At 39.9% G+C, this 288,358-nt stretch overlaps 1 long non-coding RNA gene and 1 pseudogene across 1 annotated transcript, besides 13 other annotated features; both read right to left on the minus strand.

Moving 5' to 3' along the window:
- Window positions 15,751–16,252: an enhancer, noted in NCBI's record as "NANOG hESC enhancer chr21:36743463-36743964 (GRCh37/hg19 assembly coordinates)". NCBI's record gives its function as "activates a minimal SCP1, AML or CMV promoter by ChIP-STARR-seq in primed H9 embryonic stem cells {active_cell/tissue: H9 hESC(primed)}" and the evidence as "EXISTENCE:reporter gene assay evidence [ECO:0000049][PMID:30033119]".
- On the minus strand, window positions 17,093–225,350 carry LOC100506403 (uncharacterized). Its single transcript, NR_073512.1, has 3 exons — window positions 225,246–225,350; window positions 106,547–106,611; window positions 17,093–17,379 (listed from the first exon to the last, which is right to left on the minus strand). It is a non-coding gene; the product is annotated as an uncharacterized LOC100506403 (long non-coding RNA).
- Window positions 22,117–22,411: a silencer, noted in NCBI's record as "tiled region #14404; K562 Repressive non-DNase unmatched - State 23:Low". NCBI's record gives its function as "represses a minimal TATA promoter and a strong SV40 promoter by Sharpr-MPRA in K562 cells {active_cell/tissue: K562}" and the evidence as "EXISTENCE:reporter gene assay evidence [ECO:0000049][PMID:27701403]".
- Window positions 45,077–45,371: a silencer, noted in NCBI's record as "tiled region #5568; HepG2 Repressive DNase unmatched - State 12:CtcfO, and K562 Repressive DNase matched - State 12:CtcfO". NCBI's record gives its function as "represses a minimal TATA promoter and a strong SV40 promoter by Sharpr-MPRA in HepG2 and K562 cells {active_cell/tissue: HepG2 | K562}" and the evidence as "EXISTENCE:reporter gene assay evidence [ECO:0000049][PMID:27701403]".
- Window positions 59,071–59,686: an enhancer, noted in NCBI's record as "NANOG hESC enhancer chr21:36786783-36787398 (GRCh37/hg19 assembly coordinates)". NCBI's record gives its function as "activates a minimal SCP1, AML or CMV promoter by ChIP-STARR-seq in primed H9 embryonic stem cells {active_cell/tissue: H9 hESC(primed)}" and the evidence as "EXISTENCE:reporter gene assay evidence [ECO:0000049][PMID:30033119]".
- Window positions 59,317–59,611: a silencer, noted in NCBI's record as "tiled region #1205; HepG2 Repressive non-DNase unmatched - State 24:Quies". NCBI's record gives its function as "represses a minimal TATA promoter and a strong SV40 promoter by Sharpr-MPRA in HepG2 cells {active_cell/tissue: HepG2}" and the evidence as "EXISTENCE:reporter gene assay evidence [ECO:0000049][PMID:27701403]".
- On the minus strand, window positions 116,662–117,041 carry RPL34P3 (ribosomal protein L34 pseudogene 3; annotated as a pseudogene).
- Window positions 150,941–151,530: an enhancer, noted in NCBI's record as "OCT4-NANOG hESC enhancer chr21:36878653-36879242 (GRCh37/hg19 assembly coordinates)". NCBI's record gives its function as "activates a minimal SCP1, AML or CMV promoter by ChIP-STARR-seq in primed H9 embryonic stem cells {active_cell/tissue: H9 hESC(primed)}" and the evidence as "EXISTENCE:reporter gene assay evidence [ECO:0000049][PMID:30033119]".
- Window positions 152,774–153,294: an enhancer, noted in NCBI's record as "NANOG hESC enhancer chr21:36880486-36881006 (GRCh37/hg19 assembly coordinates)". NCBI's record gives its function as "activates a minimal SCP1, AML or CMV promoter by ChIP-STARR-seq in naive and primed H9 embryonic stem cells {active_cell/tissue: H9 hESC(naive and primed)}" and the evidence as "EXISTENCE:reporter gene assay evidence [ECO:0000049][PMID:30033119]".
- Window positions 169,465–170,664: an enhancer, noted in NCBI's record as "MED14-independent group 3 enhancer chr21:36897177-36898376 (GRCh37/hg19 assembly coordinates)". NCBI's record gives its function as "activates an origin of replication core promoter dependent on BRD2, BRD4, P300/CBP and CDK7 cofactors, and independent of MED14, by STARR-seq in HCT116 cells {active_cell/tissue: HCT116}" and the evidence as "EXISTENCE:reporter gene assay evidence [ECO:0000049][PMID:35650434]".
- Window positions 172,918–173,037: an enhancer, noted in NCBI's record as "active region_18418". NCBI's record gives its function as "activates an Ori minimal core promoter by ATAC-STARR-seq in GM12878 lymphoblastoid cells {active_cell/tissue: GM12878}" and the evidence as "EXISTENCE:reporter gene assay evidence [ECO:0000049][PMID:35858748]".
- Window positions 173,098–173,147: an enhancer, noted in NCBI's record as "active region_18419". NCBI's record gives its function as "activates an Ori minimal core promoter by ATAC-STARR-seq in GM12878 lymphoblastoid cells {active_cell/tissue: GM12878}" and the evidence as "EXISTENCE:reporter gene assay evidence [ECO:0000049][PMID:35858748]".
- Window positions 173,168–173,347: an enhancer, noted in NCBI's record as "active region_18420". NCBI's record gives its function as "activates an Ori minimal core promoter by ATAC-STARR-seq in GM12878 lymphoblastoid cells {active_cell/tissue: GM12878}" and the evidence as "EXISTENCE:reporter gene assay evidence [ECO:0000049][PMID:35858748]".
- Window positions 237,440–237,995: an enhancer, noted in NCBI's record as "NANOG hESC enhancer chr21:36965152-36965707 (GRCh37/hg19 assembly coordinates)". NCBI's record gives its function as "activates a minimal SCP1, AML or CMV promoter by ChIP-STARR-seq in naive H9 embryonic stem cells {active_cell/tissue: H9 hESC(naive)}" and the evidence as "EXISTENCE:reporter gene assay evidence [ECO:0000049][PMID:30033119]".
- Window positions 278,564–279,763: an enhancer, noted in NCBI's record as "CDK7 strongly-dependent group 2 enhancer chr21:37006276-37007475 (GRCh37/hg19 assembly coordinates)". NCBI's record gives its function as "activates an origin of replication core promoter dependent on BRD2, BRD4, P300/CBP, MED14 and CDK7 cofactors, with strong dependence on CDK7, by STARR-seq in HCT116 cells {active_cell/tissue: HCT116}" and the evidence as "EXISTENCE:reporter gene assay evidence [ECO:0000049][PMID:35650434]".

The following is a 288,358-nucleotide window of genomic DNA, read 5'->3' on the forward strand; positions in this document are numbered from 1 at the left end:
AAGACAACTAGCCCAAACTGGGGATTGTCTGGGCAAAGAGATGTGTGCTCACCTGCCAAGGCTCACTTCTACACCTCACCCCGAGACCCTTGTCCCTGCCTGAAGGACTCATGCAGCATTTAGGTTTCCTCAACCTGGGAATTCACAAATAGGATACCATATCTCCAAACATGTATTTAGTGACATAAAATCCCAAGCTATTAAGTAACATGAGATAAACATTGTGCCCAAGCTAAGGATGTATAATGTGAAATGTACTCTAATTATGCATTCTTCCTGGCTTTTTCCTATGAAAATGACAGAAATAGCTAATGTGAGTCAACATACCTATAAAAAATAATATTGTTCATTATATTACTTGTCAAGAATCAAAAATTGTTTTATTAGCCTATTGTATGTTCTTCTCCTTGTGGCATTTTTATTTTGGGAGAAACTAGTTTTTGCTGGCCTGAGGAACAATCTCACACAAATAGTACGAGTATTCTCTGCTAGGAATAGCAAACACTTACCTCTGAAGGGGAAAAATTCTAGCTTCTATTTATTTATATTTGTTTTTTCCCCTCAACAATTGCTGTTCTCTATAATTTAAATGTCTGCAAAAATAGTAGTTATATAAACATTAATGCATTAAAAGCTATCATTTCAATGTAGCGTGCAAATCCTGGAAGCTGAACATTAAGGAATCATGAGATTTTCCCTCTAAGCAAGGGGAGGGACTTCGCAATCTTTTTATCCCTAAAATGTATCCTTTGAAGCTTCTCAAGTTCACATTGTTAAGCGGGCCTGAATTATCATCAGCATTGCATTTTAGTAAATGCTCATTTTCCATCTGCCTCTGATCAGATGCACCTTTCCTTACCTGTGACAGACTTGATTCTTTTATTTCTATATTTTATTTCAGTGTTAAGTATAGGATTTTTCTTTCCCTTTAAACACCAATATTTCTTTTTCTAACCATAATATAATACATACATGTAACCCAGCAAGCCTGGATTTGAAAAAAATCACTCAATTATCTCATTGGCTTTCATAAAATCATAGCTATGTGTCCACAGTGGGGAAAAAAACCTCCCAGGAAAGCTCATTAAATTATGATAAGACTGATATAATTCCAAAGGATGTTGGCCCAACAGAAGAAAAAGACAACTGGAGATGTAGGGGTTGGGGTGGTAAGGAAATTGCAAAAGCCAACGAACAGCTAAGATTGGTACCTGTGAGCATCAGGACCCCCACCTGGAGCAGAGATCTCTCATATGTCTGCCTGAATCTAGAATTAGCAACAGCTCACAGGCTGGCCTTGCACTGAAGAATGAAATTTCAGGGATTTCCTCCCTGAAATCCTTGGACTTACATGAAACTTCAAATCTTTAGGATGGGGTCTTCTGAGACTTCCAAATGCTCTCATCTCCTATTCCCCAAGAGCTGCAATGCATTTAAGGAACTTTTTACCTCCTGCATAGTAAGCCCTTGAACCCATGTGACTGAACCCACGGCCCTTGTAACTATAACAATTATAGTAACCATTCATGCTACCTGCATTCATTGAGCTCCTACCATGTGTAAGACACTGTGCTGGACACAATCCTTTACATGTTGAAGACATGGCAACAATAACCAGAGAACCTAAGGATAGAGGGGAGAGTGAGGCAGCATGTGGAATGAGTGGCAGGGAGGGCTAGTTTTGCTCAGAGAGGTGGAAAGAGCTTCGTAGAAAAGCTACCCTTTGAGTTGGACCTTAAAGGATGAGCAACAAAGCAGCTGGCATAGAAGGCAAGTAGGCAAAGGAATGTGGAAGAACATGCCACCCATCCTGATGGAAAGCCTGAAGGTCTAATCCTTGAACTACTCAAAGACAAGGAAATACTCTTTAGAGCCTGGAGCTAAGGGTGCAGTGAACAGGCAGAAACGTAACTGATCCCAGGAAAGATAGGTTGGAGTAAGCAAATGGTAATTTAGATATTTTGCAAATAAATTAAATACTTTTTTAAAAAGATTCTTCCCTCTTGGAAGTATTTAGAAAGGAATGTTTAGTGGTATAAAAGAGATGGCTAATTATTCTTGTGAGTGTTGAGGGTGTTATGTCTCCCCAAAATTCTGATGTTGAAATCCTAACCCCCAGTGTGATGGTATTTGGAGACAGGGCCTTGGGAGATAATTTGTGTTAGATGAGATCATAAGGATGGGGCTCCCATAAAGGGATGAATGCCCTTGTAAGAAGAGACGCTGTAGGATGTGCTCTCCCTCTTTTTCTTTCTAACATGAGGACACAGCAAGAAGGTGGCTGTCTACAAGACAGGAAAAGAGCCCTCACCAGGAACTGATTCTGCCAGTGCCTTGATCTTCAACATCCCAGCCTCTGGAACTGTGAGAAAATTTTTGTTGTTTCAGCTACCCAATATACAATATTTTGTCCATGGCAGCTCGAGCAGACTAAGACAGTAGCACTATTTTGTTAACCATATTTTGAAATTGATAATAGTGATTTTGTACTGACAATGTGGGGAGGAAAGTTGCTAAACAGCTATAATATTTCAACAATGAAACAACAGCTTTTCTGAAAATCATAGGATAGGAGATCATATTGCTTGATAGCTTGGAAAACCATTTACAGGAAGAATAAACTTACTAAAAGAGGACACCAATTTTTGTTTAACTATAAAGTAGATGCTTGAGACATGTGGCTAAATAAATGGACCAAAATATATAAAGAAACAATGACCCATATTTCTTAGAACATAGCTGTAATTTTCCAATAGACAGTAAAAGGGAAGTGATGACACTTCACTCAGTATTGGGTTGAATCATATTAAAAGTAACATTTTGGTAGGCAAAGCTGATCTCATAAAAGCAGTTTCATATGGTTTAAGATAATACTAAATAGTGACGTTGCAGTAATTAATTCTTAACATATGAGTTTTATGTAATTTATCACGTTATAGTGTTAGAAAAATAAGTTCTTAACTGAACACAAATTAGTACTTAAAGTAGCTTCTTAGAATTTGTTTGCTTAAGACTGTGATAAACCAGATCACTAGTAATAAAACTGATAATTATGAAATTAACAATTTGATCTTTGGCTATATTTTAGGGAATACTTTCTCATAAAAGATAATTAAGTATTAGTTGAAATAAAGTATTTAATTTCAAGGTTATTGCTTTGTAATTGATTTCCTTTTAAGAGGAAAGTAAACTCAATTTATATTAAAAGTAGACAATTGTATTTTTATGCCCCTTGAAAAAAAAATTGTTGTTTTAAATAACCACAGGATCATTAAGTTACATCCTTTGTGGAAGAAGGGTCCCAGGCCAGGATTTTAAAACTCTATGTACTGGCTGTCTTTTAATACAAGATATTTTGGGAATGTATTTTCATTTTTCCCACAAAATATTATTTATTTCTCTAACTGAAAATTTATAAAAGCTACACTTTCCTTGGTATATTGGGAGACTAAGGCCCTGAGCCAATCAAATCTAATTCTGTGCGTAAGAGAATATTTTAAATACACATACCCTGGCATGAACACACACATGCACACATACACACACACAGACACACTCAGTAGCAACAACAAATAGCATGCCCTGATAGCCCTTTTTCTGAACAGGAAAAAAAAAAGAAAACCTTTCCTATTAACAAATAACACTAATTTAACTGCAGTGTTTTCTGTAAGAATTTCTTTTTTTTTAATTATTTTAAATATTTTATTTTTAAATAGGTAATATGTGCATGTGGGGAAAAAAAAGTTAAAGGCACAAGAGAATAAATGGTAAAAGTTGAATCTCTCACCCTCAAGTCTCCCAGTTCCTTTCTCCAGAGTTAACTCCTGTGAACTTTTTTTGAAAATCATCCCAGACATATTTGATGACAGCTGAACAGCTATTACAGCACAGCCCAGCAGAAAGAAAATGCAATCCACGAAAATGCAATCCACGTAAGCAAGTGAAAATTTTCTAGTAGCTATATTTTAAAAGTAAAAAGAAACAAGTAAAATTAAATGTAATATTTTATTTTATTTAAACTAATAGAGGCAAGATGTTATCTTGAAATGTAAGCAAGACCAAAATATTAATGAGATATTTTACATTCTTTTTCTCTACTAAGATTTTGAAATCCTACATGTAGTTTATACTCAGAGTACATCTCAATTCAGACCAGCCACATTTCAATGTAAAAAGTGGTCACTGTAGTAGACAGCATGGTTCTATAAAGTTCTATAAAGTATAAGAATCTTTAAAAAGAAAAAAAGTACAAAGAATCTCTTTAAAAATCCTTTCATACAAAATACATTGTTCTTCATGTTCTTACTGTTCCAAACATTGTTAGAGTCATATACCTATAAGTTCACATATTATAAAAAGATAGAAAATACAGAGAAAAAGTTTTAATCACCTATAGTCCTGTTTTAGTACAAAGCTAGTTCTGAACCTCAAGGAATAAGTATATAATATAAATACATTTCAGTCAAAAACGCATAGGTCTTTAGTAAGTTGTGTACACTAAACATGCACAGCATTTGTATGTTAATTAGACCTCAATAAAGTGGTTGGTTTTTTTTCTTTAAAAAAATGAAATAATTAAAACCACCATTTCCCAAGCAAAAGCAAACAACCCCAAAACTCCTAAGTCTAAGAATGCTGCCCAAGATATCATTCAGTTAAAATTATTATTGTGAAGTAAGGGACTTCACTAACCAATAATACATGTGTATATTTTTGTTTGAAATGTGAAATCAATCTCTCTCTCTCTCTCTCTCTCTCTCTCTCTCTCTCTCTCTCTCTCTTTCTCTCTTTCTCTCTCTCTTCTCTTGCAAAGAGAGGGCCAATGGCGGGTATCGTCAACAGCTGTTTTGGGGTTTGGATTTATTGTTTTATTCTGCTTGGGGTGGGGGCCCTGTAGTACATTTGACTGAACAAACAGCACGCCTTGCTTTGAAACAAGGGTGAGCAGGCTTATTCTTTGCCTGGAGCCAGTTTGTGCCTTCATACAGCTGTGTTTGGATATGTAGATATGGTACAGAAATTTGGAAAATTACCACGTGAAATTATTGTTTATCTTTTCTTCTCAGGGGAACAAAGTTTTGAATAAGCTTTTCATTGACGAATAAAAATCTCAGTGTCTAGTTAACTACAAAGTATGCAATATAAAATCATGTGATTCTGTGCCATGGAAAGAACACCAGGCCTGGATTCAGGAATGTTCCGTGTCAGTCCTCACTCTCACCTGGGGCAAACTTCTAGTGGGACCTCTAGGAGCCCACTCAGCCGGCTGGGCCCCATCTCCCTGTTCCCTGGATTAGGAGGCGGGACCAGGGATTTGTATAACAATCCTACAATTCTTCTTGCCATAGATCCGTGCAATGTTTTCAAAACTTTCCTTTCAAAATAATGATTCTAAATCCTAGTTACAAGAAAATGTGTTATTCACAAAAGTACTATTGGATAAAATTTTTCTAACATCTCCTTATGGTTTACAGCAGGTATTGGCAAACTGCAGCCTCCAGAGCTAACTGTTTCTGTATGGCCGTTGAGCTAATAATAGTTTTTATATTTTTAAATGGTTGGAAAAAATCGGAAGAAGAAGATGTCATGACACATGAAAATTATATGAAATTCTAATGTTAGTGTCAATAAAGTTTTACTGAAAGCCAGCTACACTTATTCATCGATGTATTAACAGTACTGAGTGGTTGCAACAGAGACTAAAATATTTACCGTGTGACCCTGTACAGAAAAAGTTTGTTGCCTCTTGATTTACAGTGTTTGAAAACAAATGGTAATCTGCAGAAAGAATAGGTAACTTATAGTAAGGCACTTAGAATATGACAGGTACTGTACTAAGTGATGTGGGTGATTTTTAAAAATATGACCATCTTATGAAGTAGGTAGGAGTATCAGCCCCAATTTCGTGCATGAGGAAATTCAGGCTTGCCCATGTCAGGTACCCTCAGGCTTGCCACATTGCAAAAAAGTGGCAGAACCTGAATTTCACTCCAGGTCAAGCTGCAGAGCCCTTGTCTTCTACCTCTGCTCCAGACCATGGACCTTCCTCCACCTTTCACTCAAAAGACAGAGCTGTTTTGGCAATGCAGAAAGGACCAATCTGCTTCGGAACTCCCTGCCAACAAAAGTATTGGTGTCTTTAGGACTATTAAAAAGAACTTAAAATGATATATTTCACATAAATCCATCCATCTACAGAATGTGTAACAACGCAAAAGAAGAAAGTTAAAGTTGTATCTTCAAAATGCATTGCAATATTTCAGAAGCTGAGTGTCCTACTCAGTGTTACCAAAGTGCCAACTAATGGGCTGCTACCATTCCTGATCAAATTGTCACTGATACAAAGTAAAATAATAAAAAGAATAAAGACAGTGTACTTAGTTTTTCATGGAACTAACTATTCAGCTTAAAGATAGTCCTGTATTGTGAGATTATATCCTTTCAAATTTTTGGTGTAAAATATAGTCTCCATTATGAATAATCATGCCATACCTCAGGCTTTTTTCTTTAGTGTACTTGCTTGACAAAAGTAAAGCATAAACAACACTATTTTGGGCCTTTATTTGTTTTATTTTATTTGGAAATGTCTTGGTCTGTGGAATCCTAAAGTCTGGGAACCTCTGGTTTGAATGTCTTTTGACCCAGTAATTCAATTTCTAGGAAATTATCCTCTGGAAATAATATGTGGCATAAAAAACAATCTATAAGCAAAAACATACACTGCACCATTATTTGCAAACAGCAAAATTTCAAAATAAGATTGTGCAATCCTCAAATTATGATATAGTCATGTAATAAAATAACATGTGGCCATTACAAGTCTTTTGTGTAATGTATCTAGTGCCATGGAAAATGCTCACAATATAATGCTAAGGGGTTAAAAAAAGCAACACAATTCTATGATAAAATATGATTGCAACTATGAAAATTAAATGTATAATCATAATATCTTATTAAATGTCTAAATGTAGGCACAGTTACGGTTTTTTTTTTCAGATCAAGAATGTTTTTTTCAACTTCTTTTCCAATCAGTCTGGGCTTTTTTTATAAGCAGCCATAATTGCAGGTGAAATCTGTTTTGTTTTTGTTTTTTTTTTTTGGTGCTTTTGCCTTCTGTTTTTTCTCCCATTATTCTCATCTTTTTGTCTTTTACTTCTGTGTCCTGGGAGAGCTCTAAATGTTGATGCTATTGTCTGTGGTGTCCATTCCGCAGCCAAGGTGAGGAATGAAGCCTTTGATTCTATTTGACATTTGGTTTCTTTTTGATCCTTCTTCTTCCAATCATCATTGTCATCTCTTCACAGTTTCTGCAGCTGTTCCAGAGAGATCATATATATTTGCATGCTTATTGTCAAATTATTTTCTTCTTGTTACCTTGGTAAATAATGTTTAGAAGGCTTCCACTGAATGGCATTCCTCAGAAGGACATTTCTTTCCTCTTGACCTAGAGCAATTTTTAGTAGGCTGTGTTTGATCTTGTTTATTCTTAATTCAAGAGACATCTCAGCAGATCCAGTATTTGCCGACAGGGGAGGTGGCCTCCTGTTCCTCTCCTTTCTCCCTGCCTGCATGGGGATGGTCCAACCCCTCTCAGACCCATAGCTGGAGAGTTGGTGGACTTCAAGATCCCTCCCAGTGTTCCGCAGTGTGCATCCACTGGACTGAGGCAGGGTTTTCCCCAATACCTTCGGGGTTTCTGCCACTGTGAACAAATAGGGACAACAAGCTCCCCAGGCTGTAGGATTGTGAGGCCTCTTAGCATCCCTTCTGAACCTCCACCACCCATCCCCACTGTTATGGTCAAATTATATCCGCAGAAATTCTTACTGAAGTCCTAACTTCCAGGACCTCAGAATGTGACCTTGTTTGGGAATAGAGTGTTACAGTTGTAATTTTGTTAAGATGAGGTCATCATGGAGTAGGGTGGGCCCCTGATCAGGTATAACTGGTATCCTTATGAAAAGGGGAAATTTGGGCACAGAAACCCACACGAGGAGAATGTCATGCGAAGACACAGGCAGGGATGGGGGTGATGCCTTTCCACACCAAGGAAGTCCAAGGACGGCCTACAACCACTAAAACCCAGGGGAGAAGCATGGCACGGTTTCTCACAACCTGAAGAAGAAACCAACGCTGCCAGCACCTTGATCTTGGACTTCGGGCCTCAAGAACTGTGAGATAATAAACGTCTGTTCTTTAAGCTGCCCAGTTTGTGGTGCTTTGTTACAGCATCTCTCACAATCTGATACACCTTGCCCTGCTAAAGGATAAGAACTCATCTCTTCTGGCTCCATTCAAGTCAACTAGTGCTCAAGTGACATTAGAGTTGTCTCATGGTTCTTCACACACACTGTGTTGTTTCTCTATCGAGGAAGTTTCCCCTGCCTGGAATCTCCCCCTCATTCCCACCCTAATGCCCCATACATACAACCTACCAACCCACCCTTGCCACCTACCCTTACCCACTCACTTTTACCAACCTATCTTACCCACCCACCCTTGCCAACCTATCTCTTACCTCCAAGCCCCTTCAAGCCCACCTCCTTTTTTTTTTTTTTTTTTTTTTTTTTTTGAGACGAAGTCTAGCTCTGTCGCCAGGCTGGAGTGCAATGGCACGATCTCAGCTCACTGCAACCTCCGCCTCCTGTGTTCAAGTGATTCTCCTGCCTCAGCCTCCCAAGTAGCTGGGATTACAGACACACACCGCCATGCCCAGCTAATTTTTGTATTTTTAATAGAGACTTTGGCCAAGATGGTCTCGATCTCCTGACCTCGTGATCTGCCCACCTCAGCCTCCCAAAGTGCTGGGATTACAGGCGTGAGCCACCATGCCCAGCCCCAAGCCCTTCTTGACTTGAAGACTGAGTTCAGAAGTCCAGACTGATCTCCTCCAGAAAGCCTTTTCTGGGTTAGATGGCCTTTCTAGGGTGACAAACTATCGTGGTTTGTCTGGAACTGAGGGGGTTTCTGGGATGCAGGATTTTCCATTCTAAATAAAACCAAGAAAGTCTTAGGCAAATGGGGACAAATTAGCTGCCCCATCTTTCTCAATCTTCCTGTAACTCCTTGCACATATCTTTCTAAAACTGTTCTTCCTAAATGTATAATAGGATGATCTGATTTGTATTAGGATAATCTGGTTTGATCAGACTCACACTAGACCAGGAGCTCCTTCAGAACAATATATTTTCCTACCTGTATCTCAACCCTTCCTACATAGTAGGTGCTTACTTAATATCTTTACTTTTTCTTTTTTGAGATGGAGTTTCGCTCTTGTTGCCCAGGCTGGGGTGCAACGGTTCAATCTCGGCTCATTGCAACTTCTGCCCCCTGGGTTCAAGCGATTCTCCTGCCTCAGCCTCCCAAGTAGCTGGGATTACAGGTGCTCACCACCATGCCCAGCCGATTTTTTGTATTTTTAGTAGAGATGGAATTTCACCATGTTGGCCAGGCTGGTCTCGAACTCCTGACCTCAGGTGATCCAAATGAATGAATGATAAGAGCACTGCCAAATCTCTTCAGGGTTACCTTTGCATAAATGCCTCCATCTACTCCACATTCATTCCTGGACAGCTACATTCTGGGTACTTTGCTCCAATTAATAGCTTTCACGTCCTCTCAACTTAGGAACCAGAGGCCTCAAAGTGACATTACTCTAGAACTGTTGTATGTAATACCCACTGTATTTCACAAACACACCAAAAGTAAACCATAACTGCTCAGCATGCTAACAAAGTAGTTTTCCAAGAATCAAAATTTGACATTCATCAAGTCTCTTGGAAAAATAAATTTCACCTGAAAGTGGTTTGGTTGTTGCTTTTTTAAAAATACAGCCTTCATATCAGAAGCTGCTATAAGTCCCCCTTCTTAATTGATAGCATATAAATAGAAAAGTGATCCATTTAAAGAATACTAAAAAAATTCTTTCGAATCCTTCCTAAAAAAATGATTCAAGAGCATCTTGGAGTAACTCTGTATTAAGTGAATAGTGTCAATCTACTTCTCACAGCTTTTTGAAAACAATGAGATATCTGCTCAGAAAAATATTATTCTGATAAATTTTTAAAAATATATTCTGGATTATATAAATTATATATGTTTAATGTTTTTGTTTGTTTGAGACAGAGTCTCACTCTGTTGCCCAGGCTGGAATGCTTGGCACAATCTTAGCTCACTGCAACCTCCGCCTCCCAGGTTCAAGCAATCCTCCTGCCTCAGCCTCCCAAGTAGCTCGGATTACAGGTGCCCACCACCACACCCAACTAATTTTTGTATTTCTAGTAGAAACGGAGCTTCACTATGTTGGACAGGCTGGTCTCAAACTCCTGACCTCAAGTGATCCACTGGCCTTGGCCTACCAAAGTGCTGGGATTACAGGCATGAGCCACCATGCTTGGCCTGTTTAATTTTTAAAATAAGAAAATATTAATGATTAGAAAGAAAGGAAAGAAAAACTAACCCACAATTATACCACTCTTAACACAGTTAAATGGACATCTTTACAATATATAACTATAATTATCCAAAAGGATATTAATATCTATAGTATTTACTGTATAAAAAAACAGTTTTCATTATTATTAACAATTCTGTAAGGAATATCATGTTAACCAAATATTTGTGTATATCCTTATCCGTTCCCTTAGAATAAATCCTTAAAAGTGGGATTTTCAGGTCAAGTTATATTTTGAAATTCTTTTGTTTTAAATGTTTCATATGTTTTTCCTAGTCATATATTTTTGATGTCAATGAAAATATTTATTAGCTATGATCATTGTGTATGGACTTGTATGGCTATTTTTCATTCTTTTCTAATTTTTACAATTCAATGAGAAAGATAATTTTATTGTAGATCAAGAATCTTTTTGATGACAAAATGTTTACTTTTACCTAAAAGAGAATTATGATGAAGTTATTGCATCTTAAGTTAGGTATAAAAATTATCTCTATATTTACACTGCTTAGGAGAAAAGTAATTTGAAAATGTAGGGTGGAGATGAGTGAGTTAAATGTACCAACAGTATTTTAGCTGTCTCACTGCAGAGACATTCCAAAATCTTGCAGCACAAGAAATACTTTGAAAGTCGGCCTTAAACTTAATCCCATAGGAGTGGGGCTTGGCAAACAAGTCAGCATCTTTCTTGTAACCCTAAGAAGTTCACAGATTCCAGTAAGCTTCCATGCATTTTGCAATCCAGATTCTACTCCATGAATCTTTCGAGTTTATGAAATTTCCTAATACATCCTACAAACGCTCTCACTGCCGTCTGTCTCTCAATCATAGAAGTACCATATCAATTTATAGTCTCCAAAAGTCAATAAAGCCTCCCCTCCCCCAAGTAATGGGGAGAAGGATCTGGAATCACTTTATGAAGTGTACTTAATAATAATATGACAACAACATGCCACGTTATCACAGCTCAAACTAAGCTGAGACAGCCTGGTCAGTACTTGGCTATCTTTGAAACAAAATCACATTCTTCAGGAAGTGGTGTTGGTAACTCAATAAGCAGCAGCTGTTCCTGGGTCTTTGAAAAAAATGTTTCATCATTTGACCAGTATTCAGTATCCAGCATTATGTCCCATTATAACTGATGGCCAACATGGAAAACCTCTGGGCAAATAAATACATGAAAATAAAAATTGCTCTTAATCTGAGGATCCCATCTCAATTTAAATGTACTCTGTTCACATCAATTTCTCTGTAATGTTAATTTGCACTTATTACCCAGAAATTCCATACACATAAAATGATTGCTTCATTCCTTCCAATCTTTATAATGAGCACTCCATCCCTGTGCCATTTAAAAGCTTTCTAAAGACCCTTTTAAAAGGAAAGGTGATATCACTGAATGTAATGTTTATTTACAAGACAGTATGATCCCAGGCTTCCAGATGCTCGGTATAAATAAGAACCCAGAAACATGCGCTGCATTTAATAGAAATTTGAGCCCATCAATTTTACATGATCCTACCAAGAAGAGTGTAGAATGCTAATGATGCTAATGAGAACTTGATGTTGACAGAAGATTCATTTATAAATAAAAATGTCCAGAAAGATTATTACATCAAAGGATGGTTTGTCAATATCCACCCCACAGTAGGCCTATCAAGATGATCAACCGCAGTTTCAATAACAATAATAAAAACAATTATGATTCTCTGTACTAATGTAGCACTTTTCATCAGTGGACCGAAAAAGATCTGTATTAAATGATCTTCAGAGCCCTTGACCACCTGGGCTTGAAGTATCCCCTTGGAGGAAGAATCTAAATCAACATCGTGTTCATTATTATGCTGAAATGGCTTTAGCAATCCTTGCTCAGCCAGTGGCATCTCACACTGTGTGCACCACACCCACATGACAAACAGAAGAGTCCTCTGGAAAGGAGAGAGGGTGGCAAAATCCAGCTTGTGCTTCCAGTCCGATTCTTTCCTATGCCTTACTTCCCCCAAAATACCTATGGAGCTGAGACGTTCAGGGTTTATACAGTCCATATATAATTATTAAAATGTATACATTATGCTTTAAAGTTAGTAGGGGTCTCTACTCATTTTTAAGGAAAAACAAAAAGCTATGTTTTTTAATCGAGCTTGAGTAGTAGAAATACACATGGAAGGACAATTCATAAACTACTGTGTATTCTCTTCTATTTTGACAGGTTACGGCTGTCACAAACTTTGGTATGATATTAGAAAAAATTTAATTTATTGCCGCTTGTCATAAAGATGCCAACTCTGCCAGCCTCTGATACAATTTGGATGTAAATATTTAGTGACAGATGAGGAAACTCACTCAGAGAGCTTCCTAGGTCAGATTTTCACCATTCTCCTTTAACAAAGGCAGAGATGATCTTGGGCAGGCTGATAGGACAGCAAGTAATCCTCTGGCAGGAATGGAAATGAAGACAAGTATGAGGCATGGTTGAAGAAAATGAATAAATAGGGAAAAGGGGACTCAAAGACATAATAACTGCTTCAGGTGTGCAGAGGGCCATGATATGAAAGAAGTAGATGCTTGATCATTACCATCCTGAAGAGGCAGAGCCAAGGCCAGTATGAGGACACCCACTGGTGGACGTTTCACTTCCCAGTGACGAAGCAAAAGTCATGACTATTCAACAGAGTTGAATCATCAGGAACAAGAAAGGAGAGAAGGTATAGGTGTGCTCACTATGTACTCACTAATTCCACAAACATTTGCTAAGCATGTATTCAGTGTTGGGCACCATGCAAGACGCTGTAGATACAATGGTGAGGAAAGACAAATATGGCATGTCTTATCTTGGATCTGGTGGTCTGGTGAGGATTCTGGGCATCACACACATCAATGCAGAGCCCCAGCTTCAGCGCATCCTGTTAAGGGGCAGTGGGTGGACTGTGGGGCTGTGAGGCTGACCTAGTGTTGAGTTCAGAGAAGCTTCCCTAAGACAGAAACACTTGAGATGAGATCAAACTAAGAGGAGAAATAAGGCAAGTTAAAAAGCACAGGGAACAAAAAGGATTCCAGAGAGAGTTAGAAATTCCAGTTTGAGAAAACGGAAGAAACAGGAAGGGGTAAAAGAGCCCTTTCAGGTCACATTTGGGAATTTTGCCTTCTTTTAGGAAAAAACATAAAGTCATTAAAGATGGTGCTGTGGTTTGACCGTGTACCCCACAAAGAATTTATTGGAAACGGTAATCCCCGATGCAACCATGTTGGGAGATGGGGCCTAATGGGAGGTGTTTAGGTCGTGAGAACTCCACCCTCATGAATGTATCAAAGCTGAATATACCAGGGCTCAGGGCTGGGAGTTCAATCTCTTGCTATCTCTGGTCACTGTCTTGCCCATCCACCTCCCTCCATGGGATGACAGCACCAAAGCTGGGGAGGCATCTTTTTGAGAAGTAAAGGGGTGGTGACCTGGTCACATTGCTACTTTGAAAAAGTCAAATTAGGTATAGGATGGAAAGTGGATGGAACAGGCCAAGGTCTATCCAAGGAAGCAGAAGGGGTCTGCCCTAATGTCAGATGCTCCTGGATCTAGAATAACTTTTGCTTCATGCACTTACTAATTTAGTCAGTGTTCAACATGTTAAATGATATTTTGAAAGTAGAAATTAGATTTTATGGCATCAAAATAACTTGTTAGTGTCTCTGATATTACTGCTGTGGTTGCCAACAATATTTCCTTTAGACTTCAGGAATATTATTCTGTGTTCTTAGCAATGTCAAGATAATGTAATTGAAATATGTCATAAGTTATTCTATTAATTATCAAAATAATCAAAAGGAAAGACAGCATTTATTGATACCATTTATTGTCTTATCCAGTTGTATGCCAGATTTCAGAAAACAGCAGAATGAAGTTAACCTGAAGAATTAGTTGTTTGAAAAACCTGCAAAACTTAGCATGAACTTAAATTTTCTCACCTCTGTAAGTTACATTATTTCTTGTGATGACACGTACTTAATACACAAATGAAGCGAGCCCATGATAGCTTTTACACAGATATTACAAATAAATGTGTTTATAAAGATTTTATGGAACAGTATGGAGAAGTAAAGGAGTTGCTATAACTCAAAGGTATTTTCTATAAGTGTCCAGAAAGCAATGTCAATAATTTCCTAGGGCTGGTGGTTAAATCAATGTGAGTGAATGTTATTATTCCCTCGTAGAAATATGTTATGCTTTCTACAAAGAACATGTATGCAAAGCTATTCCTAATTATTTATTTATTTATTTTTTAACAGTGGTTTATTTTGTGGCTTAACCCAGTCACTTACAACAAACTAAATGAGCTAAGGATGAGTTTTTGTTATATATATGCATGTATGTTTACTTATAGGTTAAGCCTTTGTTGTGGGTGGAGGGTGGGGATATGTGGGAGGAAACTAAAGTAAAGGAACATGATGAATCCCACTTAGAATCAGAAGAAAGGGATGTAAACTTTTAGAGAGGGCTATGGTTGAACAGAATAATACAATGCAGTATTCTCGTTTTGCACGCGCTTTGCCATGGTATGAGTCTAGTTTGACATCTGACATTTTGACAAAATGAAAAACAAAAACAAAAATATTAGCCAACAACAAAAACACATACATACACTACTGGGATTATCCCGTTAGGGGATAAAGCTTTCAGTTGTGCAATAGGGATTGAGTGCTTAAGAATAACAGACACACAAGAGCGTGGGCACGTTTCCCACCTTCCATCCACACTGTGAGAACAGACACAGAAACACACCTGGAGGCCCCTGGGCTGCAGGGGGAACCCATGAAAGGAGGATACTGTCTTCCTTAGAGATCTCCAAATTGTGTGCTCAAATTCTTCAATCCATTCCCTCATACATTCATTCATCATTTATTTAACAAATATCTATCAATCATCTCCAGCATGCCAGGCCCTGTTTCAATGATTCTGACACATGCCACGGGGTGAATGAATGAAGCAGATGGCACTGCGCCCATTTTACAGGTATGGAAAGGGACAATAAAGGACCAAGGGGTGACAAAGTGGAAACTGAGGCCAGGGTCCCAGGTATCTTGCTCAATATTTGTTTGCTTTGGTTTAGTTTAGAACAGTGATATTTTAACCACGGGTGATTTTGGCTTCCGAAGGGCCAGGGTTTCTGCTACAGTGCACAGAACAGCCCCAACAACAAAGAATGATCAGGAGCAAAATGTTGATAGTGCTGCTATTTAGAAACCCTGGTTCAGGGAAACCACTTGGAAACTTCAGTGGATGATCCAGAATTTATTTTTGCCTATCTGGGTAATAGGAAAAGTTAAAAAAAAAAAATGAATTTCTTCTAAGCTGTTGACACAGCCATGTGATTCTTTCATAAATGAGTTTCAATCTAAGTTCTAATTTTTGAAAAGAGGTGTTTACTTGGCAAACTTCACTTGCATTTAAAAAAAAATTCTACAGTGTGACTATCCATTGCCACCACAAGCAGCAGCACTTTTACCTGTCAGAGATGGCGTCTCAGTGTGTAGTTACAGAATGCACAGAACAGAGGACGTCTCACTGCTGTATCAGGACACTCAATCCATGTGTGGTTTCCCAGGTGAAACTGTAGCCCTCCTGCTGTAAAAGTCACCCGCTTAATGAGGTGTATTTACCCTGTATTAGTAAGAATCTGTAGTTCAAAAATGCTGTATTTGGGGCAAAAATCAACATCTCTGAATTCAAGTACCCTCGCCCCCTCTCTCAGCAAGAAGTTTGTGTGAAGAGACAGCTGGAAATTCTAGCCCTTAAGATGTTAAACAAAAATAGGGATAAATTTACTGTGTTTACACGGCATCTTTAGTTTCCAAATGTGTTTATTCTAATATCCCTGGGAGATAAACTGGGGCAAGACTCGACATCACTACTTACTGAACCGGGTGCAGGGCAGGGTGCTTAGATGTAAAGACAAAGTGGCTTACCTCTACGGCTTCCTGGCCAGGACAACACTGGCTTTGTTATTTACCTCCCTATCAAAGTCATAGTCACGCCCTTAGATCATGACTGTAAGCGTTTCAGAAGGCTGAATGGTTCTAAATCCTATAGTTATATAATTTTGAAAATCAGTTATAGCTATGTTTTTGCTCTTCAAATCTCCTTCATTTAAGTAAAGGCCCCACTGGGAAATTTTTAGATTGCCTGTTAAGAAAAACCTTGTCCAAGAACAATTGTTCTATCAAAATTCATGATATCAAAGAAAAGTGTAAACTAGAATATCTTAATTTCTTTCAAGGCATCCAATCTAGTTTTCTCTGAACAACAAAATGGAAAACCTCAGTCTTCAAAAACCTCATGGACTTTTCTCAGCTTTTCCACCAACACACTGGACTCCATTCTCTCTGCTGTCTAATTGCATCTGATAAACATATTTATGTAGGCAAAGAATGAGCCCATTTGAGTTTCTATCTTTGTTTTCCCACAGGGAGACGCACAAAGATGTTCGGTCCTTTCCTTCTGAAGGCTGGACAGTTCTGTGTGACGCACACACATATTTCTAAGCGTTTTGCAGCACTGTGACATTGCTTAATGCAACTCACAGGGGTGTGAAGGGCTGAAAAGACCTTTGAGGTGAGTACATGTGATGAAACAACACAGAGAAAAAGTGTAGCAGGGACTAATTTATTTACGGTAAAACAGTTCCTATTTCTTTACCTTCAGTCACTCTAATCATGTTGAAGTGAGGTTCAAAGAGAAAGAAATGGAGCCTGGACCACACCATGAGAGCCTGGAAGGAAAGGTGTAGCCCTGAGCTCATCCTCTGCAGAGGGGAACAGGCTTCTCAGGCCAAGGTAGATGACAAGGAGAGCTGGCCTCCACCAGAAACTGCCAAAAGCTGTAAGAAGCTCCTATCTGGCTCTAGGCCCTTCATAACCAGACGTTGATTTAGACCCTAGGAAGAAGACAATGTGATAGGATTCATATAATTTATATAATTAATAATTATGTAATAATTATTATTTATCTTATATATTTATATAAGCATATATTATAATTAACTATATAATTTATATGATTAATTGTATTAAATATTCATATAAAAATGGGCTTTTAATATATTGAATACATATCAATATACCATTTTGATATCATATATAAATTATAAATTGCATTGTATAATTATATATTATACTTAATTATATAATTTATATAATTATATTAACTATTAATATAAAAATTGTGCTTTTAATATATGGATTACATATCAATATAGCATACTGATATAAAAATTAATCCCTCAATTTAATTCCATTCATTTATCACCCACAATCATTTATTGAGCACCTGAAAGCCTGAGTTGAGTACCTCCATGCACTTATGGAGCACTCAGTCCCTTCCTGGCACCATTCTGTATACTGAGGACATGGAGATGAAAATGCACAGCCCCCCACCCCCTGTGCTCTCACAGTGGCTCGCAGCCCGTTGCACAAACTGAAGCATAAATAAGTCATTACAAGGTGAGGGGAGCCACAACAGAGGTGTAGGCAGAACAAGACACAGCATAAACAAGGGCCTACAAACTCCACCAAGAAGTGATGGATGACATTCTCAAGCATGACAATGAGTGCGATATTTGGCGAGGGTGGGTACTCTGGGTGAGCAGAGATAACTTGGAAAAAAGTATCTGAGTCAACGGCACAACAATTTACAAAGGGGTCCTCCAGGAAGTATGCTATGCAAAGTATGGAACAAATGAAGAAAGATGTTGCCTCCAGGGGACTTTCTAGCTCCTATTTTTAAAAGGATGTGTGTTTTTAACTCCTTGAGATTAGCAGCATATGAAATGCACACCAATTACCCATACTTTTGATTGATTGCCTTTAATCCTCCACTCCTCTTATATGTGGTTACAAATCCTGCAAAATTTTGATGAAATCTCCTAAAATGATAAAGCAGTGATGCCAACAGATACATAGCCTAATGATATGCAGAAGCAGAAGATAACATAGAATTAGTGAACACAGAAATGGAAAAGTCTCAATCTCACTATTAATTAAAAGTATGCATTTAAAAAAACAGTAACTTTCTGTTTATTGTATTATCACATATTTTGCACAGTGATCATGTCTAATCCTGGGAAGCATCGAGTGAATCTATATATTTACATGTGGCAATTGTACTATATGTCTTTAGACCATTGACCTCAAAAGAAAGGAAAAAAGAAAACCTCTATGCACAAAGATGTTCACGTCAGTATTATTTATGAAATTAATAACAAAAATAGAGAAGCAAATGAAACTTCCAAAATTAATAAGAGTGTTAAATCACTGTACATTTTTAGATGAGTCATGGTATTATTCTTAATATTAACATTTATAATTATTAAAGCTCCTGTCACATGGAAACACTTTCAACATAATGATTATCAAAAAGTGTTAGAAAATGACATGTATACTATGGTTTCAACTGTATAAGATATTTATTTACATAGACGAGAATCAGAAGGAAATATCAAAATAACAGTTAATATTACATAAACACTTTTTTGTTATCTTGAATACTCAGACTTTCTGCTAATACTTTTTAAGCAGTCCTAATAAGACTAGAATTTGGATCATTTAATAAACCCCATAGTAAGGAAACAATATGCGTAGCACTTCTACAAAAGTCTTAGACACACACGCACACCTTCATGTTAAGGTGAAAAATGTACAAGCATATGAAATTAAGAAAAAATTGCCTCATATGGATGGGAGTGAAGATTCATTCCAAATTTTGCCTTGAGTAGATTTGCAAGTTGTCATTACAGTGCCTTCTCTTATTTATCAGTCTGAGCACAATGGCAGAACTCGGTCATCTAAATTATCCATTTACCTTGTATATGGAATTAAGAGCTCTGTGTTAGGGAGCTCCAAATGTCAAGAGGCAGAGTCATGCCGGGGATTGATTCTGTAGATTAGAACATCTCCACCAAGGCATTTGGCCTGTGAGATGTCTAAGTAGATTAATTGAAGTAGAAATGCATTATTTATTATTTAACACTTAGTGAAAGCAGTCAGCAAGCTAGGTTTAATAATGATTTCTTTTAGACACTCACCGATGCATAAGAATTAGGTAAACATGACCCAATCATTACTTGAGAGGTTTATCAGGTTTCAAATCAGAACTTCTTTTTTTTTAAAGAGGCAATTAGCATTGTGATATTCCTCTTGCCTATTAGAAAAGATAAGTTTTATGATATCTATGGGATCTCTAAGAATTAGGCCTATTTAGACAAGGAATGAGAGAGGACTTTTACACTGTTGACAGAGGTCCATTCAGTCAGGGCTATGTTTCTGATCCCTGTAGATAAGTCTAGAAGACAGGAACACACTAACTGGCCTCAACATTCCTAATGGTGACTACTAATTATTTCAGAATTGGAGGAAGACTTGCCTTCCTGTTACAGCTGCCTGGATTGCTGGAGTCTGATTCATACCTAGCCATGTAAGGGAAAGCTCATCTTCTGCCTGGACAGTGTCTTGGCACTCCTGGATGCCTGGCCCCTTGGTGTGTGCTCCCCATAATGCATAAGTTGCGTCATATTTCTGGAGTCACTTCACCCAGCACAGACTGATCTGAATCTTCTTCTTTTTCAGTGAAGTCAGCCTTTGACCAGAGAATCCCTAAGCCATGGATTCTTTCTGGCTTTGGAAGATGGGACAGAAGATGTAGATGGTTAACCATCCCCCAAGGATGGAGGATCTCACTACCCTTCACACCCAGGGATGACCTCATCATTAGCTCTAATATGAAGTCTAATGCTTCCAGTTGCATAAGTTGGGGCAAAGTACTTACTCTCTCTAGGGTTCACATTTTTCATGGTAAATGATGTCTATGATAGAGGGGTTACTGCTGGGACTAAAGACAGAAAACAGGCCAACGGCATTCTCCAGTGGCTTACAGACAAGCAGTGCCTGATGTATTTTGGGTCCTCCATATCACTTTTTAAAAAAATTATGGTAAGAACACTTAACATGAGATCTGCCCACTTAAGAAATGTCTAAGTGTACAACACAGTATTGTTATCTATAGGTACAACGTTGTACCGCAGATCTATAGAACTTGCTCGTCTTGCCTAACTGCAACTTTATGCCCTTTGAATAGCAACACATCAATTTCCTCCCACTCTCAACCCCCGGCAACCACCTTTCTACTCTCGCTCCTGTGAGTTTGACTATTTTAGATGCCTCATGCTACATTTGTCTTTCTGTAACTGGCTTATTTCACTAAACACAGTGTCATCCAGGTTCATCCATTCTGCTGCATATTTCATGGTTTCCTTTTTTGTTCAGGCTGAATAATATTCTATTGTATGAATATACCATATTTTCTTTATCCATTTTTTTTTTTTTTTTTGTGAGATAGAGCCTCACTCTGTCAACCCAGGCTGGAGAGTAGTGGTATGATCTCGGCTCACTGAAACCTCTGCCTACTGGGTTCAAGCAATTCTCCTGCCTCAGCCTCCTAAGTAGCTGAAACTACAAGTGCACACCACCACATCCAGCTAATCTTTGTATTTTTAGTAGAGATGAGGTTTCACCATGTTGGCCAGGCTAGTCTCAAACTCCTGACCTCAGGTGATCCACCCATCTCGACCTCCCAAAGTTCTGGAATTACAGGCATGAGCCACCACGCCCGGCTTCCTTCCACTCTTTCAGCAATGGACATTTAGGTTATCTCTATACCTTGGCTATTGTGAGTAGTGATGCAATGAACACGGGAGAGCAAATATCTCTCTGAGGTCTTGATTTTGATGATTTTGGATAAATACCCAGAAGTGGGATTGCTTCCACTGGTAGTTCTATTTTTAATTTTTTTCGTTGTCCTCCACAGATTTCTCTAACACATGCTTCTAACTTCAAATTTCTTTACTCATAGCACGGATTCCAGTACCGATCCACTCTCAATGCTGCCCATTTCTGTATTTTTCTGACAATTTCCAAGTATTTTATGAATAAGTATCTCTTTTCTTGGCTAATGGATAGAACTGAAATTGCTTTATAACTACCAGTGGTGACTGTGATGGGAAGGATGACAGCTGATGCTAAAAAATTAACACTGAACTTCAGAGTGGTAGCAAAAAAATGAGGGTTATTTCAGAAACCACAATTTATAAACAACAGACTTCCTAACAGGCTAGAACAATAAGAAAGTAAAATTGTGGATCCCCATCCTTTCAGTGTTGGTTTGTTTTTGTTTTATTATAATTATATAATAAATATTACACTTTCATTTTATATACAGAAATGTGAATATTTAAATTTTATTATAATAGAATCTTTAATAAAATCAACAAATATAGTACACTGGAACAAATACACCTATCTCAGAAAACACATTGAGGGCAGAAAGAATATTCACTTATAAGTGCAATCAGTGCCTTCAATTATAGTTGAGTTCCAAAGATATAAAATGTAAAATGTAACTATATCATATATGATGGTTTGCTTCCTGTGAAATCCACTCATTAATACCTTAAAGGCCTTCCCGTGATCCTGTTTAATAATATATTCTTAAAAGGGTGTTATTCTCTGCAACACACATTTTTAATTCTGGATATTTAAAAAAACAAACTCAACATTTTTCTTGGCATTTTTTGCAAATGAATTGGAGTTCATTCAGACATTCAATTCAGTAAAAACAAAAAACACATACATTTCTGCAGAGCCACAGTTGAAGAGCATGGGCTTAGGAGAGCAGACCCCCGGGTCTGGTCCCAGTTCTCCTGCCCCTCCCCAGCTTACTGTGTCACCTTGGCTGTCCCAAGATGTGAGTTCCTCCTTGGAGATGCAGTTCACAGCCAGAGTGATCGCTAAGCTTCCTCCCTGCATTAAAATTCTATTATTCTAAGTCTTTCTCACTTCTCTGGAATTTCCTGTGATATGGATGCTTGCAATTATTACACCTCTGACAATTGATGCCAATAAAAAAGCATCTACAACATCGGACAATGAATTTCTTATGTTTTTATTCCATACAAAATCATGTAGTTAGGTTCAGAAATAAAATATTCATCACACATTTTGTGGTAGGCTGGTCTTGCTCCACGGGATGAAAACATATGTCGCAAGAGGGAACAGGTTTGCCTAAGGACCCATATGAACGAATTCAAAAAGAACCTAAACTCCCAACCATGCCTATCTCTCATACATGAGCTTTCTCTCATTACCAACCAACGTAAATATCAAAAGTTGATCAATGTAGAAGACTTTTATTACACATTGTTCCCACAAACTACTGTGACCCACATGCTTAGGACCCCAAAAGCGGTGTTCTCACTTGCATCCACTGGGTACACACTGGGGAAGTCTCTGGGACCAGGTGGCAAATAAGACTTTTGGAAGTCTTTTCCCTGCAAGAAAGTGATGGCAGGATAGTGCAATGACTGGAGGCAGACAAAACAACCACAAAAGGCCAGAGAGGACTTGTAGCTTTACAGGCTGATCATTTTTATTATGTGTTATTATATTTAAGAAAGCTCTAAATATTTTTCCAAAAGACTGAATGTGCTTAAAAGGAGATACTTTTGTTATCCAATTGCTGGTTCTCTGCTCAAAGGACAAACAAATGAAAACATCAGAAATTCTCCAGTAGTGAGAAACAATGCATAAGCAGTCAAACCTCCAGGAAAACTTCTGAAAGCTGAAGTAGGTGTATGAAAAATCAGCTTCATTAAAGCAATCTATGAGAGCTGCTTGTCTAGTAATAGCTACTGTATTTTGTGGCACGGACTTGATTCTTAGGGACTCCTGGAAGTTACACTCAAAGGTGCATTTCATACCAGTCACTCCTCCATATCCAATATCTTGTTTTACAGTTTTACAGTCTTGCGGCCGGGTGGCGGCAGGGGACAAATGAGAAGGAGAGCAAGAGGGAGCACATCAATGAGAAACAATGATGATGAGATAATTAGAGTGAGCAATAAAGAATTCATCACAGGGACAGAGGACCAGACCAATGATCAGCAGCCGTATCTATTGCCTTGTCCTTGTTGTTCTCTTTTAGTAAGACCTGAGCATAGAATAGAGTGATGCAGTAGACCAGGATCTTACATGTCCATTCCTCTTCCTTAGGAGAGTCCTCAGATGATCCTCACACAGTGTGACTTATCCTTCAGGACAAGGTTAGCTGTTTGGCTGGGGCTTCAGTCCCTGGTCATTTGTCATGAGATTCCGGGTCTTCACAAAGAGGCATAGAGAACCTGCTGAGTGTTTTCCCTTAGGCCTCAGTCTACAGATGAAAGGCTTCCTCAATTAAAAGCCAATTCTTCACCATTTGGGCACCCAAAGTAGACCTAAGCTATGCCTAACTCCACCCATTCACTGTGTGATTCCATTCCTGGATACAAAGTACCTGGTATCAGGATCAGTTCTTACAGTGGGCCTGATGGTATGAAAGGCTGGATTATGTCATTGTAGAAGGAATTGAGAGGGTAGAAGTTACTGATTGGGAAAGAGAGAGTCTTCAAAACTTAATAAGCCATGTTTTCAGTAACAAAAAGAGGAAAAAGGATTGGGCTGGATGTTTGTTTTTTCAAAGCTTAACACAGACTATTTTTTAAACATTTACTAAGCATCTACAATATAATGTGGAAATGGAGATAACGAAATTATAAGTATTCTTTTTTAAAAATATATTTTTTATTTTATTTAAATATTTTTAAAGACAGGATCTCGCTTTGTCACCCAGGCTGGAGTGCAGTGGTATAATCATAGCTCACTATAACCTCAAACTTCTGGGCTCAAGAGATCCTCCTGCCTTGGCCTCCCAAGTAGCTGGGACTGCAGTGCTCACTACCATGCCCTGTTAATTTTTTTTTATTTTTTGTAGAAATAAGATCTCACTATGTTTCCCAGGCTGGTATTGAACTCCTGGCCTCAAGCTCTCCTCCCAGCGCAGTCTCCCAAAGCACTGGAATACAGGTGTAAACCACCACACCTAGCCTATAAGCATTCTTAAATAACTTGAAAGACAGGAGCTAACTAAAAAGCAGACAGAAACGGGGAAATATTCAGCTGAATGCTGGATTATTTTGAATATGCAAAATTTAGCATGGTCTAGCATGGTCAACTCCCAGCAATCATTACGGAACCGGGAAATTGTTTTCCATTTACTTAAGAGATACCTCCATTGATTAAACACATATTACATGTGAAGACTCTTCTGGGCATGCTACTTGTATAACTTTATTTAATCACCAAATCCTCTGAGGTAAATCCTATTATCAAAGGTTGCCAGTTTTAGCAAATAAAAATACAAAATTCCCAGTTAAATTCGAATTTCAGATGAACAGTAAATATTTGTAATATAACTAGGTCCCATGAAATGTTTGAGACACCGCTATGCAAAACATTATTTGCCATTTATCTGAAATACACATTTAACTGGGCATCCTATGTTTTACCTGGCAAAAATATTATTATTATTCCAGTTAAATGATACTTCATCTTCAGGCTACCATGCTGGTCAAACTCTTGTCAGGCATTACTTGGTGTTAGACAAAGGGTACGATAACTGGATGAAGCCAAGTTTCACAGAATCTTCAAGACATTTTTAAGGTGGCTTGCGGGCTTAAAAAATGTGGCACCTATACACCATGGAATACTATGCAGCCATAGAAAAGGATGAGTTCATGTCCTTTGCAGGATATGGATAAAGCTGGAAACCATCATCTTCAGTAAACTAACATAGGAAAACCAAATACCACATATTCTCACTCATAAGTGGGAGTTGAACAATGAAAACACATGGACACAGGGAGGGGAACATCACACACCGGGACCTGTTGCTGGATGAGGGGCTAGGGGAGGGATAACATTAGGAGAAATACCTAATGTAGATGATGGGTTGATGAGTGCAGCAAACCACCATGGCATGTGTATACCTATGTAATAAACCTGCACATTCTGCACATGTATCCCAGAACTTAAAGTATTAAATATATATTAATTATATATATAAATTATATATGTATAATATATATATTATATTTATATATTATATAATATATATATATTTATATCTCTATAAATATATAGAGATATATATATCTCTATATTAATATATATTATATATTATATAATATATAAAAATATATATTTATATATATTAATTTTTATATATATATATATATAAAATCCTTTCCATTGTCTGTCTTCCCAACTCCCAAAGGTAGGCCGAACTGGGGGCTTGGAGAGAGCTTATATCACTTGCCCAAGACCTGTGCTAAGCTGCCTCATGTACCCTTAAAATGAAATATGACATATTATTCTGAGTTTAATACATCTAAAGTCAGGCTACCCTAGCAAAACTTCTTGCTTAAAAATTAACCTGTGAGCACAAAAACATGGCAGAGCTGCGACCTGGTTTAAAAGAGTGATGCCTGAGGAAAGCTAGCAGCAGCTAACATTAAACCCAAGGCCCCCAGCCCAACTCTCTCAGGCCTCTCAAGAAAGATAATTTTTATTTAACTGATATTTGTATTGCATTTATTGTGCTGGGTGTGGCTCTGTATCTTTTATTCTTCTGATCTTCATAAAACCCTACGACGTAGATCCTATTATTATTCCAATGCTACAGAGGAGGAAACTGAGGAATAGAGGGGTTACATAATGTCCCAAGGTCACATAGCTAGTAAATGACAAAGCCAGGATTCAAACCTGGGCAGGCGGGCTCCAGAATTCATGCTCTGAACCACTAAGCAATGTCAACTTGAATTCCATATATTATAAAATTTTGGAAACAGATCAAGAATTCTCTGCATGTATGAAAAAGCACATGATCTATTCATCATTTCCAAAACTATTTTACGAACATCATCTCCTTTGGATCTTAGAGCAACTGGATAAAGGACAGGTAATATAGGTATCATTATTGCTATTTTGCAGACCAGATTAAGAGAGATAAGATTGTGAGCAGTGATGCATGACAAGTTCAACATTAGTAAATTAGTAAACACAGAGTCTTATCTAAACCAGATTCTCTATCCACTTTACCTAGGCTCAATACGGTAAGCAAAAATGGAACTCAGAAAATGCTAAGAATGATTGTCTTGCTCTGATTTAAAAATCTGGATTTTGCAATGCAGGAATATCTTTAAGTTTGGGATTACAAGAAATGTGAGGCAGGGCTGGGCTTGCTGAAGCAGGATACAAGGAAATGAAAACCATCACTCTGAATTGTTTGCTCAGTTGTCTTGGGGTAGCTTGGTAACTATACCAGAATGGGAGGCTTAGGTGTCATTATAAAGGAAATCCCTACTTTGGAAAGTGACACCAAGTGCGGTCATCAACAGAGAGCTAACAGCTTTTTTCTGCCAACTGGAGGACGTCTACTACCAAAACTCTGATCCATGCTTAAAGTGCTTATCAGTGTGCCCGGCGCAGTGGCTCACACCTGTAATCCCAGCACTTTGGGAGACTGAGGCGGGCGGATCACTTGAGGTCAGTGGTTCAAGACCAGCCCGGCCAACATGGAGAAACCCCGTCTCTACTAAAAATACAAACAAATTAGCCAGGCGTGGTGGCAGGTGGCTGTAATCCCAGCTACTCAGAGGCTGAGGCAGGAGAATCGCTGGAACCCGGGAGGCGGAGGTTGCAGTGAGCCAAGATCATGCCAGTGTACTCCAGCCTGGGTGATGAGAGCAAAACTCTGCCTTAAAAAAAAAAAAAAAGTGCTTATCAGTGAAAAAGGTGATTATAGTTGAATGAACACAAAAGTTGAAATCTGGGTACCTCACTTCCCAAAAGTCAGTTTCCTAGGTACAAAGTTGTATTTCTGGGAAATCACTGTGGCCTGATATTAAGTAACAAGATGATGATGGATTTAGATCTAAAGCAAAAATGAGAGAGCTATTAAATAGAAAAAGACATTGGTGTTTATAATGTATATTTTAGAGAAAAAGCAGTAATGTATGACTTTTCCAATGGAAAGCAGAAATCAGCTGTGAAAATAGCTACCATTGTTGAACTCGAAGTGAGTCACTGTCTGCAGAACTCTTCCGAAAGAGAAGAATGTGGGCCGCCAGCACCCAGTCGCGGCTGTGATCTTGGAGATGTCAGAGCAGGCAACATGCCTGCTAATGAGACCTCAGAAGTGTCTGATCATCTCTTCTAATTGCTCTAAATAATTGGAGAGCTGCTTGGCCTGGCCTCTCCTTCCTGAAGACGGTCAGTTCAAATATGCAAATATAAAATTATTTGAATACTGCTCTAATTGGAGTACGAGCTACCCATTATTTGCTGGAGAACAAAACAATATGACTAAAAACATTGACTATCAAATCCTTCATTTTAAGCTTCACTGAGCTCCCCAAATTACCACGGGCAGTCCTGACAAGGACCACTTTACAAGGGAGTTGATGACCCCTAATTAAGACACAAGGCGCTTCTAGTTATGTTAATATTTGAAATTGAAATTGGTTTGACCTACGCAGTTCCATACAATACCACCAAGTGAAACTCAAATCCAGGCACCTTAAGTTGACAAAATGTCCAATAGCCCATTAAATGCATTGCAAATTCAAGTTCCATCCATCCCCCACATCCCCCAAGTTGACTGCATTACAGAATGACAAATCCAAAATATCATACCTGATCACATGGTTTTCTGTAGAAACTTTATCCAACAAAGGACATTGGACAGGCATTACAAATTCTTTTTCCTACCAGGAGTTGGGATCCACCATGCACACATGTTTGGCCACTCTGAGCTGGAGTGGTCTCTCTCAGTTTCTCTCCACTTGTCTTCCCAGCAATCTCTTCTTTTTTAACAGAAGTCTCATCTTCTCTCCTCTCCCTATTCCAGTCTTCATCTTTCATTGTGTTCCAGGGTACCTTCCCCTTCACTGATAGCCCTGCTCACAACTTGAAAATTTGGGTTGTTTTTTTTTTTTTTTTAAACTTTCTAAACCTATTTCTGCATCTACCTCAGCAATATCCAATCCCATTCTACCATAATTTTCTAGATGAAGTTACAAAACACTGCCTTCTCTTTTAATTTTTGTTAATTCCATCTCTTCTTCCTATATCCCATATTTCCTCATCCTCAGAAACAAAAGTAAAACTCTCAACTTTTCCCAACTGCACTCAAATTTACTCTCTCTACCCTTCCCATCCCGGCTGTATTTCTTGAAAGAGTAGTTGACACCTCCTGCCTTGACTTCCTCATCACCCAAGAGTTCCTTGTTGTTTTATAATCTGTTATCCAGCCCTACACTAGAGATAAGTTTTTCGTGGAAATTAAATGTTAAGGAACTCTTGCTTTGGAGTCAGACTCCAAGAGCTGGATCCCCTATTCTCTCAAGGGCTAATGCCTAGCTACACAATTTGCTTTTCTTCCTTTTGAAATAGGATTCTAATAAATTTCAGTGTCTCACAGAGTTATTGTAAAAAGTAAGTGACACAGGTGCTTGACACCACACTGGTCCAATTTTAAGTGGTCAGAAGTGCTGAATTTTGTGTGTTTTCCATTGTTATTATGCTGTGAGGCCAAATCCCATGACATTCCTCAATTTTCATCTTCTTTGTCTTCTCAGCACCATTTATTTCAAGATTGTTTAAAGTATTTAAATATTCTCCTTACCCATGACAATTACTCATCTAATTCCGCCCTTATCTCTGATGATTTTTCTCCTGTCTTCAGTGGATCCGATTCCTCCCCCACCAAACTCTACACTGTCTTTAGGAGTGTAATCAGCTGATCCTCACCTCCTCCTATTTTCCCTTGTGATCTCCCCATGACCAAAACTCCTATTATCCCTGTCTTACTTATGGGTAACTCCCAAATGTGGAAGGACAGGCTCAGCCTCTCCCACAAACTATCTGCTAAACAAATCCTGATATGCCATCATCTCACATCAGCAAGTTAAAACTAACAAATAAAAACCAAATATCTTTGCCTTCCCTCCTCCATAAGGCCTTTTCCACTCTCCCTTATTTCTGCAAAAGTCGTTGTTAATTCCCAGGCCCCAGGCTATGAAACTGACAGCCATCTCTAACTCTTCTTCTCATTTGCTCCCAGACTCCGAGAATTATCTTTATCTCTTAGAGAGATACAGAGAATTGTTATGCTGAATCCAAGCAGACGGTTGGAGTAAGAAGAAAGGAAATCTTGGAAGAAAGTGTTGTTTTAGAAGTTGTAATGGCTGCAAAAGAATTAAGGAAAACAAAAGTTTCCTTTAACACCTACCATGTTTCAAAGACCATGTTAGGTCTGTCTTTCCTGATATAATAATGAAAAAGTCATCATTTCAAAAAGAAAGGGAAGTGTGCAAAAATTAATTTCTGATGATAAACTGGGAATGTCTTTGATGAGGGAAATCAAGGAGCAATGTCTACAAGGATGAGATGACCAAGGTTCATCCAGTGGGCTGGGGCTTCTCAAAGACAAGGAGAGCAGAAGGAGAGAGGAACTCATAACCAGTAATATTATCTTGTAATTAGATTATTGGCAAAGTCTAGAAACATAAGTCTTTAAAAAATCCCCAAAGCCAAGAAGGAAGGGGTGGATTTTAGTGTTTTACTGCACTGAGAAATAGGTCAATGTATGTCACAGACAATGGAAAGGAGCTGAAACTACCTGAGTTCCTATTTGGAATCATCTTTTCTGTTGACAGTCCTCTTCGACCTAAGAACACTTAGTGCTATAATAAAGCTGAGGCCTCAGTTAGGTGAGAGTTGACATTGATTGACTAATTACTGTGTGTCATGGACACCTCATTTAATCTTCACAGCCACTCTCTGAATTAGAAAGTTAAGTTTCCAGATAAAGAAAATGAGACCCCACAGGCTGGGCGTGGTGGCTCACACTTGTAATCCCAGCACTTTGGGAGGTTGAGGCAGGTAGATCACGAGGTCAAGATTCAAGACCAGACTGGCCAACACAGTGAAACTCCATCTCTACTAAAAATACAAAAATTAGCTGGGTGTGGCGGGGGTACCTGTAATCCCAGCTACTGGAGAGGCTGAGGCAAGAGAATCGCTTGAACCCAGGAGGTGGAGGTTGCAGTGAGCAGAGATCACGCCATTGCACCCCAGCCTAGGCAACAGAGCTAGACTCCGTCCCCCCAAAAAAAAAAATTAAAAAAATAGAAATTGAGACTGCATAGATGCTCACAGCACTCAGTTACTTAATTGCTGAGCCAAGATTTTTACACTGTGGACTCAGAAAGCCAATGAGTTAATAACTACATGATGCGACTCTTCACATCTGTTATCTCTATAAAACTAACTTGGGGTCAGGAGATCGAGACCACCCTGGCTAACACGGTGAAACCTCCATCTCTACTAAAAATACAAAAAATTAGCCAGGCGCCGTGGTGGGCGCCTATAGTCCCAGCTACTCGGGAGGCTGAGGCAGGAGAATGGCGTGAACGCGGGAGGCGCAGCTTGCAGTGAGCCAAGATCACGCCACTGCACTCCAGCCTGGGCGACAGAGCGAGACTCCGTCTCAAAAAAAAAAACAAAAAAAACCAAAAACTAACTTGAGGACTGGGACACTTTATAGGGGCAATCACTGAATCATTGGCAACCTCTGAGGAGATATGGAGGATAGGAAATTTTCAAAAAGAAGAACAAGGTCACCTCAGTTTTCAAAAAGAAGACGGCCAATTCTGCAAAATAATAATTTCTAACATGACTCAATAATCACTTGTTATGTAGATGGTTTGTGAGGACTTAAACAAGACATGGTTAATACTATGGAGCAACACACATTCTTAAAAACAGACTAAGTCAGACTTATTGCATTTCCATTTTTTTTCTGCTGTACACTTACAAACGAGGGAGGGAGTCAGCAGACTGATGCATAAACACAGAGTTTCACATTGGTGACGAACTTCAGGGCTGGCTGGCTGATGTTTAAGTTCACATTTAACATCCTCACCAAGATGTCACTTGGCCTTGTCAAATCTCTAGTGTATGGAACCCACTGCCTCACTGCCTTGCATATTAACACATTTCATTTGTGAAAAGTTGAGACTATTTTGGATAGCCGCGATGAGTCAGCAAGTACTTTCCTATATTAAGTTGAAATCTAGTGCCATGAAGGTTTCCACCTCTTGGTTTTGCTTTAAACACTTGGAGGAAATTCAGCATAGATCTGACTTTCTTTCCCCATGGAGAGTGGTTCATAATGAACACAAATATTAGGCCCCTTTCTCTCACCTCCTCACTCTGTTTCTTTAATCAACCTTCATTGGAGAGGAGTTTTCTAATTACTTCAGTTTCCAATTTGCTACACAGCATGAGAACCACCTAGGGAGATTTTTGATATTTTTAAAGATCTTCTTCAACTGTGAAATCATTCCATCAATCAGACAAAACTACAGAAAGTAATACTTGTCTTTAAGTCTATTTTGTTGATATTCATATAGCCACTTCTGTTTTCCTGTGATTACTATTTGCATGTTTTAGCTTGTCTATCCTTTTTGTTTAACCTAGCCTTGCCCGTATATTTAAAGTGAATCTCTTGAAAACAACATATAGTTGGAGTTTCGCTTTTTTTAAAAAAAGGCCTTATAATTTTTGTATTTTAAGTAAATGCCTTCATATTTAATAAAATGATTGTATAAAATGATTGTATGGCTGAGTCTCCTAACATTCTATTTGTCTTCTTTTGTCTCAGAAGTTCATTGTTTCTTTTTTTCTCTCTTTCACATCTCCTTTTGGATTCAATTTGTATTTTATAATATGCTCTTATCTTCCCTTTTGGATATTTAGAACACCACATATTATTTTTCAGTAGTTGCTCTAAGGATTATGATATTTGTCTTTAGCACAATATAATGTATCTTGAATTAATAACACATCATATAAAAAACTAACAAAAGTATAATTTCATTTACCTTCTCCCATCCATTGTGTTACTATTGCCATATATTTTTCTACATATGTTATAAACCACACATTTTTATCATTTTTATTATTCTTGCCTACAGAGAAATTAATAATTGAGAAAAGAGCAACTTTTATATTTTCCCACATATTTATAAGGTATGTTACTCTTCATTTCTTCCTGAATATCCAGATTTCCATCTGGTAACATTTGTCTTCCACTTGCATAATTTCCTTTAACATTCTTTAAAGTATAGGTCTACTATTGACACGTTCTCTCAGTTTTGGTTACCTGAAAAATGTTCTCATCTTGCTTTTATTTTCACAGGCTATATCTGCTATATGTAGAATTCTATGTTAATCTTGTTGTTGCTTCTTCAGCATTGTAGAGATATTATTCCATTGTCTCCTGGTTTATACTGTTTTTGCAAGAAGCCTAAAATAATTCTTATCATTCTTCCTGTGTATCTAATTTGGTTTTTTTCCTCTGGATGCTTTAAATTTTCTCTTTAGTTTTTATCAATTTTATTATAATGCTCCTAAAAATTACTTTGTTTTGTATTTTTTTGTCTGGGATTATTTGAGCTTCTTGAATCTGCAGATTGACATTTTTAGTCAAATTTGGAAATGACTTGATCTTTTATCCTTCCTTTTTTTCTTATCTTCTCCAACCTCTCTCCTTATTTTTTAGGATTTCAATTATAAATATATTAGATCACCTGATATTGTGCCACAGGTCACTGAAGCTCTCATCATATTTTTTCAATCTCCTCCTCTCCTTCTCCTTCTCCTCCATCTCAGTGTTTCAGTTTGGGTGGTTTCCATGGACCTCTATGTTAATTCACCCTTTTTTTTCGTACTGCATTTTCCAATCCCCATTAAGGCCATCCTGGGAAATTTCTATTTCTGCTATTTTATTTTTAAGTTATAGAAATTTTATCTTGTTCTTTTTGATAGTTTTCATTTATCAGCTGGTAGTTCCCACCTGTTCATTCATTATGTTGATATTTTCCTTTAAAATTGGAACTTCAACTTTGGTTCATTAGCACCCCAACATCTCTTAATACTATGTGTCCTCAGGATTCTCCATTCTCACAGTCCCTAGCAACTATATTCTGCCTGGCCTCATGGAGTCTTATCTGCCCATACAGAGCTTAGTATGTCACTCAAAACTCCAGGGAATCCCTATGCTGATATATAGAACTCCTTCTCTGTGAGGTTCCCCTCTATCTAGTGCCTCAACCAACAAACTCAGTTACTAATGCTGATCCAGCCTCTGGTCTGTTTCCCCCGCCCAGTGTTGGTTCTGCTTCCTTGTGTCACAGGTTGGAAAGCATACCCAGGCAAAAGACTGAGTTGAATGTGGGGTTCACTTTATGTGTCTCCCTTCTTTTGAGGAGCACAGCCTTGCATTAACTGTAGAGTTTAATATCTGAAAATAGTTGCCTCAGGTATTTTCCTTACTTTCATGAATTGGCAACTATGTCTAAAACTCATTAATTCATCACGGCTGCAACTGGACATCTCATTTAGCATTTTATTAATAGTAGTGTAGCTAAAAGGTTATCTATAAATATTCTACTTCATTCAGCTTTTTATTGTAGTAGGTTTCTTTAATTTGGTATTCCAAAGACAATATGATCCTTAAGCTTTCAAATACCATTGTATAGAACAAATGTTTATCAAATGGTCATAAAATAAATTAATGAACAAAAGTAAATGTAATTTTGTTTTGTTATTTCTAAAAGCTTTTCACTTTTCATTATTTCCCAACTGAATTTGCATTTTTAGGTTTGCTTTCTCCTTAGCTTAATCTGTTTCTGTTCTGTTTCTCCTGGTGGAGGCTGGGATAAGGATGTAAGGTCAACACTCATAGAGTTTCCAGTCTAGAGACATAAAGGGGCCAATTAAAACAATAAGAATATAGTCTGTATCAGTGGGACCACTGAATGAGACCTTATCTCTAAATAATAATAATATTTTTTAAAGTATTTGTAAGAGAATCTTATCACTTAATACAGTGAACACTAAACATACAATGAACACTTAACAAATGTATAAAAGATTGGTCTTTTGCTCCTATTTTAGTTTTAAAACTCAGTTATTGGAAAAGGCATAAGTTAACTAAGGAAAATCAAAGCTTTGTTTTACTTGTATTTTGCATGCTACATGGAAATTGTCACAATAAGAAAATATTTATGAGATTAAATTGACTTAAGAGCAAAGATACATTGTTTTTTAAGTACCCTATCAAGTTATTTTCAGAATATAGACTGGGAATATGCCCTGGAAAAACATCCAACTATTTAAACCTACAGTAATTTACATTGATTTCTGTTGCCAGCTATTGCTGCTCAATGCTCAACATTACATCCTGTGTTGAGGTGAGTAAGGTAATGAAGCATTAAGTCAGGCCTGGACTGAAGAACAGGCCCCATTTTGGCTGCATGCCCATGAATGAACATATGTTAGGGCACAGCCAAACTGGCAGTGTCTGGCATTTCTTCCTGGCGGTCGCCACAGCTGACCTTTTTTTTTTTTTTTTTTTGTAATACTGTGAATGTGTGCGTGTTCCAATAACTCAGCTTAAGTTACGCCTTGGAGATGCAAGACAGATCTTTGGCTTGTCTCTAGCTGAGCTTTCCCTTCAAAATTTCTGGCATGCTTTAGAATGAAGACTTAGACATAATTTGAGACACATCTTTTATTAGGACCCAACCATGAGTTGGTCAAATATAATAAACTTCCTTCTCCCACAGATAGTAAATGGATCTTCAACTCTACTAGCACATTTACCAGTCTGATGAGACATGTTTTAAATTTTCCAGGAGAAGGGACCTCTATCTATCAGGCAGCTGTCCTGGGAGCTCTGCCCTGACTCATAAGTACCACGAAACTTACTAAACTCACAGCCTCTCAGAGAGGTTTCCATAAACTGACCTACTTTTTTCAGCAGTCATTTCACAGAAATACTAATGTTTAGGTGGTGATTTTGTATTGTCATCTAGGTGGACATTTATAAATATATTTTCAATTGTAGGATAAGACCAGGCTCAAGAATAAAGTTGATCAGCTTCCAGCATGTTCCTAAATGTCTAGACATTCACACTTCTTTGTAAAGAAATCCTTTATATTAAAAAAAGTAAGACATAGAAGCCCAATAGGCAGGAGAAGAGAATGATTCTTTTGGGAACCAAAGGATCCAGAAACTTTAATGTCTTCTTTTCTCGTCCACAGATGGTTACAAACACAATTGTAAAGAAAATTGATTTCCAGTGGCATCTGTCTCCTACTTCCAGGCCCCTTTCCTCATGCATTGGTTCTGTTTCCCAACTACCTCTTCCATCTTCCCTTCAGGCAACCTCTGTATTGCCATGCTCCCTTATCTTTTATCAAAACCTTTTCTTAGACAAGGTCATTATATCAGTCATTCACACCTTAGTATGAACTAAAGTAGATGTCTTACCTTGATAATTATATTGTACACCACCTTCCTCCACTAGAAGGAATTTCTACTATCGGAGTATAAAGAGTTATTTAAGATAAAGGAGGAATTTCTTAGCACCACTGAACCTGAAAACTTACTCTCCTAATACATAAGACCATCTCTGGACTACCCTAACCATTTACTCTTGTATTCAATCTCTTGGCCAATACTTAGGATAAAATTAATTCTGGGACAACAGTCTTGAGCATGATGAATATGGTATTTGCCACAGGGGTTCAGAGGAGGAAGACAGCCCTTCTGGTTGAAAAAATCCTGGAATTCTTTATGGAGGAAGTAAGATTAGTACTGAACCTTGAAATGTACATCCTAGAATCTCCCTCTGTTTCTGCAGCTGTAAAATGTTTGTGGTGAGATTTGACTAGAACAAGGTGCCTAGAAGAACCTGACCAAGACGCTCTACTGGTTGACTGCTGGAGTTTGGAATTTGTAGAGAAGATAGAATTACAGGTAAATTTTGGCCTCACTGTGTCATTTTTAGAGGCCACCTTCAAAATATCCAGCTAAGTGCACGTTTTTCTCCTGTTGTTCCATGTGCACCAATCAACATTTCCTTTGGGGTAAATCCCCTTAAGGCTACCTCTGGGAACTGGGAGAGGCTGTGTAGCCCTCTCTCATTGATTCATCCCTAGACCTGATCCCATAGTTGATGGGCAGACAGTAGCCTGAGAGATGCTAAGAGTTGGGAAAGGTAAATAAAGTAACAAAGAGACAGATGATGACAATGTAAAAGCCAGTGCAGACAACGTACGCACATCTATTTATCACATTTTTATTGAGTGTCTCTATGCTGCATGCTGGTGTGATAGTATCTGTTGTGGGTTGAATTGTCATGGGTTCAACAAAATTCATATGTTGAAAGTCTAACCCCCAGTACCTCAGAATGTGACTAATTTAGAAATGGGGCGATTATAGATGTAATTAGTCCAGATGAGGTCTTGCGACTGGCCCCTAATTCAGTATGACTTATAAAACGGGGAAATTTGAACACAGAAACACACACACTCAGGGAGAATGCCACATGAAGATGAAGACAGAGATGGGGTGATATGTCTAGAATCCAAGAAACACAAAAGATTGCCAGCAGCCTTCAGAAGCTAGGAAAGAGCCTGGAACACATTCTCCCTCACAGCCTTAGAAGGAACCAACCCTCTAATGCTTTAATATCAGACTTCTGACCTCAAGACAATACATTTCCTTTTTTAAGCCACCCAGTTTGTGGTGTGGCAGCCCCAGGAAACTAATCCAGCATCAAATAAAATATAGTTCCTCTCTTGGGGCACTCATAGCCTGAAGAGAGCCAGGAGAACTTTGATAGGGGCTGGAGGAGAGCAGGGAGGTAACCCTACCGTGTGGTGTGAGTGTGCAGGAGTTGGGAGGGGGTATCCAGAGGGCCATTTCTGGAAGGTAAGGGGGAAGAGCACTGGATGAAGAGTGAAGAGGGCCAAGCTTAGTTCAAGCTTTGCCACTCTCTGGGTGACCTCGGGACATCACTACTTCTTGGAACTACAGTCTCCTAAAGCAGTAGATAAAAGGTTCCTAAACTAATGCATTAAAGGTTAGGATAAATGAGGTCATTTCTAAGTTCCTCCAGCTCCACTATTCACCTCGCTCTATGTCTGTCCCAGGGACATTGCTAAAGCTGAGGAGGTTCAAATGGAAGGCAAGAGTTTCCAAAATAATCTCTGAAGCCTTTTTAAAATTCACTGAGGGCTAGCTCTGGGCATATCTTGGGTATGAACATTTCATTGTCCGTTGGCTTCATTTTATTACTCTGCTTTCTTGTCTCTGGCTGTGCACGGGACTGAAATTGCTCACTCTGTGAGGCTGGGTCTATGGACGTAAAATTCTCTTTAAACAGCATGCAGCACAGCATGCCATGGAGCTAGATGTCTTGGAAAGGCCTCTCTGTTGATTATTTTCAAGAATGGCTTCAGACTATCATCTGGTTGGTATTTCTTTTTTTCTTCTTCTTCTTCTTCTTCTTTTTTTTTTTTTTTTGAGACAGAGTCTCACTCTGTCGCCCAGGCTGGAGTGCAGTGGCACGATCTCGGCTCACTGCAACCTCCAACTCCCTGGTTCAAGCGATTCTCCTGCCTCAGCCTCCCAAGTAGCTGGGATTACAGGCATGCGCCACCACTCCCAGCTAACTTTTGTATTTTTAGTAGAGATGGGGTTTCACCATGTTGGCCAGGATGGTCTCAATCTCCTGATCTCGTGATCCGCCCACCTCAGCCTCCTAAAGTGCTGGGATTACAGATGTAAGCCACCGTGCCGGGCCAACCTGGTTGGTATTTCTAAGACTTTTGTATTGCTCAAGATCACCCTTGAAAATTACAACTCTCCTTCTAGTCCACCATCCAGCACTCCTTCCCCAGAACATTATCACCCTCTGGCCCATTATATACTGTATCATATGTGATATTTACTTTCTGTCTCCCTTGCTGATAATGTCAGCTCCAGAAAGGTAGGACTTTTTAGCTGCTTTGATCACTGGTGTATCCTCAGTGAGAAATGACTGCTACGGTTTCAATGTCCCCTCCAAAACTCCTGTTGAAACTTAATTCCCAATGTGGTAGTATTGAGAAATGGGGCCTTTAAGAGGTGATTGGGTCATGAAGGCTCTGCACTCATGAGTGGATTAATCCACCCATGGATTAATGGATTGATGGGTTAATGGATTAATAGCTTATTGTGGGAGTCTGACTGGAGGCCTTCTAAGAAGAGGAAGAGGGACCAAAGCAAGTAGGTGAGCACCCTCAGCTCCCTGGCCACATGAGGCTCTGTGCCACATCAGGACTCTACATAGAGTCCCCACCAGCAAGAAGGCCCTCACCAGATGTGGCCCCTTGACCTTGGACTTCTCAACCTCTATAACTGCAAAAAATAAATTCCTTTTCTTTATAAACTGTTTCAGGTATTCTGTTATAAGCAACAGAAAATGGACTAAGACAATGAAAAAGAGGATCTCTTAAACATACATCTGCAACTGGAAGAAGTCCCAGCCCCCTGGCACCCAGCCTAGGACTTGGCATTTGATAAATGCTCAGTGACTGTTGAGTGAACACATGATTGCCCATCGCTCCACACAGATTTAGTCTTCACTGAGAATTCCATATGTACAGACATGGATTAAATAATTGAGAAAGTGAAAGGACTTAATCAAGTTCATGTTAATTAAAGGTGAGAACTTACATTCTCTGTCTTGGTAACCAACCTGCACAGTCTTAAAAAGCAGAACACTAGAAACACCTTGGTAGAAATTAAGCACAGAAAGAACTATTAAAGAGCATTTGCGCTGAGGGATCTTGGCCCTAGTAGAATGTGGGGCCAGAATTCTAAGATGGTCCCCAAGATACCCTCTCTTGGTGTATGTAAGCCCTATAAAATCCCTTCCTCCAAGTATCAGCAGAACCTTCGAATACGATAAGGTATCAGTCCTGGAATTATATTACATTATATGCAAATGGCAGATTATTTGGGATGAGGCTAATTCATCAAACGAGGTCTTTAAGAGTGTTTACTCCACCTGGTTGCAGAGGAGAAAGTCAGAGACATGTGCTCTTGTTGGCCTGAAAGAAGCAACTATCATGTGGTGAACCACCTACAGGGGCCACACAGCAAGGAACGGCAGGCAGCCTCTAGAAGCCAAGAGCCTTCCTGGACCAACATCTAGCAAGAAAATAAGGACCTCTGCCATACAACCACAGAGAAATGAATCCCACTAACAGTGAACTTGGAAAAGCATCCTAAGCCTCAGATGAGAACCACAGCACCTTTAGATGGGAACAGTATGGTAGTCCGTTCAACATCTTAATTGTGGTCTGTGAAACCACCAGCAGACAGCCCTGCCATAGCCAGCCTAGACTTCATACCTACAGGAACTGTGAGACCATTGATATGGGTTGTTTGCAGTCACTAAGTTTGTGGTAATTTGGTATGAAGCAATAGAAAACCAATACGCATAGTGAGCTAGCTGAGTTCACTTCTCAGTGGTTAAAAAGATGAACAAATAAAGGTTACCAAGGGCTGTCGGGGGTAAAAGGAGCTTTTGTTTAATGTGTACAGAGTTTCTGCTGGCAGCAATGAAAAAGTTTTGGGTATAGATAGTGGTGATGGGTACACAGCACTGTCAATATACTTTAATGCCACTGGGTTGTAAACTTACCAATAGTTAAAATGATAAATATTATTTTATATATACATATATATATGTATATATATATATATATATATGTATATATATATATATTTTTTTTTTTTTTTTTTGAGAAGGTGTCTTGGTCTGTCACCCGGGCTGGAGTGCAGTGACGCGATCTTGGCTCACTGCAAGCTCCGCCTCCCGGGTTCACGCCATTCTCCTGCCTCAGCCTCCTGAGTAGCTGGGACTACAGGCGCCTGTATGCTATATATATATATTATCACATTTTTAAAGAGAGAAAGATGAATAAATAAAAAGAATATTGGATCACTCTACTTCTTTGATTACGGCCAATGATATTCTTCTCAGGCCCCTAATCTCAGTCCTATTCAAAATTAATTCTAATTGACTCAAAATATCCTTCAACTTAAAAATAAATTTTATTTTTTTAATATTTTAAAAATATTTTAAAAATAAGTTCTCTATCAAATGTTGAGTCTTGCTGACTCATGCAGTAGAGGGATTAGAGAAACCAGTACAAATCAGGAAGAGTGAAAAATAGCTTGAATCCTATGAATCATCTTGAGCTTTGACAGACAGGAAAGGAAAAGACAGAGTTATATGCCCTGGCAATGTGAGAATGGGTTGGGTCGGAAGAGTAGCACCCATAAGGCAAGATGGAAAACCTTCTGGCATTTTACTTAAGCCCCATGGCTGCTCAGGGCTGACCTAAGCAGGACAAAGAGACCACCAAGGCAGGTGAAGGGCAGGACCCAGACAGGAGGTAGAGAACACCAGCTAAACTGTGGGAGAGGATTGGGGAGAGCCCAGCAATGACCAGGAAGCTTTTTGTCTGGGGCCATGAACCTGGGACCCTACCCAGCAGTGACAGCCCAGATGACCTGTCAGGGAGGAAAGTCCTGGGAATGGTGACAACAGATGCCATGGAGGGCTGGGATGCTCAGGACTGAGATATAAGGATTGTCTCAATGGCACCTTTCTAGAAGGGGAGGATTTTTAAGAGTTTGACTTCAGAATTTGGTTCCCTAGTCATGGATTGTTGGGCATGGTGAAACATGACCATCTCAGCACAGGCCTATAGTCTGATGAAAATAAGAACTGAGCTCTCCTGGAAGGTAGACTTCTTGGCTGTGGATTGTGGTCTGGTCAATGCATCCTCAACAACTCCAGATGGAGCTTCTTGTTTGGTTTCCTAATCTCCCATCCGCACAATACCCAAACCCATAAATAACCCTCTGCCCCTCAAACCATTCTGCCTTTTGTTTTCTTCTCACATCTTGTACATCACCCTGCTTCTATGGAGGATCCTGCAATTTATTAATAATAATAAAAACAGTGGCAACAATACAAAACCAATATTGCTTATGGGCCATCCACAGTGCACTGAAGCCATGCTAAGCACTCAAGAGACCTTGTCTCCTTCAGTTCTCACAGTAGCTTTAGGAGATGGTGGAGGAAAGAGCTCAGCTCAGAGAGGGTAATAACCTGTCCAGTGTCACACAGCCAGTGAGTGGGTTATGAGTTTTAACTTAGGCTCATCTGACTCCAAGACCTGCACTTTCAATTTAGGACGACTCAACTCTCCATTCATTATGATCCTATGAGAAGGAACTTCATAAGAGGTGGGCCATGGTTTCTTTTTTTTGAGACAGAGTCTCGCTCCGTCGCCCAGGCTGGAGTGCAGTGGCGCAATCTCGGCTCACTGCAAGCTCCGCCTCCCGGGTTCACGCCATTCTCCTGCCCCAGCCTCTCGAGTAGCTGGGACTACAGGCGCCTGCCACCACGCCCGACTAATTTTTTGTATTTTTAGTAGAGACGGGATTTCACCGTGTTAGCCAGGATGGTCTCGATCTCCTGACCTCATGATCTGCCCGCCTCGGCCTCCCAAAGTGCTGGGGTAACAGGCGTGAGTCACGGCGCCCGGCCGGCAATGGTTTCTTTATGTGGCCTTTCTTGCCAATAGTCTGGAAGCGGCACTCTATGTCAGAGGTAGAAAGGAAGCAGGCATCTGTCCATCAAAAGGAGAAACTGGGGGCAGACACTTGATGACCTACAGGAATTTAAGGAAAAGCATAACACTCATGCGTATATTCTAATCAAGCAAAAGATGAAAGGCCTTATGGCAAAAAGGATAGAAAATTTCAAAATAATAGAAAATTTGGTTGGTGTGAGGTCTTGTTTAGTGAGCGTCATTTATAACGTTCATTAAACATTAGGAAACAAAACCAACACACTACACAGTCGTCCACAGAAAACAGTCTGGGCAGAACACGGCATTGCTTCTCAAAACATTTGAGAGTATGCATTTTCGCCAGGTGCTCCCTTAACATTTTAAATCTCACTGCGGTATCTCTTACTTAAAAAATAAAATAAAATAACGAAAGCTGTCTCTCACTTACACAACAGTCCAAATATTCTGAGTACTCACAGTACCAAAATATATATATATAATATATAAACACATTTGTAACCCTAGTTCTGCAAAGGTCCTTTATCTCTCGGATATTTTGCAATGGTTTCCATAACCTGGGATACTGCTTGTAAAATTCATCTCGACAAGCTAACAGATTTTCCCGAAGGCTGGCCAAGAATAATTTTAAAGAAATAAAGTGGCTTAACCCAGTTTTCTTGTGTATTCAGGAAAAGACAGGATATACATTTATATCCTTAAGAAGCAAGTAATCCAACTTTCTTTCCAACATGAGCTTAAACATGTTTGGAAGAAGAAAAATAACTAACTTATTAAGTATGCCATTTTATTTTGCTTTGATTGTTCCAGAATTAGTTAAAGATAGGGAAGATAGCCCCCAAAATGTAAATTATCAAATAATCATAAAAGTAAAAATATTGTGCTAATTATTTCAAAAATGACAAATCAAACTGGGAATTGACATATTAAGAACGACATTTTCTATGTCTGGAATTTTTGGAGAAAAAGTTACTATAGATTAGATAATGTTTGAATAACTAAAGCCTGATTCTTAGCAGAAAAATCTCTTTTGCTTTGAAGTATTTTAACTTAAATGTTTCTAAAATCTGCCTTACAAAAAGTATGTCCTATATATCAATTATTGTTCTGAGGTCCAATGAACAAACAAACCCAAGAATGCTGGAGTTTTCACTTAGGTTGGGCCCACCTCCAAGTCTCAAGTCTCAGCTCCTCTGAGGTGGAGACTGCCAGGCATTTGATGGCTGGCTAGAGAGGAAGAAGGAATAGGGCAGAATGAACACTTTCACTTTGGTCTTTAACAGAGGTTTATCTCCATTCATAGAAAAATGCTGCCTGTGACAAGCAGTCCCAAGAAAATTCCATCAAAAAGTGGAATTACACTTTTTGTGTAAAGTGGATGGCACACAGTCATGGTAGAATAAACTTCATAGCTGTGTGGAAAGGTGCTGTAGACAGAGGGGAATCCAATCAATTAACTTTCTGTGGAATGGAACCACTTTCTACAGGGATCAGGAGTAGAAAACAGGGAGGGAGAATGAAAGCCCAAGAAGAAAGGCTGTTTCCCTGTAGCCAAAGGTGGGAAAGAAACCAGATTGTCCCCTACAACATTAGGCAGTGACTCAGTGCAAATCCTCTGAAGGCTTGAATTCATTTTGACTATTATGTGGATACTCAAATGGCTAAAATGAAAACGTCTCCGTCCTTAGCAATATTTTCAATTCAAGATCTGATTAAAAAGCAATGATACAGTCAGCAAGGGCTGTGAAGACCTCTGAACAAGGTAATGCCATCAGAAATAATCGGCTTTTTACAGAAATGGAGCGAGGTTCCCCTACACACAGACTAAGTGTGTGTATGAGTCACAAGCCAATCAGAAAGAAAAAGAGCAGAAACAGAAGAAGTTGTTTAAGAACATAATACATACTTTCAAAAAATTAAAGTTGGCATGGAAAACAGTAGCAATTTGCTGGACATCCTTACACTTAGTTTGCAGGTCACTGGTGTTTTACTTTTGGATTACAAACAGGCATTACAGGGGCCACGATCATTTTTGTGTGAATGGCCTCTAGACATTTAAAGAAGAACTTGTTCAGAAAGCAGGGAGATAAAACTACAGGAGTGAGTAGACCACAACCAGCAGCAGAATTAGGGTGAAGAGAGCCAGGCACTCTCCTCGGACGCAAAATTTAAAGAGGCAACAAAACAATGCAGGAATCAAAATCAATCATGTTTTAATGTACTATTTTTTAAAAACCAAGATCAATGCTAAAAGTCATGATGAACAAAATATCAAAATTTTAAATAAAGATGGAATCAGCGTTCCTGAGCCTTAGGCATGAACAAGCTCAGCTCAGCACTGTTATAAATCCTGTCATTATTTAGACTTTGACAGTTTGTTCATCATAGATTTTTATGCATTAATTTTGATTTTAAAAATATATAGCATTAAAATATTATTTATCCTGATTACAGGCGTTTTTGTGTGTGTGTCCCCTTAAATGATATGCCTGACCTCACCCCAGAGAGATTTAGAGAAAGCTCCATGGATAACTGCTCAGGGCAGACAGAATGCCCGAGACACGGTAATTCACCGTCTGTAAAAGCCACCAAGACACCTGCGATGGTTTCTAAAGTCTTCCCACTTCAGTGTTCCTAAATTAGCTCTAAATACTTACTTTTTAATTCAGGAAAGAAAAACAAAAATCACTGGCAAAAGTCATAGAGTTAAAATAATATTGAGAAGGATTTCTAGGTTAATACCCTGACTTCCATTTCAGAGCAAAATTTTAAGTTTTCAAACAGATCTTTTCCATCTCTGAGATTCCTAAACTCTAGCATGTCTGTGAACTCCTTATTAGATATTCAACTTTCTAAATTCACAGAGACTAAGTTTCTCTATATATTCGGCTTGTAAATCAATGAAGAGTGATTATTTTAAAACAGCATAAACTAGCATTGTTTTTACTTTTGTTTCTACGCGCCAAAAAAGAGGAAATATCCCTTAAAATGAAAACAAGTTTTCTAGCCACAGGAAGAAGACAAAATTCAAGTAACTAAATTATACCTATAAATATTTTGGCTGATCGTTCTAGGGCTTGAAGTTTTAATTAATTGGAAATATTTTACACAACGTTCAGCAATAACATCTATAAACATATAAAATGTGCAAAACTTCTAAAATGGCCTGGTCGTTAAAGTGTTAAAGTATGTGCTAATGGAAGCATAGCGAGGGAGCTCTGCTGAAGATTTCTCTATATGTCCTCACTTTGCAGCATAGGAAAGATTGCTCTGCCACCTATTGGCCTTCCTTATGAAATAGATTTAATCTTACCTGGTAGCAAGCATTTACCTGTTCCTGGACTTGGAGAAAGCCTCAACTTAGCAAACTGCAAGCAACTCCATCTGGTCCTCTCTCAGGCTTTTGGTCAAGACTGGGTCCACCAAGGAAAATAGCAGGACTCCCACTGTCACCTCTGTGGACCCACTCTGAGAGGCAGCGGATTACTCCCCTCAACTGCACTTAAGAAGGCCACATATTCACAGCACAGTGGGCCAGAGGCTGTTCAACAAATGCTTGCTGGCCCCACCTGGACACAACCAGGAATTTAGGCTGAATTAACCTCTCATTCTCCGTACATGGCCTGAACACATTAAAAAAGGATGTCCTCCCCCGAGGTGTTTGGTGGACCAGGATGGCAAAGAAATATACTAATTTAGCTCATCACTGGGTCCCACCCAGGAAATTCTACGAATGTGCGTGAGTTTACTTTGACCAGGTATCTTGACCTGGAATTTCTTGAATTAACTAGAATGAGATGAACCTAGTTGGGATGGGAACATCTAGGACAAAATGATAATTCTTTTTCATTTTCTTTTTTTTTTTTTTGAGACAGGATCTTGCTCTGTCACACAGTCTGGAGTATAGTGGTGCAATCACAGCTCACTGCAGCCCCAAACTACTGGGCTCAAGAGATCCTCTTGCCTTGGCCTCTCAAAATGCTGGGATTACAGGCATGAGCCACTGTGCCCAGCCAATGATAACTCTTGATTTTCTTTTCTTGTTGATTAAATAGCACCAACCACTAAACTTTAACCAGCTGGGTCAAGTAATCAATAATATTTGTGTTTTTAGCAGGGAAATGACTAACATGTAGCTCTAGGCAGTTGACACAGTCTTCTTGGGTATCTCTACCTCCTGCCTACCCTCCCTATCCACAATGCCACCATATTTGACAGCTTCAATGACTTCTCCATCGAGCCTCTCTGGTTCTAGTCTCATTCCCCCACCCCAACATCACCGACTCCTCCTCTAAGCTGCTTCCAGAGCGGTTTTCCAAGATGCAAATCTGGTGACATCATTCCTTCGTTTGAAATTCTTCAGCAGCTCCTCATCCCCCATCAAAGGAACCTCAGATCTTTATCATGGAATATGTGACCTTCTGAGATTTTACCTTCCTTTCCAGAGTCCTTTCCCACCAATCCTTCATCAGCCTAATCAATACTAGCAGTGGGGTGGAAGGAAGATGAGAACTGGTATAGCAGGAATGCTAAGAGAAAGCATCTTTCACTTGAATATTAAAATATTCAAGGGAGAATGAAGTTTTAAAGAGTCTTTTTGAGTCCATTAACAAAGTTAATAGAACAGAAGAACATTAGATATATGAAAAGTCCATCCATGGTGTTGTGAATCCATCCTATGTACTAGAACCACAGGAGGCAGCTGCCTGGCACGTCTTTCAGAATTTTTCAGGACATAGTAAAATTATCTTCATCCTTTTGGTAGCTTCTATTTAAAACACAACTTCAAAGGTCTAATATGACTAACTTCATTTAACAAATCTCTAAACAAGGAAAATAAGGTTTGCAGTACCCTTTTGCAATGGAGAAGTATACAGAAAGATCAAAGTATTTCCAAAAGTATTATGGAGAATTATTTATGTCTTCTAAAAGATTATATCCCTGTGCAGTTTCCTATGATAAGGACCTGGATTAACTTTGTTCTACAAAGAAAGAAAGCCTGATGTATTATATGCTTTTCCACTGCCTCCTTAAGTGGAGCCAAAGAACAAAGCATTTTCCAGGAGGAATGAAGTTGTATCTGTCCTCAGAGCTGCCTAGAGATCAAAAGAATCTTTCTAGCAGTTTTATTGGAAATTTCAGAGGCCCTTAACTAATATTTAGCTTCATAAATGATGGGTGTTACAGGGTGGGAAAAAATTCCCACTTGTAAACTAATGGGTGGTTGTCAATCATAATTTTTGAAAAATGTTACTTAACTCAAATAAATATATTTCTGATTTCTCCTTGTTAGTATGATGGTTTTCAGTTTGTTTACAGGTAATCTCTCAAACCATTGCTTATTTCTTATCTGCCCAAAGGTAAATAAATTGTGGTAAAGCAGCATTCTATTTTTCAGATGGGAAAAACGTACAAATGAAACTCTGTGAGCCTATTCAACTCCTGGGGCTGCTATAACAAAGGTCCACAAACAGAGTGCCTTAAACAACAGACATTTGTTGTCGTCGAGTTCTGAAGGCTCCAAGTCCACCATCAAGGTGTCAGCAGGGTTGGTTCCCTCTAAGGCTGCGAGGGAGAATCAGTTGCAGCCTCTCCCTGGCTTCTGGGGATGCTGGTGATCCTTGTTCCTTGGCATCACCCCATCTCCACCTTCGTCTTCTCATGGCACTCCGTGTGTGTGTGTGTGTGTGTGTGTGTGTGTGTGTGTGTGTGTGTGAAAATTTCTCCTTTTTATAAAGACGCCAGATTAGGGCCCACCATAGTGACCTCATCTTAACAAATTACTCCTGCAACCACCGTATTTTCAAATGAGGTCACATTCTGGGACTCTAGGGGTTAGGACTTCAGCATGTGAATGTCGGGGAGACATAATTCAATCATAACATTCAGGTAACCATGTTTAAGGCCATGCCTAATTTTAAAAAATCAAGAATAATCGGTTGCAGCTGATGATTCCTCGTGTGACTCTTGCCTCCTTTAGTTCTTAGAGGCCCATTTAGTCTGGGGTCATCCTGAAAACTGGTGCCAGGCAAGGGAGTCTGCAGCCACAGGAGTCTAACCGCACAGGGCTGCTTTATCTGGACAGTTCATGACACTGGGGCCTGATGCTTCCTGGACCTGCTCCTTCAATGGCGTTGGCTCACATGCTGGGGCCACCATCGTCCCCTGGTGAGGTCGGCCGGCAATTTCTTCCCACAGAGTAGCTGGCAGCATCCTGTCCCAGCCCTGCCTCATTATCAGTCCTGGTCTCCTGGCCTGCAGGTCTTTGTTCAAACTCAAAAAGATGCTTGAACCAGGTGACTATACACTCACATCAAATACACAGAGAAAAATATTTTGAAGAGTAATGTTACAAAATGTGTAATTCCTAAAGTATACACGTGTCCTTATTAATTGGCATGGTTTTGATCATCTCCACATTATTTTTCCAGGTATCCTCCCAACTTGATCGTATAAACCTCAACGTATTGGAGTTCTGAGCATGCCAGTGTCCTTTCTTCCCTGGAGAGACATTTCTGGCTCTTCCCTAAATGCAACAAGACCCTGTAACTCTACAGAGTTTTTCTTATTAAACTAGGATACGTGCCAGCTGCACTTGCTACTCCACTAATAGCCACTTGAGTCCCTTTTAGCAACTATGTGATGATCAAGGAGTCAGGAGTCACTATCTCACCTCCTCCTATTTCTTCTCGGCCTGTTGGGGTGGCCTGATCTGCCCCGGACTTTCCCATTTCAGCACTGGTGTCCACGTTCTGAGACCCCTCGGTCAGGCACACCTGGACAGTCCCCCTCCTGTTAATTTACTTTCTTATATTTGAATCAACACAGCCCAAATATTATTGGCTTGTAGTTAAGCAGAATTTAAACAGATCCTATCCCTAAAACAAGCAAAAAAAGTGAAGTACACGGAAAATTAGTTACCCCTTCCTCATAATTTTTCTGGAATAATAGGGCATCAGTAATACTCCTAACAGGTAGTTTCACCCTACCTGGGCCTTGCTGGAGCTCCAGTCCTGATTCTGCAGCCGTCTTCTACACATCTCTGTTTGTGTATGCCATAGCCCTGCTCAAACCCAGGCTGTTTCAACAGCCCCAAACCTCCTGAGCTCTCTTTGTTTCCACCCGGAGCTCACCTCTTTTCTTCCTGCTCTCAGTAAAAAGGCAGTTTCCTTTCTTTTCTCCTTCTCAGTCAGCAAATCATGCTGATTCTTCCTCTCTTAATAACAATAACTTAGTTTATGTGATGCTTCCTGGGTTTACAAAGGGCTCTTGTAACCATTCAGTATTAGATCTTCATCGTGACTTAGTGCAGTGAGGTGGTGAATGAGAATTACCTTTATTTTCAGATACAAAGACCAACTCAGCAACACCAAGGCTGGTCAAACTCACATCATTAAGTACTAAGTAGTAAATACTGGCTCTTGAATGTGGGTCCCCTTTCCTACGCTGTTTCTTCTTTTTGAAAGACTCTGATGTTCTCTGTGTGTGTGTGTTTTCTCACTGCTGACACCCTAGACGAAGCTGTCACCACCCGCCACCCAGATCATTTGGCCCTCACTGGATTTCCTGGCTGGAGAGTATCTTCCTCCAGCAATCCTATATACTAGAACCACAAACCATGGGTCCCCATCATATCCCCTCTGTTATAAACCTCAGTCTCTCATCACCACACACAGGAGGAAGTCTTCAATCCCTTTCTGGTGACCAAATGCTTTCAAACCCTGCCCCACTTCTGTTTGGCTTTACCACTCGGACCTTCAAGTATGGACTCCCAATCCAGCCCACCACTGCAGTCTCCAGGAGTGCCACGCATCCTCAACCGCACGTCTTTGCTCTCCTTTTGCTGGGACAGTCCATGTTCCTTCTCTGAACAATCCAAGACCTTTTATTTCAACTCATGCATGGCTCCACCTTAAGGTCTCCCTCAACCACTCCAGCCCCCATTTATTTCCACCTTCAACCAAGTCCTGCGGCCGGTTTGCAGATACAAGTGGACTCACTCCTTACCCACTATCATCCCTTCTAGTGACCTTTATCTGCAAATTTGGTGAAAACTATGTTTTCCATTCTCATTAGCAGCTCAGGTTCTCTCTGGTCAGTAGCTATGTTCTAGGCAGTCACCCAGGGGAGACTTGGAAGGGAGCTCCCTAGGAGCACCCAAGAAACACACACAGCTGTGGCAGGCATGAGGTTTCTCCTGTAATAGTTCCATGCTGTGGGTGGGTGTTCCTCCTGCTGTGTTGCACACAAGCATAGCTCTCTGAACCTCTTTGAATTTCCACACACTACCTGACACCCTACAGCTTACAGACTTTCAATGAACTAGACTGAATTCTGTTGTCCAGAACTAAGAACTCCGAGGCATACGCTATAATGCTCCTGCTAATTTTGGTACTCCGTCGAATACCACCTTACATTATACCTTTTTCATTTAAATCTCTAATTGGTCAGATACTCCAGCCCCCAGCAGATATATGTAGCTCCTTCGGCCTTCAGGTCCACAACAAGAAACCGGCAATTGTGCCATGCCAATAATGCTATTGGGCCACAGTGGCTGAGCAGAGATCTTGGAGGGGAAGGAGGAAGAGTAAACACTAGGACATGAACCTGGAGCACCCACCCCCCGGCCTGGGACTCTGCTTTTCAGTTTCTCTGTTAGATTCCCTCCTGACTTGCCTTTCTTGGCAATCCATGTGTCTGGGTAGGAAGAAGAGCCTGGAGGTGCCTTCCACTTGGAAGGGGTCTCCAGAATAAATCAAGAGTCAAGTGGGAAATGGAGCAGGGAAGCCAGATAACCTGCCTCTGGCTTCAAGCCATGTGCTGGCAAGACACAGATAGGTTTTACACCAGCATGTTAAAAAGCTGGCACAGATGGAAACAAAAACACTTTATTCTTCCATCACAGCAGGTGTTCATATAGAAATGCATTCACTTCTTTTAATCAGGGTAGAGGTATTGAGGGAGGAGGGGGGACACAGTACAGATCAGTGTATATTGTCCAGACTCATTTCTTAATTTACATGTATTTTTTTCTAAAATATAATAAACATTGCTTTGTCATTCTTCCCCTGTTCCTCAACTGTCTTTTGTACCCATCATAAAACTTGAATCCATTGACTTGTTGCCAGGTGACAAGTACTTGCAGGCTGGGTCCTTCCCTTTGTTGTGTCTGTAGTGTTCATGGCTGGATCAGGGCTTAGGACATATCGGGGCTTAGGACATAGCAACCACCTGTGCTAAAAAAGAAGTTCTCCTGTCCAGTTTAGTTTACCAAGGATTGAACTTCCTTAGAGAGGTTTAACACCAATGCCCTGGACATAATACACCCCGTGATCTCGTCTGCTCCTGTTCAGTGAGCCTCTCTCTTTCTCTCTATCTTTCTCTCTCTCTCTGTCCCTGGAAGGGTTGCAGGAAGCAGAGCAGGGAGTCAAGGATTTGATCCATTCCTGGCCACACATGGTCATAACTAAGATAACTAGCCCTTGCCTACAACTGCAGTATAAACCACAGAAGGGCAGGCAACAGGCTCTGGGCTTCAGCCGTCACTTTGTCTGCTATCTGCTAATTGTATAAATACTGGCTGAACAAATGCACTTAACACTTTACACCTCGAAAAATTCGCATGGAATCCATTTTCATTTCTTACTTGATGAGAAGACCCCTTCCGGAGTTATGACTTTAGAAGTCTGGAAATTCAATGTGGCACACATATGCTGAGATCCCAGCATAGGAGAACTAAAAACAAACTGGGGTGATTTTTTAAGTAATAAAAACAACAATAAGAACTCTAAGCCATATACAAATAACTGATGGGGAAAAAAAACTCTTTTTAGCAAATTATATCACAGCCAAAAGTAAAATAAAATTCAGTGTTATTTTATTATTTTTACTGAATTGTAATTGTTTAATTATTATAAATGGGAGTCATTGCAAAAAAAAAAGTCATTTTGGTCATAGTAGCCCATTGATTAATAAGTTCCACTGAATGTTTAACAATATACAGAACATTTTAAACAAAAAAGAGTTAACAGCAAAGAATACATACTCCTTGATGTTGGTTTCGCTTGTAGCTCTAAATACTGATGGAAAACCTGTTCCCTGTCATAGAAAACTACTTCTCTAAGCACTTGCACTGCACTAATTGATCTTTTAATTGGCTCAGTCAACACTCTAGTCTTTCTACACAACAAGTTCTAATTGCTACATGCAACTGGAGCAACACTCAGATTATCAAGAAGACAGAGGCATCCTATCAACCTCTGCTTCAAGCAGTGTGCTGGCAAGACACAGATAGGTGTTACACCAGCATGTTAAGAAGCTGGCACAGATGAAAACAAAAACACTTTATTCTCCCATCACAGCAAGTGTTCATATAGAAGTGCATTCACTTCTTTTAATCAAACTAGGAGTATTGAGGGAGGGAGCAAACGGTATAGAGATCAATGTATGTTGTCCAGACTGGTTTCTTAATTTACATGTATTTTTTTCTGAAATAAAATAAAGGTGCCTTTGCCATTCTTCTCCTGTTCCTCAGCTGTCTTTTGCACCCATAAAACCTGAATTTATTTACTTGTTACCAGGTGACAAGTACTTGGAGGATAAGTCCTTTCCTTTTTTTGTATCTGTAATGCCCATGGCTGGATCAGGCCTTAGGACATAGCAGTCACGTGTGCTATGAATGAGTTTACGTCTAAAATTCACTCCTATTTGATGAATGTCTTTTCTAATTAAGTAATAGCAAGCAATCAGTAAAATGTTATAATAAAGCAGGATTTCTTAACGCTGGCACTATTGACATTTGGGGCCAGATCATTCTTCTTTGCTGGGCTGTTCTGTGCGCTGCAGGATATGTGGCAGCATCCCCAGCCTCCACCCACTAGACACCAGTAGTACACAGTAGCCCCCCTAAAAATCACTGCTCCTGTTGAGAAGTCCTGGACTAAAGATGCCATACATACACAGATCAGATACTTTCCTACAAAACTACGCAATTCAGGCTTATTCATTTCTTTTCGAGAAGTTGTTTTCACTAAAATAACACTCCCTGGATAGGCTCAGAAATGAAACAGAGAGGAAGGAAAAAAAGCTGATCTAAAGTGATCTAAATCAAACAACTTCAGTGGATTATTAAAAGCAGTCACAACAAAAAATGAAAATGAAACAAAAAGCCCTCGTAATCCACGTCTCTCTGAAGGAATTGTCTGGGAATTATTTAACCCTCCACCCAGCCTTTCTGTGTGTCATTCTCCATCCATCCTTGATGACTTGTCTCCTAAGGAGCTTGTTAGGAGTTCTGAATGCAGCCAAGGAGGAGTCAGGTCTCTCACTGACAATGGATTATGCTGGTGTAAAGCATGCTTTCCAATTTACAGACAGAAGAAAATGAATGGAGAATGGTTCTTTAACTCATTGATTCATTTGTGTCCTTATTTCTTCCCTCACACCCTTCATTCCTTTTTTCCTCCTTGTGTTTCTCGTCTTTCTACTTCTCTTTCTCCTTTTCCTTCTTGACTTCTAGACTCTTTCATTTCTCTAGATAAACATCAATGTTTTCTATCTAAATGCTGAAATTAAGAAATATTTTAAAAATAGTTTTGGAATTCATGGCTTTAAAAAAACACATTCAAGGCAGCAATCTTTTTTTAATTATTATTATACTTTAAGTTCTGGGATACATGTGCAGAATGTGCAGATTTGTTACATAGGTATACACGTGCCATGGTGGTTTGCTGTACCCATCAACCCATCATCTACATTAGGGATTTCTCCTAATGCCATCCCTCTCCTAGCCCCTCACCCACCAACAGGCCCTGGTGTGTGATGTTCCTCTCTCTGAGTCCACCTGTTCTCCTTGTTCAACTCTCACTTATGAGTGAGAACATGCGGTGTTTGGTTTTCTGTTCCTGTGTTAGTTTGCCGAAAACGATGGTTTCCAGCTTCATCCATGTCCCTGCAAAGGACATGAACTCATCCTTTTTTATGGCTGCAAAGTATTCCATGGTGTATATGTGCCACATTTTCTTTATCCAGTCTGTCATTGATGGGTATTTGGGTTGGTTCCAAGTCTTTGCTATTATGAATAATGTTGTAATAAACATACGTGTGCATGTGTCTTTATAGTAGAATGATTTATAATCCCTCTGGGTATATACCCAGTATGGGGTTTGTGGGTCAAATGATATTTCTAGTTCTAGATCCTTGAGGAATCAAGGCAGCAATCTTAATAGTGTAGAGTTAAACCTCTTCAATCACGTTTATAAAAATGCAATGCTTCTTCCAAAAAATGGACTTCCATTGTTGGCTCTTTAAATAACGAGATAAATTCATACACTTACATGCACATACACACATGTGCACGCGCGCACACACACACACACACACAAGAAAAATGAACTCTGGCCCATCACAGTACTTTATATGTATTTTAAAATATTTTGAACCCAAGCACTAAACACCCTGAACCCTAACTTAGCATTCTGAACTTCACAGATACTGTGGAGTGCTTTCTGTGTAAGATTGAAAGCCATTTTAACAGAGTTCCTCCTGAATCAACCCCACTGTTCCTTGCCCTTGTGCTAGCTTCCTGACTGGTGTCCAGCTGCATCTACTGTTAGGCTTCTGAGAAGCAGCACCTCTTTCCTGATACAGGTGATCCACTTTGCAGACTTTGCTTGATGAGAGTCCAACTCTGCTTGTGCAGCCTGATAAATTCTCCTGGGCTTCACTTCCCACATAGAGGGGGGAACTCTCTGTGAACTGAATCCACTGTGCCTCCCCCACAGGATTCCTGGTGAAATTAAAACCAATAATGCATCAGAAGCACATAGCACAGGGCTGGGCACATGGCCTGTGCTCAGAAAATGTTACCTGCTACTGTGCCTTTACTTTCTTATGTTGCCTCCTATTGTTGATCATTTGGATTGTTAGCACCAATACCAGCATTGTCATCCTGAACACTCAGCACTTACCATTTTTGCCACTTAGTCATGCTCAGCCTCTGCCACCTTGCCTTGCTCTTTATACTTAGAGAGCATGCCTTGTGTCCCCAACTTTATCATAAGTTGTTGCAGGATAGAAAGGAAATCACGCCTGGTAGATGTAAAATAACCCTTATAACCAGCACAGGACAGGGAGAGAGGGCTGCAGATACCTATGTTGTTTGGGTCTCTGTAAAGAGAAGCTTTGCTCACCCTGACATTTACAATGGACAGGAGCTCACTCTGTTTAAACACTGTGTGTGCAGAAGCTTTCCTGCCTGATCTTGTGTCATCCTCGCAGACCCATTTTATCTGTATTTTGCAGGGATCTGGGGCTGGCTGAGGAGAGGTGCCTGTAAATGAGAAAGCCAGGGGTGGAAGTGCACCTTGAACCTACTTTATCTCACTCACTCTTACCTAGTGCCAAGTGCTGCCCTAAATAATTCATATTTAAGTTATTTAATGTCACAACTTAATAATTCATATTAATTAATTCAATTATTTTAATTAATATAATTTAATTAATTGATTCAATTTAATTCATTTATAATTAATATTAATTAAATATGAATTATTTAAATCTATATTTAAGTTATGTAATGTCACAACTTAATAATTCGTATTATGTCATTTAATGTCACAACTGCCACTGGTGGTGGGGCAGGGGGGTTACTGTTTTTATCCCATTTTATGGATAAGGAAACACTTACCTCCCTATCTTTGTTTCTTTTTTTTTTTTTAATTATACTTTAAGTTTTAGGGTACATGTGCACAACGTGCAGGTTTGTTACATATGTATACATGTGCCATGTTGGTGTGTTGCACCCATTAACTCCTCATTTAACATTAGGTATATCTCCTAATGCTATCACTCCCCACTCCCCCCACCCCACAACAGGCCCCGGTGTATGATGTTCCCCTTCCTGTGTCCATGTGTTCTCATTGTTCAATTCCCACCCATGAGTGAAAACATACGGTGTTTGGTTTTTTGTCCTTGTGATAGTTTGCTGAGCATGATGGTTTCCAGCTTCATCCATGTCCCTACAAAGGACATGAACTCATCATTTTTTATGGCTGCACAGTATTCCATGGTATCTTTGTTTCTAATGTCCATGAATTCTAAGTCTCTCCTGCTGGGAAGAACAAGGAAAAGAAGGATCCTGAGAAGAGAAGGAGACGTGGTGCAAATGTCAGGGACAGAGGGAAGGTTTTGGCATGAAGCCACCTTGGGAAAAAGAGAGGAAGCCTAAAGAGGAGGCTCCGAAGCTGAGTCCTCCACCCGCCGTGGGAAGAATGGCGCCGCCGCACGTGCGTGGGACAGGGCGATGCCACCTGCGCTGGGTGTGTGCTGGGAACTCAAGAAACAACTTTCAGTTCTAATATAACATAATGATGAACTCAACATGGACTCAAGTCTGTTTTTCCTCCTGCTTTATTTTTAGTTAGGGTACATGCAAGCTACTCTTGCTCTTTGGATCCATGGCTGAATCTGGACACCAGCAGTGACCAGCTCTAGAGTAAAAAAATCAGGAAGGGGGCTGGCCACACTGGGTTGGAGAATCAGACTTGGGGATACCATGCCATGAGGTGTGTGGCCTCTGGGCAACAAAACAACACCAGTTTAGACTCATCTCCTTGAAACAGAAGGAAAAGCCAGGCTTGAAAACATGGGTTAGAACAAGGAATCTTGGGCCAGGCGCAGTGGCTCAGGCCTGTAATCTCAGCACTTTGGGAGGCCGAGGCGGGCAGATCACTTGAGGTCAGAAGTTTGAGACCAGCCTGGCCAACATGGTGAAACCCCGTCTCTACTAAAAATACAAAAATTAGCTGGGTGCGTGGTGGCGCGTGCCTGTAAAACCAGCTACTGGGTAGGCTGAGGCAGAAGAATCGCTTGAATTTGGGAGGCAGAGGGCTGCAGTGAGCCAAGATCACACCACTGCACTCCAGCCTGGGTGACAGTCTGAAGATAAACAAAACAAAACAACAACAACAAAAAAACAAGGAATCATGGATGAATAACTAACTTAGCATGCAGAAGATGTCAACAATACCGTGTTTAACATACCAGCTGTCTTGATTTAGGGCCTTCCAAGAGTTAATTCTCTTTCATTCTACATTCCCTGTGAGGTTTGCATTTCTCAGGTGTTGAGTTAGCTTTAAGGAGAATTCTTAGACACCTAAACCTCACAGAGAGACACCATCCTACAGCCACACGCCATTTAAGCGAACTCATTTGAGAATGTTTCAGGCTTGCATGATTGGAGTGGGTGGGGTGTGGACCCTAGATTCTAAGACAGAACCTTGCGCTTAAGGAATTCAGAGCCAAATTACAAACTGGCTGGAGAAACACCTCAGGTGGATCTAATAGGCCCACTCAGAAAGCAGAAGAAAGCTGTGTCCTAGAGTGAGCAGATCCTCTGTGGAGGAGGAGCCCCTTTGAAATGAAATGACAAAGGGTGACCAGGGTTGAGTGGAGCGTCTAGACATGGAAAGTGGTAGAAATGATTACGGTACTACAAAAGGATTTACCTCAGCCCTGGTTCAATCCTATCTCCTCCAAAGTGTCTTATTTGAGGCTTTTTTTCCCCTCTGAATACACATTTCTAGCTTCATAATAGGAAAGAAGAAGAAAAATGAATTTATTTCATGGCCAACTTTTTGTGGTGAGAGATAAGAAAAACAGACTTTTTAAAAGGTTCACATTTAGCATTTGAAGAAACTGAATTCTGAAAAACGTGAATTCCTTACCTGGGTTCACACAGCTCGTTTGGGAGGAAATGTGGGTGAAAGTACAAGTCTCTGGCAAAGTTGGAATAATCCAGCACTCTTTGTGTAGGAAGAAGGCACAATAGGAAAATGTGCATATGGGCTTCTTTTTTTTTTTTTTTTTTTGAGACAGTCTCGCTCTGTCACCCAGGCTTGAGTACAGTGGTGAGATCTTGGCTCACTGCAACCTCCACCTCCCAGGCTCAGATTATCCTTCTGCCTCAGCCTCCCAAGTAGCTGGGATTACACACATACGCCACAACAGCCGGCTAATTTTTATATTTTTAGCAGAGACAGAGTTTCACCATGTTGGCCAGGCTGGTCTTGAACTCCTGACCTCAGATGATCCGCCCGCCTCAGCCTCCCAAAGTGCTGGGAGTACAGGCTTGAGCCACCACACCTGGCCGGCTTACTTTTAAAAAAACAGTAAAAATATAGAAAGAGGGAACACCAAAACAGTAAAATCAGGTTACCTACAATGGGACGTAAGATACCAGTGATGAGAACATGAAAACGTGAAGCTTTTATAAGTAAAACTGTAATATTTTGATTTTTGAAGACATGTTTAGAGTCCACACATTTTTAGAAAAAAATTAGTAAGAATGAGGAGGAGAAAAAAAAAAAACTAAAACCAAAAGCAGACTGAAAAAAAAGAAGATGATTGTATTTCAAATGAGTACCAGACAATGATAAAGGGGAATAAAGAAAGTGAGAAAGCAGGAAAGAGGTACTGGAAAGAAGGGAAGGAGGGAAGAGGGAAGCAGGGGCGGGGAGAAGAAAATCCAAGTAACCTGAAGGAGGGAAAATCCAACAAATTTATGAACACAGTATCTGACTTTAGAACCTCTGTTTTGGGTAGAGTGGAATGGGAACAGGAGAATTGCAAACAAATCCTGACTACTTGTAATAAATAAATTAGTAATTAGGTAATAAATTGCATTAATAATCAGATGAATTAAAATTCATCTAATCAAAAGAATTTCTTGTAGTGTATGGGCAAAAAAAAAAAAAAAAAAACAAATCCTGTGACCGTTTTGGATGTATTGAAAGAGGAGCAAATATAAAAATGTGCTGATGTTTGAGAACCCTCAGGTTCTCAAACAGGCACTGCAGGGTTCTCACTGCAGAAAAAGGAATATGCAAATATGTAATGGAAGAAAGAAACAAGGGACTCTGTGGGGATAGATTTGAATTCGAGGTACTGGCATGAAGTCATGATTTCTAAAATATGCGTGCTTATGTAGATATATTTTGTGTATATTTGCTTGCATGAATATATTGGAAATATACATATACATGTATATATTTCTTCTCTGCCCATTGAAAGGGCCAAGAAATTGTGAGAGGAAAATAAAATCTCAGAACCCCAAACTCCCTATGCCAAACGGAAAGTTAAGCTTAAGAACTAAGCCTCTCAAAAACCGCCTAGCTGTAATTTCACACGCTTACTTTGTCTTATGTAAAATGCAGATTTACTGAGCCCGAGATGAATGCACAATTGACTTTTCCTCCCACTCCTTTCTCTCCACATGTAAAATGTAGATCCACTGAGTGCCAATCAGAGCCTCACAAGCATGAAACCACTTGCCTCATTGCCTACCCTCCCCCTGGCCCTCCTGCTGGTTCTTTCCACTTTAAATATTGAAGCCCTCTAAACCCTCTGGAAAAAGCACAGATCCTACTGTGACTTGTGTTTCTTTTTCCTAGGTGCATCCTCAACGTTGGCAAAATAAACCTTTGAATCGACTGAGATCTGCCTCGGTCATGTTTAACAAAAACAAAGACATTCAGTAGCTATGAGTACTCCTAGAGCTCAGCTCTTCACTGCAAATGCCATCCCCCACTAAAAGGAACAAGAGCTCTTCAGAGGAATAGCTAATTCCAGGGCTTGGGGCAGGGTAGGTCAGCATGAGCTGGAAAGGAAGAAAGTAGCTTATAGAATGAGAGAACTATGTTGTAAGGACACAGGAGCCACCAACGGAGATCCCAGTGGCCAAATTGTGGACAACTGGAATCCCAAAATAATGCAAGTAGAATAATGAACTATTGACAAATAGGAATTCATGAATACACAGGCATAAAAAGTAAGGAGAGAGGGATGGATCCTATAGTAGAATGCCAAAATCTGACTGACAGATGTGGAAAGCATGTCGGAGTTGGAAAATCAGCATTCTGCAATAATCATGGCAAAGACTGGATCAGGCAAGTATTGTCAATGCGTGTATTTAAATCTAAAGGGATTTTTTTTTATGAGAATCAGGATATTTTCAGGGTCTTAAAATGTCATCCCATTGACTGCTTATTAGTTGCAAAGGAGAGAAAAATAGTAACTCAACAGTGAAGATATCAAACTCCACTTTAACCAAGTGATCAATGTTAACATCACCAAAGAGGGCTGGATGGCCGTTGAGTGTCCCCAGATATGGTACTCTGAGAAGGACACACCATTCCCTATGTAGTATTTCAGCATGGAGCACATGACCTGAATGTAATCACACACAGAAAAAAATCAGAGAAGCCCACGATGAGAAATGTTCTATTAAAATAAGCAGGGGCATGGGCTGACTATATTCTTCAAAATGTTAACATCTCAAACACAAAGAAAGCCTGTGGAAATATTCCTGATTCAACAGGGGAACTAAAAAGACAAGACGATGAAATGCACTACCTGATACCAGAGGGATCCTGTACTGCAGGAAAAATGCTCTAAAGGACATTACTGGGTCAACGGACACATTTGGAACATAAATGGTAGATTAGATAAAACATGTTATCAATGTTAAAATACCAAAGTAGATAAGTGTACCATGATTATGTAAGAACATATCCTTATTCTTAGGAAATAGCCCAGGAAGAATTTAGGCATAAAAGGGCATGATATACGTAACTTACCCTCAAATAGTTCAGAAAAACAGGTACGTGTGTGTGAACACACGTGTATGCATATGTGTGTGTGCACATGTACATTTGAATGGAGAGAGAAAAAACACAAAGGCAAAGCAAATGGTAAAAATGTGTGTGCTAAATGATTCGTGTCTGCTCTTCATGTTATTTTCATTTTTGTAACATGCCTTTTAGTTAGAAATTATTTTCAAATAAAAAGTTTGAAAATGATGCTTGTACACACTGAATGCATCTACAAATGGCTGTCGTGAAACAGCCCATTGTCGTGATGTTGCTGAGAGGCCATCATTAATCAATACATATATATTAATATGTCATTCCTGATGTTTTACATCACATTTTAATTGTCCACTAGAGCTTTGATTTCCAAACCTTGCCCTTTAATGGGTTGTATCTGAATCCCCTAGGATGCTTTTAAATAATAGAAATTCCAGGAACCCGGAACCTGATATAGAAGGTCTTGTGGGGGGCTCGGAATCTGTTTTTCAAACAACCACTGGAAAGAGAATACATCCATGCATATACTTATGAGCAACATGTTCTTTAAAATTCCACCCAATTTTTGTGTTTGTAAAGTGACATTCCAATCGTGTCAGTCCTTCACACTTGCACTGTATACTTAATCTCTTTTGATTCTTTCCTATAGACCATCACTTCACCCTGGACTGCCCAGGCATCATCCACTGAATATCCCCCGAGGCCAGGTTAAACATTGGTTCAGGACATTCTATTCCCTACATCCCTCACTCAGTCGTCCTGCTTTCACTGTTCTATAGGCTACCACATGTATCAGCTCTATTCCCCTTCTGATCCTAATCACCCCTGGGATCAAATCTGAGCTATCATCACAACCTCCACGTTTCACCTATTAGAGAAATGATCCTCAGGTAGAAGGGCTTGTTATCCTTCCAGACGTCTCTGTGATTCTCAACCTGCCTGGTCACCTTTCCTGTTTGTTCCTTCTTTTTTATCAAAACATCTTTATATGTTACAGAGAGATATTACACACAGCATTTTGTTTCAGCACAGCAATTTGTTCATTTGATCGCATCTAACTGAAGTATCTGTCAAGGATGAGATAAACGTGGTTTCACAATGGGGACTATCACCCAACCTGGCAGTCTCACCTCTCAACTGCCTTCTGGGCCTGCCTAGATAAAAGCTGTTGTTCTGTGCTGTAAAATAACAAAATAACGTTGGTGTGTTTTTCCTCCCCACCAAATAGCCCACAGCCATTCTCCTAAAATTGATGACGTTTTCTTTTTTTGACACCTTCTTTAACTGGTTCAGTTACAAGCTTATCTGATTTTGATATCAATGTCTCAATTCCAGCTTAATCCTTAAATAAGTAATGAATGAAGCAATGACTCAAATGGCATCACCCCGTTTTATGGACCTGAGCATGTTTCACACAGTGCGCCCGCTGCTCAACCTCATGGGCACTGAGTTTTCTGTGTTGTAGTGAACAAGTTTTCAGCTAAAACTAATCAAGGAAAGATCAACAGGCTGCCCTACAAGAATATAAACTACAAGGAAATTTTATGATGTGTGCATACACTTGTTATCTAAATACTTGTTTAAAAAATAATAGAAGGTTCATCAAGTCTCAACATCTTACTGAATCAATAAAAATTCAAAATGCCTGTGTTTTATGAGTGACCAGGAGTGACCTTTCCCCACCTCTCTACCCAAGGCTCCAGGGTAATTTGAAAATGACAGCTCTGGATACAGTAGTGGTTCTCCAGGTGTAGTCCCTGGACAAACAGCATCACCCAGGAACTTGTTAGAAAAGCAAGTTCTTCCTTCCACACGTCCACGTGTTCTCGTCATTTAGCTCCCACTTACAAGTGAGAACATTCGGTATTTGATTTTTCTGTTCCTGCATTAGTTTGCTAAGGATAATGACTTCCAGCTCTATCTATGTCCCTATGAAGAACATAATCTCATTCTTCATGGCTGCATAGTATTCCATGGTGTGTATGTATCACATTTTCTTTATCCAGTCTATCACCGATGGACACTTAGGTCAATTCCATGTCTTTTCTATTGTTACTAGTGCTGCAATGAACATACATGTGCTTGTGTCTTTATAATAGAATTATTTATATTCCTTTGAGTATATACCCAATAATGGGATTGCTGGGGCCTATTGGACAGTAGAGGGTGGGAACAGGGAGAGGACCAGGGAGAATAACTAATAGATATTAAGCTTAATACATGGGTGATGAAATAATCTATACAACAGATCGCATGACACACGTTTACCTATGTAACGAACTTGCACATGTACCTCTGAACTTAAAAGTTAAAAAAAAAAAAAGAAAAACAAGTACTCAGGCCCCACCCCTGACCTACTGAATTAAAAAAGTCTATTATGAGGCCCAACAATGTTTTAACAAGCCCTCCTCCAAGAGCTACATCATTGTCCAGGTGCTGGAGATCTCAAGGCTGATACTAGCTTCACGAATTCTTTGACCAAGTGAAATCAAATAGGAAAAGAGAATATACATAAGTTTTCTAAAGTTTTTCTTAAGCCTAAACTATGTGTTTAACTATCCAATTAAAGTTGAATATTCATTATTTTTCCTGTTTTTTGAAGTTATTATGGAGAACATTTGCTGCATTCTTTATTTGGCTGGAGATGCTTATAGTAACCAAGGCTGAGTTATGGTGCTTGCCTGAGGTGCAAATTCAAAGGCACAAAACTCATAAATCAAGATGAATATTAATGCAATATTTAAAAAGTCAACACTAATCCAAACAATTATGATGAACAAAATAACAAAATTATAAATGGAGATTAGGCCAGCCCGGAACTTTTATGACTAACCCTCTTACATCACTCTAATCCTGGCCTTGTTAGTGATAACCTCATACTATCATCAATACATTGTGATAACCTTGGAAGAGGAGTGTATCAGTTGTGTCTCATATATGCTCATTTTTTCCTGAGTGTTTTGCCAATGGCATGGTCATAGATGGCAGCGTATAATGGGAGCAGAGAGGACTGGGGACCAGCTAAGTGGAGCACAGGCAAAGTAATGTTCCAGAAGCCTGGGGAAGGTGCCATCCGGGGGGACCTAAGCCAGGATTTGAGGTAGACGTGGGAGAGTAGAAACAAGTGGGAGACTGGAAACAGCTGGGAGTGATGGACATAACTATTTGCCAAATGCCATGATGGGACAGCGATTAAAACAAGTAAAAAGTCATGGTTAAGTTCACACAAATAACAGGAGACAGAAAAAGCCTGTGAGCCATAAAATTAGGCAAAGCTGAAAGGAGGGAGTTGGCCTTGAGACCAGGAAAGAAAGTGGGCCTGCACTAGAAGAGACAGTCCCAGAAGGTAGCATGACATATATAAAAAGTCAAGATGCCAGGCATAGTGGCTCATGCCTGTAATTCCAGCACTTTGGGAGTCCGAGGTGGGAGGATCGCTTGAGGACCGGAGTTCAAGATCAGCCTGGGCAACATAGCAAGATCTTGTTTCTACTTAAAAAAAAAATTTAAAATTAGCTAGCTGTGGTGTCTCAGCTCTCACCTGTAGTCCCAGCTACTGGAGAGGTTGAGGCAGGAGGACTGCTTGAGCCCAGGAGTTCAAGGTTGTAGTGAGTTATAATCATGCCACTGTAGCCCAGCCTGGGCAACACAGCAAGAAAACACAAAAATACAAGTCAACAGCTAGGACATCGTTTGGAACTACGCATACGTATATAGATCTGCAACCAGCTTTTTTCAATTAGCAATATATTCAGAGAAAAAATTTGTATCAGAAAATATGGTAGTGCTTCATTTTAAGGCAACGCCATGGTATCTGTATTAGTCAGGACTTTCCAGAGACAGAACCAGTAAGAATGGATGGATAGAGATTTGATACACAGAGGATTGACTGATAGGTAGACAGATGACAGATAGATGGTAGATAGACAGACAGACAGATAGATAGATAGATAGATAGATAGATAGATAGATAGATAGATAGACAGACAGATAGACAGACAGATAGATAATGTGATTTATTTTAAGGTATTTGCTCAGGGGATTGTAGAGCCTGGCAAGTCCTGATTCTACAAGCAGGTTGGCAAGCTGGGTCCCAAGGAAGAGCTGATGCTGTAGCTCTGGTCTGAGGGCAGTCTGGAAGTAGATTTTCTTCTTCCTCTGGGGATCTCAATCTTCTTCTCTTAAGGCCTTCAGCTGATTGGATGAGGCCCACCCATGTTATGGCAGGTAATACACTTTACTAAAAGTCTACAATTTAAAGTTTAATCATAGCTAAAAAATAGCTTCACAGTAACATGTAGACTGGTGTTTAAGCAAACACTGTGCACCATGGCCTACCCGGGCAACACATGAAATTAACCAACAATAACCATGAAATTAAATGTAACCATTACAGTTTAGCCACAGTAATTTCTATAACCAGCTTCTGATTGATACAGATTTTTCCTTATTTTTCCATTATCATGAATAATGATACATACAAATAAAAACATTATTTTATATGATAAATGATGATATAGATTTTATATCCATATATGACATGATACTGTTACATGATAATATTGTATTATTTTAACATGATAATATAGATATTTCTGTTGCATACATTCAACAAAGTGGACCTGCTGCTCAGAAGGTATGTGCACTTAACAAATCATAATGGATACTGTCAAACTGCCTCCCACAAAGCTTCATTCCACAACAGCATGTGAGAAAGCTTGTTTCCCTACATGCTCTTGGACACTGGGTATTTCCAAGAATCACAATATTTGCCAATACACTTTTCATGAGCATAGCCAAGGGAAGTGGGTAGAAATGGGAGCAAGAGCAGTAGTGGCTGGAGCAGGCGGGCCCTGGGACTTTCTCCACACAGCAAGCATGCTGCCCACCATGAGACATTAGAATGATTCACCAAGGCAGTCAATGTCTTAAAAACGAGAAGCACAAAAGAAAGGCATTATGTCACTCAGGGAACATTGGCACAATTTTCTTTCTTGAGATCCCAGCTGATCCTGCCTCATCCTTCTGCAGAAATTACAAAAGGAGTCACCCCAGGGGGATTCTCCTTCAAAATGTTCTTTCAAGGACACTTTTCGAAGAGGAAGGGAACTGGATTAGACCACTCTTGCATTTCTACACAGACATACAAGATGGGAAATTTATAAAGAAAAAGAGGTTTAATTGGCTCAGGGTTCTGCAGGCTGTACAGGAAGCATGGTGCTGGCAGCTGCTCGGCTTCTGGGGAGACCCCAGGGAGCTTTTACTAATGGCGGAGAGCAAAGCGGGACACTTTGGTATCCCATGGCCAGAGAGGAAGCAAGAGAGAAAGGAGGGGGATCTAAGTTCCTTGAAACAACCAGCTCTCATGTGAACTAAGCAAGAACTCACTCATCATCAAGAGGATGACGCTAAGCCATTCATGAGGGATCTACCCCCATGACCCAATCGCCTCCCACCAAACCCCACCTCCAACATTGGGAATCATATTGCAACATGAGATCTGGAGAGGACAAACATTCAAGCCACATCAGGAACCTGCCTGAGCTGCTGGGAACTCACCCTCATCTACCCTCTAGCCAGAAGCTCCATGTGGCAGGCACTGTTCACACACTCTATGTGCATTGACCTAAATGAGTTAAGTAGAATGTTTCTAACATTTTAGAGATGAGGAAACTGAGGCACAAGGTATTCAGGTATTGACTACGATCATACAATTGAAAAATTGAGAAGCCAAAATTCAAACCTATATGGATTGACCTGGGGCCTGTGTGAGAGGTTCCACTTACATCTATGTAAGGTTTCAATTGAAGAAAGGGCTCAAAGGCAAGAAACATGAGCAAACTGCTGCTCTCAGTGGCGCCAGAAGTGACACCCTCGGACTAGGAATTTGAAGAAAAGCTCCAGAGTAACATGCCAGGTACACACACATGCACACAGGTGCATGCTGGTTCATGAAAGCACCCATACTTTTCCCACTCAAACTGCCATAGCATCCAAAGTCTACCATTAGAAATTCATGCCTATTCTTCACTACCCTTTCTTCTTTTAAAATTCAAATTCCACATCATGTCAGATTACAGCAATCATCAGTTTATTTGATCCCTGTGAGAAGATGATCAGATTCAAACTTAGGGATAAAAAGCAGGAGGGTGCTGGGTGAACTTAGAAGGGATGGTGCTAAGAGAAACATGGAGTGCTAAAAGAAGACCCACAGATGCATTCCACCACTTTCTGGAGTGTTCAGACCTGTCTGAGGATGTCTGGCAGAATGGTGGGGTGCAGCTGCCTGGAGTCAATTTGCATGCAGGACCCAGGAACATTCTGGAAAAAAGCATGTGCAGATGTAATACAAAGGTAAGCAGATAAGGCTGGCTTGACCAAGTGCCTGCTTCCTGAACTTTCTGAATGTAGCAGGGTCTGTTTTCACTACAGATTTCCTAAGACATCTGTGCGTAGGTCCTGCCTTGATGATCCTCTCATGGCACACAGTGACCAAGTGGGAGAGAAGCTTCTCCACACTTAAGAAGGCACCTTGGGTGGAGAGAACTCCAGAAAACAGACTAGCCTCATCACCCCAAGACCCAGAGATGCTGTAGAGTGCTGGTGTGCCAGTGGTCATGGGCAGAAGGAACCAGGGCACGAGTGCTGGTGCCCAGGAGAGCCAGGGTACCTAGGAGAAGAGGCAGAGGTCCTCTGTGAACAGGCTGGTGGTAACAGAAAGCAGTGTTTGATGGGTGTATTTGAGAGCACCATCATTCACTAGTAAATACTTGCTCAGAAATATGTGAGGGAGACTTAAACTGAGAACTAGAGATGAGGAGGTGAGGTAATGTCATCTAGGGGAGGTGACAGCAAAATGTGGAAAATAATTTTCCTATTATTATGAGTGAATTGTGTCCCCCATGTCCCAAGGTTTGTATGTTGAAGCTTAGTACCCCAGAAAGTGGCCTTACTTTGAAATAAGATCATTGCAGATATAATTAGTTAAGATGAGATCATACTGGCTTAGATCTACGCCAAAATGACTGATGTCCTTATAAAAAGAGGAAATTTGGTGGATGCAGTGGCTCTTTCCTGTAATCCTAGCTCTTTGGGAGGCCAAGGTAGGCAGACTGCTTGAGCCCAAGAGTTCAAGACCAGCCTGGGTAACATTGCAAGACCCTGATTCTACGAAAAATGCAAAAAATTATCTGGGCATGATGGCACATGCCTGTAGTCCTACCTACTTAGGAGGCTGAGGTGGGAGAATTGCTTGAGCCCAGAAGGTCAAGGCTGCATTGAGCCATGATTGTGCTACTGGCATTTCAACCTGGGTGACAAAGCAAGACCGTGTCTTTTTAAAAAGAAAAAAAATGGAAACATAGACATGCACACAGGGAGAACACCATGTGAAGATGAAGGCAGATATCTGGGTGATGCTTCATAAGCCAAAGTAATGCCAGGTTGCCAGAAATCCACCAGAGTCTAGGAGAGAGGCACACAAGATTCAGCCTACAGCTTCAGAAGAAACCTTCCCTGCTGACACCTTGATCTCAGTCTTCCAGCCTTCAGAGCTAAGAGATAATCAATTTATGTTGTTTAATGCAACCCAATTTGTGGGACTTTGTTACAGCAGCCCTGGGAAATGAACACAATGAGGAATGTAGCTGCATTTGTACCCACAGGCCAATGTGACCTGGGTCAGCCAACATCTGCAACTAGAAGCTCACCTTGAAAATCGATGCTCCTTAAACTCATCACCAGGACCTGATTATGATACAGTCAGCCAACTAATTACTGCCAAGAATAAGAAATAAAAGTTTTCTGTTTCCACCAGAGTAAGAAGGTCCAGCTGTTCCATTAGGAGCAGTGATTAATCCAGTTTTGAAGAGCTGGGTATTTCCTGTTGAGCTAGGTCTTTCCTCTGGGGAAATTCTTATTTTTCACAACCAAGGAAGAAAGTCTTATTCACTATATGGCAGGAACTCAAGAAACATGGTATTGAGGATGTTGATGACAGAGATGATGGGAGTAGTAGTGGTAAAAATAGAAATTAGCCATTTCTTCAATAATCTTCACTATAAGAGTTGGATGGAGCACAACCATCTTCCATGGAAGTTGTTCCTGTTTTCTCATTTCACCTTCTGACATCACTTGTAAAATGTATATTAAGACAGCAGCATACTATTTTTTGAAATGAGACACTTAAAATACCCTGAATCAAGTAAAAATATGAAAATCTTTAAATTAATAATAAGGACTTGCTGGCCTTCAGAACATTCATTTGAGCTATTTTTGATATGTGAGAAAGTTGTGCAATCTCGTCTCTTGTAATGTGACTTTCACTAGTGTATTAGAGAATATGTTATTCCAATTTGCAAAAATTATGTAACCAAGAATTTATTTGCTGTCTTTCATATGCCAAGCAGTGTGTAATGGAGAATAAAGAAACTCAATACGTGGTTTCCGCTCTGAAGGACCTTACTTGTTAAGCAGGGCAAGACCTTAAGACAAGAAGCAATAATGGGTGAATAAGGTGAGGTGATGAATTTTTCAAGACTAAGAAAGCTCGAAGAAGGAAATATGCAGTCCTTGGAGAGACAGGACCCAAAGCAACCTCACAAAACCAGTCCTGTTTTGACTGAAGAGTCTGTCTGGCTTAGACAATCCTTTTCATCTTTTGGTTTCTAGTTTGGTACAGGGAAAAATGTCCTTGATACGCCAAAGCATTCTCATGAGAAATGCACCAAAATTTTTTAAATGTGCATTTATTTGATGATCAGCAAATGTTAGGTCAATTGTGGTAAAATGTTTTCTGGGTCGGGCGCTGTGGCTCACACCTGTAATCCCAGCACTTTGGGAGGCCGAGGTGGGCAGATCACAAGGTCAGGAGATCGAGACCATCCTGGCTAATATGGTGAAATCCCGTCTCTACTAAAAATACAAAAAATCAGCCGGGCGTGGTGGCGGGCGCCTGTAGTCCCAGCTACTCGGGAGGCTGAGGCAGGAGAATGGCGTGAACCCGGGAGGTGGAGCTTGCAGTGAGCCAACATCGCGCCACTGCACTCCAGCCTGGGTAAAAGAGCGAGACTCCGTCTCAAAAACTAAATAAATAAAATAAATAAAAAACTTTTTCTGACCAAATGGACACCTGTTGGTTTTGCCTACTCAGCACCCATTTCCTTGTTGTTGTTGTTGTTGTTTTAATGCAAATATTTTCCTTTAGAAACCACCTCTCACCCACCCTCAGACTAACCACATTGGCTGGGACTGATCCCACTTATCCCTATTTTCCTATGGGCCCTGACAGCAGCCTGGCCATTCAGAGCAGTCCATGCCTCAGGCCAGACTTGGGCTCAAGAATTGGCATAGCTTTGTGTATATGGAGCCAAGACGTACTTTGAAAAGTACAACGTTGTTTAATAAGTATTTAAGTGCCCTTTTCATCTGCCAATCAATTTAAAATAAGGTATTGAACTACTAGTAAAGTCTAAATTAACGTCATAATATTAAAAATAAAACGAATATGATATTCAAAAATATATCAATGTCTTGGGAGGGTTTTAAACAAGCGTTTTAGAAATACTTTAGAAACAATTATCTGGGCCAGACAGATATAGTGCTTTATGGACTGAGTTGTAGGTTTATGATCCTTACATTATCCAAAGCACCTGATAAATCACAGGGCTGTTTCGGCTCTTTCCAATGGTCACTGAAAACTTTGAGTAGATATAATTATCAATGTTATGCACATTTTCTACATATTGAAAGCACTGGAAGCTCTTCCTACATAAAGTATCAAAATATGAAATAGTTTGAAAAATGTGTCAGGCTTCATTTTATTTGATAAAATGCTGTATTTAAATATAATTAAAATAAAAAGTCAAAACCACATTAAAACTGTGTCAATATTTCAGCAAAAGGTGATTTTTTTTCCTCAAAACTCAGAAATCTATCCCATCTCAACTGATGTTCCACGGGCTATACAGTATATTTCCTGTATGTAAACAAGTAAAAATAACACCAGCACTTCTCCAGGGCTTCTGTGTCAATATGTTATCAGAAAATATCACCTATCTCTCTCCCCTCTTGGGCTTATTAAAATGAAATTTGGTAAGTTAAATCAATTAGATGAAAAAATACTTTTTTAAAAAGTTCAATTTTATATTTTAAAATTAGAAGTAAAAAAACTCATATTGTACTTTTGCTATGTTGAAAGCATTGCTCATTTCTTGATAATGAAAAGGGAAACGTTACATCCAGTTGAGAGGAAAAAAAAAAAAAGATGCTGATGGTGATGCTGACTTAAAATAAATAATCACAAATAGCCACGCATTTGTAGCCCTGCACTTCCAGACTTCCCTTCATGAAAGCCCTTGGGATTGGGGCCATTTTTAAAGGCTCTGGAGTGACCAGAACATTAGCTAATTTCAGAGAGTACAAAATGAAATACTATCTATGAATTCCAATAAGCATCGTCTCTAAAGATGACTTCTCAGAACTGCGGAACTCTTTATGGAGATTTTAGCTGGGATGATGGTGCTTGTAAGTAATCTCACCCCAAAGCAGTTCATTTTCAAGAAGACACTTACATCACTAATTGTTCTCACTCAGAGAGCTATTTAATGCTCCCAGATCCTCCAGCCCCTCCCCACTGCTCTCCTTCGTTCCAATGCTGTCTTGTCTCCTAATGAGAAGCCTGCAGCATCTATCAGCCCTCCCAGAAGCCCTGTACTCCCACCTCCTGCATGGGAATGTATAACTGCAGAGGGGGCTCTGAGCAACAAATGACTCTTCCTTAGTGAGGAACGAGATAGACTAAGAGTTCATGGTAAGAAAGCTCAGAAAGTATAAACAGAGCACCTTAAAAAACAATGACCAGCAATTTAGTACAGATAGAAGTAACAGCGAGTTAGTAAGCTCTAAAGCAGAATTGTAAACCCCTATTCTTCAAAAAGCATAGTACATTCTAAGGAAAAAACTGAATTATCTAAACACTCTAGAAATCTAAAAAAGACAACTCTAAACCAAACTAAATGTTTCTACCCCAAAGAAAAGACAAATGCTGATCTTAGAGAGTTTACATGCTCCTAGAGATCTTTGAGGTTAAAAATTCCCCAAATGATTCATTTTGACCACCTCAATTTTGGTGAGAAAGGAAGAAGACAGCTTACGATATTGAAATTAATGTGCATGGGGAGTATTCATCCTGCATGGAAATCACGTCAAAGAACACCTTAAGTTGTTAATTTCATAGACTTAAAATACTTTAAGCTTCTTAGCATTTATAGGAAAAATTACTACATTTCATGATAAGCTGAAACTAAACATTTTCAAGAATTTTCTTGTATGAAAAGAGGAGGAGATTAAAGGTATCTTTCTTGGGATCATGGAAAGTCATCAAATTGATACAAATTGAGTGTTAACTCTTTTTCTGTTCCTTTTATTGTATATCCCCCAGTCATTTATCCTCTTTGTGGTTCAGCGCCCTTCTTTGTGGAATCAAGCTGTTTTGAAAGTGCTAGATTCTCTACCCAGGAAGATAGTGTACATTCTAGGAGTAAGTGAGCCCCCACTGAGAGATGTGTGAATTAGCCCTACTGTGGGATGGCGGACAATGTGTAAACTCTCCTCCAGTACACACACACCTAGTAATTTAGATAATTCTATTAGCCATATGTTGCTAGAGATTTCCCTTTCCCATAAGCAAATCACAACGAAGGGAAAGGTTGTTTGAGCATCAGCCAAAAAAATAAAAATAAAAAATAAAAAAAGAATGTTTATTGATGGCTTTCATTGTGCTAGATTCTGAGACTCCGTGAGATAGCCCATTCCCCCTGGGTTTTACCCGCCAGCCCGGGAGCTATGACACAAATTCCGGGAGATGAACTGAGCAGCCTCAGCTCAGTGTTGGCTGTGAAGGCAAGAGGCACATGCTCTAGGAATTCCAGAAAGGAGGTGATACGAGGGACCGGGCTGGACAGCAAACAGCATTCTGCAGAAATTATATGACTTTTTTTTAAAGACCTTTTTATCTGGAAATAATTTCAAACTTACAAAAAATTACAAAATACCACAAAGGTCTCCTTTATGTCTTCACCAGATTTCTCAATTATTAACATTTTGTTATTTTTGCTCTGTCATTTTCTACCTTATGAATCATTTGAGAGTAAATTACAGACAAGATGCCTCTCTACTAAACACTTTAGTGTGTATGTCCTAAGAAGGACATGCTCTTACATAAGCTCAGTGCAGTTATCACAGTCAGGAAATGATCATTGACACAATACTCTCATCTAACCTTGGAGATGACTTTTTAACTGCCCCTTTTGCACAGTTTCTCCTATTCCATGGGTTTCTGTGTATTCAAAACAATAAAAAACAACCCTCATTTTTATTTGGGTCTTAAGAGATTCCCAACAGGGAGAGAGGTGGACCTCAAACCATCCAAACCTCAGTCCAAAGAGTCTCCAATAAGATGGCATTCAACTCTCAAAGGAAACACATTTTCAACTCATCATTTAGCCAGCTTCATTTCTCAAAATTCCCTCTGACAGCAAAAGTTTTAACAGTTAAGTTTCTGCCAGAAGAGTTGTCTAGCAGTTGTTCCCGTCCCCTGTTCCTCTGTGCCAGCTTCCTCCCCCTCCCTGTCTGCCCCATGTCTGACACCGAAGCCACATCAGACGCTGGGAGAAGAAGCAGACACACACCCTGTCAACACATCTTTGGCTGCCCGACTCTCAGCACAGTAGTGGCGGGGGGTCACCAGCAGACAGGATGCTTCCCACATGGGGATGATTTAATCCCCAGCGTTTTCATCCAGTGCAAGAGAGAAGCCCGCTGCTTGTGGGCCAGGTGATGGGAATTAGGCAGGAGCCGTGGTAAGAATAAAGGCGCTCCTGAGTGACAGGCATCACCCCTCCTTCACTGGGGTTTTGCCACTGTAAGGCTCAAAATACCCGACAACAAAAAACTTCAGAAATTAATCTGGGATTTTCATTTTAAAAAGACTTTTTGAGCCCTTTTAGGCAGATGCTGAAATCATTTCAACATGCTCTTCCATAACAAGGTTCAGTGTTATTTTAAAAAATTACTTGGAGCAGGGTGTTCATGCTTGGTAACAGATACATTTTAGGACTTGGCTCCTGGGATGGCCTGTTAACCAAATACAATCATGTGATTATTCTAATGACACATCTGGGTCCTTCCAGAAATGTGAAAGAATGAACAATCTAATAACCAATTCCTGGAATAAATCACATGTGCTTTTCCAGAACTTTCTCACAACCTAATACAGTTTTCTTCCATTAACAAAAGGCATAACATTTAGCATTTTCTCTGGCAAACTGAAAGCACAAAGAACCCACAAAAATTAAAAAAGTAAGCGCAGAGAAATATTTTATGATTGTTTTATAGTTTTATTTATGATTAGTTGAAATGAGAACTTGGGTCTTTTTTTTTTTTTTTTTTTTTTGAAACAGGATCTCACTCTCTTGCCCAAACTGGAGTACAGTGGCACAATCTCGGCTCACTGCAATCTCTGCCTCCTAGGTTCAAGCAATTCTCCTGTCTCAGCTTCCTGAGTAGCTGGGACTACAGGCATGCACTACCATGCCCAGCAAATTTTTGTATTTTTAGTAGAAACAGGGTTTTACCATGTTGGCTGGGCTGGTCTTGAACTCCTGACCTCAAGTGAGCTGCCTGCCTCGGCCTTCCAAAGTGCTGGGATTACAGGCGTGAGCCACCATAGCCAGCCAAAGACTTAGGTCTAGACACTTTGCTCAAAATGCAACCCAAAGATTAGCAACATCAGCATCACCTGGGATTTGTTAAAATTCAGACTCAGGTCCCACCCCAGGACCCCTGCATCAAAATTTGGATTTTAACAGGATGTCTGAGTGATCTGCACACACACTAAACTGTAAGAAGCCATTTTTTAAACAAGTGTGCCATCCAGGCAAGGCTAAAAGAAGCCACCAGAGAGTGAAGAAAATCCCAACAGAGTTCGCAGAAGAGGTGGGGGCCACAGTAAACTTAAGGAGTATCAGTATTTTCCAAAGAACCAAAAAACTAATATCCCACTTAATTTATCCAAAATAGAGTTACCAGATATAGCAAATAAAAATACAGGGCACCCAGTCAAATTTAAATTTCAGAGCAGCAATGGACAATTTTTTGGTATGTCCCAAGAAGCATTTGGACACATTTTTACCAAAAAATTATTTGTAGCTTATCAGAAATTCTAATTTAACTGCACATTCTATATTTTATCTAGTAATCCTATTTCAGAGACTCTAGATTAAAAAGCAAATTGCAAATATGTCCTTCTGAATGAAGGTTTCCCTAATAGACTTTGACGAACTTTGCTAAAAGAACGATAGCCTTTTCTTTCCTTAGCTATTTGTATTTGTTTTTGTCTTTTTTCCTTCCTTTCTCCTTCCTTCCTTCCTTCCCTTTCCTTTCTTTTCTTTCTTTCCTTTCTTTTCTCCTTTCCCTTCCCCTCCTTCCTTCCTTTTTCTTTTCTCTTTCACTCCTTCCTTCCTTCTTTTATACCCGAAGTTCATCTTATTTCTCATGTGTTCCTGAGACTGTAGCTAACCTATTTTATTCTCTTACCAGAACCCAGGCAAATAAGTGTTAATCTGGAATAGTTCTACTTGTTGTGGCATGAGAACTGCTCACAACTGGAAAAAAATGGTTTTTACTTACTGGGAGCATCCTGGCTAAATTTGTAAACGCGTCCCTCCGTTACCAATAATAAACGACGTAGGACTATACCATCCAAATAGCTACCTTCCAATATTTTAAAGTGCTTAATTATGAAATGACAATTCTAAGAAAACTTAATAAAATGTAGAAAATACTATACAGTTCAAAAGCAAGATTTTACCTTCTAAGAACAGAATGAAAACAATCAAACAAAAATTCTGAGGCCCAGTGATTTCACTCAAATGAGAAACACAGAAAACAATGAGTAGGGCCAATGTGCAGTAAAAGGCACCTTACATTCATGGAAAAGGAAAGAATTCAAGCATGTGTTAAAAGGGCAATAAAATAAAAAGGAGAAAAAAATATAAAAGCCTATTAAGCCACAAGAATGTTTCTTTTGATGCTTATTTTTGTATTAAATAGCAAAAGGATAATGCCATCAATTAACCATGATCTTCATAATAAAACAGAATATTTTACAGTCAAAAAAAAAACTTGGAAAACCCAGCTTTTAGTTCCCATGCAACATCCTCAAATCACTAGAACAAGTGAGTTGCTAATTTTCTTCTCTGTTACAACAACAGAAATAAAATCTAGCAGAGAACAAAACAGTTACCATACCCACAACCAACATCTCTACGCATCTTTTTTTTTTCCAGCTGCTATTCATATCAAGTTTAAGAAGCCACCCCATAAGTCTCCCAGAAGTCTCTGAAAAATAAAAATAGGCAGAAAAGATGATTACTGAGGACTGTGAGTGGGAAAACCATGTACTCAATTTGTTCCCAAAGTTTTTCAAGAAAGCAAGATGATTTTAGTAACATATTTGCGCTGATTCCTCTAAAAGGACCATGCACCATAATGAATGCCGAGTAGTGGAGTTGGTGGTGACAGTTGGGTTGGCATTCTTAGACCCAGATGTTCTCAGCCAGCATCAGCTTTGATCTCCCTGACGACCTGCATACTCTTAAGATGCTGGTTTAGAAGATTTTTTGCAGAGTGGAAAATACCAGGGAAAGATGCACAGAGGAGTGCTGAAACCTAAATGCTGCCTTAGGTTGGTCAATTGTACCATCAAAGGAATTGAATTTCTCAGAGATAAGAGTTTTGTGTACACTGTAAGATGAACTTTTCCATTCCTGATCACTAGATGGTGTGAAGGAGTCCAGAATATGCCACCCCAAAATATGCCACTTTAGCATGAGTATTATTTTGAGCTGAAGGCAACTGCGAATCAACAGAAGCAGGGAAAGTTCTCTGCCCTCCCCTTATCTGCCTAAAAACAGGGTATAAATTTCCTCTTGTGAAAGAGTCATATATTCCCCAGTCCCCCTGGACCAGGATGAAAAGAATGACCTTTATCACTGAAGAAATATAATTGACACTGAGATGAGTCTGCATAAACAAATTTTAAAATTATCCTTAACTTTTGTATTAGTCAGAGGGACAGAACGCTAGAGGGACAGAACTAATGGAATAGATTAGATTAATAGAAAACTCCATTAACTACCTGACCTCCATAAGCCCCTCCTTTAACTGGAGGACCACAGTGACATTTAAGGTCCCCTTGGATGAACGTCAGTTCACAGCCAGTGTCCAGTAGTCCTCAAAAAGTCTGATCATTTCCCTTTTCCCAGTGAACAGTTAACCCTGGTAAAAGACTGGAGGTCTCCTTGGGGAAGGATGGGAGAAAGAGTCACTGCATAAATAGTTGGTAATGTAGTGCTGGTCCTTCCTCAAAAGAACCCAGACTCCCCTTCATTCAAGGGGTTCTGGGTCTGTAAACCGTCTCAAGTCTGGAAATTGATTGAGGGGCTGTGATTCTCCATTTTTATAATTCAAATTAGACTTTCATCCATTTGACCTAGAAGTTATCCGCTTGTATAAATTAAGTAGGAATGCAGTAGGCTTCCTATCAATTTCACTTCTAGGAACACCATGATTAATTACCCAATGCCAGAGCTCTACATGAGTCAGACTATTCTGATTGCTGCTTTGCCTCGGCTGTCCGTTACGGTAGCTACACCCACCTTGTCTTTGGTGGTTGAGTGCTGCCACTTGGCCCCTGCCACCTGAAGATCCAATTATTGCCACTGTATTTAAATTTTGTAGTTGAGTGACTGTGGTTCCCCGTTAGATCTGACATACAGAAAAGAGCAATTACAGGGCTCTTCAAAGATGCAGGTGCTGCCCTCACAAATCCATTTTGCAAGGCATCGGTCAAGGGTATATTTTTCTGGACCCTCCCAGCTGGGATGAGCAGGTCTAAAGTGACTAATTCACTCCACCATCCCAATCTCCCTAAGCCTTTGGATCCCTTCCTCTACATTAAACCAAGAGAGATCAGGCATTTCCACCTTGCTCACAGGGGTCGTTTTTTAATCCAAATTTTAGCTAACCAGGCAAATAAACTATTAGAACCTTTTTTAACTTCCCGAGCTGCAGCATTAAATGCAGAGTCCTTACTTAGTGGGCCCAAATCAATAAATTCAGCCTGATCCAACTCTGTGTTCCTTCCACCATTATCCCACATCCTTAATATCCATTCCCATGCCTGTTCTCCAGATTTGTTTATATAAATTAGAAAACTCAAACAGTTATTTTTGAGCATAGTACACCCCCTCATGGGTCACACTCTCAACCTCACCTCTAGGGGCCTGCTTGGACTTTAGTCTAGTTACAAATGTAGAAGCAAACAGGGGTGTTAGGGGTGGCTCCTGAGGAGAATCAACATTATTTTGCCTGGCAACTGCCTCAGAGGAGGCCATCACTGTTGCCTCAGGCAGTGCAGGGTTTATCTCCTCAGACAAAGGGGGAAAGGCTGATGGCCATGATGGCATGGGTTGGGGAGTGGATGTTGCCACTAATGGGGATGAGGAAGTTGTTGGTTCTGGCAAAAAAGGCTCATCAGAGTTTACAAACTCAGTGTCCCCAGCTTCATCAGGGTCCCCCCACATGTCTCCATTCCGAGTTGCAGGTTTCCTTTCTTTCCCAATCAGTGCCCTCACTTTAACAGTAGACACCTGGAGAGACTGTGTATGCACCTTTCATTGCAGGTCAGACACTCGCATGATAAAAGCTTGTATCTGTTTCTCCACAATTTCAGCTCTTTCTCTACAGGAGATAAGACTCTTACTCAGGGCAATCTTAGCAGATTTGAGGCTCAGTACCTGCTTCTGAAGTTGGGAACTAGAATCCCTGAGTTCATCATTTTATTTCATCACTTTGTCCAGCGAACTTCAGAGCAACCAACCAGCTTCATTCTGTTCTTTGGTTCTCCACATATGATCAAATGCATTATGTATAGAGTCACTAAACTCCTTGCCTCTCATGAGTGATAAATCAGGAGTGTCAAATGCATTTATTTTGCATAATTCTCTAAACAGTTCACACCAAGGACTATCAGTGTTCTCCATACTATTAGAAGTAGAGTCCTTAGCATGTTTTGATCTAATCATATTAAGCAGTCAGCTCCAGAAATCCCAAAACCAACGAAAGAACTCCATCCTTAATATTATTTTCCTCTAGAACTACTCCTAGTGCCAAAATCTGTATTAGTCAGGGTTTTAGTCAGGGTTCTCCAGAGGGACAAAACTAAGGGAATATATATATATTTATGGAGCTTATTAAATATTAGCTCACATGATCACGAGGTCCCACAATAAGCCATCTGCAGGCTGAGGAGCAAGGAGAGCCAGTCTGAGTTCCAAAACTGAAGAACCTGGAGTATGATGTTCGAGGGCAGGAAGCATCCAGCACAGGAGAAAGATGTAGGCTGGAAGGCTAGGCCAGCCTCTCTTTTCACATTTTTCTGCCTGTTGTATTCTAGCCACGCTGGCAGCTGATTAAATGGTGCTCATGCAGATTAAGGGTGGGTCTACCTTTCCCAGCCCACTGACTCAAATGTTAATCTCCTTTGGCAACACCCTCACTGACATACCCAGGATCAATGCTTTGTATCCTTCAATCCAATCAAGTTGACAGGCAGTACTAACCATCACAACTTCATTAGTTTTCCCTAGGAATTTCCTAGTTACTTTTCCACAAATTTTCAGTCCTGGAAGCCCAATTCCTCTTTCCTTTGTCCAGGTACTTTTTCGCAGTTTATTACTCTTTGTTAAAATGGTATATAAGCCCCAGAGTCTAACCACTTCTTTGTGTTGTCAACTCCTGTGCACACAAAAATATTAACATCAATAAAATGTATATGCCATTTTCCCTGTTAATCTGTCTTGTCAGTTTAATTTCTATGCCCCAGTTACTAAACCTAAAATGGTAGAGGGAAAAGTGGTTTTTTCCTCCCCTACACGTGACACAGGGCTGTAAAATATGTTCAAGTTAATTTAATCTGTTTTAAGGTTTAATGAGACTGGTTTTATTTTAGAGCACAATGAACTTTGGAACTCTTTCCTCTCAGTTGCCTAGATGCAGGTATGACACATCTGAGAAATTATCCAGGAATTAGCTTTATCACAAGAAGAAAAAGTCAAACACCCGTGATTGTTGCTTTCCCACAAAACAGGGGTGCATCTTAGAATTTCTGCACCTCTGACTTGGCAGAAGCCTCAGCTTCATGAATAGTTGCAGGAGGTAAGTTGATGCAATGGGATGCTGGGCAGGTCTCCTAAACCCAAATCTCCCGCCTCCTCATGTTCCCTGTAATTTCCATAATAGAAGACAACAGTTTTCATTTCACAATTATTGATAGCAATCACAAAACAATACCTGTGAGAAATGTTATACTAACAATCCCACATTCAGTTTTCAATGGTTAAGAGACATCTTTTCCAGCAAAAGATGTGGATGAGACTGAAAAGGATATCACAGATGGAGGAGACAAACACTTAAAATGGGGTTTAGCCATGATGGAAATAAATTTCACCTACTTCTGAGCTTGACAGGTCAACCCTTACTAGGCTTCATCCATCGACCCAAAGCAGCTACTCAGATGTTACTTTCCAAGCATTGTTTTTTGGTTTTTTTTTTTTTTTTTTGTGAAAACAAAACAAAACAAAAAAACACCTGAGTTCATCATTTATTTCATTTTTTTGGTAAAACAATTCATTTAATTCTTGCCTTCAAAGAGCTTTTCAACTGGAGGAGGATGTAAAGAAAAATGCATAATTATGTAGAGTAGAAACATAAATACATTCTAGCAATTTACAGTCCTTTAGAGCCTAAAGTTTAGAAATACATACACTTCAACACATATTCCAAAAATACTTCTGCAAAGAGGCAGCCCTCTCCTACCAACAGCTACTAAAAGAGTCCACCAAATGTCTAGATATAAAAATACATAATCATACAATTAATGAAAACTTATTTTGCATTGTGTAAAATTTCAAGTATCTATCAAGGTTGGTTCTATCATTGGTGTGCTTGAATTGGAGGGTGAGCAAGGCTCCTATGTTGCACCTGGGAATGCACCTCTTAAATCTGTTAATATGTTATCCTTCTCTTTTTAATTTTCTTAAAATTTGTTTGTTGAAAAACCTAGAGCATATTTTCTACATTTTGCTTGTTGCTGACTGTATCCCCATGGTGATTCTTGATAGATTTATTTTTCCCTTGTGTTTTCTACAGCCCTAGTAGTGAGATCTAGAGGCTGGCTAAGATTTAGCTTAGAAGGTTTGAGTGATAGTATATCAGGAGATGTGCTGTGTCCTTCCCATTGCATCCAACTGGAGACACGTAATATCTGGTTCTCTCTCTTTTTGTGATATTGGCATTGACCATTGGGAGTAGGTGATGCCAGCTTCATCCAAAGCTTCCCTTCAGCATTTTGTCTAACAGTTTTAGCAGTCATTGATAATCCTTGCCTAGACTCATTGTTTCATTAGTGGTTACAAAGTGGCGGCATTCTAGCTCCTTCTAATGCCTCCTTTGTTTATAAATTCTTTTGAAAAAGAAAAAATTTATCTCCTCAACTATTTTGGTTATCCCAAGGTACAGCGCTTTCTGGAAACTGGGGATAAATGCTTGATTCTTTACCTTTATTTGCCACTTTTCAGAACAATGAGTTGGTTCCTGGCATCCTACAAGGGGAGTGCAAAGCTTTTAAAATATCACTATAAATGCTTGGATTTTGACATATCCTCTATGTTTCAATACATTGCAGATATTATTCTTTGTTTGTTTGTGTTGAAATAGGATCTTCTGCTGTTGCCCAGGCTGGAGTACAGTGCTGCAATCATAACTCACTGCAGCCTCGACTTCTTGGGCTCAAGTGGTTCTCCCACCTCAGCCTCCTGAGTAGCTGGGACTGTAGGCGTGCACCACCACACCCAGCTAATTTTTCATTTTTTATTTTTTGTAGAGACAGGGTATCACTATGTTGTCCAGGCTGGTCTTGAACACCTGGATATTGTTCTTTTTAGATCCATCTTTGAATATAGTTTTTTCATCTTTGGCCAGTAGGAGGCTTTACCTGTTGAGTCCTGTGTGTTTTGAGTCTTTTCCCATTGCCTAAGCTGTCTTTGAAGGCTTCCTTGCTTTCTGGTATGATAAGATGTTACCACCTCATCTTGAACATTTCTTGCCCCAGGCTGGAATTAACCTTTTTTTTTTTTTTTTTCTCTCAAGGACCCTGGTTCCTTTCAATAAAAAAGGCATTTGGATACGAAAGCATGGATGCTTGGGAGCTCCTTGTTCTTGGGGGGGTTAATCATTGGTTCTAGACCTTTTCAGTGGACACATCCAGAAAACGTTTTTAAATAGAAATACATCAGGAGTTTATACCAATATTTACAATTCAAGTTAAGAGCTACAGATTTTTAAATGTAGTGTCTTTGATTTTCTATTTAATTATCTTAAGTCAAAAAACTTGATTTCTTATGACATAAATATAATTATTTTGTGCTTTTCCTGGTTAATGTAAGAAAAAAATTTTAAGAATCCATACCAACATATTATTAACAATATAACTACTGAAGCAATTTAATATTTTGTTGCAGTTCTTTTCGTCCTGAGGACATGTCCCACTGCAGATATACAACCAAATAGACAAGAGTGTAAATCACTTCAAATAATTCCTTTCTACATGGTTAATACTCCGACTGATTTATTTCATTTTGTTTTTGAATTAAGGGATTTTTTTTGTTTTATAATTTTGTCAAATATTTGTATATTTTCAAATGAACAAAACAAAGCAAATTCAGGAAAACCTCGTTTCCAAATCTGTTGCTTTCACTGTTTCCTCCCTCCTCTAATGATTCGCTTTTATTAATTTGTTGTTTCCTATCCTACTGTCATTGAATGTGTTAAATATTAAATACACACTCACTTTTCTTAGGCAAAAGGTAGCATAATACACATTCTAATTTTTGTCTTACTTTTTGCACTTAAGAATATATTCTAAAGATTACCCCTTGGCAGTATATAAGTTAGTCTTTCATCTCTTTTAGTAGCTACATAGTAGTTCATTGTGTAGATGTAGCATAGTTTATTCAATCAGTCCCCTCCTGATGAATATTTGGGCTACTGCCAGTCTCCTTCCACTGCCACCAGTGCCACAATAAATAGGCTTTTGCATTTTTTTTTTTCATATTTGGTAGTCTATCTTTGGGATAGATTCCTAGAAGTGGGATTGTTTGGTTAAAAGATAAATAGAGCTATCATGTTGCTGAAATCCCTGCCTAGTGGCTGTACCACTTTGCATTTCCACCAACAATACATAAGAATGTGTGTTTTCCCAAGAGAATATTTTCAAATTTCAAAGTATTCAATTAGAACACCCACCAAGAAAGATCTTTATTAGGAGAATCAAACTAAAGCTATTGATACTTAAAATACACCTAATAACAACAATTTTTAAAGCTTTTGACAGGTGCTTTTCATGAATATAGACCTAAGAATTTGACTTAGAAATAAGAGAGACGTTGTACTGAAAAGATAGAAGTAGAGAGAGGAGACCCAGTGGAAGAGTAGAAAAGTAGAGAGTCATTGGCTTAAAGAGTTGAAAAATAGATCCTTATCTCAGCCCTGCTGTGAGCTAGGTATGTAATCTACACGAAATTGCCTGCCACTCTGGGTTTCAGTTCCCTCTGATGCATAAGCAGGAGGTGAGGTTTCTTACCTCACCCTGCTGTCAGTTGCCTTCCAGATCTCTCATCTGTGTGCCTGCATGCAGAAGGCGAAAGGAATGCTACAGGAAGCCATCAGACCAGGGTGGGAAAAACTGGGGGAAGCCCCACTTCCACGTTAGACCAAAATCAAATCAGAACCCCAGACACTCCCAAGCTGGGTGTTGTTTGCAAAACATTGTTCTCCTGGGACCTGGGACCAAGGTTGGGCAGAGGGTGGAGTCTTCAACATTTACCAAGTTCCTGTTTTAGGCTGGGCATGCTGTAGCTGCCTGGCATTCGTCAACTTGCTTTTGTCCCTGTAATCTGTTTTGCAAATAAAGACACATGGTCTCAGAGAGATTAAGTGGTTTGTCCCAAATCACACAGCTGGCAGCAGAGCTGGGGTTAAAGTCTTCTTATTGCTTTGTACCTGTGAGCCCTACACTGCTGCAGAAATACTACAAAGAATCGGTTCTCTCCTAGACGACAGAGGCCATGTACTGAACACAATTAGTTAAACCCTGTGTAAAACTGGAGCCTTCTGGGCATGATAGAGAACTTCCAGCTGTCTTTGAACAAGACAGCTTTGTCCCAAGAAAGCTGTCAAATGACTCACTGCCTGATAAGGAATTAGAAAACCATAAAATAATCCTGTCAATCTATTCACTAAAAGCTAGAAGTTCATTTGTTACCAAATTCCTGGCCAAGCAAAAAGGTGTCAAAAGGGAAATTAACACTTAATTGATCCATAACTATGCAGAAAGCATTATGTTGGGTAATTTACAGATGCTACTTAATTTAATTTTCATAATATTCCAATAAAATAAGAGTCATCTTTCCATTTTACAGACGAAGCAACTGAAGTTCAGAGAGATAAACTAAATGCTGTAAGTTCTCGCATTTAGTAGTGGTGGGACTATAATTTTACCATGTTTCTTTGTGATTTCAAAGCCCACTCTCAATTCCCCAAGTTGTATTAAGCCAATGTGACAGGACCGAAGGAGCCCGGCAGTGGACACAGAGCAGGATTTGTTCTTCTCTGGTTTTCTCGGTAACCAGCTATGTGCACATCACATAAAGACTTCGGAGTTCAGTTAATTTTTGTCAACATCTCTTGTTCCCTTCAGGTCACAGCCCACATTCTTAGCATGGCCACTCTGCCCTATGGCCACCGTGGCCTATATGACCTCATCCCTGCCTACCCAATAGAAGTCACTCCCACCTACCACACTCCAGCTCCCCTGGACCCACTGAGCTCCTTCAGAGCATCACACCATCCCACCTTGGAGGCTTTGGTTACACTGCTCCTTCTGCCTAGCACTCAGTCCTCCTTCTCCCTCTCCCGCTCCATCCCTTGGGTAATTCTTACCTATCCTTCAAGGATGAGTTTAGCCATGTTTTCCTCAAAGAAGTTTCTGATCATTCAATCACATAAGATCACTCTGCTATTTGCCTCCCTAGTATCATAGCCTCCTTTCCCTTTTTTAAATAGCATTTGTTACTTTTAACATGGTTTCTTCATCGTATTTTCTATTTCAAAGTTCATCTTCCTTGTAAGCTCTATGATGGTGACAAACACACTATCTGTCTCATTCACTGATATTTCCCCAGAGTCACACACAGCACCTGGCTCCATAAACACATGCTCCCGACTCCGTCCCTCCTGCTTGCCCCTTCCTGTAGCCTGGACAGGAGACTTGGGATTCTTCCAGGAGAGATGCTCTAGAGTGGACAGACTTCATCTATCATTGGCATTTTTTAAAAGACTTGATTAGAAACCAAAGTAACAAGTATGATTAAATGATGGAAATGCTAGATGTTAAAAACCAAGGTTAGAACTCCAGGTTGTGTCTTGTGACCTCAGCTGCCCATGAGTTTGGCAAACTGCAAAACCACGCATAGGAAGGGTTATTGCCTCAACTGTTGTTTTGGATCAGTTTAGTCAGACATGCATATGGCAGAATTCTTTTTTTTTTTTTTTTTTTGAGATGGAGTCTCGCTTTGTTGCCCAGGCTGGAGTGCAGTAGTGTGATCTCAGCTCACTGCAACCTCTACCTCCAGGTTTCATGCGATTCTGCTACCTAAGCTCCCAAGCAGCTGAGACTGTAGGTGCATGCCACCATGTCCAGCTAATTTTTGTATTTTTAGTAGAGATGGGGTTTCACCATGTTGGCCAGGGTGGTCTCAAACTCCCGACCTCAAGTGATCCATCCACCTGGGCCTACCAAAGTACTGGGATTACAGGTGTAAGCCACTGCGCCCAGCCCAGAAATTTAACATCAGGTGTATGTCATCAATTATAAAGCCCTGAGTATGGAGAATTCATCTTTTGCAGAAGGTTCTCCTGTGGCCAATTTACTAGAAAAATACAAAGAAACCACACCAGGAACCAGGAGGTAACACTATCAGCAACATCTTTGCATTAAGACAATATCTCCATCTAAACACACTCATTTTTATTTTTACTTAACTATAATTTGCTTGATAAAAATGCAAAATAATCTTCCGTGGTAAATTATAAATACTTTCACTCAATATTACAATTAACCTATATTCCTGAACCCCAAACCATGGCACACTGTCTAAGTGCCTTGTACACACTATTTTGATAAATTCCCACAGTGACTTTAAGGATGGTACTGGTGTTTTCCTTGTAGACAGCCAGGAAAGGGAGGAAAAGAGAGATCGAATACTGGTCCCACACAGTATGGGCGGAATCCAAACCCAGGTGGGAAGCTTCTGAGCCCGCTAGGAATCCTTCCTGTTTGTAAGCTTGCTTTGTATCAAATGATCAAGCACAGACACACTTATCCTAAAATGGGGAGCACATGCCCTGCTTTCTGACTGAACTTGAATTCTCAGAAACATTATTTATGGGGGAAAAGTCTTACAAGTAAAGAAGTCAGCTAGCTTCTCAGTCCAAAATCTACCTAGAGAAATCTTTTATTATTGTCCAATTAAGTTTGGCAAATTGCAAAACCACTCATAGGAAGGGTTACTGCCTAAATTGTTGTTTTGGATCAATGTAATCATACATGCATATGGTCGAAATTTAACATCAGGTGTGTGTCATCAATTATAAGGCCCTGAGTATAGAGAATTCATTGCATTTTTTATTATGACAACATTTACCAAGTTGACCATGTTTAAGCATTTACCAAGTCAATCATTTAGCATTCTATAGTTCAAAGGTGATGGGTATTACATTTAAAGGAAAGATGACATAGTCAACAATGCCACTAGCATAAAGCATCTAATTTCTAGGCTCTCCACTTCAGCTCTCCTCTGTTAAGGCTGGAAGTAACTGCCATGATCTCACCACTAGGAGGGAAAAAGAGAAATCTACCCATCTATGATAGTGAAGAGAAAGCTCAAAGCAAGTGGACCTATGGCGCTGTGCTCAGACTTGAGCAGACATCAGAATCCCATGGAGGGCTTGTAAAGATCCAGATTGCAGGCCCACCCCTAGAAGTGGATCTGAGGTGGGGGGGCCCATGATTTTGCATTTCTAGCAAGTTCTCAGGTGATGCTGACACTGCTGGTGCAGGGACCACACTTGAGAACCACCCACCCATGACACTGGTGCACAATGTTTCAAACTCATGCCAACAGCAGACAGGATGCATCTACCCACATCTATACCTGGCACACCTGCACCACACAGGAACACCACATATCTGCACAAGGTATCACAGGCATACCCGTCACACACATGCACACACTTTTTTGCATGTGTATGCCAGAAACACACTATACATCTGCACCACTCATAGGTAATACAAACTGGCATCACGCACACAAACACCACATGCCTACATTACACACTGTCGTGCACACACAGCTGTACCACACGTCTATAACTCACATCATACACATTCACCTCGTATGCAGACAGGCACTCACATATACACTGCACATAAACAGTGCATACCTATACCACACACTCCTCACACCTGCTCCACACACTCACATGCATGCATACCCTCAACCTACACATCATATGTGCTGTTCATCTGCACCACACGTGCCCCACAGCTACACACACTCACCCAACTGCAGATTCCGAGCTACCTGCTGCTATCACCTTGCTCTTGAGACATTCCCTCAATCCTTCTCCTCCTTTCCCCCTGCCCTTTGGCCTCATCCTATTTTTCCTCATGGGTGGCCCAAATACATTTCCCAAAGTGTCCATCCAAGAAGGCTCCCGCACTGTAGGCATCTCTGTATTTTCTTCCCACCCACATTTGACTTAGCTACTCTTTGTGAACCAAGTTCTTTATGTTCAATGTCAGTCCAAATACTTTTGTTTCAACTTAAATAAATGCAGCAAATAGTTACAGATCTTTTTCTGTGCAAAGCCTTAAACTAAGCATGTTGAGGAGGAAAAGTGATGAATGAGACGACGCTGACATTCATTCATTCATTCATTCAATGTATTAGCTAGGTACTGGTGAGCCATGGCCAGCATAGGGAGGAGGTACTTGATAAGTTTCTTCCCAGAACTCTTTAGATTCCAGGGAGTGGGCAGCAGGGTCCTCTTCCCTCTTCTGAGGTGACTTCTGGCCCCTACTACAACTCCAGATGGTTCTCTGAGTATGGAAGAACCATCCACGCCAGCAGACAAAAATTAACATTCTTATAATATTAACAATAACACTAGCAGCAAAAAAAAAAAAAAAAAAAGCCACCTTTTAGTGAGGATAGTATGGATATGTAGGGCATATCTACATACTAAAATATGTAGCACTATGCACTACACATCTTAACTGGTAATTATTCCTCCAGATATTATCAATCCATTTTCCAGGTCAGAAAATAGAACTGTGGGATGAATCTTGCAGGTGGAGAATAGAAGTTTCAATCCAGGTAACTGACATGAGCCAGCGGCTGCTTCCTTTCCATTTCAGCACATGCAGCCCCTTCTCCAAATTCAGACAGAGCTCCCTTGATTGTGCAGTCTGAGGCAGCATCAATGCAACTCACAGAAATGGTGGACATCTCTGTCTCACCTGCTCCGCGTCTGTTATCAGGGAGAGCAGTGTCATAAAGTCAAAGGCATTAAAGGTAAAAGCAGGCATTCAAGACAAGAAGATGAAACCACAGTGGGACTTTATTTCTTTTTATAATTTGAAACAAAGCCTTAACTTAGAGTAAACAGGCTTTGGCAAAGAGGTGACTTCCACCATGCAAACCATGAATTCCATTCTTCTGTTAGGATGGTCTCCCTGTTCTAATGGAGCCACATACCTTTGTGTGGCTGGTTACACAGTGGGTATCCAGGTAGTAAGGACTGATTTAATTTCTCCATGATTCAGGCTTGTCCAGACATTTGTCCTCAAGCTGTATTTGAGGGCAGCAAGGATAAAGAGTCTCTTGGCCAGAAGACGCTCCCTCATTCACCTCCCACTTGCCCTGTCTGCTGACCTCCAAGGAAATTCAGTCCTGCAGTTAACATCTGTGGTCCCATCAGCTGAGTTGAAGTAAAAGGTACTTAACGCACGCAGCTCGTTTTGCAAGGTTAGAAGGAATCAATAGGAGATGTGTTTAATGTGGTATCACTATCAGGGCTCATCACACTTTTAAAACTGAAATATCCACAGTGCTGTATAATCTTAGTCTCGCTGTAAAGAGAATGGGTTTAGTGTGCTTTAAGATAGATTTCATGCCTATTACAGATGCACACACAAAAAAAATGGGTGAGTGTCCTCAAATTTCACTATTACATATCTTCTTACATATCTTTTTCTTTTCTTTCTTCCCTTTCTCCTTTTCTTCCTTTCAAGCATTCTCTTCTCTCTCTTTTCCCATCTCTCTCTTCTCTCTCTCTCTTTTCCCTTGCTTCCTTCCCTCCTTTCTCCTCTCTTTCTTTTTCTATCTTTCATTCTTCCCTTGAATTTTAGGTGTCTAATTCCCTCCCATGGAAATTTGCCAGAATTTCAGCAAACCACCAAAAAGAGCTAGCTAGGTGATTTCTCTTTGAGTTCCCCGGAGCACACAGGTCTTCTGTAAGATTGAGGCTTGGAAACTCTCTCATCAAGGAGAGGAGCTGATTGGAACCCACAGCCTTATAACAAACCTGACTTTTCCATAAGTTTTTGTGAAATTATTCCGAAAGAGAAGCCTGTCTGAACAGAGCATAATTAAAGATAGCACATTGTTCTTTTGCTGAGTAGATTGCAAGGTAAAAAATCCTTGTTGATATTCACACATCATACATAAACACTAGTGGAAAATTAGAAATAGTAAGGTCAAGAGTGTATTATGTGTTTGTGGGGCAATGGAGGTTCTCTTCAATTTCATAATGACCTATGTAGGGAAATCATGGTCCATAACAAAGGGAAGTGTCAGAAGAGATGAAAGAAAGCAAACCTTGGTTAAACAGTCCCTATCAGCACTAGCACAAGGCAAAGATATGGATATTCAGCTCTATGAGCATTTGTCTATGGCATTCTTAGCACGTAGTTCTGATTTAAGAATAACTCAGCAGTACAGTCTAATGCTATTCCCTCAGATGACTGTTTAGAGAAGTGACTGAACTGCTTGACTTGGAAACTTACTGATAACTACCACTGGTACAATTTTCAGCCAAAATGACTAAACTGGGAATTAACTTATATTGGTTTGCTAGAGCTGTCATAACAAGTACCACAAACTGGATGACTTCAACAACAGAAATATATATCATTTCTCTCACAGTTCTGGAACTCAGAAGGCCAAGATCAAGGTTGGTAAGGTTGGTTCCTCCCGACGGATGTGAGGAAGAATCTGTTCCAGGCCTCCCTCCTAGCTTCTGGAAGCTTCAGGAGCTCTTCAGTTTGTTACATTCTCCCCATGTCTTTACATCACCTTCTATTTGTGTGAGTCTGTCTCTGTGTCCGAATTTCCTCTTTTTTACTAGTTTCTCTTGTTTTGTGAGACAAACTCTCACTCTGTTGCCCAGGCTGGAGTGCAGTGGTGCGATCTCTGCTCACTGCAACATCTGCCTCCTGGGTTCAAGCACTTATCGTGCCTCAGCCTCCTGAGCAGCTGGGATTACAGGTGTGTGCCACCATGCCCAGCTAATTTTGGTATTTTTAGTAGAGATGGGGTTTTGCCATGTTGGCCACGCTGGTCTTGAACTCTTGGCCTCAAAGTGGTCCACCCACTTCGGTCTCCCAAAGTGCTGGGATTACAGGCATGAGCCACTACACCTGGCTCAAACTTGCTGTTTTCTTTATAAGGACACCAGTCTCATTGGATTAGGACTCACCCTAATGATGTCATCTAATTTGATCATCTACAAGGACCCTATTTCCAAATAAGGTCACATTCATAGGTGCTGGGGGTTAGGGCTTCAAATATATATATATATATATATATATATATATTTTTTTTTTTTTTTTCGAGATGGAGTTTCACTCCCGTTGAGCTAATTTTGGTATTTTTAGTAGAGACAGGGTTTCTCCATGTTGGTCAGGCTGGTCTCGAACTCTGGACCTCAGATGATCCTCCTGCCTTGGCCTCCCAAAGTGCTGGGATTACAGGCGTGAGCCATCGCGCCTGGCCAGGACTTCAGATCTTTAGGGGGACACAATCCAATGCATAACAACAGGCATTCGTTTTCACATCCACATGTTCATCACTTAATTATTATCCTTACTGAGTTGTAAATGCATACTGTATGTCACTTTATATATTCACACCAAATTCTCTTTCATATGCCCTAAATGCCTCTGAATAGAGGGGCTTACATGCCAAAAAGGAAATGAAATTTCACTTATTTTCCCTATTTGACTATCCAGAGAATGAGCCTTTCCCATGGCACAGGACAAAGATGCAACCCATGCCATAAAGGGTTGAGGTCCCAGCCAATCCAAACAGAAGTGTCCATTGTGGAATGAGGGTACCCATTGTCATAGCCACTGTCCTTCCTCCAGGAATTCACCAAAAGTGAGGATGAGGCCTAACTAAGCTAGACGTGGTTATATGAAAGCAGTACTCTGTCTTTCAGGTAAGCGATAAAAACTAGTTCATGACATGGGTAAGCTACACATCAAATTGAGTCTTTTGGCAATATTACATAAAATCTGACACGACTTATGAGGTTGTCCATCCTGTCTCATTAATATCTAAATTACTAAATTTCTTTTGCTGATTTTCCTCCACATGTTTATAACATTAAATATGCAAAAAAGTACTTTTTTACTAATGCCCTTATACCAAGTTCTTCATAATTTATTTTTTTCTTTTTTGTGAGACAGTGTCTCACTCTGTCATACAGACTCTGTGATCCATCCATCCACTGCAGTGCTGCGATCTCAGCTCACTGCAACCTCCACCTCTGGGGTTCAAGCGATTCTCCCACCTCAGCCTCCAGAGTAGCTGAGACTACAGGCACTTGCCATCATGCCCGTCCAACTTGATGGGGTTTCATCATGTTGGCCAGGCTGGTCTTGAACTCCTGACCTCAAGTGATCCTCCCACCTCAGCTTCCCAAAGTGCTGGGATTACAGGTGTGAGCCACTGGGCCTGGCCAGTCTCCATGGTTTAAATATCGTTTCAGTATCAGTGTCAAAAATTTGGTGAACATATAAGTATCAAATAAGTCTACAAATCCTGTGATTATGGCCCCAGGAAGGAAGTAACAGGTGATTTCCCTTCAGAGAATCAGCATTTTGCCACTCCAGGCCACCACTTGAGGAGTAGTATACCTAAAATATCATAGCTAAAGGTTAGGGCTTCCTTAACTTGATTAACCCAATTTAGGGCCCTACTTGAAGCCACAGCAGATTGTACTCAATCTTACTATTTTATTTTAAAATGAAGAGTGTATGTACAAGGTTCCCAGTTTAATAATTTAATAAGCCCACTAAAAAGTGTCTCAGATCTGAGAAACAAGCACTTTTTACATGAAAAAATTCAAAACTAAAGAACAATCACTTTTAAAGCACAAAGGAAGGACAACTGAAAAAAGGAACTGTGTGTTTGTAAAAGTAAGAATATCTTCCATCACTTGGATTTATAGTATATTTCATTTTTCCTGAATAAACCACATAGACATTAATGTACCATTTAAGTTTATTTGCAAATCAAGAACTTAATGGCCCCTTAAAACTGAAGGTAATTCTGATATCTATAATATTCATTCTTTTTTACCTTTGGTGGACACTGCAATGAAGCAAATGCACGTGATTATTCTCAGTCTCCTGATGGAGATGGATAAAAAGTACTAGATCCCTATGAATGTTTTTTCACATGATTCTCTATATGTAGTATGGCCACTGTCAAAACTTTGGGAAAATTCTGAATTTTGTTATGCTCATATAATCTACATAAAGACAAAGACCAGTTATGTGCCTAACCAAGAGCACCTCATGGCCTGATACCAGCAGAGTGAAGAATTGCAGCTAGACCATTCATCCTCCTGACTCCAGCCTCACCCCACTTCCACTCACCCTCTGTGTCCTTTAGTTCTGAGCCACTGAACCCTATAATTCAGCACCTTCCTCTTTCAGGAGGTCATCTCGGCTTTCCTGGTCTGCTTGTGAACATTCTCACATTTACCCATTTATTTCTATCCTAGGAACCTCGTTCCCCATGCTCTCTATCCCAGATGGCTCACAGTCTTAATAATGCACCAAAGGTGAGGGCGGAAAAGCTGAGCAATGGAACATATTGACCTAGGTGCCCCGAGGAACCAGACACTCATGTGACTGGATGAAAACGAAGGCTCTGGAGCATTGGCTTTCTCATCTGTATAATGGATAAACTATTTCCAAAACCAAGTTGTGATTGTGAGAGTCCAAGGATCTAGTGAACCTGGTCAGAGTAAGTGCTTAGCAAATGTTAACTATTTTATTATTAGTAATAATAACTAGTTATTATTGTTAATATTTTACCATCTAGATAGGTATCAATACTTTACCATCTAGATTGTTGGTCAATATTTTACCATCTAGATAGATGTGATCTATTGTTTATCATCATATCATGAATATATTTATATTTTAACAGCAAATGAGACACTGGGGCTCACTGACTTTACCATTCTCATCTAACAGATGGAAGGGAAAGGTGATCTCTACAGCAGCTACCAGCAGACCCAGGGCTAGGACTCAGCTGCTCCAATTCCCTAATTCCTAACTTGTCCTTGGCACTAGGAAGTTTCTCTCTTGAGTCCTGAGAATCAGAGAATTGATGTTCACCTTATCAAATAAGATCTTTTAAGATTATAAACTCAGCAAGAGAGGAGACTGTTTCATAGTTAGAGTCCCAATTTCCTCTTCATTCTCTTCTGCATTTGGGGGAGTGGAATGCTTTGAGATATCCCTCTAAAGCTTCAAGATACTCTCCTGGGAATGCAAGAGCTTGCCCAGGGTCATTTGATGTCAATGACACACCAATAAAAATGATGCTAAAAATAGCATTAGTTAACATTTTCCAGAATCCATATCTTCCTTATTAGACATTAAAAATCTCTAAAAATGCAAAACTATTTTTTCTTCTGGTTGAGTAGACCCTCTCAACTCTATTCTTTCACTATTATGAGAAAAGCACACTGCTTCCCTACACTCTCACACACAACTTCTGACACCGTATGTAAGAATAGTGTCACACTATCCACCCGGAGATAGTGCTAGATCCCAGAGCTTAAGAGCTCTGCCTCACAGAACTGCCCCCACTTCATACGCCAATCACAAGCCCCAGGCTGTGGCCTGTGCTTTTGACCCAACAGCTATAAACTAGTAGTTCCCATGACTCCCATCCTTGGGTTTTATAATTTGGTAAGACAGCTCATAGAATGCAGGGAAATACTTCACTATGTTTACCAGTTTATTATAAAGGATAGTACAAAGGCTGTACATGAACAGCCAGATGAAGAGGTACCAGTAGCAAGATACTGGGTTGAGAGGGGAGAGGGTGGAGCACACAGTTTTCATGACATAAAGCTTTTTCCATGAAAAAGGTAATAATATATGTGTATTGATTTCCTAGTACTACTGTAACAAATTACCACAAACCTAGTGGCTTAAAACAACACAAATGTCTCATATAATTCTTAAGGTCAGAAGTCTAAACAGGTGTATTAGGCCATTCTTGCGTTGTTATAAAGAAATACCTGAGGCTGGGTAATTTATAAAGAAAAGAGATTGTATTGGCTCAGGGTTCTACAGGCCGTGCAAGCATGGCACTGGTATATGCATCTGCCTGGCTTCTGGAGAGGGCTTCAGGGAGCTTTTACTCACGGCAGAAGGCAAAGCAGGAGCAGGCAAGACACGTGGCAAAAACAGGAGTAAGAGAGAGCACAGAGGTGCCATGCACTTTTAAACAAGCAGACCTCATGTGAACTCAGAGAAAATCTCACTCATCACCGAGGGGATGGCGCTAAACCATTCATGAGGAATCTGCCCCCACGACCCAATCACCTCCCACCAGGCCCCATCACCAGCATGGGAATCACGTTCCAACATGAGATTTGGAGGTGACAGACACTCAAACGATATCATTCAGCGCGATGGCCCCTAAAATATCATGTCCTTCTCACCTTGCAAAATACAATCATCTCTCCCAACAGTTCCCCAAAGACTTAACCCATTCTAGCCCCAATTCAAAAGTCCTAAAGTCCAAAGTCTCATCTGGAGATGAGTTTCTTCCACCCATGAGCCTGTGAAATCAAAGACAAGTTTCTTACTTTCAAGATACAATGGGGGTACAGGCATTAGGTAAACATTCTTGTTCCAAAAAAAAGAAATCAGCCAAAAGAAAGGGGCTATAGGCCAGCAGGGCAATCATTAAATCTTAAAGCTCCAAAATAATCTTCTTTGACCCCATGTCCCACATTCAGGGCACACTGGTGCAAGGGACGGGCTCCCAAGGTCTTGGGCAGCTCCACCCCTGTGGCTTTGGAGGGTGCAGCCCCTGTGGCTGCTCTCACAGGTTGTCGAGTTCCTGTAGCCTTTCCAGACCCCCACATTTCCCCTTGGCATTGCCCTAGTAGAGGTTCTCTGTGATGGCTCCACCCCTGCATCAGGCTTCTCCCTGAGCACCCAGGCTTTCACATATATCCTCTGAAATCTAGGTACAAGTTGTCAAGCATCCTTTACTCTTGCGTTCTGAGCACCTACAGGCTTAACACCATGTGGAAGCCACTAAAGCTTATGGCTTGTGCCCTCCAGAGCCATGGCCCAAGCTACACCTGGGACGCTTTGAGCCAAGGCTGCAGCCAGAGAAGTGAAGATGCAGGGATCAATTTCCTGGGTGGCTTAGGCCATTCGCGTCTCAGGCTTGGCCCACAAAACCATTCTTTCCTCCTAGGCCTCTGGACCTGTAGTGGGAGGGGCTGCCTTGTAGATCCCTAAAAAGCCTTCAGGGCCTTTTTCCAAACATCTTGGCCATCAGCACTTGGCTCCTTTTTAGTCATGCAAATCTCTCTAGTAAGTTGTTGTTCTGTGGCCCACTTGGATGCTTCCTCTAAACCTAGGCTTTTCTTTTCTACCACATGGCCAGGTTGCAAATTTTTCAAATTTTTATGTTCTGCTTCCCCTTTAAATATAAGTTCCAATCTTAAGTCATTTCTTTGCCCCTATATCTGCCAGTCCACCTCTTAAAGGCTTTATGGCTAAGAAATTTTTTCTGCCAGATACCCTAAATCATCACTCTCAAGTTCAAAGTTCCACAAATCCTTAGGACATGAACACAATGCAGGCAAGTTCTTTGCTAAAGCAGAACAAGGGTGACCTTTGCTTTAGTTCCCAGTAAGTTCCTCATCTTCATCTAAGATCATATCAGCCTGGCCTTCACTGCTCATATCTCTATCAGCATTTTGGTCACAACAATATGACCAGTCTTTAAGAAGTTTCAAATTTTCCTCATCGTCCTGTCTTCTTCTGAGCCCTCCACACTCTTCCAACCTCTGCCTGTTACCCAGTTCCAAAGTTGCTTCCTCATCTACAGATATCTTTATAGCAATGCCCCACTCCTTGGTTCCAATTTTCTGTATTAGGCTGTTCTTGTGTTGTTATAAAGAAATATCTGAGACTGGGTAATTTATAAAGAAAAGAAGTTTAATTGACTCAAAGTTCTGCAGGCTGTGCAAGCATGGCACCAACATCTGCATTTGTCTGGCTTCTAATGAGGCCTCAGGGAGCTTTCACTCATGGTGGAAGGTGAAGTGGGAGCCAGTACATCACGGGAGAGTGGGAACAAAAGAGTGAGGTGGGAAGTGCCACACACTTTGGTGATAAGTGAGTTCTTGCTCAGAGTTTCACGGAAACTCACTGAATTTGCATGAAACTCTGAGCAAGAACTCCCTTATCACCAAGGAGATGGTACCAAACGTTTCATGAAGAATCTGCCCCCAGAACCAATTACCTTCCACCAGGTCACACCTCTAACATTGGGAATCACATTTTAACCGAGATTTGGAGGGAACAAATATCCAAACCATATCAATGGGTCTCTAGGTTAAAAGCAAGGTGTCCAGAGGGCCATGCGCCTCCTGAAGTCTTCCATCTTCTATAGACTGCTCACTTTCCTTGGCTTCAGGCTCCTTCTACTGTCTTCAAAGCCAGCAATGGTGCCTGGAGACCTTCTTGCACTACAGCTCTCTGACCTCTCCTGCCTCCCTCTTCCACTTTTATGGACCCCTGTGATTACATTGGACCTAGCAGAATAATTTCAGATATTCTCCTTACTTTAAGGTCTGTTGATTAACAACCTTAATTCCATCTGTAACCTTCATTCTTCTCTGCCATGTGAGGTAATATGGGTTCTGGGGATTAGAATGTGGACATCTTTGGAGGAGCCATTATTCTGTTTTCCATAAGATGTAAAGTACCTGTTTAGTTCTAGTAGTTTTCTGTCATAGAGAATTTATTTTTTCAACTGAAAACACAGACAGCCTAATTAAAACTTAATTTAATGCTAATACAGCAAATGGGTTTACCACTTTGTGTTGAATTGCTTCACCAATTCTGGGTTTCTTGAGAAAATCTTCTCTAACACCCCCATTTCACCTGGGGCTCTTTGACTCACATGGCATTTAACAACCAAGACAAAATTGGAATCTGGTGTCCTGTGAAGTGGTTTCTCCTTATCACATTCCACCATCATGAAGCCCCTTGAAGTTACTGCTCCAAAAAATAGTGACTCTCCCCTGATTCAACAGAGTGGACTGACCTACAAGGCAGTCTGCACTGGCTGATCAAAACACCCATGTACATTCCAGACAAAATTCGTGGAAAGCATAATTTTGTTTTAATGCTAGGACAGAAAAAAATTTCATCAGCATTCAGAGTATTTGTTTAAAATTCTGACATGTATACACAAGCATTTCATCCTTTGTATAATCAAAGGCCTTCATACAATAAAACTACTGGGTTGGTGCAAAAGTAATCACAGTTTTGCATCAACCTGATACATCTATCAAGTTTTGAAGGGAAAAGATTTTATTCAAGAATCTTGTCAGCCGAGCACAGTGGTTCATGCCTATAATCCCAACCCTTTTGGAGGCTGAGGCAGGTGGATTGCTTGAGCCCAGGGGTTCAAGACCAGCCTGGGCAACATGGCAAAACCCCGCCAGTACAAAAAAACACAAAAAGTAGACAGGCCTAGTGGCATACACATGTAGTCCCAGTTACTTGGGAGTCTGAGGCAGGAGAATGCTTACCCCAGGAAGTTGAGGGTGCAGTGAGCCATGATCCTGCCACTGTACTCCAGCCTAGGTGACAGAGCAAGACTTGTCTCAAAAACAAAACAAAAAATGCAAATTCTGTGGCCCAAAAAATTGTTGTCTACATGTGAAGGGACCTGAAAGAGGTTTTGAGAAAGCACATAGGCATCCCTGGGCATATTTGTTCAGGATCTACTTCAACTTACTAAGAAAAAAATCCTACAACATAATATGATAAAATTTCTATAAGCCCACTCTAAAATCACAGGTGACACCAATGAAAACTGGGAAGTGGGCCTAGATATAATATGGAAACTAAAGACTACTAATCTTCTCACTTTACATAGATGCGAATCAGTATTTAGTGCTTTTATTTTTATGTAGGTAGTTTAATCAACATTAATGTGTTTAAAATATTAATATTATTAAAAGCATTTTGATAACAAAGTATATTACTAGTAGAATTTAAAATAAAATTGCTACAGAAAAGAGCAAAGAAAACAGAGTTTATATTTTTTAAAAACTTACTAGGGAAATAGCAGGAAAAAAATTTTTTTTAATGAAATAAGATAAAGAAAGGAAGCACAATTACATCAGTAATAATAACATAAACATCTACCCTAAACTGCAAAGTAAAAGACAGCCACATGGTTTGATTTGGTTAGTTCAAGTGGTGAGTTAATCAAATTCAACCTAGTATTATTTAAAAGCCCTAACACTTAAAATAAATTGGCACATAAGTATTATTAAGTGATTAGGCAAACATGTAACAGCTAAAGGCAGGAAGAAATAAAATAAATATAAGAAGAGAAAATAGAAATTTTCATATTCTTATCAGGCAATGGAGAATTAAAAGAAAAAGCCATCTCCTGAAATGAAGAGAGTTATAGTATTTTGATAATAAAATCCAAAAGGAAAACATGAAAGTCATAAATCTTTATGCTCCAAATAATATTGTTCAAAATATAGTAATCACAAATCATTAGAGGAATAAAGATAAGTTAACAGTAGTGGGACCTTCCTCCATCTTTCACAGTTGAAGTATACAAATATATATACACCTGGGTGGGGCGTAGAGAAAGAAGTTCCAAATAACAATAAGATTTATTAGGTTTACAGAAAGTTTGGTGTCTTATGAGAGAAAAGGATGATATATTTCCTATCAAGCTTACAAAGAATATTGGCAAATACTAATTATATAGTACACTATATACTCTTATAAGCCCAAAAAATAGAAAAAAAGACAGTCCAAAATTATCACATCACAAATTATTCTCTACAAAAAAATTGCACCACAGTGGCTCAGGCCTGTAATCCCAGCACTTTGGGAGGCTGAGGTGGGTGGACCACCTGAAGTCAGGAGTTCAAGACCAGCCTGACCAACATGGAGAAACTCCATCTCTACTAAAAATACAAAATTAGCCGGGCATGGTAGCACATGCCTGTAATCCCAGCTACTCAGGAGGCTGAGGCAGGAGAATTGCTTTAACCCAGGAGGTGGAGGTTACAGTGAGCTGAGATCATGCCATGGCACTCCAGCCTGGGGAACAACAGCAAAACTCCGTCTAAAAAAAAAACAAAAAAAAACAAAAAATAATTGCACTAAAAATCAAGCACACCATTAAGGATTATTTTGACACTAATGAAAGTGAAAACATAATTTATAAAAACGTCTGGAATGCTGATACAGTTATATACCAAAGCAAATTTATAGCTTGTAAGCCTTTTATCAGGACGTCAGAAAGAATGAAAATTACTAAAATAAGTGTTCAATTTTTAAAAATGGAAAAACAAGAACAAATACAATTTAAGGAAAACAAAAAGGGGAAAATAACAGCAGAAATTAATGAATTAGAAAATAAATTAGATAAAATAAACAAATCTAAGAGTGGATTCTTTGTAGAAAAAAAATTTCTGATCAAACATTTAGCAGGCCTAATCAAATAGAAAAGAGAAAAAACATACATACATAAAACTGGGAATAACAATGAATATGACCACAGACATAAGTAAAAATTGTGTAATATCGTATTCTGACAAATTAAAATTTTAAATTAAGCAGATGATTGGTAAAGAAAACATAAAAGATGCCAAAAAGCTTAATGAATAAATAACTAGGGAAGAAAATTTCACAATTTTCTAAAATTTCTCGTAGAGAAAGATGGAAGAATTTTCCATTTTTTTATGCCAATCTCTACATGGATATTTGAAAAAGTGAAAAACTCCAGAAATATAAATCTATGGACCAATCTTCCTCATAATTATGAATGAAAAAATTCTAAATCAAATATTGACAATTTAATTTGGAAATGAGTCTAAAAATATTATATCATGTTCAAGAATAATTTCCTCTAAGAATGAAAAAATTATTTACTATGGAAATTTCAAAAGAATTCACTGCATTAGGTCAAAAGAGAAGATGCTCAAGGGTATTAATTTATTAGAGACCAAAATGTATTTGACATGTATATAGCATCTGATACTGATTTTCTCAGTCTTTTAATAAAGATAGACATCTATATGTCTTAAGATGATAAAGACCACTATTGTTCACTATTAGCCAGTGGTCTTTAATGCTAAAACACCAGAGATATCCATATTAATATCTGAAAAATACATGATACCTTCTATAATCACTATTTTTAAAAATTGTTCTAAATGTTCTGGCATTGCAAAAATACGCTTTAGTGGCGAGTCACAGTCCATAAATATGGTGGAAAAAGAGGCAAGTTATTAGAAAAAGAAAATTACAAAACTTAACTGAGGGATGAAAAAGAACCGCATGAAAGAAGTGACAAATTATATTTTAGAAAAGAAATATAAATATTAAAATTCTTCCCCCAAATAATTAATAGGCATAATTAATTTTGTTTAAATCCAGTAAGATTTTTGGAAACATGGTAATTAAACGCTAAAGTACATCTGGGAGAATGGAATACTTAATAATTGACCATTCAGTTAGAAAAGCAAGAGACAGAGCAGTTGATTTCAGAAAATATATGAAATTTATGAATATGTAGTATAATTATATGTAGAAGCATATATATTATAAATATTAGTTAAAATGACAAAAATGAAAACAAATTTGAAGGTGCAATACAATACTCTAAACCTAGAATACTAGGTATAGAAATTATGGAATAACTATATAGAGATTTCAAGGCAGATGTTAAACATCATGCAGAAAAATATTATACCAGTAAGTCCATGTTCACATATTTAAAATGATCCCAATCCTACAAATATATATGCACATAAACTATATATGTAATACATAAAATATATTTGTGCTGTCCCCAAAACATTTTTTACTTATAAAAAAAATGCTGCAGTGTGATACCAGCCATAACAATCCACATCAACGATGTGGCATTGCTATGTTGATTCTCTCTAAATGACATGTTTTTGGATGACTATTATTTTCTTTTTGTGCTTTTCTGTATTTTTCATATTTTCTGAAAGGAATGTGTTATAATATCAGAAAAGATATTTTGTATGAATAACACCGTACTAGTATTGTGCATAATGTTTTGCATAATTCTAATTTTTTAATCAAAGAAATCTTTGAAAATCTTATAAAATTGTTAGCACTTTCTCCAGAAAAAAGAAACGCATTATATACAAGTAAGCATCAAATTTTATATAACTTTACAGATTTTATAGACCCACTGAAGCCCATTCAAGCGTTCCAGGTGAGAAACAGACTGTGGAAAAGTTCAAAGAAATTCCTTAGGCATTATCTCAATGGAGTCTCATCAAAACTTTGTAGACAGGAATAGCTACTACTTTTGCCAATTTAAGAATGAATAAACGATGCCTCAGAGAGGTAAAGAACACACAGTTGACAGGGACAGAATTCACACCAGTGGCCACGTCCTGTTGCCTTACCACTGTGAGTTTCATGTCGTAGCACAGGGTGGTTTATTATACACGGAACAGGATATTGTCAAATAACAAAACCAGACCTTGAATCCTGATTTGCCCGTGAAATTTTGAAAAACCTCCTGACTTTACCATGCCTTGGTTTCATCATCAATAAAGTAGCGATAATAACACTTGCCCTGCATATCCCCCAGAGTTGTTATGGAGATAAAATGTAGGGGGAAGCACTTGCAAACATAATTTATCTTTATTATTATTAAAACATAAACGTGTCTATTACGCATCTATTACAACTCAGGCCAGCACTGGGGTAAGTGCTGATGGGACCTAGGTGGAGGAAGAAAAAGACAAAGCACCTTACTAAAAGGCAATTAAAATGCACCATTCTAGTTCAAAAAGTCTGTTTCCATGAGTAATTAGCAATCTATTATGCATCTGACAATGGTTTGTTGGCTATTACATCAGTTCCATGTGCCCATCCTGTAAAGTGAATCAACACAGCAGGGAGTTCCCAGCTTTAAAAAATGTTTGCTTTCACAGGTATCTGTCTAATTTATCTCTGTGATTTAATTTTAATGATTAAAATTTTAAGTTAATTTTGAAGTCTGCTCTTTTTCCACCGCATTCACCACAGACTTGCTGAAGACTCCAGGACAATTAAGGCACATAAAAGCATAACAAAGCTCCCTCTCCCTATTTGACCCTATCAGGCTTCATATTCTTACTGTCAGAGGTAATTCACATGCCTTGATACCCCGGATATTTTGTTTGCATAAGTAGGCTAGGTCTTTCATAAATGTGAGTGGAGTTGCAGTGTGTGAATAAGATGCTGAGCTAGTGGTCTCTGAGGTGAGAACACTTCATGCAACTCAGTTTTCTTGTCAGTAATCTGGGTATCATGAAGCCAGTTTTAATGGGAAAAGTCTCTGTAAATTACAATGGCCCATGAAAGTGGAATAAAACATGATTTTTTGCATTTAGAACATCCCTGAGCCAGTTCCTTCCAATATCTTCTTCATCACAAATAGTCTATGACATCACCTAATGTACTTAATAGTCTGCCTCTAAAACTGAACTGAGACTCACGACCGATGTTCTTGTTTTGGGTTTTTGCTGCGGATTGCGCTCACCCATTTAGATACCCCTTGTTCACTATTCACCAGGGGATGGGCCATCTGGATCCATTATCTGTTTTATTTCTTATGTACCCCACAGAAGAGTAGTTAAAGCGAAAAACTTTATGTGCTGATCCATTCATCCTTAGTCACAACCCTTCTACTGTTGCTCCGGAGTGACGGTTATAGAGCCCGTAAGTGTGAGATCACTCCAGGCTGCTCTTCTAACCTCTAAATGGAATCAGTCCTCAGGGATGGATGGAATTTCACTGCATTTGCCCATTTCATTTGTATAATGAAATCATTGTTTGGCCTTTCATTCTGTACTCTTGCCCTTTTTGGTCTTAAGGTGGACCATTCAGTAGCCCCTTCCTATTTCTCTACGAAAACTAAGAATCATAAATGGACTCTCATCAAATCTCAACAATTTCATGTATTTGTAAAAATATCACATCAAATACATTCCACCTTCACAGCAGTATCTATTTGTTATATACTTGCATGTATTTATATACAAATAGAAGTGAATACGTATATAAATCTATAATGTGCGGACGTGGTAAAACTCAAACCGTCACCAGAAAAATCAATCGCTTATCATCACTGATTGGGTCAGTCGTGTGACGATATGATCCATGTGTGATCGGGTTCAACTCCAAAGAGCAGCATGCAATGAAACATTAGCCTTCCCTGGAATCACCTGGTGTACTTGTTAAAATAGAGACAATCATACCTCGCCCCAGAATTACAGGTGGTTTATGGAACAGAGATAAAGTTTTTAAAAAATGTATTTGTTGATTTATAGCCAAAATCTCCCCAATGTTACATGGAGGGCAACAAAAGGGAGAGTTGTTGAGTAAATTACACAATATTCATTTAATGGGAACCCCACAGTGATTAGCAAGAAGCTTATTAAACAGAAAAATGCATGTGGTATTATGATAAATAAAAAGCCAACATAATAATTGATGGATCAGAGAAAAAGGTCAGCAGTAAATCAACATACTTGGGAAGCTTTAGTTTTGAGCAAAGATGATCATTCAAATCAGTAGGGAAATAATGTATTATCTAAGAAATAGTGGTGAGGCATCTAAGTAGCTACCTAAAAAATTGTATCCCCCTTTACACTTACACCAGCACAAATTCCAGAATGAATGAAAGTAAAGCCATAAAAGCAATAAAGGAGAGCATAGAAAATATTACAATCTCAAAATAAGAGAGTTTTCCAACACTAATATAAAACCCAAAAGACAATAAAAAATACTGATCGATCCAACAGTGTCAAGGCCTGTTTTTATATGCTCTTTCTCCCCAAATAAACACCATAAACAAAAGGACAAAGAACATACTGGAGAAAATATTTACAACTCTTAATGTACAGGGCTAATTAATACATGAGTCATTAAAGGTCAATATTTTTAAAATTCCATTAAAAATGGGTAAATGACAAAAAAAATATAGAAAATAAAATATGATAGCTTTTCATCATATACAAAGTTTCTCAACCTTACTTATTCTCAGAAATAGACAACAAAACTTCAGGAAGATACTATATTTCACTTTTCAGGTTAAGAAAGATCAAAAGCTTGATGACACACTATGTTGTGGAGAAATGAGCACTGCCATTCATTGCTGGTGGGCGTGTAAACTGGTAAATCTCTAGTCAATTAAAATATAAAACGCACACACCATTTGACCCAGCACTTCCATTTCCCATGAATTTCTCATGCAGTTGAGAATTTAAATTTTAAAGGAAAATGATAACTCTTTCTTGGTCATAGTCCTAAGGTATCAACAAGTCACTTGTTGTTATAAACAAGTCACTTGTTTGATGTTATAAAGACATCAAAATTGGCCGGGCACAGTGGCTCATGCCTGTAATCCCAGCACTTTGGGTGGCTGAGGCAGGCAGATCATGAGGTCAAGAGATGGAGACCATCCTGGCCAACATGGTGAAAGCCCGTCTCTACTAAACATACAAAATTAGCTGGGCGTGGTGGTGCACGCCTGTAGTCCCAGCTACTCGGGATGCTGAGGCAGGAGGACCACTTGAACCAGGAAGGCAGAGGTTGCAGTGAGCCGAGATCGTGCCATTGCACTCCAGCCTGGTGACGGAACAAGACTCCGTCTCACAAAAAAAAAAAAAAAAAAAAAAAGACATCAAAATTGATCCGTGACAATCCACTTTCGTAACATACTTCTGCAGGCTAGCCAAACAATCCCAGCCATACTTCTGAAATCCAGCTATTAGCAACAGGCACACTCCAAATGCCAAGCTTTCACGGCTAAAGGTCAACTAATTTCTAAACACACTTCTCGCAGTGTTTTAATTCCTGAACTTAATACTTCCCAAACCCTATATATGATCAACATTTGCTTTGTTTTGACAGAACCGTGTCCTACAAGCACTGTTGTCTCTTGTTTAGCAAACAATAAAGTCAGGTTTTTGCTTTAGATATTGAGTGGTAGCCTTTTCCTTCCATCCAAGAACTAGAACATAGGAGAGACAGCATATGCATAAAGATGTTCTACTCTTTTTCAAAGCATTGTTTAACATAGCAACAGGTTGCAAACAATGTAAATAATCTCGAAGGACCAGTAAATTAGAAAAACAGAAACACCACATGTGTCCTGGAAAGGGAACTAGCTGGCATGGGGCAAAGGAGGGAAGGAGAGACCAATACATTTCATACACACAATTTTGGAGTTCATAACATTTTGCCCCATAGGCAGATATTACATATTAAAAAGTAAGTTATTTAAAGTCAGAATTTTAAATTGTATGTGTAAAAGGAAAAAATACATATGAAGTTGGTAACAAACCAGTAACTGTTGGTATGCTAAATTATTGGTGGAATAGTTTTTTCAATGTCTGTTTCCCTAAACATTTCATAATGTTGTGACATAACTTATAATTTTAAATGGAAATGATTTATAAATTTCATGCACAATATCAAACCAAAATGCAGCAAATGAGATTATTCCATTGCAAGTTGGCATATAACCACAATATTGAAGGGGCATAAAGCTAATTTCTCTTATTAGGAGAAATAACCAAGGAGAAAAGAGGAATTAGAGAAGTCCAATTACATTGCATGAGAGAAACTGACAGAACAAAATCTTCCTGTAATATTAAAAGGCTTCAAACAAAGCCCGAAACCTCTGTGAGACTTGAAGCTAACACTTCCATTCCCAACAGCTTGGAGAGCAACACTCCTGTTGCACTGGAACTCAGGTGCAACTACAGACACATGCATTACTTGTCTATTTTTGCAAGTAAATAGTTGCAAAATACACAAGTAATGCATACGTATTGCAAACTTTGCAATTACTTGTCTATTTTTTAAAGTACACCTAGTAAAGAGTAGATGCATATTTTGCTTTATTTTAAATTAGTTCTTTCTCCCTGATATACAAGTCCAGGAAAGATCCCAGCAGCCTCTACTTCCAGAAGACAGCTACATGTACAGCACAATACCAATCAGAAATGACATCTCCCAATATCATATTTGCTGAGTCACTCAAGTACTCAAAAAGAAAGAAAAAATAGACCTTAGTTTTCTTACCACTTTGCCGTGTGCTCTTGGAATTCAGAAGCCAGGTTAAGCTTTCTTCTTTCACCTGGAGACCTCTAAAAGGGAAGAAATAGTAAAACAACTGAAATCATGTTGCTTAAAAGCTATCCTGAGCTGTTGAGGGGGGAATAAAATAGTACATTAAAATGATCCAAAATATCAAACAGAACTATTTTCATCCATCATTGGATAGTGACACATTACTCAGACTGTGCCGACTTGCAGGGTGAGGTTAAGTTGCAGGGTTTCAGCCACCCATCAATCCTAAGGTAACTCACAAGGCATATTTGTATTATTCCATCACTTAAGACAACTTTAATCCAGTCCCCCATTCCATTTTCATTTCTAGTCTTGAAATACTTAATACAGGGTAAATTGATTATAGAAAAAAGTAACACTCTTGGCATAGAATTTAATTTTTGCAGTTTATTCATTTTAATTGGTGTCTACACTCAAAACCTTTGACAAACAAGAAATTTGAAAGATCTGATAATTAAACAGTTAATCCAAACTTCCTCCTGTAGGAAAAATTGTAATTTTTAGGACTAAAACCAAAAGGCAAACTTTGAATATATTTGTATTTCTTTTCATGTTTGAGAAATCACTTAAATAATCACTCGTATCAGTCTTATACATAAAATTTATAGTTTTAAAAGTTTCTTTCAAAGGCTATCATTAGGTGATCTGGCACTGTCTAATAAAATTAAAAATACATAAGGCCAGGCACCATGGCTCATGCCTGTAATCCCAGCCCTTTGGAAGGCCAAGGTGGGGGCATTGCTTGAGCCTAGGAGTTCAAGACAAGCCTAGGCAACATAGAGAGAGACCTAGACTCTACAAAAAAATTTAAAAATTAACCAGGCATGGGTGTGCAAGCCTGTAGTTCCAACTACTTGTGAGGCTGAGGCAGGAAGATTCAGTTCACAAAGTTGAGGCTGAAGTGAGTGGTGATTATGCCACTGCACTCCAGCCTGAGTGACAGAGCAAAACCCTGTCCCGAAAAATAAAATAAAATGAAATTCTTATGCTACAATTCCATTTCTGGGGATCTGTAAAGGCACATGTACCATGATACTCATTACAGCATTGCTATTTGGAGGTCAAGAACTAGACATCATGTTAATGCCCATAGATGAAAGAATGGTGGGATAAACCCATGGAGCAATGTTATATCCACTGGACAGACTATGAAGCATTCATGAAAAGTAATTAAATAGCATTAATTATATGTTAAAGAACCTTGTCAACGATTTTGATTCAGACAAGCAGCAGGTAGAAAAGCAGTAGGTAGAAAGAGAACAAAATGGTTACTATATATATACATACATACATATATATATACACACACACACACACACACACACACACATATAAACAAATTGTAAAACTAAGCCTTCATATCAGTTATTCCCAATCAAGAGTGATATTACCTGCTAGGGACATTTCGTGATGTCTGGAGACATCAAAGCTGTGGGGAGCATGCTCTTAGCATCTGGTGGGTGGAGGCCAGGGATGCTGCTGAACATGCCTCAGTGCACAGGACAGCCACCACAAAGACTTATCTGGCCCATGTGTCAATAGCACTGAGGCTGAGACATTCCTGTATGTGGATGTGATATGATTTTATAATTAAATTACATAAGTATAGAAAATGTGTGGAAGCTCACACACCAGGTTGTCCACGTAGCTCATCTAGCAAGAGATGGAGGCGGGGATGAAGGCTGAGATGCTAGTGGAGAGGAAGTAGTAGTAGACGGAGGTGCCCAGGGTAGGGTCAGCTTTATAATACAATCTTATCTCTTATATCTTGTTATGCTTCGGCTCTGTGTCCCCACCCAACTCTCATCTTGTAGCTCTCATAATTCTCACGCACTGTGGGAGGGACCCAGTGGGAGATGATTGAATCATGGGGGTGGGTCTTTCCCATGCTGTTCTTGTGATAGTGAATGCGTTTCATGAAATCTGATGGTTTTAAAAAGGGAAGTTTCCCTGCACAAGCCCTCTCTTTGCCTGCCGTCATCCACGTAAGATGCGACTTGCTCCTCCTTGCCTCCCGCCATCATTGTGAGGCCTCCCCATAAATGAAACTGTAAGTCCAATTAAACCTCTTTCTTTTGTAAATTGCCCAGTCTCGGGTATGTCTTTATCAGCAGTGTGAAAACAGACTAATACATACCTGTATCAAATTACCTTGAAATTATTACTGTCATGTTTCTTTTTGTTCCTTAGATGCAGCAAAGTAAAGGCATAACTTTAAAATTTCACTAAACCACACTCTTCCCAGATAAAAGAAAAATAAACCCAACTTGGAAGGAAACCCCAACTTAAAGGCCATCAAAGGGAGAGAAATGATAACAGCCAGCCTGGCCTTTGGCCAATCTTTGTACAATATTGCTTCGATTCTCCTAAATAATCTTGTTGATTTCAATTAATTTGAACTGGCCTCACCCTCTTCCACTGTTCATATAAGTAGTGTGGTATTTTTATTACACAATAGGGAATTTAATTTTAAATAGAGCAGAGCACCAAAAATATGAAAAGTCACTCATTAACTTTGCATAGATGTGAGTATGGCTGGTGTGGTTGTTCCACTTTTCCTGCTAGCAAATCCACAAGATACACTTCAAAATGAGTATTCTCCCTTATGTCAGACGTGAACCACACCTAGTCAATGCCATTTCTGAATTAAGAAGTAGTACTTTTTGTCATCTTTCCTAAACTGTTAGTCTTCAGGTGTTTTGTGTAGATCTTAGCAAAGTCACAGAGCTTCATTGTATTCTGAGTAAACCCCTCTTTGATGTAAGCCCTTGTGAGGCTTGTATATGGCTATATGGCATTACTGTCAGACATCAGCACCACCAAGAAAAAGTACCTATTCTCACTAAATGCCACATGTCAGGTTCCTGCATACACATAAAATGCCAGGAATGCAGAGGGTGATATGGGAGGCCAAACCGATCCTCACTGTTCATCAGAGGAAAAGAACATTTTTTTTGTACTCCTATTTCTAACTCTTCCCAGGCCCTTGCCCCTTGATTCCATTCACCCTGCTCTCACTGGGGTGATAAATTCTCCTTCTCTCATTTTTTGCTCCCATTGGTTCTTTTCTCACTCCTTCCCCATAATTTTATTTTACTGTGGAACATTTCCTTACTGGCCTGTAATGTTTTGTGATTCTCAGCATAAAGTATTTTTCCACCTGAAGTCTCCTTACCCAAATATCTATCCTCAAGCTATTGTCTGATTGCACTTCCAATCTCATGAAGATACTGTCACTAGTCCGGCCTACATATCCATACTCATTTGTGTGCACTAAGTGCTTGTTTTCTGATTACCCCTCTGATGAGATGACACCACAACCCTTTGATGCCTACTCTGTTCTGATTCTCAAGGTCTATTTTAACTTTCTTTGTTATGTCACAAAACACAGATTATAAGACTATCAGAGTACAGCTGGGAGCACTGGCCCACAGTAGCCAATAGGTTTCAATTCCCCTGCTAATGCCATTCATTGGAAAGTGTGTTTTTGCAGTGTCCAGAGGAATGCCCCGTGGCGGAGGCCACCATGATGCATCGGCAGTGTTGGCATCGGTAGAAGTGGGTAGTGGCAGTGGACATGGCCAGCATCTGTTTATTGTCCCAAAACCAGTCATAAGGGACCTTTTGATGACAGGGAAAATCTAGGGTATATGTGCCTGTTCTATGTACCTGAAGTGCATTTAAGAGTGTGGATATATACATAGACATGCACACAAACTACCTGTGTGTGTCTCCAATGTGGAAAAGACCAAAGGTGTTTGTAAGCTGTAGACAAGATACCAGCAGAGATTTCTTCTTGTTTCTTCCATATTTTCCAGTAAAGTCCAAATTCCTTCCTGACATAAACTTCCTCCCTAGCCTTCTGTTGGGCAACTCTTTGAAGAGCCACCCAGAACATGCTTCTTGCCAGCTCTCATGACTGGTTCCTTCACTGTACGCAAGTGTCTGCTCAAAGGTCACTGTGATGGTTAATATTAGTGTCAACTTGATTGGATTTGAAGGATGCCTAGATGGCTAGTATTGTTTTTGGATGTGTCTGTGTGAGTGTTGCCAGAGGAGACCGACATTTGAGTAGGTGGAATGGGAGAGGAAGACCCACCCTCAATGTGGGTTGGCACCACCCAATTGGCTGCCAACATGGCTAGAACAAAGCAGACAGAAGGGATTTGCCTTGTCTCAGATGAGATTTTGGACTTTAGACTTTTGAGTTAATGCTGGAATGAGTTAAGACTTTGAGGGACTGTTAGGAAGGCATGATTGTATTTTGTAATGAGAGGGACATGAGATTTGAAGGGGCCAGGGCCAGAATGATACAGTTTGAATCTGTGTCCCCACTAAATCTCACGTGGAATTGTAATCCTCAATGTTGGAGGAAGGGCCTGGTGGAAGGTGGTTGGAATATGGAGGCGGAGTTTCCATGAATGGTTTATCACCATCCCCTTGGTGCTATTCTTGTGATAGTGAGTGAATGAGTTATCACAAGACCTGGTTGTTATACAAGTGTGTGGCACCTCCCTACTGTCTCTCTTCCTCCTGTTCCAACCATGTAAGACACCTGCTTCCCCATTACCTTCTGCCATGATTGTAAGTATCCTGAGGCCCCCCCCACAGAAGCAGAAGCCACTTTGCTTCCTGTACAGTCTGCAGAACCATGAGTCAATTAAACCTCTTGATATGGTTTGGCTGTGTCCCCACCCAAATCTCATCTTGAATTATATCTCCCATAATTCCCACATGTTGTGGGAGGGACCCAGTGAGAGATCATTGAATCATGGCGGTGGTTCCCCTATACTGTTCTCATTGCAGTGAATAAGTCTCATGAGATCGGATTGTTTGATAAGGGGAAACTCCTTTCGCTTGGCTCTCACTCTTCTCTTGTCTGCCACCATATGAGATGTGCCTTTCACCTTCCATCATGATTGTGAGGCCTCTCCAGCCACGGGGAACTGTCAGTCCATTAAACCTCTTTTTTTGTAAATTGCCCAGTCTTGGGTATGTCTTTATCAGTGGCATGAAAACAGACTGATACACTTCTTTTCTTACAAATTACCCAGTCGCAGTTATTTCCTTATAGCAGTGTGAGAATGGACTAATACAGTCACCTCCTCAGAGAAGCCATGTTTGACTATTGTATGAACAGTGCCTGGCCCTGCCTCCTGGCTGTTCAGCCCCGGCCTCACTCTATTCCATAAGCCAGCATCATTTTCTTCACAGCATGTGTTCGCTTCTGATGTAACACTATCGATGTTTGCTAGGTTATGTGAGTCTTAACCCTGTATTCATCCCCTGCCCACACTCACTGTATTGTGATCACCACCATGGGAAGGGCTGGGCTGTCCTCTGGACCAGGCATCTACCACAGGGCAAGGCATGAGGTGGACACTGGACAGAGGTTCATGCAATTTCTTAGTTGATCTGTTTTCTGTACAGATGAGGAAGAAAGGCTCAGAGAGGTGATACGACCCAGCCAAGGTCACTCAGCAAATACTAATGACTGAACATTTCATTTGAGCCCAGAATCCTTTGCCCTCAAGCATTGGCTCAGATTTAATTTACTTTGTTTTGTTTTGTCTTTCAGAAAAAACTATAAATAACTGATGCAGACTGTTTTTTCCCCAAGGGAAGCCCAGAAAAGTGACTGTATATTCTATGAAGAACATAAGTATGTTTCAGTCATGAGCCAGACATTTTCAAGTAATTCTCAGGAATTCTCAAGGAATTCTGAGTCCTGACCTTCCTCTTCCCATGGTGAACTCAGAGCCACAAAGTCTGCTGCACACGGAGCTTCTATAGATGCAAATCTGAGAACCCTGTTGGCTCAAAGATATCACTGCCGCTTATAATAAGTTGCTTTGCCTCAGCTTCCAAAACCTCACTGAAAAAGCAGGCTCCAATTCTAATACCTCTTATCCTGAGTCCCTGAGACAAGTCACTTCCTTCCCCCAAGGCCCCCATCATCTCCTTCTCCTTCTTCCTCCTCCTCCTCCTCCTCCTCCTCTTTTTCTTCTTCCTATTCTCTCATTTGGCTCTTCATTTGTGTTTTGATTGTTCCTTGTGCCTAGTTCTTTTATAACATCCATGGCACTTCTCACTGTTAGGTATTTGGTTATATACACAGCGAGTATCCTAGATTTTGGAACCAAGCATGTGCCAAGTGCCTTATATGTTACAAAGTTAATTTATTTAATCATCCCAATAAATTTATGCAGCCAATATTTGTATCCCAGTTATAAAGATTAAGGCAACTGGGTCTCAGAAAGATGAATTCACTTGCCCCCTAATAGAGCTCAGAGACAGCCTGTCCCAAAGTCCAGTTCATCTTTTTACATCATTGTAAGTCACTATAATCCCTTTGGGACTTACATGAAATGCAGAATGGGGAGAGAGTGTAGAGAGAATGGGAGATAGGCAGGCAGTATAGAGGAGGTAAGAGCTTGGGCTTTGGAGTAGACTTCGTGTTTGAATCTTTATGAACTATGGACAAGTGATGTAACCATTCCAAGCTTCACAATTCTCTTAAAAGCTTTGCAAATCTGTCTTTCAAAAAGTAAAGAGAGAATAATATTTTCCTGATAAAACCGATATATGGCCGGACATGGTGGCTCACGCCTGTAATCCCAGCACTCTGGGAGGCCGAGGCAGGTGGATCACGAGGTCAGGAGATCGAGACTATCCTGGCTAACACAGTGAAACCCCGTCTCTACTAAAAAATACAAAAAATTAGCCAGACGTAGTGGCGGACACCTGTAGTCCCAGCTATTCGGGAGGCTGAGGCGGGAGAATGGCCTGAACCCGGGAGGCAGAGCTTGCAGTGAGCCAAGATCACGCCACCACACTCCAGCCTGGGCAACAGAGCGAGACTCCATCAAAAAAAAAAAAAAAAAAAAAAAAAAAAGCTGATATAAGATTAAATAATATATAAAATGTATATTTGCCCCCGAGTCTAAAGGATAAGTGATGTGTAAATATATTATCTAGGAAACACCAGAGGGGCACCAGTGTGTGCATCGGCAGGGCTGAGTATCTGGAGGCCCTGGTGTTGGTCCCGTGTGCAGAACCTTAAGATATAACAAGATAGAAGTCCTGAGCTGTTCTGACCCTGGAGATGTGGGCTTAACTACAAGTGCATATTCCCATGTCTTTCCCAGCCACTGACAAGCTGGAATGCCTAAGATCGTCTGGCTGCCAGGAACAGCTGGAAGAACACCAGCATGTGATAGGGGACAGAGATCCAGAGCACTTCAGGAGAACTCGGGGAGCAGGCACCATCTTCCACTGAAGGGCAGGTTGTTATTAATCGTGGAAAATAATTGTTCTCAAAATCCTGGTTCTCTTAAAATGCAACTACCATATTTCATTTTTCTAGTGAGTAGAGTCACCAAATTTAGCAAATAAAAATGCGGTACAGCTAGTTACATTTGAACTTTAGATAAGCAGTGAGTGAGTTTTTATTGTATTTCTCATGGAGTATTTGGTAAGCCTAGCTCTGAGCAATGTTGATTTCTAGGTATCCTTTCTCTAGTTTAACCATCACAGATGTGACTGTGTTGGAAAACATTGGTTCCCAGATGTCATAGGAATGGTTGATAAGGGATGGCTCTTAGAACTCTGAATCAAGGAAAGGCCCAGGAACCCACAAGTATTCTACATCTTAACCACTATCCCAAAACAGCATTGCTATTGCTATTGCTATTCTTAACTCTCTCTGTAGTGGCAATGAAAATCCCACATTCTGCACATGTGAAGTGTCTCTCCACTGTACATTGTTTCCTTTTAATTTTCCAAATTCATATTCTTCTCATTAAAATACCAGACACTCACATTAAGACAGAGTCTCCGTCTGTGGTTCAGGCAGGAGTGTAGTGGTACAATCATAGCTCTCTGCAGCCTTGACTTTCTGGGCTCAAGCAGTCCTCCCAACTCAGCCTCTTCCCTGGTAGCTGGACTATAAATAAGCATGTGCCACAATGCTCAGCTACTTTTTAAATTTTTTGTACAGACCGGCTCTCGCTATGTTGCCCAGGCTGGCCTCAAACTCCTGAACTCAAGCAATCCACCTACCTCAGCCTCCCAAAATGTTGGAATTACACTGCGCCCAGCTCTTTTTTCTAAATAAATAAACAACACTTCGATTTCTGTTTTTAATCACCCCATCCCCATACGAGATCACTATTAATCGTGGTTGAAATTTCCCACAAAGTCAGTGTTGTCTTGCTTTGCACTATCAAAAGTTACCCTTATGGCCTACAAGGAATTATCGGGTTGGTGCAAAAGTCACTGTGATTTAAGCCATTACTTTCAATGGCAAAAACAGCAGTGACTTTTGCACCAACCTAATACAAATATTTACGATTTTGATGTGACTTCTTTAAACGTCTGAATACCCCAAATGTGTATTTAAAAAACTACTTTGAAACATTTTAGGTAAGTATGTATGAGTCAAAACATCTGTGAGGGGGAAAATGACAATTTATCTGTATTTCAAAGATCCTATCTCCAACTTTACCGAGGTACAACTCGCGAAGGGCAGTGAGAGACTGTCGCAGTTTTGAGTCTGGTTTCATGTCTCTATTCTACCCATATGTGGAGGTCATCTGATAAGCATGGGTCACCCTCATGGCAGGAGCAGTTCCTTATCCATGCTCATGGCCCTAACAGTGATCTTTCACACCATTCCTTGGGCAGAAACACATTTAATTATTGTTATGCAAGAAATGTATCCTTGCAAACCACTGAACTTGTCACAAGGTGGTTTGTAAACATTTCTCATGCAAATAACCCTCTGGTGACTGACAGCAGTCCCTTCCAGGGCCTCTTTCCTGCAGTGCTGATTCAGTGGGGCGGGGGTGGCTGGCTCTCAAGGAGGGCCCAGGATCCCGCATTGTTTTTTTGTTTGTTTGTTTTGTTTGTTTGTTTGTATTTTTTATTATTATCCTTTAAGTTCTAGGGTACATGTGCACGACGTGCAGGTTAGTTACGTATGTATACATGTGCCATGTTGGTGTGCTGCACCCATTAACTCGTCATTTAACATTAGGTATATCTCCTAATGCTATCCCTCCCCCCTCCCCCCACCCCACAACAGGCCCCGGTGTGTGATGTTCCCCTTCCTGTGTCCATGTGTTCTCGTTGGGTCTGCGTTTTAACCACTACCCCAATCTGACCCAAGTGATGCTGGTTCTCTGAACACACTTCGAAGAATAATGCTGTCCCCTCTATAAACTGCTCACAGATCTACGAAGATGCCAGCAAAGTGACAGAGAAGGCTTATAGGTTTAAGATCTCAAAAGAACTTCAATCCAGGGTTAAAGAGAAAAGCAAAACTAAAAGTTAAACATCAGAAGGATACCTCAGTCAAATGAGCTTTCCAGGGTTCCTCAATCTTCCCCAATTCCTGAGCTTGATATTGACCTGGGAAAGGTCAAGCTTTAAAGTTAAATGCAGAACCTTTTAACAGCTGCCTATCTGGGGCCGAGGAGGGTACACATGTGGAGCAGGACCTGGAAGGCCATGCCATTCCTGTGGCCCCTGCACTCCTGGTCCTGCAGCACCTAGTAACCCAGCCTGGATCGGGCATGACATGTCATGCCACAAAATTCCCCTCTGCATTTGAACGTAGTCTTTCTTTCTCAGATACCCTCCATGGCCACTATTTTTCTACCACTGCTCTCTTCTGACCTAAACTAGTAAGTACAGTTTTCCCTTTGTTACACACTACAGGCATGATCTGCTTTTATCATTCAATGGCAACAATGTCTTGATATGGTCACTTGGTGTCCTGTGAAAATTATTTCTTCTGGGACACAGGTCGTGTTTTTGATGCAAATAAAAAACACTGTTGTCAGGGACAATAAAAGGCTTGGCTTCCTACAAATAGCAAAATTGAGATAAGAAAGCAAAGTTCACGCAACATAGCTGAGTGGACAGGACTCAGCTGAGTGCCTGACCACTTAGGTTTCACAGCTCCATCTCCACCATCCGACTACCCTTGCATAAGTTAATGAACCTCTCTGTGCCTCTGTGTCCTCATATTTATTGTTTTTTTATGTCTCTTAATTTTTATGACTCATAAAAAGCTTTATTTTTAATTTAGCTTTCTGCCTCTGTGCTTGTTCCTTCAACACTTTTGACAACAATTTTCTGCTCCTCAATAAGGACAGCATGCTTGATCCCTTCACAGGCACATTTAGCACACATGCAATCACCATAGGCCCTGCTGACATGTTTCAGTGTTTTGGACAAGCTCATAAGATTTTAGGTCTCACAGCATGAAACGCTTGAACACGCTGAATACAGATTTTGGTGCTTTCCGAAGCTTCTTGGTATAAAGGTAAACAATTTTACTACTATGGGTTCTGTGGCAGCTGAGTTTAGTAAGAAGCTGTATTGCAGGAAAGCCTATGACGATTTGTCAAACACTGGACCATTCTGAGTGCCTCTAGACATCATCCCCAGAAGAGGAAAAAGCTCATCTTTAAATCAAAGAAAACTCCAGCAACGATCTGGCGAGGAATGCTTTGAAGTTTAGATGTCAGTTGATATCAAGTGCGTAGAATCCAGTATGCTCAGTAAATATGAGCTCTCATCATCACTAGAAGAGAATGTTCAGAGCACTGATGCCCCCATCGGCTCCATGGACAATCATCATCGTTCCTGTCTTTCTGTGACCTACTCAATAAGAAACTATTATTGCCACTGGTTAGTTGCATCGTTCCATTGGCCACGTTAAGTACATTCATCTCCCCTTTCTTACCTAGAGCATGAACATATATGCAGTCTCTGAGACTCTGTTATCCCTATACTTTTCAAACCTCCGTCAATTATAGATGTGTGTGTGTGTGTGTGTGTATGTGTATGTGTGTATAACTACAACCTTGAGAGCAATGTTTGTCCCCAAAATAAAACAAGGATTCATTCTCTCTGTCTGCCCTTCTCTGATTCTATCTTTCATCTTTCTCATTCTTTCTTCCATCCTGTCTCTGTCTCAGTCTCTCCCTCTTCCTCCATCTCCCTCTCCCTCTCTCTCTTTCTTTCTCTCTCTCTCTCACACACTCTCCTAAAATAGAAGTATAGTATTAAGAAGAAAATAAGTAACTGCCTAATTTCCTAACATAAACATTTTCATTTTATTTCCTATGGTTCCCCCAACTACCCGTGTGAACAGAATTGAGAAACTATACTACCCTGGAAAATCGAATGACTAGAAATGAGCTTGTAACAGCCAATCTTTAAATCCTTTCATTCCTTCCCTACCCTTTCTCTTCCTTAGCTACGTACCATTCGCCTGTGAGGCTGGCATCCTGGCAAATAAGTGAATACATAGATTTACCCACAGAGAAGTCATGTTTTCTCTGCAACTCAATTGTTATTAAATACTTCAGAGCCAACATTTGGTAAGATGAGCTAATAACCACCCTTCATCCTAACTCCTTTAATTATTTGCCCTTAAACTGCCAACAGGGAAGAAAAGTTGGAAAGCCCCAAATTCTTTAATTGGGACTGTACCTGCAAGCATTACACTTCTAAATGAAGCCTCAAAGGCTCATACAATGGAATAGTGAGAAATGTTGCAGAAGAAGTCATCTAAATATGCCATGAGGAGTTGTACAGCTTCAGAATCCAGTGGACTTTTTTCAAAGGGAGAATGCAATTGGGGAAGAGAAAGTGGAAGACAGAGGGTCTGAGATCATGAAGTCTTATTCTGATGAGAACTAAAACATTTCCTAGAAACCAGAATGGGAAGTCAGTTTTTACAGGTTCTAGCATTTCACAACTTCCGAAGATGTGCAGGTGGCTAAAACTGACTTTTTATTTCTTAAAAAAAAAAATCTACCTGGCATTGCATTTGCAAGAGGGCTCAGGCCTGCTGCTGCTTTGTGATAGAATAATTAATAATTATTATTATAATTACTAATTATTATAATTAATAATACCAGAAGTCCATGGTACCATTTTCTCATGAGAACTACACAATAGCTAAGCTTTCTGGAAACTTAAAACATCTCAAAATGCATGGTACACTTTTTTTTTTCACCAAAATTTCCCTAAAATATACTATTTTACAAGGTTAATTCCTAGAATTACAGAGGAAAAAAACCCTGAAATTTTGAATTCATGCAGAAGAAATGAACTATAGTAGTTTGTACTTTCTGAAAGCATATTCTCTGACTTTGTTATAAGAGTTCCAGGCTAGGCATAGTGGCTCATGCCTGTAATCCCAACACTAAGGGAGGCTGAGGTGGGAGGATCACTTGAGGCCAGGAGTTTGAGACCAGCCTGGGCAACATATTAAGACCTTGTCCCCACAAAAAATTAAAAAATAGCCAGCTGTGGTGGCACATGCTTGTAGTCCTAACTACTTGGAAGCTACGGAGGATTGCTTGAGCCCAGAATTTCAAGGCTTCAGTGTGAGCTGTGATTGTGCCACTGCACTCCAGCCTGGACAACAGAGCAAGACTCTGTCTCAAAAACAAACAAACAAAAAAATCCAGCATATATAAAATACTTTCTTATTTTTCTGACCAGGGTTTCAAAAAGGGAACAACCCAAATGTGATGGTCTACCTAGTAAATCACAACCATATTCATATCTATAAACTCAAGTTGCTTAACAAAGGCAAATTAGGATTTTTTTCTCTTTAGGTGTTTGTTAATACCTGTAAAGAATGGGACACAGTGGAAACGTGATGCGATATATTTAGTCTAGTACCAATCTGAGTTAAAATGAAGGATGTAACTGAAAGAAAGAAATATGATGTAAAGAGAGATTTATTTGTATATTATTTCCCTAAGACAGTTTCCTTCTAGAAACTTCTAGAAGTTGAATGGCTATGCAAAAGTATCTTCTTGTTTCTTAACTTGTATTGCCAGGATGCATTGCACTGAAAACGGTAAAGTGGAATGAGATCTCTGCTTTCCTTAGTTACTCTCAAATTAACAGCTGGTTAACAAAAGCCGTCTTAGGTATTAGTAGCTCAAAAACCTCTTCTATGTATTACAAAGCCCTACAACAAGTGAGCCCAGGAGGTCAATGAAAATGCAATGTATGGACTTTTCCTATCCAGGCAGGGCTCATTTTCCATTGTTTTATTTCTGAAATGAAGAGCATTTCCAAAGCTGTTTGAGGAAGCTGGGCTGCTTGATGATTGAAGAGACATGTGATGAACACCCAAGTTCTCCATCTTAGTCACCACATCAGCATCAGGGATGTGATAATAGCTGTACTGTCCTAAATGCATACTTTCCAAAGATTGGCCTTGCTTGCTGCTTTCTGGAAAGGAAGTGTCCAATGCATGCCTTTCTTCTTTAGGAAAAAAAAAGCTCCATTATATGCAGCTTCAGTAAACATCTCCCTTTGGTTTGATTTCCCACTCTTCAGACAATTAATTATACTCTTCAGGCTCCTAAGAGTAAAATCTAAATTCATTACTTTTTTTTTAAATTTATGACTTTAAACAGAAAATTAATGTTACTGAAATAAACAGAACTTTAGAAATCAAGCCAGTAACTGTATCCCACCCACCCCCTACAAAACAAAACACAAAATTAAAATAGCAAGTCAAACGAAAATTAAATAGACAAAAATTAAAAGCCAAAAGTGCCATGTGATTGTGTGTACAGTTTATCACCCTGTAAAAATCTAGATGAATTGGTGCAATGCAAATAAAACTTCAAATAAGTACATCAATTTTAAAAAGAAATGAATTCCTTTTCCCCCATAAAATTAGAAAGTGATAGTAGAGAAAATGAGAAAATGTTGAAAAGATAACAGATGTGTTGGGGTTATTCTGTTTCAGACTTTACCCAAGAGAAAGCGATTGGAGAATTGCCTAATCCTGGTATCATGTTTCCGGCTATGACAGGAAGAGATAGATCATAATAGATAAAAATGGAAAATGTTGTGAAAAAATCAAATACTTCTAAGAAAGACAAAACGCAAGACTCAGCTGTGGTGAGTGTTAAAGGAAATGAGTGTCGCAACTAGATGAAGCTCAAGACATATATTTAAACATGTTCTAATGGTGGAACAGTGAGAAGAACAGCTAAGAATAATGGCCTAAGACAGTCTCAGAAACCCAGGGCTCAGCCCCTGACTCTTTACCCTCAGTGATTCTCCCCATCAAACCCCATGATCTGTCTGGGCAGTCTTATTCTCAACACCTCCCTTGATGGAAGTCTAATCTCAGCTTCTAGATATTCTAACCAGAGGTCTAAGTCAATCCTTTCTGAAATTTAAATTCAATTCTTTTTTTAACCTGACTCTCAAGAGAAAAATTCAGGTACTTTCTATTTCCAATTCCCTTCTCTAAACTGAAACATAATGTAACTTACTTACTCTTCTCCCCATGAAATAGCTTACAACTTTTTGACCTCTACCAATGGAATAACTCTCACACACATACTCCTATGATCAGGCCTCTGATAAATATTCAATTATGTTTTCCACTTCTTCCCAGGGAGTTGCCTGCAACAGAAACTGCAAATGGCATACGAAAGTTTCCTAATTAAAAAATAAACCATATGAGTGATCATCTGCTTAACGTCTTCCTCCTCACTAGAATATAGGGTTCATAACATCAGAGACCCTGTCTCTCATTCTTAGCTGACCCATGGCAAGTACTGAATATGCATTTGCTGTATGTCTGGATCACTGAGTGAGGGAATGAACGGACCAACACAACTCAGGGCAGAATTTGTCTTTTCTCATAACCCCAGACTTTCCCATCTGTTTTGTTAACTTGAGACACAACACTTCCCAGAGAAGTGAACAAGCTAGTACTGAGGTCTGGGGGGCCTTCACGGAGAATGCTGGTGTTCTTGGAAAAACACGATAGTGGTTGAAGGAAAAGGAAATGCAGCCATCATTTGTTCCAAGGGAACTAAGCCTAAATCAAACACGTTTGACGACTCAGATGGGCTCCAAAAACAAATACAGAAATATTTATTACCCGAGTCGTTAGGCAGATTTAGAACAAGCAGACTTGTTTAGATCTCCTTTTATAAATAGAGTTAAGTACAATATGCTTTTTCAAAAATATATTTTTTAATTGTAAAGACTCTTGGGATTGTCTGGTAGAGAAAAAAATAATAACCACAGCAACATTCCTTGAAACATACCTTTCTGATTACTCACGAATCCTCATGAAAACATTTTGGGGTAAAAGACATTAGTATTTAGTTTAAAAATATAATCAGCAAATCCAGGAGAGAGCAGCTTCCCTGAAGATAACTCCCTACACTGATGCTGGGGTTAAAAGGGGTGTGGAATGTTCCATCACCTCACTGACACCCTGGACCACCTGGGAGCCAGCTGCCACTCTCATCTTTAACCCAGACACCAAGTTCACTGTCCCCGTCAGGACCATGATCTTAACTTCAGATATGCATCAGAAGCAGAAGAAAAACAAAGCTGTGTTCTATAAACAGTAGTAGTATCTTACATTTTGCATAGTACCTTGCCATTTACAATGAGCTTCTATGTATATTATTTCACTTAAAGACCAGGACAATCCTGTGAGGTAGACATGCTAGTACTATGAATGCCTGTTTAATAGACGAGAAAAATGAATCTGAGAAGGTGAAGTGGGTTGCCCACCATCATGTGTTAGCCAGGTCTAGAGCCTAGGACATCTAAACCTCAAAGGAGTGGGAGTCTTACTACCAACTGTGGTTAGATGACAGCTACCATTTGCCCTCTATTCAAGACAGATATCAAAAATTAGATTCAGAGCCTAGCAAGTAAGCATTCATCTGTTAAAACTTTATTTTTCCATGTTAAAAAGCTAATGGAAAGGAAAGAGTAGAGAGGGAAGTCGTGCTTAGTATCTCTGTGTCTCAGTTTTCTCATCTGTAAAATGGGTCTAACTATAGAACCAAATGCACAGAGTTGTTGTGAGATTGTAAAGACCCTGTAAAGTTGCTGACGATGGCCTCAGGATGGTAGACAGTGTTCAATAAAGCTTGGCTATTACCATAAATGAGATCGTCCAGACAACTGCAATAGGAAACTTATTTTCCATCTCTTCTTTCACAGGATATCTGGCCTGAGGTGAATCCAAACTTTAAAAGGTGGATTAATTATGGCAGTAAGTTAATAAGTCACTATCATGTAGATTATAGGAGTGTTTTCTTTAAATTATAACTAAATTAAAGAGAGTCTGTGCTAGAAGGATAAGCACATGCTTGGAACCAAACAGATGAGGCAGTCCTGAAAATCAATCTCTGCTGCTTTCTGGTGTTGGGTTCTGAGATACTCTGACCTCCTCGTTCTTGATCCATGTCCACATCCACTGCTCATGCTTAGACATGATGAGCCTTTCTTACTTCCTTTTATACACAGAAGTGATGCTAAAGCAAGTGCCTTCCTCTTCTTTTCTGAGAAATCTTGCAGTACAGAAACTTGTTAAAATTAGTTTAACCCATCATTTTCCAAACTTATGTAAACACAAAATGTTTAAGTATTAATGTTCCACAAACATGATCTGGGAAACACTGCATTAGAGTACAAAATGAGCAAAAGTCGGGAACCTCTTGGATACCATTGAAAGTTGACAGTTGAGAGGTATTATCACCTATGAGTAATCCTGTGACGCAAACCCAGAGAATAACTTTTTGGCTGCCCCAGTGAGTTCCCGAGAACATGGATGAACCTCGGTCCCAAGCTTTATACAAAGTTAGCTTTAGAATCTTTCCAGATACTGCTGGCTCTGGCTACATAGTAGACTAAGTTATTATGGAAATCTTAATACTGTAAAGCAATAACAATGTTGAATAAAATAAAAATAAGTTAAAAATATAACTGTGTACACAAGAAAGAAAGTAAAATCACAGATTCCAGAAATAAAGAGGGAACTGAAAGCAGTGTTTGTAAGCACTGGAACTGAAACTGGTGAGCCTAGGGAGGGAAGAAAAGAAAGGGTTTGGGAGGAAGGAGATTCTAATGGCTTGGGAAGTGAGAATCCCAGAGATTGGAGACCAGGTTTTTGGCTCACTCAAGGTGGGATGTTGACACTGAGACATTTTCATAAACTCAGAATTTTCAAATGACCCCACCCCAATTATTCTCTATCCAGCTAGTCAACATTGCAAAGATTTTCTATGCCCAGAGATCTTCATGGAGAAGGAAAGATCCCCATGAAAAATAAAAACCCTATACCAGCATGATGCATAGGTTGAGAGACTGCCATTCTACTATCTCTCTGGTATTCAAATCCTCAGAATGAGAATTTAACATAAAGTTTGCCCAGCCTGGTGAGATGCTGGAGGACTCACATTAGCAAATGCAAAACCACTTCAGAGAGACTCTCCTTAACTCAGGCCACAAAATGTATTTCTCACTGAAAATAAGTGCATAGTAAAAAATACTAAAATACACCAACAAATACTCCATTATCAATAAACTCAAAAAACAGAAATATTTGAAATCTAAAGACATCAGGGAAAAAAATCTGAAAAAAACTATCAATTCAAGATGTTAAAGATAGGAAAGAAAGAATAAAGCTCAGTAGGTAAAAATAAGACTACATTTACAAAAAAGTATAAATTTTATAAGAATGAAATAAAACTTCTAGAAATTATAAAATAAGATACTAAAATTAAAACTCAGTAGATGAGTTAGTCAACAAATTAGACAAAGCCGAAGAAAGAAATAGTGAACTGAAAGTCAGTTCTGAGGAAATTATACAGAATGAACAGAAAGACAGAGATTTTAAAAATGGATAAGTTAAGATATGGTAGATAGAATGAGAATAGCTAGCATGAAGCTAATAGGAATTCCAGAAGGAGCAAATAGAATGTGAGAGAAGTAATACTTGAAGAGACAATGGTGAAGAATTTTGTAAAAATTGATGAAAGTTGTAAGTCCTTAGATTAATTTAATTAGTAAATTCTTAGCTGAATGAAAAATAAATTCACACTTAGACTAAATAAGTGGAACTTCAGAACATCTAAGACAAAGAGAATATGTCTGTAAAAGCTAGTTTAAAAAATTTACAATCTAACAGCCGTTAGATTGTGAAGAACTGATCAGCAACAGTAGAGTCAAGAAGAGAATGAAGTAATATCTTCAAATGGCTAAGGAATATTAGTAAATTAAGAAAAAAATGAAAGCGTTTGTACTCTTTGACCTGCACTGAAATAATTATTAAAATATGATCTCTGTAAAGAAGGAAATTGAACTCAGAAAGACGTGGTGAGATTAGAAAAAAACAAAAACAATAGTGAGTAGTGAGCAAAGGCATTTATAAACATAGTTCTATCTCATAAACATGAGCTATAAATATAACAGTAATGATGATTTTTATTTATATAAAAGCAAGGAAAAAATAAATATTAGACCACAACATGATAGACTATTTGGGGTTTTTTACAGTTATAAATACCTTCTAAGGTATTTATATTGTGGAAAAGAAGAATAGAAAAGGGTAGAGATAAAATTTAGTGGTTTTTTTTTAAAAGGTTAAGTTTACTTGTTAACATAAGGGTGGATACTGAAAATGGAAATAAAATGCATGCTTCCCAAAGCAGGGAAAAGGTAGGGTAGGGGTCAGCACATAAAGAAAACTCAATCAAATATGAGTATGAAAATTAAATTTTTAAAAAAGAAAGTAAAAGTATAACAAATGCCTCAGTTTTAACAACCAACTGAACATATAAAAAGAGAGAAAATTAACCCTCATCTTGCATTATGTGGAGATATATGTCCCATATAAATTAAAATCCTAAAAATAAAAAGATATAAGTATAATATACAGTATATATACACACACATAGCATATTTTTATAAACACATACATCTCTATGTATGTAAATCATATATTATATATATATATAGCTAAAATTGCAGGATAGGGTAATGATGTCTTAGAAAACCAACAAAAGAAGCACAAACCAAAAGGAAAATGATTGATACAACTGACTCTATTGTAATTAAAATGTCTGTGTATCAAGAGGGACCATTAAAAACTTGAAACAAGCAAAGACTTGGAGGAATTATTATTACTTTCTGTGGCTGAGAAAATGTTTCAAAGATGGCTGCTGTGATATATTCCATCGCATCCCATATGTCTTTCTTAAGTGTGATGTTGACACTCTTCCCACAGAGTGGCAAAGTTCACGTCCCATACCTTTGACCCTAGCTGAAACTTCCAGTCTGCCTTGATCGACAGAGTACATGGAGAGCAAGGCTAAGTCAGTTCTGAGGCTGAGCCACAAAAAACATCATGCACTTCTGCTTTGTCTCCTGTGAGACTTGCTCTCGGAACCCACCACCACACTGCAAGGGAGCCCAGGGCACAGTGGAGGGGCCATGTGTAAATCTTCCAACTGATAGCCTCATCTGAGGTCGAGTCAACCGCCAGCAATAGCTACCAGGTGCATGAGTGAGTGAATGAGCATTCCATTAACCCAAGCCCCAGCCACTACCTGACTCAGCTGCATGAAAAACCCCACGTGAGCCTCCTGGTTGGGTCCAGTCAACCCACAGGACCATGAGAGATAATAATAAAGTTACTGGTATTGTTTGAAGCTACCTAGTTTGGGATAATTTATTGTATAGCAATGCATAACTGACACACTATTCAAAATCAAAAAGAAAACAATAACTCAATAAATAACATGGTGAAAAAAATATGAACAAATAATTCACAAAAGAGGAAACATGGTTAGATGACAAAGACACAAAAAAAAGACTCAACCTCATTTATATATACCAGAAATCAGGTAGATACAAATGAAAGCAACAGCCTAAGACCATTGTACACTTACCTTTTTGTCAAGAACTTAAAACTCTTAATAGCAAATATTGAGAGATGCAAGCTACAGTCATGGTTAAGAGGGCAGGCTCAGGGGCCAGGCTGCCAGGCATCTAATTCTAGTTCCACTCACAAACTTTGTGGCCTTGAGCAAATAATATAAGCTTTGTATACTTCAATCTCCTCATCTGCAAAATGGGTTTCTGCCTAGGATTGTTGTGAGAGTTAAATGAGTTAATATGTATAGAGTGCTTAGACTGTGCCTGGCAGAGGAAGCAATGAATAAGTGTTTATGATGACAATAATGATGACAACAATGAGGAAAACCTAGAAGTCTTGGGCAGTTTTGGTAGGACTGGACTATCAAGTGGTATAACCAAGATTTAGAGAGCAATTTTTCAATTCTCTTGTTGAGGTGAAGATGTCAATACCCTTCAACTGAACCATTCCACTTGTAGAAATGTGGCATAGAGAACTGCTAGGACATGCACAGTCAGACACAGGCAAGGATCTTCACTGTGACCTCACTTTCTAATTGCAAATTCTGGAAACAACCTGAAAGTACTCAGAGTGACTAGAAAAAGTGTAGTAATGGGCATTAGCTCGGTTTCTAGGCAAAGGAGCCTCCAACACTAAGGATACCATTTCATTCCTGGGGCTGAAGGCTGTCTGATACATGGAAGAATAGCGTGGGAACAGTATGAAACATTGTCTGCCATCCAAACATTTGGAGTAGAAACATCTCTTACACTCAGGAGGAGGAGCATGAGGTTGATGGTAAGGGAACCCCCAAGACCCAGTGTAGAAGGCAAAGCTGATGAGCCAGTTCAGGACAGGATTGATGGTATAGGACAATCGTTTCTGTCCTGTGGGTCTTTCCCATCCCACCTTAGCCTTTCTGTGTTTTTTATATTGGTACAGAAAGATGAATAAATCACAAGTGTGAATCATCATGGAGTAGCACTTAGAAGCTCCAACTTCAATCCTGTTCCTCTACTCTAAGAGACATGGTGGGGCAGCCTCGGCCAGGGTGGTCAGTCCAATTCAGCTTTCATCAGTAACTAGCAGTGCAGTTGCATGGCCTCTGTGAGTGTAAGTGAAAGTCTTGAGTTCAAATCCCATCAGTGCCATTTAGGAGTTGAGTTTCCTGGAACAGGACACACAATCTTAATAAGCCAGCAACTACATCTGTGAATTGGGACTAGTCATATCTCCTTCCAAGGACATTATGAGACTCAGGTGTTTGTTAAAACACCTTATAAGCTCTAACCTCAATGGCAAGATTGACTATTCTGCTTGTGAGAGAAAACTTGGATTTCTGTGATCCAGTAATTCCACACAGTGTAGCTTGGATGTCAGAAATAGCAACAAATCTGGAGATGATTTAATACAACCCTAGAGCTCCCATTATAAAATTTACATAGCCATTTTTTACACATTCCCATTTTTTTGTACACATAATAAATCGTGGTGTTAGTCATTGGTCTTTTAGGACAAGCTATTAAAGCAATAGAATTCTTAATTAATTTAGTGCAGAGTTTATCAGTTCTGTGTACAAAGCTTACTCAGAGCCCACTACATCACCCAAGTGTGGGGTTGGATAAAGTCAGCTCCCATAGAATAAGCCTTATCTTGTGCCCTGCAGTTTCCAGAAGCAATTCTTCCTAAGCTGGAGATTTGTTATCTGCTAGCCCCTTGGTAATGCATTTCCTGGAATAGGTCATGAGTAGTTGAGTCAAAACCTTCTATAGAATTGGCTCAGCACTAATAGAAAAGGGTCACTATGCTGCCACGAGACTCACAAATATCTGAATGTACATGTCAAAACTAGACTTCGAGTGTTCAGAAAGAGACAGAAAATGTTATAAGTAAAAGAAGTTTTCAAAGCATTTCTGATGTTTAAAAACTATAGAGCCAGTAGCATTATATGGTGTGTAACTACAGAAAATATTTTTTCTAAATAATAATCATTCCCATATAATTATTTTTCACATTGTACCTTTTCTTAAGTTCATGTGCAAATCTAGTCATAGTAAGTTTAGAATGTACAATACATAAAAGCTTTGACACATCCTGTCATGCCATTTTAGGAAGCATAACGATGTCCCATCACTTTCTCTCTGCAAGGGAACCAGAGTGGGGGGATCTTTAATTCATTTCAAACACTTTGACAAATTCTACATGTGGAAAAACACCTATGTCTCATTTTTTACTCTGCCTCTTCCCCTCTACCATCCTTAATTCCCACAACAGAATATTCTTTGCAGAAAAAAGGGGAGCGAGGATTCTTAAGCGAAGGGTGTTCCCTATTGCTGATTTGTTCAGGAATAAATAAAAGGCAGACTATGATGCATTCATTGCTATATCTGCCCCACACCACCCTCTTCAGGCCCCATCCCACTCCCTCCATGGCCCTATGCTCCTCAGATGACCTCATCTCCCTCTTTACCCAAAACTAGGGGGTATCAAAGACAATTCCCTTGTTCACTTTCCCTCCACCTCTAAACTGATCTTAATCACCCTTCCCTCCCTACTACTCCTCCATAAGACATATTATTTTAGTAGATAACCCCTCCATCTGGGCCCTTGATTTTAACCCTCCCATCTCTTTTGGACCTTTTCCCAGCAATTACTGCCTTTTATCCTGTATCTCTATTCTATGTCTAATGGCTCTACTGGTTCCTTGTCTTTGAATTATAAGCACCAATTGTCTTGTCCATATTACATGTGTATTTTAGATGTCTTATATGTGTGTGTTTCTGCATGTGTTTGTCTATATTCAAACCCTAAAATTATCTTTTTTCTTCTTGTTGTTGCTTCCATATTTTCCAAACAAGCGAAAATTCCTTCTTGCCTTCCTTAGCATCCTATTGAAGAAACTCTCTAAAAGGCCACCTGTAGCATGAACCCTACCAAATCTCCAGGCCTATTTTCAATCATCATTTGCCTGGAACTCTCTGAGACATTTTCTCCCCAGCAATGCAAAGCCGTCGTCTTCCCACCACTCATTAGCTCCTGCTCTTGAAAGCATCTTTCCTAAGCTCAGAATCATCCAGCCTGTCCTCCTTTCCCTTTGACCACTGCTCCTGATTTTCTTTTGCTTGTTTCTCTTATTTCCATTTTCAAAGTGTTCAAAGACCCTGCCCACCCTCTTCTTTTCTCTCTTCTCCCTCCCCCACAAGTGATATACAAGTTTTTGGTTTCAGCTGTTGCTGCCCTGTGGATAATGCTGAGGCTTATTTCTGAAGCCTTGATCACTTCAATGGAGGGCAGGGCACATTTTCAGCTGTCGTCTCCAGTGTTCACTAGCACTTCAGAGGCTTCCTTCCTTTCAAACTTGATTCTCTCCTTCCCTTAATCAGCTCCTCCTTCTAATGTCCATCCTACTTTTGCTAATGGCAACCTGGCTGGCCAATTAGCCTGGCCTCAAACCGTGGAGAATTTTTTAACCCCTCCCCTTTTGCTTCCTATATTCAATCAGATATCAGATCTTGATTCTACCTAAGTGGTGTGTATCCTCTTCTTGCCACATTACCTATGTCACCATCTCTAGTCTCTTCCGTTCTAATCACATTTAAAATTACTCTAAAACTAATATTTGGATGCATGAATCATGTCTCTTCACTAAAATGTTCAATGACACCTAACTGTTTATAAGAGTAAACTTTATCTCCTCAATTTAGCAAAGACCTTTGGGACTTGACTTCTAACTGAATCTTGAAATCCTATTTCCTATAACCCCCTTCGCTACCATGAAACTCTTATCTGTGGCCACCCTGTGTTCCCCTGTAACCATGACTTATCTATAGTCCTTCTGCTAGAAATGTTCACTCTCCATCTCCACATGTGGAGATTTAAAGGATCTGTGGTGCCTTTAAAGGTAAGGTTGAATAATTTCTTTTTCTGCAAAGCGTTTCCTAATCCTTTCAGCTGATGGTAATCTTCCCATCCTTTGCAGCCCAAATTATTTTCCTGCTGTCAATATTACATAATTTGGCCCAACTGCATCCAGTAGGGGGAAGAAAATAGATGCATAGATGCATACTACAATACCATGAATGTGTCTATTTTCTCCTCCGTACTTGATTAGAAGGTCCTGGAAACAGAGATCATGCTTGCTTCTCCTCTGTGCACCTCTTTACAGTGCCCTAGCACAGTACCTTGCACTTAGTAGATGCTCAATAAATGTTGATGTATGATATGCCATGGCAGCTAAGAGCCAGGTTTCAGAGTTGAAACCAGAGTCACGGGATTATGATCAAATGAACTCAAGCTCTCTAAGCTTCATTTTACACATCTGCTAAATGCAAATGACAGCAATACTGCTTCGAAGAATGATTATTGAATTAAAAGTGAAAATAATGCATAGAAAACCCTTAACATAGTGCCTGGCACATTTTATGTTGTACTATTAATGCTTATTGTGACAGTACAGAAATGCGGGGGTTTGTTGTTTAAGTGAGTATAAAACGTTGTCATTTTTCTCTGGGCAATTGGACAATGGGTATAATAGCTTTAAAAATTTGATCCTGCAATTCCATTTCTGGGAATGCATCTTAAGGAAATAGAGGCAGTTCATTGCAAAGACTATAATGAGATAGAAATGTGTATAATGCCTAATGAAGGAAAGCAGCACAAATTTCCAACAGGAGGACATTGGTAAACTTTGAAACATCTGTAAGAAGAGACATGAGGCAGTTACTATACTTGCTTTGGGAAAAAATGTTTACAATATATTGTAAAGTGCAAAGTACCGGGGGTAAAATAGTTTGTAGAATAAAATTTTATTCTGGTGAAAGAAGGTGCATGTGTCAGTAGTATTTGTGTATGTGTGAACATATGGGAATATAGGACACAAACAAAAATGTTTGACAGAGGCACTATATGGCATGAAATGATTTTTATTTCTTCCCTGTGCTTTTTTTCATTTTTAAACTTTTCTGTTTTATACTCTGAACATGTATATTTTTGGTAGCCAGAAACAAATGTTCCTATTTGTATGTCTATTTTTTTCCTTTTTCTCTTCAAGCATGCCTACAAATAAATAATAAAACATTCTTTTTAACAACTCATCTCCCTGAGCCCTGCAAAACAGAGCACCTCCTCCTCCTCAGCTGTTAAGTGTTCCTCATCTGGACTGAGGGTAAAACAAACTTAGAATGAATAAACCAAGGTTCATTCATGCATTCATGACAAGGAATGTCAAGGCAAAAATCATGTAAAGAAACTCATCAGAGCCCTCTGTAAACCTTAACATGTAGAAAGATAGGATGTTTTGTGTCCAGGCCAGGGTTGTGGAGGTGGTTGAAAGTGGCTCCCATTGGCGACTGGTTGTTCTGGGTGGTTCTGTCAAAAGCACAGCCCACTCCGTCATCACAGTGGCAGGAACACTGGGCTTTAGCCACACCAGAAGCATTCAACACAACAGGTATGTCCAGAAATGGAGAATTCTTGGAGCTTTTGCTAATTTCAGGAAGGCAGGGTAAAAGAGAGTGGGTAGGGAGGGCAGAAGGTTGTCCCTTTTATAAAACATTTATTGATATTGGTTATCAAATCAAATTGATTATTGGAACCTGAGTTAAAGAATAAAAAGATCTGAAAGTAGTTAAAAGAATTACACAAGGTATAGGTACAAATTATACTACTTTTAAAATTTGAGCTATTATAAGTCCTAAAATGATAAGTAATTTATACTGAAGCAGAGTTAAACCATCTCTACTGTGAAAATAAGTTAACTAGCAAATGGCCTGGAAGATGATAACATTTTGTGCTCTCTTCCTGCCAATGAACAATAGACATAAATGCTTCTCTTCTTTCAAGATCTCTTCTGAAAAGAAAGCCTAATTCAAAGCAACAAGTTGAATAAAGCTTCTATGAAAATGCAAGCAAAACTCTTAGACTAAATGCAATTCAGGGACCGCCACAGTAATGGATAGTCAGTGCATCCCGCATCCTGTCTCCAGTGATAGTTAATGCATGCAGACTATGAGGGGGAAAAACCTAAACCATATCACTTACAATAATGTAATTCTGATGTGAGAACTCATAGGCTTCCTTGACCTCAATGATGAGCATTTGTCATTTGTCAAGCATTAGATTTAATTACCCTTATTTATGTGCTTATCCAGGCTTCCTGGACATGATGGTCCCTTCTCAACACATAGCAAAAGCAGAATGACCAGTCATTGGGAAATACAACTGAAAACCCAATTTGGAGATGTATGTCTCTAGTTTGACAACATCATCTACAGCTGATGACCTGCTGTTCCGAGGGCAGGGTAGCTCTCCCTTTCAAAATGTACCCCACTGTTTGGCTGCCTCTATGGAGGTCAGGAAAAGAAAGTCGCTGGAACACACAGTGGACAGGTGGGTTTCTATGGTTCCTAAATCTGTTATCAGAGAGCTGGGGGGAATGGAGACTCCACTGCCCAAGTGCCTCGAGGGCAAAAAGAAGCCTGGCAGGAATAAGGGACCGAGGCAGCAGGCAGGGAGCACCAACATCATATTCTATGCAAGTGTTTTCTTGTTCCTCTTGAGCATTCGAAAATGAGAAAGGGGCATGTGGGTCGAACCCCTGAAAGATCGACTTTTAAGTGCTTTTTCCCCTGGAGAACGTGCGATGGAGAGGAAGAGAAAAGTGAGCTTGTGTTGGAGGCAGGAGCTATTTGAAAAATGATTGCTTGTCTCTGGGTATCTGATGATGTTAGGGAAACAAGAAGAAAGGCTCAAGGGCAAATGGAACACTCAACCCCAAGCGAGGCCTCCATGTGGGGCCTTCTCATCTGTCGGAGGGAGGCTTTGGGGATGCTTAATTAAAGAATCAAAGTAGGATTCTCAAATTGCTTTTCTGTATCCACTTTGTCCTGCTGGATTTTTTTTCTTATTCAACTATAAAATACACACATTTTTTGCTCTTTATTTATTTGTTCGTTCATTTGTTTTTTGAGACAGAGTCTTGCTTTATCGCCCAGACTGAAGGGCAGTGGCACAATCTTGGGCTCACTGCAACCTCCGCCTCCCGGGTTCAAGCAATTCTCCTGCCTCAGCCTCCCAAGTAGCTGGGATTATAGGTGCCCACCACCACGCCTGGCTAACATTTTAATTACACTAAAATTAGTAGATAACATTTCTACTGCTAAGTTTCCATTATTTTCTAGTCTAATTATTTTACCTCCAAACAAAACTAAAATAACTTCTTACATTTCAAGTGACCTTAAAAACTGTGCTCATGGTTGATCTGGAGATTGACCTTTAATTTGGGAAAATAACCTTATTTATGTCAAGAACCTTTATTTTAAATGAACTTTACAACTCCCCACACAAGTGGACACACAGTGTAGCAACTGAATGCATGTTTGTTGAATGAGTCAGTGAACAAATGATCATGAAGGATGATGATTATTAAAGAAAAAGGTGGAAACCCAAACCATTGTCTAGACATGAAAATGATGGACAGTTTATGCAAATCATTCCTAATGCAAAATTTCCTAAGGAATTTTCATGTGGTTCTTTCAGCTTTTCCTGTAGATTAAAATCAGCTCAGTCCTGACATTTTAAATCCTTTCTATAGGAAAGGAGAATAGGAAAAGAAGAAAACCAAACATAACACATGCACAGAAGCAAAACTGCACTGTTGATGGAGTTTAGCTGAGAGGGTAGGGTGTGTTTAGTCCTTTAATAAATTGTTATCTTGTATTGTTGATTAAGGCAGGACATGAATGCCTTGTATTTGCTGCATTTTTGATATCCTTGATTTCCTAAGAGGACACCGCACCCTGGGAAAAAAGAGAGGCTGGCTGGAGCAGCAGGCAGCACACGCCATTAGAGGCAGCTCTCGGTAGCAGTGGCCTTTCCGGCAGCTGGCGTCATTATAGGAAGAAATGGTTTCTAATTGTGCTATTGATTTTTCTCCCTCTTTAATGGATTATTCTCCCAACACACTCTAAGTTGAGACACTACCACATACCACAGGCATGTTGCCAGGGATGTATGTAAAACTATGCATTGCACGCACATGGAGCTTTTCCCTGTGTCTTACTCAGCAGGTGGAAAACCCCAGGAAAAGGGATCTCGACAGCCGTGGGTGAGCATGTGCTTACTCCAAGTGCAGCCTGGGTGAGTGCTTCACGTATCATTTCACTTAGTCCCAAGAATACCCTAATGACGTAGGGTCTGCTCATTTTGTAGATGAACAACTGAAGCTCAGAAAGGTAAAGAAACATGACCAGGGGCACACAGCTCGTAAGACACGGGCCAAGGATTCCATTCCACGGGAGTCCAAGTCCCTTTATCTTGGAAGTGGGTACCAGAGGACAGGGTCCCCACAAACATGGGACCTGACAAGGCCCTGCCCTCAGAAGAGCCTGTGCTTTGTTCGATTCTCTGCAGTCACTGTCTTGAAATGCTCAATAATTTTTGGATTAGGAGTCCCACATTTTCATTTTGTATGTGGCACCTGTTATGGCCCCAGGATTCACATGTTGAAGCCCTAACCCCCATGTGATGGGATTTGGAAATAGAGTATTTTGGAGAAAATTAGGGTTACATAAGTCATGGAGATGGGACCCCCATGATAGGATTAGTGGCATTATAAGAAGAAGAAGATAGATTTCTCAATCCTCTGCTCATATCATGTAAGAACACAGTGGCCGTCTGCAAGCTAGAAAGAGAACCCTTAACAGAATCTGACCATGCCAGCACTCTGACCTTGGACTTCCAGCCTCCAGAACTGTAAGAAATAAATTTCTGCTGTTTAAGCCATCCAGTCTATGATATTTTTGTTATGGCAACTTGACCTAAGACTCATATCTAGATCAAGTTCACACACACCACAGGAATCCAGCATGGTCTCACCACAATGGTGGGTAACCTTGACCCCACCCACCATCCACACTTCACCTTGACTAACACATGATAGAGGCATTTCACTGGCATGCACTGTATATGGAGTGCAAGCTTTGAGCAAAGCAAAATCAAATCCAAGCAGAATAGATTCCTACTTTTCTGTTACACCAGCAAGAAGAAAATGCATGTAACGAATTGTTCCTACATTACACTTGAAAAAAAAAAGTATACAAGTGATATACCATATTAAGAAACAAATTATTTGTGGACACTACAGAGTATTTGTACCTGAATCATGTTCAATTGAAGTGAATTCCAATCCTTTGAAAATTGGGAAGCCTTATGGGAGCTATTCTACGGCTTTGTTGAGTGCAAGTAGTTTATTTGGAAGGTGCAGAAATGGGAGAATGAAACAGGGAAGGAGGAAAAGCCAGTGAATGGATGTTACTGAGCTGGACAGCAATGGAAATCCACTAAGAAATCTTTTAGAAAGTGCCTCGCATGTCCTCTGAAGGATGGGAAACAGGCATCTACCTCTGGCTCCCATTCTCCAGTGATTAAAAAGTACCTTGGAAAGTGTATCTCCTCCACATTTACGGGCTGCTCTGTGATGGATCTTGGCACTCCTGCCTTCATAGAAAGCCCTGAAAGAAGGAAGTCCAGGGATATTGAGGGTTGCCCTTGAGGTGGGATTCTATCAGCCTGCCTGGGAGCTGTCCATTCCCCTCACAGCTGAAATCAAAGGGGATCAGCACTTGTGCTGCATGGCACCAAAGCATTTGCTACACCTCTGATCTGTTGACCCAACAGATTCATCTCTCAATGCAATTATTGTTAAATGTGACTACCCTTCAGTGGTTCTTTGCTGTCTCCTGCATAAAGAACAAATTCTTCAGCCCAGTTATCAAAGGCTTCAACATTCCAGATAAATTTTCATCCAAATTAGCCTAGTTCTCGTATTCACACACAAACTCTGCTCTAAGAAGCACAGTCTCATGTCCCCCTAGACACTTTCCTCACATCTTCATTCAATTCCTCTCACCTGAAAGAAACTCCTACATCTTACCTATCCTTCCAGAACTAGCTCAAATCTTCCCAACACTGTCCCTATATACCTCTCCACTCCCTGGGAACTTAACCACACTGTGTGATGTGTATTGTCTGTTATCCCAATAAAATGTATATACCTTCTCAAGAAAATGAATTTTCTTACTCCTCCTTTATCTCCTACAATATCTATGTCATTGCATAGTTACACATTACATCACATTAAATACTGTTAAAATGTGTATTCAGGAAACCAGAAAGATGTATGGCCCAGTAGTTGTGTTTTTCTGGTTAACTCTAATTAATTTCTCTCTATTTCAGAGAGTGAGGGTATTGGGTGCCCAAAGTGGGTTATTATAAGAATAAAAAATGATCTCATAGGTAGAGAGAGGAACCAAAAGCACAGCTGGTCCACACAACCGGGAAACTCTCAGGAAAAAAAAAGCCTCCTCATTACTCAATAGCCCTGTGGTCTTCCTTCTTCCTCTATTTCTCACTGTCTCTTGGGATTTTTCCTGTCTGCCTCTTCTGTCTCTTCAATGAAGTCAATGTAGACACCAGTCCTGCGTCTATTAGGTGCAATAGCCATCACCAATTGGAGAGACTCTCTGTCTCTGTTTAAATTTGTAAGAGAGATACTGATTGGTCACTGGCCAACAAGCTGATGGGTTGGCATTGGGTCAGGTGTCCACTTCTGCTCCAGTCGTTTATGGCAAACCTGGTGAGGTAAAGGAGCCAAGCATGGCCACCTGGGCCAACCTCCTCAGCAGGGATTATGAGAACAAGTCCTTAGAAAACAGGTCCAGGAGTCTAGCACATGCGCTAAAGCATGCCATCAGGTGTGAATCATTAAGACCTTGAATGTGAATAATGTGTGTGAACTGGGCAGAGCTCATGAAACACGTAATAAGAGACACAATTAGGATTTGCTAAATACTGGTCCTAGGAGAGCACAGTGTGTATGCAGGAGCGTTTCTATACCAGCTGTGCTCTTTCATGCCTGTCCTTCCATAACTGTGGGATGCCCTTTACACATCACCCGTCATCAAAGACCAATTCACTCACCAAAGGCTGGAACCAACGAAGAGCTGCTCTGCTTCCCTCACAGAAATAGTAGCTCCTACAGCAACATGTCTTCATTCATTTTTTATTCATTCATTTATTCATTTATTTTATTATTTCTTGAGTCCCTTATTCGTGCCAAGTCTTCTTCTAAGTTCTGAGGATACAGTTGTGAACAAAACAAAGCCCCTGCCCACATACACTTTCCACTCTGTCTGAAGGAGACCATCAAGAAACACTTATCACATAGACACTTGGTCAGCTATGGAGAAAGTACTAAGACAAGTAACACAGGGTAAGAAAACACTGATAGAAAATGGTATTTAGGGTGGCCAGGAAAGGCCTTTCTTAAGAAGTGATATTTGAATAGAGACTTGTGCAAAGGTGTAAAGCAGATGAAGACCTGAGAAATATGTTCTAGGCAGAGGAAACAATAAGGGCAAACCTCCTGAGGTGCCATGTTTTGCATCTTAAATGTACAGCAAGAAAGTCAGTGGTGAAGAGAAGGAATGGCTGGAAATGAAATCAGAGAAGTGGCTATGGCCCAGTTTATACACACATTTCCCCAATGCCATCTTCTATTGCAGTATGGCTAATACTATAAGTAGGGCTGGTTTTATAGACAGGCAATCTTGGAGTTACACAGGGACCTTTGTTCACAATGGTCCCTGAGTTGACTCAATGATGTTATGTCATCATCTTGAAATTCTAAGTTTTTGAGCAAGGGGCTCCACAAATAGGTAGCCAGCCCTGCTGATTATAATTATTTGTATAAATGTTGAATTCTCTCTTTTTTGTTTTAGATTTTGAGTTCCTGAAAGCAGAGGATGTCTGATTTATTATAAATTTTTATTTGTAAACATTAATTTTAATCACCCTGATAACTGAGTGCCATTCATAGCTCAAAAGCAGTGCACCAAAAGAAACATCAAATGACAATTTTTTTTTCAAATATTCAGAGCAAATACTACTTTCAAGAGGGAAGTCACCTTGTATTCCACTAAATGCAAGAGTGTTTGAAGCATGAACATGGAGTCTCCATTAATATATATATATTTTTTTAATTATACTTTAAGTTTTAGGGTACATGTGCACATTGTGCAGGTTAGTTACATATGTATACATGTGCCATGCTGGTGCACTGCACCCACTAACTCGTCATCTAGCATTAGGTATATCTCCCAATGCTATCCCTCCCCCCTCCCCCCTCCCCACCACAGTCCCCAGAGTGTGATATTCCCCTTCCTGTGTCCATGTGATCTCATTGTTCAATTCCCACCTATGAGTGAGAATATGCGGTGTTTGGTTTTTTGTTCTTGCGATAGTGTACTGAGAATGATGGTTTCCAATTTCATCCATGTCCCTACAAAGGACATGAACTCATCATTTTTTATGGCTGCATAGTATTCCATGGTGTATATGTGCCACATTTTCTTAATCCAGTCTATCATTGTTGGACATTTGGGTTGGTTCCAAGTCTTTGCTATTGTGAATAATGCCGCAATAAACATACGTGTGCATGTGTCTTTATAGCAGCATGATTTATAGTCATTTGGGTATATACCCAGTAATGGAATGGCTGGGTCAAATGGTATTTCTAGTTCTAGATCCCTGAGGAATCGCCACACTGACTTCCACAATGGTTGAACTAGTTTACAGTCCCACCAACAGTGTAAAAGTGTTCCTATTTCTCCACATCCTCTCCAGCACCTGTTGTTTCCTGACTTTTTAATGATTGCCATTCTAACTGGTGTGAGATGATATCTCATAGTGGTTTTGATTTTCATTTCTCTGATGGCCAGTGATGATGAGCATTTTTTCATGTGTTTTTTGGCTGCATAAATGTCTTCTTTTGCGAAGTGTCTGTTCATGTCCTTTGCCCACTTTTTGATGGGGTTGTTTGTTTTTTTCTTGTAAATTTGTTTGAGTTCATTGTAGATTCTGGATATTAGCCCTTTGTCAGATGAGTAGGTTGCAAAAATTTTCTCCCATTTTGTAGGTTGCCTGTTCACTCTGATGGTAGTTTCTTTTGCTGTGCAGAAGCTCTTTAGTTTAATTAGATCCCATTTGTCAATTTTGGCTTTTGTTGCCATTGCTTTTGGTGTTTTGGACATGAAGTCCTTGCCCACGCCTATGTCCTGAATGGTAATGCCTAGGTCTTCTTCTAGGGTTTTTATGGTTTTAGGTCTAACGTTTAAATCTTTAATCCATCTTGAATTGATTTTTGTATAAGGTGTAAGGAAGGGATCCAGTTTCAGCTTTCTACATATGGCTAGCCAGTTTTCCCAGCACCATTTATTAAATAGGGAATCCTTTCCCCATTGCTTGTTTTTCTCAGGTTTGTCAAAGATCAGATAGTTGTAGGTAAGCGGCGTTATTTCTGAGGGCTCTGTTCTGTTCCATTGATCTATATCTCTGTTTTGGTACCAGTACCATGCTGTTTTGGTTACTGTAGCCTTGTAGTATAGTTTGAAGTCAGGTAGTGTGATGCCTCCAGCTTTGTTCTTTTGGCTTAGGATTGACTTGGCAATGCGGGCTCTTTTTTGGTTCCGTATGAACTTTAAAGTAGTTTTTTCCAATTCTGTGAAGAAAGTCATTGGTAGCTTGATGGGGATGGCATTGAATCTGTAAATTACCTTGGGCAGTATGGCCATTTTCACGATATTGATTCTTCCTACCCATGAGCATGGAATGTTCTTCCATTTGTTTGTATCCTCTTTTATTTCCTTGAGCAGTGGTTTGTAGTTCTCCTTGAAGAGGTCCTTCACATCCCTTGTAAGTTGGATTCCTAGGTATTTTACTCTCTTTGAAGCAATTGTGAATGGGAGTTCACTCATGATTTGGCTCTCTGTTTGTCTGTTGTTGGTGTATAGGAATGCTTGTGATTTTTGTACATTGATTTTGTATCCTGAGACTTTGCTGAAGTTGCTTATCAGCTTAAGGAGATTTTGGGCTGAGATGATGGGGTTTTCTAGATAAACAATCATGTCGTCTGTAAACAGGGACAATTTGACTTCCTCTTTTCCTAATTGAATACCCTTTATTTCCTTCTCCTGCCTGATTGCCCTGGCCAGAACTTCCAACACTATGTTGAATAGGAGCGGTGAGAGAGGGCATCCCTGTCTTGTGCCAGTTTTCAAAGGGAAAGCTTCCAGTTTTTGCCCATTCAGTATGATATTGGCTGTGGGTTTGTCATAGATAGCTCTTATTATTTTGAAATACGTCCCATCAATACCTAATTTATTGAGAGTTTTTAGCATGAAGGGTTGTTGAATTTTGTCAAAGGCTTTTTCTGCATCTATTGAGATAATCATGTGGTTTTTGTCTTTGGCTGTGTTTATATGCTGGATTACATTTATTGATTTGCGTATATTGAACCAGCCTTGCATCCCAGGGATGAAGCCCACTTGATCATGGTGAATAAGCTTTTTGATGTGCTGCTGGATTCGGTTTGCCAGTATTTTATTGAGGATTTTTGCATCAATGTTCATCAAGGATATTGGTCTAAAATTCTCTTTTTTGGTTGTGTCTCTGCCCGGCTTTGGTATCAGAATGATGCTGGCCTCATAAAATGAGTTAGGGAGGATTCCCTCTTTTTCTATTGATTGGAATAGTTTCAGAAGGAATGGTAGCAGTTCCTCCTTGTAACTCTGGTAGAATTCGGCTGTGAATCCATCTGGTCCTGGACTCTTTTTGGTTGGTAAACTATTGATTATTGCCACAATTTCAGCTCCTGTTATTGGTCTATTCAGAGATTCAACTTCTTCCTGGTTTAGTCTTGGAAGAGTGTATGTGTCGAGGAATGTATCCATTTCTTCTAGATTTTCTAGTTTATTTGCGTAGAGGTGTTTGTAGTATTCTTTGATGGTAGTTTGTATTTCTGTGGGATCGGTGGTGATAACCCCTTTATCATTTTTTACTGTGTCTATTTGATTCTTCTCTCTTTTTTTCTTTCTTAGTCTTGCTAGCGGTCTATCAATTTTGTTGATCCTTTCAAAAAAACCAGCTCCTGGATTCATTGATTTTTTGAAGGGTTTTTTGTGTCTCTATTTCCTTCAGTTCTGCTCTGATTTTAGTTATTTCTTGCCTTCTGCTAGCTTTTGAATGTGTTTGCTCTTGCTTTTCTAGTTCTTTTAATTGTGATGTTAGGGTGTCAATTTTGGATCTTTCCTGCTTTCTCTTGTGGGCATTTAGTGCTATAAATTTCCCTCTACACACTGCTTTGAATGCGTCCCAGAGATTCTGGTATGTTGTGTCTTTGTTCTCGTTGCTTTCAAAGAACATCTTTATTTCTGCCTTCATTTCGTTATGTACCCAGTAGTCATTCAGGAGCAGGTTGTTCAGTTTCCATGTAGTTGAGTGGTTTTGAGTGAGTTTCTTAATCCTGAGTTCTAGTTTGATTGCACTGTGGTCTGAGAGATAGTTTGTTATAATTTCTGTTCTTTTACATTTGCTGAGGAGAGCTTTACTTCCAACTATGTGGTCAATTTTGGAATAGGTGTGGTGTGGTGCTGAAAAAAATGTATATTCTGTTGATTTGGGGTGGAGAGTTCTGTAGATGTCTATTAGGTCTGCTTGGTGCAGAGCTGAGTTCAATTCCTGGGTATCCTTGTTGACTTTCTGTCTCGTTGATCTGTCTAATGTTGACAGTGGGGTGTTAAAGTCTCCCATTATTAATGTGTGGGAGTCTAAGTCTCTTTGTAGGTCACTGAGGACTTGCTTTATGAATCTGGGTGCTCCTGTATTGGGTGCATATATATTTAGGATAGTTAGCTCCTCTTGTTGAATTGATCCCTTTACCATTATGTAATGGCCTTCGTCTCTTTTGATCTTTGTTGGTTTAAAGTCTGTTTTATCAGAGACTAGGATTGCAACCCCTGCTTTTTTTTGTTTTCCATTTGCTTGGTAGATCTTCCTCCATCCTTTTATTTTGAGCCTATGTGTGTCTCTGCACATGAGATGGGTTTCCTGAAGATAGCACACTGATGGGTCTTGACTCTTTATCCAACTTGCCAGTCTGTGTCTTTTAATTGCAGAATTTAGTCCATTTACATTTAAAGTTAATATTGTTATGCGTGAATTTGATCCTGTCATTATGATGTTAGCTGGTGATTTTGCTCGTTAGTTGATGCAGTTTCTTCCTAGTCGCGATGGTCTTTACATTTTGGCATGATTTTGCAGCGGCTGGTACCGGTTGTTCCTTTCCATGTTTAGCGCTTCCTTCAGGAGCTCTTTTAGGGCAGGCCTGGTGGTGACAAAATCGGTCAGCATTTGCTTGTCTGTAAAGTATTTTATTTCTCCTTCACTTATGAAGCTTAGTTTGGCTGGATATGAAATTCTGGGTTGAAAATTCTTTTCTTTAAGAATGTTGAATATTGGCCCCCACTCTCTTCTGGCTTGTAGGGTTTCTGCCGAGAGATCCGCTGTCAGTCTGATGGGCTTCCCTTTGAGGGTAACCCGACCTTTCTCTCTGGCTGCCCTTAACATTTTTTCCTTCATTTCAACTTCGGTGAATCTGACAATTATGTGTCTTGGAGTTGCTCCTCTCGAGGAGTATCTTTGTGGCGTTCTCTGTATTTCCTGAATCTGAACGTTGGCCTGCCTTGCTAGATTGGGGAAGTTCTCCTGGATAATATCCTGCAGAGTGTTTTCCAACTTGGTTCCATTCTCCGCATCACTTTCAGGTACACCAATCAGATGTAGATTTGGTCTTTTCACATAGTCCCATATTTCTTGGAGGCTTTGCTCATTTCTTTTTATTCTTTTTTCTCTAAACTTCCCTTCTCGCTTCATTTCATTCATTTCATCTTCCATTGCTGATACCCTTTCTTCCAGTTGATCGCATCGGCTCCTGAGGCTTCTGCATTCTTCACGTAGTTCTCGAGCCTTGGTTTTCAGCTCCATCAGCTCCTTTAAGCACTTCTCTGTATTGGTTATTCTAGTTATACATTCTTCTAAATTTTTTTCAAAGTTTTCGACTTCTTTGCCTTTGGTTTGAATGTCCTCCCGTAGCTCAGAGTAATTTGATCGTCTGAAGCCTTCTTCTCTCAGCTCGTCAAAATCATTCTCCATCCAGCTTTGTTCCGTTGCTGGTGAGGAACTGCGTTCCTTTGGAGGAGGAGAGGCGCTCTGCGTCTTAGAGTTTCCAGTTTTTCTGTTCTGTTTTTTCCCCATCTTTGTGGTTTTATCTACTTTTGGTCTTTGATGATGGTGATGTACAGATGGGTTTTCGGTGTGGATGTCCTTTCTGTTTGTTAGTTTTCCTTCTAACAGACAGGACCCTCAGCTGCAGGTCTGTTGGAATACCCTGCCGTGTGAGGTGTCAGTGTGCCCCTGCTGGGGGGTGCCTCCCAGTTAGGCTGCTCGGGGGTCAGGGGTCAGGGACCCACTTGAGGAGGCAGTCTGCCCGTTCTCAGATCTCCAGCTGCGTGCTGGGAGAACCACTGCTCTCTTCAAAGCTGTCAGACAGGGACATTTAAGTCTGCAGAGGTTACTGCTGTCTTTTTGTTTGTCTGTGCCCTGCCCCCAGAGGTGGAGCCTACAGAGGCAGGCAGGCCTCCTTGAGCTGTGGTGGGCTCCACCCAGTTCCAGCTTCCCGGCTGCTTTGTTTACCTAATCAAGCCTGGGCAATGGCGGGCTCCCCTCCCCCAGCCTCGCTGCCGCCTTGCAGTTTGATCTCAGACTGCTGTGCTAGCAATCAGCGAGACTCCGTGGGCGTAGGACCCTCCGAGCCAGGTGTGGGATATAGTCTCGTGGTGCGCCGTTTTTTAAGCCGGTCTGAAAAGCGCAATATTCGGGTGGGAGTGACCCGATTTTCCAGGTGCGTCCCTCACCCCTTTCTTTGACTCGGAAAGGGAACTCCCTGACCCCTGGCGCTTCCCAGGTGAGGCAATGCCTCGCCCTGCTTCGGCTCGCGCACGGTGCGCGCACCCACTGGCCTGCGCCCACTGTCTGGCACTCCCTAGTGAGATGAACCCGGTACCTCAGATGGCAATGCAGAAATCACCCGTCTTCTGTGTCGCTCACGCTGGGAGCTGTAGACCGGAGCTGTTCCTATTCGGCCATCTTGGCTCCTCCCCCCCTCCATTAATATTTTTATGAAAACTAAAAATTCAAAATGGAGGTCACCCTTTGGAATAATGAAGAAGATATAATGGGCCTCCTCACTGAATACAAATACAACATATTTAGAGTCACCTTTGTTGTTCCTTTATTTTCCTCAATCTTAACCACCACTGCTGCCTACTTTTATTGTTCCCACTGTAGAAAATGCTGAATATACTCCTTTATAATTAATTTCACAATAAATTTGAATGCACTTGACCTCTGCATGGCATTGACAAGAAAGATGCCCAATATAAAAACGGAGGGAAAACTATTCACATCTGAGTTTTTCAGTCAACCCAGTCTCCTTATTTGTTCACCTTTTATTTCTACTCCCAGATTTCCAGTGTGCCTAGAAATGGTCTCCAAACTACTGCAGAGCTACCTCCCCACAAATACACTGAATCCATCAGAATGTATATTAATACCAATGAATAGTGCTCCATTGGAATTTCCTATTTTAAAAAACATATAAAAGAACTCTCTTCTCTCTGTCTTCTCCACCACATTCCGTTTTTTGACTTGTTCACATTGAGCTAAACATATGGGTAACTGGGCCTCAGTAGGATCATTCCTTCTTAATGTCAAATGGAAGCAGAAATGAATAAATTTAATATGGAACCAGGACCACCATTTTGTGTGACTGTAGTGATTTCCAACGAAATATTTCAATGCTCTTCATTGCTGCTGAGATTTTCATAGCTTGGAGCTTTCTAGTCCCAATTTATCTCATGCATTTCTATTCCCTAGATTTTTTTTAAAGTAATATGAAGTATTTAACCCTTTCCTGACCCACATCCCTTTCACCTCCCCATCTAAAATGAAAAAAAAAACCCCAGGAAACAGCCAGCTAGAACAAACTCTGTTCTTTTTTATTATCGAAAACTATCTTACAATTTAGGCTTCCTGCTCTAATTCTATATGCACATTTCCAGCTTTCTGATTAATCTGCATTTGTGGATCAGCTGCCAGTGCCTGATAGCCCAAGTGCTGAAAAACTAACTGATTTTCCTTTTTCACTCCTACCTCTGTTTCAGTTGTATAACCAGTGCTCTCTTGCTCTCTCTCCCTCTCTCCCCTCTCCTCTCTCTCCCTCCCTTTCTACCCCATCTCTCTCTGGTCTTCTTTACCCCCACCTCCCATCCAACATTCTATCAATGGCTAAATGGTTAGTTCCAAATACATGATATCTCCCTAATGGATCTACCATTTTTATTCCCACTGGCAGGCCATGCCCCTGTCTGCTAGGCTAGTGCAGTAACCTCCCAATGGCTAGCTAGCCTGGAGTCCTCCTCAATCTCCTCAACTTCCATTCTGCTGCAAGTGTTAGGATTCTAAGAATGGTATAATCTCAAGCTTTTCCATAGATCCCCTGCTCCCCATACCTACTGTATACAAAGCAACATCCAAATTCATTAACCTGGCACCAGAATCTCTCTAAATTCCTTTTTACTTAATCTGCCATCCTTGCCTTACATATTGTAGTGGATTGATTTGGGTCCCCAGAAACGATATGTTCAAGTCCTACCCCACCAGGTACCATGTGACCTTATTTGGAAATAGGGTCTTTGCAGATGAAATAAAGTTAAAATGAGGTCATACCTGAGGTGGGGCCTAAATCCAATGACTGGTATCTTTATAAGAGAAAGGGAGGCTGATTTGGAGGCAGAGATATGAAGGAGACCCAGGGAAGAAGGTTGTGTGATGGCAGAGGGAGAGATTGGACTAACGCAGCTACAAGCAAGGGAAGATGCCAGAAAGGACCGTCCCCCAGAGGCTTCTAGCCTGCAGAACGGTAAGAAAATAAATTTCTATTGTTTAAATCACCCAGTCTTTGGTATTTTATTATGTTTATGACAGCCCTAGCAAACTAATAAGCCATATTTTAAAAAGGAAAAAGAAACAATTGGAATTAATTTTAGCAACATATTATTGGCCCAATATAGCCAATATATTATCATTTTAACATGTAGTCTATACAACAACTATTAGTCAGATATTTTACATTCTGTTTCTGGTACTGTACAGAGTCTCCGAAATCCTTAGGCACCTCCCAAATTCCCTTCCCTTCCCAAGACACTCAGCCTTGTCTCTCTGTTTCTCCCAAGTGTCCAACGTTTCAGGCACCCCAGTGAGTGAGATGGAGTCAGTGAGCAACAAAACTTAACATCGTGTCGACTTGTGTGGGATTACCTGTAATTTAATGTTTACTTTTTCTAGTAAAGGTTAAGCTCTACAAGGGCAAGAACCAAGTGTGATTATTTTACCAAAGGGGGCATTGATATTTCTTGAATGCAAGAAATAATCATTAAATGAATGAATAAGCTTGATCTTTACAGCATCGGGCAAAACTGCATATTTGACAGATGGCCTGTATCACATTGTAGCATAATAATGGCTTTTCCATAAATGAGTTTCTGAACTTTCCATTAGAACTTTAAAAACGAGGAAAGAGGATCTCAGGTTAAATTTTTTGGTATCTCTCCCAGTACCTCATGTCATCCAATATGCATAGTAGATGCTCAACAGACTATAAACAAAAAGTATTTGAAGATATGGATTGCAATATTTTTTGTCTATTTTCTCACCCATTTTGTTATTACAAATAGATGTGAGCAAAAATAAAAAAAAGAAGGGGAGAAAGAACGGGACTCCAAAATGAAATGGTGGCCACTTACTTCTTGATTTGAGTGGAATTTCTTCCAGACATTCAAATGGCACTTTAACTAAAATCAAAGCCTGTCAAATGTGACTGCAGATAATCCAGATTATTCCAGGTCTGTGCAGTGCTCACTACTTACATCTGACACCTTCAGACACTTTGTCCCCACTCCACCCAGCAAAAGGCCAGTAATTACAGACTACCTCCTACCTCCAAAAAGTTTGTCTTTTAAATTAATAGACTCTAATTTTTAAAAAACAGTTTTAGGTTTACAGAAAAATTGAGCAGAAACTGCAGACAGTTCCCAAAGACTCCCCCCTTGCCCCAAGTTTCTTTTTATTAACATCTTTTATCAGTGTGGTACATTTGATACTGATATTGATACACTACTATTAACTAAATTCCAGAGTTTACATTGGGAAGCCTCTTTGTGTCCTGTATTCTACGGGTTTTGACATATGCATGATGTCATGCATCCCCCGTGATGGAATAGTGTCACTGCCCTAAAATTCCCCTGTGCTGCATTTACTCACGCCTCCGTGTCTCCCTCCAAATCCCTGGCAACCAAGTATGCATTTATGCAACTATAAAAATGCAGGCTTTATGCAAAATACTATGTAACTACCTTCTAATTTAATATTGACTTTTCCCCGGGAAATCCAAAGTATTGGAGATTTATCATAAGTGATCTTTTCACTGTCTCTATAGTTTTGCCTTTTCCAGAGTGTCATACAGTTGGAATCATACAGTGTGTAGCCTTTTCAGATTGGCTGTTTTCACTTGGCAAGAAGCATTTAAGATTCCTCCATGTCTTTTGTGGCTTGATAGCTCTTATCTTTTTATTGATGAATAACATTCAATCCTATGGATTATTCCAATATATTTCATCACCTACTGAAAGACATCTTGGTTGCTACACATAAGGATGCTATAGACGTTTGTGTGCAGGGTTTTGTATGGACACAGGTTTTGAGCTCATTTGGGTAAACACCAAGGAGTATCCTTGGTGAGTCTCCTGGTAAAACTATGTTTAGTTCTGTAAGAAACTGTCAAACTGCAAAACGTGGTTTTGATTGCCATTATCATTTTGTCTCCTTTTTTTGGAATAATGATGTTTGAGAGTTAATCCAACCCAACTGGTCGTGTTATACCCACAAAAATAAAGGCTTCAGGGTAGAAGGAAGGGCAGGGGAAAGAGAAAGGAAGAAAGTGCATGTGAGAACATAAGCTTCTCAGGATTTTCAGCCAGTTTGTCAAGGGGGAGGGTTTCCTGTTTTTCTCCTCTGTGTTACAGACCAAACGTTGCTGGTCTCATCATCACAGACAAATTAAAGCAGCTGCCAGCACTGCTGGGAAGTCCTAAACCCAGCAGGCAGCTTCTCAGTTGCAGAGACACCTTTTGACAAATTCGACTCCTCCAGGGCCTGTTTGGAGGGAATGTGTGAGCTGTTCAGCTCTTGGGGCACAGCACATAAACCAGCAACAAGCGTCTTCTCTGCATCGTGGTTGACATGCATTTAACCGGTGAATCTGAACCCACATCTGTTCATCCCCATAACACATGGAACATGCTATGATTGTCAATGCCAAAAACCTGAAGTTCCAAAAAGCAGCTCCTGAGAGTTCCTTTCCTAAACAGTCTGGGGCTAAACCCAAAGCATGTGTCCCTTGGTGAGAGAGGAGGAGTGGGCTATACTCTCAGATATGGGGCCATAATCTTAGAAACTTCCCTGCCTCCCACCTCCACCCTCAGCCGCCAACATTAAACAGGAATAACATCGGAAACCAAAGGAGCCACCCAGACAAAACACAATTTATAATATTTTAATCACTACTGGGCTAGACAAATGTCTTCCAACACAAACTTCCCACACATCCTCCATTCCTTTTATTTTACTCCCACGAATCCATAAAGTTCCTCCATGGAGATATTGCAAAACCTTTGTGCAAACGGGATATAGCTTCCAGCTCTTTGTATGATTTCGTGGGAGCTTTGGTACAAAAGAGTGGTTTAGTATCTTGGAAAGTCTCCTTCCAAAGAGAAATGGGATGACATTGCACATTTAAGGTGTCAATCTAAGACTAATTTGCAAGTGACACCGCTGTACAGAGTATGTCAGTGCTAGAAGCGTAGGAACCTGGGTGGGATCTGCAGCTGGCTTCTGCTGAAGCGAAGTGTGTGTAAATTTGGAGAAAAAGCTCAGGGACTATGCATTTCAGTTCTCTCTTCTCTTGTGAAGGAACTGCCCTAAGTGTTCCTCTGAAGTGTATAATAAACTGAAAAATTTATTTACTTATTTTTATCAGTAGACGTCAAAAAGAAGCCTATCCTTTATATTAGAGTTAAAATTTGTACCTTTCTGTACCTGGAAAAATTCTCCTGATTTTTAAAACAGGTCTCCATACCTTTTATAAGCCACAACAAGGCTTCTTTGGAGGCAAGCCACTGTCTGGTGGTCTCAGACAGAAAGAATTCTTGCAGTAAGCCAGGCAAGCAGTACATATCTAACAACATCTATTCCTCCTCTTCTCCCTAACTTAATTTTTTTTTCTTTTTTTTTTTTTTTTGCCAGGAGCAAGTATCAAAGTATAGAGCCTTCAAAAGTGCTCTGGATTCCATTACAAAGAAAATCATGAATAATGCATCCCCACCTCCTGCTTTTATTTAATCTCAATCAGTGAGAGCTAGAAGTGCATTACTGTGTCCAGCTGCATCCCTGGCTCCGGAGGCTGGAACCTGGGGCTGAGGGACCCACAAGCCCCACAGGTGCTGTGCACCGCAGAGCCAGTTAACCAGCAATCCTGCTCAAGCCCCGGGAGACTGTAGCACCAAGGGCTCAACCCTTCCGGATGTCTGGCTTGCCATGGATGGTTCCTATACCTAGGGAGCTGCAGAACCTACTTTGAAACTGACACAGCCTGTGTATCCCGGGGTTACATCTCCCTTTCTCTGTTTTAATAAAGCTGTATTCCTAATAAAAGGAACAAACAGCCTATCCCACATGCTGAAAGATCATGACGAGAAGTCTGCCCAGTCTGTTATGATTCGATGTCCCATAAGCTAAGTCCCTCTGCACTCGTGCACATTGAGCACGAAATATAGGCAAATTGTTATTTCTGTCCATCAAGAGCAAATTATGATGATAGCTGGCTTTTGAATGTTAGAAACTATAGTGTTTTTCATTTCTGGGAGCACATCTTGTGTGTCACTATGTGCTATGCCTTTATGTTAAATAACATGTTTATGCTGGGATACAAAACAGTACGATGGCCACATAAAAAAGACTTCATAAGGTACATACATATGTCATATATCAACATATTTTAATTAGTGTAAGTTCAACATATAGAAAAAACAGCTACTCTTGGCTGGATGTGGTGACTGACTCCTGTAATCCCAGCACTTCAGGAGGCCAAGGCGGGTGGATCGCTTGAGCGTAGGGGTTCGAGACCAGCCTGGGCAACATGACGAAACCCCCTCTCTATAAAAACAATTAGCCAGGTGTGGTGGTACACGCTTGTAGTCCCAGCCACTCTGGAAGCTGAAGAGAAAGGATCATTTAAGCCCAGAAGGTCAAGGCTGCAGTGAGCCAAGATCACACCACTGCACTCCAGCCTGGGCCCCAGAGTGAGACCCTGTCTCAAAATTAAATAATTAATAAATAAAATAAACAAAAAGAAACAGCTACTTTTTGTAATTTGGAATCAGAAGTTTTATATAAGATAACACTTTTGAAATAATCAGGAATGTAAATTTATGTAAATTTAGCTGGGACTCTGTGTTAACATCTTTTTCGTTGTGCCTATTTTTCATGTTTTGCCATGCTAACATTTGCTATGTGCCCACACACACACGTGCAATTCTTTTCTACTCTATTAGCCTCTGGTTCTGTATGTTTCCATCATTAACTGAAGCATTTGCAGAACGAAATGGAGGTTTAGCACTTTGAGAGTTGTTTTATTTTTACAACCTTGGCAAAGCAAGTGTCATTGATTAAATGTCTGAATTCCAGGAGAGAGAAACTTGGCAGATTTTTGCTAGGATGTTGGACTGGTCCCAACCAAAGTAGAGATTGCAAGCGATGGTTCTTATTTTAATGTATGCTAATAGATATCCTGTGGCTTGTCATTGGGTCTCCAAGGGAAAAACAAAAAGAGTATGTGGTGTATTGGGGAGAAGGATAATAGTCTCTGCGTATAGGGTGGAGGGAGGAGGCATCCTGAAGATGAGCAACTGCTTCATTCATTTTTATCTCTTAGAGTAACATGTGCCTGTGTCAGTCCTTAATAACTCTTGTTCCAGAGTGTCCCCAAATCATTATTCACTTGTTTCACTAGTTTTGGTGAAAAATGATGGATCAAGGCTTCATCCTAGCTTGAGATCATTTTTGGATGCTTTTGCTGTTTTGACACCGGTATGTACAGCTGGATCCAAGGAGATACCACCCTTATATAGTTTCACTGCAGCCCACACTTGGTTTTGATTAATTTATTAACCCAAGATGCCCCTGGGGAGAGGGGGGTTACGGGAAACACCTTGAATTCTTTTGTTTTAACATTTCAGCATTGCTATTCATAGAAACTACCAAGCCTTTAAATCCCCTATCTGTTCTTGCCAGCAAAGTAAAATATGTTTTTAAGTGTTTGAAAACAAGGGAGAGTAAATGTGTTTTAAATGTATCACACACACACACACACACACACACACACACACACACACACACACACACTTTTGCCCATTATTGTTCCTGGTCACTTCTTACATCCAGAGGCTGAGAACTTAGACCTGCCCTCTGACCTCCTAAATTATCAGAGGTGAAACTCCCTTTTAAGCAAGATCTATATCTTGGAGAGTTTCCTCTCCCTCCTTGCATTCCCCAGGCCCATCTTTTCTACAAAGTGCTAGAGTGTCAGTTTTATGGGATGTTGAAACCTTCCCAGTATAAATTCTACCCGCATTATTCTTTTCAGGAAGGCTCTACAAACATTTAATAATAAAAGTGAAGTGGGTGCGACTCTTAGTTAATAAATACCTCATCTTGTGGGAAACATGAAGCCTTGAGCATAAAACCAGAGCTATCTTTTCATCTGGGCCTGTCCATCATCACAGTGCCCAAGTGCTTAATTTAAACTGCCACTTCGCCAAAAACCCAACTGGGCAGAGGATGCACTGTTCATGCCAACCACCGTAAGGCCAAATTATTCTATTTCTAGCAACAATCACCTTCCTCAGGAATCTATAATTTTCAGCTTATGATAAACCTTCAATACTTTGGATTTCCCGGGGGAAAGTCAATATTAAATTAGAAGGTAATTATATAGCATTTTGCATACAGGCTACATTTTTATAGTTACATAAATGCATACTTTATTCAAAGAGGTGTTAACCATATGTGTCCCAATTCAGTTTCTAACAAATTTCCTTTCACAAAAAAGATAAGAACTTATAATGGTCACGTAATACAGATAGGTTGTTTTAAGAGGTATGAGAAATTAAGTTGAACATCTTCTGGATATGTGCCTGATTTTGTTTGCCCAAGTCTTACCCTTTGAGCAGATGATGCAAACTATATATTAGTGACTTAGGAAATAATAGTATTTTATTATAAAATTAATAATTGGTCAGAAAGGAAACATCTGCCAATATCATTCTCCTTCAATGTCCTTCAATTCTGAAAAAATAACTCAGATGACATTTTTATTAATACTTAAAAACTGATACTTAAAAAATTCTTAAAAAAACATAATTACAGTCTGAAATATAATAGATTCTCAAAGAAAAGTACACATTCTCCTTTCCTCTTCATTTAGCATCTGTTGTTGGCCAAACAACAGATGACGCCTTGCCTTCAGGGTAAAAATCTAATTTGCATGTAGGCGCTTGAATGAAATTAAGCTCCACAAGGTGTGAATAACAAGGGGTGGCCTGCTCTAGTGACAACAGGCAGCTCTTCTCAAACAAGGACGTTGAAAGCTTGTTAGTGCTAACTGAACTACTTTGCAGCGTATATCCCCATCTGGAGGCCGACATCAAATTTGAGAGTCACAAAGAAACACAAAGGTCATTGTGGCAAACCAGGGCCGTGGCATTGCACAATTCTAGCCAGAGGCCAGACTCCTCAAAGTCTAGATGAATGGTGCCCCCTGGAGCTGTGCAGTGCACAACGTGTGCATCTGGATAGGTCAGTCCTGAGGCCAGCCGACTCATTTTATAAGGCAAGAAACTGCAGCCCAAAGAATATATATGCCTGGTTGGAAGTTAAGCAATGAGGCACATTTCAACTCAATATGAAGAAAACATTTTTGAAACAGGAAGCTGTCAAAGATGATGTTGGTTGACTCAGGAGGTAGTGAGGACCAGTTACAGGACATTTGCAAGCCTAGGCTGCTCTACCATCTGGTATGGACTTTCAGAGGGGGCTTGAAATTAAGGTGTGGGTAGGGGCTGGCCTCCATAGCTGTTAAGGTTTTTCCCAACCCTCAACTAAGGAATCCATTGTTCAAACACAAGTCTTCAGGCTACTGAGCACCAATCAAGGTATGGGGACCCTGAAAGGCAATAGAAATCAAAAGATCTATTTTGAGAGGGCTCTAACTTAACAACAGGAGGCAGCAACATCAGTGACTTTCTCAGCTGCTACAAAAAGTAAACCATCGTCAGACACAATTTTCCCATTCTCCCCCCTGCACTTGCGTCATACCCAACTTCCCCTTCCCCTCAACACTGCAGAACTTACTGATAACTAAGCCATGTCTACCCCTCTAGGAGTAGTTCAAGAGTCCTGGTAAAGACCTAACAGGAAGTAGAAATTACATATGAGCAGCATGTGTGTGTGCATGTGTATGTGCACATGCATGTGTGTGGTATGTATGTACACGTGTGTGTGTGTGCATGCACACACTGCATGGGTGTATTTCCTTAAGCCTGCTTTACAAAATCAAAAAGTACTTCCAGCATCCATATTAAGGCTGTCTCCAGCACTGCATGCCATTGACATGCTGTAAGTCACATAGAGGATGAAACCAGGGTTGGGCAGTCAAGAAGGGGCATTTGTAAGGGCTGGTGGCATGACGGCTCCCATCTGTTCTCTCACTTTCTTCAGAAGTGAAAAATTAGCCCTGGATGGTGTTTTATGAGATACTGAAACTAGAATTCCCTTAACCGCATTCATAAAACTCAAAAGGCAGGGTAGCAATTAGAAAGGTCATGGTTTTTTGGATCTTCAGTCCTGAGTTCCAATCCAACCTCTGCCACCTTGTACTGTGAAACATCGCCGAGTCCAATTAAAGTTTCTGAGCATGGATTTCCTCATCGATAGAACAGAGAAAATACCTTCTGCTGCACAGGGTTGTTGTGAGAATGAATGAGATAACACAAAAGAAACTGTGCCTGGTACCTTAGAAAGACACAGATGCAGGTGGTCATATTTCAAACCCACAATTCCTTCTTCCTGATGTCAAAGCAAACATGAGCAGAAAGAGTTGTACATGAAGAGGCATGGCTCTCTCTTTAGTAATTTTCAGCTTATGATAAATCTCCAATACTTTGGATTTCCCGGGGAAAAGTCCATATTAAATTAGAAGGTAGTTACCTGGCATTCTGCATAAAGCCTGCATTTTTATAGTTGCATAAATGCATACTTTATTCGAAGAGGTATTAACCATATGTGTCCCAATTCAGTTTCTAAACTACATTCGGTCTGTCGTGGCACTAGTCCAATAGCATTCCCAGGACTTGTTCATGAGCCAGCTTCACTCAGGCAAGGCTTTTCCATGTTTTGGTTGCCCCCTTTGAACAAAGCAGTCAACTTAGTTACATTATTAATGAAAATATCTGCACTTTTCCCCAAATATCAAACTGTGTGGTTCTTCTGAGATGCACACTGAAGAAATGAAGCAAATTCCTAGGTAATTCAAGCACAAACTGAATGGAATCCTCAAATTTCAGGCAAAGGGAACACCTTAGCATGAATCACATAAAGTAGAACCTTGCAAGTGTAGACAGGCTTATGGCATCCTATGCCACCTATGTGAAGTAGGAAATGCAAAAGGAGACGAAAGCCATCACCCCAGAGAAGCAGCTCATTCACAGTACAACGATGAACTCCAAAGCCAAATGAAATAGCATTCCTAAGCTTCCCATGACACAAGATTTCCTATCATATTCCTTTGAGTACCAATGAGGTAAATTCTCCAGGAGAATAAAAGATGCAGGGGTTTGTGGAATGTGCTATCCAGCAGTCCCACCCAGGGGCACTGGGACAGGACCCACAATGGGGCTGTCAGGCAAGCTCTCTGTCTGTCCAGAAAACAGGACCTCGGTGAGCATGGTTTTGGGGAATGATGTAGATGGTATAAATATCAACCAAGTCACATGACATCACTCCTCCCAGATCATTCTACTCCTCTCTCAGCACCCTGGCCTGTAGAGAAAGAAGAAAGAGTCGCAGGAGGAATGAGAATGTATGACAACTTTGAGGACAAGGAAAAAATACCCCAAATAAATGTATGATTGCATGTGGCCAAAAAAGAACAAAAATGTTGAGAAGGTTTTGTCATGCATGGTAGGTAGGTTCCATTCATTTACCAGGGCAGGAAAAATGTAAGTCTCTATGATCCCCAGGAATGCTGCTTCTGAATTGAGCCCCTGGGAAATTTTCTGAAAGTGCTCCAGCACGTTGTTTCTCGATCAACTTAGTACGCCCAGTGGTGGTCTCTTTACCTCCCCCAGGAGATCTACAAAGAATAGATAATAGCAATGTTTCACCCTGCCTCGTACCAGATGTGTGGCTGCAGGAAATTTGCATGATCTACCTAAGTCTTAGTTTTTCACGTTTGTAAAGTGGGACTGATAATACTTACTTCAGGGCACAGTTGTTGATTGATAGAGGGTGTGGGTGGGCTTGGCCTCCAGAGTATGTCATATATAAATCAGTCTTCATTTAGGGGATTTTTTTCTCCAGGATCAACTTTACTCTGTAATTCTCTTTGCTGTTGTCACCCTGCCCCACCCAGTCCGCCCAATTCTGCAAATAATAGACTTTCTTTTTCTGACTCATGATAGAAAACTTGAGACATACAGGAAACTATGAAGAAGAAAACAAAAACCTATACTCCCACAATCCAAAGGAAACACCAGTAAAATTTTCTTAGGTATACTTCCAGTCTAAAAAAAATTTTACAGCTAAGCTCCCATTATTGATATAACTTTTAGGTTCTTTTCTTTTCCTATCATTTTATTATGACAGTTTTCTCTTGTCACTATAACTTTTGTTTGTAATGTTATCTGCGGTTTTTGTGTGTGTGATTATAAAAATGATATACTTTGCCTGGAGGTCTTCTTGTTTCATGACAAGTAATGAAGCACCTATAATTGCCCAAACCCATGATGGCCAAGAGGAAGGGCCAGCTCCCAGGATAGGAACAATTATAAAATGGGACTTGGGAAAACCTTTCTTGGTGAAGCCACGTGGCAAGTGTTTTAAGGGCTACATAAATGCAATCAGCAAAGACGCACCATCTGAGTTCCCACACCAGCTCTGAGATGGGGCATGAATATAGACCTGTGGGTCATTGAGCCCTTGCTACAAAAAAAAAAAAAAAAAGAGAGAGAGCGAGCTCTGGAAAAGCCATGTAGCCCACTAGGAAGCTGAAATGCCTGAAGTATAGCTAAAATGCAGTATTCCTGGTGTGCTTATGGTAGGTATGGTTCTGTTATACAGGAAAAAGTATAATTTTAAGGAAAAGATGAAAGGAAAGCAAAGAACATGATCTGCAAGGGCTAGAAGTCTTCTGAATAAATAAGGACTTTAGAAACAGCCAATGGGATAAAATATTCAGAATGTAGAAAATAATAGTCATGACCAAATTATTTCAGGATAATCCCTGAAAAAAGGATGTATTTTCAATTGTATTTTTCTATACACATTTTAATAAAAGTTGAATCATAAAGCTTATCCAACTCTACTCCTGCTTTTGATTTTGCATGTGACTACAAATTTCTTACTCACTCCATTAAAATGACTGCAAAATATTCCAGCAAGAGGATGTACCAGAATTTATGTCATTGTGTGTATGGTTGTTGCATAATTATAAACATCTCAGTAATAAATATCTATGCTGACAGCTTGGTTTTAGCTTCTTGTTATTATACTTCCAAGGAATAGATACCTAGTAGGGGAACTCTGAGTGAAGAGTATCAACTTTTTTATAAGATTTTTACTATGCAAGACCATTTACGTTTCAGAAAAATCATTTCAATTTCCACCTCCCTTAGCAATGACAGAGCAAGTCTACGTGGGCACACCCTTGCTAACAATGGCTTAACCAGGATGGATCTTTGCTAGTTTGATGTACAAAATGCCATTATGGTTTAAATTTGCATTCTTTTTTTTTTTTTTTTTTTTTTTGAGACGGAGTCTCGCTCTGTCCCCCAGGCTGTAGTGCAGTAGCGCGATCTCGGCTCACTGCAAGCTCCGCCTCCCGGGCTCACGCCATTCTCCTGCCTCAGCCTCCCGAGTAGCTGGGACTACAGGCGCCCGCCGCGACGCCCGGCTAATGTTTTTATATTTTTTAGTAGAAACGGGGTTTCACCGTGTTAGCCAGGATGGTCTCAATCTCCTGACCTTGTGATCCGCCCGCCTCGGCCTCCCAAAGTGCTGGGATTACAGGCGTGAGCCACCGCGCCCGACCTAAATTTGCATTCTTTAATGTGATTTGATTTTGATTTTGATTTACTTGGGATTTGCTTGAGAAACATGTTTTCCCGTTTGCTTACTGCTATTTGAGTTTCTCCTGTGACTTGTCTTCATAGCTTGTACCTATTTTGCTCCTGGAATTTCCATGCCTTTCTTGTGAATTGGTAGGAATTCTTTACATAAGGATGATTGCTAACCACAATCTATCTGTTATATTTGAAGCAAATAATTTTTCTAGTTCATTTGCCTAGTAATGTTTATAGTATTTGTGACACTCAAATGTCTTTGATTTTTATTATCTAATAGCTTTTGGGTGATTTTTTTCTATTAACTTATGCTTAGAAAAGTCTTTCCTAATCTGTTCACGAGATATTCACTTCTATTTTCTTATGCCATTTTTGAAAATGGTTTCATGGAGTGTTTTGAGAAACACTTTTGAGTTTAAGAATTTCAGAAACCAGAATTTCCATTAGCCACAAAAGCAGTGTTGGAGAAGTGTGACTGTTGCTGCCTGGATTTCAGAACTATGAGACTGTCATTCATTGGTTGATCTTTATAGCACATGTGCTCAGATAGTACCATCCAAGGTTGGTCAGGGAGGGCTTAGAACTGGTTCTGGTGACTACATCATCCTCTGTTCAAATAATAATCATTTTCCCTTCTTGAACTGGAAACATGGAAAATTTGTATTTTCAGTATCCATCCATCTCTACCTCTTCCACATCTCCCCCACTTTCCTGTATTTCTATTAACTTCTCTTTCACATTGCTTTATATATTCTCTATTTTGTATCTATCTACCTTCCCTATTGACCCATCTATCTATCTATCTCTTACCTATCTACTTACCATCTTCCACTGATATCTAATTCTTTAATGTCTATGAGCCAATATTCTATATTTATCTTTCCATTCATCTATATCTATTTCATTATTTCATCTCTATATTTCCACAATAATCTAAAAAGGTGTCTAGAACTTTTTATTATCATTCAGATTTCTACAGTGTTGATTCTGTACTTTATCTAAAGTGGGTTTTAATCCAACGTTTGCAACTTCTAGTTTCCTTGCAAATCCGCTGCATTTTCCCCACCTCTCACTTCATATTGGCCTGCATCTTAACCAGATATTCCTTTCCATTTTAGTCTGTTACGTTCTCACTTCACTTTTAAATTTTATGTTATGAAATTCATATTGTCATATCTTATATTGAGAACACAAAACAGATGCTTTGTAAAGTTTTCCTGCTGGTGATAAAATGTTTTACTTTAATATGCTTTATTTCTGTGCTATGTGTTGAACTATGCCCCCCTCCCACCCAATTCATGTGTTGAAATCCTACTGTCCTAATGTAACTCACAATGTGACCTTTTTTGGAGACAGAGCTGCAGATACAGTTAGTTAAGATGAGATCACATTGGAATCAGAGGGATCCCTAATCCAGTATGACCAGTGTCCTTATAAAAAGGGGAAATTGGAACACAGACACACAAACACGGAGAATGTCAGTTGAAGATGGCTGCCACAAGCCAAGGAACTTCCAGAAATGGCCCTTCTCTAGATCCTTCCAAGGGCACATGGCCCTGCTGACACCTCAATCTCAGACTTCTAACACCTCCTGAAGCCCTGGATGTTTCTGGACTACATCCAACTACAAGGCAATAAATATGTCTGTTATTTAAGCCACTCAGTTTGTGGTACTTTGTTAAGGCAGTCCTAGCAATATACCCTGTGTCATCTTTTATGTTTTGAAATTTATGTACCTGGTGTTTTACTTGGTTGGTGCTCATTATTGACCGTCATGGTTCTGTCCCAGGTAGCAGTGATTGTGTCAGTAAACTAGGCTAGATTTTGTTATTGCTGTTGTTGTTTTACTGTCTACTAGGTATAAGGAATGTCCCCTCTCTGATCTAAAGACAAGGATGAACTGATGTCCATGTCTCCTGCTCCACACTCACATCCAGCATCCAGCAGTCACTTGATCTGTTATGGCTATGCTTCATTGAGAACATTCTTCGCCTCTACCCTGGGGCCTGATGACCTGAAAATGCCGATATTCTTAAATATTTTGGTTCAATGTGTTGTTATTCCCTTTCTAATGCAATACATGAACATTACAACCTTCAGAATAGGTGGCTTCCAAGATGTTTTCCTTCCCAGACCATTTGTTTTCCCAACTTCACCCCTCCCTATACAACTCACACCACTTTTCATTTCTGCGCCAGGCTGGATGCATTCCCAGGACCTGCAGTCTCATTAAAATTTGGAGATGTTTGGAAGGGTATGTCTCTCTGGGTGTGACATAACTAACTGTTCAGAATATCTCAAAATGCAACAGTCAGTTAGGATGCATTGGTACCTCCTTTGTCCCATGAAGGCCCTGAGACCCTGCAGGAGGTAGAGCCGTGATAGCAGGTGCAGTCTCTCACCTCCATTTCTTTATAGGCATGTGAATATTCCTCCTTAGGTCTGGCAACCATTCATACATAGTCCTACTTTTTAGTCTTGTTGACATCCTCTTTGCACAACTTTTTGGATTTTAATAAGTACTTTAATGTCGCAGGAGGAAAGTACAGAAGGCCTGCCATCAACTCAGAGAAGAAAAATGCTGTTTGTCAGAGATATAGACCAATGGAACAGAACAGAGCCCTCAGAAATAATGCCACATATCTACAACTATCTGATCTTTGACAAACCTGACAAAAACAAGAAATGGGGGAGATTCCTTATTTAATAAATGGTGCTGGGAAAACTGGCTAGCCATATGTAGAAAGCTGAAACTGGATCCCTTCCTTACATCTTATACTAAAATTAATTCAAGATGGATTAAAGATTTAAATGTTAGACCTAAAACCATAAAAACCCTAGAAGAAAACCTAGGCAATACCATTCAGGACATAGGCATGGGCAAGGACTTCATGTCTAAAACACCAAAAGCAAGGGCAACAAAAGCCAAAATTGACAAATGGGATCTAATTAAACTAAAGAGCTTCTGCACAGCAAAAGAAACCACCATCAGAGTGAACAGGCAACCTACAGAATGGGAGAAAATTTTTGCAATCTACTCATCTGACAAAGGGCTAATATCCAGAATCTACAAAGAACTCAAACAAATTTACAAGAAAAAAACAACCCCATCAAAAAGTGGGTAAAGGATATGAACAGACACTTCTCAAAAGAAGACATTTATGCAGCCAAAAGACACATGAAAAAATGTTCATCACTGGCCATCAGAGAAATGCAAATCAAAACCACAATGAGATACCATCTCACACCAGTTAGAATGGCGATCATTAAAAAGTCAGGAAACAACAAGTGCTGGAGAGGAGATGGAGAAATAGGAATGCTTTTACACTGTTGGTGGGACTGTAAACTAGTTCAACCATTGTGGAAGTCAGTGTGGTGATTCCTCAGGATCTAGAACTAGAAATACCATTTGACCCAGCCATCCCATTACTGGATATATACCCAAAGGATTATAAATCATGCTGCTATAAAGACACATGCACACGTATGTTTATTGCGGCACTATTCACAATAGCAAAGACTTGGAACCAACCCAAATGTCCAAAACGATAGACTGGATTAAGAAAATGTGGCACATATACACCATGGAATACTATGCAGCCCGAGTTCATGTCCTTTGTAGGGACATGGATGAAGCTGGAAACCATCATTCTCAGCAAACTTTCGCAAGGACAAAAAACCAAACACCGCATGTCCTCACTCATAGGTGGGAATTGAACAGTGAGAACACACGGACACAGGAAGGGGAACATCACACACCAGGGCCTGTTGTGGGGTGGGGGGAGTGGGGAGGGATAGCATTAGGAGATATGCCTGATGTTAAATGACGAGTTAATGGGTACAGCACACCAACATGGCACATGTATATATATGTAACAAACCTGCACGTTGTGCACATGTACCCTAAAACTTAAAGTATAATAAAAAAAAAAGAAAAATGCCATTTGTAAAAGCTGCATCACATTCCACCACACAGACATACCCTGTGATTTTTATTTATTCCCCTATTGCTACACTTCACTTTCTTTATATATTTTCTCTACAAAGAACATCGCTACAAACAAAGTCTTGCCCACACTGCAGAGTATGTCCTGAGAACAGATTTCTAACTTTGTAATTAGTGAGAAAAAGACATGATTGCTTTTTTTTTTCTTTTTGAGATGGAGTTTTACTCTTTTTGCCCAGGCTGCAGTGCAATGATGCGATCTCAGCTCACTGCAACCTCCTCCTTCCGGGTTCAAGCGATTCTCTTGCTTCAGCCTCCCGAGTAGCTAGGATTACAGGCACATGCCAGCACACCCAGCCAGTTTTGTATTTTTAGTAGAGATGGGATTTCACCATGTTGGCCAGGCTAGTCTCAAACTCCTGACCTCAGGTGATCCTCCCACCTCAACTTCCCAAAGTGCTGGGATTACAGGTGTGAGCCACCGCACCTGGACAGGATTCTTAAAATATACTGGCAAAGTGTTTTTGAGACATCCTTCCCAGTTAAAGTTCTTACCAACAGTTTGTCAAAGTGCCCATTTCACTTGATTTTTGATAACATGATTGAATTTTTTTTCTGATCATATTATATTTGAAAAATAACATTTAAAGAGACGAATATGTGGGAGTGGGTATAAGAAAGATCGAAGGGTGCAGACTCTGTGCCTTCCAGAAGTTTATATCCCATTTGGAGGAAACGTTGGTACTGCAGATGCCTTGAAGAAGCCAAAGTAAGAAGACAAAGGCTGACCTTCAGAGGTGGCTAGGCAGGACCTCTCTGGGAATATAACATCTGAGCCCAGGCCGGAGTGGGGAGCCTTATCTCAGGGAAGAACTTCTTCAGCAGGGGAAGCACCAATGCCAAAGCCTAAGGCCAGTACGAGTTGGTGAGCCTGAGATAAAGAATGCCTGTGAGGCCCCAGTGCAGGGAGCAGACGCACAGGGACTTGTGGAGAGCTTAGATTTTAATTACAAGGAGCCACGTTGGGAGAATTTTGTTTAACAGAGGGATAAGGCGAGGACTAAAGGAGATTCCATTTATAAAAATAAGCCTACTTATGAAGGAGAAAATAGACAGTGAGGACTAAAGGAGATTCCATTTATAAAAATAAGCCTACTTATGAAGGAGAAAATAGACAGTCAGGGCACGAATGGAGCCCGGGAGCCTGCTGGGAGGTTGCAACACAGTCCAGAAAAGTGATGAAGGTGTAGGATTGACTCATTAAGATGCGGAGAAGTTGTCAGATGCAGGATACATTTTGGAAGTAATTGATGGAAACTGGCTTATAGGAAACAGAGGCTGAGGTTACTGACCTCCGCCACTGATGGGAAAGACTGAATGGGGCCAGGAACATTAATATTTCTATTGCAGCAATGGAATAAATGGGGACCCATGCTGAAAATGTAGATGTAAGAGTCATCTCTATAATCTGGAATCTTAGCAGAGGAAGCAGAATCTCAAGGAGGGCAGAGAAAATGGCTTTGCCCAGAGCCCCTCACACAGCATGGGCAGATAAAATACAGAAAAATCCATTAAATTTGAATGAATCAACCAGGTATAATTTCTTAGAATAAGTATTTCTCGTGCAATATTTGGAACATACTTATGTTAAAAAATTATTGTTTATCTGAAATTAAAATTTGACCGGAGGCCCTGTGTTTTTATTTGCTGTATCTGGAATCCCTGCGTGGGACATTCCAATAATCCTGGTGGAGGAGGATTTGGTTAAGAAGAATCAAATGGAGCATTTGTATAACTGGAAGAAAAACAGGTGCAATGAATGGTTAGTTTTATTTGTCAACTTGGCTGGGCCACAGTGTCCAGATATTTGGTCAAACATTATTCTGGATGTTTCTGTGAGGGTGTTTTCGGATGAAAATTAACATTTGAATCAATAGACTTCGAATAAAACTAATTGCTTTCCCTAAGGTGGGTGGGCCTCATTTAATCAGTTGAAAGTCTGAATAGAACAAAGACTGATCTCCCCTGGGCAGGAAGGAATTCTGCAGCTGAGACCTCTGGACTTTGAACTGTAGCATCAGCTCTTCTCTGGGTCTCCAGCCTGCCAGCCCACCCTGAAGATCTTGGACTTACCAGCCTCTACAATCACATGAGGCAATTCATTAAAAATCTCCCTCTCTTTCTCTCTGTTTCTCTCTCTCTCTACCACACACACACACACACACACACACACACACACATCCTGTTGATTCTGCTTCTCTGGAGAACACTGACAAATACACCAGGAGTGTGAGGTGTCCCAGGAAGGCAGAAGTCAAAGAGCTTTGGGGCAAGGGAGAACTGACTTGGCAAATATAGTCCACTGGTGAGCTTAACCTAACTTGTGGCATCTTATCATTTTATTTATATTTATTTAATCAGGTGTGGGATTCCCTACTTTTTCTTAATGATTACCCATTTCTAAGTTCTTTATAACTACAGCCTTGAAGCATGGAGTAGGGCCTTTCTTTTCTGACATGAATATCAGCGATTTACTTTTGGCGGATGCTTTTGGTGGCCCACGTGGCAAATAAATATAATTCCAGGTGGTGGTAAGTGCTGTGATAAAAGGCAAAATAGCAGAAAAGGGAGAAGCTGGAGCTGCTGTTGTCAACACGGTGGTCAGTGAGGAGAGGACATCAGAGCAGAGACCTGAATAAAGTCGGGGGAAGAGTGAAGCCAGTATCTGGGGGGAGATCATTGCAGACATAGGAAACAGCCCGTGCAGAGGCCCTGGGTGGGAACACGCAGTGGTTGGTCTCCCCACTGGGCACAGGCAGCAAACTGCTATCAGAGAACTTGGGAGTCAGAGTTGGGTACGTTCTTGTCCCAACCCTGCCATTCACCAGCTGCTTCACGTGGAACAATTTCCTTCTCTTCTTTCAGTGTCAGCTTCTTGATCGGAGAAGCAAATCAGGTGGATAAGTAATTCCTTATGGTCCTGGTTATCCTTCACATTTAAAGGCAGAGAAGTGTTGTCGTCATTTTCTTTCCAGCAGAGTGTTATTTTCAGTGACTGCAGTTTTGCATTTCCTATATCTGCCTATTTTGAGTTCACATTCTAACGTGTGTAGAAATCTTTTGTTTAGAGATTTAACATTGGAAGGCATCTTTGGAGTGATGGAGCGTGTTTCATCTGTGATGAATGAAAAAGCTTCCTGTCCTCCTATCTTGCTGGAGTTGTGTTTTCACACATCCTGTGAAGGGCAAGACCCAGTGGGACACTGTTTTCCCAGAGAAATGATTAGACTACAAGAAAAAACCAGAGCCATATAATTTATGGCACCATGTTAACAGCGAGCATAGTCAACACGCAAAGCCGACTCCGCCAGATAAGGAGTTGCTTTGGAAACTGGCCCTGCGCAAATCACAGACGTAGCAGTGGCACATGGATGGGGACCACATTCTCTTGTGTCATTAACTAATAAAGAGCTCGCAGAGGAAAAGCAAATATCCCAGTTCTTTTTAATGACTGCTACTCAAAATAAAAGAATACTTTTGTTTTGTTCTATTGTTGAATTTGCTAGAATACTGCAAATTCTGTTGAATTTGCTAGAATACTTTTTATTTCACCAAGCCTAAAAAATAAGGAAAATTGGCACCAAAGGAAGTTTCTCACAAACTTATCTTTTTCAGGACAAAGAAGTAATTCAATCAGATGGAGAACAATATGCAAATTCTTAATAAGTGAAAAAGATCATTCATACCCTGGGCCCAGCAGGACAGACAGAGGTACAGATGGGAGCAGTCTCCCTTTTCTCTGAGCTAAAAGGCCTGAAGTTATCTGCATCCAAAACCTGGGTATTATGGCTAAGGGAAGGAAATGACCTTTTCAGGTTTCCTCCAGTCTGTTTGCAGGCCTATGGTAAAGACCAGGGTGGGCTGGTGGATTCTCAGGCAAGCTCCCCCTGAAACTGTGGGGAGGTGATTAAAGGATTAAAATTTGCATGCAAAGCAATAGATATTCAAACCCTTCCTACCCGCCCCCCACCCTCAATGTAACAGAGAAGATAAAAGCTGTTTCCTTTCAAAGCTTCAGGTTAAAGATGGAAGAATTAGCCAATATGTAATTGTATAGCGGGGCACTCAGAAAGGGCTGAGAGGAGAGAAGGCAATGATATCCAAATAGCAATCTGTGCTTAGAAAAAAAATTAACCTCTGAAAAGGGAGAAATGTCATTGTCTAAGGTGGTTCTCTAAATGGGGGTGGGGGGAGAGTGATGATTCTTACGCCTTCCCAGAGGACACCTGGCAACAGTACAACTGGGGGTGGGAGGTAGGGGTGCTACTGGCCTCTAGTGGGTACAAGGTAGAGGGGATGTTAATGCATAAGGCAGCCTCCCGCAGCAAAGAATGAGCCAGCCCCAGTTGGCAGACATTGAGATGGAGAGACTGAGAAAGGTTGAGAAGCTGTGGTCTACGGAGAAACCCTGGTCTAAGGACCTATTCTGGTATTTATTCAGTCTATCTGCTCAGGATGTTTCCCGGCCCATCTTGACTATTCCCAAGGAACCTCAACCCAACTCTTAAAGTGAAGCCCCAGGGTTTGCCTTGTTCAGCCTTAGTGCCTGGAACCTCTCGGCCTATGAAAGCCTTATACCCGGGGAAGCGATTGGAGAGAGGAATCCCTGTCCAGGGCTAATTGATTCCCCCAAGAACTGTGTATCTGCTCTCTTTGCGGTCAAGGAGAGAGGATTTATGAGACACATTAAAACCTATCTATGTCTTTCTTTGTAAATAAACTGTTTAGAGTTCTCAGATTTCGATCTAAATAGTTACAAACTTTATCAGGCTTTGCTGTAGTGTTGTTCAAAATAAGATCCTGCAATTATCACTCAATTGCTGCCTTGGAACTGAGACAGGCAGGCGCCGTGGGCACGGCCCAGGACGGCACACTGCTTGGAGATACAGGTCAGGGAGATGCTTCCACTCCATGTTTCCAAGAGAGCACAGGACATTCTTTGTAACGCACGTCTGTGTGTCCTGGGAGGGTGGATGAGGAGCCATCTGAACTGTCTGCTTCAAATTTATAAGAGCCTTTTTGAAAAGGAGATTGTCAGGGGCTTGCAGCCCTGGTACTGCCTCTGTCAGCTGCAGGGAAGACAACAGACTGTTCACACCTGTGTGCTCCGGGAACCAGGGGATGACATGCCACCACTTGCTCAACTTGGGATGACTGGTACGAGGGAGTCTATAAAAAGACTTGGTCTTCTAATTACTTTAATTCATTTTTTTAAAAGCATAGCTGTACTTCAATTTAGCAACCATATTCCTAAAAATGTTAGGCCATACAAGCAAACATTTTTGTCCTTTTTTCCATGATCACTCCCATAAAAAAAAAAAAAACACCTTTTGGGCATTTTTCTGATTGCTTCTCCACCTCCTTGAAATTTTGATATGTTACACTGTGTATCTGGTTATGTATAATGGTCCTTAGGAAGGCCACACACCTTCACAGTAGCTAGGATCTCACCTTGGGGGCCATACCAGTCTCTTTGAGCATGGCTGTGCTACACTGCATCTGCCCATTTGATTTGACATTGACAGTAGCCACTATCAAAAAGTATTCAAGAAACCAGGCACGGTGGCTCATGCCTGTAATCCCAACACTTTGGGAAGCCAAGGTGGGGTGGATCCCCTGAGGTCAAGAGTTCGTGACCAGCCTGGCCAACATGGTAAAACCCCATCCCTACTAAAAATACAAAATTAGCAGGGTGTCGTGGCACATGCCTGTAATCCCAGCTACTCAGGAGGCTGAGGCAGGAGAATTGCTTGAACCCGGGAGGTGGAGGTTGCAGTGAGCCAAGATCGCACCATTGCACTCCAGCCTGGGCGATGAGAGCGAAACTCAGTTTCAAAAACAAACAAAAAAACAAAGAAGCATTCAAGAGCCTGAAATTTTTTTTTCAGTGATTTTTAAGTCTATTTTTAATGGCTCTTTGTAGGAACAATGGCAAGAAGATTAAAATTATCTGCTAGATAATCAATTAATGTCTGCAGACATTTGTAGCCTTTTCTATGAATGGACTTATTTATGAAACTGATTTATACAACATCCATTGTTTAAGCTTACTTTTTATGTATGCTTGGAACAATTTTTCATGTAATTACATAAATTTTGGACATCCTTTTTATAGATGTGTAATATGCCATGCTAAGTATGTAGGTTATCAGATTTAAAGAACTAGTTTTGTTGGCTATTTAGGCTAATTCTGATGTGTCTCTATTAGAAAATGCTGCAGAGAACAGATGCAGCTCATCTTCATGATTTTTTGGATGCATTCATATTGTAAGATGCTAGGAATTCTTTTGCCTTTTAATTAAAATGTACCAGCACTTAAATGATCCATTATAAGTAAAAAATCTCCCAATAGATTAAATAAAGCAAAATAGTAACAGATCTTTGCATGTCTATGTCTGTCTGTGTGCAACTTAGACTTTAATTTGTTATTTAGCTTAAGGCAATGTGTTCCTAAATGCTACTCTAAGAACTTGTACTTACCACCCCTTCCACCAAACACAGACACCTTCCAGAGGACCCTTGCCCTCCAATGAGATCTCTATTGTCTTATATTAATTTAACCCTGCTGTTCTAGGTATATCAGAAGTCCCATAGAGTAGGCCTGTTTTAATTTCCCAAGGGACCACATAAAACATTGTACCTGGTGTGCTCAAGTTCAGTGAATTACTATCAGGACTTCTTGGAGTCTTCTTTCCCCTAAGATGCCCCAGTTTCCATGTTGTTGGCACATGGCCAGGTGCAGTATCCCCTCCAAACCTATGACTGGATCACTGATTGGAATTCTCCCTGGGGGGCTGCCCCTTCCTTCACATTCTCAGCTCCATGCCCCGCCACCCCCTCCTCAAGTAAACAGCTCTTGAGATTTGACCCAGGAAAAGTCAAGTCCAACAGAAACTCCCAGAACATTATACCCCGGCCCCATTTGTTTTGAAAATAGTATCGAAGCTTACAATTGCAAACATACAAGTGCTTAATTATTGCTCAGTATCCATTTTATTTCTAGATATTCATTGAATTCCATTCAAATGTCGATATTAGCAATATTAAAAATAGATGGCTGCAATTTTTCTACTGATTATATAAAGACAGACACTTTAGGTAATGGTCACATATGATGTGATTAAATTGTTTTGCTGTCATTGTGTTAATTATGTGCCAAAGTTAAACATATTCATCTGCAAATTCAAATCTGCCTGGATATTACCAGTAATTATGGCAGTAGCAGTCAAATAAGTGTCCTCATGTGGTCGAGAGAGTGTTTGAGGCTATGGTAAATATCATAAAAATATCATAGTCTATCATGTGTTTGAAATACTATCCTCTGATAAATGACTACTTTTTAATACCTGTTTGTTTTCCTGTGTATGAGGCAAATGGAAAGGAAAATACTTTTTGAATGAGCTTGTTCATTGACTTCAGAAATGGTGGAAACCTTTGCAGTGTCTGCATCCCCCTGCTCTGTACTCAGCATGGGGCAGCCACCGAAGGCTCCCAGCCCCTCACCCAGAGATACTGGAAGTACCACAAAAGTTGAGAAGCAGCTGGTGTTTGGCAGGTGAGGCAGAGGATATTATTGTTATTGATTATTGTATCCTGATTATTATCCTTCATGCCATCTTCCTGGTAAGGAGGCCCTTAGACAGGTAAGAGCCCATAAGAGTAGTCAATTTTGATCTTCGTGTTCATCTCTGTGATTTTCTTTCTTAATCTATAAAAAATATCTTTGTTGAAGAAGCGGTTATGTACCAAATGTTTGTGTCCCCCCAAAATTCACATGTTGAAGCACTAACCCTCAAAGTGACTGTACTAGGAGAAAGGGCCCTTACAGAGGTAATTAAGGTTAAGTGGACTCATAAGGGCAGGGCTTGATCCAATAGGATCAGTGTCCTTATAAGAAGAGACAGGAGAGTGCTCAAGCACTCTCTTCACCATGTGAGGACATAGCAGGAAGGCAGCAGTCCACAAGCCAGGAAGAGAGCCCTGACCAGGAACCAAATTGGCTAGCACCTTGATCTTGGACTTCCAGCCTTCAGACCTGGGAGAAAATAAGTTTCAGTCATTTAAGTGAGCCAGTCTATGGTATTATGTTGTCGCAGCCCAAGCTGATGAATACAGAAGGAAATGAAAATAATGGGGATTCTGGCTTAGCTTTGGCACCTGGATTGTCTGTCACCTGTAGATCTATTGAGCATCCAGCTAAACATTTTGAACCTCCCTGGGTACCTGAGTCTGTGACCAGTGTTGGAGACTCAAAGATCTGTAAGACACAGTTCTCATCGTTGATAACCTACAGGTCACATTTGACAGGCTTCCATCAGGGAGGTCTTGTGATTCATGGCCACATCCTGTCCCCAAGTAAAGAACCTTACTGTGAGTTCCTCAAATTGTTGATGTACTGATTAATGCACGACCTACTGACATTGAAAAGGACACTGATTTGTTTCTGAATCATGAAGTTTTGCTGATTTGTCTCTGAATCATAAAGTTTTATTGATTGTCTTACATGTCCACATTTTAGCCTGTATGTTGCAAGCTGAAGCAATGATTAAAACCTCTGTATTGCACCTTAACCAAAAGGATAACTCTATAGAAGGAGTGGCTCCCTTCCTTCTCAACATTCCTCTAAAAGCCTTCCTACCTGTAACAGACCCTAGAACATGCTGGACTTTGTCAGTGTGTCTTCCCTGGTCCATCCTCACACTTGATTTCCAATAAACCTGTGGGGTCCTGATAAGAGTAAGATTAAGATTAAGATTAAGATAAGATGAATCTCATTTGGGAGAGAGCCCCAGGTGGGGAAGAACAATAAGCCATTGTTCTGAGAGCCAGCCAATCACAGACAACCTACAGACATACAATGACCTTATTCCACCTATAGTCCCCTCCAGCTCTGCTGACACCTCGATCTTGGAAGAACCACCTACCAACATGGGTGAAGGCAGAGGACAGGACCTTCCTTTGGGGCAATTGCTCTGGTGCCTCTGTTCAGGGGAGGTGTCACATTCTAAATAGCTGAGCATGGGCAGGAAGCACGTCAAGAGTGCCCAGGTAAAGGACAAGTGTCTAGATCTAAGGACACAGTTTCCCAATGAGCTTATATCCCAGGACATCGGTTTTGAATCCAAAACTGGGACTCAGGGTGTGGGAGACATTAGGGAGAAAATTAGACTTTTGAGAGTAATGCCCGGGAACACCCAATGAGTAGCTGAGCCAGAAAGCTGCAGATTTGTATGGATATCACCAAACATCAAGCAAAAGGCTTTTCCTCTCTGAAGACCAAAATGACCAATCATAGTGATCAGCCTTGAAAACAAATTAGAAAAGGCTGTGCTTGGGAAGCTGGGAGGTACGATGATATTTTAGTGCCTTAAATGTGAGTCAGGGTAGAGACAAGATTCTCTGAGTTGAGTCTATGTTATTCCTCTGAGGCTTGTTGACCAAGGGAAAGTTAGAAAGTTATATATGTGTGTGTGTGTGTGTGTGTGTGTGTGTGTGTGTTTTAAAGTTTTGCTACAACTGGACTACAGTCCAGAGGGGAGATATATATATATAATATATAATATATTATATATATCACACTATATACAGGACAGATGATATATAGAAGATATATTATATACACACACACACACACACACACACACTGGGGGTGTGTGTGTGTATGTGTGTGTATATGTTTTAAAGTTTTGCTACAACTGGACTACAGTCCAGAGGGGAGATATATAGATATAGATATATATATACACACACACACACACACACACACAAAACATATATCTATACACATACATATAACATATATATATATTATGTATATAAAGTGGTGCAATGGACTATATGTTTATGTCTTCCCAAAATTCATACATTGCCACGGAGAGGGGCTTCTGGGAAACCAGTCCTACTAAACCCTAAGGTAATAGTATTAGGAGGTGGGACCTCTGGGAGGTGATTAGGTCATGAGGGAGGAGACTTCAAGAATGGTATTGCTGCTTTTATAAAAGGGATCCCAGAGAGATTGTTTGCCCCTTCTACCCTGTGGGGGCACAGGGAGAAAACAGCCATCTCTTAGGACTGGGCCCTCAGCAGACACTAAATCTGCCAGTGCCTTGATCTTGGACTTCCCATCCTCCAAAACTGAGAGAAATAAATTTCTTTTGTGTGAAAGCCGCCCAGTCTATGGTATTTTCATTAGAGCAACCCAAACAGGACTGAGAGAAGTAGTATTGCTGGAACAGGGGAAACAATAATGGTAAAATATACAGGGTGGAGGGGCCCTGGTCTTTAGAGACATCATCTTCTTTCTTATCCTTGGGCAGAAGCAGCAGGAAACTAACAAGAACTTCCAGCAGCAGGTGCATGGTGAGCTCATCACTATTGCAGTCACATCAGGCTGCCATTCAGGATACCAAAGATGGGGCAGCTTACACACCAGGCATGACTTTCTCAGTTTTGGAGGCTGTAAGTCAAAAATCAAGGTGGCAGCCAATTCTGTTCCTGGTGAGAGTCCTCTTGCTGGTTTGCAGATGACTGGCTACTCTCTGAATCCTTACATAAGGAAGAGAGCAATCATCTCTCTCCTGTGTCTTCTCCTAAGAGTGCTAATCCCATTCATGAGGGCTCCACCCGCATGACCTATCACCCCCAAAACCCCATCTCCAAATACCATCACTTTAGGGATTAGGACTTCAACAGAGAAATTCAGGGAGGGGACCACAAACACTCAGTGCACATCAGTAACTCACAACTTCTCTCGTAGTTCCCTGTGGATGTGTGGAAGAATGGGTATCTGTCAAAAGTTAGACACACCAGGGGAAAGGAAAGCCTGGTGATTCTATAGAACCTTCCTTGTACTCCCGTCTCCAATTCAGGATCCAATGGCAGGAGAATGGGCAACAAAATGCCCTGAGAAGCTCATGAGGTCAGCACAGAAGATGCCATGAGTCTCCTGTGATGTTGGGAAAGGAATCTCTCTCAGTGGACACTGTGGGGAGGGAAGGAGGGTCTGGGAAACAATGCCTCTCTTGCCTTTTTAAATCTAAGAATTGCACATTCAGAGGGGAGTGGGAGTACAGTCATGTCATCATCTCCACATTTCATTTGATAAAGGATAGACGGTTTTGAGTCATAGACCTTTAAATATGCATGGGGTGGGGGTGGCATTAGATGAACCCTAGTCTCAAGTTGCTGGGTGAGATGAAGTCAAACAGTATCAAACCCTTTCATTCTCCTAAAAATGAGCCAAGACCATGAGCTGTAGGTAGGCATTTGCTCCAAAATGATATATTGCAGTTTTGCAACTTTCCTTTCTGTGGCTGCTGCTGTCCAAAATGCCACTTCCCTCTTAAGTTCTTCTATGCACAGTTAGAAAGATAAAATGCTAAGCAGTTGAAAAGGGTTGAAAAAGAAAGATGTAGGTTTAGGTCCGGAGCCTGGCGCACCCGCCCTAATTTGAGTCAGGGACCCTAGGCGCCTGCAGCTCCGGTTCGGGTTGAGTGCCTCCTGTCAGGATGTGAAGCTGCTGTCCCCCCCGGGGGCCTCCAGCACTGCTGAGGACTCAGCAGTCAGCCTCTCCTCCCACTTGGGCTCATTTACAGAGAGCATCTCCAGGAATCAGTCATGGGGAAAGGGGAAACGCGGAGTGACAACACAACACGTAGAAAGTTCTCTGCCGCCTTGGTCAGGCTTGTCAGCCTCACAGCCCATCCTGCTCCTGCGGGAGGAAAAGTGAGCAGAACTCAGCCCGGAGATGAGCCGCAGGCCGGCAGCCCCTGCCTCTGCCCTGCTTGTTGTGACTGCAATGCAAGGCTCTCTGTAGGTGCGGGGGATTCGGGTTAAATGGGTCTCCAGTGGTCCAGCGCTCCCAGCAAAGGCCGACCACAAGAATTAGCGGGCTAGTTATTTACCATAACCATATACAAAACCACAAGCATCAGCGTTCCCTCAAATACATCCGAGACGCTGTATATCTCTTTATTAAAGCCTGTCAGGGTTTGTTATTGCACAGCTTGGCCTTGAACCCCAACTAAACCAGGCTGCTTGAGCAAAGAACCAAGCAATGCAAGCATTCAGGCAGGACCATTATAACCCTGAGGCCAAAGGCAGAAGCAGGGAGAGGAGACGTCTTCCTCTCCTGCCTCTCTCCTTTCACTTTCACTTCGAATTGATTTTTAACTACATTCGAGCTCACGATGATAGATGGCTGTAAAATATTTTAATCATTCATAAATAAAGTATTTATCTTGTGTGAGTTATCCGGTCTCCTTCACTTTAATGAACACAGTATACATCACGCTAATCCATTACTATCAATCATAGGTTTCAAGGTAGGCAATGTAAAAACTTAGAATTGTTGTCATCCCTTCTAGGCCTTTGGACTAAGATCAGGTTTGGTTGCTATTCTTATCTGTTTGCTTAGTTTTACTTTGCCTCGTTCTCAGACCTATTTTTTTCAAAGCCATGATGTATGCATTCTAGCACATTGATGTCATTTTGAGTTCAAATGCCCCACTGGTTAAGAAAACAGCACAATGTGGAATTTTCAGCTTTCAAAAAGGTCTTTGCTACAAGACAACTCAGATAAAGAATTTAGCAATAGCCAAGATAGAGTGGTGGTGATTAAGTGATGTAATCAAAGGATTGCAATTCCCATTCTAAATAACTCTCTAACTTCAAATTTGACTATGGGGTGACCAACCTATCGGGGTGTATGTTGAACTTTCCTGGTTTGAGCACTGAAATTTGCATGTCCTGAGAACTCCGAGTCCCAGGCAAGCCAGCCTGGCTAGTCACCTAACTATGATAAATTCAGTCTTCGGCATAAGTACATACTGTTAAAACTTCATGTGTTAAGACACAAGAAGGCAACCATCAATCTATGGTGTGAACTAGATGGAGAAGCTCCCCACTGGTGGAACACAGGACAGTCTGTACAAAGGGCAAACTCTTGCTAGTTGACTTCTCCTGCCTGTCACCACCACCTCTAGATTTTGAGTAGTTGGAAGTGGTCTCTGCAGGTACTTCTGAAGCTACAGGAATCTCTGGGCCACGGGTGTCTTCTTCAGGGCTTTTTCCTCCCCTGGTAGCATTCATAGGCTTTTTCAAACACAGGGTCTTCCCTTTAAAGGACTAGCAAGATGAAAAGAGCAAGGCTGCCCTTAGGTATAGCTGCAAACTCCACAGAGAAGAGGACAACTCTGTTCTGTCACCACCGCCACCTGTCCTGCTTTGGCTAAAGCTAATGATGACTGGGGAAGGAAAGGTTCCCTATCTTGTGGCCCTGGAGCAGCCCTGGGACCATCTCTTTGCCTCTTAGGTCCACAAAGCCTCCTGAATTTAGTACAATGCTGGCCCCTGGGGTCCCCCTTTGAAGAGCAGGATAGTTGAACTTTGTAGAATGTAAATTACACATACAGTACAACCTCCTGGAAAAACACAGCGTCTGAATGCCCTTTGACCTCCTGGATCATGATTCCTTTGTCCCCTACATAAGGAAAACAGAAAATATGTTCTATAAATAGTTTCTCTTTCACCTTTTTAGAAAAAAAGTTGAAAAACTAAAGGGAAAGAAAGAAGAGGAAAAAGAAAGTTTATCAATACCTGTATAACTGAGGAAACCGTTTCCTGTTTCTATTGTATATTGAAAAACCAACTTACGAATCACCCTTGCTTGCTAAATGATTTACAAAGGTCAGTAATGAGGAACTCCGAGACGCAACCTCAGTTTCACTTGGCAGCTTTATGTGGACATCCTCACATTTGGAAACAAGAAGTGAATTTCATCTCTACACCCCTTAAAACATCCATCAGGTTAAAATAAGGAGCAGTCAATGTAAATGTTTAACAACCAGTTCTCGGTGGGAAGGGCAGAGGGGAAGCTCTGGTTTGTAGGGTCCGTGGATTCCCATGATGTAAGTACTCCCACCATGCTGAGTTCAAGTTACCAAGGTGATGTCACTGAACCAGAGTTGGGAAAACGTTCTCTAGGGCTGGGTAAGTGAAGGGTAGGCAGGTGTCTTCAGCACAAGAGGAGAAACAGAAGGAAAACTGGCTAGAACAGTGGTTCTCAACCCTGGCTGCATATCAGCATCAACTGCTGGGCTTAAAAAAAGTGCCCAGGCCACACTCCAACCAACGAAGTTGGACTTTCTATGGGTAGGACCCAGGGATTCCTGTGATTGAAACTCCTGAGGCAATTCTAATGTGCAGCTGAGACTGAGAACCACTGCTCTTTCACGGAGCTTGAGTAGTATTCCCTTTTGCAGAAATGCCTCAAATACTTCTGAGACATTGTATACCTCTTTACAATAGCTTGTCAGGGATTCGCAGTTTAGAAACTGCAAAACCGTGAGTAGGATGGCAATCATTCTTGAGTGACACCTTTTGGCAGGGCTATGCTTGCCATGGTCATACAACCATGGGGGATGAAATGAGGACCCAGTTGAAAGAACGTGATAACCCCAACATGCACAAAGTGCTCTGAGGCCTCTCAGCTAAGAGATGGCTGTACTTTTCAGCCTGCTTTGATTGCAATACAATCTGTAGGTGTGGTGATTTGGGTAATTAGATATCCAGTTATATGCAATATATTCTGTTTTCCTTTTCATTTAGGCTAAGACATTGATATGAGTGACTATTTACCTGAAGCAAGTAAAGATATTGGTATATATTATGAATGTAGAAAAGGTGAAAAATGCTAGAAATAGCACAAAAACTAGAGAAATGTCATGATATAACTCTTAATGAAGTTTCTGACACGTGTCTATGGTGTGTTTAATAACTGTGTATGCTGTATGTTAAGTATGGAGAGAACCCTATCAAGATTGAGAGAACTCTTGTTTTGGTTAGGCACTGGGGAGAAATGAATCTACCACTTCTGCGTTTTTAAGAAAATGTCCTAATCCTAACACTTCGGGAGTCCAAAGTGGGCAGATCTCTTGAGTCCAGGAGTTCAAGATCAGCCTGAGTAACATAGCAAGACATTGTCTCTACAAAAATTTAGCCGGGCATGCTGGCACATGCCTGTAGTCCCAGCTACTGTAGAGGCTGAGGCAGGGGGATCGCTTGTGCCCAGGAATTTGAAGCTACAGTGAGCTGTGATTGTATCACTGCTTTAGCCTGGGTGACAGAATGAGACCTGGTCTCCAAAAGAAAAGGAAACAAAAGAAGAGGAAAGAAAAGAGAAGAGAAGAAAGAAAAGAAAATGTTTTTGTTGAAGTACATGCACACATAGAACAGTGCAAAAATCATAAGTTTATATCTCAGCAAATTTTCTCAAAGTGAATATATCTATGTAACCCCCATGCCAGATCAGAAGATGGACATCCCAGTACACCAGGACCTTCACTTGGCCCCACCTGGCACTGGTCTTCTCTCCTTCATGTAACCACTATCCTGATGGGTGACCACACATCAGCTCCCCTGGTCTTTGAACTTCATAGAAATAGAATCATCCAGAATGTACCCTTTTGTATTGGGCTTCTTTTACTCAACATTATTTGTGAGCTTTGTCAATGATGTGACTTGTAGCAGTAATTCATTCATTCTCATTTTTGGATAGTATTCCATTGCATGGATTATGCCCCAATTCATTTATACATTCTGCTATTGATCTAAGTTTTGACACTTACAAATACTTCTCCTATGAACATTCTTGTACATGTCCTTTGGTGCATATGAGTTTATAATGTGTCTTTGTTTTAAATTTCTGTCCAATAAAACTCTGTCCAGTGTCTGGTGAAGCTGAAGTTCACATAGCACTTCAGGTTATGACCAAATTGCCACTGATGACCTGTTTTTAATGGTCTTACAGGCAAGGTTGTTATATTTTCAAAGCCAAAAGGTGAAAACGTGAAAAACTGCCTGAATACTTAGCCCCTAGCATGGGATAAAGAACATCTGAAAGGAAGTCAGAAAGTCTGAGTAATTTGAAAAAGTGCAAAAAGAGACCATGTAATCCATCCAAGGTGATATGGTTTGGCTGTGCCTCCACCCAAACCTCATCTTGAATTGTAGTTCCCATAATCCCCACGTGTCATGGGAGAGACCTGGAGGGATGTAATTGAATCCTGGGGGTGGTTACCCTCTTGCCGTTCTTATGATAGTGAGTTCTCATGAGATCTGATGGCTTTATAAGGGACTTTTCCCCCTTTGCTCGGCACTACTCTGTCTTGCCACCATGTGAAGAAGGACATGTTTGCTTTCTCTTCCACCATGATTGTAAGTTTCCTAAGGACTCCCCAGCCATGTGGAACTGTGAGTCAATTAAACCCCTTTCCTTTATAAATTACCCAGTTTTGGGTATTTCTTCATAGCAGTATGAGAACAAACTAATACAAGAGGGTATTATGTTTGAAAGGAGCCTTAGAGAGGAATGGTTCTCTTTTTTACTGGGTGAGGAAACTGAGGCCCAGGGAGATGAAATAACTCATTCAAGATCACATAGGTAGAAAGCAGCTGAACTGTGCCAGGGATCTTTTCAACTCCTAGTTGGCTACTTCTATAAAATTAAACTGTCTACACTTTTAGAGCTAGACTGATGAATTTTAGAACGTGCCAGTGTAAGTCAAAATGTGAAAGAGGAGAACTTGTTTCAAACACCTTAAACTGAATTTCTACCCCAAAAAGAATTCATAAACACAACTCTCTGTCTCTTGATTTCCTCTGTCCTCACTCAAGCTGCTTCCCAGTGATACCCAAAATCCAAAATCCACCATGGCCTCCTCCAATTTGTTCTCCAAGTGGACAGCATGGCCTTTGCATATGTAAATCTGATCCCTTTATGCCCTTCTAACACTTGTATTGTTCTTAGGATAAAGGTCCAAATCTTCAGGGTGCCCTAAAAGGACCCGGAGAGTCTCATTCTTTCCATTTCTCTCCTCCTTTGGAATGCTGGAATGCTGGAATGCTCTCCTCCTGTGCTATGCCTCCTTTGACTACACCTCCAACAAACCCTGCCCCATGAAGCCTTCTTTCCCTTAGAAGCTGGTTTAATTATCACTTCCTTGGGAATCTTCCCTAAGTTCCTGACTTGGTCCATGTCCCTATTACACCAGGCACCTACTCTTGGCTGCATCCGTTGTAGCTGTAATACTACATTTACTTATCTGGTCTGTCCTTCAATTTGTGTTGGTCTCCCTTCTTAGACTCCATGAAGGTAGGGTCACATCTGTTTTTGCTCATGATACCTGATCCTCAACAAATATCTGTTTGGTGAACTAATATCTGAATGATTGTTTTCTAGTACTTTCTGTTTCATCATTTGTATTTGTAGACCATCAAAAACAAGTCTGATACGTTTATCAGAATTTTACAAATTTACCACTATTTACTTAAATATCAATAACTATCAATTTAGATGAAGAAATGGAAGATAGGCTAATCACATTTTCAGGTAACAAAAAGTTGGAAGGGACAACTGGGTAGAAGAATCAAGATTGTAAAAGTTTAGAATGACAAAGTAAATTTGAGCAATCTTACAGCATGCACAGGACAAAATAGCATGTCCATTTTTGAAGTTCCAGAGGTGAATAAGCATGGTTCCTGAATTGAACAAGCTCATATCTGATGGAAATATAAAATGTGAGCATGACCTTACAACAACACTTCACATGCTTCCATCTGGTGTGAAATTATAAGGTCTCTAAATTAGCACTTTTTCCCCAGGGTTAGGCCCGATTATATGGAACTACCAGACGTAAGACAGCATATGATGAGTTCAGCTTCATTCTTGCTATTGAAGAAATAATTTTTCAACTGCTATGAGGTTTTCAAAAACTTTTAAATGTGATTTGGTGAAATTTTTTAATCTCACCAGAAGAGTATCTGGACATTTTTCTCAGTCAAATATGACTTCATCAAAAATATCACGTACATACATTTAAAACGTCTATGACACAGCTATCATTCTGAGTGCACTTCTCCCTGCAACTACACCTGGAAGTCTCAGGGGTTCTTACCTACAGTAACCTAGGGCATAACCTGGCTGGTCCTCACGCCTGGCAGTCACCAAGATCCTATCTAGTTATCTCTTAGTAGATTTCTCCAAAATTGGTGCCAGCTACCAACTTATACACACCCCAGTCCATATACCTCTAGGCCACCATTAATTGTACTGAATTGTCACCTTGATTCATGAAAATACAAAACAAAAAAGTAATTTTTTAAAACAGATTACAGACACAAACTCTGATGTAAGTAGTAATAATGTAATACCTGGCTGAAATGCTGCCTTTGTCCACGCATGGATTTAATTAATATAGTCTCTCCCCTCTAGGGTGGACAGAAATATCCAGAGCTGTGCTATGAATTACGTACATGGAAGTTGTTATAGCCTATGTTTGAGAACCCCACTCCATCATCAAAAAGAAAGAAAAAAAAAAAAAGAGACCCACTCTCCATTACAGAGGGAATTGCATAGATAACCCTGGCCAGGATTCACGGAGAGATAATTTTATTTATGCTGGTTTCTTCTTTCCCTCCTTTAGCTATTCCCCATTGACTTGGATATAACTAACTTCCTTTCCTCCATATCCCACAATTTGGATAAAATAGGCAAATCCAGCTTTGAAAAGAAATTGACACTAGAAATCAAATTCAAACAGGAAATTCTATGATCAACTTATTTAAAGTATTAAAAATTATGTTCCAATTTTCAATATATGGTCTCCCCAGATAAAGTTGAAGGAATGAGATTTGGTCCCATTAGATTGACAAAACGGAAATTATGTTTGGTGATATGATTTGGCTGTGTCCCCATCCAAATCTCATCTTGAATTGTGGTTTCCATATGTCATGGGAGGGAGCTGGTGGGATGTAATTGAATCATGGCAGCCATTTCCCCCATGTTATTATTGTGATAGTAATTTCTCATGATCTGATGGCTTTATAAGGGGCCTCCCCAGTTGCTCAGTTCTCATTCTTCTCTCTCCTGCTGCCATGTGAAGAAGGACATGTTTGCTTCCCCTTTCACCATGATTGTACGCTTCCTGAGGCCTCCCCAGCATTGTTGAACTGTGAGTCAATTAAACCTCTTTCCTTAATAAATTACCCAGTCTTGTGTCTTTATTAGCAGCATGAGAACAAACTAATACATCTGGTAAATGTTTTAGGAGCAGACAATAGCCTCTTAAATATCTCTGAAAATACTAGAAAGTATAAGGGAAACCAAACCAAAAACTGTGCTGTAGAAATGTCTTGCGGCTCTTATTGCTTAAAAAAATACAGAGCATTCATTATTCAGATTTGTGTCCGTTCTATTTTAATGCTATCCAATTAGATGTTCCTCCTGACAGGAGTTGGTTCCATCTAATAAATTCATTAAATTATGTCAACACTTATATGACAAGACTTGCAAAATCTTGTTCAGTACTCCCATTACACCTCGTCAGCCCTCATGTAGAAAAGAGGACATCAACAAAAATTGAAAGCCAAAAATCTTCCTCATAAGAAAAAGAAGTTAACGTTTGAAAAGTCAGAAAGATTAATATTTTCTCCTCTTTTGTGGATAGTCTCATACCCTTGGGGCCTCATTTTCAAACTGGCTAAAAATGAAAGGATGAAAGAGTCCACAAATGCATAGCATAATTAGTGTGGATTTACTGCAATGAGACATTACAACTTACAGAGACCCTCTCTCTACAAAAAAAAAAAAAAAAAAAAATTAGCCAGTATGGTGGCATATGCTTGCAGTCCCAGTTACTGGGGAGGCTGAGGGGGAGGCTGAGGTGGGAGGATCGCTTGAGCCCAGGAGGTCGAGGCTGCAGTGAGCTGTGATCATGCCACCGCCCTGTAGCCTGGGTGACAGAGTGACACCATGTCTCAACAAAAAGAAATTATAACAGAGAAGGCACAAAGCCTTCATGCTAGACCAAAGAAGAAAAGGAAACTTTTACGTCATTGTCACCTCCTAATACAGAAGTCCTAGATGAGGCCTGACCTTGCTCTTTAATGCCCTCCTTGGGGGTCTGGTGACAGTCAGCAGCCAGATGCCATCCAAGAAGGGCTTAGCCCTTTATATCTGTTTACCTCCACAAAGGACCTACACACACAAGTATTTGCGAATGATGCTGTCTTCCAAAGCCTCCTGTGCTGTATGTTGCTCTACTTGCTTGATCTCAGGTAGATTCAGAACAAAAACTGAGAGTTGATTCTTGACCAGACGGAGGGTTATTCTGCAGGAATTAGGAAGACCCTGTTGCAACATTTAAATGTCTAGGTGATAGAAGATACACAAACAGATCAGAACGTAAAAATGCACGTGGACTGTGTATTTGGTGATCATCACCACATAAACTATGTGCACATATTAAGTAGAAGGAGAAAGCAATTCTGGAGTGCTGGGCTAAAGAGTGTTCCCTTTCCTTTTTTCCCCCAAATTTTATTTTCTAAAATGATATCGGTTTTCTTAAATATGAAAGAGAAGGCAAGCTTCCCTTCCTTGACAGCTTTTACTTAGACCAGCGCTGTACAATATATATTTTTCATTATTGTATCTCTAAGGAGCCTTTTTAGACATTTTTAAAAAACAAATCTCCCTCCTTTTTGAAAATTCAATGCTACATATTCACTGTGTACTGTATGCATATCTGTGGTTTAGGCATAAAAATAGTTTTTGCTCCCTCCCACCAAGCACTGTTTTTGTCCTCTTGAGAGTCTAGAATTTGAGTCCAGATGGGCATCTGAGACATGAGTACATGTAACAAAGTAAGGTAGTCTTACCTTTGTTCATTGCCTGGAATAGACAACTAGATATTGGTTTTAGCTGGAGGCAGTAACAAGTGCGCTAAGATTAGGGGATTGCTGCTGATTTGAATGATCTTCCAGGGACCCAATCCGTGTGGAATTAACCCGAAAGTTTAGACCCTTTCTGATCCCTCTGATGAGGGTCAAGAGGCCCATGGTCAGCCTGAACACCTCTGATACTGCCCTTGAGGCAGTCCCAATTCCCAGTCACCCCCTGAATGAGCATTCATGTTCACTGATGAGTGTTTTCCCAGAGAAAACAGCCCAGAATCCACCTTCAATCAGCCACCCTAGCAGCTACCTGGAAGCAGAGGCCCGAAAGATTAGTGCTCAGGGGCTGAGACTTCTTCAGGGAAGCACAACCTGGATGGCTTTGAAATGACTATGTCTGGAACCCGCACAACTTACTATTGCTGTTGCAAAAGATCTCATCAAACAAGCTTCCTCTGGAGGGAATTATGCACAAACAATACTAAAAGAGGTTTTAAAATAACTTCACTTTTTGGGAGAAGAAAAAGAGCACTTAATTTCTGGACTTTATTGAAAGTCCCTGTCATGTCTTCAGAAATCCCTTCATGGGCTGTTTTATGACTCCATCGGCAGATTAGGCTCTTCCTGCTCCACACTAATTGCTAAGCACTATTGCCTAATAATTGTGCCATTAACCTATGTCAGCAGTGTAACTATTGTGATTCCCATGCCATGCTCAGAAGAGCTGTTTCATCTAACCTTTTGAAAGTAGAAAATCATTAGACAGTGGAATCTATTTCTCTTTGAATAGTTGTTAACTTACACTTGCCCAATGATATTAATTTTTGACACATTTCTATTTTGATGTATTTACTTAGCAAAATGGAATATTGAACCTTTCTGCTTTCCTATGTACATGCATCGTTTACTATGTAGTCATCACCAAATTAAAAATGGAAAAAAATAAAATAACCTCAGTTTTATCTCTCATTAAAAATAGAACATAGATCTTAAGTTATACCCTCTTTGCTGCATACTTTCATCTATTTATTTGCTGTTTATAATAGTAAAGATGGTCACTCTTCCTGGATGTCAATGGCCAATGAGGAATGCATGGCCTTGGGCTGTTCTTCAGATCAACACGGAATTCCCAACCAGGCTCTAATTCCTGCAGAAGTGCCTTGCCCTTGGATGCTTGTGCTTAAATAATCCACACATGACTCTCTTAACCAAGCCAAATGCACTTCTTTCCCATTCTGGACACCAGAGGTAGAGAAGCTCAAATCCTACCCTGTAGTCAAAGGCTGAGGAATAAGGTAATTTAAGACTTCAGTGGTTGTTCCAACTTACAGCACCATCTGCAACCCCACTGGAGACCTCAAAACTATCAGACTCCACAGACAGTGCTAAACTGCACCCTGTGGATGTGACACGAATACAGTTTTTCTTTCAGTGTCACTTAACGTCATGTGTTACAAATGCTTATGATCTAATGCATTGTATTAAATTTTGAAACATTAGAAGCTTAAAAACTCTACAAAACCCTTATCATGACATGTATGTAGGCTGTTTCCATAAAGTCAACAGAAATTAAGGGGAAACTACAAAATGTAAGTGACAAAAAAAGTGTTAAATAATACAATTTTACAGTAGGCATAGAAAGTTATCACAGGAAGGGATCTTGGAGCTCTGTGGTTCAATTTCTCCCTGTCCAGGTGAGTGCCCAATGGTGCGATGACTTGTAAGGTCATGCACGGGTCTATGGTGTATCCCAGAATTGTACCCAAGGCCCAGAGCTTCATGAGCAGCAGGTCTTCTCATGCCCAGTCTCTCACCGTGGGTGTTCTAACAGAGGCTTCCCTCACTTCTGGACAGAATCATGGCTCTTTCTCTCCATCTGAATGAAGGCTTTTCATCCCATCTCTTTCCCTCTGGGCCCTTCCCCATGACCACTCCCTTCTCCTCTCAGGTATGTTCAAGCACAAACCCATCCCTTGCTCTGAGGATCTCATCCCTGCTGTGTGGCATTTCCAGCCATACACCTTCTCTTTAGCTGATGTTTTCTCTAATTCCTTTCTTGACATCCTTCATTATGAGCTTCATCTAAATGAAAGTCGCCTTTTCCCATTTTCACCCTCCTGTGTCTGTAACAGCTTCTCCTGAGTTCCCATCTCTTAAATATTCCACATTTTCACATTGAAGCATCAGGGCAGTGCAGTGGTTATAGATATGAGCCCTGATTCCCACACGTAGCCTTTCTATGCCTCAATCTCTTCATATATAAAAAGTGAATAAGAATAGTACCCAGCTCATTAAACTGTCATGAGGACCAAGTGGCAGAATCCACATGAAATCCTTAATGTTCTTCAATTCTTATTGATCAGAAATCACCCAGGGGTGTCAAATATCATCCATGGACTAAATCCTGCATCCCTTCTATTGTTTTCCCTTCCTCCTATTTCCAGGTTCCAGGGAATTCCCATACACACTACCTGTTTACACTGACCCTCACTATAAAAACTTTTTGTTGGCCGGGTGCAGTGGTTCACGCCTCTAATCCCAGCACTTTGGTAGGCCAAGGTGGGCAGATCACGAGGTCAGGAGATCGAGACCATCCTGGCTAACACGGTGAAACCCCGTCTCTACTAAAAATAGAAAAAATTAGCTGGGCGTGGTGGTGGGTACCTGTAGTCCCAGCTACTTGGGAGGCTAAGGCTGGAGAGCGGCGTGAATCTGGGAGGCGGAGCTTGCAGTGAGCTGAGATCACGCCACTGCACTCCAGCCTGGGGATGAAGCGAAACTCCGTCTCAAAACAAAACAAAACAAAACAACACAAAAAAACAAAAAACAACTTTTTGTTGAACCTTGCCTTATCATTAAAATGTGCCTGGTCTGTGATCCATCCTGGGGGAACCAATTATAAGATTATCTTGTTAATTTAAAAAGAACATTTTTAACCTAAAGTGTTAATGCCAGATGTCAGATTACTAATTATTGCAGAGCCATGTGAACTAAACAGGGTGAGATGTGTGGGACCAAGGGGGTAGTTACAAGCACCTCACAAGTCATGCCACTTTTCAGGTAAAAGTCTCCCCCACCTGCAGGTCACCAGTCTCCCAGTCTCTGTGCTGATTGGTGCATTTGTCTTGCCTCCCTTAATAAATTTTAAGTTCAAGGGCAGATACCATGGTTAATCCAAATGTTGTTATCCCCCTTCAGATGATGCAATAAGTCATCATGACCATAATTATCATCATCATCATCATCAGAGAGTCAGTAATAGCAGGCACCCATATTAATCAATAACTAGAATGCAGAAACACTCTAAAATGCAGATAAAGCAAAGGAAAAGATACTATTGCTACCACTAACACCCAGAAAAAAATCTAACTTATCAAGTCCGTCTTGCTCATCTCTGGTTTTATGACATCATGAAGTAGGCAACTCCAAAAACCACATGATGACAAGTAGCAATGCAAAGCATTATTTGCAGTGACATTAGCATCATTCAGGGTTCCATCTGGGTCTTTAATCTGTAAAAATGCATTAACACCAACTAACTGTAGTCCACAGTCCAGCCATAGATGTTTCATTCATGTAAAATATTGACATGTCGACAGACATAATTACTGAGCTTTGTTGACTCAGAGGGCCAGTAGGATTCTTCCAGCGCAGTCTGAATCAACAGTCTGGCGGTGTTTAATAGCCCCTATAAGGAGCTGGTTTCACAAAGAGTGTGATGATTCTGGGTGAAGAGGAAAGCTCATAGGACCTGAGATAGAATCACAGAGACCTGATGTGATGTAGTGGCTTTGTTTTTTAGCTAGAGTTTTACAGTTCTTCATAGGGAAAAGAAAATAAGCAATCCATTAAACATTAGCAGCATTATTTCAGAGATTTCACCAAGCCCTATCTAAGGCATGTCCTGCCCAGCAAATTGTGCATGCTAAGTGCTTTGTAGGGTGCCTGGTACATCATTAGGGCCCAGTCAATGTCTGATGCTGTCATCACTTCTTGTCTCCTCTATACACATGGAAAAGTCTTTTTCATATGTGATAGCATTTCCCAAAGCAAATATTCGTACCCATGTATAATTAATTATATACTTATTTGTGATATTGTGATATAATAAAAAAATATCTATCTGGTCTTCATCCCTGGTTCCTAGCACAGAGCTCCTGTCTTTGTGCAGGCTGCTCTAACAAATTACCATAATCTGGGTAGCGTAAACAACAAACATTTACTTTTCACCATTGTAAAGGCTAGGAAGTCCAAGACCAAGGTGCCAGCTGATCTGGTGTCTAGTGAGGGCCCTCTTGCTGATTTGCAGATGACTCTCTTCTTGCTGTATCTTCACATGGCAGAGAGAGACTCAGCAAGCCCTCTTCATATAAGAACACTAATCCCATTCCTGAGGATTCTATCCCCTTGACCTAATTACCTTCCAAAGGCCCAACCTCCTAATACAATCACATCAGGAGTTAAGATTTCAATAGAAGATTTTGGGGAGGGAACACAAACCTTCAATACATAGTAACTCCTAAAACCCTATAATTTCCTGAATAGGGTGACAGGAACATCTTTTGTTAGAATATTTCATCTCAGTACCCAGTTCCTGACATAAGAATTTCTAAGACCCTTGGAACCCCCAGAGTGATAAGAGTGTCCTTTTGAATGCTAACAAGAGGACTGGTGGTTGGTGGCTGGTGGCTCCTAGATAACTTCAGGATAGAGGGACAGAAAGACCAAGGCATGATTAAAAGGTTGAAAGGTTGTACGGCGCCCCAATCCCCTATCTCCAGAGAGATCAGAGATAAAGTTAATCATCAATGGGCCATGATTCAATCAATCCTTTCCAAGTAATAAAATTTCCATGAAACTCCTGTAATCTACAGATTTCAGATAACTTCCAGCTTGTATTCACATGAAGGTGCTGGGAGGATGGTGCACCCAGCATGGGCATGGGAGATCTGCACCCTTCTCCTCTGTACTTTGTCCAATGTATCTCTTGCATTGACTGATCCTGAGCTGTATCCTTTATCTTAAACCTGTAACCATAAATGCAGTGTTCCCCTGAGTTCTGTGAGCCATTCTAGAAGTTATCAAACTTGAGAAGGAGGCTGTGTGAATCTTCAACTTGCAGCTGATTGATCAAAAGCACAGTTGGAAATCTGGGACTTGCAACTAGTGTCTGAAATGGGGGAAGTCTTGTAGGACTCACCCCTTTGCCTGTGGGATCTTCCTCAGATCCAGGTAGTTAGTGTCAGAATTGAATTGAATGGTAGGATACTCAGTTTGCATCCAGGGAGTTGGAGAACTAATTGGTTTGGGGGAAAACAAAGCAGTTCAGACGGTTTGATTTTTATAGCTTAATATCATCATGATAATTACAAAAGCGGCACCTTGGATCACAACGTTCTAATGTAGACATGGCAGTTACAATTAAAATTAGTTCATTCTACACTTATCACCTGCCAAGTTCTATGCTAGATCCATTGAAATAGTCACCTAGATTGGTTAAGGGTTATTAAATTTAAAAGAAAAAAATAAATTTAAACTAAAACATTGTCTGAAACTAAACCAGGTTGGCACGCCCTCTAAGAAACATCACCTGGTTTGGTGCATCCTCGCAGAAAGAGAGCCATACAGTGAAGTGGAAACACACCCAAAAGCTCTGCAATATTCCTAGAAGTTCTCGAATCTCCTCCTTAACAGAGCTGCAGAAGGGAAACACAGACAGGAAGCACCTGTTTGACTCAGACAGCAGCCCTAATGCAGTGCCACTCAGGAGCATTCCCTCATTTGAAGACCCCCCAATTACATGAAATTATCAACCCCATTAAATTCCAGCCACTGCCATTAACTATCATTAGGGCTAAATCAGTTATCTGATCACATCCTGAAAAAGTGGATTTCCCGAATAAGGACCTCCCAATTAAGAGAGGCGTCCTATATCAGAAAGCCTAAATTCCCTGAGTAGTCACTTAATTACCATATCTACAAGTTTCTACCGTGCCGATCTCAAGTACAAGTTGCTTGCAAAGCAATGGAATGAAGCCAGCAGACAGGCAGAGAGAGGAGGCGCATTCAGTTATGGGTCTAGGTAATTAACTCTTCAACAAACAACCCTGGCACTCTACAGAGTTGCTCTCACCATGCTCCACCCTTGTTGCAGAATCTGCTCTTGTATGTAGATGAGCATTTAACCTAGGCATGTTTCCATAGGGCATCTTCAAAATCAGTGCAAAGTATAAACCCAACCCCTAGCTTGCTTGTTGGTCTCCACACTTGACACATAACTCATATCGCCTTTTCCAAGCAGTGTCCTCTGTGGGTGTGCCTTGCTATAAATAATTTCTACACCTAGACATGGTTCTTATATTTATGTTTCTTACAGCACTGAACATAGCGTCTTGCATATAGTAAGCACGCAACACTTTCTATGAGTGACTGAATCATGAAGCTGAATATGAGATTTTAAGCCCAAAGATTTAAGAAATGTAAAAGCTAAGTCTCTTTCTGGAGCGGTGTTACACCAAGATGATCCATAAAATGCCAAAGAGTAAGATGAATTTTTGGCAAACACTACAAGTCTATTATGAAACAGCTTATCATAATAGACTTGGATCTACTTGAGTCTAATCGTATCTCCCTTAATATTACTAAAAGCCTAATATAATACAACTAGCCTATAATCCCTGGGTATCCTACAAACAAATCAAACTCAAGTTTCTAAACCAGGACATGTTATTTTTCCTTTCCATTTTGTGTCTCCTGTGTATTTCTAGACTCTGTTAATGGAGTCACCACTTACCAAGAGCGCCAATGCCAGAAACCTTAATTTCTATCATTTCTTTACCTGCCTCTTGCTGATCCTCCCTAGCTCTCTCATGTCCCATTATATCTATTCCCATACGTATAAGCGTTGGCAGATCGTTTCTTTCATTGCCACCTCGGAAATGTCCCTCAAGTCCAGCTTGTTCTAGCTTCACAACCACTGTCGCAGCTCAGACCCAAATTATCTTTCCCCAGATGACTGCCAACAGCCCTGCTTCCATGTGTCCCTCAACGACATCATTCTTCCTACTACATCCAGGGTAATCTTCCTCAATTAAAAACAGAGAAAGCCAAAAAGCTGGATCACTCTATTCTCCTGAGTTTTTTTTTTTTTTTTAAAAAGAAGAAAAAAATCGAGTTATTGCAAGATAAAAATCTACAGTCCTTCATTTGTCATCAAAGCTCTTTGCAATCCTACTCGGATGGGCCCAGGTATGTGCCTCATCCTGCAAAATGGAACAACCATGGGTTCTTCCTGTAAGGCGCCCTGATCCTGTTTGACGGGGCCCTTGTCTCTCCACCACTTGTTACGGTAAGCAGAAAGTTTTCCCACATTTAAAAAAATTCCAGTAGGAAACCTTTTCCAGAGGTATGTTTCTAATACGACATTCCATTTCCCTTATTTCTGCATATTTTTTTAATGGCACCTTTGTTGCCTTGGGTGGCTTTTTTCCTAATTGCTCATTCTTAAGCAGCTGAAGTCCTCACCAGACCTGACCTTTGATGGCAGACAGGGTGTGAATACTGCTCTTGGCCCGACTCCTTGCTCACTTGCCCACTGTGTGCTGGAGAAATTCTCTTCTTGGATGTGGAGCTCAAGATTGCTGTATAAAGCTCCTGGCCCAAGCCAATGTCCATCAGGTTGTCTTTTCTTCTCTTTAAGTAAAATGTTTTAAGGTATAATTTACACACCACACATTTTAACATATAGTTTTAAAAAATATTTTTATCAATACCTAATATTTGCACAAATCTATGGAATAGGGTGACATTTTGTTACATGTATAGAATGTGTAGCAATCAAGTCAGGGTACTTAGGGTACCCATCACCTCAACCATTTATCATTTCTCTGTTTTGGAAACATGTCAAGTCCTCTCTCCTAGCTATTTGGAAATATGCAAACATTATTATTAACTATAGTCACCCTATCCTGCAATCAAACATTAGAATGTATTCACCTACTTGTATAAGCATAAAGTTTGATGAGTTTTGAAAAATATGTACGCCCATGAAACCTACACTCTTATTAAGATATAGAACATTTCCATTACCCCAGAAACTCCCCCTGGGCCTCCTTACATTCAATCCTTCTCATCTCCCACCCCCAGCAACCCTCATCCACTTTCTATCATAGTTTTGCCTCTTCCTCTTCCAGAACTCCTGTGATGGAGTCATTTACGACGTGGTCTTTTGTCCCCAACTTCTTTCTCCCAGTATGTTTTTGAGATCCATCTGCATCACTGTGTGGCTTGCCAGTTCATTCCTCTCGTTACTGAGCAGGATTTCAATGTGTGGCTATATCGCCTTGTTTCTCCATTTACCTATTGATAGATAGCGGGATGTTTCCAGTTTGAGGAAACTAGAAAATACATGTTTTTGTAGAAAGAGAAAAATAAATCATGGGTTCATATCATATTTCGAACTTAAATGAAAAAGTATAGGATTTCCACTTGATTAGTTGATTTTATTTTGTATCTCCAGGATGCAAATCTGATTTTCTAATGTCATTAACAAAATTACTTATTTCCTTGTCCTACAATACATTTATATGTATATCTGTATAATTGTTTGAAGTAACAATACTGATATTATTATAGAATTATTATAGAATGCAGTTTAAGATTTTTCTTTATGTTCTCTCCTTAGGTATGTCCCACATGGAATATACAATTAATTTCTGTGATGTCATACAGAAATTTCTGTGCTGTCTCTGCAGTTTTAAAATTTCATTTTGATGCATAATGTTTAGTTCCATAAAACATTCACCTGGTTCCAAAGTCAGATCTATATAGCAAGACCTATTCAGAAAGGTCTAGTGTCTAACCTTGTCCCAACATTTAAAAATAGTTTATTTATCATTCTACTGGTTCTTTGAAAAAATCTAGACATGTGTGACTATCTATGGGTATTACTCGTTTCTTACACAGAATGCTAAACACATTTATATGGTTTGGCTGTGTCCCTACCCAAATCTCATCTTGAATTGTAACCCCATAATCCCCATGTGTTGTAAGAGGGACTCAGTGGGAGGTAACTGAATCATGGGGGTGGCTCCCCCATGTTGTTCTCATGATAGTAAATTCTCATGAGATATGATGGTTTTATAAGACGCTCCCCCCTTCACTGGGCACTTATTCTCTCTCCTGCTGCCCTGTGAAGCGGTGCCTTCTGCAATGATTCTAAGTTTCCTGAGGCCTCCCCAGCCATGTGGAACTGTGCATCAATTAAACCTCTTTCCTCTATAACTTACCCAGTCTCGGGTATGTCCTTACAGCAGCATGAGAATGGACTAATATACACATGCTTCTTCACCTTAAAATATACCTAGAAGATTACTTCATGAAAACAAATCTTCCTCATTTTTTTACACAGCTGCTTCTGTATGGATGTACCACAATTAATTTAACCAATCAACCAACAGCTGATGGACATATGGGTTGTTTCTAGACTTTTCTGTTTATAAACCATGCTTCAATAAATAATCTAGTGCAAATATCATTTTATATTTTGCCAGTATCTTTGGGATTGTCTTCCTGAAATGGTACTGCTGGTTCAAAGGGTAAATCCTCGAGTACTCTAAATAGTGCCAAATTTCCCTCTACAGAGCTGTGTCATGTTGTACTCCCACTAGCAATGCACAAAGTGACACTTACTCCAGCCTTACCATAGAATGTGTTGTCAAACTTTTTCATGTTTACCAATCCCATAGTTGAGAAACAGCATCTCAGTATAGTTCGAGTTTGCATTTTAGCCAGTTACCCTTCTAATGGGGAACCAAATCATTTTTCCCTCGACATCTGCATTCACACCTACAGATGTTTTCTAATCTCCCTTTGCTGGCACAGTAATTTCTGTTCTCCCCCAAAATCCCCCACCCCCTCATTTAGGACCACAGACTAGGTGGAATTTCACCACCTGACTCTCCCTTCCATGGTGGAACCAAGCTTGCCTCAAATGCAGTTCTGGAGCGACAGTATCCTGGGCTAGAAGCAATGGGAAAGGCAAAAAAATGCAACTTTGCAACTCTTTCCAGAAATATATTTTTCAATAATTATAGATGTCATTACTGTTACATCACAACTTTCATTTTCCCTTCCTTGCTCAGAAAATACCACCGTAATGGATTCAAATATTATGGGAACAAGTTGTTAGAAGAGAACACATTATCTTATTCTGCCACCTGGACTTTGAGTTCCGAGGCCCTGGGTTGGTAAACTCTAAAGAAGATAAGCTGGGCTCCTCATCTATGTTAGCTATGCTCATAAGGACATCTGGGGTCACATTCTTTTTGCAGCCATGGATCAGACTTGGGAAAAAAAGATAAGAATAAACCATTGTAAAATTCAGCTACAACTTAACATCATGGTGGCAGAAAGAGAAAGAGTCAAAGTGAACCCAATTGCCAAAGCATTACTACGAAATAAAAGTCAACCTCTCCTGATATCTCCTGCCATTTCTTTCTGGGAAACTCTGTCCACATGGCATGGACTTCCTCAGCAGGGGGACTGAGTCCTGGAAATGCATGGAGCTCTCCAGGCACTGACAGGAACTGACCAGGCTAACCAGACCTCCAAGGACTCACCCACAATCCCGCCATCGGGCCAGTGCTTTTGTTCTCTGCTCTGTCTCACACTGTCCTCTGGAGAGGTTTAGGCTCTAAAGCCAAAACCCTCACCCTTTCCACAAACAGAGTTTGTAATATTTTAGTGTAATTTCACCGAGCATGTTGGGAAATGAAATAGCAGTCCACACCCAGCGGTCTACTTAAAATATCAGCAAGAAAGGCAAAAATTCACTCCCAGGGTGGCAAAAAGCCATTCCAATCCTCAGAGAATGAGCTCAGACATCTACTGAGAACCAAAAAGCATCATCTGCAGAGGGTAGACTGTTTAATCAAAATGGGCACACTGGTTTCAAGAGTATGAAGGTCTAACCTCACATGTGCTTTGGTCGGGAGAAGCAAAAAAGCAGAAGAAGGAACTGGGGGCCACATTTAGATCCAGATTACTGGACAGAAAAGTATAGTCATAAAAACTCAGAATCAGACGGTGGGTTGGCAGCAAATGACTTTTTTCCCATTAAGTAGTTTGTGGGTGGAGGCAGATCTCCAAATACTTCGTGGCAGTGCCACTGAGTAAAGCATGGCTCGTGCCTCGATTGGTTAATACCAACACTGACACATGCTCCATCCTCCTGTGGAACAAGAAATACTTTCACTGATATTATTTTTGGGTAGATGAGCTGAGACCTTTCTTCCTTTCTCTGGTCAAATTACTTAGCATGCATGATACATTAAACTAAAAACTGTCCACAGAAGTGGCAATACTTAAGTAGTGATGATCTCATTTATTTGAGGTTTGACACAAGCCAGCAGAGTGTTTATGACTCCCAAGCAGGCATCAACAAACCCCAAAGGCTGTTATCAATACTAAGTATTTGCCTTAACTAGGACATTCCAAGAGTGGCTTCCCATAGTGGTCAAGTGGTAACCTCTGTGGTCAGCTTTACTTGGTGTTACAAGTTATATAAGATAAATACTGGAAGACCTGGTTTAAATTCCATCTACCTGGGCTGATGGTCTGTGCCAAAGAATACATTGTCATTAGCATGTTCAGTTGAGAATTACATCAGATTGCAATGAGTGTAATGACCTCAAACATTTACAGGTAAGACCAGGGACTTACTATGGTGTGCCACTAATGTAAAGAGACTGTACAACAGTGTCCTTCAAACCTTAAAGTGCATGCAGATCACCCAGGGATCTTGCTTAACTGCAAACTCTGATGCAGTAGGTCTGAGATTCTGGATTTCTAAGAAGCTTCCAGGGAATGCCCCTGTAATTGGGATGTAGTTGGTCCATGGCACCCACTCTGAGTAGCAAAGCTGTAAAAAACACCAAATGTAGAATTCAAATAATTTTTCTCCCTTCAAGGCAGTCCTAGGAATGTAAATTCCAAAATTGTAGCCATTGCTCAAGATGTTATTTAATATCTCTCTTAGATACAATTTTGCAATGTGTTCTAAAATCAGTTCAGGTATTTTCTAGTTACTCGTTCCTTTTGGCTCCTGATAATAATGCTCCATTGGATCGTTCAACTCATCTGCCAGCCTTGGTGCCAAAAAAGGCATGAATTCAAAAGATGGGCTCCTGCGTCCACGGGCAAGTAAACATTTTTCAAAGTTGTGTGGAGCAATGGGAACTGTTCTAAAAGGACCTGCAATCGTTTGGAAACTAAAGTCAAATCTGCTAGTTAAATACTAGTCTTGATCATTAGCTCTTCCATGCAAAAACAATCAAACAATAATAATAGTAATAATATAACTAGTACTTAAATGCATTTTGGTTTTGTTTTGTTTTGTTTTTGAGACACGATCTCACTCTGTTAAGGTGCATTTAGCCATTGGCTATAAGCATGCTATAACAGTTTGTTTGTTTTTTTTTCCCACATCACCTCTGGGCAGCATCCGGGAACTCTGTGGGACTACATCGATGCAATGTCAATGAAATAATAATAATCTTTATATCATATGGTGATATTATTCACATTTGTATTTGCTATATAAGATTTACTATGTGACAGGCACATTTCTCAGGGCTGTTTTACATGCATCCACTTATCTGAGCCTCACAGCAACTCTACAATCAAGTCACCCTTCTTACCTCCATGTGCAGGCTGAGACACCTGAGGCATAGAGCAATACAGTAGGGTGGGTGGTTCCAGCAAGCTGGTGAAAAATCAAGAGCCCAGGCTCTATCACTCCTGCATCTTGGTGGCTGCTGTCATTAGGAGTTGGTTTGCTTGACCCAGATAGATAAGTGAAAGCCAAAACCCACTATGACTTCTGTGGAGCTTGGACTCCCCAACACCCATTTCCCACCTTTGCAGCTGCCTGTGCATGGTGATCATGCCACAGCAGGGAGGTTCGGCCTGGCCTTGGCATGCTGAAGTCCAGGAGGAAGCACTGAGTTAAGCTCACAAGTAAGAATCAAGGACATTTGGGTCACCATTTGAAAAACCCTTGTTATAAGGGTTTTTCAACATCACGAAACATTTTTATTTTGTGCACGAAGGAAGAATTGCTTCATACAGTGGTAAAAAAAAAAATTCTATGAAACCTCTGCATTGGAAATGGCTAAAAAATATTAGGACCAGTTGTAGATCAAGATGTTTTATCAGGTTCCCTTGTTAAGTGGTCTGTTCTGGAGCTCCTAAGACATGCCAGGAGATCTGGCAGTAAGTTAAGAATGACTTCAAAGACAGTCCTGCTAAAATAGATACTAAGCATGGCACCCTGGGTCTGGCTTCAGGTAGTAATTGATGTTTGGGAGGTACACATTTTATTTTATGAAAGGAACAGATAAGTTTAACATCATCAGATATTTCTCTCTCTCGCTCGCTCTCTCTCTCTCTCTCCCCCCCTCCCTCCCTCTCTCTGGAAGCAAAGAGTATGTTTGCTGTGTGTGAATCAATTTAAACTGGTGTGTGATGGAAATATTTCATGGTGAGTTGCCCGTGTAACTGAAAAAAATTATAATAATAGCAAACACTTAAATGGTTTATGCTGTTTATAAGTATTAGCTATTTTAATCAACAAATTGATCCTATGAGACAGGTACTGTTATCATTCCTATTTTTCTAATGCAGAAACTCTATAGAGAAGTTCTGTGACTCAACTGAAGGGCCAGATGGGGAGTAAGCCATGGGGATAGAATTTAAGTTGGGGCAGTCTGTCCTCAGTGCCATTGCTCCTGCCCTCCAGGAACACTGCCTCTCCATCAAAGTTCCTCTCCTGATCTTACCTCCAGGGACCTCTGCACAGGCTCTTCCCCTTTTCCTGCAGTGTCAAAATCCTGCCCCTAGTCCTCAAGGAATGACTCCTCTGGAGTCCCTCAGGTTTAGAGTTGCCAGATAAAATGCAGGATCAAACATTGCATAGAAGAGCTTGGGCACGGTGGCTCACGCTTGTAATCCCAACACTTTAGGAGGCTGAGGCAGGAGGATTGCTTGAAGCCAGGAGTTCAAGACCAGGCCAAGACCAGGGCAACACAGTGAGATCCCATCTCTGAAAACAAAATTAGTTGGGCATAGTGGCACATGCCTGTAGTCCCAACTACTCAGGAGGCTGAGACGAGAGGATCACTGGAGGCTGAGGCTGCAGTGAGCTATGATCATGCCATTGCACTCCAGCCTGGGTGGCAGAGTGAGACCATCTCTAAATATGTATTTATACACACACACAAACTATACACACATACATGTGCACACACACGTATAAACATACATACATATTATATATTGCATAGAACATACTTATACTAAAATTCTGTTTGTTGTTTCTCTGAAATTCAAATTTAACTGGTTGTCCTATATTTGTATTTGCTATTAGGTTGGTGCAAAAGTAATTGCAGTTTTTGCCATGACTTTCAATGGCAAAAACTGCAATTACTTTTGCACCAACTTAATATATTTCACATTCCTACTTAGAGATTAGCTTCAATACCTTCTCCTCAAAGGCCTTTCCACAGACTCAAGAGCACACCCCCTCCCCACATTGCCATTGTCTCCTCACTGTAAATCTCTGCATGGTACTCAAGCACATCTGACGCCTGCTATGAGAATGTCACCCAGTGAAGCAGAAGACAGACATGCTTGTCCATCTGGTCTACCACTCTATAGATTGGATAAAGATAATGTGGCACATATACACCATGGAATACTATGCAGCCATAAAAAAGGGATGTCCTTTGCAGGGACATGGATGAAGCTGGAAACCATGATTCTCAGCAAACTAACCCAAGAACAGAAAACCAAACACCGCAGGTTCTCACTCATAAGTGGGAGTTGAACAATGAGAACACATGGACACAGGGAGGGGAGCATCACATACCAGGGCCTGTCAGCGGGTGGGGGGTTAGGGGAGGGATAGCATTAGGAGAAATACCTAATGTAGATGACGGGTTGATGTACAGCAAACCCACCATGGCACGTGTATACCTATGTAACAAACCTGCACGTTCTGCACATGTACCCTGGAACTTAAAGTATAATTTAAAAAGAAAAAAAAAAAAGCCTAAACGAGTCTCTGATGAATAACAGGTATGTGATAACAGTATGTGGAAAGAATAAATGAATGTGTGTCACCTGCTGCAAGACTTCTGGAGGATGTTTCCTTACCTCCAGAGAACACAGAAAAGTTCACCAGAAGATGTGCTATACGTCCTTGTCTTTTCCATGTTTTGTGTGAGTAACTTGGAACTAAACACACGTTCCTAATTTCCTACTTCAAAGGCAATGAATTTCCCAGTGCCTGATGATTATTTATATTTTAAATATTTTGAAAGAAATGTCAGTTTCCTTGCAACAAATTAAGTGTATGTTCTTGAAAATGGAGAGCACGATCCCCTCAGCATGCATATGGTAAATGCCCTCAAACACGCAAACAGAGTCCACGTCTTTGAAAAACACTTTCAACACAATAACAGCCAGGAAGAAGTGGTCTATTTTTATACAGCAGCCCCCACATGACACAGCAAATCAAACACATTATTTCACTAATTCTTTTTTACCTGTTGCTTCAGGTGAATAAAGTCACAATGTGTGTAGAACAAGTGAGTGACCCTTTACAAAGACTCTTGTTCCCCCTAGAGATTTCATTGTGGCAAGGAAATAGCTCTAGAGTAGATCATTTTTAACCTAGTGAACAGCCACAATGAAGGTTTGATAAAAGATGAACCAAATGAAGTAAGAACAGGAAGCTTGAGACTCTCTGCTCTGCTCAATCCATACCATTTCCAGAACGGGTCAAGCACTCAGAAGTGCCCTGTGGCTGTCTGGCACTAGAAACTCATGGAAGGTAAATTTTTTATGTTTTATTTTTCATTAAAACAGACTAAGAAATTGCCTAAAGGCAAGTTCCATATGTTTGGCTGTTGTTTAAACCTTAGTTTCTTAAATACATTTGAATAAAACTATGACAGAAGAATCATTGGTCGCTAATTTTTAAAAGAGTAAATATTAGGTAAAGATAAAATGAATTACTGACTTTATTTCATAGTTATAATATCTTAAGTTGGAAAGACTCTTTTACTTTAATCATTGTGGGGAAGAAGTATAAGAAAAATTTTAAGACTATTGGGGTGCAAACCACAGGGTGTAGCCTATATCTACTCCACATGCACCCTTCTGAAGTTCTTATATCCTAACCTCATTTTTCATCCAACCTTAAATGATACCACAAAAATGCACTTACCGACCAAGCCTTTTTTTTTTTTTTTTTTTTTTGAGACGGAGTCTCGCTCTGTCGCCCAGGCCGGACTGCGGACTGCAGTGGCGCAATCTCGGCTCACTGCAAGCTCCGCTTCCCGGGTTCACGCCATTCTCCTGCCTCAGCCTCCCCAGTAGCTGGGACTACAGGCGCCCGCCACCGCGCCCGGCTAATTTTTTTTTGTATTTTTAGTAGAGACGGGGTTTCACCTTGTTAGCCAGGAAGGTCTCGATCTCCTGACCTCATGATCCACCCGCCTCGGCCTCCCAAAGTGCTGGGATTACAGGCGTGAGCCACCGCGCCCGGCCCCAAGCCTTTTTTTTTTAATGTCAGAACTTTTCTCCAAGTGAAAAACACCAATAATACACACCCTCCATTTTCCCACAAATCCCTCTTCTTTCCCCATATCTTATCAACCTTTCAACGAATTGGTCAACACTCTCCATTAACAAACTTTTAAAGTAAGAAAAATGGATGATGACTGCTTAAAATGAGAATCCTACTGTAAAAATCATTGATTCTTTATCTGGAAATTCCAAAATGTCACCCAATGTAAAATGAACTGGCTTAAGGAGAATTTTATACTAAACTTTCTCATAAAATGTTATTTTTTAAAAATAGGGAGGAGTGAAAATGAACTTACTGGGAGGTACAGCAAACTAGCAAACTACTTATTTTGTATTTGGGGGAATGTGTGGAACCATTTAGAGGTACAGAAACCCTCTCTGAAAGAAAGAATGATTTGACAATGTTATCTGAAACTTCCCAATGCCAATCTTTTCAAAGTCTAGCTGTTTTATTAGTTACTGAGAGAGGGATATCAAAATCTCCACCTATGGTTGTGAATTTATCTATTTTTTCCTTTAATTTTGTCAGCTTTTGCTGACAAGTCATAGCTCAAATTTGGGAAACACTGTTTCGGGAGACCACAGAGGAGATACAACCGTGGAACCAAATGAACCATGATGTAGCTCTCTGAACTGATGTTCACAGAAGTCACTGCCCTACACATTTGGCAATTCTATTTTAAGATATGACCATGTTTTGGTCTATATGCAAACCTTTCCCTGAAGTGCCATTCACCTTTTCCTGAATTGTCATTTTTCTCAAACTGTTGACTAAGGATGAACATCTGTTAAGAAGTGCCACCTCCTGTCTGAGAAACATGGAGCATGTAAAGCCACTGTAGGGAAGATGACATGCAATCACTATAACGCACGGGCTTTCCTTTAAGTCAGCTTTGCCATGTAATCTCTTCAGCATGCATTAGCTGTGTAGCCATTGGGATGTTTCTTAACTGCTATGAACTCAATTACATCATCTGTAAAATGTCTTTGAAATAACTATCTCATTAGGTTGAAGGCCATGAGGATTTAATGAGATAAAGTATATATAAACTGCTGTTCATATAGTAGGTGCTCAATAAATGCTAGCTTCCCTTCTGCATTTCCGTTTATATGCTAGCAAGGTCAAGAGCAGATGCATAAACAAGACCGAATTTTCTAGTCCGTATTTATAAGATCTTAACTCATGTTCAGTAATTAACACTAATATACACAAATGAATATAGAACAAAATGACTTATACACACTTTCAGGTATCTCACACACAAATGCTTTAAATGCCGTTGAAAAGTTTTGGGACCTTTTCAGTCACTTTGAATATTCGGTTCATCGATCTTCCTTTGCCCCCAGGCACCATTTGGGGGTCTCACCATATCCTTCTCTCTGTGACTCCTCTGGTTGGTGCCATGGCTGGCAAAGTCCTAAGGGATGCCAAGAGAATTCCCCTCCATCAGAGCATCTGGAGAAGCACACCACCTACAGAGCTCCTGGGACAGGTCCAGGAGGTTAAATGTCTGTTTAGAACCATTATCCATTCTCTATTACACACACAGGGGACAGTCCACGACCATTCATTGCATCAAGATCAAAACATAATGTGTTGCAGGTAGGGAAGATACACATCACTTGGCAATTGCATTGCATTTGCTATTCAGGTTCTCAAAGCCTTGAAAGACAGCAAATGTCTACAATTCCCCAGTGCGAGATGATGGGAGATATAAACTAAATGGCAGAGATCAAAATCTCTTCTTTGGCATTCCGCAACACTTGAGACAGCTTAGTGCCAAGAGCACCAGATTTAGAGTCTAAAGACCTGGATGTGAACCTGAATTTTAGTTTAGATACTGGTATGTTTCCGAACCTCAAATACAAGACCTGTAAGATGGGGATAATAAAGACTTCCTCCTGGTGTTACTGTTCAAGAATCAGATAAAGCAAATATGTGAGATATTGGGATCATCTTTGCTTACCTTGTAAAAGGCAGACTCTAAATCATTTCTAGGAATTATCAAGGTCTATACCTTCAGTGCTGTAACTATTCTCACGTTTTGCCAGTAGCTTTCCTCCAGCTGGAGTAAATTGTAAAATCCCTCACTGGTATCATGATGCTGTTTAAGGAGGTGGTTTTTCAGATGAGAGCACCGAGGCCAATGTAAATGCCACATGCATCAAATTCATGTGTGCTGATTCAAAGACTAATAGTCTTTTAGCTCTGCACCTTCTTTGTGACAAAATAAATTTGTCATCAGTAATGAAACTTAAAACTTGGCTGGCAAATCCTTAATGCTCTTTGCCTTTAAAATAAAATTTGAAAAACCTTCAGTTCTATGTATTGACATCTTTACCTCTGATATATTAACAAACCATTAGCAGTTTAAGGGCTGAAAGGCCCAAGTAGTGTTATGCATGACGTCTGGGACATAGCTGAAATTCAAGGGTCTCACACCATGACCTGCCCATTATTTCAACTGAAACCTCACTCCCGCACCTCGGGCACCCTAGGCACAGGGGATATTCTCAGAAAATGGAACATAAATGGCATTGGAACATGGAGACAAGACCTTATTAACTAGAATTATCACTCGACTTTGGAAATTACTTTAAAACTGAATGCCATTCTCATGGATAGTAAAATATGACACCCAAGGCGGTTCTCAACACTTTGAAATCATTTGAGTTTGGATTAGACAAAACTCCATAAAATATACACATTTGCATGCACAGAGAAAGATCAAGATTATGTGTACATGTACTTAGCTTACGAATTATAAGTGGATTTTTTGTGTATTTTTACATTGTTTATACCCACATATAGGCATATATGAATATTTACAACGAAGCCAAAATTTTTTTAAACGTACTCCAAATCAAGTTAATACTCATTAAGAAAGGAAGAACAAAATACAGCAAATTCTCCATTATTTGTGTCAATAAGGTTAAGGCACAGGTTCAGATTTTGCTTTGAAATGCAGAATGTGATGATTTTGCAGCATGCTTATTCATATTAAAATTTTCCCCTCAGGACAGGTGGAGAATAGCTAACTCCACAGCTATGAGAAGTAGCCTGGGGGTGAATCAAACAACAAAATATACTAGGTGCATGGAATTTTACTTGGAAGTCACAATATTCCCATTTTCCAGGTAAGAAAACTGAGTCTTAAACCACAGTGGTAATAAAGAAAAAATTGTTCATGACATGTGTTAAAGACAGGAAGGAAGACTTTATTCAATGGGAGACTATTGTAATAGGTATAGGGGCCACTGCAATATAATTTTTGAATGGGAGAGACAGATTGGAACGAATTCCAAATACAGCAAGACCAAGTGGAAATTTACAGCCAAGGAACAGGGTAGGGACCAGTGGATGGAAAATTAATAAGAGGAAACATCAGAGGTAAGGGGAACGTACTTACTTAATACAGCAAATCAAACACACTATTTCACTAATTCTTTTTTACCTGTTGTTTCAGGTGAATGAAGTCACAATTTGTGTAGAACAAGTGAGTGACCCTTTACAAAAATTCTTAGCAGGACTCTTGCTGAAGACAGGCCAGGGTGATCACCCATTATGGGGGATGGTGAAGGATGAGGAATCTGATCAGACATAGAAGGTGATCGAATATTGAGGGGGAGGGGTTCTGGGTCAACTGACTTAGCAGGATTCTTGCCAACACTGGACCATGCATGAGAATCCAAACATCAAGACCTAATCAGGGAGAGACTTTAGAAGGAGAGAATCTTGGCTGGGTGCAGTAGCTCATACCTGTAATCCCAGCACTTGTGGAGGCCAAGGTGGGTGGATCACGGGGTCAGGAGTTAGAGACCAGCCTGGCCAAGATGGTGAAGCCCCATCTCCACTAAAAATACAAAAATTAGCCAGGTGCAGTGTCGGGTGCCTGTAATCCCAGTTACTCGGGAGGCTGAGGCAGGAGAATCACTTGAACCTGGGGGGCAGAGGTTGCAGTGAGCCGAGGTCACACCACTGCACTCTAACCTGGGCGACAGAGCAAGACTCCATCTCAAAAAAAAAAAAAAAAAAAAAAACAAGGAGAGAATCTTTGTCATTTGTCAAAGCGTACCACAAAGGCTATTCCCATTTTCCTTTTATCTTTAGTTAACAAACACTTAAGTCAGTGTAACTGTGCACCAGGCACTATTGTAAAGAGCTTTATACATCTTAACTCAATTATCCCTCTGGACCACCCATGGAGGCAGTACCATTATTAGCTTTGTTGTACAGGTGAGGAAACTTAGGCCAGAGAGCTTAGTAACTTGCCAAAGATTGCATAGCTGGTAGGTGGAGGAGAAGGGATGGAGTGAATCTAGGTTTTGTGGGGCCTGAAACTTACACAATTTGTGGAACTATGTAAGAAAAATAATACAAAATAGGAAATACAAAATTAGTCATGAATGAGAGAATAAATCATAACAAATTACTGATGCCGTGGAGATTCAGGGCCTTTTGAATCTAGTTGGAGTAGGGAAGCCAGTGTGTGGTCAGGAAACATTGCTAGTCAATTGACTATTGACGAGATATCAATATCAACTATTCCATCCAAGAGATATCAACTATTCCATAATTTGCTCCCGGGACATTCCATCTGCATTTCTAACTCATTTGCTTTGTATATTACGTTCTTTGACTTCACCAGGGCCTTCCTTGCCCTTCCATTTCCCCTAATCTTACTCACCCTGCTGTCTGGGATCAAGTACTGTACCATCCGTGACGCCACTAAAAGCCAGGGCCATTCCTCCCTCTGTGGTCTCCCAGAACAGTGTTTCCCAGGCTTTGAGCTGTGACTCATAAGCAAAGGCTGACAAAATTTAAAGAAGAAATAGATAAATCCACAACCATAGGTGGAGATTTTGATATCCCTCTCTAACTGATAGAACAACTAGACTTTGAAAAGATGGGAATTGGGAAGTTTCAAATAACACTGTCGAACAATTTGACTTGTCCAGCTGTAGTAACTACAAAACTTCAGAATGCATGTTCTCTCAAATGCACGTGAAACAGCCACCAAGGGAACCATATCGTGAGCCATAAATCACATCTCAGTGACCTTCTGGGAACAGAGTATATTCTCTGACGGCAATAAAATTAAATTAGAAACCAATAGCATTAAGACATCTAGAAAATCTCCAAATATTTGGAAATTAATAACATACTGCTTAATGACTCACGGGCCAAAAAGGAAGTCAAAAATTAGAAAATGTTTGGAGGACCTATCATCCTTTGTTACAGAAAACTAAATGTATTTCCCATCTCATGTATAGATATGGAGGGAGAACATCAGATTTTAAGCTTTTTCTCATTTATGCCACATCCTGTGATCAATTAACCCTCAAGTTACTAAGTTAGTAACTTCCAGCTAATGCACATCTCTTGTCATTTTCAAGGACTAAGCAGAAAGAATAAAACCTTGTATTTAGAAAAACACAAAACTTGCAAAATATAAAAATAGCAAGAGGAGGGTGAGTCACTTCTCCTGGAGTGCTTCTGAACGGGTAACCCATTTGAACCTAGCTGCACTCGCAGCTGACAATCTTAAATCTGCATATGCAATTTGCCATTGGTTCATTTTCTTCTGCAGAAGATGGGAACCTCATTCACATAATTTTTGTACAGTCCCCCATACAATACCTTTCACCGTTGGGTACCATGGAGAGATTGGCAGGATGACCTACTGGATGACAGCAGTGTCTCTCTTGGAGTTGTCTGCCAATGAGCTAGCTGGACTGGAGGCTCTTCTTGCCCAGTAAGAAAGACTAGGCGTAGTCCCGACCTCTCACCTTGCCTCTGCTCAACAGCCAATGTCTCCAACCCAGGTTTGCAACTCCCCAGAGCAACTGGCACTTAAACTTGATCTGCTTTTCTTCTGACATTTTAGTGACCTTTTCAAAGAACTCTCTAGAAAAATAGAGCAACAGGGAGCAGGGTCCCTGAACTGGAACACAACCCTGATGCATCCAACCATTTTTGGCTTGAAAATATTTCTCCCCAGTATCTGAGAAGTGATGTCCATGGTAGTCTGCGTCCTTCTGCCTGAAAGTGTGATACTCACTCGATACCTCCCTAGACCTTTTGCTAGACAGGACTGAATGCATTAAAGTGATAACAGCTAGACCATTAACTGGCTCTCTTGGATGGAGCAACATACTAACTCAACACAGAAGATCACATTGGAGCCATCTCGGCACATTCGCTCAGAAATACTCATTTTAAAACATCTTAAAGTGGAATTTATGGGATGAAGTCAATAACCCATATTATTACAAGTTTATAAATAACTTTTTCATTGGTAGATAGTTAATATCTTCACAGAGCTATAATTTTTCCACTGAATCCCCTGTATATAAGAACACCTTGCTTAAAAATTAAAAGTTAATAATCTTTTTAAAAAGAATATCTTGTGTGTTTATTCAATTGGGTCTACAATTTCTGCATAAAGAATGTGTTCTGTATATATTATAGATGTTTCTGCAACCACCACACATGGCCAGACTTATTTTTTTATTAATAAATATAACATGATGCTTTAGAATGTTTCATTGTCCTTTTTATTTAAATAAGTTATCAGCGTGCCTGCTGTACCCATCGTAAGGACTCTGGGTACATTCATGAGATATATGTGGTTAGTTCATTTTCATGGTAAGATCTAGTTTTCCCTCCATGACTAATTCTAGTGTTTTAGACAAATATCATAAGAAATGCCTATCTTTGGAGCAGACAGATTTTGCAGAACTCTGTATATCTGCGCTCTGGACCTCTACACTGTAGTTACATCATTCTGAAGAAATTAGTAATATCCATCATATCCTTCCAACACGAGCAAAAACCACCAGGTGGGGATTGGGCAACAAGACAGATTAGCATTCTAATTGCATCTAAAGCAAAAAGTAAAATTTTTAAATAATAACTTTTGACATCCCTGGAAAGCCTGTAGCAGACCATCTTTAATTTTAAAAAAAATTAAAAGGTTGTCTCTAACATTTCCCTGATGGTAACTTATACCACCAGTTTCTTAAGCACCTTCCATGGGCCTAACCCCAGCTATAATTCTGGCCCTCACTGGAGTTCCGGGCACATGAAAGCAAGGACTTGCTCATTTTGTCCACTGCTAAACCCTCATGGCTGGCCCAGTGCATGACACATGGAGACACTCAAGAAGTCTCTGTTGGTGGAGTGTGTCCACTACTGTAGGGGGCTTAAGGCTAGAGGCTCATTCCAGCAGGCACATTTCCTGGTCTGCCTTCATGGAGATAGGAGAAAGAGAACAATGGAGGGAGGGAGGGAGGGAGGGAGAGGAAGAACAAGAGAAGAGGAAAGGGAAGAGTAAGATGAGGAAGAAGAGGAAGAAGAAGAGGAGGAGGAGAGAGAGGAAGGAGAAGAGGAAGAGGAAAAGAAGGTGAGGAGGGGGGAATAGATGATGTCTTGTGCTTTCATTACCCCAAAGCATTTGAGTCAAGCGTTAAGAAGTTATGCACTCAGACAATAAATTAAACTTATCATTTTCTACCTGATATTTTAAACACCACATGGTTACTACCTTAAGAAATATGAGAAAATGGAATCATATTGGTTAACATGACTTCCCATGTTTTGTTCCATATTCATAGGAGTGTCATTCCTAAAGTAAGCTTTTAGCTAGAACAAAAAAGCAAGAATCCCACTGCTCCATATTCTACTGCTTCCTACCAAGCTCCAACCAATGGACGCATAGGCAGGTCTTCTTTTGTCATGTCTCCTGCCAGTCTTCCTACCTTATCCACAGAAATCATTTTATATAGATCCATAGAGTGTCACACCCAGGAGAGTCAAGTGTCATACTCAGGACCATCACTTGTCACAGAAGCAGCCTGCCCCCTTAGCCCACGGGACGCAGCTAATGCCCTTCTGAGACTATTGAGCTATGGTTTCATGGAAATTTCAAGGAAGGTTCTCACTAAGGCCATGATCTTAGCTTGGAGCATGGTCTCTAGGGCTGAATGATCTTCTAGTAGTATGGGTTCACCATCCCTTTCCTTCCACCATGTGAATCTTCTCTCGGGCCTCCACTTCTCTATGGGCTTCAGTACTATATGCAGAAAGCCCCAACTCTGTGTCACTACAAGGAGCCTTGACCTTGACCTCCTATAGGAAAGGCACTGAGAGTTATCCCAAGGATAAAGACCCATCATTTTAGGACCAATACAGAGTCTAAAAGATCACAACATGAAAAGAGAGATCAGAGCAAAGATTAACAGAGCAGCACTTCTATTGCCAAGGGCAACAGGTTGCACCTAAAAATATTTCTGTTTTAAAGGAGAAATAGTTCAAATGACTTCTTTAAAACAAATAAGCCTGATTTACTACACTTTACAGATTCCTATTTGTAAGAAAGAAAGTTCTAGACTTAGAAGATAAATAAATAAGTGAATACATAAATAAAAGTTTCTGACCCCATGGTCCATGCCCAGGACACATTCATTGACGACACGCATTCGTAAATACTCTCTAAGAACTACACAGCTGTGGTTAGTCATATTGTTTCTTGATTAAGTAACTGTAGTTTCATTCAGATCCTTTTAAAAAGTACATTTTTAGCATATCTTCCATTTTAAAAATACATTCTCTCATTCTTGCCATTCATGTACTTTGAAACGCTTCCCTAAAGATCGACATCAACAGTGTTGAAAAAGAAAATATTTGGGAACAGGAATGAACCCTAGTGGAATGGGTTCCTACACCAAAGATCCTATGAATCCATGCTTCATTGTGCAAAGTGAACCCCTACTCTTATGGACCTGCTGCTAGAGCTCTGATAGGTGTTGAATGATCCCAGAACCTGAAGGACCTATTTGAATTCAGATCATTGGTCTTATCATCCTCAGTAGCTATATCTTTGTCAGTCTACAAGTACTAGCCTTGAAGTTTTATGACACTTTATTCTCATAAGGATCATTTTTTTTCCATAGCAGACAGACCCTACATACCCCTCAAGTAAACCCTTTTTTGCACTATAGAGTCTACGTCAAGGAATCCTCACTGTGTTTACATTCTGATTTTCAAACATTTCAATTTGTAAGTAAGTGTATGTGTTGCCTTCAGGGCAGTGTAAATAGCTTGCCCAAAAATCTCAGCATAAATTTTCACCTCTCCTTTCAAGGCCTCAATTCTCTTCTCTACCTCTGATGATGTATTGACTTGGGTATTAATCATCTTTAAACATTTAATTACTGTCTGAGTGCCACGTCTCACCTTCAGTGCTGTTCCTCACAAAGCTGGATCCAGTACAGTACAGCATCTTTAAACCAATGCACAACTAACAGATTTGTTGCTGCAAAATACTTTTATGCAGCATCAATAAAACCTCTCCAGCAAGCACAGAGAGCCAATGGTCAGAGTCCCAGGGGGCCTTCCACACAGGATACGCATCTTGTTACAGAATTCCTCAATGCCTTTTTGCTGTCTCCCTAATGACCAGTTAAATGGTCTCCCTCGAGGATGCTTGAGTCAGCGCCAGCTTGAAAACTGCTGAGGAAACATCCTCTTTTACTGGAAATGATTTCCATCCAACGGCCATGTGCCATATTTAGACTCACGGCTTAGTAACACCCAACAGAAGGGGCTAAGTTTGCAGAAGAGGAGGCCCTGTGCTGTGAGAAAAGAACTTGCTTTTGTCTGGCCAAGTGACCGCAGGGGCTGGAGCTGGTGAGTCTGTGGTGGTCTGGAACCCGAGGGACAGAAACGCTCCATTCTATCTGGAGAGACAGGCGTCTCTTCTGCAGGGCAGCTGGTTCTTCCCATGCTGCTTGTCTTACACATCAGAGACCTGACTGGGGAGGTGGTGATTCAAGTCTAGCCCACGTCTGCCTGGCAATAAGACATTAAAACCCAAGGACTCTGTTTGCCTGCGTTCAACAGGCGGGATGGATGGCAGGCAAATCTATCTTCATCTCCCTTTAAAAGTAAATCACACAAGAATGATATTAACATATCTTGAGTCACAGAGTAAAATTCTGCTAAAGAGCAGAACCACTGAATTATAGAGCTTTAAAATGTATCTATACATATTAACACTAATAATTTAATATAAACATTTAAGTGTGGATATGAGATTTTAAGTGCTCTCTTTTCTCTCTCAGTTTTCCTTGGCCTCTCTATTCTCCCTGCTCCCCAATATCCACCCACATTAACTCATACAATCAACTTAGCTTGCACCCTTCCATGTTCCTCCTCAGGTTCATCTAGTTTTATGCAGACACGTATACACATATCCACACAGATACATCCTTTATGTCATTATTTTCTTAAAAAGTAGAATCCCCTGTCAAACACTTCTCTGCATCTTGTTTTTCTCTCCCAAAAAGAGAAAGGAAAACACCCCCACATCAACCCCTATAGCTGTGACTCAGTCTCTCTAATAGTTGTGTATTCCAGGCTATGGAAATTTCATAATTTTTCTATCCATTCCTTTATGGATAAGGCAAAACTTCTTGCAACTCTGTCTTGCTCTATTTCTATAATTTCCAACTGGAAATCAAAACAAAGAATTCTTACACAAATCTTACATGTATTTTCTTTAACAAAAACCAAGAAAAGTTCTCCCTTAAGCCCTAACACAAGCCCATCTTATTTTCAGTGCAGAGGGCAATGCTGTTTTAAAATGTGGGTTTTATGATTATCCAAGGACTATGAGGCCAACAGCTCAGGAAAGGACTACAATTGCAAAGATAGCTCATGACTCACGGTTCCCCCGAGGAGGAGGCAGCCATGTCATGCAGGGTCATATGCGGAAGCACCAGCGTTGGTCAGGAGGCTGAGGGAGTGAGGGGAAGGCATGAAAAGAGGCTTTATGAGGGATTCCAAGGAAGGAATGAGTATAGCAGGATAAGCAAGCTAAGCAGGTTTAGGGTTAGCTAGCTTGAATAACTTCTGCAGGCTCGAGTGTTTGGCAGCTGTCCTGGGTTGTCCAACATCTGCCCTTGGTGTGATTAGGGCAGGTAAACAGTGGCCCAGAGGTGGCTGGCAGGGTATGGGCTTTGGACTGATTGGCTTGCATATGAAAGGTGCTCTTCTAAGTTAGTTGATTGTTATCTTTGGGAATTAGCTAACGCTCTCCCCTCCAAGGGGCAGTCCCTCCTGACCCGTGAGACCGCAGGTGCCAGGGCTTCAAGAATACAGAAAATAAGAAAGAAGTTAATACAAATGCCTAGACACTCAAGCAATGTTTGATAAATGATAGGCAGGCTGATCAAGGAAACACAATACACTCTGCCTCCTGCCCAAAGGCACAGCTCCACAGACTCAACCAGGTTGTTGCATAGAGCCTTAGTCTCCGAGGGGTGCAAATGAGCTCCTTCCAAGGATGAGGTGGGGAGGAGTACTGTTGGGGCTGAGTGGCTGATAGCTAGCAGGACAGCATGAAGCATGCTGAGCTACAGCTGTGGCAGGGAGGATGATCATAGTTGCTGTTTGTTCTACAAAGCTTGCAGTCCTATCTAGAGACACCTACTTGGCCTCAATTTCCTTGCTCTTTTGGCCAATTGCTGCACACTCTTGAGCAGCAAGTGGAATGGCAGAAGCCCCCTCCCTAGAGTTGGGGAGTCAGCTGCTAGTTCTTTGACCATGTTTACTTCTCCATTGAAGAAGCTCTCTGTCGTTCTGCCTCCAGCATCCCCACATCCCCTGCTCATGGGAGGAAGGATGAAATCAGAATTCTCCTTGCCATGCATGAAGAAGGATCTCATTAGACCTTGTACTGGGGCTTCTTTGCTAGTTATGTCCCTGTCCCCACACACACTGGTACATAATCACTCTGTGTTGTATGCATTCATTCCTTGTCATTTTGTCATGCATTTATGAAGAGGATATAGGGTTAGAGATATGTTATTCCTGAAAATAAATATCTGTAAAGGGGATCATGAGTGCAACAAGACAAAAGAAATCAAGGTGTTTGGATTTTTCCTCTTCCTCCCCGTCAGCCTTCCTCCCTCTATTCTTCCTCTTCACTGTCTGGCCCTAATGCAGGTGTTGTTGAGTTTGAGTTAACTGAGAAAAAAAAAACTGAGTTTAAAACTAGCCAGTCCAATTTAATTCATTCAATAAGCATGCACTGTGAGTCCATTCTATACAAGGCTTGCAGATACTACAATGAGCAGCATGGTCCCTGCCTTCAAAACACTTGTTATTTAATGATAAAAAATGATTATATATTAAGCATTGTCAAAAACTATGAAGGGTCTGAAATTATAACCTATTTGCAAGCTAACAAGTTAGTCTGCCACAATTTCATGGATGCTGGTAGAAGACAGGAGACTCCTGGGTCAGAGACAAAGAACTTCATTACTCACAGCACAGCAGGCGGCATGAAGTTTGCATTTACTTTGGTTTCCCTTACCCCTCAACCCTTGCAGAGGTGAGGAGGAGAAGCCCAAGTGGAGGTTGCATACACAGTGAGTTTGTGTCACAACTGAGGAGCTACAAGCTTAGAACATCCAAATCTTCATAAAGGGCTGCAAGCAAACCTGCCGAACCCTTTGCCCCAGCAGGATACACTATCTCTATCATCCAAGGATGTGCACGAAACAAACATTCTTGAAAAGATAGTCCAGCAAAAAATGTAGTTACTGTTCTTCTTATAAGACATGCAGAACCATGAGGCACCTTGGGGAATTGTCTCCCTAAAAGCATTTACCACCTGTCAGGAATTGTCTTAAATTCAGGATCTCACTTCATCATCACAGCCACTCCACTTGACATCCCACTTCCTATCCTGCAGTGTAAGAAATGGATGCATGCCTCAACTTCAGGCTCAACAATACATAAATAAAAGTGGCCAAAGAAATTGGATTCAAATCTGATTCCAAGTTGTGACCTGCATCCTCAAGAAGCTTGTCCATCTTCTTATGGGAGGACAATCAACTGTCCAAAAGATGTATATTTTCCAGGTACATAGGTAGGAGTTTTGTCAAAGACAGGGTGATATTTACCACTCACCTCCTGACACGACCTACCTACAACAAAACAAAACTCACTCAGGAGGGTCCTGACTATGTACTCAGAGATTATACCCATGCACAGGTAACGATGGAAGTCATGAGACAAATCTCAAATAGATTTAATAAGCTAAACCTCACAGGCAACTCTTTTCCTCCATGAAGGTATCTATCCTGGTCAAGGCATCAAAATGACCACAGTGTTACTGTAGTATGTATTTATCTGACAGGGTAGAACAATACCTTGAAATTTGCAAATTGAAGTATTGTAAACATAGGCAATTGCTATGTTTAGCTCGTGTTTCTCCATTCCAGAAATAATTATTTACAGCCCTCCTAGGGCCAAGCTGATTCTGCCTGCCCTTGCATTGTGGGCATTTTCCATTCACAGCCAGACCTGCCAAAAGCAGAGTATCTGAATGTTTTAACTGTGGGTTTTCTTTTTTTCAAAATCCGGTACATTTTTTTGGTATTTAATAAAGCATAATGAATAGCATTGACTATGATACCTTTCCAAACCTAGACATTTTAATTTCATCATTCCATGTTTAACCTAGGAAACAGTGGCTTGTTTAATGAATGTGCCAGTTTTATGCTTTGTGTTAATGTGACCTAAGCGAAACACAATTAAATTTTAAATTAACATATCCTTATAAAAATAACTTAAATCTTTATCTTCTCTAACTCTTCCTCTGAAGAGAAAATTATGCTTCTGCCCAAAAAGTAGCAAGTGGAGTATGTGCCCAACTTCAGACTTGGCAGGGTGATGTTGCCCTTGGATATCAGGAATATCTGGATGCAAGGACACACTGATAGACTCCATCCCCATCACTACCCTCCACCAAAAAAGAAAAAGAAAATAAACACTTCAGGCTTTTTTCAGTTATCGAAAATGTGTGAATGGTGATCCATGTCTGGTCTTCATCCTAACTTCAATTCCCACCCTCAACCCCAGGCAACCCCTCCACCTCAATTCCATAGAACCTCCCTTAAATTCCCCCTTCAGCCAGTGGACAACACTGAGTGTTACTATGGGTTGTATTAGTCAGTTCTCATGCTGCTATAAGGACATACTCAAGACTGGATAATTTATAAAGGAAAAGGGTTTAATTGGCTCACAGTTCAGCATGACTGGGGAGGCCTCAGGAAACTTACAATCGTGGCGGAAGGGGAAGCAAACACATCCTTCTTCACATGGCAGCAGGAAAGAGAAGCGCTGAGCAAAAGGGGAAAAGCCCATTATAAAGCCACCAGATCTGGTGAGAATTCACTCACTATCGCGAGAACAGCATGGGGGAAAATGACATCCATGATTCAATTACCTCCTACTGGGTTCCTCCCACAACACATCCAGAGATTACAATCCAAGATGAGATTTGGATGGGGACACAAAACCAAACCATATCATAGGTTAAATTGTGTCTCCCACCCCAAAAATGTGTATGTTGAAGTCCTAACCTTCAGTACTCAGAATGTGACATTATTTGGAAATAGGGTCATTGCAGATGGAGTTAGTTAAGATGAGGTCATTAGGATGAGTCCCTAATCCAATATGACTGGTGCTCTTACAAAAAGGGGAAGTTTGGACACAGAGCCATGCACATGGGTGGGAAGAATCCCAAATGAACGGATAGGCAGAGGGTTGGAGAGATGCATCAACAAGGAACACCAAAGATTGCCAGCAACCCCCAGAAGCTGGGGGAGAGGCCTGGAACAGATTCTCCCTCACAGCCTGAGAGGAACCAAGCTGGCTGACACCTTGATCTCAGGTTACCGGCCTTGAGAACTGAGAGACCCTGGGTTTCTGTTGTTTAAGCCTCTCAGGGTGCAGCACTTTATTATGGAAGCCTGAGCTGACTAATACAGGTGTCTCTATATCTCACTGAGGGAAAGTGACAGGAAAGTAAGAACCATTTATGTCCAAGAGTCCAGAGGAGTCAACCAGATTCTGGGGGAAAAGAAGGTACAATGCTGGCCTCTCCATGCAGCCTAGTCCCCAACACTTGTAGGGCCCAGGGCAAGATCTAAAGCACTCTCTCACCTATGCATCTATATGCTGTAACTCAGATAAACAAACTATTAAATAATATATGTGTCTTGCCTCTCAATCTGACAATTACACCTTTATAATAGCAACATAGGAAAATAACTAAAACTATGGTTTTTAGGCAACCAAATACCAGCAAAATGTAATAATTCCTATTATTAGATATGTTTAAGTGTTCTGCTGGTGGGTCAGCATCTTTGGTAGAGTCATAAAATTAAAATGTACATAATTAATTAAATATTATATGTTTATTCCCTAACATTTATTTCTGTCATTTCTTTTTTCTTTTTTTCAGACAGTCTCACTCTTTTGCCCAGGCCGGAGTGCAGTGGCGTGATCTCAGCTCACTGCAACCTCCGCCTCCCAGGTTCAAGCGATTCTCCAGCCTCAGCCTCCCAAGTCGCTGGGATTACAGATGCCTGCCACCACGCCCGGCTAATTTCTGTGTTTTTAGTAGAGACGGGGTTTCACCATGTTGGCCAGGCTGGTCTTGAACTCCTGACCTCAGGTGATCCACCTGCCTCGGCCACTCAAAGTGCTGGGATTACAGGCGTGATCCACCGCACCTGGCCTATTTATTTCATTTCACATGTCTTTATAATCAAAGCTGTCACATAAAGTGCATTGCATTGACTGTAATACCACCTGAGACAAGACAGTTTTTTTACTAATTTTAATTTCAAAGAAACACTTTGTTCAGGCAGTAGTGAGCAGAATTATCAATAACAGATTTAAAGTAGTACTTAAATTTGGAAACAACACATTAATTTTACATATCATCTTCAAATTGAAAATATTACAAAATATTTTAACTTCATCCTATAGATTGCTATTACTTATATTTCTGTTTTCACCATTTCTTAAAGCAACATCTAAGTAATACATAAATCTCTAGGGATATGTGAAAAATCATTTTCATGCTTTATATATGTTACATCAAACCCACCTATACACAAATTCAAGAATAATAGCAATTGTGTAATGTTACAAAATATTTCTCAGGTAACATGAGCTCACCTATTGAGAACACCAAGCTAATTCACTGGTTCATGAGCACCCTCCCAAACCACAAATTGGAACACAAAGAGAAGCAAGAAGATGGATGTTTGGAACTATTGGAAAATGATAATTCATACTGCAAGAATATACTGCCACCATATCTGCAAGACAGGACAAGTTCATTAATTTATTCTTTCTCTTACTTCTCCTAAGCTGTATCCATCTCCAAGAACAAAAGTAGCTAATACTATTGACGGATCAACTATAATATACTTGGGACATACTTATACTAAAAATATTATTCATCGTTGATCTGAAATTTCAATTTAATTGGGTATCCCTTGTTTTTATTTGTCAATAATAGACCCACAGTCTTTCATGGCATTTGGACTGTTATCTTTTGCTTTGAGGAGCAGAAGACAGAGGTGGAGAAGCATTTTCCTGAATGGTGTTAGTCGCTACAGTGGATATTTTAACATCTCAAGGTGCCTTTGCCTGTGCCCAATGCTGGGTCCCCGAAGTCAGAAGTGCTCATCTGTTCTTTAAGGCAGGGTCACTTTCTGCCACCACAGGGAGCAGTCATTATGCATACTCCTGTTGCCAGCTGTCAGTAAACCAATGCCGTTCTCTTTTCTTTTATTATTTCATTCATACACATCCATTGTGTACACACCATGAGCCAAGCACTTTGGAAGGCACTTCTGGTGAGAAGGAAGAAGTCAGGACACCACAGATATGAGTGAGAAGGAGGCTACCGTCCCGGCACAGTGGCTTACGCCTATAATCCCAGCACTTTGGGAGGCCAAGGCAGGCAGGTCACTTGAGGTCAGGCTTTTGAGACCAGCCTAGCCAACATGGTGAAACCCCGTCTCTATCAAAAAACAAATACAAAAATTAGCCGGGCATGGTGGCACGCACCTGTAGTCCCAGCTACTTGGGAGGCTGAGGCATGAGAACTGCTTGAACCCGGGAGGCAAAGGTTGCAGTGAGCCTAGATTGTGCCACTGCACTCCAGCTTGGGTGACAGAGCGAAACTTCAGCTCAAAATAAAAAGGAGCCTACCACACAATTGTTGACAGTCTATCATAGAGAGTAAGGACATCAGCCAAAGGTGGTCTGCAGAGATCAGACAGGGGTCATCTCAAAAGGGAACAGCCTTAATTTCACCTTAGATGTAGACGGGTTTGACAGAAAAACAGGAAAACAAAAGACCGTGAATGTCCCATTGGAAGACATACTAGGAAACTGTCATGGGGCAAAATTCATACGTCTTAGAGATAAAAGTTGGTAAAGCACAATTGAAGCTATTTCTTATTAAAGCACAATTGAAGTTATTTCTTGTTTTCTTCAGTAATAGAAAAGTTGGACATTTTTCTTTAAAGAAATCAAATGCAATTATCCTGTACAGACTCAGTAACTCTAGCCAAGGATCAGGTTAGTCGCTTTCATGGAGCGGGAGTTTCGGCAGCTCTATTGTTCTAGCATTAGTAATGCGTGAGACCTACCCCTGAACACTTCCAGTTAGGGAAGCTCTGCAGAGATCTTGCACTGTGCCACGGATGGCCTCGTGCTTTTGGCAATAAAGCTGGAAATGCAAAACACGTTTTGTGGTTCAAATAATCTCCAGGAGACAGTTTCCTGGAAGTTTTAAATCCTATTTCTCATACCACCTCCATCTAAATTGATGATTTCTATGACCTTTTCATCTAATTACACTAGTATGTTGTACCTATTTTTATTAAATGGTTCCATTACATAAGCCATTATGTGCTAGCTCCTTCTTGTTGCTAACCTCATGAGCCCACCCCATTACTTCTCTTCACTTTCACATCAAGGATAGCATTCCTCAAGATGAAATTTGTTATGTTATCTTAGATCTATCTAAGATTTTCACAAATCACTTCACTAACACTTAAATATCAGAGACAGACACCCAGAATTCTACCAAAATCGTTGTGTACCCTCACATGAAGTGGTGTATAGACTGGTTGACAAGACAAGGAAAAAATGGAAAGCACTAAAAAGCAGGAAGAAAATACACAACACTCCAGAGAAGACATTAGGAAAATTTTTAAATGGGTAAAAACTGGGAAAAGGATGGAGAGTGGCTGGAGAATGCCCTCTCGTGCCAACAGTCATTAAAAGACACAGCAGAAGACGCCATCATGGGCAGCACAAATCAGCCCCCATCCCGCTTTTGAATCATAGAGAAGTTTGCAATGTCAAACAATATCCTTCTAATATGTTATGAGAATTCTATCAGACCCTAGCTAAAGGTAGAAATGAACAGATATTTATGAGAACAGCATCAGGGAGAGAACGTGGAGAACTGCATCACTACGTAGTTGTACAAGTGAATTGTCTAATACAATGATTAGAGTATTCCTTTCCGCTAGTTTCTACCCCACCATATTTATTGTATCTGAGTTCTAAACTATTTTTATTTTATTCCCTCCTGTCCAATACTTGGCATTCACCTAAGCAGTCAGGAACATCTGCTGTATTTGTGACAACTATTCAGAAGGTATAAAACAAAGTTATATGCAGCATGTAGCAGTGACATTTGATTGCAAGGGAGAGAATCCAACTAGAAATGTTGACTCACTGTGTTACCAAGCATCGTGAAAAGAGGCTGACGTTAGCCGGCGGTAGGCCAGTAATAATATGCTTACACCATATTAATTGCAGATAAACCAAATTGCATTGCTAATTTCATTTGCATTTGCATTATCATTGTGTTTTAATTACTAGAGTTAGGCCACCAAAGACTAATATCCAAATCTGACAGCACCAATTCCCTGGATACATTTTGTGGTTGCTGAATGATTATTGTTCAACAGTTTGCTGCTTTTGACAAACGCAAAGCAACATAGGCTTCCCAGCCCTGAAAGAATGAAGGAATCAATGAAAGAATATCAGGCGTGGACTGATGCAGAGTTCCATTCTGGCTCCAGGCATACGGTCCTTGCTCAAAGATAAAACAGGCATGTTTCCCAGGACCTTCCCTGTTAATGTGTGCTGTTTGAAAAGAGGTCAGGGTCAACTAGGTATGGGAAATACCAGGCTAAACAAACATGGGCCTTATTGCAGACCTTCTTAGAGCCTTTAATATGTTATTGTACATTGTGACTCTCAGAGAGGGAATAGAGTTTGCAGTGTTCCCTAACACTTACTTGACCATCTAGTCCTTTTTCTCACTGCAAATCTTCTGGATTTCCCAGGAATGCGCTTTTGAAAAAGCTGAATTTGCATAATATAACTGTAACCAGAACCATGGGCATTCCATAAAAGTAAACATAAGTTATATGCTAGAAACATTCTACTGTACTTAACAGAAACTCACAGTCACCAGTCCACAATATCCAGATAACCCTCCTGTCTACATTGTAAGTCTAATGTTCCCAGGATTTCTGCAAATTACTGGGGACTTTCATTCTCCTGGACACTTCTGGCCAAAAGCCCCAGGTTCCAGTGAGCTAGGAATCTATGGAACATCTCTTCTTCCAGTGCACACTATCTCCTTCCAACCCATGTTAAGCCAAGTATGCAATCCTCCTCCATTCCCAGACTTCCACGAAAACCGAGCAACTAAATAAACAAATCCTTTCATGAGGCTTGCTCAATTCTGCAGAGCATTTGGAGGTTATACTGCAGCAATGCAAGCAACCTGAAATTGTGTATCAGACACACTTGTGCTCTCTTCTTTCAACGCTTTATTGAAATATAATTTATGTATCATAAAATTCACCTGTCTAAAGTAGACAACTGAGTGGTTGTTAGTATATTTACAACGTTGAAACACTCCTGTTCTTAACTTCCTCTATAATTTCTGACTGATTATAGGCTCCAGTTTTCTTCCTCTCTTTCTCTGTATCTCTGTAACCCTCAAATTCAATTTCTTTTTTTTTTTAATTTCCATAGGTTTTTGGGGAACAGGTGGTGATTGGTTACCTGAGTAAGTTCTTTAGTGGTGATTTGTGAGATTTGGTGCACCCATCACCGAGTATATATATGCCTTTGCACCCTCAAAGGCATGTATATACACACACGTGTGTATACACACATATACACGTATGTGTATATATATAATGACAATAAGGCAAACAATTGACACTATTTGAGAAGCAAGGTTAACAAAGACACGCACATGCACACACACACATATATGCCTTTGAGAGTGCAAAGGCATAAGAATGACACAATGAATGGACTTGGGGGAAAGGGTGAGAGGGGAGTGAGGGATAACAGACTACACATTGACTATATACATATATCTATATGACTACTACTCAAATTCAATTTCTTTCTTTTGCAACCCTTTGGCTTTCTTGTCTGCAGCCAAACCCACGCCCTTTGAATCCCATCTCAACTCCGAACATCTTGCCCGGGTAACTTTCTAAATAAAGACAGGGCTCTTCCTGAAAGACATTCAGATGTCAGACATTAAAATTAAAAAAACAAACAAGACAAAAACAAAAATAAGAATAAGGACTTCCTCGCACTGGCCTCTCCCCTATGGAAGCCTCTCCATGACTTCAACCAAATCACTTCTGGCTTCTGCGTTGGCAGTCCAATGCCCTGCAGGGAGTCCCTGATTGCTGCTGCCCTTGCTCATCCTTGATGCAGGTGGTCATTTCACCCCTCCCTCCCTTTGTGAGTGTCTTTACATAGTGCTCCTGACCAGAATGCAGCAATATAGCTGCTTCTCACTGCCTGCCACTGCTCAGTGCATCCCTTCTACCTAGTTATGCCCTTCAGATCAAGTTTCCATAAGACCACAACAGAAAGCCTGGTTCAGACTCCACAGTGACATCATTCCGGCCTCTATTCCAACATGCAGGGAAGATGCCATCCATCATTCAAGCATGAGTAACCAATTCCATAGAGGAGGCAAGTTCAGTGTTTCTGTTTGGTTAAAGCCACGGCCATCTCAACAGCCATGGCCCAAACATTTTTAAACAAAGTAGGGAAGGAGGAAAAGAAATCAGAGGAGAAATAGTAATGGGATTCAGGATGCTGCACAATGGGCTTTGGACAGGCCAGGTCAGATGTGGGGTGGAGGTAAGAGGAGAGCCTCAAACCTCTTCAACAGCCACAGAAGCTAAAGAAAGCACAGGAAGACCTATCCTTCAGCCCCCTCCCTAGGGATTTCCACTGGTGGTGAGTAAACAGCTCAATTACAAGATGTAATTATGAGTTCACTGTTCAGGAGACACCTAGAATTCTTTCCAGAAAGGCAACTCCGCCAAGATTTTACCCCCATGTTATTACCACCATCATACTAAGCTATCCACATTTGCATTTGACCCACAGGCTCCCTGTATTCTGTGTGTGTTCAATTCCTGCATGTTCTGCAGAGGCCATCTAAAACTAGGTTTTATTCACTTCCCACCTTGCAGCATTTGGTTTAAGGAACTTCAGCTTTCTTGTAGTTTCATCACAAATCTTCGTGGTTTAGATCCTAGGAAAATCTCCCTTCAGCACTAAGATCAAATAGGTAGAAGCTGTCGACATGCAGTAAAGCGGCATTGAGAGGAAGCCAAGGTGGTGTGAAGGAGTTCCTGGTAAGTCCACAGTGTATGTACATCATAGCCTTACTTCTCAGAAAATGACAATAAGGCAAATAATTGACACTATTTGAGAAGCAAAGTTAACCAAGACACGGGAGTTGGAAAGGCGCCTGCACGGATACTGCTGGCCCCCCACAATAATTCCATATTTGACGGGCACACGGCAGTCCAGAAAACAAGCACATTTTCTTCTTTGCAGCTGGGTGGCTGATTTGCAAATGGGCCTTTATATCTCCAAATAATGAAATAAACATGTGTTTGGATTTTAAGGTGATGCCATACTGTTATAAAACATTCTAAGTGCTTGACTCTCAATTTCTGAGCTTATCTTGGAGCAGATGGTCCCATAGAATGTGAAGGGAAGAAATGTATAAAACTTACAAGTCATGCCCCAAAAGGGGAGCCCATGTTCTTCTCCCTTGCTCCATGTTCTCCCTTGCTCCTTCACACTCCCCTTCTTGTTGACTAGAAAGCAGCTTGGCCATGAGCCACTGTGGACCACGCAAGTGTGACCAACATGCTAGGATGATGGACAAACAAGACAGAAGGATCTTGGGCTCCACTGACTTCACTGAGCAAATCTGCCATACCAGCTTGACCTTTTGCACTTCTATCTGGTTTGGGAGACTGTTACACTGGTCACAAGGGCAAACCTATATTCTTAGCAATATGTGAACTCTGGATCAAACTATTTCAGGGGGTATCTGTACAGACATGGATGTCTGAGCATACACACCAGCACTAAAAGTATATCAAAGTCCAAACTGACTCTATGTCTCAACATTTGGGCAACACACTTTTGAAATCCTGATTGGTTTGGTACCTTAGTAAAAACAGAGTGAGAAATTGACTGTCTTTCTCTCAATGTGGGGACAGGCCAATGTCTGCCCTGAGCTCTGCCAGCCATTTCACAAAGATACACCTCAGTCATAAAAACATATGTGATTATATGTATCCTAGAAAACAATGTTCAGTAATAAAGTGGCATAAAGGAGCATATGTTTTTTAGGGATTTAGAAGGAATTTCATAATAATGCTTATATAAAATAGTGAAGCAAATTTAGAGAAAACAGCACCTTTGCAAATGTTTCCACCACTGGCACACTGACCATTGACAAGATTCAAAAATGTGTTAGATTCAGACTGGACAAACATTGAAGTTAATTTAAAAGCATTTTTTGTTTTTGGTATTTCAAAACAGTGAGCTGTTTTAAAAAAAGTCTTTAAAAAAGAACCCTATTACATCGACAATTTAATAAGCTCATTCGTTTACAACTGGTTTTTTTTTTAATCCCCAATGTGTTTTTTTTAAGTGATATCTCATTTATTTTAAGCCTGGAAGAGAGTTTTCTCTGCATTTGAGCAGTCCAGGATGGAGCTACTAAAAGAAAGGTCTGTGAACAGTGAGATCCAGGAACTATTTGTAACCAGTCTGCATCAATATAAGCACAGACACTGGAAGTTCAGTGCTTAGAAAGTTTTACAGCAATATAATATCACCATGACATCCAAATGCATGACTGACTTTCTAATCATTAGTTTTCATCGTATTTTACCAAAGCATCAGTTCTCAACAGATTTGAATTTTTTTTAAATGGCCCTTCACCAAGATAGCAATGGTCTAGTAACCAACTTGCAGATATAAAGACCCATTTACAAATTTGCCTGCAGCTTTCTATGCCTCCAATCACACACAATTGACATCAAAACTTCTTACATACACAAGCACATTGCACGAGCTAGTGCCCACAACAAAAACAAAGCGAGAACTTATTCACATCTTATTGCCACCTGACCATACAGCAAGACTGTTTCAACAGACACATTTGCAAATCATAGTTTTATAATAACATAAGAATTGGGCAGTAATTATTTTTATAAGAGAAAACAACTTGTATTTGTGTGTGTGCATGAGTATGAGTATGTGTCTCCATCATACAAACAATAATTGCCCCCATGTCTTCTCCATTTTGTCTTCAATTCTGGTTCTTAGGATTTTCTCCAGGTGTTAGTAGTTACACCTCTGGAAAGGGTCTTTTGTTAATACCAAAAGCATTTTGACTTATTTCTTTGGGAAAAAAAAAAAAAACAACAGAAATGAAAGCAAGCCCTCTTTTAAACTGGAAAGCTTTATTTTGCCCCTGGAGAAAAGCAGCCTGGTTAAATGTCTGAACTTATTGTTATTATTATTTTATTGAGCAATAAACTAAAGTGTGATTGAGCCACCAGTGACTCGGATATATTGTTAAGCTTGGAATCACATGGTTGAATGACTAGCTGGCCCAGAACGTGGGCGATTCAAATGATTCAGAAGACAAATGAGGCAGGAGCAAGAATGTCTCACACCAATACAAACCCAATTAACGTCAACAAAATCCTGCAAAATTTATTGTTGCTTGGCCTCTGAAAATGGTGGAACCAACTCTTTTCCTGTGCCTGCAGGGCAAATTCATTAGATGGAAAACGGCATTTTGTTAACCATGAAGTTCAGTAACATAAACAAGTCAGTGCCATGGTCCTTGAGACACCTGCAGAGGGTCAACCGCAAAGAAGGGAAGGAAGAGAGAGATGCTGATCTTGCTCTACAATGCCCATGAGTAGTGACACAGTAGGTGTTTCATAAATAATGTCTTTTTAAAGTCACAGTCCAGGATAAAAATGATATATCTGATTGTCATTCAGTTCGTTAAATAACGATCATATATAAAAAGAGAAAGAGAGAGAAGAGAGAGGAAGGGAGGAAAAAGAGATTGATATTTTGCCTGCAAGTTCACCAAAGGCTACCATGTTGGTTTGTGCTTGTTTTTTTGTTTCAGTTTCTTAAGTAAGAGTGATTCACTTGTGCTGATTCAACTTGAACCATGTTTACATCAGATGCTCTTATGCCCACAATTGACAAATCTAAGAGTGGTCATGAAACAAAACGGACCTCACTGGCCCCAAAGTCATCGAATCTACAATTTTGACCTTTAGGCTATGTGCCCACAGAACTGGACGACACTGCTGAATTCATGTAACCCTAAGCGCTGTGAAACGCTCCATCACTGTGCTATTTGACAGCAAGGATGGCGCCACTTCTGAGATAACTCATGCCGCAGAGCTCAACAACATACCCCTTGTTCAAAGTAGAGATGATGGGCGTTGAAAGGGCCATGACACAGAGGTCTTTTGTGTGATCAGACTTACTCTGTGTGGGGTAATAGGAGTGTCGTCTGAAGAGTGGTTTGGCTGGATAAGACCACGAAAAAAAAAAAGTACCAAACAATCAAAAAGCTTAATCATGGATTATCAAGAAGACCATTTTCCCACCCACATTTGATTCTGAATTCAATCAAACCCTTAATGACTCATATGAGGATTTCAGGGTGTTCTATCAAAAATCTGCTGAAATAGACCCAAAACACAGCAAAATATTAAGGTGAAATATTATCAGTACCAGAAAAAGTATCTCCAATACTTTTTCTCAGTTTTCAGTTTCTTATGATTATGATGATGATTCATTTCTGCTGATTCAACTTGAACCATATTCATATCAGATGCTCTTATGCACACAGTTAACAAATCTAAGAGTGATCATGAAACAAAACGGAATTCAGAAAGCAGGAAAGTATCTCCAGTACTTTTTCTCTTATAAAGAACATACCATTTGTTGGGTAAGCTACTGATGCTAGATGCAGCCCACTATGGAAGCAGGAAAAGAATCTACTTAGTCACTGAATCAACACTTACCATGTGCCTGGCATGGTGCAAGGCTCATGCAGCAGAATTTATTTCTTCATGCTTTTATTTTGTTTCCATCTTTAATAGTGATCAGAGCTATGAAGAAGATCTTGGAGGGTAATGAAACAGAATCACAGAAGGGAATTTTGTTTCATTCAGAACTGGGAACAGCCTATTTGAGGGAGGGCAGTCACGTGAGATTTAAAAGATAGTGTTTGAGCTCCTGTGACTCCCAGTGTCTTTTAACTTTGTATTTTTACTGAGACCCACAAAAGAAATTCATAGGTGACTGCTGGTCCTGGATTTTTAGGGACAACCAAGATTGACATGTGATTAATTTTCTGAAGACAACTAGATTCTGGCCATGACAAGGGGCTTCTGGGATGAAAAGCTAGGACCACAGAGGGCCAGGGGGGGAAGTGGGAATGAGACCAAAAACACCAATAGAACCAAGAATCAGTGAGGACAGAGCAAGGGAGAAAGGAGGGTCAGAGAGCAGGCAACATGGCCTCCAAGAAGTTCAGGTGCAGAATGAAGGACATCGGGGGAATATCTGTCCATTAACCTGCCTGGAGCCCTCTTCGTATTCTCCTAGACACCCGAAACTATTCTGCAGCGTTTTTCTTTGCTGATTTAGACGTTACAAAAAATGTAGTTTCACTGCTGATTTTTCTCCAGACCATTTGTGCATTCTTGCTCTGAACACCCCAATCCATAATCATTGTCAGCTGAGACCAAACTAGCTGCTAAACTACTTACCAATGTATTCAGTCTCCACGGCATCGATCCCAGCAGAAATGCAAATCAGCTTTTCCAGGGCGAACCTCCCTCCTGAAGAAGTGAGTCTAGGCCAGCAACTGCCGCCTGGAGGAATCCTGAAGTGCCCCCCAGATGTGTAGGGTCTTGGTTGTCACACAGTGCATTTGACACATCACAGTCAGGGGTCCGTAATCTGCTGCCTCCAGCAGTAAGATAATGATGTTGTAGTTTCTCTTCTCTTCCTCTTGCCCACTAGAATTTACTTGGATCCTAGCGAATAAAGATGGGAGAAGGGATATCAGTCCTGCCCATCACCTGCTAGCATCTACCACCATTTTGGGATAGCTGGGCTCTACAGCTGTGTAGACGACAAGGTGCATACCAGTGCCACATAAGCCATGTTTCAGGACCAACCAATGGTCAGGGCACACAGTGTAAAGTGAGAGAGAGGAACCAAGGCTGGAGGGCTCAGGGCACATGCCCCAAAACTACAGACACTAAAGGGATTGGAGCCCTGTTAAATAAAGTGAACCCTCTTTTCCACAATTTATTTCTCTATCAGCCTTGGCAATTGTCCCCACGACAAGAAGGAGCCTAGCTGGGGCCACTCTGCAAATTCATGAGGCAGGGGAGACATCCAAGCTGGGCATATGCATGATTATTACAGGAAGAGGAAAACATCTGAGCTATTTAGCATCTCACAGTTCAAATGGGGCGATTGCTGAGACACTGGTGTGGAAGAGACAAATGGGGTGGGGAAATTTTTCTAATCTTAATAAAATCTTTTTGCTTTTTCCAGTAAGTAAAGGAGTGAGTGATGACGTGTCTGACCCTTCTTTAATATCATCAACTGGAGCGAGAAAGACCTGAAAGAAAATATTTAGAAAAAGAGTGTTCATATTATGCCTTGCCTGTGCTATGCCTTAATAAATTCTCTCATTAGCAATAAGCCAATTCTATATAAACAATGTTTTCTCAGCAGGCAACAGCAAGTTCATAAGTACTCTTAACACTCATTAAAGCTCACATGCTTCAAGAACATGCTTAGAAATATTGTGGGTTTCCTGGCTCTCGGCACATATTTCAATGGGGAATAAATGGGTGCATGGAATACAGTGAAGAGCAAGTTCCTTCAACAAGTTCTGTCTTTTCTTGCCACTGCTCAGTAACAAAGGAAGCAGTGAGCAAAACAATTATTTGGGCTTTAAATGGAAACAGGAAAAGACCAGACATCTAAAATTGGAGAAAATGTACATGTCAGAGGCTAATTCAGAATTTTTTAAATGACTTTTTTTGTTATTCTGGGAAGATGTTTTAAGTTTTTATTGTAAACAAATGTCACTTTTGAGGCAGATGGAAAAGTAATCTAAATTTAGAAAATGTGTCATTATTAATTGACCTTAGTTATCAGAGAAAGTTTTTTTCAAAGATCTGCTAACTTCAACTCCAAACTGGACACAACTGCCTCCTGTAACTTACTTCCTTTAACGCCTCAATCAACTACAGTAACTCGCATTTGAGATTGATTTTATTTGCCTTTAACCAAAACTTGTTAGAAACAGCCTGCACAATTATTTCTCTTTCCTCATCCTATTTCTTTTTGGTACTTCTGTGGGGAAATGTGACCAGTGTTTGCAAAACAACACAAGAAACACCTCTCAATTGTTTTCTGGCATTATTAACTTGTTATTGTTACCAGCAACTCTGCATCTCCACAACTATCAATAGTTTATTGCTTGTTTCTTTACTTAGATTCATTGACATTAATAGGGTGAAATGTAATGACTTACGGTCAGCATTTTGGAATAATAAAAATGATTAATTTGGAAGTTCTTTGCAATATTCTATACAGTTCAAAAGCCAACATCTAAAAATGTATACTGCATGGAGAGAAATAACAATTTAGTTTCAATTATAAATTAAATACATGTAAACTCCTTAAATCATTCTTATAATTGGCAACTATAAATCAGTTACCAGGATCTTTCAAGAATATTTAAAGCCATATAGTATAGAAATGTTTTCTATTGATTAAAAATAGATGTAGATAGAGATTCCATACTAGATGCTTACTCACATCTGCATTTACCTACTTTTTCTTTCTCTTATGAAGCAAAACTGTTTTTACAAAATAGGATTGTTACTCCCAGGCTCCCCTAATGACTCATTATGATCAAAATGACAAACTTAGTAGCTTTAACTTTAATTGGTTTGGTACAATCAATGCTTTAAGTTGGTAAGTAGATTCACTTCTCCATATATTTCACATGTTAAAAGGTTACTTTTATTTTTAATAAAAATAAAATAATTGTCAGTTTTAATAAAATTACTTCCTTTTTCCTTTTCAACTTCTGCTTTCCTTCTTTCATTTGATGTTATGTACACTTCCAGTGTTGCCAACACTTTACAGTTTCAACGCCTTACTGTGAACATGCTTATTTTTAATTTGAAGCAAATTGAAACACATTTTAAGAGTTGAAAGTTCACATCCTCCTTTCAAAAAAACTCAGTGCACTTCAGTGTGTCACAAACTCAGAGCTGATTACCACTGAGTTAGAGGTCAAATTATTTGTATCCAAATTAGGATTTCTCATCTTTCTTTCTAAAAATTGTCTGTATTCTCAAGTTTTTAATAGGAAAAAAAATCTTATTTTTATGATTCTGTTTCTGACAATAATTTTTGAGACAAAGGGATACTTTGGCTCAAAAATTATTTTAAGAATAAGAAAATCAAGCTCTAGTACACATAATTCCTCATGTGGCAAACAAGAAAAATATAATACTGAATTAACCAACAATTAACTCATTAACAATCTTCCTTTGTTCAGTGTCTGCTATGTTGTTATTAGAAATCCAGAAAAGCAAGTCTATTGAATAGAATTTTTAAGAAAAAAAGTTAAGTTTTATATTCTACTCTGAGATGTTCTGGCTGTACTGTCACCTGTCCTAACTGAAACAAGGGTATTTAACATCACTTTTAATATAAATACATTTCATTGACATTTAAGTTATTATCAAGCCGCTGAAGGGCCTAAGAGTTGATATTCCTTTACTTCAAAAGAGAACATTCCCAGTGACGATGTACCCAGCAACCACATTCATGTGGTTTTGATTTTTACTCCTCCTTGTCTTTATAATTTTTACTTTGATTTCTTTCATATGGACACAGAATGACTTAGCAGTGTGACTTTTTTTCTAATTCATTCAATCGGCCATTCTAAATCTCTCGTTAAGCATCTGATATATAGTCATGTAGTTTATTTAAGTAACTAGGCAGTAGCGCAGGACACAGACTGAAATTAATCCCAGCTGCGTCGCTACTTAGCTGAGTGACCTTGACTTTGACCTTGCTTAACCTCAATTACCTCACCTGAAAATGGGGACAATAATGATGATTATATAGGATTATTCAGAAGGTGACATGAGATAAACATAATTAAAGCACATTGCCCTGTGCCTAGCGTATTGTAAACTCTCAAGAAATAGTAGCCACTATGAAAGATAAAAGTGAGTTACTAAAAAGCTATAAAATTATATGAATTTAATTGTAGAACTTACAAGAAAGTCATTCATTATGTAAAAGAAATCTTAGAATGGAAAAAGGAGCCTCAAATATTAACATGAGTTAAGACAATAGGGACTGTTTCAATATGGCCAGAGTAATACTGACATGGAGCCAGTATACTGATATTTATGACATTAAGCCCTTCTTGTCCCACCAGAATTCTGGGCAGCTCTCTGGGATTGAAATACCTTCTGGGACTTACTAAATGAGCTAATAGGCCCCACAGTCAAGTTACCTTTGAATCCTTAGTTGTGAAAAACTTGGTGTTGGAGCTCCCAGACTGTATAGTTTAGTTATTGCCTCCCCTATTTTGCTGTAGTATTTTTTTCTGAGTTATTTGTGCTTTGTTACTTCCCAATCACATACAACTATGTTTATTGTACTCCTCCCAATGGATATGCCATGATACAGTATTTCTTTACTAACAAGCTTTACATCTTAAACACTTTTAAGGTACGAATTACCAAGGGAAAGAAGTACTTTCCACTCATTTGCCTTTTACCATTTAAGTTTTATTCTTAGCTATATATCAAGTAAGAGCATTTGGTACATCCCAAGCCCCAGAACGGGTAATGAGTTCTTTTATTTATTTAAAATATTTGCTGCATTTGTTTCAATATCAAATAAATCATTAGTAATTTCTTTAGTGTTCAGTACATATTTAAACCAAGAAGAAAAAGAAAAACAAGTATGATCATATTGTGAGGTTTACATGATAAACAGTAAACTGAACTCTTGATTTACCGTAGAGGAGTGTTATACAGAAAGCATGATCATCCATCTCCATGCGTAAGTTTTTTGACCGTTCATAAGATTTGCCAAGCTTTCCTCACATGATTAAGGTAAGAGTCAAATTCTAATGTAAGAAATCATTTGTTTTCACCTCAACAATTTTATCTTGACTTTTATTTATGGCCATGTGAATGTCTTCCAGTCCCTACATCTCTCCTCAATCAGATTAAAAAAGAAACAGAGAGAAAAAGAAAAAAAAAAATCCCTTTCATTGCATCCCCACAAAGTAACTCATGAAGTTCATCATCTGTGAAGGACAGAAAAGGCAAATTAACAGTCAGAATGAAAAGGGAACAGGCAGCATCTTGACGTCTCACAGAAGTAGTTTTGGATGTGCTTCCTTTCGTGGTTCCCAGGCCCAAGTGAAGGTTCCCAAGCACCTTCTTAAGCAAGTTTCATGTTGGCAAAGTTTGTTACGAGTCATGTTTATTATGTCAGTCGATGTTTTTAAGCCTAAACGAAATTAATAGCATCATGCATGGCTTACAATAAACCCTAATGAAACGTTCAGAACTGTTTAAAAAGCTGTAGCAGGTTTTTAAGGAAATTGGTTGCCTGTATTTATTCTTTGAATTAAGTGTTAAAGGAAAACAGAATAATAATATATAAAACCCGGGTTTCCTGTAACAACAATAATTATGATAACTAACATCTGTATATGGCTTTACAGTTTGCAAAGTGCTTTCTCATACATTACCTCATTTAGCAGAGTGGAAATGTTTAATGATCCCAGTTCCAAACTGCCTTTCATTAATAGTATATATATTATATTAATAAGCACATTTAGAAGAAACTATCTTCATAAGCACTCTGCTAAGTGTGAACAAAGGCTGATAAGGAGATGCTGAAATCCGATATCAACCCCATAAATCAAATAAACATCGAATAAAATCTGTCAAACACTTCATAACATTGTGTGCGTGTCATCAAACTCAAGGCAAATCCTGCTGTGTCACCTCGAAATGATGAAGAGAACTAAGGTGTGAGAGCATGCTGTTAGAAGTTTCATTAAAGCCTTATTTACTAGTTCAGAATGAATTTACATTGATCTTTTAAACTATTGCTAACCACAAGTGCATTAAACCTAAACAGTCTTCATTTACTGAGAAATAAATGTGTCAGCAGAACCATGACTTTTGTCCAATGTTGTTCCGGCATTTAAGGCATTTAATTCACAAAGGCTCAGTGTTAAGCTTTTTATTGCTTGTTGTGCTAAAGCATGTTCGTTTAATTGCAAATATATTTCCTTCCTGCATCATTATCAAAATTGTTATCTTAAGGAAATATTGTTTTTAAATAATCTGCTGGAAAACCAGTGTGGTACGTGGGCTTATTCAGAATAATTGTTTCCTGCTACAGATGGGTTAGCAATTAAGCGGTAACATTGCTTAAACAATTTTAAAAGGAGGTGAGGATAAAAGGAGTCGGATTGTGCTGATCTGAGTTGTAAGAAGCTCTGGCATTTTTGTGGAGTCAACATGCACTCGTGGCTGATTTAATCAATACCTCACTGTTTACATTTTTAAAGAACTTTGTTACTGGTTCCAGGGCCTGATCTAATAAATAAGCAATTGCAATGTATTGTATAATTTTGTGAGATGTGAATTATGTCAAAAGTCACCTTAGTCTTTCTGTCTTTGAAATGGAGACAAATGTCTTGAATTTGACTTTGACCTTGACCTTTTCCTATATTAACTTAGGAAAAAGACTTGAATTCAGGCTTCAGATTTTTAAAATCCCAGTAACACTATTATGAGGACACCCATGCTAAAGACAGAAAATTAGGGACATTATTTTAAATAAGAAAAGAAACAGCAATACCTGACTTCAGATACTCCAGGGATTACATGCATTTCTTAAAATTGTTTTTCGGTAGCTAAATACAACAGACATGAGGTTTCCATTTCAGTGGGTGAAAAACTATTGACAGTACTCCCACTAAACCCACACTAAATAAGCTGCTTCATGTTGTCCATTACATGGGACTTTAAAAAATGCTCACTAAAAGATAAATCCTTTGCCTAATTGTATTTAAATTCAAGAAAAGAGCAACTCTTTACTGAGGAGATGAGCATAAAGGCACTTTTACGAGTATTCATTATTCCTGGAGCTACTTACATTGATAACTAGAAAGCAAACCACAACAAGCCAAGCTTCCAATGGGAAGCAACCAAGGTAACCCACATTTCAATATCACTGTCCAGCTAAAAAAAAATCCCAGAAACTGACTAGATATTGTTCTATGTCAAAAGAAGTGAGGACTCCTTCTTGTCTCTATTATGACATGGAATTGTGTCTCAGTTTATTTCAGGGGAGAAATAATTTAAAAATGAATAGCAGTGTGAGACTCAAAATGGGTGGGCCCCTGCAGGAGACCAGTGAGCAATTAGCCACATCCTGCATGGCCAGACTGAGTGACATGGACAACACAAGGGGACAAGTGAGAGACAGAGACAGGTAACCACTCCCTGCCTTCATCCACCAGTCTGTGCTCTCAGGGAAATGCCCTCTCTGCCATGGGGATCGGGGTGCTGGCAAGGGGAAGCATGGCATTCCGAAGGTACAGATGGGACCCACCCCAAACTTCAATGATGCATCTTAAACCTGGACTGCCGTGCAGCCAGGAGGGCATCCGACTTGTCTAGGGCATTTTCTCTTCTTTCCCTGCAGAGTTAATGGGGCCAGGGGGGTCCAGCAATGGGATGGAAATGGATAGCAGCCATTAAATAGGTACAAGAAAGGGATGTCCGTGTTGGGAAGTCGGCTGCCTCTCTGAATCCTTTCTCTCAAAGAATGACGGTGTTACCTTGACACGATATGGACATCCTCCCAAGGCTTTGCACGCATGAATCTTTTAACATGTTCTTCTCTCGCCGCAACCTTTTCCCGTTGTCACCCTCCTCCTCTCACAGGTCCCTCATCGTTATAAGTATTGCAATTCTGGAGCACTTGTGTGCCCTTCCAGCGGCTTCGGGGCTCCTCTCTCTTCCCTTACCTTCACACACCTCCCACCACTTTCTTTTTGAGCAAACACTACCTGTGGTTTTCTAGCAGTTTCCACCATCCATTTAGGTACTCCAAAGTGTTGGGTTATTGTTTTAAATGCCTTCTTGAAATCAAGACCAAATTCCTTTCTGAGGTCAAAGCTCAGCTTTATTCTTGGCCACAGTGACCTAATACTCAGCAATCTTCTGCCCTCCATAAAAGCAAATGGCATGCACTAAATTGTGCTGCATGGTAGTAACCCTTCGCTGCTCCAGAACTGCAGAAATGCTCAGCTGGGTTTACCTTCTTTTGGTCTGTTCTTACCTTAGCTTTTATAAGACACCAAGTACAGTCACCCCTCAGTATCCATATGGGATTGGTTCCAGGACCCTGAGGATTATCTGCAAATGCTCAAATCCCTTATACAAAATGGCACAGTATTTGCATATAACCTACACACATCTTCTATGCAGTCAAGTGTTACTTAACAACTGGGATGCTTCTGAGGGATTTATCGTTAGTTGGTTTTGTCAATGGATGAACATCACACTGTACTTACACAAACCTAGATGGTATAGCCTACCACACAACTAAGTTGGATGGTACAGCCTATTGCTCCTAAGCTACAAACCTGTACAGCATGCTACTGTACTGAATGCTGTAGGCAACTGTAGGAAAATGCTTAAGTATTTGGGCATCTAAGCATACCTAAACATAGATAAAGTACAGAAAAAATAAGATAACATAATCTTAAGGGACCACCTTTATACATGCAGTCAGTTGTTGATCAAAAAGTCATTATGGGGTACACGACTTCACTTTAAATCATCTCTAGATTACTTGTAATGCCTAATACAATGTAAATGCTATGTAAATACTTGTTATACTATATATTTAAATTTTTAATTATTTTTTACTACGTCATTTTTTCTAAATATTTTTGATCTTCAGTTGATTGAATCCATGGATACAGAACCCACAAATATGGAAAGCTGACTGTATATGCACTTTTTTAAGTTTGCATTCCCTGAAAATTCAGACACATTGCTTCTTTATATCACCTTCTATCTAATTCTTCTTTTAAGAAAATCTTTGTTCAACTAAAATGTAGGGTCTCCTGGAGATGTTAGAGGGCAGAAAAATATCTGAGTACTTTCAAAAGTACAGTAAAGTTTCATTAGAAAACCTAAAACATCGTATGCATTCTTTTTATGAAAGGCAATATCGATGCTGATGTTCAAGTTTCTGTCTTGATATCAACACAAAAGTCTTGGACTCATAGCTGGCAGAATAAATCAGACTGGTAAATGTGTTTTATTTAGCATACGCAGCCTTATTTTTTTCAGTGGATTTTTGACTGCCACCCTTAAAAACCTGATGGCCTGGCCGGGCGCGGTGGCTCACGCCTGTAATCCCAGCACTTTGGGAGGCAGAGGCGGGCGGATCATGAGGTCAGGAGATCGAGACCATCCTGGCTAACACAGTGAAACCCCGCCTCTACTAAAAATACAAAAAATTAGCCGGGCGTGGTGGCGGGCGCCTGTAGTCCCAGCTACTCGGGAGGCTGAGGCAGGAGAATGGCGTGAACCCGGGAGGCGGAGCTTGCAGTGAGCCGAGATCGCGCCACTGCACTCCAGCCTGGGCGACAGAGTGAGACTCCGTCTCAAAAAAAAAAAAAAAAACCTGATGGCCTGACAACAGCGACCACATTCCCAGAGAATGACTGAGCAGTCATTGTCCTCCACAGACTCAACATGTGCTTTCCAGGTTTTCAGAATCCTAGCCCACTTATCTCAAATACAGAACCCATGCAACCCCTCAGGGTACTTTTCAATCCTTCATCAATCAACTTTTTAATAAATTAATACATTATTTGATGAACCAAAAAAATACATTTTTACTCATAAAGGGTTCTAATGTTCTAATTTTTCAATGTGCTTTTGTATACATTTTCTTAATTACCCCAACCATCTCCCAATCCAACGACTATACCTATTTGCTGTTTTTGATAGATGAGGAAACAGGGTTGGCTCCTTTGCAGACCTGGCATCTGACAGAAACCATGAGCATCCATCCAGGGCATTGAATGCTAACCTCATTCAAGCTTTCCAAGTCAAGGGCTGAAGAGCCATGAACCAACCCAACTGTTCACAAACAGTGCCCTTGTCCTGAAGATTATGCCGTGTGGTTTAAGCACAAGAAACTACTAGCAGCAGCATCTTTAAATATTTACAAGCCTCTAATATATGTATGTGTTTATGTTTTGGTCAGTTTGTCTAATTGGTGGGAGCTTGGTTTTTATAAATTCAGGATGCCTTCAATGCATGGGCTTTTTATTCACATCAAGAATTAGATATAGTCCCAGGTACTTGAGGGCTAGGGCAGGAGAATAGCCTGAACCCAGGAGCATGAGACTGCAGTGAGCTATGATCGTGCCACTGTTTGACAAAGTGAGACTCCAACTCTCTTAAGCACACATACACTGTGGAATACTATGCAGCCGTAAAAAAGGATGAGTTAATGTCCTTTGCAGGGACAAGGATGAAGCTGGAAACCATCATTCTTAGCAAACTAACACAAGAACAGAAAATCAAACACCACATGTTCTCATTCATAAGTGGGAGTTGAACAATAAGAACACATGGACACAGGGAGGGGAACGTCACACACTGGGGCATGTTGGGGGGTGGGGGGCTAGGGGAGGGATAGCATTAGAAGAAATACCTAATGTAGATGACAAGTCGATAGGTGCAGCAAACCACCATGGCACGTGTATACCTATGTAACAAACGTGCATGTTCTGCACATGTATCCCAGAACTTAAATAAAAATATATATATATAGAGAGAAATATAGATAGGCATTTTTCAGCTATAACCTTATCCAGCCTCTTTACCTAGTATGAATTATAATAATTATAGTAACCATTTCATTAATACTGAGCAGTAAGTGGAACAGATCCCACTAGAAAAAAACTAAAAGAGAAGAAGACCAAAATTATACATTATAATGGCATCATTTCAGGAGCATCTGTAAGGAATAAGCCATTCACTAATGAGCATAAACCATATTTATACATTAATTCTCATCTTCAATGCACTGTTCTATTTTTTCTTTCAATATTTTATTTTTCCCTGGTCTTCCTTTACTCCTCAGCAGGACTCACTGGAAAAGGCATGTTCTTTGCTAAAACAAGGTCAATAATATTGTCATTTTCAACTGTGCTATCATTTTCACAGGTCCAAGTTGAAATGAAATCAATTATGAGAACAAATAGCATAGTTCTATCACTAATGAATGGATTTAGCATTGTTTCCCATATTCCTACCACTTAAAATGGAAGAAACAGAGCAAATGTGGTGTACAGAAAGCTCAAATAGTCCATGCTAATGGTGGAAATGCTTAAGTATCATCTGTATACAGCTAATATAAACCAAAGTGGTTTATTGCCACGGTTTTGTGATTTATGACCCACATTATGACTTTATTTTGAAATGGTTGCATGAAATATTAATGTGTGGTGAAAGAACACACAACAAGGAGTAGAGATCACATTTTATCAGATGTACGGGTGCTCAGTGATTTCTTCCTCATAAGACACTGAGCTCCAATCTCAGGATCCTATTTGTTCCCTTACTGTAATCAGCCCCTCATAATCAAACTTTCCAAGGTGAGGCAGCTCTACTTTTGCTCCTAGATTATAGGTTATGTACCGTTAATTTTTAAAAGGATGGAATAGTTTATAACAAATGTGAATAATTTATAGCAAATGTTCTCAGCATTGATTAGTGTCCTTTTGAAAAAGAACGTCTTCTTGATATGCATCATTTCTCTAATGCCTTATGAAAAGTCAGAAAACCTGTTACTGCACTGCTTAATGGACAAATCAAGTTTAATTTTAATCATATATAATATGAAAGATAAGTCCCTATGTTTTTCCCTGTTTGGAATTTGCCAGGCATTAACACTAAGCATTAGCTCAAAGCAATCTAAAGAGAAGTTAACAATAGGAGAGTTGCCTCTCCTTTGAAATTTACATTTTATCCGGGTTCTACAACTCTTGGATCTATGGTTTCTACAGTTGTTTACTGTGCTGCCTCTTAGGTCATTCCTCACCCCACTTCGCAAAGCTCCAATCTGGGGCCTTGTTTAAGTAACAGATTCTACAACAACAACTTTACTGCACAGTAAATCAATTTACACTGAGTTCCTAACTTCATTTTAATTTGATCAACTATATCTGATGCATAAAAAACAGAATATCTTTTTGAATCATCATGAAAGTTGTTTGATTTCTATTGTATTGAAGTCCCCAATCATAATTTTATTCTACTCTTATGTATTTTTAAATGTCAATTGCTATAAATAAAAATAACATAAAATAATAGCTAATACTGCACTTTCTATGTGCATGATGTACACTGTCTAAGAGCTTTGCATATATTAACTTACTGTATTCTCTCAATAACCTGGAAATAAGTACTGTTCTAATGCTTATTATACAAAGAGGAAACTGACGCACAGAATTGGTAAGCAACTTGCCCTGGTAACACCACCAGTAGCTGCAGAGCTGGAATGAAGAACTGAGCTGGCTTGCCTTCAGAGTCCATGCTCTAACCACTATACTACCATTTCTATTGTCCTTTGCCCAGAAACATTTGGTTTCAAAGTTCTTTGTAAAAAAAAAAAACAGAAAATGATAAAGATCTTATGATTTGGGATTGCAGGATACAAACCTAACTTTACAAAGATCCAGTGTTAATAATAGATGTGTCCTTCAATATCTATGGTCATCCAAATGGCAGAATGGCTCCTTCCATTCTCTGCAAGGGCTCCCTGAAGCAAATCCCCCTCCAAAATCCTCCCAGAATAGTAAAATGCAAAGCAAAGAGTACTTTGGTCAAGAAGAGCTTGCATATAATTCCAAACTAAACCACTTCCTACCTGGGTAATCCAGGGACTGTTATTGAACCTCTCTGAGCCAAGATTTTTATTTCCAAACTGAGATAATAACACTCACCAGTAGTACAGTTGTAATCATTAGAGATAATGTTTGTAAAGTGTTTGGCATCAAGTAGGCTTTCACTATGATATATAATAGCTGTTACCACTGTTTTTGTTCTATCATTGTTATTCTTTCTGCAAGCCTATCCTCGGAATGAGTCACTGCATGAATGCAGGGAACGCAGCCTTTGGTAACATTAACCCTTAAGATCTTTAGCTAACTCCCCTTCCCCTTTCTAGGAGCACTCAAACTTTTCTTAGAATGTATTGAGTTAAATCCATATGCATTCTTAACCTCAAACAGCCAATGAGGAAATCTAGACTAGAGACACTGAAAATGCAGGGGAGGGTGTGACGGTTCCACATAAATATCACTGCTAAGGAAAAGTCCTTTCAGGGAAAACACCTCACTCTCACCTGTGTGGTTCGATTGTAAATACCTGACCTCCAGGATTCCTTGTCTGTTAATGATGAGTCTGTTCTTACTTGGGTAACGGCTTCACTGAAGAAACAGAACAAAAAGCAGGTAGGAAAGAACACAAGAATCCCTATGATTTGGGAAAAGATGACAAAGGGAAACAGACATGAGAGAGAAAGGAAGAAAGAAGAGAGAGGGAGAAAAACTGTCTTCCAGAGAGAAAGCAAATCGATAGTAGACACTCTGTGGGGAATAACTGTGGTAGAAATAGAATGGAAACTGAGCCAGGGTCATTTATTGTTTTGTGCATTCTGTTATAGGAAAGAGCATGAATAACAAAGAAATCTGTCCACAGACATGGAACACCCCCACGACAGAACAGGCCATTTCCAATGCTATGGGTTTGTTTTTTTTTTCTATTTTTACTTTCTAAAATGAAATAGCACAATACATTCTAATGGCTGCTTAGGTTTGTAGCTTAGTTGTCACTGGACAAGAGGAGGAGGTCTAACTGCTCCTCCCAACCTCACCGGAGGTGGATGAAAATGCAGCCCTTTCTCTGCCTAAAGGCATCATTCTCAAATATGTGATTTTTAAAGTTGCCTCTATCTCCTAAGATACACTCATGAGGTGAGAATTGTCCCTGCTTAGAGCAATTATCAAAATGCTGCTTAATTTTTTTCTTTATATTTATCATGTGTATTTATACCTTTCTTTTTACCCTCTTGTGTCACAGGGACCATGACCACTTTTTTCTCTCTTTTTTTTTTTTCCTTTTTTTGAGGGAGGGTGTCACTCTGTCACCCAGTCTGGAGTGCAGTGGCATGATCTCAGCTCACTGCTACCTCCGCCTCCTGGGTTCAGGTGATTCTCCTACCTCAGCCTCCCTAGTAGCTGGGATTACAGGCATGTGCCACCACACACGGCTAATTTTCGTATTTTTAGTAGAGATGGGATTTCACCATGTTGGCCAGGCTGGTCTCAAACTCCTGACCTCAGGTGATCCGCCCACCTGGGCTTCCCAAAACACTGGGATTACAGTCATTAGCCACCACGCCCAACTCATGACCACTTTTAAAAAACTTTTCTGCCTCCTTTCTCTCATTTTTCTGTCCCAATTTTAATCTTCCCCTGAGTACAGCTCAGAACCCAACCCCTATGACAGGACTTCAGTCTAGCACCCTGCATCTCTCCTTTCAATGACCCAATTGCCTGGCTGAAATGAGTAAATGCCATAGGAATGAGATCTATATCAATAACTATCAACGTATGCTCTATATTAAACATTCTTAAAAGCCAAAAGGACTATTTTGTAGGGGCTACCACACTAATTAGAAGGCAAGCTCTTTTTAAATACAACCGCTCATGTATACTAAACACAATCACTCTCGAATACTGTTACACATACTGTGGTTCTAGTGTTGTTGACAAGTAGATTATTAAGTAAACCAGTTGATTCATGGATTACCCACGCACATTAAAAAGCGGAATTTGGCAAATGTAAACAAGCTATTTGGGCTTATCAAAGCTATGTTTAGACTATTGCTTTTTGGTTATTAAAAAAAGAAATTCTCTTTGTAACAATTGTGAATGGAAGTTCATTCATGATTTTGGCTCTCTGCTTGTCTATTGTTGGTAGAAAATGTGGTACATACATACCACGGAATACTATGCAGCCATGAAAAGGAACAAGATCATGTCCCATGGAACTGAAAGCCATCATCCTCAGCAAACTAACACAGGAACAGAAAACCGAACACCGCGTTTTCTCACTCATAAGTGGGAGCTGAACAATGAGAACACAGGGAGGGAAACAACACACACTGGGGCCTGTTGGTGGGTGGGAGGAGAGAAAGCATCAGGATAAATAGCTAATGCATGCCGGGCTTAATACCTAGGTGATGGGTTGATAAGAGCAGCAAACCACCATGGCACACGTTTACCTATGTAACAAACCTGCACGTTTGCACATGTATCCCAGACCCTAAAAGAAAATAAAATTTAAAAAAAAGAAATTGACTTTTGTAGAAGAGAAGAGTTCCCAGGATATTTGGAATATCATGCATTCCAGACTCTGAAAGGAATTATAAGTTCCAGTTTCAACCAAAATTTTTTCCCTCAATAGTTAATTTCAAAAAAAGAAAAAGGTAAGATGTGTATGCCATTCTCATGAGAAGAAAACAAGACCTAAAACAAACAAACAAAAAAACCAGTCTAGGCCCTAAACCTTATATGAAGATAAAGAAAGGTCATCCTCAATTTCAATTTACTTTATATATTCTTTGAGAGGTAACCGTGTCTTATCTCCCCCCAAAATTCCTTTTAAAAGGAAATTTCCAAAGATGCTCTATTCTGTGAATAAAGCATTGTGCCACAGCCGAGAGGATCCAGCAATGAACATGAGATTGCCCTTGATTCATAAGGTCTACAAGCTAGTAAGGATAGAGAACACTTTAAAATAAAAAAAAATAGTTTTTGGTATATTTATATTGTGTATTTGGTATAATTGAGTTTTCTACATTCTCATATATGTATTTCATATTTTGAAGAATATGCAGAAAATAATCAAGCTTCCAAATAAACATTTTTTTTTAAGAACTGCACAAGTGAGAATTTAGGAGAACAGAAGATCAGAGGGCTGCACGGGCTAAACTAGACAATGAGCCCATGCAAGTAAGTTAAGAGGAGAAGCGGGTAAGTATGCACCTGCTTTGTCTAGGTGACCAGCAAGCATTTAGCAATAGTCTTTTCAAAACAACAGCTCCTTATATTGTCAAATCTCAAGAAGTAATATTTATGGTTAAAAAAATCTCAGACCCAACAGAAAATCCATGAGGGAGATGGTTTTGGAAACGCAGAATTTTCAGCTATGATATCCTTTTATAAACAAGCAGATACTTTCCCCAAATATAATTCAATGCCTCAGTCTACCTCCTGCTGAAACCACTAACACCACCACTAAAGCTCGACTATATGGGAAAATTTAGGTGTCACTTTCAAAATATGTCCTAGCATAAAGGCAATTAAAAAATGTAAAGCACCAAAGATGCAAGAGAGACATAAATGAATAAAATATCTGGCACGAAAGTTTTCAAAAGCTTGGGAATCTGATTCAAAAAAAAATAAAATCAGCCAAGCAGTGTTAGTAAGTTAGCCAATCAGGTTTCAAGAAGGCAGAAAGACAAAATCAACATCACCAGCATTTGACACCGCTACTGGGGGAAAAAAGGGGGATGGAGTTCGTTTATGGCCTTTTTAAAAATGCCATTACTTGGACAAGAGTCATAACAGAGAAGCACTGCTTATTTCAGTTCTGTTAACTGTAAATATCAGAGCCAACACCCAGAAAAAGTTCACCATTAGCCAATTGGTTTTGCCTGGCCAATTGGAGATGGTAATAGGCCTGCTATGGATGACATTCTTTCTGATATAAGTTGTTTCTTGCTTTTTCTCCCTCTCTACTGTATGTCTTTAAATTCTTTATAACATTCCTTTCTCACTACTATTCAATTAGCTTTCAGATGAGTGAGGAGCACCTACACACCAAGATTGCCACTGTACCAAGTATCATCACAAGAGTTCACAACCAGCTGCTTAAAAGTAATTGGCATCATAATGTGCAGAAAAAAATACTTTTCTAATGGTTGCCTGGAAGATTTATATCACTAAAATGTAATTAAAAAGTAGATTTAGAAATATACTCAGCAACCAAAAAGATTAAATATTAATGTGAAGTGTAATTAATAAATTATACATCTCTTGATTACTAATGGCTTATTGACTGTAAAAGCATAACATTATGGAATATTAGGGCAAACAAAGGCTTTTGGGGAATATTGTTCAGCTTCAAGGATGCTGCTGCTGCTGCTCTTGAATTTCCAGAAGAAATCCTGATTTTTGCAGAGAAAATAAAAATTTGCCTAATTATTTCCATTAACATTCTTTACTCATTCTATATGTCACTGAGTGTGTCGTTCTTTACAAAATGAAAACTTGGTAGTTTCCTGAATCCTTTTTTATTGCACTAAGACAATTTCTGCTGCATGTTCTACTGGCTATCCGGTTGAAATTAAGTTTTACATTTAAAAGTAGTTCTGAACCTCTTATACAAAAATAAGGTGTCTAATACCATTGGCAGTGACATCAGTACAGATAAATATCTGGAATGAGGTGGGTGTGCGATGGGTAATGCCTGCAGGGCAATGCAGTCTGCAGAATAAGACAAAACCATGGATAGAGAGAGGGGGCTATCCAGACATCAATAAACATATGTAAACTGCAATCACCTCACACTCTCTTGAAAAATTTTCAGGCCAAGTGCAGGGGCTCATGCCTGTAATTTCAACACTAGGAGGCCAAGGCAGGAGGATCACTTGACCCCAGGAGTTCAAGTCCAGCCTGAGCGATACAATGAGATCTTGTCTCTACAATTAAAAAAAAAAATAGCCTGGCATGGGGTCGCATACCCGTAGTCCCAGCTACTTGGGAGGCGGAGGCGGGAGGATTGCTTGAGCCCAGGAGGTGGAGGCTGCAGTGAACCATGATCTTGCCACTGCACTTGAGCCTGGGCAACAGAGCAAGACCCTGTTTCAAAAAAAAATTCAAGATATTCATCAGAATCTTAGAATGTGAGAGTTATAGAAAGTGCCTTGGGGGTTATGTAGCCTACCAGCTTCATTTTATATAAGAATTTGGAATTCTCTTATGCAACGCAGTCACATGACTTAAGATTTCAAGGATAGTCAATGGCAGAATGGGAGCAATAGCTCAGGTTTCCTCACACTGATAGCAATAGGAAGCCAACAAATTCTTAGGCAGACAGGGATGGGTCCCTGGTGAAACTCGACCTTCAAGCCAAGGACAGTCTGAAGCCCTCAAACTACCAGTTCTGGACAGAGTCCACAGACTGCAGTGACAACTTCCATTCCCATTGGGTGCAATCAGCCCCTGATTGGTCCCAGGCCAAGGTTCCGGGCCAAGCCTTCCCTTCAGCCCCCAGTTTGTCCCAGGCCAAGCTTTCACTTCAGTCCCCGATTGCTTCTTTACACTATCGTACCACTTTCTGAATGAGACAGCCCTGGGAAAGGGCAGGAAAATGCCACACACAGAGCCCGGACACAGTGACTACACCTAAGTGAGTGCTCCGGGACTGTGGGCAAAGCACAGTCAGTCATCCTGAGTGAACATCCAGAAATAGGGACCTGATCAGTTTCTCCTCTTGCTTGAAGCCCGGGAGGTTCCCTTCTTGGAAGGTGTGGGGCTTGTAGAGAGGAAGTCACCTTTGTCTGAAGAAAAGATATCCCTTAATTGTGGTGCATATGGCCCCAGGTGCAACATGGTTAGGGGAGGGCACACAGCCTGGATTCCTGCCTCAGCCTAACCAGCACAGCCTCTGCATGATGCAGAGACAGGCAACAGGATTCTGGAGTCCCTCCTAATCTAGCCCTCTCCTCCCTCCTTGCAGCCTGGCTTCTGTGCCTGCTCCACAGGGCAGCCTAACCTGCACAGCCCGCCATCTGCATGATGCAGGGACAGGCAACAGGACTCTGTCATTTTGTTGCTTCTTTTCTTTGACCACCAATTCAGTAGCTGACAACAACAAAACCACCTGGAAACTATGTGGACAAATGAACACGGACTCCAAGTCTCCAAAATACAAACTCATTTGCTCAACTCTAATAGAAATTGTATCACTGGAAATTACTTTTCTAATTATACATAATAACATAATCAACAAATCCTTATGACGCTATATTTCTGCAGGCAAACAATGTTCAATGTCACCAGCAAGACTACTTATTTAACAAGGAAATTTTTTTAACTGCTTAACAAATCATCAGTGGTTTAGAAATTTCATAAAATTTCTCATTTCAAAAACGAGAAAATTAAGGCCTTGCGGGGTTAAATCGTTATCAAGTAATCAGTCGGCTCACTGCCCAGTGTGGACACTGGCCAATATTATGGCACCAGCCTTTGAGAAAAGGAAACCTTTTTTTGAATCCATCTCCCTGACCTGGGGTTTGGGTTGGGTTTTATCAGCATAGGGTGACAGGCAAGTTCAATCTGATTGGATCCTGGATCCCATCATGGGGTATCTGTTCCTAAATCATTCCCTGATCCTCGGTCAGAGCGAGCGCTTAGGTTCCCGCTGCAGTTAAACACCTGGTTCATCTGGGCATACTAAGGTTATGACTTTCCACCTGGGAGTCCACGACAACTGAAAAAACTCAAAACTTCTTTAAGTAGAAGTTGAGCCTGAAGCTGAGGCAGCTGTTTCAGAGAGGAGGAGGAGGAGGAGATAGCAAATGTCAAGGGATTTCCATTTCTCTTTCAATGCCAACATACTTCAGGGCATCAGCCTGGCTGTATCTGTAATCAAAAAACAGTTCTTCGCAAGTCTGGATGGCTCTCCTGACAAAAACACCTATCCTGTGATCACCATTAACCATCATAACTTTTGCATAGCAGTTTGGATTTACCGAATGATTTGCAAAACGAATTTTGTTACCCTTGCAGGTTGCATCCACCACAAAATCATTGTTCAAGTTGAACAGAAAGCTGCACATGTATTTATCACACACTTTCCCTCTTCCGTCAGCTTAGCTTCAGGAACCTCGAGTACTGTGGGCAATTTAGAAAAAGAAAATGCCGTTTGAAATTCTGAATTTGCAAAGTACTATAAGAATAATTTATAGCAATGAGTTTAAAACTCAACTTTTTATTGCCTTCTCACCAGCTGCAAAGTGTTTTGTACCAGTGAATTTTTGCAATAATGCAGTATGGTATATTTTTCAACTTTGAATAAAGAATACTTGAAATTGAAAAAAAAAATTGAGTCTGATGGGTCTAGTGTGTTTATAAAATGACTTAAGATCCCACAGTTATTTTAAAGTAATACATTACTCAACTGGTATTCATTTTGATGCCATTATTTTATTTTATAAAACTAGTCATCCTTGCAGAAGTGTATCTGATTAACTCTTGACAACTACTTTGCCTATTTTATTAACAGCTGCATTTAACCCACGTGACAGGATAACTAATTTCTATTGTTTTTGTATTTTTGCCTCCTCCTTCCAAGATAGCAGTAGAGTACTGTGTTAAATCTTGCTTCAGAAGAGCTTGTTTAAAATAGTTATAAAGAAAGTAAAATACATAGAAAAACACGTTATAATTTTAAATTAAAAAAGAAAAAAGATGTCTACTCTGAATAAATTATGCATACATATAAGGTCTGAACAAAAACATGAAAAGATGGGCTCTGAGTATCAATTTTAAAAATCTTTACCAGTATAACATTACTCAAACAAAAATTAAAATTTAATATAATTAAGTACATATTCCAAGACAACAAATGGACCTTGACTGTTAATTCTGGAAAAGATCCCAAATACTTTGACCAGTAGTGCCTAAAAGTATAAAATTTATCATGTGGCATTTTATCAGACATGCTGTGGTTATTTAATGAGACTCACTTTTGCAGTTTCTGTTGGTAACACAAACATTTTGGACTTTCATTGTTTACATCCACAATCCCTTATGACAACGTCAAGATCCAAAAATTTCTGGAAACTGAAATTTTTGTGCTAATTCATCTGGGGACAAATCCTGTCCTGAAGAGACATATAACTATTAATAGTCCTTATCCCACTAATGGGACTACTGATACTTTTGACTATAGAAATAGTAACAATTTTGATTGTGGAGCGATGTTGCAAACCCTGTCAGGGCTGTTACAGCGTGTGTGATGCGGGTATCATAGGACCTTCCAAAATCGGAAAACCTCCAAATTTCAAACCTCGGTTCAAGAGATAGATGTTGGGCCTGTATTCTGTCCTTTTTCACTGTGGAATGTCGTCATCCTCTAAGGAACAGCATCCAAATCCCTTTGCTGTGCTTCCTCCCTTGATCACAAGCCACACATAACCCAAACTTGAGCAGCATTTGGTGTTAATCACCTGAAAACTTCCCAGCAAAATGAGTCAAGGAAAACCATCCTTGGCACTAGTGGATGGTTTGTTGGAAACCCACAAAGATAGACTCGGGATCGTGGGCTATAGAAGTGGTGACAAGTGAAATCTAACATATGCTATTTTAAATACTCATCTGCCTAATATATTCTGGAAGCTCTCAAGAATGTAAGACACTAATATCTCTAAAATGTTTTCTATTTTAAAATGAATAACAGTAAGGGTCTGTGATTTGGTTTTGAAAGAAAATTATTTCCCAGTAATTTAAGCACCAAAAATATAGAACAATATAGTATTTTACATTTATGCAGAGGTGCTCTGGAAGCGGAAAAATAAGAACAATTAAGCTTTGAATATTTCAAGTTTTAAATAAATTTTAATATTTGGAAAAAGAGGTCATTAAATGTTCAAATCCATGCGGACTCATACATATCTGTTACACAAAAGCATCTTAGTATCCAAGTTGACTTTTTCTTGAAATAAGCAGTATTTTCTACCACTTTATAACCAAATCTTAGTCTATGTCTTCCTGTGTAAATTCATCAAATTTACCAAATGAACAGGCAGCACAAAGAGAGCCACTGAACCCTCAATGAGTAAAGGACTCCATGGGTAAGTCATATTTTGGGTAACATATTAACACTTTGGAGTCTGCTCAGGGGCTGTTTAGCATATTTAAATCATGAATAAGAAAATCAACATCAATTAATATTGTCCCTGTGCCCGGAGGATACTTAGCACTGTCTATTGGACTCATGTGGAAACAGTCATTAACTGTCTCTGTTCTCAAAGGGCACTTTCCAAACATACGATAACACCCATCTGGTTCTTTCCCCAAACCTCAGAAAACCAACAGAAAATGTAATTTTAGCAAATTAAGAGACTGTTTTTTAATGGATACTGTACATCAGCTGGCTTAAATCTGTGTCTTTGAGGTGGTAGAGGAAGGACTGGGAGAAATAAAGGTAAGAGGCAGAGAACTGATGACAAGAACAAAGAAAGTAGCAAAGGCTGGAGAGAAGGCTCTGGTTCCTTGGGCTGGGTGTCCACAGAGTATCCCCTTCCCCAGGGCACACAGTTCATCCCTGCATTCACTCATTCATTCATCTCTGTGTCCCCAGAGCTTGTTCTGTGTCAAACATTGTCCTGGGTTCTGAGGACAACAGAGGGAATAAAGTAACTCTTACCCTCAAATATACAATGGGGACAGTAGTGGTCCCTACATCTTTGGGTTATCGTGAAGATTAAATAAGCCATCAGAATAAGGCCCAAAGCATATCTTACAAGGCACAAATGCCCTGATATTTTTTAATAAAAAAACTAAAAGAGTCTAGTTTGGAAATGGACACATAGACATTTTAAGTGCAGTGTGATGAGGGAAAATAGAGGATACAGCAGAAGCAGAGAATCCAGGCTGCAGGAGGGAGGAGAGGGGAAGGTTAGGAGGGGCTCCAGAATCCTGTTGCCTGTCCCTGCATCATGCAGCCGGCAGGGCTGTGCAAGTTAGGCTGCCCTGTCAAGCAGGCAGAGAAGCCAGGCTGCAGGAAGGAGGAGAGGGCTAGATTAGGAGGGGCTCCAGAATCCTGTTGCCTGTCTCTGCATCATGCAGATGGCGGGGCTGTGCTGGTTACGCTGCCCTATGGAGCAGGCAGTAACCCAGGCTGCGTGCCCTCCCCTAACCATGTTGCACCTGGGGCCATATGCACCACAATTAAGGGACATCTTCTCTTCAGACAAAGGTGACTTCCTCTCTGCAAGCCCCACGCCCTCCAAAAGGGGAAGCTCCCAGGCTTTAAGCAAGAGGAGAAACTGATCAGGTCCCTAATTCTGGATGATCACTCGGGATGACTGACTATGCTTTGCCCACAGTCCAGGAGCACTTACTTAGGTGTAGTCACTGTGTCCGGGCTCTGTGTGTGGCATTTTCCTGCCCTTTCCCAGGGCTGTCTCAGAGGTTGGGAGAAGGGCCAGACTCTCTAGTAGACTCTGACACCACCTAGAAAAGCTACCTGCATAGGCCCCCCAGTCGGGGGTGCTGAGACTGCCTACTTAGTTGCCAGCACATCCAGGTGTGGGCTAGCCTGTGGGCCACGTGTCTTCAATAAAGAGGGGGACACTGGAAACCGGCTAGTACCACATAGGGCTGAATGCAGCTGCTGCTGGGGTTCATGTTCCATCAGTTAAAGTCTAGAGAGAAAGAGAGGAGTGCAATCCCAAATACCCCACCTGGAGGTGGCAGCATGAACTCCCTGGCAGGTGACATAACAGGGACACAGCAGGAGGCGAAGGTCATATTCGAGGTGGTTTCTGCATCTGTTGAATGAGCCTTGGGAGCCTGCTGTGTGCGAGGCCCTGAGCCAGGGCCCCGGGGATTCAAAAGTGAATAAAACACAGCTCCAGGGTGCATATTCAGCTGCAGCAGACAGATGCACAAGTACTTGAAGTAAATGGTTTGAGGGATGGTGCTATCAGCATACAAGACTCCACAGAGGCTATAAAGAGAGAGGGACCAGCTCTATATGGCAGAGACTCAGAAAAGGGTTTTCTGAAGGAAGCGAGCTGTGGACTAAGATTGAAGCTAAGGGGCAGGGGTGGGGTGCAGTTCTAGGTGGATCCTTTGCCACACAAGCAAAGAGAAAGAAGCTGGAAACAGCCTGCAGCCTCTAGGAAATTCAGGGACTTTAGTACAACTGGAAGGGGGTCAAGAGGAGGCTCTACCAAGACAGGAGGCAAAAGGGAGGCTGGTCCAGGCCAGAGACTTGAGGCACTGGAATGCCAAGTGAAGGAATCTGGTGTCCTTTGGGTAAGAGTAAGCAAGGGCCCCTGAACTTGGGTAGTAATAGCAGATGTTGCAGAGGAAACATCAGCAGGATTTGGCACCATATTGCCAGGAAGAGGTGAAGTAGCGCAGTAGGCTAAGGAGGGCTCCAGGCAATAACAAGGATGGAAGCAATAATGCCAGCACCACACACCAGCCCTTCCTGTGCACAGAATACACGGTCCCATCCATGCCCAGGGGCTTGGCACTGGTAGTGGCAGGGCTGGATTGTCACTGACGCCCCACCACTGGCTCCACTGGGCCAGGCTGAGCTTTCTGCGTGGAGGGAGCCGGGGCCAAGCGATGTAGGTGCACCCTGGAGAAGGTGAGGGGCTCTAGTCCCAGGCTCCTTTTTCGTTTCCTGGCCTCCCTTGTGATTGTTTCCCTCCCTTTTACCATCAAGTCACCCTGCATACTCCACTGTATGAACAGATCACACGATCTGCCTTCAAATCTGCTCTTGAGAACCCCGGGCAAACACATACTCCTCCTTGCCAAGAGGCTTCTCAGTTCCATGTCCAAACGCACTTGCTCCATCATCCAAGGCCTGTGCTCTAAGAGAGAGATCACTGTTTTTAGGTAGAGTTAGAGCTGGCAGACAATGCCCAATACCCCCACCAATTGCTTAGAGCATTTATCAGTCAGGGAGCAGGCTGCCCTGGGGAGTCATCTGCATCAGCTCAGGCCCTGGGCCTCACAGGACCTCTCACAATGTGGTCCTCCAGGCCCATGGCCTCCCCCAACCCATCTGTGCTAAAGGCTAACTATGGCACCCCTCCAAGAAGGGGGTCCTGAGTTAAACCCCAAACTCCAGAGTCCCTTATCCCATCTGTTTCCTCAGTCCATCCCACCCCCCATCCCAAGGTCTTGCTCCTCCACTTTTAAACCTCCAAGGAAACCAAAAATAACTCAATACGTAGCTCAGGGCTTGGGGAAGCTACCTTCAATACCTTAGAGGATTATATTGGAAGTGAAAACAAAACAAAGCAACCATGACTCAATCTCTCTGCCATTTATAAATTACGAAAATAAATATTCACTAATTCACAGAGGTGGTGTGGATCAACCTTTGGCTTTGAACTTTCAAGGTTTCAGAAGTTCCTAAAATTGGGTAGGTCTCTATGCCGTACAAATGATTGTTTCTACTGTTAAAAAGAAAGACATGAGGATAATTTTTTGCCCACGAATTGGGAACCTGGATAATGCTGTGATGCCATGGAGTTTATTTCAATTCTTTAGTTATGTATATAATAAAGATAAATTCTGAATTTACAGAAACTTGAAAAAAAAAAAAAAAGGAAAGACATTCCTGGTGCATGTTAGTCAAACTTCTGTTTCCTGAGTAAACTAGGGACCCTTGGATGAGACTTCTAATTCCAAATCCTAACAAAGTACTACATAGGTAACATTGGAAGTTATCTAGTGCCTGTGACCTTTATTTTGCTCATTTATAGAAAGGGGATAAATGAAACCCACCTTTCTTGTGTGGGCTCAAAAGTGACAGCATGGATGTAAGCATTCAGTACATTGAGAAGCTGGGTGCGCCCCTTCTTTCCTAATGGATGAAACACACAGCATGAGACCATAAAAGCCAGAGTCCTTGTACATTATGGTCTGAGGATTTGCCTGCTTAGAAACATCAGAGACCAAATTATTCAAAAAAAGGAAAAGCCAAAAGCAAGGCTCAAAATCTTACGAAGCAAACATCTTGGGGCTTTAGGGGATGTCAGGGTTAATTCACTGCTTGCTGTCCCCCTGGTTTACTCTTCCCCTCATAGACCCCGTTTATCGAGGTCAGACCTGGACAATTCTCTGAAGACACAGAGCAGCAAATAGGAGTTAAGGGCAGAGTGAGCTGGGTTCAGCAGTAGGGAGAGGAGAATTTCTCAGCATTGTTTTCAAGCTCAGGTGAATGTCAGGAAAAGAACTCACATCATTTCCAACTGGGATCTAAGAATTCACTGAGCACCAACTATTGGCTAGAAGTATGCTGAACACTCTAAATGCCTTACCTGAATCTCATCTACCCCTCTTAGAAAGTAGGCATTTCAAAATCATACTTCTCTAAGTTCTTAAAGGGAACAACAAAGAAATGTGCAATGTGACTCAATGACATAAGCCGTGGTTTAAGCCTGTCTGCGCTTTTCGAGAGTAATCATATGTACCATTTTGTAAGCCCCTTGCTACGTACCAGACACTGTGCCAGGTGCTCCGTATGTATTATTTCTAGTATTCCTCCCCAGATCCTACATGTCAGAGATTATTATTATTCCCATTTTATAGATAAGAAAACTGACTTTCAGAAAAGTAAAGTTACTTGCTCAAGCGCACAGAGCATGTGGGATTTAAAGCCAGAATTCATCTTTCTCTCTGGTCTATTTCCTCAGGATTAAAGGCTCACACTTTAAGCACTGATGAGGCAGAATATTACTGATATAACTCGTTTCTGATCTATATAGACTTTGGAAATATCTCAGGGTAGCCACTTCCTGGCCTACAGAACACTAATTTTGTTCAGGCAGTAACATGTCATCCTGGCTGAATTATTTGTTCTAGGAAAATCATGAAAACCCCAATTGTCTTAGCCAGTGACTGGTTTAGTGATTGCTATGTGACTCTCTTCTGACCAAAGAGATGAAAAAAAGCCTGTTCTTTACTTCTGGGAAAGACTTTCCTCCCTGACCGAGAAGACCTGTGGAAGAGAAAGCCCTTTTGTGGCAGCTCCTCCTGCTATCTGTAACACTATCATGTGAGGACATAATGGTTGGAGCAGGGGCAGCTGTCTTGTGTGCATGAGTGGAAGGCAGTAGGCATTGCTCATACTCTAAGGATATCGGAATGAAGAAGAAAAACTTTAGAAGCTTGGTGTCCTTGTAACCCCTCAAGCCTACCCTGAGACCACTTCCATGATTTTTGTAACATCAGTAAGTGTTCTTACGGCTTAAGCCACTGTCAACAAATTTTCTATTACTCCAAATGCATCCCAGCTGACATAGTTATAAAGTAGAATCAAATCATAATTTATATTTATTCTGAAAATGAAATTTGAGTGTTTTTGGTGGCTGAGTTGCTGACTCTGAATATGGCTCTACTCCTCAAAGTCACCTAAAAGGACTATTAGTGACTTGGAGATTTGAACCAACTCTAATTCTTTCTTTGCTTCTGTAGGAGAGGCAAAACTTTTCCTCAACCCTCTTAGGTTCTGCAGCAGAGGTTTGCAAGTTCAACTAACGAAAGCCAGATTAGCAGGAGAAACGCATACAGATTATATTTGATGTTAATTTTTTTACATGACACAGGGGACTTCGTAGAGAAGAAGTGAAAACCTGAAAGGAACAGGTAGAATTGAGGGCTTATATACCATTTTAACAAACAGTGATAAATTTGTGGAGAAGTGACACGATAAAGAGGTTTGGGACAATAAATTGTGGGAAAAGGACTAGAAAATATACTGGGGTAACCAATGAAACAAAAGGGTTATTTTAGGAAGGTTTATTTGTACAGACTCATCTTGGTATCATCTCGCCATCTCTGATGATACAAATGTTATCTTCTTCCTGGTACCAGAATACCTTTCTCATAGGAAATTTATGCCCTCCTTTTAGGGAGAAAAGTAGGGGGCAGATAGCCCTTCCCATATCTGCTTTTCTTAATTGCCTTCAGCTCAAAATAATCAATATGCCAAAGCAGCATATTTTGGGGTGACATATTCTGATCACTTTTACTTCAAAATAAATAATATATCTATGATTTTACCTATTTAAAATATAATGTATCTTTTATATTTAAATAATTTATATTTAAGTTTTAAATATAGATATAATTAAAACATTAATTGTATAATATTGTCATAATATTACTAAATTGCCTACTAACATTTAATCACAATGATTACTGCATTTTGCATTTAAACTTTTTAAATTAGTATGTAATTATTATAACTTAACCATTAAAGAAATGCATAAAGCAAAAGTGAAGGCTATCCCAGAATTAAAATGTACTAAAACTTCTTTTACTAATTATAAAATGAATTTACATTGTATCTGATCTTCACCCATGTTGTGTGTATGAATAGCTTAATTCCTTTCAAATGAGCAGTATTCCACTACACAGACATACCAGAGTGTAATTATTGATTCTCCTACTGATAAACACTTAGATTATTTCCACTTTGAAACTATTATGAAAAATGCTGGTATTAACATCCTTATACATGTTTTTTTTAGTGGAACTTTTTCGTTTTCATTTCTCTGGGCTGGAGAGCAAGCAAAGCTAAGTTGTAAGGCTGGAAAACAGAACAATGCTTGCTGCTAAGGGTGGCACAAGGGGGTTTCTGAGGTCATGGAAATGCTCTATGCCCTGACTGGTATGGTGATTGTGCAGGTATATACGTTTATCAAAACTTATAAAACTTTGAGCCTTAATGTGTGTAAATTATACTCTATTTATAAGAATCATAAAAAAGAAAAAAGAAAACTGTCCAAAAAGAATATAAGATTATGGTAGGTGTAGAGAACCGGCGGTTGGCATTCCTTCCAGCCATGCTCTTGCATGTCTTCCAAACTGCAGATGCTGGAAAGCTGAGAACCACATTTCTCAGATTCCCTTGAATCAAAGGGAAGGAGACAGTTTGATCTTCACCCATGTTGTGTGTATCAATAGTTTAATTCCTTTTTAATGAGCAGTATTCCATTGCACAGATATTGGAGTCAAACTGGCTTCTTCAAACTGTATACCTTCATGTAAGATTTGAAAGGAGAAGCAAACAGGGGCAGAAGTGGAGGCCATCATCCCATGAACTGGAAGGCAGCAGGGATCTCCTGCAGTTCCTCTCCCATACCAATGGCCAGGGCAGCTGGACCCCTGGCAAGGCCAAATCACCATCCCAGTGTCCAGTTCCCAGCCTCATGCCTGCTGAGGGGCAGTAAGAGCAGCAGCAGCTACAGAGAGAAGCTACAAGTCTAGTTTGTTTTGTTTTGTTTTTTTAACCAGGAACCTTTTGGGGCATGCATAATAGTTGACAGTATTATATAGTGAATACACATATATCTATCACCCAGATTCTACAATTGTTAACATCGTGTTAGATTTGCTGTATCATGTATCCACCATATATTCATCCATTACTCGGTCTTATTTTCTGATTCATTGATGGTTTGTATTTTAACTCAGCAATTCCACTGGTGGCCTCCCGCTCCCAATCCTGCCCAAGGTAGTGGCTTCTCTAGAGGACCAGTGCCCAGACTTGTTCTTGGAGTCTTCCTGGGAGCCAGCCAGGCCTTCCAATGATTGTGTAGGTTCCTCATTCATCATCCCTGCTACGGTTTGTTATACTACAATGCATCTTTCAAAGGCTCCAAGATAGTTCATGTAGAATTAGGAGTTAGGAGGTGATGTCCCTTTAACATGACAAGTGTGTTGTGTTGGTTCATACATGTTTCTTAGCAAGAGAAGCAGGAAAAGACGAATCTTCAGCTTGGCTACAAAATACTTCCTAGTTCTGTCCCAGGAAAATTAAACATGATCACCTACAGCAGAGGTGCCCCCAAACTTGAAGGCTCTTGCAAGGGGCTGGTTGCTCTTTCTCTTGTGCTAAGAGCTTCCATCTGCATTTCCTCAATCCACAAGACAGCATTTTGCTTTTTTTTAATTTTTCATTTTTAACATTCTTGAGGCTAAGTCCAGTCATCACATTTCATGCCTCCATTACCGAACTGTCCCCAAAGTTACAAGCATCATGTTTACCAATACTGTGGGTGCAAAGTGATGTAGGTTTTGGTGGTGTGCACTGAACCTGTATAACTGTGTTAATAATTTTGAAGAGCACAAGGTTTTTCAGGTATATATATATATATATATATATAATGTTATAGAAGAAATAACTGTATTAAATCAATTTCTGGTTAAAACAGCTAAAGTAACTCTGCCACCTGCAATTGAAATCCGACTGATACAGAAATAAAGTCAAGCATCCCGCCCTACCCGAGATCCCAGCTCTATCCCAGTTAATAACCATCAAAGACAGATTTTTGGATCCTTTCACCTAAGAGACTATATTGCAGATGCCTCTCTATACTGGGCCGCACTTATCCACATTAGCTGAGCAGTCACTCCAACACCAGGGCAAGTAGTTCTCCCTCATTATCTGGGGTTTGCTGTAATTTCTTTAAACAACCTTCCTCCTCCTTTCACCTATGGACACTTAGGATGTTTCAACCATTCATCACGAGGAATGGTACAGTTGGCATCTTTCAAGATACTACTTTACCTAAGAGACTGAACATGGGTTCAGGGTGCTTCCTGAGAGAGTGCACATGGTTTGCTGTTGTCCCACAAAAGGGATGTTCTATCACACTCTCATTGAGCTGATGGACATACAAGTACCATCACCAGCCAATTTTAAATTCATTTTTGTCATTGGCCACTTGACGGATTAGAAAAAATGGCATCTTGTCTTAATTTGAGTTTCTTAATATTGAGAAGGGTTGAAGAGTTTTTTGTTTATTAGCCATTTACCTTTTTCCCCCTATGGATTGCTTGCTTTTTTATTTTAAATTGATCTGTAAATATTTTATATGTCAATGAAATTCACTCTTTGTCCAATGTATTTGAAAATGTTTGGGCTCACCATTTGCCTTTTGATTTTACTTATTTTTTTTGTCATGCAGAAATTTTCAACTTTTTAGTAACTAAAATCACCAATCTTTCCTGTTATTTTACCTCTGATTATTATGTCATGTTTACAAACTTCTCACCCTTTCCAAAAATACATACAGTCTTTCCCTCAGTATTCTTGAGGGCTTTGGTCCAGGACCTCCCACAGACACCAAAATAGTGGATGCCCAAGTCCCTGATAGAAAAAATTGCATAGTATCTGCATATGACCTATGCAATCCTCCTGTACACTTTAAATTATTCCTACATTATTTATAATACCTCATACAATGTAAATGCCATGTAAATTGTTGTTACACTGTATTGTTTAGGGAACAATGACAAGAAAAATGTCTGTACTTGTTCAGACACACGCAGTTTTTTTTTCCCAGACATTTTTGATCCAAGGTTGGTTGAATCCACATGTGCAAAACCCATAGACACGGAGGGCTGACTGTATATATAATTATTTATTTGCTAGTAATATAATGTTTTTTATGGTTAACTCTTTGGTCCACCTGAAATTGTTTTGGTATTGAGAGTGGGGTTTTTAATCCACATGGGTAGTAAGTTGGATCGACATAATTTATTGAATTATCTTTAATTTATTTGTGAATGAATGGGCTCCCTATGAATTTTTAGCTATTTCTGGAACATTCTGTTCGATCCATATGTCTGCTGTTACTCCAGGTCCAAATCTTTTGATAGTGTAGGTAATATAAGAAAACATTCAATATATGGTATAAATTGGCTCCCCTCTTAATACTCTCCTCAAATGTCATATTTTTTAGAACCTGTGGTCAGAAGCCAGAAGCAGGCACTTCTAAGGAGGAGCAAAAAGAGCAGGAATTTATTCTGAGCAGGGTGACCAAATATACATATTCAATAAGCTACAGGATGAGACATGAATATTTATGAGAAGAGATACACATGCATGTGCAATTGAGCTTCCTGCCTCTCCGTGTGACCCATGTACAAAAAATGGTGGTACTAGCATGATCCGAGGGTGGAATTTCCAGTCCTTTGAAGTCTAAACATGAAGCAGAGGACATGCAAACCCTTACTGCACATTCTTTATAGATTATCCAGCATCATTTCATGGTTGGTGATCTCTTATCAGGCAAAAGGGAAGGAGCATTGCAGCTGCTTGATGTCAGTGGTGGAGTCTTTTGAAAGGGCTTGTTTCTGTTTAGCCCTTAGGGAAGGAAGCCTAATTTTGGTGAGTGAGGGAGGGGGCTGTATTAGTCAGAGTTCTCTAGAGGGACAGAACTAATAGGATAGATGTATACATAAAGGGGAGTTTACTAAGGAGTATTGACTCACACGATCACAAGGTGAGGTCCCACAATAAGTTGTCTGCAAGCTGAGGAGCAAGGAAGCCTGTCTGTCCCAAAATCTCAAAAGTAGGGAAGCCGACAGTGCAGCCTTCAGTCTGTGATTGAAGGTCCAAGGGTCCCAACGTTGAAGAACTTGGAGTCAGATGTTCAAGGGCAGGAAGCATCCAGCATGGCAGAAAGATGAAGGCAGGAAGACTCAGCCAGTCTTGTCCTTCCATGTTTTCCTGCCTGCTTTTATCCTGGCTGCGCTGGCAGCTGATTAGATGGTGCCCACCCAGATTGAGGGTCTGGGTCTGCTTTTCCCAGTCCACTGACTCAAATATTAGTCTCCTTTGGCAACACCCTCACAGACACACCCAGGATCAATACTTTACATCCTTTAATCCAATCAAGTTGACACTCAATATTAACCATCATAGAGGTATAATGAGGCATGTCCAACCTCCCATCCCCTCGTGGATGAGAACTCAGTTTTCAAGGTTACTCTGGAGCCCTCTTAGCCAAGAGAATATCCATTCAATCAGTTGAGGGGACTTCAAATTTTATTTTTGGTTTATAGGTGGAAGACTCAGAGCCCATCAGGAAAGCACGAAGAAAGCAAACTAAAAAAGAGAAGGTGGTGGACACTTGGAATAATAAAAAAACAATCTTCTTAGAATTGTGTTTCCTTAAACTTTGGGAAAGTTAAAAAAACAACTCTCTGCTTTCAAACACTAACTTGGGAGAAACAAAGTCTGACTGTCTGCTGGTGACGGATTATCAACACCAAGTGCAGTAAACCTCATTAATTTTCCCTAATTGGGCAGAAAGTTTTGGAAAAGTCTGAAGTACAGAAACAAATTCAACTTAATTTCAAGTTCATATGGTAACAAGGATGACAGGGCCTCAGGAAGGGAGAGAGCAGAATGTCTCAGAGAATTTTTTAAGGGTTTCAATAATAGATATTTTTAAGTCATTAGGAATTAGAACACTCCCTGATTCACAGAAGCATTTAAATACAAAATGGTTTTACATGTGTTTAGAAACCTTTGTTGGCCTCCAACCTTAAGAAGACTAAATATTTCCCTTGTTTATACTTTTAATTTGCTTGGCAAACCCTTCCCCCGCTTCAAGCCCTAATATATAAATGCACTTCACCAGCATTTTAAATTTATCCCCGATTCTGAATTAGTGGACTTCTCACTGGCCAAGATTGCATGTTTTTTTCCCTCAAAATCCTCAATACTTTTATGCTCCCAGGAAATGTACCTGTCAATATGTCATGTGCATTCTCTCATTTTCTTAAAAGCAGGAACTAAGTTTCATTTTTCACCCTGGATTCTAAAGCAGTTGGAGAGCTTGAAAGTGAAGGGACTGTCAGAGAGGGAGCAAATACATCTAACCATGGTGAAAAGGTGATGAAAGACTTGTGCCTACATTTCCTCAATTTGTTCTTAAAATAATTGTTGACACACTCTGATTGAGGACCAACTCTTGATTTTCCAAGGCTTAGGTCACGGAGATTGGGAACAAAAGACACAGTTATTTTAAAACACAAATGTGAGCAATTAGTTCCCATTTTTTGCTCTTAATATTTTCACAGATATTAATAAGTAGCTAAGTTGACTTCTTTGAATTTGGTATTTTGCTCCTTCCCCCTGCCCACTCTCTTACAGGTATGCAGTTGGACAGTGAGCTAGTTAAGAGGAATGACATGAAGAAAATTTGAAAATATCACCCAGGCTATGTAAGGTCTATGGGCATTTCTGATAGACCAAACAAATCAACAGTGGATTTAAAGGGGAAAAAGATATGTGTGATATTGGGAGGGTATCTTAGTTTGTTCTCACACTGCTATAAAGAAATATCTGAGACTGGGTAATTTATAAAGAAAAGAGGTTTAACTGGCTAATGGTTCTGCCGGCTGTACAGGAATCATAGAAGCTTCTGATTCTTGGGAGGCCTCAGGAAACTTACAACAATGGTGGAAGCCACAGGGGAAACAAGGTACTTTGCATGGCCAAAGGAGGAAGAAGAGAGAGAAGGCAGAGGTGCTACACACTTTTAAACCACAGGATCTCATAATTCCCGCACTCACTATCACGAGAATAGCACCTAGAAGATTGTGCTAAACCATGAGAAACTGCTCCCACGATCCGATCACCTCCCACCAGGCCCCACCTCCAGCACTGGGGATTACAATTTGACATAGGAGTTGGGCAGGGACACAAATGCAAACCATATCATTCCATCCCTGGCCCCTCCCAAATGTCATGTCCTTCTCTTACTGCAACAGAGGGGAGGAGACTAAAACTGGGGAGTGTGGCAGATAGCATCAGTGTTACAACAGTGTCCCCACGCACTCACGGTCCATATCACAGTCAGACGCGATACTCTTTACCTGCTATATAAACACAGACAACTCCCAACCTCCTCCCTCATGGAATTCACCCTTACAGTGTACCACTGGGAGGCTGGAGGTGCTGGAAAGTTAATGTCCCTGGAGCAGCTCTCAGCCCAGAATGAGTGGGAGTTGGAGGACAAATACTCAGCTTTTCTCCCCTTAGGGCAGGACAGCTCTGAAAGCATATTCTACCCTATTGTTCAATGACACATCTTGCAAATGAGTCACTGACCAGCCTTTGTTCTGGACTACCTTGTCAAGGATGTCTGTATAGAAAAACAGCTTTGGAACATAGAGATAATACCTCCCTCTGGAATGAAGAGCAGGCATGCTTACTGCCCATTATATGAGACTTGGGTTCCCTAAGTACAAAGTTCCCACCCACTGATTGTGTAAGCAAAATCTAGGCCCCATTGTACCATGACCATGGGACTAGGGGGGCAAGGAGAACCAACACAGTAATGCTCATGCTGCCTGTTGCGCTGAAAGGAATAGAGGCCTTTGTCTCTGATATAATGGTCTCACACCATCTGCCAGCATCCATGGCATGTGGCAGGCCAACTCATTAGCTTCTAAGTATGGGGAAGATCTCAGATCCATCACAGTTCTTAACTAAACTCATTGACCTCACATCATGGAAAGCAGCCAATTGCAGGATGAAATTTTAATTTGGCTTACATTAAAAAAATAATTTTCTAAGAAAGTTTATTTTAAAACTTTATTATATTGCTCAGATAGGATCAGAATTAAAATGGAATATTTTGAGAAATGGATCTCCTGTGTCTTTGTAGCCACAAAATTTGAAGTTGAACCACTCAAGTACCCAGCAAGTGGCAGACATACCATGAGCAATAGAGTTAATACAATGATTATCTCAGATTGTGTTGTTGTTTAAAGATTCAGGAGACAAGTCCAGCTCCCCTTCCTGAGAATGAATGCAGCCTACAGGAATGAGGAACTGTGAACTTCCGGGGTATATAGTAATGGGTATATACACAGTGTACATAATAACAGCCAAATACAATGAGTTCATAACTTTTGCTTCTCACTTGTGACCCTATAGGTCAATATTTATATTTTATTTGTTTATGAATTTATTTATTACAGCATAAAAAAGTCTATCTTATTAAGCATATGCCTTAAAATGATGAATGAAGGAAAAACATAATTAATGATGGAAAAGAGAAAAGTTGTTGAGACACGTAATCTTTTGCAAGTTGAACGGGAAGAGCAAACACACGTCTGGCACTGGGATTGGCGATGGGCTTCAAGTCCGAAGCATTTTCATACTTATTCATAGGTGACCAGACCATGTGCAGAACAGAAAGACGAAGCATTAGGAGGTTCATCATCTCTGCAGCCCCATGGAAAGCGGTTACCTCTATTTCACAGATCATTGAAAACAAATCAGATCCCAGTATGGCTTAAGAACCTTGGTTTTGCTTTCACTAAAATTTCTCATACATGGTAATAAAAAGTATTTCAGAAAAAGCTCTTTCTAGACTACCTATAAAAAAGGGCTTATTTTACTACCACTGGTGCTCTCTACACTTAAAAGTTTCCCAATCACATAAGGCACAAAGTTAGGACAACATTGAAAAAGATAGTTATGTAAGCTTCACTGCGGGCAAAATAAACTTCACTTCGGGCACAATAAGCTTCACTTCAAATCAGAGACGGAAGAAAGACCCAAAGCCAGGGAAATAATTTCACCCTTGCTTAATATGCTTTTCAGATTAATCTCAGAATGACACCAAAAGGCCAAGATAAGAAATGCAGGCAGTGAATACAAGCAAAGAGCATTTAATATTAGAAGCTTACATATTGCGTAAGTGATAAAATAGTATGTATTAACAATGTTCTCAATCACCTTAATTTTTCATCATTTTGCTTGTTTGTTTAAGAACTTTCAGTTTCAAACAGAAATAAAATTAGTTTTCTCCCTTGAAAATAGGATATTCATTGCCTGGCCTGATTTTGACATCAATGTTGTAAGTAATTTGGACAACAAACATCCTCAAACACACAGTCGCTTACTAAGTACCTGTGCCACACCAGACATTGTGCTCGATGTTAGGAATTCAAAGAGGAATAAACAGGGCCTATGCCCGTGAGAGCCTGAATTCTGATAGAGACATTTTTTCCCAAGATAAAAAAAAATGAATACGTGACTTAGTTTTTTTTTTTTAATAGGCTCTGAAAATTGGATTTTTTTCCCAAATTTTCTGCAAAATGGAAACCCAGGGAAAAATGAAGACAAGGTTTTATTCAGCAGGTTAATTACATCTTATAACTATGGTAGAAGCTTCCAATTTCCCTACTGGGGTTGGTAGAAAATACACATCAAAATCTCTTACGTCCATGTATGTTCTTTAGGTTACCTCTCACTTTAGTTACTTGGTTTCTTGAAAATCCTTCAACCAGAACAATGAAATGGTCTTAAGTCTGTGTTTGATTGGGCCTTGATGGGGCAATGGAGCCCAAGGCCAAGAGCATCTGCAAAAAAGTGAAAAATGGGATCCTCATAGCCCAGCCTAGATCCCAAAGACAGAAGATCAGCTGTGGATTGAGGACCAAGCCTCCACTGATAATACAGCAGGTTCCTTGGCCCATCCTGTCCTTAACACTAAAGACAGAGTGTGAAGAACCAAATAACGTTGCAGGTATATTCCACAAACTGTTCTCTTTCACACAAATTATTCCAGGGAAAGCTCCCTACCTCAATTTATGACACTGATATAACCTAGGAACCAAAACAAGGACATTAAAAGAAAAATTTACTATAGGCTAATAATCAATCTATCTTATGACTAGAAATGCAAAAATCCTAAATAAAATATTGGTAACCTAAATCCATAAGACTTAAATAAATACATGATGGCCATGTATGATTTATCTCAGCAATACAGGATTAGGTTAACATTAGAAAAATCTCCAAATATAATTCACAGCCCATTACAGGAGAAAAGCTATATGATCACCACAATAGATGCAAAAAAAGCACAAAGGCAAAATTCAACGTCTTGCATGGTAACAAAACAAGTATCCTAAACAAGTTAAGAATGGAAAGAATTCACTTAATATGATGGATGGAATCTATCCAAATTATACAAAATAGTCAAGAATTAGAAGCATTCTCCTAAAGGCAACAAAGCAAGTCAGGAACAAAACGAGAATGCCTACTCTAGCTTCTTCTATTTAACATTGTACCAGAAGGTCAAGATGAGAAGATCACTTGAGCTCATCGGTTCAAGACCAGACTGGGTAATATAGGGAGACTTCATCTCTATTAAAAAAAATAAAACTAAATGACATTGTTCCAGAGATCCTAGCCAGCATGACATGGCATGGCAAAAAAATAATTGATATAATCATCAGAAAGGAAGAAATAAAATTGTCATTATTTGTAGGCTATATGATTATTTACTTAGAAAATTCAAGAGAACCTACAACTTATCAGAGCAAAGAAATAGAGGTAAAGGAATAGCTCAGATGAACTGATTAGAGAGATTAACAACAGACCAACATATGCATGTGCATTTCACATATGGCAGAAGGTCATATAAACCAGTGGGGAAAGAATGAACTATTCAAAAAATGGTTCTGGGTTGACTGACTATCCATTTGGAAAAAAACAACTTTCTTTCATTCCAGTTACAAAAAAATAAATTCCAGATGAATTTGAAAAGGTTTTCTAAATTTAACATTTATGGAAGAAAAATAGAGATTTGTTTTAGAACTCCAAGGCAGAGAAGCATTTCTAAACCAAGGCACAGAAATGACACATAACAAAGAAAAGAGTGATACACTTTTTTGCTATATTAAAATTTGAAATCTCTGTGTGGCACCATAAACAGAGTGAAATCTAGAAGCCAAATACTGGAGAAGACGTGAGCAACACAAATAGCTACAAAAGAGACTTTCTCTTAGGTCTTCTTGGTCAGAAATAGGTCTGGGGAAGCAAGGAATAGGGAGAGATTTGTTGAAGGACACAAAATTATGGCTAGATAGGAGAAATAAGTTCTAGTGTTCTATACCCCTGTAGGATGACTATTGTTGACAATAATATACAGTTTCAAATAACTAGAAGGAGGATATTGAATGTTACCAACACAAAGAAATGATAACTGTTTGAGATGATGGATATGCTAATTACCCTGATCTGATGATTATATATTATATGCATTGAAACATCACCATGTGCCTCATGGATATGTACAATTATTATTTGTCAATTAAAAAATAAAATAAAATAAAATAAATGAGTCTGATGACCATCAATCATTGTTCATCCACAATGAGGAAGACCTGTCTTCCTTTCTTAGCACATTGTCTCTTCACACTTTAACTAAATTGGGTCACTTTTCACAAAAATGAAAGGAGAAAAGTGTTGGCTAAATAAACAATCTACAGCATCTGGCAAAGGCAGTTCATGGGCAATTGACAAAACAGCAAACCAGAATGGCTGATAAACAAATGAAAGTTGTGAACTTCACTAGTAGTTGGAAGAATATAATTTAAGAGAGAGAGGGGTCACCATACAACCAGCATACTGAAGCATTCTAAATCATCTAATAACACCAACTTATTGGGGTTTTATGAAGCCCATCTCTGCTTGCCTGTCTTACAAGCCTCTGAAATTCAATGTGTTCAAAAGCGAACCACTTCCTCCAAACCCTTTCTTCTTCTCAATCCAGTAAATGCTACCACCAAGAACTCAAGGGAAAGACTTGAGTCATCCTTACAACTGTCATAGCCTCAACCCTCTTATCCAGTCATCCTGACAATATCTGTAAACCCTCTGGGTCTGACTCCACACCTCTAGAATCCATCTCCACTGCCTGGGAGATGTCATCATCATTTCCTGCATGGATAACCTTTACATCCACTTAACCAGTCTTTCTTCCTCCTTATCTCACTGCCTGCCAACCATTATTCAGTGAGCAGTGCGACTGACTCTTCCACAATTAAAAACATTCTATAGTCTTTGCTATAAAGATCAAGTTGAAATCCCAAATGGGATGGCCCTTAACAATTCGCCTGTTCCTCTTACAGCCTCATCTACAGTTTCCCCTGTATTTCCCATTCTTACTGTGTTACTTTTCCCTAAGTATAATACACTCATTAGAGTTATTTCAGTGAGGATCTAGTAGCAGTAAATTCATCTAATATTTGTTTGAAATCTTCTCTTATTTTGCTTTCATTCTGGAATGATTGTTTATTCCAGGATAATGGTTATTTAAGCAACAGGAGTTTAATGGCCTCCTTCTAACTTTTGTCTGAGATTATCCTCACTTATTAAACAAAGTCTACTTCACAAAAGAGATTCACTACTCTAATTACCTTCTTTCCTTTGTTTATTTCTGACCACAATGATGCTCCTGCAAGAAACCCAGCAATGGGGACAACACTCATGTCTATCCAGCTTTGCAGGGTAATGCAAGCTCAAAAATATTCATGTACCATGTCATCATTTAAGGCAAAGTCAGACTGTTATGCTTAGCTTCCTATGATTTAAAAAAAATCTGTAAGTGATAAATGTTTGAGATGATGGATATGCCACTTACTCTGATCTGATTACATACAGTATATATATCAAAACATCACTATGTACCCCATGAATATGCATAATTTATTATTTGTCAATTTAAAAATAAAATTTTAAAAACTGTAAGTTAAATCATGATTTTAAACTTTCTATTTTAGTCCTACATGTAAAAGCCAGACATGAGACTCAATGTTCAGAACACTGAGACTAACTTATTTTGTAAAATAGATCATTTCCTATCAGCTGGCAAGTTTAGATAAATGCATGTTATTAATTAGATTACTTGTACCCTCACATTGGCATAAATGAGTAACATGTATTCATTTCTAAAACACTAATATTTGTGTTTACACAAATATTACACCAAAAATATGTGTTTACACAAATATTACACCAAAAATATTTGTGTAATACATTTATTGATTTATAGCAAAGATACAGGTTAAAGTTGTTTTGAGTTTTATTGCATCACAAAACTATTAAGTTAATGCTCAGAAGAGAAAGACATGTTTTGAGAAAATAGAAAAGATTCCAGGAGTCTATTGGCCAAAAGGAAAACATGCCAAGGAGTGACATACACATACAGCCACATGCCTCTAAGAGTGTGTGATATGGTTTGACTGTGTCCCCACCCAAATCTCATCTTGAAATGTAGTTCCCATAATCCCCACGTCATGGGAGGGACCCAGTGGGAGGTAATTGAATCATGGGGGCAGTTACTCCCATGTTGTTCTCATGATAGTGAGTGATGGTTTTATAAGGGGCTTCCCCAGTCACCTGGTTCTCACTCTTCTCCTTACTGCGGCAATGTGAAGAAAGACCTGTTTGCTTCCCCTTCTGCCATGATTATAAGTTTCCTGAGGCCTCCCCAGCCATGCTGAACTCTGAGTTAATTAAACCTCTTTGCGTTATAAATAACCCAGTCTTGGGTACATCTTTATTAGCAATGTGAGAATGGACTAATACAGTGTATGAATTTATATCAAGTTTCCTCGAGTGAGGTAGACATACTTATTTTGTGCAAGGGATATATTTGACCTAAACATGCATAAAACATAGATATTCACTTTTAAACCACCAAAAAATATTACTAATTCCTCCTCCTTAATTGGCATTTCTTTTGTTATTCATATATGGAATCTAAATCTACCATATAACCCTTGGCATAAATTCAGTCATATATTTGATCTCTTGAAATTCGAATGTGTGTAAGAATTGTCTCAATGTAAAAATGTAAGTTATTTGTAAGAACTGTCTCAATGTAAAAAGGCTGTAAGTTATTTGGTGGCAAGGACAATGATTTTCGTTGTTGTTATTTGTCATTCTTTTCTAATTAATAGATTTGAGTTCCCCAAATGCCACACTTCATTTTACCACCAGGCCTTTGCATGCAGTGTTTCCCCTGCCTGAAGCAGACAGTTCCTGCCTCTCATTCTCCAAGAAATTGAACTTCAAATATGGTAAAAGGATATTATGAGAAACTCTATACCAATAAATGTAACGATTTAGGTGAAATAAACACATTCCTTCACAATCACATCTTACCAAAACTGACACACGAAGAAAGAGAAAATATAAACAGCTCCATATTTATCTTGGAAATTGAATCTGTCAATATAAATATAAATAAAAATATAAATTTTCCCACAAAGAAAACTTCAGGTTCAAATGACTTCACCTGTGAGCTTTTTCTTAATATAAAGAAGAAATAATGTCAATATTACAAGAACCCTCTAGAGATAAGACAAAATTCAGCTTAACCTGGACACTAAAATCTGCAAGAGCATTACAAGATGAGGAATTATAACAAAATTCATTTCTTAGATTACAAAATTCTGAGCAAATTATTTGCAAACTGAATCTAGTAATGTATAGAAAAGGAAATCACATTATGATAAATTTGAATTTATCCTAGGAATGCAAAGTTGGAATAATATTAGAAGATCAATTAATATGATTAACCACATCAACAGATTAAAGATAAAATAATCATATAGTAAAGGTAAATATATATATATATATATATATAGAGAGAGAGAGAGAGAGAGAGAGAGAGAGAGAGAGAGAGAGAGAGTCCTTCCAATAGATGCAGAAAAACAATTAGATAAAATTCAATGTTCATTCACTTTAAAAAAAAAAAAAAGACTTTTAACCAACTGGGAATAGAAAGGGCCCTTCTGAACCTATTTAAAAAACTATAGTAAATATAGTACTTCATGGTAAAACATTGAAAGATTTTCTTGGGAAATCAGGAAAAAGATTCAGGTGCATTATTACTTCTGTCAACATTATAGCAGATATTCCAGCAAGTGACAGAAAAAGTGCAAAGAAAATAAATAAAAATTATTATCAAAAAAAACACAACTTTTATTATTCCCAGGTTGTATGTTATGTATGATTTAAGCATCTACATTCATGAGTAAATTTGGGATGGAACTTTCCTTTCTCATTCTTGTTAGATCTAATATCAAGTTTATAATAGCTAACTTTTTCAATTCTATGGAATAGTTTATGTCTATATTAACCATGTCTCTCATTTTCTGTGTCCTGATGTTTTGACATCTGAGGCTTTGCTAAGCCTGGAGGGACTGCTCCTCCCCCAATTTGTCTATTCCTAGAGATAGTAAACAAGGCATCCATGAGATTGCCTTTCAGATGCAAACCAACGAATCGAGAGCCCATAACCCCCAACCACTGCTGCCTTGGCTGGGCTCTCACGCTCTAGGCCACTATCCATCTCCCCTGATCACCCCATAGCTAAGCACCAAACAAGTAGGGAAGCCCCTGTGCTTCAGAGCCCACTGAAATTATTCAAACTTGCCACTTCTAAACCTGTTCACCCTGCCTCACCCATTACTTTTTACAGAAGCCACAAAAGGTTCTTGCTGAAGTTTCTCCCTCTTCCTCTGCCTCCTGACCAACCCCTGTGCTTTCCTGTGTGGCCCACAACAGTGTGGCATGACCCCTTCTCTTGAGATCTGTGAGTAATAAAGTATCTGTTCAATGGCAGTCACCTCCTAACCTGTTGACCTTGCCATACCTAAATAATAATAAAAACTCTATCTCAAGACAATGTAAAATTAAAATTATTTGTAGAACTTACCTATAAGTTCTACAAATAACCTGAAGATTTTCTGCATAAGAAGATTTTTCATATCCGCTTTTTATGTTTTTAGAATTATTTATAATTAAGTATTATTTCTTTCTAAGACAATAGTAAGTGATATTGTTCTAGTGATATGCTGCTTTAGCTGCCTTCCTCAAGTTTTATGATGGAGTATTTTTGTTTTCTAAATACTTTAATTTTCCAGCATTTTCTTTGTTTCATTTTCTAACCCTTTGATTTTGTAAACATTTTTTTAATTTCCATAATTATTCCTTTACACTCTCGTCTGAAGAAATCTCATCCAACACCCTGATTTTAAACACCAACTAAAGGCCAATGATCCCTAATTTCACACCCTCAGCTCCTGAGCTCTAGATATGTAAATCAAACATCCTACTTAATATTTGCATCCAAATGCCTAATAAGTATTCACAGACTTCATGGCAAGCAACATGCCTGATTTCTATTCAGAAGGTCCTTTCCCTCAGGCTACTTCTTTCCAATCACCCATTTGTCAAAAATGTGGAGCCATAATCAATTTTTCCTTTCTCCTTCATCCTTACAACTTACAACTCACAAGTCCTGTCACCTCCAGCCCTACAGCATCTCCCTGGCCTGTTCACCCTCCTTCCCCCTCCACTGTGGTCATCCTGGTCTAAACACCTGTCACCTCTTACCAACATACCTGCCTTGCCTCCCAGCTAGAGTCCCTGCCTCTCCCTTTACCACACACCACTCATTCTCCCCACAGTGGGTAGAATCATCCAGACCCTATCTCTGTCCTGTTTAAAACCTCCAAGTGTAGCCCATCAAACCCCTTTACCAACACCCATTAGAACTGGCCCTTGTCTCCCTCACCTTGCATGATTTTTCTCTTTGTTTTTAGACTTCAGCCACACTGTCCTTTTCATTTTAATACAAATCCTTTAGGGCCTTTTATGCCCAAATTTCTCTTGGCCCAGAAGGTTCTTGACCAAACATTTTTCCTTTATCTGTATCTCAGATAGGTCTTCCCTGGTCATTCAGTCTAAAATGAACTCCTTTCCTGCAGTCCCCAATTGTTTTAGAGATGGGTATATTGCCAACACTGGCCTTGAACTCCTGGGCTCAAGCAATCCTCATGCCTCAGCCTCCAAAGTAGCTGGGATGACAGGCATGGGCCACTGCACCTGACCTGCATCTCCTTTTTTCATTACATCACTGTTTATTTTATATTTTTTCTATTGTACTTATTGCAACCCCAAATTATCTTATGTCTTTTTGTTGTACTTTCCTATAACCTGTTTCCATAAGAGCCAAAAGTCTTGACTAATTTTTCACTGCTTTAGCTTAGGATGATACCTGGCACACAATAGATGCTCACTATAATGGCTTGAATGAAGAATTAATAAATGGACATGAGAATATACTCATGACGGGCCGTGACAGGTGTTTGAGAAAATAGTTTGAGACCATGTGCTGCAGAGCCTGTGTTGGTTAAGGGATGGTGAGAAACAGGTGGGTGCCTAAGTACTCAACGAAAGAGTCAGGTAGGAAGGAACATGGACACTGTCATTACCTTTGACTTCTCCAGCCTTTGAGCTAAGATTCCTTGTCAGGCTGAAGGCTTGCAGTGCAGTTGCCTCTTGTTTGAAATTTAGTCACCAGTACTGTGAGACTCAAATAAGCAGTGGGGAATATTGTAATAAGTGACTATTCTAAACTCTAGGGAAATCCAAAAACAGAATTCAAGTCTTCCTTAAAAGAAAAGAGGACATCTTAGGAAATGAGGTCTTTAAGATAAATATCACTAAGCATCAATTTGGGCATTATCCGAATTCTGACATCACAAGTGAAAACAACTTCAACTCCACTTAAAGAGATGTCAGATTCAGGCAGTTTTACAACAGGAAATGGAAAAAGGTTAAGGCTTTAACTTGATTCAGATGTCATTTGATATATATACATAGGAAATTAGGTCACTGAAAATAATTTTTTCAATCGAGAAATTTACAGCCCAGAATAAAATGATGTTTTAATCCATTTTAGCCAGTGTTCCTTATCATTTAGCTGGTGATGTGTTATCCTGCACTGACTACTTAAAAGCTACAAACAATGGAAAATTCGAAAAATATCGCTATGCTTGTTTCTGCTACTAGCATTTTAATGACAGTAAATTTAAGCTATTGAGCACAGCTATTTTCTTGAAAAAAAAAATGGTGACTGCCATCCATTAAGACGTGTGTGACCAAGACTTTGAGACCAGCCTGCGCAACATAGCAAGACCCCATCTCTACAAAAAAATAAAAATAAAAATTAGCTGGGCATGGTGGCACATGCCTGTAGTCCCAGCTACTTGGGAGGCTGAATCAGGAGAATTGCCTGAGGCCAGGAGTTCGAGGCTGCAGTGAGCTATGATCACACCACTGCATTCCAGCCTGGGTGACAGAGCAAGATTCTGTCTATAAAAAATAAAGACTTCATGGGTGACTACAGTAATGCAGGAAATATTCATTAATGTCAAAGTCACTCAGTTTACGAAGCAAACTACCTCTGGGGAAGCAAGCCAAAAAAGTGTGGATGAAACCCTATATCTACGCAAGCAATCAAGATCCAACTCAAATATCACCTTCTATGTGAACACTTGCTACTCCTCTTAAGAAGGATTATCATTCCTCCCTGTTTATCAATGTATAAATCTCTATTCTTATACACACTTCATTAGATAATAAATCAGTCTCCCACACTCAACTGTCAGCTTCTTAAAAACAGAAAACCTTTTTTAATCAACTTTGAATCCCCAGCTCCCAATAGTGTCAAGCATTCAAGAAAGATTTACTGAAAAAGCAAAGTAAACACGTATTTAAGTGAGGATCTCCTATATAACAAGTGTTGATCATTGTCTCATTAGTAATAATTTTTTTAATCCAATCTATTCCTGCCCTTAAATACCTTATGCTCTGGTTCTGGGTTCTAAAGGGGAGGGGGCCTGCTTTCCATTTATAACCCTGCCTTCACCCACCTCACTTTGTCAGGAGCATAATAGCAACCTGCCTGTATTTTCTCTGGCACAAGTTGCTTATATTCCAAGTCAACACACACAGTCCTAATAATAAAGAACAAGGAATTGTGTCACATCGTCTCAAAACTTGACTACTCCTAAAGTCCTTTTAAAATTAAAGAAAATGTCCATGAAATTCCAAACCGTTTTCTAACCCAAGAATCTGATTCAAGTAATGCTAAAGAACAGGCTTGCAACATTTTTTAAAGAAAGGAAAATTTTAAATATAGCATGTGCAAGTCACTATACTAATTTACTTAGGAAATATGTCTAGTAAAGAGTGGCTTCTAGCATAACTTATACATTTAATATGTCCAGCTATAAATCAAAACCACTCACCACAGAGTTTTTCTATAGAAATTGTCCCACTCCCCATTAATTTTGCTGACCGGAATTTCAGTGGAAGATTAAGCAGTTAATTTTTCAAGTAGTAGCACAAGCTCTCTTTTCTCTTAATGGAAGATGGTGAGAGAAAAGTGTTTTCCACATTTCTGGCCTATATGTGGAGAAGAAACAGTCTGGTTTTACCAGGTTGCAAAAATAATGCTCCTATTTGGATAGGTTTTCTTTATTTACCATATCCATCTGTAGAAGTTGAGAATTTTCTTATTCAAGGGAATTATAAAATATATATTTTACATGTATTTTATTTATGGGAATACATAGAAATAAATACATATTTTATATGTATTTTGTTTATTATGTATTTATATATGGGGAAAATCTGCTATACTAGAGATATGTAAGTCATGCCATCTTAATTGTGAGATATAGTTGTGATTTGAAATATTATGTTCCATTTTCCCCACAAGAATACTCAGACCTATCACACATTGAGTTTTGGTATTTGCTTTGGATAATAAGGACCCTGTAATGATCACACTGTGTCACCCAAAGTGACATACAATAAATGGGTGTTACAACACAACCTTCCTCTTGGGAGTTAGTTCTGTTCTTTAACTCTGATTTTATAAGCAGCCTCACTCTACTTTAACTCTTTTAAAAAGCTACTTAACCAGGTATTTCCCACCAGGCAGTCTTAAAGATTATTGTGAGCTTGCCTACAATATAAAATTCTGTGGTAGTGTTGATAGATATTTCCTAATCCCAATAATCAGCAAGTGCCTCTTAAATACCTTATGCTAAATATTATGTCTTGTATTAATATTAATGCCAATTTTTCTAAATTGTTTTCCTAAATCATGTGACAAGCATTCCAAAAAGGATGTCTTGCAGAAAGAGAACACAGAAGTACAGCTTACAAAGAAAATAAAGAAATACGTAGATTCTGCTTTCAATTTATTCAAAATATACTGTTCTTTCCAGTTAAAGAAGAAAATGATTACATATTCCGTTATCTTGAAATAATTAAAAGGTCATCAATTTTCTGTCACAGATGTGATATGGTTTAATTACATTCTATAAATGTATTGACCAGGCCATCAGGGGAGGCCGTCTTGCTGAGAGGTTATTATCTTAACAACAAAGTGATGTCCATTGAGTGGGCTAGAAGTATGTATATAGAGATTTGTGTACATGTGTGGATTCAAAAATGACTGAAAAACTGGGAATGACCGAGTTGGCTGGAACCAAAGACAGCATGAGATTTACTCATGTTTTCCTAAGATAAAATAAAATATTTATTCATAGAAATACAGAATTTGCTTACATTAATAAATTTTTCCCTGTGCAAGAACTTTTATCCATATCAGACTAACTATTGAAACTGAGCAAAGAAAATGGCAGACAAAAATGCAATTAAATAGAGCATCTCTCAAAGTAATCACATTTTCAATTTCCCCTATTCTATTTTAAAACAGTTAGAAGAAACAAGTCTCCACATGGATTGGAAAGCTAAAGGATTCGTGCTGGTATCACCCAATCATGTGTCTCCCCCAGCTAGGAAAGCCCTACATACGAAGTCGCTTGGAAAAAACAGAAATGGTAGCTTCCGCCATGCCTCTACTTACTCCAGGATTCCATCCAATAAGCTCTACTGCAAAAAAGACGGTGGACTACAAAGTCCATGCATCCTACGTTAGGCCAGCACCCACAATGGCTGCTCCCTGAAGCTGCACGAATGCAGGTATATAGTTCCACTTATGTGTTGCAAGCTTCTTCCTCTTGCTTATCTGATCTTATCTGATCCCAGCAGATTCCAGCTTCTGCACACAGCCATAGTGATTCCCATAGTCTAGGGTGGCACCCATATTAGAGTATATTTTGAAAGCTCCTAGGGATTATTCTAAAGTGCAATAAGGTTGAAAACCATAGCATTCCATGCTGCTGACTCCAGCCTTTCCGGAATCCTTATATGCCTCTCCCTAAGTGAGCCCCTCTCCAAGTGTATTTTGTTTGTTCCCTAGTTTGCATATCCTGCTTTCTGCAACACCTTTCAAGGCTGAGACTGATCTTTAAATCACTACAAACTTAGCCCAGCCTTTTGCAGACCGTCAATATCCTGATAAATAAATAAAGGGGTAAGATGTTGAATAAATGGCTCCACATTACTAGTCTTCTGTTTTCTATTCAGAAAAGTGAATATATTCTCCTCCTACCCACAAAGATATTGGAAAAGTAAATTGCGTTTAAGGAACGCATTTTTTCAAACAAATGTATGCCATATAGAGCAATAGTATTGTTAACTTCTAAGAAGGTATGTTCACTTTCATGTGATCGAATAGGAAAGCTGCAGATAGGATGTTTAGTAAAAACTTTTATCAATTTACTCATTCAAGCCTCTCTCATGAACTCATTCCTTTTCAATGTATGGCTTTCAGCCATCATCCTGGAAGTAACTTCTATAAAGTAGAATTGGCTGTAGCGATTTTGAATTCCTCTCACAGAGACAGATAAATGATGAGCTAAATTTCATTTCACTTATGAATGAGACTGGAACGTGAAGATGTGCACCCAGAGGGTCACATAAAAGATTATGTGAGAAGTCAGTCCTGCTCCTAGATCCTGAGCTGGATCAAACTCTGAAGAGCAAAACAAAATCAGAAGGCACTGTTGATACTAACTCAGCAGCCAAGTCTTGAAGACGCAAAACCCAGACTGCCCCAAAAGAGAGAATACTGTATACCGTGCTTGAAGGGTACTCTGGCTAACCATGCTATTGCCATTGGGATATGGAAAATAGCAGTATTCCCTTCCAATTGCAGCTGTAACAAATGACCACAAATTTAGTGGCAAAAAAAAAAAAAAAAAAAAAACCCAGAACATAAACATCCCAGAGATTAATTCCCTTACAGTCCTAGAGATCAGAAGCCCAATGTAAGTCTCAGGTAGCTCACATTGAGATGTCAGCAGAGCTGCCTCTTTCTGAAAGATCCAGGGGAGAATTCGTTCCTTGCTTCTGCCAGCAACTGAGGGCAGCAGGCAGTCCTGAGCTCCTGGCCACATGGCTCCAATCTCTGCCTCCATGGTCACACGGCCTTCTCCTCTCTTGGAGTCAAGTCTTCCTTTGCCTCCCCCTTGCAAGGACCTTTAGGATTGCATTCAGGGCCCGCCCCGATAATCCAGGATAATTTCTCCTTCTCAAGATCCTTAGCTTAATCACATCTGCAAAATCCCAAGTCCCTATTGCCATGCAAGGTAATATACATGGGTTCTCGAGATTAGGTGTAGACATCTTTGACGGCCATTATTCAGCCAATTACAGACACATCATCAGATAAAAATAAGGTGTGCCAAAAATAACTATAATACAAGGCTGGAAGTAAAGATGTTCTAAGAGAAGTACAGATGGAACCACGTGGAAGTGAGAGAGAGGATGAGTCTTTCCCACCAAGAAGGGTCAGGGAAAGCTCTGAGGGCTACAGGACATCATCTGGTTTTGAGAGACTGGAAGAATTCAGAAAGATTAAAACTCAAAACATTAAGTAAAAAAATCGATAGTCAATACTCACCCCTCCCATGAGGCACACACATCCAAAATAAAACAAAACAGCTTTTTAAAAAAGAATGATGTTGGGAGAATTGTGGACTTGTCAGCCGGTAACCAACGGTGCAAATTGATAGTAAGTAAGATGCTCTAATTCTGGAATCAACAGAACAAAATAATCAAGAAATAAGGTATCTTATAAATAAAAAATAAATATAATGGATGGTTTTTATTTTATTTTTAAGAAATATTTCAAACGAATGAAAAAGGGGTAAACCATTTCATAAACAGCCTTGGAGTGGGCAACTGATTAGTGTGTGTGTGTGTGTGTGTGTGTGTGTGTGTGTGTGTGTATATGCGTGTGTGTGTATATATATACACACACATACGCATATGTATGTATATATACACACACACACGCATATGTATGTATATATACACACACATACGCATATGTATGTATATATACACATACATACGCATATGTATGTATATATACACATACATACGCATATGTATGTATATATACACATACATATATATACACATACATATATATGTATATATGTGTGTATACATATATGTATGTGTGTACATATATGTATATATATGTGTGTGTACACATATGTATATATGTGTGTATATATACACACACATACACACACACATATATGCACACATACATATATTTAGATTAGAATCAATCAACAAAATTAGTTCCAAGGGAATTTAAAAATTAAATGTGAAACATCAACATATAAGAAATCAAGAAAAAATAGATATGTTTACCATCACTGGAGGAGGTACAATTTATTAAACTTAGAATAAAAACATTAACATATTTAACTGTGTTATAAATGTAAGCTTCTGTTCTTCCAAAAATAAATAGAAGCAAATTAAAAGGCATTTTATTTGGGGGGAAATAGAGGAGATATTACATAGACAAAGTACTAATATTCTTAAAAAGCTTAATCAGATTGAGTTTTAAAATACTGAAGCCTCAATAGATAAACTGGCAAAGGATGTGAATAGGCAATTTCCAAAAAGGAAACTCTAAACAATCAGCAAATGTGTGGAAAACACTTTCCTTCACCAGCAATCAAAGAATGACACATTAAAATAAAAATGAAGTAACATTTGACCTCTATCAAATTAACCAGATATTTTTTTAGAAAGATCATGATCACCGCCACTGCTGAGGGCACTGTGAAAGGGTACTCTACAATATTGCTAATATTTTGATATAATCCTTTTGGAAAGCAATTTGGCAAAGAGCCTTACGATGTTTATTTTCTCCAATGCAGTACTTACACTTTTGAGAATGGAGCCCAAAATAATCCTGACTATTGAGAGGCATTATTTTTAATAGCAAAAAAATTCAGAAGTAATCTAAATCCCAGACAAAAAAGTAATAGCTACACAAATCCCATATGTTCACTCCATTGGTTATTATTTAACTTTTTAAAAATTATATTTAGAAAGAATGTGCAAATATGGAAAATATATGTCAATGTTAAAAAGCAAGAAAAAATATTGTATTCATAATATTTCTACTTAGATTTTTTGTAAAATAAATATTAGAAGCACATATAAGAAAATACTGTGTTATGTCTGTCTCTAGATAGTGAAACCATGAATGATTATATAAATGTTACATATGCTTTTTAAATTCTCATTTTTTAATTCAAAGGCTTTCTTATCCTTTTGTTGTCATTGTCAAATGCTTACAGTATGTTACATAAAGCTTTATCTAAAACTAAATTTTTTAAATGACCAAAATTAAAGTTTTTCCTTCCATAAGATGTTCAAGAAATAATTTTTTATTTCTTTTTTGTAAATAATAACTGGGTTTTGTATTTACTTTTTTGTTGCTGGTATCTAATAATGCAAGAATTATAGATTTGAGATTTCTCTCAAGAGAAAATCCAGACCTCTTTCCTTCTAAGAAAATTGTTATCTGCTACAGCATTTTAAATCTGCATTGATTATATCACAGCCATCATAAAGTGTTTCTACTTGCTCATAATAGCCCCCATAAACTTTAAGTTTCAAATAAGAAATGATGTGGTTTTGTAAAAAATCTAATCATGCTTTTTGGCAGATGTGTATCTCGAGATAAATGCTAAGTTGATTTCACGATTTTTAAAACACTCCCCAATATTAATATCATCTATGAGTATAATCTTATTAGCAATTAGCTTTTAAACTGTTTGTTCTTTGAAGGTAACATTTGCAAATCATTTGAAGAAATTCATCAAATGACTCCCCACTGTTGGATTTGGCAAAAATGGAGTTTAAAGTTGAGGGAAGGGGCAAGGAATGCAGGATCTAGGGATCTCGCCAATTTGGGAACCAAAAACCAAAAGAGAAATTCAAGAAGGAGGTGCCAAGGCATATCCTGAGTCCTGGATCCTGAATCAGGGAGCCAGTTGGTGTTGAGAACCCAATGGAGCATTCTGTCCTGGAAACCAGACATGGAATACAGCTGAGAATGAGGTTTGCTTGGGGGATTTTAAGAAAAGGAACACACTTTTGTTCCCTGGTGATGTCCAGTCCTGCACCCTCTCCCTTCTGCTGGGCAAGAGCCACCCCGATTGTATCTTCTAAAAGAGTGCTGTGCAGCGAAACTTTCCATCATGGTGGGAATGATCTATATCTGTGCTGTCCAATGAGGAGCCCCGAGCCACCTGTGGCTCAACTTGGAACATGGCTTGTGCAACTGAGAAACTGAATTGAAGGCCGTCTTGGCCACTGAAGGAGCCCCATTCCCACAGAGCAGGAAGGCTGCCCTGGTCAAACATGCTATTGCCTTTAGGATGCAGGGGAGCCTTTGAATAGCTTCTTTCAGTTCTCTTGCCTGGTTTCTAGCTGTGCTGGATCGGGGGGAGGCTGTGGCCTCCTGATCACTATGACATCCTAAACAACATTACCAGGCTTTACCTCACCACAAACACCTCAACATTCTAGAAGAGCAATGACCACCAGTGCTGGAACCAATAGCCATATGTAGCTATTTAACTTTAAATTTAAATAAATTAAATTTAAATAAAATTAAAAATTCAATTTCTCAGTTGCACAAGCCATATTTCAAGTTGAGCCACAGGTGGCTCGGGGCTCCGCATTGGACAGCACAGATACAGACCATTTCCGCCATAATGGAATGTTTCCCTGCACAGCACTCTTGTAGAAGGTACCTGGTCTAGCAGATGCTGAGTGGGCCTAGTTTTCTCCTTTTCTAAGACACAGAAACATAGAGGGTCTGACTTAAAGAACCCCCACGGAAGAGGCCTAAGTGCTGTTAGCATTTAATTAATTAATTAAAATTTGCCTTCAGCCTCCTGTAAGACAGACCCCCTGACTGTGGTCAGCAGTCGCACGCAGACTTTGTCATTTTGCTTACTGACCACACATTCTCATGGATCAATTCTAAATTGGATTATTGTTAGTTTTAAAAGCGCCTGAGCAGCAGAAAGCAGCCACGATGGCAGGCCAAGGGGAGATTGATAGCAGAATAAACAGGGAAAGTGACAAGATCCGAGGCTGAATTGATCACTGTCAGCGCGTCCGTGGTCAGCTGTCTGCCCTTTAGTGCCCAAAGTAAACATCAGAATAATGTTTAGACAAACACATTTGATTTTTGAGGTAATGGGTATGTCAACTAATGACAAACCTTAGAAAGGCCAAAGGGATATCCATTTTTCAGACTTTTTCAACCATTAATCGTTGATTTTGGTAGCAGTGCACTTCTAGGCAGAGCATAGAGGGAACTCTGGCGTGGGTGGGGACCAGGACAAACCTCCCTAGGATTCACCTGACCATCAACATTTTCCTCTATAATAAAATTTTGTTGGAAGCAGAGAGTTCATTCTTTAAAAATGGAAGCTTCACTGGATGCAGAATTTCAGTTGTCTAAAGAAAATCTGCAACAATCTTCTCAATCCTTCAAAGGGACATGGTCCATTAGCACCCACTAGAATTACATGGACCTTGCCTGTTACCAAAAACAAAACAAAGCATGGAAAATTGCTTTATCAGCAGCAGTTTACCATTGAGGAACTTATGCTACTGTTCCAAAAATAAGATATCGTTGGTGAATCACGGGTACCCAAAATTACAATTTGGGTACAATTTATCATTGGCGGGGTCATTTTTAATGCGATTTTTTTTTCTTTACACTACCATCCATTAACTGTGACTTGGGAGGCCAATCAGGATTGATGGCAACTATACTGAGAGCTCCAAAATTAACATGGTTTTTCTGATCGTGTAAGGCATTTTTCTTTTGCCCGCAGAGATGTGGCAGATGAAACCAGACGGGAATGGAATGTGGTCTAGAAATCGGCTTGCCTCTAGAAGGAGCTGAGTAGTACAACTCTGCTTCCCACAGAATATCATGGTGTGCGGGCATTTGCTTTGTTCATATCATAATCAATCAATCTGTTTAAATAATGCCACTTAGCAAAATGCTGGGACTCTCTAAAGTTCCTCAAGCACAGAAATGCACCCTGGAAGTCAGAGAAATGTGAAGAATGTATTTGGGTTGTACCTGTAAAACATGTGTAGCATGTACACCCCTCAGAGAAAATAGCATGATGGGAGAGAAAGCACAAAAACATATGGACGGCTGTTTCCTTAGCTGTGTACAATCCCAGCAAACTTACTGCGGAAGGTGGGTACGTAGGAAATAAGTGTACATTTGAATACATTTGCAGGGTGGGTGGTGTCGGCTCAGGCTGCCATAACAAAACACCCTAGACTGCATGGCGTAAACAACAGACAGTTATTTTCTCAGTTTTGGAGGCTGAAAGTCCAAGATTGAGGTGCCAGCACTGCTGAGTTTGAGTTCTAGTGAGGGCTGTCTTCCTAGCTTGTAAACAGATATTTACTTGACGTAGGGGAAAGGAGAGAGTGAGATCTCTCTAAAGTCTCCTCTTCTAAAGGCACTAATTCCATCATGAAGCCCCCACCTTCATGACCTCAATCTAAACCTTTGACTTTCCAAAGACCCCATCTCCAAATACCATCACATTGGGAGTCAGGTCTTCAGCACATGAATTGACAGTCAGAGGGACACAGTTCGGCCCATATTGGGAGGCACGTGGTTATCAGTTTTTGGAGGTGGTTGTTACTGATGTTCACCAATTTCCAGTTCTTGTCTATTTCTGGTGAAGTGCTGGTTACATGTCTTCACTCCCTTGAAATTCAGCTTGGCTATGTGATTAGTCATGGTTCATGAAATATGAGGTGTGTCACTTTTGGCATTTCATGACTGTTACTCAGCTCTCCTCCCATGTCTTCCCCTGTTAGCAAGCCCCAAAGCCCCTTGGGGAGGTCATGATGTCATAAAATGACAATCTAGTTACTATTGCTTCAAAAGAACTAAATGGCGTAAAATAATCATTGACTTATGCTCATGGAAGATGGGGATCTGTAGATAAATCAGGGTCTGTGAGTCCTGAGTCAGCAGTAGAATATGCTGCAATTAAAAACTTGATGTAAGAATATTATTTGGCCAAAAAGAAAAGGAAGGTGTACTGATCCATGCCACAGCATGGATGAATGTTGAGAACATTATGCTAAGTGAAAGAAGACAGGCCCAGAAGGTCACATATTGTATGATTCTGTTTATATGAAATAACCAGAATAGACAAACCTATAGAGACAGAAAACAGATTAGGGATTGCCAGAAGATGGAGGGATGGGGAACAGGAAATGATTGATTAAAAAATATGGGGTTTCTGTTTGGGATGATGAAAAAGTTCTGGAACTACATAGTGGTGATTATTCCACATTATACATGGACTTAATGTTACTGAATTTTATATGCTACAATGGTTAAAATGGTAAATTTTACCTCAAAAATAAAACTAATACGATATCCAAACATATTACAGAAAAATAGCATACAAAATCAAAGAACTAACTTCCTCCTTACACTCAGAATTTAAGGCCCTTACTGGATTACTGGGTGGAGTGTGGATCTGTCATATTAAAAATGACTGACTGAGAAATTAAAGAGCAATAGAAATAATAAGAAGCCTAGAAAGAGATGCTGTGCCAAAAAGTGACTAGATGTAGAGTGATTAACACTGGACAAGATGCAGCAATAATATTCAAGGATAGGAGGGTTTATCTAAGATTGTTTGACCTACCCATAGAGGTTCTATTAGGATAATGACAAAATAGTGTTTCTGCATAATTCCCTACCATAATTCATTTAGGCAAAAAAGTCCTATCCCAGAACCACTGGGGTGCTTAATGCCAACTTTTAATAAACTTGGTAGATAGAAATCCATTTTCATTATCTTCCCAAATTTCAATGTGTGGTGAAATTTGAATCTTTGTGCAATATCTTCCCCACAAATAGGGAAAGCTGACGGTTTTGCCATTTAGAAGACAGAGCATGAATTGGTGCCTATCGGAGAAGGAAGGTAAAAGATGCCTTTATCTAAGTAGATGGCTTATGTTATGATGATGTCCATTCCAGTTACTATTACTGCAAAAAAAACTGAACGGCATAAAATAACCATTGACTTATGCTCACAGAAAACAGGGACCTACTATGGCAGGTTGTCAGCCAGAACCAATGAGCAGAGTGGCAGCTGCGACCTGAGAGGTAATTCTCTGAATGAGAAAAGCCCTTTATTTGGGAGGAAAACTACATTGATAAGGTCAACTAACAAGCTACAGCCAGAATGCATAGCTAAGATGACCCAGAGAGTAAGGGAAAGGCCCAGACAGGTACAGTCAGGCTCACTTCCTAGTTAAAGTTGATATTTAGCATCCTAAGAATGTATTTTGTTTAGGTGTTTCTAAGGTAGTCATTTTGAAATTCGTAGACTAGCAGGCAGTAATAATTTCATAAACCAAACTGCCCAAATCCAATGATGAATATCTCATGCACAGTGGCAGCATCTCGGAGTGAGGGCAGACTTGGAGGAAGGACTGGAAAAATTCCATCTGGACCACTAGCCTTAAGCATAAAAATATAATAAATGATTCGGAAATGACTTTCACAGATAGACACATGTTGCCCTATGAGCGTCTTCAGGAATCTTCTTCAGAGAGGGCTTATTGTACACCATGGGTTAGAATTGCAAATCAGCATCTAAAGAGGGAGAAAGGGGTAAATTTAAAAAGCAGATTTCCACAGAGAGACACAAAGGAAGTCAAACAACAGGGAGAAAGAAACAAAAATGGGAAGCGAGAAAGTGGGATCAAAGGAGGGATCAAAGGAGATGAAAACGAGAAAGATGCCAAGAGAGAAAGACTCACTTCATCCTTTGAAATGTTCTGCTGCCCAATGGAGTAATGGGAGATTCTGTCATAGGTGGACACCTAAGAGGAAAGGAGGGAGGACGTGGTTGCCTTTTCATTTTGTCCTGCCCCTTGGCTTGTTCTTTCTGATCCAACACAGCGGAGTCTGCTTGTTCATTGGCCAAATGTCAACAAGTCACCATAAAGGGCTGCCAAGGAAAATGACCAGGAACACACAGCATGCCTGAGTCACTCATCTAATCTGCCCCATTGATATAAATTGCACAAAAGGACACTCTGTCATCATGAAAGGAGAAAGATGTGTACTTGGATTATCTTGAGCTTGACCCACTTACCAAGGACTTGGGAAACCAGGAGACCAGCCAAGTCTCCATCTCCCCCAGCCCCAGGGTGTATCATTTATACCTCCATCCACTCACCTATATCTGAATGTCCAAATATTCTGCAAACCTTTATAAATAATAGAACTGTGTGGAATGCAGTTTATACTCTCAAGAAGAGAGGAGGTATTTTTGTTGTTGTTGTTGTTGTTTGTTTGTTTGGCTGTTTCCACGTGTTTTCAGGTCTGCAACACTCTTCAGAACAAAATCAGTACTTTCTCTATAATGTGACTAGGAACCTGTCTTTTCCCCAGGTCTCCTGCAAAATTTCTAGCACCTTCCTCACACAAGTTGCAGGAAGCATAGAGCTTTGAAATTATAATGATGGAAAAGGAAATGGAAAGAAAGGCCCAACTTTTAGTCTTCTGGGACTCCAGATCATATTTATGCGTTCAAAATAGTAACTTTCTCCTAGAAAAGGGGGATGTGCCACCATTCTACACACTGGGTGGACCATTTCCTAGCTGGTGCTGCATTTGCTACAAGCCCACAGGGCCCTGGCAGAAACCCCCTCTGATTTCTACCACTGTCCTTTTTAAATGCAGCAACAGCCAAAATCTACACTCTCCCTGCATTGCATCTGTTTCATTTGCATCCCAGGTTTCTGCAATAAAGCAAACCCCCAATTTATTAATTTTTTTGAAAAGATAACGTAAGTCTAAGAAGGTTACCAAGTGTCTTCAGCTAACCAAAAATTTAAAGACCAGCAAGGATTTAGAATTCCCTATACTAGACCCCTGATCAGTAATCAGGTGGCGTATTGTTTGTTTGTCCATTTGTTTGTTTGTTTTCCAGGCATATTATGATGTGAGGTTCTTTAGCTACATATGTGCATCTCCTTAAGTGGTCTCAGTGATTTCCAGTTTTGCAGGATATACCTGGAGCTAGAATGATGCAAACAAAAATTTTAGATTTAAAAAAATATTTTAAATATAAAAAATTAAAAATAAACCCTAAATTCAGAATTTTCCAAGAGCTAAATGCTCTGAGGGCCAGTCCCAGCTACTTTCCAGCTGTGTGAGCTGAGGCCAGTTACCTAAATTTCCCGTGCATCAGTTTCCTGCATTGACAAACCTCTGGTAAGGATTTCTGCCCTACATAGCTCACAATACCAAAATGAGAAAATGGGAAAGTGCTAAGAATTATAAAGCATTCAAATATGAGGTCTTATGACTGCTAACACAGACTTCTGCCCACAATAATCACTAGAAGACGTACGGGTTATGTATGTTCAAGTCACCTATAAAGTAACAAATCAGCAACTTCCTATCCAATCCACTACATAGCTTCCTCCCATAACCTAACCATGTGTGTGCTAATAGCCTACCTACAAATGGATTTCTCTCTATGACATTCAACACCCATTAATATTTATGCAGCTGTGTCCAGGTTAAAAAATAAGTCAAGCCAAGGTAAGAGGCATTTTTTAAAAAATTATTTTATAAGTTAAACAGTAAAATTGACTTTTTTCCCTTTTGGTGTAGAGTTCTATATATTTTAACACAGCTGTAGGTTGGTATAACCACCACCACAATCAGGATACAGAACAGTTCCATCACCCTAAAAAAATTCCCTATGACTCTTCCTTTATAGTTCCACTCTTTCCCCTGCCCCAGCTCCAAAAACCATTGATCTGTTCTCTAGATCTATTCTGATATTTTCAAAATAGGTCAGATAAATTGAATTATACAGTATACAGCCTTTTGAACCTGCCTTTTTCCATTCAGCATAATGCCTTTGAAAATCATCCAAGTTATCACATGTATCATCTGTTCTTGTTTATTGCTGAATAGTATTCCATGGTATGGATATACCAGTTTGTTTAATCATTCAATTGTTGAAGGACATCTGGTTTATTTCTAGATCTTGGTAATTTTAAACACAACAGCTATAAACATTTATGTATCAGTTGTTGTGTCATCATAAGTTTTCGTTACTCCAGGATAAACCCCAAGAGTGGGATTGCTATTAAACAGTGACTTGTAAATATCAACATCACATTAAACATCCAGATTTTATTCAAGTCATCCTCATAATATAAGAGACTGATATCACTATTAATCAATGCTCAAAAACTAATATGCCCTAACCCCTTTGAAAATTTGAGTTGTTTCATCTACAGCCATACCACTCTGAACACACCCCATCTCATCTGAAAATTTGAGTTGTTTTGATATATTTTGTGGTATTTGATTTTTTTGTGGTATTACTATTTTGCATAAATGTTAATGAAAAATATCATTTTAACAATTGTAAAAACATTGCAGTGATGCTTTCAAGAGTTCTTCCTATTGACTTAGAAATACTCATTCAATTTCCCAAAATAAAGTAAAATTTAAAATCTAAGTAGAAAGGAACCACCACATCAGAGTCTGAGTTAACACAAACTTGCTCTGGCATAATTGAAAAATCACTATGCTAAACTTTGTAAAGAATACACCACCATTCCCCCACCCCCCATGAAGTACACCCTAGAGTGTTTGAAGATTATATTATGAGTGGCCCAAATGCCTGTGTTTGGCATTTGTTAAACAATCCTAGAGGAGCTGCCATCCTTGGGGTTCTGTGGGTTCATCCATGGCTGACACCTCTCATCCTGAATCCCTTGGGTCTCACAGGCCCTGGAACAATCTATATTCTCCCGGTTGAAGATGACAGCATGTCAGTGTACTTAAAATTCAATTTCATTCTTCCTAATCTATGCACCATTATGCAGGTCTTTGAAATAGTCTCCAAAGAAGGTAAGTCTATATTGATTCCATTCCCTTACATAGCAACTGGTGTGTAGCAACCCATAGTATAATATGAGGGGGAGAAAATATTGATTCTGGGAAACTTAATATTATTAAAAGACAGTTGTATTAAATCTCTTTCCTGGATTTAGCTGAGCACTTTTTTTTTCATTTTTCCATTTTCAAAAAAATCAATGAAGCTAATACTCTTGTTAGTTTTAGAGTTTCTACGACAGCAGTTTCATGTCACCATAGAACCTACGGGAGGTTTGTAGGCTCAGCACTCAAGGCTTGGAGTCCTCTGCTGACTGATGAGCATAACATTTCTCTCTTCAGTTATTCCGGCCACTCAGAGCGGGCAAGTAGTATTTAAATTTTATTTTCCATGGTATCTGTTTTCCTTGGTGTGTAAAAGTCTCAAGATATGGCTTAGCCTTAGTTATAAACGCCTAAGTGCATGTGATGAAGCTCATTACACACATGCAATTTTCAGTTTGAGAGAAGTCTAAAGAAATAAAATCAACGTGGGGTGGGGGGAGGTTTTTTTGATGGAAAACACCTGCCAGTTGAAAATCCCAGAATCTGCTATTTAAGATTGTAAGTCACATTTTCTTTTTTGAGGACCATCCAAACTTGAGGTATTTTTTTCTTTCTTTCTTTTTTTTTTAACAAAAAAAGGAACAGCTGCTTCTGATTTGTGACAAGATTAAAGCATTTTGGAATCTCTCTCCAGATATCTAATTTCTGATAGAATGTCTGTTGTGTCATTATCAAATATAACAAGACTGTAACATGGCTCCAGAGTCAATGAACCAAACACTGGAATCTTCTTCTAATTATATAATATAAAACTACTTATAATTCTGATGCCATGAATTTGGAATTCATGATTAAGATGGGTTAGGCTTTTGCTAAGCAAGTGTTTTCTTCATAGATACTGCAAACCATATTTTAAAAATAAGATGGCAAGAATAATGCTGAAAATATGTGAAAAACAAACTATTTCCAAATCCCTGAAAGAATCTAGAAGCCACAATTAGCATGAAAATATTTGTGGTGCTTTTAATGGTTATTTTATATCTCTGTCTCTGGCTTCTCTGGAGAGTGGTGCTCTCAGCTGCCAGGAGAACAACTAAGACCACCTGGATATTCCAGACCCCATAAATGCATATGCTCCAGACTGGATTTGATTTTTGTACTCCTGCTAATTGTTCCTGCTGTTTTCCCATTTTCCCATCTTCACTGCCATCTACAAGAGAAATTCAAAAAGCGACCAAAGATCGTTGGCTTGGTGGACACAGCTTAGGAAATTTCAGTCTAATTTGCCTCCTCTCCCCTAGAATCCAGCATGCTGCCTCCTCCTTGCTCGCCTGGACCATGGCAACGGCCTCCTGAAGGGCTTCCAACCAGTATCTCTTCCCCAACCTCTGCAATCAGAGGGAGCCTCCAGAAAAAAAAAAAAAGGTGTCAAATGATATGGAAAACCACCATGGGCTTGACACCGCCTGTTGGATAAAACAGTCATCAGCACTGAGTACCCCAGCGAGGCTTTACATGGAGAGATGAGGAAGAAGAGCCCAGGCAGGCAGCAAAGAAGAAATACCTACGTCATACTTGGGTCATGGTAAGAAGACCAAATTGGCTCGAAAAGGGATTTTTTATAAGTGATGGTTATAGAAGATAACTTCAAAGAGGTGAAGGGGGTCCAGATCAGTGAAGACTTGAAAGGCTCAGCCTGAGACTTTCTGACTTTATCCCTCATGCCATGGGGAGCCATAGAATGTTCATAAGCAGAAGAGGCAGATAAAAGCACAGTCCAGTTGGAATCACCAATCACTCCCCCAATAGCACACACACCATTGAATGTCATTAGGCTACTAATTATTTTTCCTAGTGACCACCCCCATTGTCTTTCACTAAGAAAAAACAATTTATTGACAAGTAATTCTTTAGGTGCTTCCCTTTCACACACTTTCAATTTTTAAGTAACACTTTATACTGGCCTAACAAACATAAATGACATTCTAGAGATTTACAATATATTAGTATAATATTAGTGTACGATTTAACGTGTTGGCTCTTTCTCCAGAGATGGAAAAAAAGCATAATACATCATCAGATTAAATATTAACATATTAATGAAAAGACTTCATTTCTCTGAACCAAAGAAAACGAAAACAATGATGAAGAATGCATTAATGAGGGTTTTAAGCATAAATGACAGAAATTTTAATGCCACTTCCAAATATGCTAACTTACTTAAAATTAGAATAAAATGTATCAATACTTACAGATTATCAGAGTCACCTTCTATCCTGACCAGTATGTCACAAGCCCCTAAGCTGACCAGTTGTCACTTCCAAGATATCTCTAAAGCAGCTCAAATTTACCATGGCCAAAGCTGAATGCATTATTATCTTCCCCAAATCTTCTCAGTCTCCGTTAAGGGAGTAAGTGTCCACCTGTTCCCCTAAGCTAGAAATGTCATAATCCTCCCTGTCTCCTTTTTCTCTCCCTAAACCCCTGCATTGGTTCCCTAATACTCATCACTTTTATCTCCAAAATGTCTGTCTGAATCAGGCTCACTCAGCATTCTCACCATCAATGCCTTACCATCAATCAACCTCCCAAAAGATTTCAGTTGCCTCCTAAACAGTCTCTTACCAATACTCCAACAGCCAGCTGGTCTCTTCTAATCTGAACATTCCTGGAATCCCCTTTCCCCCTCCTCCACCGGACAAACCTCTCTTACCCTTCCAGCCTGAACTCCAATGTCACTTCCCTTGCATTCTCATCATCTACCACTTCCTTCCCAAAAGAATGAACAGTTTCCTCCTCTACATTCCCTCTCCTATGTGTTCTTTCTTGATTACAACACTCATCCCATTTCTACTATGACTCAATGCTTAAGAATCTGTGTCCTTGGCTGGGCTTGGTGGTTCACACCTGTAATCCTAGCACTTTAAGAGGCCAAGGCGGGCGGATCACAAGGTCAGGAGTTCGAGAACAGCCTGGCCAACATGGTGAAATCCCATCTCTACTAAAAATACAAAAATTAGCCGGGCATGGTGCCGGGCACCTATAATCACAGCTACTCGGGAGGCTGAAGCAGGAGAGTTGCTTGAACTCAGGAGGTGGAGGTTGTGGTGAGCCGAGATCGCACCACTGCACTCCAGCCTGGGTGACAGAGCAAGACTCCATCTTGAAAACAAAAAAC

Source organism: Homo sapiens, chromosome 21 (genome assembly GCF_000001405.40).
Source record: "Homo sapiens chromosome 21, GRCh38.p14 Primary Assembly".
Classification (NCBI taxonomy): domain Eukaryota; kingdom Metazoa; phylum Chordata; class Mammalia; order Primates; family Hominidae; genus Homo; species Homo sapiens.